The 288,358-nt window shown below is 42.8% G+C and overlaps 1 protein-coding gene and 1 non-coding gene across 2 annotated transcripts; one reads left to right on the top strand and one right to left on the bottom strand.

The window, feature by feature from the left end:
• The first annotated feature begins 83,347 nt into the window (after positions 1 to 83,347).
• LRRC1 (leucine rich repeat containing 1) lies at positions 83,348 to 215,277 on the top strand. Its single transcript, XM_061195172.1, has 14 exons — positions 83,348 to 83,599; positions 127,475 to 127,592; positions 156,015 to 156,093; positions 158,937 to 159,026; positions 181,182 to 181,238; positions 181,529 to 181,592; positions 181,981 to 182,055; positions 184,709 to 184,853; positions 187,332 to 187,450; positions 189,146 to 189,229; positions 203,523 to 203,638; positions 210,687 to 210,859; positions 211,684 to 211,820; positions 213,762 to 215,277. The coding sequence occupies exons 1-14, from the start codon at positions 83,441 to 83,443 to the stop codon at positions 213,918 to 213,920; spliced, it is 1,575 nt and encodes a 524-aa protein (XP_061051155.1). The 5' UTR covers positions 83,348 to 83,440; the 3' UTR covers positions 213,921 to 215,277.
• A 49,139-nt stretch (positions 215,278 to 264,416) lies between these two features.
• Positions 264,417 to 264,489, bottom strand: TRNAE-UUC (transfer RNA glutamic acid (anticodon UUC)). The gene has a single exon. It is a non-coding gene; the product is annotated as a tRNA-Glu (tRNA).
• Positions 264,490 to 288,358: the final 23,869 nt, after the last annotated feature.

Consider the following 288,358-nt stretch of genomic DNA (forward strand, 5'->3'; position numbering starts at 1 on the left):
TCAGTTTACATTCCCACCAAGAGGGTTCCCTTTTCTCCACACCCTCTCCAGCATTTATTGTTTGTAGATTTTTTGATGATGGCCATTCTGACCAGTGTGAGGTGATACCCCATGGTTTTGATTTGCATTTCTCTAATGATTAGTGATGTTGAGCATCCTTTCATGTGTTTATTGGCAATCTGTATATCTTCTTTGGAGAAATGTCTATTTAGGTCTTCTGCCCATTTTTGGATTGGGTTGTTTGTTTTTTTGATATTGAGCTGCATGAACTGCTTATATATTTTGGAGATTAATCCTTTGTCAGTTGCTTCATTTGCAAATATTTTCTCCCATTCTGAGTGTTGTCTTTTCATCTGGTTTGGTTTCCTTTGCTGTGCGAAAGCTTTTAAGTTTCATTAGGTCCCATTTGTTTATTTTTGTTTTTATTTCGATTTCTCTAGGAGGTGGGTCAAAAAGGATCTTGCTGTGATTTATGTCATAGAGTGTTCTGCCTATGTTTTCCTCTAAGAGTTTTATAGTGTCTGGCCTTACATTTAGGTCTTTAATCCATTTTGAGTTTATTTTTGTGTATGGTGTTAGGGAGTGTTCTAATTTCATTCTTTTACATGTAGCTGTCCAGTTTTCCCAGCACCACTTATTGAACAGGCTGTCTTTTCTCCACTGTATATTCTTGCCTCCTTTATCAAAAATAAGGTGACCATATGTGTGTGGGTTTATCTCTGGGCTTTCTATCCCGTTCCATTGATCTATATTTCTGTTTTTGTGCCAGTAGCTTTGTAGTATAGTCTGAAGTCAGGGAGCCTGATTCCTCCAGCTCTGTTTTTCTTTCTTAAGCTTGCTTTGGCTATTTGGGGTCTTTTGTGTTTCCATACAAATTGTGAAATTTTTTGTTCTAAAATCTTTTTTTAAATTGAAGTATTGTAGACTTACAGTATTATATTAGTTTCAGGTGTACAACATAGTGATTCAATATTTTTACATATGATCACCACTATGAGTCTAGTTACCCTCTGTCACCATACAAAGTTATGACAAGAGGAACTGTATTCAATATCTTGTAATAACCAGTAATGGAAAAGAATCTGAAAAAGAATAGAGATGTATATATATATATATAAATGAATCACTTTGCTGTACACCTGAAACATTGTAAATCAACTATATTTCAATAAAAACACTTTATAAATTTTAAAAAGGTATGACAAGATATACTTGCACAGCTTCTTCTACATAATTGTAGTCACACAGCATAATTGACTGGGTGTACTTTTTAAATGAATAAATGCCTTCTATTTGCCAAAATTGTTTTGCTGGAGATATATTTGTCTTACAAGGAGCCATGTGCTTCTCACTAACGGGCAGAAATGCTAATGTAACCTGTGCACTGAGATTACTGAGTTCAGGTCAGTCCTTCTTCTCCTGCCAGCCTGGCCTGCTGACGTCTGCACCGCCCGGCTACGGTTCAGTGTAACCAGGCCCTCTAGCCCTCACTCCACACATAGCTGCTAACCTCACCTCACACTCAGCTGTCCCTTTGCAGGCCTCTGCGGAGTCACTCTCAGGGCACAGGTGACGTGGAGATGGCTAGGGCTTTATGATTCCATTTAAAAGGCTGACTAGACCGTGACATGATAGAGATTTCCAAAGAACACTTTCAAAAACCATTTCTCATGTGGCTCTTCCATGGGTGGGTTGGGGAGCAGAGTTGCTGGTTCTCCATCAACACTATGGGGAGGTGGCTGGGTCCCGCTGCTGGATGTGATGGTGCCTTTTCCCCCTTCTCTGGGCTTTAGCAAACTTCCCTGCAACGGGAAAGAAAGCATTTACCTGATACCCTATTACTCTGCTAGACTAGCTATTGTCTTGGGAGTATTGGAGGGTGACATCTGGGGTGTCAGGAGCTTCTGTGAGCCACTCAAGCCATGACAAGTTGATGACTTTCCAGTGTAGCTGCAATCACTCACGTGACCGATGTGAGGAGTGAACTTGGGACGTGGGCTTGGGATTCCATCCTTGCTTGTGTGGAAATGAGCAGAAATGTCAGCAAATGCCATTTGGAAGCGAGCCAAGCTGGATGAATGACTTTGTACCTGTCCGTCTGAAGAATCTTAAAATGATAATCCCAAGGGAGCAGAACTAGTCCTACACTTGACTAAGTCTGGTTTCCTGGGTGGAATAAAACAACCACATTTTTTGAGGTTTTGAGGAGTTGGTGAAGATTTCATATTTTTTTCCTTCAAGCCAGTTAACAGGCTTCACTTTTCTTTTGCCTCAGTTACTAAGGGGCCCACTTTAGCATAATTCCATGGATTGGAGCTTTACTAAGTGGTGATCTCAGCGGCAGCTTTGAATATCTAAAAACCCTGCGTGGAGCAGACCCAGGTCTGTACCCACAAGAGCAGCAAGGAGGGCGCTCGGTTCAAAGGAGCAGATCAGACTGAACACAGCCCCTACTAACAGACACCATGACAGACCCCACACGAGGCCTTTCCTCTCCAGCAAATGATATCTGTGATGGAGAGAGAGCTGAGACACGCAGCAGGACAGAGTTTGACAAGCACAGATCATCCCCGAGCCTCAACCTGGCTATCTCCTCTGAATTTCTAGAACATTATGGATTGAGAACCCAAACTATTTGCCCACAGCTGGCATGAAGCTGAGGCATCTTCACTTGCTGCAAACAGCCTGCCAATGCTAAAAAAGGAACTAATTTCACCCACAGCTTAGATTGCTGATTAAGTCGGCTCCGACTGGAGCGGTTTAAAACAACCGCACTGAAATTAACCAAATAGCCACATTACTTTAAAAGAAACATGTCATAGGCAATCAATAAATATATGCTGAACGGAAGCACAGAGCCGTCTGAACTGCTGTTTACAGGTGAACAGGGAGACGTAAGATGAGCATTGGAAGGGCTGTTGGATTTCATGCATGTGACTGGAGGGTCTGCTGACACCAGAGTGTCACCACACCACCAAGAGTGGTCCTGGGTTCCTGCTCCCCACCTCCATCTTCACAATCTCTCAGCAAGTCCTGCCAGGTCCACCTCCAAAATACAACCAGATTCGCCTGCTTTCTCCATCACCAGGAGTCTTCCCTGGCTTCCTCTCCACCCCACTTACAGCCATACCAGCAGCCCAGGCCACTTCTCTGCTTACCACACTCCAGTTCATCAGAGCCCACAGGGCCCTTCGCAATCTGACCTCTGCCTCCCTCCCTCCCCTCTGCTTGTACCTTCCACCCCCAGCGCAGTACATATCAGACACACTGCATGCTTTAGATTCTCTAACGTGCCTCATAGCCTTCGCACTGCCGTTCCCTCTGCCTTGACTGTTCCTCGCGTGGCTCCTCACTCAGCTCACAGCTTGGACATCATCTCCTTAGAGATGCCCTCCCTCGCTGCCTAAGTCACTGCTCAGTCACTCTACTGAGCGACCTCGCTTTATTCCCTTTATAGCTTTGTTACAACCCAACATTCTTCGCTTGCTTACCATCTCCCTCTAATTAAGGCAGTGACTTTGTCTGTCTTATTCACTGCCGTGTGCCCAGCGCCTACTCATTCTCAGCTAATAATGGTTGAGTCAATGAAACAGATGCTACTTTTCCTTGCCATTTCCTTCTATTTGGACTGTGACCTCTCTGCCTGCCCCCACCCCAAATCACAGAAGTGTAACGTGGGACAGTTGACAGGAATCTGAGACCACCCACTCCCCTTCCCTCACGTTGGGATGGGGAGCTGGAGGTTGCAGTTCCAAGGCAATTTGCCCAACAGCACACAGCTCACCAGGGGCAGAGGCCAGAATAAAGCCAGGTCTCATGACTATCTGGCACCCTCCCTACAAAACCTGTGGACGGAGTCAGGCTCCAAAACAATTGAATTTTGTGGCTGAGTGAACAGTAAAAAGGAATATGTGATGAAAGGTGGAAGGAGAGCCTGGGAAGAAAATATTATAAGACCTCTTAACGGGGCTAGGGAACAAGATCCTGGAATAACAAGCAAAGGAAAATACGTGTGTGGGGAAGAGCAGTCTTTATTATGGGCAGTGGAAGTCATGAGTACAGGGTTTATGCCAGGGCCTCTACGGCAGGCAAAGGACGTGGAAAGGGTGTGCAGGCTGCCTTGTAAGACAGCGTGATGAGCACCGAGCCAGGTAGGGAGGGCAGACCCCACCTGCAGACATTCACAGGCACTTCTTAAATGCTCTTCTGGGCAAATGTAAACTTTTTATGGGGCTGGATTCAGCCCAGGGGCAGTCAGTTTGAATCCCCTGACACAAACCCTCAGAATCTGGTTGGGTCTTGGGTGGTTCCAAATACATAGTGAACTTGAATTGTGGTCAGTGCCGAGCAGAAGATCTCTGATGGGAGAAATGGCAGAAAAAACCATAGGGTTGCTTCTAAATCTGTGTCATCTTCTCTTTCTCCCAAAGCCATGCTCAGGGTTTGACTGTGCAGGCGGAAAAGTGACTCAGGACGTGGCGAGAAGAGGGAGCTGGCTTGTTGGCTTGTGCTGTGCACTCTGCACGCGCACCTGTGCACATACCTGTGCGCGTACCTGTGCACACACATGTCCTTCTTCTCCTTTACATGGGCTCCAGGCTGTGACGGATTGTGTCTGGGACTTAAAGATGGTCAAGTACTCTGGTCCCTGGGTGGGATCCCAGAATTTGCTATTGAGTTAGGAAGGAAATCCAGGATTGGGTTGGAAAGCAAGGCTGATGGAAAAAGTTAGGGCATTAATATCAAGGATGGATATAGTGAGAGGAATCAGAGGGTAGCAAGTAATTAAAAGGAGAACTCTTTAAATGAAAGGATCTTTGAAAGGTAGGAAGACTACTCAGGGTTGCATCCATCAGTCTACTTTAGTGACTTATTCTTTAACTTATTCGTCTTACCTAATAGGCTGTGTGTGTGGGGGGGTGGGGTTTGGATAAAAATAAATAAAAACCGACCAACAAAAAACCTTTTCAAGGGACCCACTGAAGTAGTACCTGATTTCTTTGAGGGTTAACCTGACCCCAGAGAAACTTTCTGAAAAATAGCAATACAAGATCCTAAGACGTGGCTTATTTTGGTGGAAAAATGTTCTGAGGACAAAAGAACTTCATCTAACGCATTGCACTGGCTGACGATGATGCCTGCGGCTCATTACATTCCAATTCAATTCACAGAAGATGAATGTCTTCAATAAACCGGGCAGGAGGAAAGTGAGAGTAACGATAGCTTTAGGACAGGAGGACTGCTGCCACGAACCCATCCACTCCTGCCCCAGCCCCTTAAATAAGGCACACGCTAGCTTGGTGGTCTTTCTTCCTGACTTCTGTGGCCTATTTGACCACACAGATGAGAGCACAGGCTCCGGAACCCAGTGAGGAGGTGTCCACGTGGAGGGGCAGCCTGTGGGGGTCAGGAGGTCTGTCTATGCGGGGGCAGTAAGGTCTGGGGATCAGGGTTCAAGTGGAGGGAAGAGGGCATACGATGTAGAAGAGTGTGGCTCAGGGTATCGCATCCAAGCAGAGTGAGGGAGGTGTCCACACAGGGCAGACTGTCAGAGCACAGATGGAGGGAGGGGAGCTCCCACCCTCCCGTGGGACTGACATGGGAGTGGAAACAGGGTGGGAGGAAGGGAGCAAACATCGGGGAAAGGGGTGGCAGCGGCAGTAAGAACGTGGTTATAAGGAGGGGATCGATTCGATAAGTAAACGTATCAAGAATGGTGGGTGCCAGGTCTCTCACTGTCAGCGAAGGGAGCTATAAATATGAAAAGGGGGGAAAGCAGAAGGAACCCTGTGGTGTGTGATTAGAATTGGCACTGATGCTGTACATTCGTGGGTGTGTGTGCGTGCGTGTGTGGAGATAACCGGCTAGAGTTCTGTTTGCTGAGACCCTGGGAGCAGGGATGCTCCATTACCTTCGCGATAGGACTCTGAATTCTAAATACCATTTTCTACTAAAAGGAACCGGGGGTCATTGGAGAATTCAGCTGATTCCAGGGCAAGGGCAAGGAAAATACACCTAGAAATGACCGTGCTTTTGTATTCACCTTTTTTGGGAGGTCTTCTACCACTAGAATGATCTTGTTCTACAACAGCCTATGTGTTATTTGTTCTCCTCTGCACCTCCAGCCTAGCACACCATAGGTTCTCAGTATAAATATTTGCTGAATGAATGAATCACACTTTCACTTTCATCTTTTGGACACCTATTTTGAAAACACAGAAAGCTTCAAAAAACTTCTACCTTAAATTTTAACTCAACACTTCTATGCTAAATATTTTATTTATTTACTTATTTTATTGAAATATAGTTGATTTACAGTGTTGTGTTAGTTTCTGGTGTACAGCAAAGTGATTCTTCTTCAGATTCTTTTCCCTTATAGGTTATTACAAGATAGTGAATACAGTTCCCTGTGCTATACAGCAGGACCTTGTTGTTTACCTATTTTATATATAGTAGTTTGTATCTGCTAATCCCAAACTCCTAACTTATCCCCCTCCTCTCACCTTTGGTAACCATAAGTTTGTTTTCTATGTCTGTGAGTCTGTTTCTGTTTTCTAAATAAGTTCGTTTGTGTCATTTTGTAGATTCCACATATAAGTGATATCATATGATATTTGTCTTTGTCTGACTGACTTCACCTAGTATGATAATCTCTAGGTCTGTTCATGTTGCTGCAAATGATATTATTTCATTCTTTTTTATGGCTGAGTAATATTCCACTATATATATATTCTTTATCCATTCATCTGTTGATGAACATTTAGGTTGCTTCCATGTCTTGGCTATTGTAAACAGTTATACTAAATATTTTAACGGGAATGTTACTTTCAGCCAATTCGTTACTTAAGAGTATGACCCAGGCATCAAATGGGAACACATACTTATTGAATGCTTTGAGGGAAGAGGGAAATTATAGAAGTCAAGATTTTTGTCCTTTCTTTATAAAAGCATTAGAAAATTCTCCAAATTTTAAATTTTAGTGGAAAGTTAAAGAATAGTTTAATTTTTCTTTTACTCTCTGGGCCAAGAGATTTCCATGGAATTTTTCACATGCTCAAGTCTTGCATATTGTATGGGAAACTTTTTTTCTTTTAAAGGCAACTGCCCCCTGACAAGGCAAATCTACTGGGAGAACAGGTTAAGTGGAGAACGCTACACGGTGAAGGAGTCACAGGTGGAAACACACCTGCTCTTTTCTACATTCCCTCTCTGGGCTAATGGCACCCCCATATCTGTCACCTAAGACATAAAACTGTTGGTTGTGAAAGGTCCCCTCTCCTTTATGCCTCCCACGAAACACCCACATACGTACAATGAAGCCCATCATCTTATTCTTACCTCTTAAATATCTCCTGTCTCTGCCTGGGGCCAGCTTCACAGCTTTGCAACCCGACAGGGCCGGGCTGCCAGAGGAGCGTGTACTTGGGGTTTAACGCTCTGCAGCTGTTGTCTCCCAAGTCTTAACCAGTTTGTCTGAATCTGTGTTTTGTGATGAAGTCTAAGGGGAGGATGGAGCAGGCTCCAGGGGCCTCGGAGCCTGGGTTCACCGCGGTCCCGCCTCCCCGCCGGGAGCTCTCCCACCGCTCCCCGGGGCCCCCAGCATTTCCCACGCTGTCCGCTGTCCGAGAGCTTCGGGATCAGACACGTAGGCCCTGTGCCGTCTGGGGCGGGGGTGCGCGTGGAGGCTGGCGAGGCGGCTGCGGTCCCCATCCCGGGCTGGGGGCCGTGTGCGGCGGGCGGGGGGCTAAAGGGGGACGCTCTCTGTGCAGCAGTCTCCCCGCCCCCGCCCCCGCTCCCCTCCCCAAGCAGGAGGAGCGCCTCCGGGCACGGGTTTAAGATCCTTGGGAGATCCTGTCCCGCAGGGCTTGGGGCTGCAGGCGGTGGGAAGGGAAACGCCTGGTTTGATTCCCCCTGATCCCACCTGGACGGGAGCAGCACCTTGGGAACCCGGGGGCCCTCAGGCGGGAGCAAAAGCACCCCGTGTCTCAGCCCCGCCAGCGCCCGAGGGCAATTCGTGCCTCAGGAGTCTCTTTCCTCCTTCCAGCCTTCCTGGAGGAACCCTCCGGAATGAGCCACGAAATTCAAAGTGTGTAATTCCGCAGTTAAAAACTCTGATATTTGTATTTGACACTGGCATCGCACAATATAAAGATGAGGGGTAAAATTCAGCGTAGTAACGTAGAATTTAATTTTTCTTTACTGGGAAAAGCATTAAATAGCAAATAAAAAATACCCTAAGTTGAGAGAGGTTTGGGGTGGAGGTGGGGGGCTATGGAAGAAAGGAAAACACTTGTACCTTTCATGGCACTTCTTGGCACTGTCCCTTGAACAAGGGGCCCTGCCTTTCGGTTTGACACCGAGCCCTGCAAATTCTGCAGGCCCCCCCCAACCCCCCGTCACCACCCCCCCTCACCCCGTCTCAACCTCTTCATCTCCAACCCGCGGCTACTTCCTTGGCTCCGGCCCTAATCTATCTCCTGGACCGTTTCAACAGTCTCTTCCCTGTCTCTCTGAGTCCTGCCTGACGCCGTTCCACCCCAATGCTTCTCCAGTTTGCAAAAGCAAGATTTAAAAATGCAGATTCTAGTGGTGTCTTCTCTGCCTGTGCAAACTGCATAATAAAATTCCAGTCACCTCTCCCGCCCTGTCATTTTCCAGTGTTCCCTTCCGCTTCGCTCCGAAAACTTCCCTTGGTGCCTGTGAGTTCCCAGGGCTCCCTGGCTGGGTCTCTGCACGGCCTCCTCCTCGATCCCTGATGTTCACCCCACCCTCACTCTCTCTTAGGAGCTCACCCTCTGTGTCTCAGCTCAGGTGACCTTACCAATAATGCCTTCTCAGTTTGCTCCAAAGTTAGACACTTGCCCCTTCTCTCTTCTGAACTGACCTTTGTATATTTCTATAGTAGCATATTTATTACATCGTATTATAAAAAAAATTTTTTTGCATTTACTTCTCTTTTTGAGTCAATAGCAACTTGAAGGCAAGTTCTATTTATTTCTTAATATTCATTCATTTATTTGTTCAAATATTCTTTTTTTAAAAAAATTATTTATTTATTTATTTTTGGCTGTGTTGGGTCTTCGTTTCTGTGCGAGGGCTTTCTCTAGTTGCGGCAAGCGGGGGCCGCTCTTCAACGCGGTACGCGGGCCTCTCACTATCGCGGCCTCTCTTGTTGCAGAGCACAGGCTCCAGACGTGCAGGCTCAGTAGTTGTGGCACACGGGCTTAGTTGCTCCGCGGCATGTGGGATCTTCCCAGACCAGGGCTCGAACCTGTGTCCCCTGCATTGGCAGGCAGATTCTCAACCACTGCGCCACCAGGGAAGCCCTGTTCAAATATTCTTGTTGGGTGTCTAGGATGTCCCAGGCACTCTTAGGCTAAGAATCCAATGGGTAACATTAAAAAATACCTGCGTTCATGGAGCTATGATTTAGTCGTGGAGATAGACCCTTAATAAGTGAATCACATAGTAGATTACATTACAACAGAGAGGGGTGCTTTGAAGGGAGCTTCATGGGGGTCTGATCTAGTTACGGAAACAGAGATGGCATTCCTGAGAAAGAGGGTTAAGCAGAGAGCTGAATGCCGAGTAGGAGTCCCCCAGGCAGAGCTCAGGGAGAGAGGTTTCAGGAAGAGGGAAGAGCGTGTGCAGAGATTGTAGGGTGGCCTGTGAAGCTGGAGGTCAGGGTGTGAGGACCTAGAGGGTGAAACAAGACCAGAGGATAGGTGGGGTTGGGTTTTGTGCAACACAAACCCAAGAAGTAAGGAAAAATAGATTCAGCAGAATCTGAACATACTTTCTGATGGTAAAATTCAAAAACACCTGGATAATATCAGCCAGGGTGAAAGTGTGGGAAATCAGGGCTCTTGTAGGAAGCTGGGGACACCTTTCTGGATGACAGTTTGGTCAAGTGTATGATAAGCCCCTTAGTATCATTTGACACAATAGTTCTACTTCTAGGAACTTACCGTAAAGAAATAATCAGATGAGGGCACTAGGAGAGTATTATTTAGACTTTGCATAAAAGAGGATTTCACACATGGGAGACTGTTACTTCTTTCGGTATTCCTGAAGGAATTCCTCTTAATTGTTCTTTTTGAGTATGCAAATCAACTTATTTATCTGAATGGATATTTTTTTCTGCCTATGTCCATAACAAAGTAAAAAAAAAAATAAAACATTATTAGTTTAGTCAATATCTTAGTTGATTCCAAATATGATAAGGCCATTTGTTAAGAATGTAGAGATTTTTTTTCGTTTAAAAAAAGAATCCGAACCATGTGTCTTGGTGGATCTTGCTATTTAAGGTGCTGTTTGGGAGTCACAAATCCCTGCCTGTCCATGGCAACTGTTGTAAGTAATGTGATTTTGCAACATGGCAGCTTGGACGCTGGCCTGCTTATGCCTGCAAGTGATATGGGTCGGTTTTCCTGCCTCCACTATATAATATGGTGGCCCTGGCAGGTGGATTATATGCCTTCAGGTCTACAAATGTGATTTTACAGTGATTTAAATGCGGTTCCACGCATTTTGGAATGTCCTCAAGAACTAGGGCTACCAACGATCACCCTAGAGTTCCTAGAACCATGTTAATATTCAGCATCGTGGGTCTCACCAGGGCACTAGTAAACCATAAATGAACCGGAACTCAACTCTAGGATCCAAGAACACGGATTCTGCTGCTTCCAACAGTTACCTAACCAGGAAACAAGAGATATGTTAACTTCTCTGAACCACTTTCCTTATCTACAATTGGAACTAACTAATCCTATCAGGTAATGCATGGGGATTAAATCCTATCAGGTAATGCATGGGGATTAAATCCTATCAGGTAATGCATGGGGATTAAATCCTATCAGGTAATGCATGGGGATTAAATGAGCTAATACAGGTAAAGAACTAAGAGCCACGCCTGGCTCACCATAATCCCCAAACAATGTCAACCATCCTGATCCACGATAGAGAGATGACGTGAGAGATGAAATTTTCCAAGTTAAAAGTAGTTTTGAATCCACTGGGAGAAAAATGCTGTTATTGAAGAAAAGGGAGACACGTCTAAGTGTAGCCTTAAAATTCGTACTTCAAGAAACCCAATGTCTTTGTTGCCAGCCAAAAAGTGACAGAAGCAGAACTGCTAGTTTCCAGGTGTGAGAGGAAGGAGGCAGACAGACGTGGGAGATCTGGGGGGAGGAGAAGTGACCAGAACCTACAATACTGTCCTGGTGGGGAGGCTGGGGGTAAGTCGGTGGAGGCAAATTTAAAGGAAGCAAACTGACTGGACATAGAGAATGAATGGTCACCTTGGAAGAAATCATCTCTAGATAGCCACGGGCTACATGACTTTGTGGTAAGCACAAACCTCCAAAATCCTAGAGTCTTCTTTGCTATTAGAGGGTCTATGTCTTTTGCTTATGGTTACTTGACATCTTTCAAAGGGACAGTTTGTGGAGGTTCAGTGCACAGACCCTGAAGTCAGAAATGTCTGGATTTGTATCCTGCCTCTGCCACTCTCTTAGCTGTGTGACCTTAGGCATGTTAATCAATCTCTCTGGGCCATGCATGATATTAACTACATCCCTTTCAATGAGCTGCTGTGAAAATTGTGATAATCTATTTATACATAAAGTGTTTCGATACTGACTAGCACTTACCAAAATGCTAACTATTATTATATGTACTGTTATTTCTTTTTTCATCTTCCAGTCCCTGGTGTCCTGGTTATTTTTAATAGATGCTCAGCACCTTTCTGGGTTCTCTCTCTCTCTCTCTCTTTTTTTTTTTTCCTTACAAAACCTGGGCTCCAGCCTGTCATTTTACAGTAACATCCTCCACTACGCTGGATTCTCTGCCACTAGGACCTAAGGTAGGTTGCTGAATGGAGAGGGGGCAGGAGAGCTCAGCTGCATTTCTGCAGATGTCAAGGCTGCTACTATTTGAGAACAGCAGTTTTGGAGTCAGATGGATCCGGGTTCCAGTCCTGATTCTGATCTCTGACCGTCTACACGGCCTTAGGCAAAGGAGTCCCTCTACGCCTCAGTTTGCTCACCTGTCAAACGGGGCTACAGCACCGGTTGCGATTGGAGCTTATCCAGTGCTTCGCCAGGTGGCGCCCTTCCCTCTCCAGCCCTGCTCTGTGCTCCGGAGGCAATAGGCAGCCCCGCTCCAAGTGGGAAGCACCCAGAGGTCGGTTCGCACAGCCCCTCCCAGGAGGGCACACGTCGGTTCAGACTTCTGCAAACGCAGCTCTAATGTTGCTGCTGGGCACAAAAAGCCGTGCCCGTGGAGTGAGTCTACAATTGTCGCCTGTAATTTTACATAGTTCCTGACCTGGCAGGAATCTAACTTTGATCTCTTCTTACTCCGCCTCATGCTGATGAATCCAGATCCCTCGCTCACCATCTCCGCGGGGCGTGCACGCAATTCCCTGCCTTTATGCCTCTGCCAATCCCTGCCGGGTCCTGACTGTGCAGGACTAAACCCTGCCCTTGCTCGCGGCCTGGCTCAAATGCCTTCAAAGTCACCCCCCTCTCCTCCCAAACACAGGAACTGGTCTTTTGCAAGAACCCCCATCCCTGTGTGTGTATCTTTCTTTTGGCACTTCATCACTTCCTGCCTGGATTATAATTGCACCTTTTATTTCCCATGTTGTTTTGGAAGTTCCGTGGGGAAATGTCCGTATTTGACTCATCCGGTGCCCCCACAATTACCTGCCCACGGAGGCAGCTCAACAAACACTTCATGAATGAGGCGTGTTGTGTTCGTGGGTGGGTGATGTCCACGCGCCGGTTGAAAGGGTGATACAAACTAGTGTTATGGATTTGCTTGTAACCAGCGCTTTGGGGGATGTTCAGCTATCTGAGTAAGCATTGTGTTTCTGTAAAGCACTGCTTGGGCTGGGGGGAGGGAAGAAGAGTAAATTCATCTCTAATCTCTCTTTTGGATCACTGCTACTTATAGTTCATGACGAAATCCTGTCTAAAAAGGCTCGCTTGGGGTAACCCTGCATGGATGGTGATATTCCAGAACAGATGGTGGGCCCCTGGGAGGGGAAGGTAAGAAGGGAGAGGGCAAGGCAAAGTTCTCACTCTCTGCCTGCCAACCCGGAAAAAGAAGACACATCCTCTACGCTGGAGTCTTTGATTCCCCTCTCACATTAGGACACAGGATGTATTATGTTTATGACTCAGTGATAAATTCAGCCAAGATGTATGAACTTGCACTGGGTGTCCCGGCACTGCCCCATGCTTTGGAGGATCCCAAGGACTGGAGGCAGGGTCTCTGTGTGTATTGCTCAAATTTCTGTGGGAAGCAAGATCAAAACTATACCATCCACAGCAAGGAGGCACATGGGTTGGTTCATGATTTGACAACTTTCTGCCCCAAAGCCATTCATGAGTTGAAAGTATTTTAATATAATTTGAGATCACATTACATGGGCCAGATTCTCCATGCCTGCGTTACTCTCTGGGAAGAAATAAGGTTCCTTTAAGGCAACCAGGGGTAAAAATAGCTTGCCATGAACTTTGAGTTTCCCTCTTAGGGAGCAAGCTTCAGTGGCTCCTTGCCTTTTGGACTCCAGACCCGCCCTTAACTTCTGTCCCTCATCTCAGAAGCTCAAACTGACACTGCTGGTTGTGGCCATTGGAGGGAAGTGTGCAGACTGGCCTTGGGTCCTGGGGGTGGGCTGGGCTGCTGGCAGGAGCGGGGAGCAGGTTGGGTGACCCAACACCCAGCAGGTGGAGCCCGGGGACTCCTTTCCCCTGAGCTTCTATTTAACTGGTACTATTTCAGATTCGTTTACAAAGTCCGTTTACAAAGTGCATTTCCATTACTTGGAAATGAAGAAATGAAATTTCACGTTTTTTAATGTCACTTAATCTACTGGTCACTGCTTGATTCTTGCTTCTCTTGTCTGTTTTCCCAGCAGCCCGCTTCTTAGGGTGGTTGGGAAGATGAGCTCAAATTGGTTAAAAGTCTTGGCAGAGTGAAAGCACAGAGCAGCATGCAAAAATATTAGGTGTTATGTATAAGGTTCATCACTTACTATTCTGTGTCTCAGCCTGTTAACTCCTTGAGAGCAGAAACTATAATTGAATCTTTCCTGATTACAACCTAGCACGTGGCATAAATACATTCCTCACTTGTACTGAGTCATTAATACTATCCGATGATGGATCCTAAAAAAGTGGTTTTTAATAGTAACTGCTACAAATGAGTCCTCATCCCACGTGTTTATTGTGGATATCCCTCAATCCAGCGCTATGTAGATGGGGAGAGGGGACCCTCCACCTCTGGGCCGGCGGGGCTCTCTTGCTCAGAGCAGTATTCGGAGCAGCTTGGGGACAGCCTTGGTGTTACTGCACTTGTGTAAGTTTTTTTTTTGGTCACAGATGGACGGACATCAACTCTCGCAGCTGCTCTAATGGCTCTGTCCAAGGGAAAGCCACTCTCAAAATAGAATCAAAGGGAACAAATGGTCTGCCTAATAGACTATTTTGAGGTACAGGAGGTAGGAGGATCCAAAATTGAAAGAATGTCCTCAAGTAGTAAGAGAAGCATGTAAAGTTTGGAGAAGTTTGGGGGCATGATTTTTACAAAGAGGTTCAGTTGGCCAAGTTCATGACTCTGTGCTGCCTCTAAGAGACTAAACGTATAAAATTGTCAATATTGGATACAACCCAATGTTTAAAGTTTTACATGATGCTTCCTATATACAGCAAAGTCCTCTGTATCTTCGGGACACAATTTCAAGTTTTCAGAGTAAAACTCAGGCCTTAACAATTGTGTCAGGGGCCTGTAGGTGTCCACTTCAGAGAACATTTACCTTCTCCACTCCCAGGATGCCTGGTATCACCTTGAAATAAACCAAGCTCCAGCCTGATGCATACAGCCACCTGGGACTCCATCCATGAGCTCACAGCCTGAAGTCTGGCCCGGGCATTCCCCTCATCCCCGTGGGCTTCCAATTTTCCTTTCCCTCTCAGTAAATTGGGGATGATCTAAATGAGGGGTCAGCAAATCAAGCAGCAGCACCAAATCCATTTGCGTGGACTGATGTCATACGTGGGAACCCCGAGTACTGTGTCCAGAACCATTGTTAAGTTCTTAGTGCATGTTCTGACACAGCGTTTAAAATAATTATAGATGTAATTATACTGCTTACACAGTTATGCTTTTTGCCTTTTCACCTATTTTAAAAGTCTTTTCAAAAAAAAAAAGGTCATGAAGAACCTAGTGGCAAGATGGGAATAAAGACACAGAACTACTAGAGAATGGACTTGAGGATATGGGGAGGGGGAAGGGTAAGATGTGACAAAGTGAGAGAGTGGCATGGACATATATACACTAACAAACATAAAATAGATAGCTAGTGGGAAGCAACCACATAGCACAGGGAGATCAGCTCTGTGCTTTGTGACCACCTAGATGGGTGGGATAGGGAGGGTGGGAGGGAGGGAGATGCAAGAGGGAAGAGATATGGGAACATATGTATATGTTTAACTGATTCACTTTGTTATAAAGCAGAAACTAACACACCATTGTAAAGCAATTATACTCCAATAAAGATGTTAAAAAAAAAAAGTCTTTTCACCCATAATACATTCATTACATCTTTTAAATGACTTTGTCACATGTTTAAAAATGTAAATAACATACAGATGTGTGGGGTAAAAAGGTAAAGCTCCCTCCCGTATCCTGTACCCAAGAGATACTGGTCCTGTGTATATTTTTCTAGAGATTTTTATCTATGAGTGTGTGTGTCTATATAAGCATGTTTATGTATAGAATAATTTTTGTTTACATTTATGGGATCAGTATAAACATAAGGTTTGGCAACTTGCTTTTTTCACTTAACAATGTAATTTGTGTTGTCAGATTTAGTAAATAAAAATACAGGATGCCTGGTTAAATCTGAATTTAAGATAAACAACAAAAATTTTTAGTGTAGGACTTCCCTGGTGGCGCAGTGGTTAAGAATCCACCTGCCAATGCAGGAGACATGGCTTCGAACCCTGGTCAGGGAAGATCCCACATGCTGCGGAGCAACTAACCCCGTGCGCCACAACTACTGAGGCTGAGCTCTAGAGCCCGCGAGCTACAACTACTGAGCCTGTGTGCCACAACTACTGAAGCCTGCGAGCCTAGAGCCCGTGTTCCAAAACAAGAGAAGCCACTGCAATGAGAAGCTTGTGCACCGCAACGAAGAGTAGCCACCACTCGCTGCAACTAGAGAAAGTCTGCGTGCAGCAACGAAGGCCCAACACAGCCAAAAAAAAAAAAAAAATTTTTAGTGTAAATATGTCTCAAATATTGCATGAGATATACTTATGCTAAAAAAGATTCATTGTTTATATGACATTCAAATCTAATGGGGCATCCTGTATTGTGTACTACAAATTTGTTTCTGTATCCACGCATTTAGATCCACCTCTTTGTTTAGAGCTGCCATACTTTTCCACATGCCTAAATGTGGTGAGGCAATATCTCCTGGTAGTAGAGTTAAGGGTAATATTTATCTTCTTATTTTTCCTCCCTTGTCATTATCAGAAGTCTGTCACTGTAAGCGCCTTATAAGGAGGGTAGGTCCTGCCAAAGGAAGGCCTCTGTGTCTATAGAGGACCTTGATTGGTGGGGCCATGGAAGCCTGGGAGGGAGAATGTGGAACTTTCTTTACTCTGCTTTATATGAAGGAGAAATGCAGAAGGAAGTAGGTGAGGAGAAGACCAGTCCAGCACCTCATAGGGTCCTCAAAATCGTCCATCATCCTCTAGCTCCTGGGACTGATGGGGTCAGCAGAACATTCCAGGTGGGGGACCCTGAGCCCAGACCAGGGCTTGTATAGAGTCCCAGGTTCCCTGAGGGCCCTGGCCCCTCTTTCTCCCTTTTGGGGCACACTCTGATCCTCCACCCCCACTTCCCACACGTGGGGTTGACCAGATGTCCTGAGGATCTCGGAGACTTTGTGCCTGTGGGGTTTTCTGGGAGCCCTGGGGCCGGGCCCCAGTTCCAGAGGCTTGGCAGGTGGGTCACCCCCACTGCCCAGCACCGTATTTCCTTCATGAACTGCATAAGTTTGGACAGCCAGTATGGGGCTGACATGATAATTTTGAGTGACTCAAATGGTTTATACAGACAAGGGGGCAAAAAATATTTGTCCTCTACCACCCAGCACCCTAGGGGCCGTCCCAGAGAAAGCAAGGGAGAGGAAGGAGAAAGGAATGGGGAAGCTGGACAAAAAGAGGGTGCCAAGTTGCCAAAGGGGCTGAGAGAGGCCAAGAAACTCAGCTGAGAAGGATTTTAGAGAATGTCCAGTAATAATAATAATATATAATAAATGATAGCTAATTCCCACACAGGATCCTTATCGTGGCCAGGTGTCTAAGAACTTTGCAGATACTAACTTGTTCCATCCTCACAACAACCCTAGGAGGTAGAGGCTATGGCCACCCCCATCTACAAGAGAGAGAGCAGGGAGAAAGGGAGAGAGGAAGGAAGGAAGGAAGGAAGGAAAGAGAGAGGGAGGAAAGAAAAAAATTGGAGCCCAGAGAAATTAGGTAACTTACCCAAGATCACACAGCAGCTAGGAGGTGGTAGAGCCAGGGTTTGGTTCCTAGAGTTGACTCCAGAGGCTATGGTCTGAAACACTTGGCCACATGTGTCTAGCGTGGATTTTTAAGTTGTTGACTGCATGGTGTGAGTTATGATCATTTTTGTTACCCCCAACTTTCTCCCCATACTCATGAATGACTGACTTTAAAAATCTTACTGTGTTAAGGAACCATTAAAATAGCTGCTTCTTGTTTAGATCCATAAAGCGAAGAAGCAGGGATGCCTGGAAAGCAGTGCACATGTGACCATAAGACCTTCTGGAGTCCAAAGGAATCACTGGGAAGGAGTGTACATCTGTCAGAACACCAAGAGGGTAAGACCACACCTTCAGGGGGTTTAACTGAGAAGAGTTTAATGAAGAAAAGAGGGGGACAGTGTTAGAGGAACCAGCAAGCACAGGTGACACACGGGACTAGCAACCAAAAGGAGCCTTCACGCTCCTGAAACTGAGCAGGACCCTATGGGGCCTTCCCTGGACAGACCTCCACATCCCCACCACTTGTTTGTAAAAAACTTTAGCCGCCTAGGCCTTCCCTAAGTTCCAAAGAGCAAATTTAATCAGAGACGTGAGAAAATGCAGAAACAAAGGAAAAGAGTCAAGCAAGACAACATAATAATAGTTTAGCCATAAAACAAAGTCAAGGACCTTTAGTTCCTCCTCAAGGGTTACAAATGATATCCTGAGTCATATCTTTAACTTGTTTTGCAGATATTAAAACCCTCACCAGGTGGAGGAAGTTGACTGCTGGCCACCAGCATGTAGACTCCAGACCAGTTAGAACCAGTAGGTTGATGATTGAGATTCCCAAAACAGAACCTGTTACCTCACCATCAACCAATCAGAGAATTCTGCAAGAGCTGATCACACACCCCACGACCCTCTCCCTCACACTGTCTTTAAAAACCTTTCCCTGAAAACCATTGGGGAATTTGGCTCTTTTGAGCACCAGCTGCCTTTCTCCTTGCTTGGCACCTTGCATTATACTCTGTACTTTCCTTCACCATAACCCAGTGTCTGTAGATTGGGCTTTGCTGCACGTCGGGTGAGCAGACCCAAGTTTGGTTTGGTACGCGTGCAGTCCTTAGGGGGCAGAGGGAGGCAACTGCATTATCCGAGTCCACAGAGAGCGTGGAACCTTGGAAGACAGACTGTTCACCTGGAGCTAAGACTACAGAATGTAGGCAACAGAGGACAGAAGCAGAGGGAATCTGTGTCTCTTCCTTTTGCTCTTGCCACTCACTGATTTCCTGTATGTGTTTCCATTGGCCAAACCCTACCGAGAAGCCAGGAGGCCAGGGACCCTGCAGGTGCCACCTGCAAAGTTCAGCCCCCTGGGACACAGAGCAGGCAGGGAGGGATGGAGCGGGGGAAGCAGACAGAAATAGCTAGCACTGGAATCAGGACTTCCACAGGCTCTGGAATTGGAGGTTCTGGACAATTTCCCCATGTCCTCTCAAGTGGGGGACCCCAGCTGATACCTGGGTCATATTTGTCTTCTGATATTTCCACAATGAACGTGTGTGTGTGTGTGTGTGCGCGCGTGTGTGTAGAAAGATAGTAGTTTGGGTTTGGGTTTGGGTACCGGCTCTGTCTAGGTTGAGTTTCAGAGGTTCCTAGATTTCCCTGAAAGGCCAGGTATATCCCAGGGAGAATGAGTTCTCTGAAGGGATGTACTTGGTCTCCCCAGGAGCCTGTGTACAGCCGAGACCTCTCTGTGACTGAGGACACATCCTGTCCTGCCCAAGTCAGAATGCTGAACCTGGGGATTGGCCTGGACCATCTGGCTTCCTGAGGCCAGTGGCCAGGCATGGCTCACCTGTCTGGTGTCTCACCATCTCTGGACCAGGTACTGTCAGAGGGGCTCCCTCCACTCAGATGCTGGTGGTGCTGATGGTGAGGGATTCACAGACTATCCCTGTGTTCCCCAGACGCTGTCCAGCTCATGTGAAGGACATTACTTTGTGATTCATTGTTTTTAAAAAATTTTATAATGTTGTTTGTAGTCTTAACATGCCACATAAGTGACACATAATTCTCATTTACTTATTTTAGGTGAAATCTTCATTGGAAACAGTGGTTGCATTTACATTTTACTAATCTTAAGATAAAGAGATCTTTTGGGGGGGATTGTATCTCAGAATAAATTTCTCCTGCATAGGCTTTCATTTATTATCCTGAGAGTCCAATGAGATCTAATTGTTTGAACTGCAATATCTTTTGAAATCAGAATTGCATCTTCTTGGAATAGGGTCAGTATTATACTGATCACAATAAAATGTGACTGCCATTGTGTGGTTTTCCCTCTACCCTGTAAACCTGAAAGTTGGAACAGGAAAAGAGTTAACAGTTTTTAGGAAGCAAACTGTTGTTAAAGCCACAGCAATTCATCCAAAAGAACTTATTTTATCAGAAAATGTCAGATATGTGTTGGCCAGCCAGTCATTGGAGGCAGTGAAGGTGATTATCTCCTTGAGGATGGAGAAATGACGGTGACGTGTTGATGTGGATTTTGTGGGGTGGGCTTCCTCTTTTTTTTCTTTTGCATTATAGGTTATTAGAAGATATTGAATATAGTTCCCTGTGCTATACAGTAGGTCCTTGTTGTTTATCCATTTTATTTACAACAGTGTATATCTGCTAATCCCAAACTCCTAATTTATCCCTCCCATCTCCTTTCCCCTTTGGTAACCATAAGTTTGTTTTCTATGTCTGTGAGTGTTTTTGTTTTTGTAAATAAGTTCATTTGTATAATATTTTAGATTCCCCATATAAGTGATATCATATTATATTTGTCTTTCTCTGCCTGGCTTACTTCACTTAGTATGATCATCTCTAGGTCCATCCATGTTGCTGCAAATGACAAAATTTCATTCTTTTCTGTGGCTGAGTAGCATTCCATCGTATATATGTACCTCATCTTCTTTATCCATTCTTCTGTTGATGGACACTTAGGTTACTTCCATGTCTTGGCTATTGTGAACAGTGCTGCTATGAACACTGGGATGCATGTATCTTTTTTTCTTTGAGATTTAATTTCATTTTTATTTTTATATTTTTTCTTTATATCTTTATTGGAGTATAATTGCTTTACAATATTGTGTTAGTTTCTGCTATATAACAAAGTGAATCAGCTATATGTATACATATATCCCCATATCCCCTCCCTATTGAGCCTCCCTCCCACCCTCCCTATCCCACCCCTCTAGGTGGTCACAAAGCACCGAGCTGATCTCCCTGTGCTATGCAGCTGCTTCCCGCTAGCTATCTATTTTACACTTGGTAGAGTATATATGTCCGTGTCACTCTCTCACTTTGTCCCAGCTTACGCTTCCCACCCCTGCTGTGTCCTCAAGTCCATTCGCTACATCTGTGTCTTTTTTTTTTTTTTAATATTTCTCTTTAGGTTTTTTTAAAAAATTAATTTATTTTTATTTTTGGCTGCGTTTGGTCTTTTTTGCTGTGCTCAGGCATTCTCTAGTTGTGGCGAGTGGGGGCTACTCTTCGTTGCGGTGCACGGGCTTCTCATTGCAGTGGCTTCCCTTGTTGTGGAGCACGGGCTCTAGGCTTGCAGTCTTCAGTAGTGGTGGCTCGTGGGCTGTAGAGTGCAGGCTCAGTAGTTGTGGTACACGGGATTAGTTGCTCTGCGGCACCTGGGATCTTCCCAGACCAGGGCTTGAGCCCGTGTCCCCTGTATTGGCAGGCGGATACTTAACCACTGCACCACAAGGGAAGTTCCCTACATCTGCCTCTTTATTCCTGTCCTGCCACTAAGTTCATCAGAACTATTTTTTTTTAGATTCCATATATATGTGTTAGCATATGGTATTTGTTTTTCTCCTTCTGACTTACTTCACTCTGTATGACAGACTCTAGGTCCATCCACCTCACTATAAATAACTCAGTTTCATTTCACTCTATGGCTGAGTAATATTCCATTGTATATATGACCCACGTCTTCTTTATCCATTCATCTGTCGTTGGACATTTAGGTTGCTTCCATGTCCTGGCTATTGTAAATAGTGCTGCAATGAACATTGTGGTACATGTCTCTTTCTGAATTATGGTTTTCTCAGGGTATATGCCCAGTAGTGGGATTACTGGGTCATATGGTAGTTCTAGTTTTAGTTTTTTAAGGAACCTCCATACTGTTCTTCATAGTGGCTGTATCAATTTACATTCTCACCAACAGTGCAAGACAGTTCCCTTTCTCCACCCTCTCCAGCTTTTATTGTTTTTACATTTTTTGATGATGGCCATTCTGACTGGTGTGAGGTGATACCTCATTGTGGTTTTGATTTGTATTTCTCTAATGATTAGTGATGTTGAGCATCCTTTCACGTGTTTGTTGGCAATCTGTATATCTTCTTTGGAGAAATGTGTATTTACGTCTTCTGCCCATTTTTGGATTGGGTTGTTTGTTTTTTGATATTGAGCTGCATGAGCTGCTTGTATATTTTGGAGATTAATCTTTTGTCAGTTGCTTCATTTGCAAATATTTTCTCCCATTCTGAGGGTTGTCTTTTTGTCTTCTTTATGGTTTCCTTTGTTGTGTAAAAGCTTTTAAGTTTCATTAGGTCCCATTTGTTTATTTTTGTTTTTATTTCCCTTACTCTAGGAGGTGGGTCCAAAAGGATCTTGCTGCGATTTATGTCATAGAGTGTTCTGCCTATGTTTTCCTCTAAGAGTTTTATAGTGTCTGACCTTACATTTAGGTCTTTAATCCATTTGGAGTTTATTTTTGTGTATGGTATTAGGAAGTGTTCTAATTTCATTCTTTTACATGTAGCTGTCCAGTTTTTCCAGCACCACTGATTGAAGAGACTGTCTTTTCTCCATTGTATATTCTTGCCTCCTTTGTCAAAGATAGTGACCATATGTGCGTGGGTTTATCTCTGGGCTTCCTATCCTGTTCCATTGATCTATATTTCTGTTTTTGTGCCAGTACCATACTGTCTTGGTTACTGTAGCTTTCTAGTATAGCTTGAAGTTGGGGAGCCTGATTCCTCCAGCTCCATTTTACTTTCTCAAGATTGCTTTGGCTATTCAGGGTCTTTTGTGTTTCCTTACAAATTGTAAAGTCTTTTGTTCTAATTCTGTGAAAAATGCCATTGGTAATTTGATAGGGATTGCATTGAATCTGTAGATCGCTTTGGGTTGTATGGTCATTTTCACAATATTGATTCTTCCCATCCAAGAACATGGTATATCTCTCCATCTGTTTGTGTCATCTTTGATTTCCTTCATCAGAGTTTTATAGTATTCTGAGTATAGGTCTTTTGCATCCTTAGGTAGGTTTATTCCTAGGTATTTTATTCTTTTTGTTGCGATGGTAAACGGGAGTGTTTCCTTAATTTCTCTTTCTGATTTTTCATTGTTAGTGTATAGGAATGCAAGAGATTTCTGTGCATTAATTTTGTATCCTGCTACTTTACCAAATTCATTGATTAGCTCTAGTAGTTTTCTGGTAGCATCTTTAGGCTTCTCTATGTGTAGTATCATGTCATCTGCAGTGACAGTTTTACTTCTTCTTTTCTGATTTGGATTCCTTTTATTTCTTTTTCTTCTCTGATGGCTGTGGCTAAAACTTCCAAAACTATGTTGAATAATAGTCGTGAGAGTGGGCACCCTTATGTTGTTCCTGATCTTAGAGGAAATGGTTTCAGCTTTTCACCATTGAGAATGATGTTGACTGTGGTTTTGTCATATATGGCCTTTATTATGGTGAAGTAGATTCCCTCTATGCCCACTTTCTGGAGAGTTTTTATCATAAATTGGTGTTGAAGTTTGTCAAAAGCTTTTTCTGCATCTATTGAGATGGTCATATGGTTTATACCCTTCAATTTGTTAATATGGTGTATTACATTGATTGATTTGTGTATACTGAAGAATCCTTGCTTTCCTGGGATAAACCCCACTTGATCATGGTGTATGATCCTTTTAATGTGTTGTTGGATTCTGTTTGCTAGTATTTTGTTGAGGATTTTTGCATCTATATTCATCAGTGATATGGGTCTGTAATTTTCTTTTTTTGTAGTATCTTTTTCTGATTTTGGTATCAGGGTGATGGTGGCCTCATAGAATGAGTTTGGGAGTGTTCCTTCCTCTGCAATTTTTTGGAAGAGTTTGAGAAGGATGGGTATTAGCTCTTCACTAAATGTTTGATAGAATTCAGCTCTGAAGCCATCTGGCACTGGACTTTTGTTTGTTGGAAGATTTTAAATCACAGTTTCAATTTCAGTGCTTGTGATTGGTCAGTTCATATTTTCTATTTTTTCCTGGTTCAGTCTTGGAAGGTTGTACTTTTCCAGGAATTTGTCCATTTCTTCCAGGTTGTGCATTTTATTGGCATATAGTTGCTTGTAGTAATCTCCCATGATCCTTTGTATTTCTGCAGTGTCAGTTGTTACTTCTCCTTTTTCATGTCTCATTCTCTTGATTTGAGTCTTCTTTTTTTTCCGGATGAGTCTGGCTAGTGGTTTATCAATTTTGTTTATCTTCTCAAAGAACTAACTTTTAGTTTTATTGATCTTTGCTATTGTTTCCTTCATTTCTTTTTGATTTAATTCTGACTGGTCTTTATGATTTCTTTCCTTCTGTTAACTTTGGTTTTTTTTAAATATATATATATATATACATTATTTATTTATTTATTTATTTATTTATTTATGGGTGTGTTGGGTCTTCATTGCTGCATGCAGGCTTTTCCAGTTGCAGCGAGCGGGGGCTACTCTTCGTTGTGGTGCATAGGCTTCTCATTGCGGTGGCTTGTCTTGTTCTGGAGCATGGGCTCTAGGCACGCGGGCTTCAGTAGCTGTGGTGCATGGACTTAGTTGCTCCACGGCATGTGGGATCTTCCCGGACCAGGGCTCGAACCCGTGTCCCCTGCATTGGCAGGCAGATTCTTAACCACTGTGCCACCAGGGAAGTCCCAACTTTAGGGCTTTTTTGTTCTTCTTTCTCTAATTGCTTTAGGTGTAAGGTTAAGTTGCTTATTTGCGATTTTTCTTGTTTCTTGAGGTAGGATTGTATTGGCATAAACTTCCCTCTTATAACTGTTTTTGCTGCATCCCGTAGGTTTTGGGTCAGCGTGTTTTCATTGTCATTTGTTTCTAGGTATTCTTTGATTTCCTCTTTGATCTCTTCAGTGATCTCTTGGTTATTAAGTAGTGTATTGTTTAGCCTCCATGTGTGTGTATTTTTTACAGTTTTTTTTTTCCCTTTAATTGATATCTACTCTCATAGTGTTGTGGTCAGAAAAGATACTTGATATGATTTCAATTTTCTTAACTTTACCAAGGCTTGATGTGTGACCCAAGATATGATCTATCCTGGAGAATGTTCCATGTGCACTTGAGAAGAAAGTGTATTCTGTTGTTTTTTGGATGGAATGTCCTATAAATATCAATTAAGTCCATCTGGTCTAATGTGTCATTTAAAGCTTGTTTTTCCTTGTTTATTTTCATTTTGTATGATCTGTTCATTGGTGTAAGTGGTGTGTTAAGGTCCCCTACTATTATTGTGTTACTGTCGATTTCCCCTTTTATGGCTGTTAGCATTTTCCTTATGTACTGAGGTGCTCCTATGTGGGGTGCGTAAATATTTACAATTGTTATATCTTCTTCTTGGATTGATCCCTTGATCATTATGTAGTGTCCTTCTTTGTCTCTTGTAATAGTCTTTATTTTAAAGTCTATTTTGTCTGCTATGAGTATTGCTACTCCAGCTTTCTTTTGATTTCCATTTGCATGGAATATCTTTTTCCATCTCCTCATTTTCAGCCTGTATGTGTCCCTAGGTCTGAAGTGGGTCTCTTGTAGACAGCATATATATGGATCTTGGTTTTGTATCCATTCAGCCAGTCTGTGTCGTTTGGTTGGAGCATTTAATCCATTTACCTTTAAGGTAATTATCAATACATATGTTCCCATTACCATTTTCTTAATTGTTTTGCATTTGTTTTTGTAGGTTTTTTCCTTCTCTTGTGTTTCCTGTCTAGAGAAATTCCTTTAGCATTTGTTGTAAAGCTGGTTTGGTGGTGCTGAATTCTCTTAATTTTGCTTGTCTGTAAAGATTTTAATTTCTCTGTTGAATTTGAATGAGATCCTTGCTGGGTAGAGTAATATTGGTTGTAGGTTTTTCCCTTCCATCACTTTAAATACATCCTGCCACTGCCTTCTGGCTTGTAGAGTTTCTGCTGAAAGATCAGCTGTTAACCTTATGGGGATTCCCTTGTATGTTATTTGTTGTTTTCCCTTGCTGCTTTTAATATTTTTCTTTGTATTTAATTTTTAATAGTTTGATTAATATGTGTCTTGGCATGTTTCTCCTTGTATTTATCCTGTATGGCACTCTCTGCGCTTCCTGGACTTGGGTGACTGTTTCCTTTTTCATGTTAGGGAAGTTTTTGACTATAATCTCTTCAAATATTTTCTTAGACCCTTTATTTTACTCTTCTGCTTCTAGGCCACCTATAATTCGAATGTCGGTGCATTTAATGTCCCAGAGGTCTTTGAGACTGTCCTCAATTCTTTCCATTCTTTCTTCTTTATTCTGCTCTGCAGCAGTTATTTCCACTATTCTATCTTCCAGGTCACTTATCCATTCTTATGCCTCACTTATTTTGCTATTGCTTCCTTCTTGAGTACTTTTAATTTCATTTATTGTGTTGTTCATTATTGTTTGTTTGCTCTTTAATTCGCCTAGGTCTTTGTTAAACATTTCTTGTATTTTCTCCATTCTATTTCTGAGATTTGGATCATCCTTACTATCATTACTTTGAATTCTTTTTCAGGTAGACTGCCTATTTCCTCTTCATTTGTTTGGTCTAGTGGGTTTTTACCTTGCTCGTTCATCTGGTGCATATTTCTCTGTCTTCCCATTTTGTTTAACTTACTGTGTTTGGGGTCTCCTTTTTGCAGGCTGCAGGTTCATAGTTCCTCTTACTTGTGGTGTCTGCCGCCAGTGGGTGAGGTTGGTTCAGTGGGTTGTGTAGGCTTCCTGGTGGGCGGGACTGGTGCCTGTGTTCTGGTGGGTGGGTCTGGATCTTCTCCCTCTGGTGGGCAGGGCCACGTCCAGTGGTGCATTTTGGCATGTCTGTGAACTTAGTATGAGTTTATGCAGCCTATCTGCTAATGGGTGGGGTTGTGTTGCTGTCTTGCTAGTTGTTTGACATGGGGCATCCAGCACTGGAGCTTGCTGGCCGTTGGGTGGAGCTGTGTATTAGTGTTGAGATGGAGATCTCTGGGACAGCTATTGCTGATTAATATTACATCAGGCCGGGAGGTCTCTGGTGGTCCAAAGTCCTGGACTTGGCTCTCCCACCTCGGAGGCTCAGGCCCGATACCCTGCTGGAGCACGAACGCCCTGCCAGCCACATGGCACAGAAGAAAAGGAAGAAAAACAAACAAACAAACAACGAACGTACAGAACCCCAAGAGAAACGGTAAAAGCAAAACTAAACAGACAAAATTACACAAAAAGAAACATACACACACATACTCACAAAAAGAGAAAAAAAAAAGGGAGCAACCAAACCAATAAACAAACCCACAAATGAAAACAAACACTAAAAACTGAACTAAGATAAACATAAAACCAAAAACAAATCAGACACAGAAAGCAAACCCCAAGTCCACAGTTGCCCCCAAAGTCCACCACCTCAATTGTGGGAACACTCGTTGTCTATTCAGGTATTCCACAGATGCAGGGTTTACCGCGCCAGTTGCAGGGATTTTATCCACTGCTTCTGAGGCTGCTAGGAGAGATTTCTCTTTCTCTTCTTTGTTCGCACAACTCCTGGGGTTCAGCTTTGATTTTGGCCCTGCCTCTGCATGTAGGCTGCCCTCAGGCATCTGTTCCCCACCCGGACAGGAGGGCGTTAAAGCAGTGGCTGATTAGGGCCCTCTTGCTCACTCAGGCTGGGGAAAGGGAGAGGTACAGTAGTCATAATTGGGATGGCCGGGAGTGTCTGCAGCAGCAGAGGCTGGCGTAAAGTTGCAACAGCCTGAGGCGCACCGTGTGTTCTCCTGGGGAAGTTGTCCTTGGATCACAGGACCCTGGCAGTGGGGTGCTGCACAGGCTCCCAGGAGGATGTGGGTAGTGACCTGTGCTTGCACACAGGATCCTTGGTGGCAGCCGCGACAGCGGTAGCAGTCCATGCCCGCCTCTGGGATCTGAGATGATAGCCACAGCTTGCACCCATCCTGGAGCTCACTTAGGCAGCGCTCTGCCATCTGTGGGCACACAGAGCAGGAATTCCCTCTCTTTGCGCACGCCAAAACAATGGTCTCTTCCCTCTCCGGCAGGTCCAGACTTTTTCCTGGACTCCCTCCCGGCTAGCTGTGGCGCACTAGCCCCCTTCAGGCTGTGTTCATGCAGCCAACTCCAGTCCTCTCCCTGGGATCTGACCTCCGAAGCCTGAGCCTCAGCTCCCAGTCCCCACCCGCCCTGGTGGGTGAGCAGACAAGCCTCTCAGGCTGGTGAGTGCTGGTCGGCACTGATCCTCTGTGTGGGTATCTCCCTGCTTTGCCCTCTGCACCCCTGTTGCTGTGCTCTCCTCCATGGCTCTGAAGCTTCCCTCCCTGCCTACCACTGTCTCCACCAGTGAAGGGTCTTCCTACTGTGTGGAAACCTTTCCTCCTTCACAGCTCCCTCCCAGTGGTGCAGGTCCCGTCCCTATTCTTTTGTCTCTGTTATTTCTTTTTTCTTTTGCCCTACCCAGGTTTGTGGGGATTTTCTTGCCTTTTGGGAAGTCTGAGGTCTTCTGCCAGTGTTCAGTAGGTGTTCTGTAGGAGCTGTTCCACATGTAGATGTAGTTTTGATGTATTTGTGGGGAGGAAGGTGATCTCCACATCTTACTCCTCCGCCATCTTGAAGATTGCCTCACATGTATCTTTTCGAATTTGAGTTTTCTCCAGATATATGCCCAGGAGTGGGATTGCTGGATCATATAGTAACTCTATTTTTAGTTTCTTAAGGAATCTCCATAGTGGTTGCACCAGTTTACATGTGGGATGGGCTTCATCTTGATTCCAGCAGTGGTGTCAGAGTTTTGGGGCTCTGCTGAAGCCTTCTAGCACTTTCTGCTAGTACATCAACTGATCTATGTAAGTGATGTCTCATTTGATTCTGATCTTAGCTTCTGCTTGATACAGTGAGAAATCCAGGATAGGTGTCTAGTGTGATACTCCATGATTTTGTGGGTAATATGACACTGTAAAATATATGTAATATATGTGTAATATATGAGATTATCTTTGAAACCCTTCAAGGGTCATGTCATTCTTACCTTTTTCGGGGAAGGAGTGTTGGCCCTTTATGCTAGGGTTTTCTTGCCCTTTTTTATCTCCTTGTTTTTCAGTACTCTGTATCATCTTGGCTTTGGCTCTGTGGTTATTTTAAGGCCACTGTTGTGACCGAACTTCTCAGTGAACTAACCCAGCGTCTCCCAGGGCACAGGGGGGTGAAGAGAGGGCTGGACAAGCTGGAAGAGAGAGGCTGAGAGGGCCAGGCGTTTGGAAATGCCACCCTACTAAAACCATTCACAAGGGGGATAAATTCCAGCAAACTAACCTTTCCAGGTGTTGCTGAACTTCCAAGCTATTAAAGCAATCCCTAAAGGCAAAAATCTTAAAAATAAAAACAAACCAGAAACTAGCATGGGAAGAAAGGGCTGTCCTGGGAGCCCAGGCAAAGCTGATCTGTTGTGCCTGCTTCCTACACACGAGTCATCGCTGACCATGGCTGTAAATTGAGAAATGTCAGTAAATTGGAAATGTGGAAGTCTCTTTGGCTCAGACAAGATTTCTGCCCCCAGGATGTGAATGCTTTGTCAGCTTCCCCTGACACTGTGGTGGAGAAATTCCATAATGAGGGGAAATGCATTCACCCCAAATTCTTACCCAGTTTGGTCATTTGTTCTGTCTTAGAAGTGCTGACTGCACGAGTCCCCTCCATCTTCGTGCAAAACAAAGCACAAAGGACCAGAGCATCACTTCCGGCCCCACCGTATTTCACACACAGCCTCGGCTGTGGTTGCATCTCCAGCAGCAGCCTATGAATATTCGGGGTCCTTGTTCTACACCCCTTCCTCATCCTCCTCAGTCAGGCTACTTTCACCTTTTCTACTAAAGCTCTCTATTGACCATTGTATTTCTTATTTTTTTGGCATGTAATATGTGGCTCCAACCATTTATATTTTTATGAGAATCAGTATTTTGTTTGTTCCTAGAGTCGCATTGATTGAGTTGCCTGCCTCTCTCTTTTTTTCCTCCATGAGCCATGTTGCTTTTAATGTAAGATATCACAGAATGTGGGGCGTTTATTTTTAGGATTATATACATTTATCAAGTGTTGGTGCAAACCCTGGGCCAACACTGCTGCTGCAGCCGAAATAACCCCGCCCTCTAGTGGCACAAAGATGTAGGCGCAGCGGCTGCTCTGCCTTCCAGCTGCACCGGGCTGCCAGGGATGAATCCTTCAGCCCTCTTTGTTTCTCAACCTTTCCCTTCCAGTCCTGAGAGTTCTTGCTCGAATTCTTGTTTCTTGCCAGAAGAGGATCAACTTTAATGGGCAGCAGCCTTCTTGGACCCTAGTTTGAGTTAAAGTGCTTAAAAAATGTAGGGCATCCAGCTGCAAAGAACATGCCACTTTGCAGTAACCGTGATGGGATCCAGCCCCTTGATGGAGTCTCCAATTCAGCACAGTGGTGGCTGATTGCAAGCTGTCAGGGAGCTGTGGCAGGGCCAGGGTCCCCCTCTTCATCACTGCCTGTATCTTTCTCACACTCTCTCCTGATGGGGAGTGCATTAGTCAGCCAGAGAAGAAATAAGAGATTTTATGTATAAATATAAATATAGATTAATTATACTATATATATTAGAGACAGAGATTTATTATACAGAGTTGGCTCATGCAGTTATGGAAGCTGAGAAGTCCCCGGATCTGCCTTCTGGAACCCCAGGAAAGCTGGTGGTGTAATTCCAGTCAGCATCTGAAGGTCTGAGAACCAGGAGGGCCGATGGTGTAAGTACCAATCCAAGGGTAGGAGAAGACCCGGATCTCAGCTCAAGCAGTCAGGCACAGAGGTAGAATTCAACCTTCCTCTGCCTTCTACTCTGTTTAGGTTTTCAACAGGCCCCAGTGGGCCCCATCCACATTGGGGAGGACAGTCTGCTTTACTCAGCCCACCAACTCAAATGCTTCTCTCTCCCGGAAACACCCTCACAGACACCTGGAAATAACGTTTAACCCGATTATCTGGGCATCTCACAGCCCAGTCAAGCTGCTAAGTAAAATGAATCATCACAGGGAAAAATTATTTCAATGACAACGTAACAGGAAAAAATTAAGGAATGTGTTAGCATAATAATGAGAGGAGATGAATGGTGGCAAAAGGAAGGCTTGTCAGTCTTGAAGATGCTCTGAGATGAAAAATTCTAAGTTGCCCACGGTCAGCACACATACTTCATAAGCTCAATAGAGGCTGCCGCCCAAAGTCCCAGATGCAGCCAAGACGGAGCTTCAGAGATGGGGGCATCTCAGTCTACTGTTCAGAGATGAGGCTGGGACCCCCAGGAAAGGGCAGGGAGGTCCTCAGAGCATCCTGAAGAAAGCGCAAAAGGAGGATCAAAGGGAGGAGTTGTCAGATGCCCATCTGAGGGGGATTAAAAGGTGACTCATAAGAACAATAAAAATAAATATTTTGGCACCCTTGCTACCCTTTATGTATTCATTTTAATTTTAATACTACTTTCTTTGTGAAAACAGATTTTACCTACAAACCATCTCAGGTGTTGAAGGTGCAAGTAAAAGTTAGATAGAGGTTTTAATCCATTCCTGGTGCTCTAGAGAAGAAAAGGATGTGGTGGGTATCCTGAATTGGAATTTTGTGTTTTCCCTACGAAATGTCTTCTGCATATAACTCAAGAGGTCTCCACCCTGACTTCACGTTAGAATCATCTAGAGAATCTTCAGAAATTAAATTGGACCGGGGGAGGGGCAGCAGGTAGGACATTTGTGTTTTTCAGAAGTTCCCCGAGCGATCTGAAGGTGTCAGTGGCCAGGATTGAGAACCTGAGCACTTAGCACTCCTGCACTTCGGGGGGATTAGGTGGACGTTTTGGAGAAGTGGGGACATATTCTCACATGACTCCTCTGAGGAAACATCCCCACTACCAGCCAGCAGCCCTGTCACCCCCTGGGGACGGCACACACTCTAAAGATGATATTCCAATGCCTTATCTCAGGCCAGAGTGGTTATGCTGTTGTTTTCTTCCTAGATTGTTTTTAATCCCAAACCTGAAAACTAGAAAAGTTTCTGGTTAAAAGAACAGGGGTTTTTTTTTGGTGTTTTTTTTGCGAGCTACTAGCTATGGGCTTTTCCTCTTATTTTGCATTTGGATTTTGGTTTTCTGTCATGTATTCTGTTATACTGAAAGCACTTTGTCAAAAAGCCATCTCTGTTCCTGCCTGGTTTTTCTCCTTCACCCGGTGATTTCTGATCTGGTCTCTGAGCCTCAGCACACTGAGGCCTTGGGGACACACTGCCTGCTGGCTCACCCCCCATCTGACTTACACCCCCTTCCCCCGAGCTCCCTCACGTTGCCTTTAGGACGTTGCAGTTTCCTGATGAACTCACTTGTCGGCCTTGCCATAATACACCTGCGGCGGGAAGTGTCCAAGAGGCGCTGGGGTCCGAGGCCAGCACAGTCTCGGCTCATGCAAAGGGCTGGAATATTTTAATGAATAAAATTTATCAAAGGCAAGAATCTTTTCTTCCAAAGAAATATTGAATTTCAAAGCAATTCAAGTAGTGTTTGCCTGGCCACCCCGCCGCCCCTCGCCTTCAGAGGTGACTCCCACAGTGGGATGCGAGTTAAGGGATGGAGAGAGTCCTGAGTGGAAGTAAGGTCCGTCCCGCCCCTAGCCCTTGGTTCCCACTTCTGCTCCGGGGACAGCGCTTAACACGGAAGGGTCTGCGGCGCCCTCTAGTGGTGGCCGCACCGTAGGACCCCTCCAAAGAATACCTTCAGGAATTACCACTCTGTAGTAGTAGTGATAATAATAATAATAATACTAGTAGAATAATAATAATAAGCTCTCCACGGTTGTATTGGAATGCCAGCCTGTGTAACAACCTGTGTATGACATATCTGGCTGTTCTCTCAGCGTTCTTTTGCTCTTTTCCAGAAGAGGTGAGGGATCCTATGGTCAGGGTCTGCAGGCATACTCAGCAGGAGATTTTGTGTTTAAGACCAGTCCTCACCACTCTAAATGTTGGGGGTCCCAGCAGCAACCCATAGGCCGCTTCTTTCTTCCCAATTCCAGATATTCTCCCATTGGTATAGGGGCACCTGTGCAGATCTGACTAGGCAAGGCTCCTTTAGGCTAAGTATTCAAATAAAATTCTATAATAATAATTCAACATAACTGACCCACTATGAACCCTGAGGTATTTCATCAGGCTTCACTGAGTTAAAGAAAATTACTTTTCTTTTTTTAAATCGAAGTATAGTTCATTTGCAATATTGTGTTAGCTTCAGGGGTACAGCAAAGCAATTCGGTTATACACACATATGTATATATCTATATTCTTTCTTTCCATTTCCATTACAGTTTATTACAAGATATTGAATATAGTTCCCTGTGCTATACAGTAGGACCTTGTTGTTTATCTAAGAAAGTTACAAAAGTAAGTCTCTGAGTTTTGTTGTTGTTCATGGTGGTGGCGGTATGATGACTTTTTGTTTGTTGAAGTTTTTCATTTAATCATGACAACAGAAATTGGTTGTGGGGCTTTGGGGAAGAAATCTAGATTATCCCCGAGGCCAGCAGCTTTATGGACCCGACCACACAAAATCTGTTGATAAAGGAAAAAGACATTCTGATTCCCATCTGACCCTTTTTAGGTAGGGGCTGTGGACAATGAGGGACAGTGCAGGAAATAACACGGTATCCGCAGAGAGTGCCTGCTGCCCGTGACCAGCGCTGTGTCCTACGGACTGTTACAAACACTCTCTCCAAACTGCAGGCACCTTTTTTAGTTCCCACAGTGTGGTTCACGACGTAATTTGTAGTCCCGGTTTCTTTTACAAAATGATGATGTTTAAGAACATACAGTAATTAGGCCAAAGGAAAACAGTGTTTATTCTATGAGCTGAGGAGAGGCTGCGAGTCTGAGTTCTCATTAACCCAGTGGTTGATTCGTTAACGCCAAGTGTCTGCTATCAACGAAGACATGACAGCAGTCTGACAGGTAACGTATGCAAGGGGCTTCTTTTTTTTTTTTTTTAAACTAATGTGAGTGTGATAAGGGTTCTTTTTTTAAATTTTTTTTAAATTTTTATTTTTGGTTGTGTTGGGTCTTCGTTTCTGTGCAAGGGCTTTCTCTAGATGCGGCAAGTGGGGGCCACTCTTCATCGCGGTGCGCAGGCCTCTCACTATCGTGGCCTCTCTTGTTGCAGAGCACAGGCTCCAGACGCGCAGGCTCAGTAGTTGTGGCTCACGGGCCTAGTTGCTCCGTGGCATGTGGGATCTTCCCAGACCAGGGCTCGAACCCGTGTCCCCTGCATTGGCAGGCAGATTCTCAACCGCTGCTCCACCAGGGAAGCCCGGGGCTTCTTTATAACAGTAGCTCACAGGCAAATGCTGGTGGCTCCATACCCTGAGCCAGTCTAAGGAAATGTGTAACGATGAACTGGATTCTTCTCACTTCAAACCTATGTGGGAGAAAACAGACTTCCGCCCAGAAAATGTGTACAGTAAGGCAACTGGAAAAATGCAAGTATTCACAGATGAAAGTATTAGTCCATGCATTTTGAACAAGTAGAGACAGCAAGGCTTAAGAGACAAAGCTCTGATTTCAGGGCTAGATCACAACCGACTTCAGCACCCCAGGGAGCTAGAGTCAGAACTGGTGTCTTGGGAAGTCTTTGTTCACGTTCTGCTTTCTTTTTGCAGAATTAAGGCTTTGACGGAAATGCTAATTGTAGAAAAAAATCTCCTTGGGAACCAGTAGGGCTCCACTGGTTCCCAGGCCCAGGGAGATTAAAATGTTATGACAGTTATGAAGTCCCTTTCTGGTAAAGCTCCACAATCCTGTGAAAAATGTCAAGGATTAATTAATGCAAAAGGAGGACTTCACCTTGTACCTCAGAGTTGAAGGATGGAGTAGAACATTAACTTTAGTCACTCCAGTGTGACAGAAATGCTACATATTCCTGCTGCCCCAAGTCCCCAGACCGTTCTTGATAACACACACACACACACGCACACACACACACGCACACACACACACCCCCTAACCTCCTTTAGTCTTTCTAGCAGAGTGTGTTTCCTTGCTGATGGTCCTCTATATGAGAGGCAGGTTAAGGAGAGAAACTCTTGTTTAAGTGGAGGCGTGGGCTCTATTTAAGAACTTGAATCTTGTACCCAAGGCCTATGTACCTGGATGTAGCATGACTCCCACCTTGATGGTAACTCAGTTTAGCCGTGAACCCAAACAAAAGCTCTCATCCTCAGCACGTCCCTCCCCTCCTGTCCGGAGCTGCCCCCCTCTTTCCTTCCCTTGACTGCCCTCCTCCTCTTGAAGGGAGCTGACTTTGGGGTCAGTTTCCTTCTCTACCTGCTTCCCTTGGTGCTTGACTGATAGGAGAGGGCAGGAGAAAATACCACGTGGACAGCAGAGCCGTGAGTCTGAGTGATTCCTTCTAACTCAATTGTCTGCTGCCCTTCAGAGAATCTCGAAAGATCCCCCACTTCTTGCCCAGCCTTTAATCTTGTTGTGTGGCGTTTCCCAGTTTAAAATGTGGGTGTTGAGGCTGAAGATCTGCACAGAGGTGGCCCCAGGCGGAATTGTGGAACAAGTACTTGGCATCTTCCATCACTTTCTAGTTTCTCACACCCTCTTCTCCCCTTCCCTCAATTCCTTTCCTTCCTGGCTCATTCAGTGCAGAACCTTCCAGGAGCAAATTTGCAGCGCTCCCACCTGCCCCCTCTTCAGCTGATCACCGGCAGGCCGGGAGGCGCACTGCATTTAACAAGGGGTCTTCATCCCTAGCGGTGACAAGCTGGTGGGCAGGGACCCTCTCCGTCCCCTGGGATCGTGCCCCTGTGGAGGCTGCCCTGGGATGAATATGGTCAAGTTCTTCCTGGACGACTCGGTTGCTCTGACAGCCTGTTCTAGGACTCCACTCTATTGCCAGCATCACCTGCAAAGTTACCAACAGAAGATTGACAATAGTTACCCACGTGAATTTCTCTGATCAAATTTGATTTTTGATCTCAGAGGGATTTCTTCTTGCTTTAATCCAACAGCTACCGTTTTCATGGGACACAGCATTTTTCAGATGCGACAGTTTTTTCGAAACAAGCTTGAGCCTGCAAAGATCTGGGTCTTCATCTTCGTCTGCCACGTGGCACTGTGTGGCCTTGAGCAAGTTACATCCATTCATTCTACGAACATGAGTGCCTGTGGGTACCAGGCCCTGGGATGCAATAGTGAGGAAGGCACAGGACATGGCCCCATGGCACAGGCCATGACAATTTGCGCTAAAGGAAAAGGACATGACACCAAAGAAGAGAGAGGAAAGAACTCCTGGGTCTGTTGGGGGGGGGGGGCTTTCACAAAAAAGGTAGAATATCAGCTCTAGTGCCCTGAAATACCTTGTTAGCTGCACTCAACCGCAAGCTTTTTGAGAGCACCTGTTGATTTGACAACTATATATTTCATTTCTCTTGGTGGTGATGGTTACAGTCTGATCACACATATGTGACTTTCAAAGTCCGAGGTTAACAAATGCCTCTACCTCCTAATAGACTTTAGAGCATTCTCAGCCAACAGTCTCCCCTGTCTTGTCATAACTCCATCCTTTTTTTATAACCACGAGTCCATATAGTTATTATGCTGCTTTATACCATCAAAGCCTATCTAAAAGAATTATCTAAATAGTTAGTGATCTCTTTGCTTACTCTACATTTTTGCATCTCAGTCCTTCCTTCGAGTTCAATTTTTTTCTTCCTGGAATAATAAGGTCTGTTAGGGGTACACTCTCTATTATTATTATTATTTTAATGATAGTTCAGTCTGGCACAGAGTTTTAGGTTGATGACTCCATTATCTCAGCCCTTTGAAGATAGGAGTATACTGTCTTCTGATGTACAGTGTTGCTGTTGAGAATTCTTATATCAATCTTTGCATTGTACATTTTGCGTAATCTGACTTTTCCCTCTGACTTTTGGTTGGTAAAGTCTTTGTCTTTGCTATTCTGCTGTTCACTACAGTGTGTTTATGATTTACTTTTATTTACCTTGATCAAGATTTCTGTTTTTTATTGAAGTATAGTTGATTTACAATGTTGTGTTAGTTTCAGGTGTACAGCAAGGTGATTCAGTGATACACACACACACACACTCAAGTAGTAGGAAAATCGTACAGCTGAAGGGGACCTTGGAGATGAATATTTTTCTTTGTCCATCCATCCATCCATCAGTTACTTGATTCATGTTTACTAAAATAACCCAGAAACTGCTGGGGATACAGTTACTCCTCTTATAAAGCTTATCTTCTGATAGGCAGCAGCACACAGTGAACAGTAGACAAATGATTAAGTAACATAGTTGCAGATGGTGATAGAGGCTGCAGAGAAATAGACCGAGAGCTGGGGAGGCATCAGCTTCTATGAAGAAGCAACAATGAGCTGACCCTAAACCATGAGAAGAAATCAGTTACGAGAAGAGCCAGGGCAGGAAGACAGTCTGCAGTTCAACTGGCGGCGGGAACCCAAGTGAGAAACGAGAACAGACACATGGTTTCAGAACCCAGAGTCCAGCTGTGCCAGAGTTGGCCCTACCCGGTGCTCTGATCCTACCTCTTCTCTTCTCCAATCCCCAGCCTCTCACATGCGGCTAATCTTCAAGCCAGCTGTCCTGCTTGGCCCTGTCTTTAGACAAGCTGTCATCTCCCACATCAAATAATTCAAAGCGCCCACATGAGCCACACGGATACCTGGAATGCCTGCTTCTCGGTTATTTTGTGCCTCTTGTTCCAAATCCTCAGAGCCTCTGCAATTAATGACTCTATGAGTTCTTGCACCTGTTATTTTTACATGATTCCGTGTGTGTTCACTTGAATAACCACTAATTATGTTCTGGTATAATAAATATAAAATTTGCTGTTATGGTTTTAGAAACAAAGAAAGTTCTTGATATGTTAATAGAAAAATCTCTAGCTTTAATTGTAAAATTCCCATCCACTTTTTTTACGCATAGATCTATACGGCGGCTTCAAGTTAACAAGAATGTATATACACATCCAGGTGTATATGTATTTATATGATAGTCTCAAAAGAAAAAGAACTCTTTGGAATTTTATTGAGTCTTCTTTTTCTTATAATATTACTGATTAATAACTGCATATTCTTTATACTTTTAAAATATTGTTTACTTGATTTCACCTTATTTTCATAATAATCATATAAGCTAAGTAGTTTATTTCCCTTCTTTTACAATGATTTGAAAAGTGAGTCCATAAAGGGAACAGATTTGTCCATGATGGCCTAACACAAAATATTTCTGAGAATAGAGGAAGGGTAAAATATTTGTACTAAGTGAAGGACGTCCACATTTACAACTTAATTTGCATTAATTCAATATTTTAAATAGCTATTAGTAGGAAGGCTGCGGTGCATGAATTTTCTTTTAAAATAAACATTCATTGACCAAGATTCGTTATTGAATCTGATATCTAAATTAAAATTTCAATTTTTATACTTAGATATGATTTTATGTTCTTTACCTTGTTTTTTGAAGGTCTTTCAATAGGAAGTCATGGTCTTTTATGAATTCTAGAATAAGATATATTTCTGAGACATTAATCACATTAAATGGAATTATGTTCATTAATCCTTTGTTGAGCAACTGGAAAGAGATGTTGAAAACATTCAGCTTAGACACACAAACATCCCGTAGGAGGAGCATCCCAGCACAGCCGTGTTTTCCGCAGGTGCAGTCTTAATTTAATCTTAGTGTCAGCACCGCAAATGGAATATTAGGATTTGTACTATGAGCACTTGTCACGTGACTTTTCTCAGTGACAGTGTTGTCTCAGTGTCCCCGTCCTGACCATCCTGTCAGACTCTCTTCATTATGCATTTCAGGACAAGTTAGAACACAAACCAGGAACTGAGAAGCTTTCTGATGAAGCTATGCTGTGTTTCTGGTTTTGTTTTACTTGTTCTAGTTAAGTGTCTTCAGTTGATGGAGAGGTACTCCATCCCATGATGCCTATAAAACGTGCCAGTCAGGACAATAAATTGTATGGAATCACACGCACCTGATTTCTAACCATGTCGTGAATAGCTAAGCTTCGGGAGGAAAAATAAGACTTATCTAGGATCTTCACTTACGGATACTAGATAAGTCTGTATAGTACTGTACTGTAGAGTACTGTACAGACTGTCCTTCACTAAAGGATATAAATAGAATGAGCAGACAAAAAATAGTAAAAATGTGAGGATTTAAGCAACATGATTAACAAGTTTGACATAATTGACATATACATATTGGAAAATGCACCCAACAACTGCAGACTACACATTTTTTTCCAAGTACATATAGAACATTATAAAAAATTTGACCATATACTTGGCAATCAAGGAAGTCTTAACAAACACCAGAAACAAATAGTGCAGAGAATGTTCTCAGACCACAGTGTAATTAAGCTGCTAATAAATATACAAATATGAAAATACACCAATATGAAAATCCCACAATTTTAACAATTAATGCTACATTACTAAATAACCCAGTGGATCAAATCAAAAATCACAGTAGGAATTTGAATATATTTTTAATTGAATGTATTGAAAATATGAGACATTAAAACTTGTAGGCTGGGGCTTCCCTGGTGGTGCAGTGGTTAGGAATCTGCCTGCCAATGCAGGGGACATGAGTTCGAGTCCTGGTCCGGGAAGATCCCACATGCTGCGGAGCAACTGGGCCCGTACGCCACAGCTGCTGAGCCTGTGCTCTGGAGTCCGTGAGCCACAACTACTGAGCCTGCGTGCTGCAACTAATGAAGCCCACGCACCTAGAGCCCGTGCTCCACAACAAGAGAGGCCACCACAATGAGAGGCCCGTGCACCACAACGAAGAGTGGCCCCCGCTCGCCGCAACTAGAGAAACCCCACGTGCAGCAACAAAGACCCAACGCAGCTGAAGATAATAAATAAATAAAATAAATTAAAAACAAACAAACAAACAAACAAACAAAAAAAACTTGTAGGCTGCATCCAAAGCTATGCTTCAAGGGAAATTTATAGGTTTAATTGCATCTACTAGAGAAGTAGAAAAACTGAAAATGAATGATCTAAGTCTCCATTTCAAGAAGTTAGAAACAACAGAAGACTCAAAGAAAGTAGAGAAGGTAAATAATAAAGAACAAAGTAGAAAACAAAACAAACACACAATGAAGTTTGTCTGATCTAAAAGTTCTATCATTAAAAAAAAAAAAAAAGACTAAGTTGACAAACACCTGGACAGTCTAATCAAGAAGAGAGAGAGAGAGAGAGAGAGAGGGAGAGAACGTGCAAATAAACAATTTCAGGAATGAAGTCATTGAAAAGATCATAAGATGTCTATGTGAATAATTTTATGCCAATAATTTTGAAAATTTAGATATGGACAAATGCCTAGAAAACCCAGTGTACCTAAACGGGCACAGTAAGAAATAGGATTTAAATCTACATCTGTATAAGTATAACTGAATCACTTTGTTGTACACCTGAAACTAACACAACGCTGTAAATCAACTATACTTCAAATAAAAAAAAAGAAAAATAATAAATCTACATCTGTTAAAGGAACTGAACCTATAATGAAAATCTTTCCCAACTTAGATGATTTACTAGTGAGTTCTACCAAATATTTAAAGAAATAATAAAATCAATCTTACATAAACTTTTCCAGAAAATAGCAAAAGAAGTACTTTTTATGAGACCCACATAAGCTTGATACCTAAACCAGACAATGACATACAAGGAAAGAAGTTACAGGTCACTCTCTCTTATAACATACATGCAAAAATGCTAAAAAATAATAACAAATCAAGTCCAGTGATAGATTTAAAAAGATAAGCTGGGTTTATTTCAGATATGTGAGATTGGTTTTGAATTTAAAAATCAATGTTGAAATTCACCACAGTAACAGATAAAAGAAAAAAAATTATATGACTATCTCAGTAGATGCAGAAAAAGTTTTTTATAAAGCTTTTGGTAAAACTCAACATTCATTTATAATAAAAACTCTTGCTTTCCCCAAAATATCTAAAAAAAAACCCCACAAGTAATATCATATTTAATAGGTAAATATTGAAAGCTTTTCCCCTAAAATCAGGAACAAGACAAGAATGGTTTCTTCAGTTCAACATTATATTAGAGGTTCTAGCCGGAGCAACAGGAAAAAAGGATTAGATTAGGATTTAGAATTCGAAATTCTAATTAGATTAGAAAGGGAAATAAATCTTTAGGATTAGAAAGAGAAATAAATCTGTCATTATTCATATATAATATAATTTCATAGGTAGAAAAATCAAAGATATCTGCAGATAAACTATTAGAATTAATAGTAGAATTGAACAAGCTCACTGGATAGATGGTCAATAAACAAAATCATGTAGTTCATTTCTACATATAATTAAATTTCTATAACCTGACAATAAACAATTAGAAAATAAAATGTTATACAAAATACTATTTATCAACAGAATACAAAAAGCATATGTCTAAGAACCAAACTAAAAAAATGTTCAAGACCGTGACACAGAAAACTACAAAACATCGTGGGGAGAAACTGAAGAACATCTAATAAAGGAGAGATTGAGCATGTTCATACGTAGATTCACATTATAAAGATGTTGTTTTGTTACCACTCCAGAAGTAGTGGCTGAAATCAGCAACAATTCTATCATTGCTGATGACGCCATAGATTGATGGACTCAGCTGGACCGCTCTGCTGGTCTCACTGGGGGTCCCTCCTGCAGCTGCAATTGGATGGCAGCTGGGACTATGACGTCCAAAATGGCTTCACTCACTGTCTGACACCCTGAGGGACAGCTGGGAGTCCAGGCTTCACTCTTCCTTTTCATGTAATCCAGGGCTTTTCCCTCCGCACATGGCCTTTCTGTATGATCTCCCCAGCGGAGCATCTGATATTCTTATACAGCAGCTCAGGGATCCCCAAAGTACAGAGTGGAAGCTGCCTGGCCTTGTTGAGGCTTGTGCGCAGAACTGCCGTGATGTTACCTCTGCCCTACTCTAATAGTGAAAGCAAATCACCACGTTTAATGTGGGAGGGGACTGGCCACCTAGGGGCCTGAATCCCAGGAAGTGAAGCTCCCAGCTATCACAGTGTACTCTCTGGTCTTCAAGGAGTCACATCCCTTACAAGCAAAATGTACTTACACCTACCTCTCTCTGGACTCCCAAAGCCTCACCCCACGATGGCGTCTTGTCATCTAAATCATGTTCAATTTCAGATGGAGCTCTTCAGAAATCTTCCCTCAGGCACAACTCCTTGGGTGTGGTTCCTGGGTTGCAGATACAGACTGTGTAGATTGTGAATCAGAAAGAGAAGTTATTCTATCTCCTTCCTCCCCCTCCTCCCCCCACATACACACACTCAACACACATCTGTAAGCTAGAGGTAGACACTTGCATTCAAAAGGGGGGAGTGGCGAGAAGGTACAGAGCAGTCAGTGATCCATAGCAATTCCAGAATCCACTGGGCACGTGATGCTAGCTCAGCTTCTTGGAATAGTTCTCCACGGTTCTCCAGGCCAGCCTCTGGGAAGCCTCTGAGACATCCTGCCTTCTTCATTAAAATGACCTGTGTTTATGCAGCTGAGAAACCTTGCCCTGCTTTCTCCCCATATGATTTTGAGGACCCGGAGGCTCTTTTCATTTTGGCATGTCTCTGCTTGAGCTAACACAGTTCTTAAAAAATCCTGTGGGTTTCTGATGTATCAGATGATACATTGACTAACTAGTATAAAGTACCAGTTAGTGGGGAGAAGGACTGGTAACATCCTATTTCTTGGCCAGGTGGTCCCCTCATTCTCCACTGTGTCTCCATCTCAGACCCTCTGAGTCCCATCTGTGTCCTCTGTCTTATTAGTGATCTCAGGTGGCCTCAGCCTGCAGCGGCTTGAAGCAGGATTTCGTTCTCAGCCAGAGACTGAAGTCAGGCTGCGCCAGTGAGAGCACTGAATCCTAACCTCTAGACCAGTGGCCAGTGACAAGGCCCTGGTTCCATAGGCTTTGCAGAAAATGAATTTCCACAAAGAAACGGAAAGTAGTGAAACAAGTAAAGTGTTTATTAGGAGGAAAAAGAGTACGTGTGGATAGATACACGGGTGGGCTCAGAGACAGAGTAGCACCCTCGTGGTAGTTTGAATCACTTATATGGGGCATTTCTTCTGGGTTTCCTTTGTCCAATCATCTTGCCTGGTTCTGAGTCTGTATTCGGTTTATCTAAGGGTCCTCCCATGTGTGCACTTGCATCTCTCAGCCAAGATGGATTCTAGCAAAGAGGCCTATGGGTAGGTTGACATCACTTACTATGGGGTGGTGCCTGCTCCCTTTTTGACCTTCAAGGAGTCTTTCTGCACGTGTGTAGTCAGGAAGGTCTCCTTGACTTCGAGAATGAAGAATATGTGGTCTTTTGTCTCTTATTTGAGCAGGGCTCAGCTTTTCTTACTTCCAGCTATTTTGGAGTATCTGTCCACAGGGGATGAACTATAGCTGCTTGGCCTGGGGCCCATCTATCTCCCGCCTCATTAGCGCCAGAAAAACACAGGATGATCAGAACTGGATGTTAGGTACAGAACTCTTAGTGAAAACTGCTCCTTTGAAGTGTATTAGTGGTGACAACTGAATGATTGTCCCAAACCCAAAATACTGGGGAAGATGCATATACAGGAAAGTTCCTGCCTGAGCATTCATTTGCTACAAGTAGCATTTCCTGTTTTTCATCAAGTCAGAACCAGCTATTCTTAGGCTTTTCCTCATCCAAACCAGTTCTACCTGTTATAATACTTTACCTCCTAGAGCTTGATTGTTAAGGAAATATTCCCCCCCCACCCACCCCCTCAATGGCAAACTGAAAATATCTACTTTGTTCAGGTCACACGAATGGGAACCTAACAAACATACAGATTTCAAGCTCATTAATCAGAGAAGTGTTAATTAAGATGCAATATTATTTTGCAGGTATCAATCATATTGGCAAAGATTTTAAAGTCTGATAATGCAACTGTGGGAAAAAGGAAACTCATACACTGCATGTGAGATTGGAAAATGGTTTGACCATCCTGGAGTGTAAACACCCTAAAGAGTTAAAGATGCACCTACTCATTGCCCAGAAATGCCTCTTCTGGGTAGAAACTGTGCAGAGATTCTGAAACACTATCATGAAAACCCAGTGCTACCCTTTTGAATTTCCAACCTATTGAGGATCAATATATTTATAAAATAAAAGAAAAAGCAATTCATAAAACAAATGAAATTTAACAACAGACCTACAAAATACAAGCCTGACTAATTTTTTTAAAATTTATTTATTTTATTTATTTATTTTTGGCTGCGTTGGGTCTTATGTTGCTGTGCGCGGGCTTTCTCTAGTTGCGGCAAGTGGGAGCTACTCTTTGTTGTGGTGCGCGGGCTTCTCATTGCGGTGGCTTCTCTTGTTGCAGAGCACAGGCTGTAGGAGTGCGGGCTTCAGTAGTTGTGGCTCACGGGCTCTAGAGCACAGGCTCAGTAATTGTGGCGCACGAGCTTAGTTGCTCCGCGGCATGTGGGATCTTCCCAGACCAGGGCTCGAACCCGTGCCCCCTGCACTGGCGGGCGGACTCTCAACCACTGCGCCGCCAGGGAAGCCCCTAATTTTTTATTATTAGATTCGAAAGACGTAAAAGTCTCAGTTGAATTACTTTTAAAGTTTCTAAATGTTTATTCTACACTTCTGTAGTTTCTAGCCATGAACTGCTAACAGTCTGAAGTCCCCAATTTGGGGAACAGTGCTATCAGTAACTCCAGCCCATGGCAACAAGAGATTCATTTAAAGAAGAATGTTCATTGCTGCACTGTTTTAAATATAGAAAAAAATTTAAATTTACTATCATAGGGGAAAATAAACATTATAGTCATACAATGAAATACAGTACAGCCATTAAAATAAATACACTATATCTATCTACACATATTAACATGGATAGATCTTTTAATTAATTAATTAATTAATTAATTTTGGCTGCGCTGAGTCTTTGTTGTGGCGTGCGGGCTTCTCTAGCTGCGGTGTGTGGGCTCTAGAGCGTGTGGGCTCAGTTGTTGTGGTGCGCGGGCTTAGTTGCGGTATGGGGGATGTTAGTTCCTCAACCAGGGATTGAATCCAGGCCCCCTGCATTGGGAGTGCAAAGTCTTAACCACTGGACCACCAGGGAAGTCCCTAACATGGATAAATCTTGAAACCAAAACACAGAGTGAAAAAAGAAAATGTCAATAGAATCTTTCTTGTATGATGTCATTTATAGGCAGACCTCATTTTAATGCATTTTATTGTGCTTTGCAGATATTGCATTTTTTACAGATTGAAGGTTCGTGGCAATCCTGTGTCAAGCAAGTCTATTGGAGTCGTTTTTGCAACAGCATTTGCTAACTTTGTGTCACTGTCACATTTCAGTAATTCTCAAATATTTCAAACTTTTTTGTTATTATTATATGTGTTATGGTGATCTGTGACCAGGGATCTTTGATGTTACTATTGTAATTGTTTTGGGGCTCCATGAACCAGGCCCATACAAAATGGCAAACTTAATTGATAAATGTGTGTGTTCTGACTGCTCTACCAACAAGCCATTCCCCTATCTCTCTCCTCTCCCTGGGCCTCCCCATTCCCTGAGACACAACAATATTAAAAATTAGGCCAATTAATAGCTCTACAGTGGCCTCCAAGTGTTTGAGTGAAAAGAAGAGTTGCATGTCTCTCACTTTAAATCAAAAGTTAGAAATGATTAAGCTTAGTGAGGAAGGCATGTTGGAAGCCAAGATAGGCAGAAAGCTAGGCATCTTGTGCCAAACTGTTAGCCAGGTCGTGAATGCAAAGGCAAAGTTCTTGAAGGAAATTAAAAGTGTTATTCCAGTGAATAATAAGAAATAATAAGAATGGTAAGAAAGTGAAACAGCCTTATCGCCAATATGGAGAAAGTTTTAATCTCTGGGTAGAAGGTCAAACCAGGCACAACATTCCTTTAAGCCCAATCAGAGCAAGGCCCTAACTCTCTTCAATTCTGTGAAGGCTGAGAGAGGTGAGGAAACTGCAGAAGAAAAGTTTGAAGCTAGCAGAGGTTGGTTCATGAACTTTAAGGAAAGACGCTATCTCCATAACCTAAAAGTGCAAGTGAAGCAGCAAGTGCTGATGTAGAAGCTGCAACAAGTTGTCCAGAAGATCCAGCTAAGATAATTCATGAAGGTGGCTACACTAAGCAGATTTTCAATATGGACAAAACAGCCTTATACTGGAAGAAAATGCCATAACAGCCTTATACTGGAAGAAAATGCCATCTAGGACTTTCATTTCATAGTTAGAGAGGAGAAGTCAATGCTTGCCTTCAAAGGACAGGCTGACTCTCGTGCTAGGGGTAATGCAGCTAATGCCTTGAAGTTGAAGCCAATGCTCACTTACCATTCCAAAAATCCTAGGGCCCTTAAGAATTATGCTAAATCTAATCTGCCTGTGCTCTGTAAATGGAACAACAAAGCCCAGATGATAGTACATCTCTTTACAACATGGTTTACTGAATATTTTAAGCCCATGCTTGAGAACTACTGCTCCGAAAAAAAGCCAAGGAGATTCATGTTATTTTCATGCCTGCTAACACAACATCCATTCTGCAGCCCATGGATCAAGGAGTAATTTCAACTTTCCAGTCTTATGATTTAAGAAACACACTTCATAAGGCTATAGCTGCCATAGATAGTGATTCCTCTGATCAATCTGGGCAAAATCAATTGAAAACCTTCTGGAAAGGATTCACCATTCTGGACGCCATGAAGAACACTTCTGATTCATGGGAGGAGGTCAAAATATCAATGTTACCAGGAGTTTGGAAGAAGTTGATTCCTCATGGATGACTTTGAGGAATTCAAGACTTCAGTGGAGGAAGTAACCGCAAATGTGGTGGGAAAAGTAGCAGAACTAGAATTAGAAGTGGAACTTGAAGATGTGACTGAATTACTGCAATCTCAGCATAAAACTTGAATAGATGAAGAGTTGTTTCTTATGAATCAGCAAATAAAGTGGTTTTTTGACATGGAATCTACTCCTGGTTAAGATACTGTGAAGATTATTGAAATGACAACAAAGGATTTAGAATATTATACTAATATTCAATATTCTAAATATTTATAAATATCACCCAAAGTTCATAGTTCACTCTTGGTGTTGTACATACTATGGGTTTGGACAAATATATTCATCATGTACTTTTCGTTTCAAAGTTCTGTCTTAAAACTGGAATACTCCATAAACTTAGTAGGGATGATAGAAAAAGCTGCCCCCTTTTGAACACAAAATCTATGTCCCAGTCCCAGCTCTTCCTGTACCCACAGGAAGAAGAAAAATCACTGGCTTTGAAGTCAGGCAGATCTTGGTGTGAGTTCCAGCCTTGTTCTGTTGGACCCATTGTTACTCATCTTTAAGTACAAGTCACATATAGCCTCCCTGACAAATGATGTTCACAATGAGTGTCTAATAAATGTTATTTTCTTTCACCCTCCGTAAGCTAAGGCACAGAGCATAAAGGCACTCCATGTCTGCCTAGAGGTGATGAGACAGACAAGTAACAAAAGATAGCAATTGAGTCAGATAAGGGCCAACTAGATACATTGGTAGTACTCTGAGGTAGTTGAAACAGCAGCAAGTAACTATTATGCTATACTGTGTTGCCCTTTAACTATCTGGGTTTCAATTTATTCACTTATAAAATGGCTCTCTGCTTACTATTCTCCAGATTGAAAAGTGAGAGCATAAAAAATGAAAGTCTTGATATGTCATAAAGCATAATACCAGTAGGAGGCAATGTTCATGCCCCCCCCCCATTCCCCTCACCCGTTCGCTAGGCAGAATAATGGCCTGTCAAAGATGTCCATGTCCCCATGTTACCTAGCAAGGTGGAATAAAAGATGCTAACCAGCTGTTTTAAAATAAGGATCTCATCCTGGATTCTCTGGTCAGTTCAATATCATCACAAGGGAAAAGAGTCAGAGAAAGTTTTGAAGATGCTTCACTGCTGGCTTTGAAGATGGAGGAGCCACCAACCACAGGAATGCTGGTGGCCTCCAGAAGCCAGCAAAGGCGAGAACATATTCTCTCCTGGAGGCTCCAGAAGGAACGCGGCCCTGACAGCAGCTCGACATTAGCCCATTATACCATTTCAGACTTCTCACCTCCAGAGCTGTAAGATCATAAATGTGTGTTGTTTTAAGCCATTAAGTTTGTGGTAATTGGGTTACAGTGGTGTTGGGGCCCAGGGAAGGCTGCCCCTAAATACGCCAAAGTGGTATATTGATTATTTTGAATGAAAGTTACTTAAGAAACAGCCAATGTAAGAAGGACGATCTGACCCTCCTTCCTGTCTCCCTGAAAACAGGAAATAAATTTCCCATGTGAAAGGTGCCCTCCCTGCTTCTGGCATCCTTATCACCAGAGAGTGGGAATTCAGGGCCAAAAAGGCTCCAGAAACAAACCTTGTTACTTCTTTACTAATTTACCATCCAAGCCCAATTCCATTTTGATTCTTCACTAATTAAGCACCCAAGTCTAAATTTCTTTGTCCTCTCCATTCCTCTTAAATTTATTCTTTCTTTGTCTAAAGAGTATGAAAGCTGCCTGCCTTGGTTACTAATTAGGTTTGTTTCTATGAGACCTTCATAGGTATGAATTAAAATTTTTTTTTCTCCTGTTAATCTGTCCTGTGTCTTTTTAATGATTAGGCCAGCCAAGAGAATTCAAGAAGGGTGGGGGGAAATTGTCCCCCTCCCCGACAGTGGAAATATGAAATGAATACAATCCTTTGAAGACAGCAGCATGAAGAATGGATTAGTGTGGAAGGTAGCACAGAATGTGTGTCTTACTTTTCTTCTTTTAAATGTCACTGTCCATCAAACCAGAGACACGGGGTTCAAATGGCCCCAGGTCGATCTGGGCCTAGATTCAGCAGGAGGAGACCTTTCATTAAATTTCCTCTAGCTCAGTGTAGCTCTGGCAGCCACAAGGCTGTGCTCATCACTATGTACTAGTGGCTCTGGAATATTCCATGACAGGCACTGAGCGTGGATCCCCCAGAGCATCCCCGACTCCTACCCCTCAGAACATTTCTTGGAGGCCAAATACTGTGCACGAATGTTCCTTGATTTCTCTTGATCCTTATGTCAGCTGTAATCATCCCTCAGCATGTAGAGCCAAGGTCCTCTCCTTTGGTAAATTGAGTTTCGGGCCCCAGTTCTTCACTTCCCTGTAGTGCATCCACACCGACGTCATGGAAGAGTGGAGTATGCTGCCCGGTCCCTTGACTTTGGGTGTGGCCATGTTACTTGCTTCAGCCAGTGGAATTTTAGTGACTGCAGTGAGAGTTGAGACTTGAACTCTTTTGGAACAGTTGAACTCTCCTGCTCTTCAGAGACCCACTCCGAGAACAGACTCTGATCTAAGGAGGAGGAGAGCCATGTGGAGTGGAGGAGTGGACCCCAACACAGTCAGCAGCCTAGAGCTGGAACCCAAAGCCTGGAGTCAAACTCGGCCCAATGGTTTGGCCATTGTCTTGTAGACCATGAGCCTAAGGATTATTGTTTTAAGTCACCACGTCTTCGAGCCATGAGCTGCCCAGCATTACCGTGGCCATAGCTGGCTGATACTCCTCCTACAGGAAAGCTTTTCTAACTCCTCTCCCCTGATAGAACTGACCATGCCTCCTTTGTGCTCATCATCCTGTCTTACTGTTCTCATATCCGTCTCCCCAACTGGACTCAAGTTCCTTGAGGGCAGGTGCCAGGTATTGACTTTGTATATATGACCCCAATCGTGATGCTCAAAATATAATAGGCTCCTGATACTTTTTTTTTTTTTTTTATGAAAAGAAACAATTAAATGAATGGATACAAGGAACATGCTTTTCCAAGTCTGTGACCTTGAAGTAGGGACAGTGAGGGGAGGAGGAAATCATAGGTTTCTGGGCTGCTGCAAAGTGCACCCAATTCATCAGGGGCCAAGCTTTGTTGGTCGACCAAAGAAATCATATATATGTATTTTAAAATTTATTTATTTTTATTTTTTGCTGTGTTGGGTCTTCGTTTCTGTGCGAGGGCTTTCTCTAGTTGCGGCAAGCGGGGGCCACGCTTCATCGTGTTGCGCGGGCCTCTCACTGTCGCGGCCTCTCTTGTTGTGGAGCACAGGCTCCAGATGCGCAGGCTCAGCAGTTGTGGCTCACGGGCCCAGTTGCTCCGCGGCATGTGGGATCTTCCCAGACCAGGGCTCGAACCCGTGTCCCCTGCATTGGCAGGCAGATTCTCAACCACTGCGCCACCAGGGAAGCCCAGAAATCATATTTTTCAATGAAATTTTCCAATAGCATAAATGCTATTGTGATTCATGAGGCAAACAAATTTATTTCAAAGTCACAGCAAAGGTGCAGCTGCTAGTGATCATTTATATGTTTCCTCAAAAGATGTATTCAAAAAGAACAACTCAACTCATAGGAGGAATGAAAAGTTTTGACATGAAAAAGCAGCCTTCCTATTCCAAAATATTGAGAACTATTGTTCTAGATGATTCCTTTGAAAGACGCCATCAAGAATTCAGCTCTTGCTTGTTGACTTATGGCCCATGGAGCAGGGACTTAGCGTGTCTGTCTGGCTTATTCTCCCCTGAATCTCCAGGTCACTGCACATTTAAATCATCAGGGCAGGACTACTGTCAGCTTTCAAGACACCTCAAAGAAAATTATAAGCTTTCATTCTTTCTCCACCCTGCCTTTCACAAAAGCGGTCACATCACCGCATTTTGCACCTCAGTCTTGGGTTTGTAATTATAGTTGTTGCCATAAGAATGCTTCCAAAAGAGAGGCTTATTTAATAGGAAGAAACTCACATACACAAAGGAAAAGACTGCCAGTACAGGAGTAACGATTGAACGCTGATCATTTAAAACATGAAAACTATACACCAAACGTGGCTGGGAGTTGACTTCAGCCGTGTGTCTTCCTGTCCTAAATGTTTATAGCAGCAAAGAGGTTTCTGTGCAACTGTTGAAGCCCTTTCTTTCTCTTTAAATGTGTTTATTTTCTTTCATTCTAATTCACTTAAAGGATGACATCTCAAATCTGTGGCTGAAACACAAGATCGAAATATTGAGGGAATTCCCTGGAGGTCCAGTGGTTAGGACTCAGCGCTTCCACTGCAGGGGGCACGGGTTTGATCCCTGGTCAGGGAACTAAGATCCCGCATGCCACATGGTGCAGCCAAAAAAAAAAATTATTGAAGGGTTCAAGGGCATTTTATGGGGACTGAGAGTGGAGGTTGGGGAGGGGGAAGCAATAGACCAATGTTGACTTCCCTTAGAATTTTTATCTACTCACCGGTCTTAACTTTCAAGGTCTTAACTAAGCCATGACATAGCCATAGCTCTCTGGGGCTGATGGAACTAATAGGAGACATGGGAAAGGATATTAGATAAATATTTGCTGATGAACGTGTGAATGAGTAAGTGAATAAATGAATGAGTGCCTCAGACTAACCCTTCACTCTCATGTTCCCCTGGTCATCGTCCCTGTAATCCTGCAGCAACAAACTGCATGCGATTTCCCAAACATCATGCTTCCTCTTGCTGTAACTTCTGGCTTCCTTATCTGCCCCACGCAGCCCATCATCACCTTGCCAGTCCCTACTCAACCTTCAAGTCACAACTCAGGCTCCACGCTGGGGCAGTACTTCATACCTATATCATGACGCAACAGTTGTTCCCCAACTTAAGTGCAGGAACCACGTATTTTAATCATTTTCACTAAGCAACTGGCTTGGTGCCAGACACGTCACAGGTATTCAGTAAGTGATCACGGAATAACCTTTATGCTATTTGACTCTTCCAGTGCCTTCCAAGTCAGACTATAAATTACTTCAATGCAGGATGATCTCCTCTACAATTCTTTACTTATGTGTCTTCCATTTCTCGTGCATGGCAGTCCCTCACTCTGCCCCAAAATTGATCAAGCAAGGAGAGGGGGAAGACATAATTCTGGGTGTTGGGTGCTTCCAATGGGTTAATCCATTGGAAGGATTTTAGTTGGGACTGACGTCATCAGATCACCTGTGGGAAAGAAACATAGCTTAGAGAGAACAACATTTAGAAGTAGACAAGAAGGTCATGGGGACAGTCCAGAAAAAAATGATTGCAGATTATTACAGATTTTAACTAGGATCAGAGCAGTGGGAATAGAGACTTGGGATCTATATTATATATTTCAGAGATGGCGCTCACAGGATTTGGTGGATGACTAATAATGGTGCAAAGGATGGAGGAAATCTAGGATGACTCCAAGGTCATTAGCTCAGGCAGATTGTGTGTCCTTCAACACAGTGGGGGAATATGGGAGGAAGAGGTCCACCAGCAGAAGGAGAAGGGCCCTGAGTTCAGTGTTGCTTTTATTGCAAATGAGGAACCTGTGGATCAACGAGAAGATAGGTACCCACCAGCAGACGGTGGTTTTGGAGCTCAGCAGAGTGATCTGGACTGAAGATGCAGATTTCAGAATCATTAGCAAGTGGAAGTTGAAGATAAGGTGATGACTGACTTTGCCCGAATATTGTATAGAGCAGAGGTTCTGGGGGTCTGGGGTGGGAAGAGGTTACATGGGAATTTCCCCATCTGAAAATGTTTAGGTTTAGTCGACCTAAAGAACATGTTAGATACGTGTTCCATATGGGCAGTAGCAGCTTTATTGAGACTTATTGAGAGCATAGAAGCCTCCCCCACGGGTGGCTCCCTGTGTGTGTCTAATATCATCTCCCATCCTGTGAGCCTCTGTGGAATCCACTTCTAGAACCCAGAATATACCCATTCACAGATTTGACTTTCCTGCTAGATTCTGCCCTATTGGAGAGCCAGAACTTTGTCTTGTTCAAAGTATATCCCTAGTACTTAGCATAGGATCTGGCATGCAGGTTTTCAAGTGTTTTATGAGTCAGATGATCTCACTTACTGTTGACTTCATGAGGTGTGGTTTGTCACTGACATTTTAGATGTGAAAAAAGGAGGCCCCACAAGATGAAGTAATCTGGTCATGTCATACAGCTAATAAGTGACTCAGCAAATCTTCTGCCCCGATGTCAGTGCAGGGCTCTCCCCTGTAGCACACGGCCTCTGCTCATTCCTGACCTGCCACCACCATCAAAAGGTGGGATGGGAGATTTGCAGCAACATGGATGGACCTGGAGATGATCATACTAAGTGAAGTCAGTCAGAAAGAGAAAGACAAATACCATATGATATCAATTATATGTGGAATCTAAAATATGACACAAATGAACTTATCTATGAAACAGAAACAGACTCACAAACACAGAGAACATACTTGTGGTTGCCAAGGGGGAGGGAGTGGGGAAGGGATGGAGTGGGAGTTTGGGGTGAGCAGATGCAAACTATTACATATAGGATGGAATAACAACAAGGTCTTACTGTATAGCACAGGGAACTATATTCAATATCCTGTGATAAACCATATAGAAGAGAATATGAAAAAGAATGTATATAAGTGTAACTGAATCACTTTGCTATACAGCAGAAATTAACACAACATTGTAAATCAACTATACTTCAATTAAAAAAACTATTGAACAACAAAAAAAAGAAGAAAATAAAGTTGATAAACGGTTGTTAAAAAAAAAGACTCTCATTAACCAAAAAATTGATAGATGGATGCTGGATTTAATATAGAAAATATACACAAAGGAAAAAGAGAAAAGTGCTGAGAAAGGAGGAAGGGGCTAGAATGGAAATTTTGTGATTGAAAAATGTAGAGGGGGCAGTAGGCTCCTCTGAGGTGGAAACATTTAATACCTGTCAGAGAACTTGGATGCTCCACTGGCCAGAGCTCCCCGAGGAAGCCTGCAGCTTCCAGAGCCTGTGGGTCCGAGTGGAGACAGGAAGACCCTGAGAAGCCAGGGAGGCTTGAGGGAGTTTGTCTGAGCCTGTATGTTCTCATGGAGGGGATGCCTATTGGAGACTTGTCTTTGTGAAATAAGACAGTTAGGAAGAGGCACAAATCAGTAGGGTAAAGGGCCAGCAGTCACTCAAACTTCATCGGAATTAGTATGATCAGTTCACGGTGTAACAAATAATAGTGCCTCCTCAGGTGAGGGGGTTGAGTTGGGGCGGGCTTAACACCCTGGAGGAAGTGAAGGACAGAGGTGACCTGAGGCAGGAGGGGGTACAGAGGTCAGAAGGGTGCCAACTGTGCCATTACAGAAAATTTGCTAACGGCCTACCGTGCCCCAGGAAAGGGGAAAGAATTCTCTTTCTCTTACCGCAGACCTGGAAGCCTTACGGACATTCCTGGGTCCTTCCTTTCCCTCCTCTGCCCTTCAGGGTTCCTTGTTCATCCTCTACCTATAACAGCTGTTTTTGTAGTTATCTGAATTGACCCTTTGATTTAAGCCCACGAAGGGAAATAACACTTAACGTTAATCAGACATACTGGCTACTTTGAAAATTATTTCATCTCATTCTTATAACAATCCTTAGGGCAAGAACTACCACCATCTCCAGGAAACCAAGGCTTAGAAAGATAAACATTCTGTTCAGATTCACAAAGCACCAAGGAGCAGAGAAGAAATTCATATCCAGGTCTCTCTAAATCCAAAATCTGTCCTCCAGACACTGCCTGTGTCCCACGAGGCCCAGGATCACGTCTAGAATCTTGTTTTCCACTCAGAGTACCCAGCATGGTAACCTGCATGTGATAAGCACTCGACTCATATTTACTGAATTGATTTTGAGTTGGTCAATCTTTCTTTGGGGGTGTCGATTTTTACTGAATTGACCTCAGGGTCCCTGAGAATGTATACTATCAGGGATGTACCAGATGCAAATCTTGTCTCTTCTCAGATTCTCTCAGCTGCCTCCCCCACCCTCCCCCACTCCACTCCCTCCACTCCGAATTTGGATTAAAGGTCACATTCAGGACATTGGAGCTGGCTGAATGGCCAGATGACACAAGACTGAAATGTGGGGGAATTAGGTCCCAGTGGGATGAAACTCAACCAATGGTAGGTGGAGAGAAGAGGGAGCCAGGCAGATAAATCTTGTCATTTCTTTTCTTGAACCCTGTGGAGAAGGTCCCTGATACTGGAGAACAGAACCACGCTCAGCACAGAGCTGTGCTTTCTGAGCTGGTTGGGAACTGGTGGCCAGCAAGTAACTCATTGCCTCACCCGGCCTTGCATTTTTCCTTACCTCACTTCCTTTTTTCCTCACCTGCACTGCCCTGGGCTTTCACCTCCCAAGGAAAATGACAGCACCAAGACAAGGAATAAAGAGAGACATTATATGTCGTAATAGGAATAATCCAAGAAACTCTAACAAACATGTACTTATATGTACCTAGCAACAGAGACATGAAATATAAAGAAAAAAAATTGATGCCACAGGGAGAGATGGGCAAACTCTAAATCATAGTGGGAGCTTTTAATGCACCTCAGAGGCTGATAGAAAGATTTCAATACTTCTCCCTTTGAAGCTGAGAGATCAGGAAAAAAACAAAAAGTAAGTCTATGCCAGATTTAAATGGGAAAAAAATGCAACATATCTTTGAAAACTCAAAGGAGACTGGAATTCTATTCAACAGTTATAGTTTCTATGGATATATAGGTTTTGAGAGTTCAAAAAAATTTTTAGGACATGACAACTTTATAAGTACGGGGAGCCCGGTCCACACCCCTACCCCACCCCTGGAGGGACTGTTCTGTGTGTCAGTAGAAGGCAGGCCTTGGAAGGTTTGTGGGTTTTGCCCCCAGCCTCCTACTTTAACTCTATCCATGTGGTGAGTCCCTACTTTCCAAGCAGAGTTAACTCTGAGCACTTCCAGAGAACTGTGAGAAAGTTGTTGTGATGTTAATACGTTTACTGAGTTATGCATTTGAGATTCTTGGTGGTCTTTTACAGGAGTGAATAAGCAAGGGTGTAAGTGTAAAATTTTACCCTGTCAGAGTTTTTCTCTTCTTCTCTGTATTCAGTTGCTATTAATTTGAATTCCTTTCTCCCTGAACAGCTTGCTGTTTGGAGTTTGCCAAGGACACATTTTATTAATTTAGAAAACACTTTTAATTTTTTTCTCACTATAAAAGCAATACTTGTTCACTGTACAAGGCTCAGCAAATACAGAAAAGGAGAAAGAAGGAAATAAAATGCATTTATTATCCTACGACTCAGGGGCAGCCACTTTCACTTTTTTTTTTTTTCGGCCGAGCCTGGAGGCAGGTGGGATCTTAGTTCCCCGACCAGGGATCAAACCCATGCCCCCTGCAGTGGAAGCGCAGAGTCCTAACCACTGGACCGCCAGGGAAGTACCCACTTTCACATTTTATTTGACCCCTGTGACAACTTTTTGAAGCTCACTGACTGGATTTTCTGAAGACCTCAGGCCTGGCCTTCTCCTCCACCTCCATCCTTCTGCCCTGCTTCTTGCCTCTCCCCTCCCCCATTTCCTTTACATCTGCCACTCAGCACTAAATAACAAACCGCTCCCCCAAATTAAAATTGTAAATGTCACTATGAATATTGTATTAACTCAGAAAATTTAGGTGGGACAGATCCGCAGGTGAAGATGTGAATTTGCCCAACAAATCTGATATGAAAGGTAACTACTAGCACAAGTCATCTGAGGAATGAATTGGGTGAGAACCAGGAAAGAGTTAGTTCCAGGGTTACCCAAAAAGCTCACTTTCCCCAGCTTTACAGAGTTGGCAGTCAGGACTTTTCTAGAGCAAAGGCTATCTTGCTTACTCTGTCCTAATAATAATAGTACACAGCACACAGCACTTACTATGCACCAAACCCTGTTAGAAGTGCTTTATATATACTGGGAATTCCCTGGTGGTCCGGTGGTTAGGACTCAGCGCTTTCAGTGCCAGGGCCAGGGTTCAAACCCTGGTTGGGGAACTAAGATCCTGCAAGCCATGTGGCACAACCAAAAAAAAAAAAAAAAAGTACTTTATATATATTAAATTCATGATACTATCACTCCCATTTTGCAGATGAGGACGCTGAGGCACAGAAAGATTAAGTGACTTGCTCAGTGTTGTGAAGCTAACAAGAAACACAGCTGGGATTTGAACCCTGGCTGTCTGTTTCTAGAACCTGTAGTTTCAAACCCCTGTGCCATGCTGCCTCTAAAGTTCTTTCATAGGCTTTAAGCTATGATTTCCACAGTGTTGGATGTGAGACAATTTTAGGTGGTTCTTGGAGAAATTTTTAAAAATACCATGTCTTTCATGTCTGTTAGAAAAAAATTCTTGCACAAGTGTAATGTCACAAACGTTTTTACATAAGATGAATAAAGTTTACAAGTCAGCTCCAAGAAAAATATTAATAACAGTACAAATAGTATGAAAAGTTTGCAGAGATAATAAAAGTGACATGCTAGTGAAATCTGGGAAACACTTAATTTAAAAATCAAAACCAAGTCCCCACCTCCAACACAATGAGGCACCTGGGGGAGATTTCCCACCAGCAGAGAGTGGTTCGAAGGTTCAAAGGTGGTGGGCTCAGACCTACTGTATAGCACAGCGATCTATACTCAATATTCTGTAATAACCTATATGGGAAAAGAATCTGAAAAAGACGATATATATACATGTGTGTGTATGTGTGTGTATGTATATTTATATGACTTAATTGCTTTGCCGTACACCTGAAATTAACATAACATTGTAAATCAACTAAACTTCAATAAAAAATAAATTAATTTAAAAAAGTAACACTCTTTACTCTCCCATAAATTATAATCCTATTAGTTTTTAAGATATTTTCTGCCTTGTAAAGTTGTCAGTGTGGGTTTCTGAGGTTCTGCCCAGGGGGCAGGCAGGGAGCTGACAGTTATTGCATAACTAATCTTTACTATATTTTTATTGACTTGCCTAGAAATATGTTAGAAATAATATTGATACAAGATTGTGTGCAGTTTTTATGACCAGTGCTTCGGCCGTGGGCTGGTTACATGAGAGGCATACGGACCCCCTGTCACTGAGCTGTACCAGAATCTCCCCCCAGAGGGGTCAAGGTCGGGATGGACAGTGTGTCTTGGCAGCTCTGATAGCCGTTTGCAGTGGATAAAATACACATGTATTTTAAACAAAACGTGTTTTGTCTGCCCTTCCTTGAAACTTATGCTTCAGCGACTTGATTGATGGTGTAATCTTACAAAACTCTTGGCTGTACAGAAGTTGAAAGAATTTTTTCAATTTTTTACTAGGTCCTCTTTTTGACAATGCAGGAGGCATTTTTTCCTCTAGTCTCAGTTACAGAAATAGATCTTTTTATTTTAGCAGATTGTGAAAATACTCCTTGTTTTCATACAATAAAACTCAGAGCCCAATGAGTAACCCTCTGTCTTAGCCATCAGCGGCTCTCATGTCTCACATACACAGGACCTAGAGAATGCAGTTTTTGACTGCCGTCTCATAATTTTCCCACTTATTTTTCATTTGGCTTATATTTTTCATTCTTTTATTCAAAATTGTGTTTTCTTCCATGGCACATATATCCGTATAATCCATTTTATGTCTTACATGGAATAAACCAGAAGGTAAATAAGGAAAATTATTATTCCCTAAGCATTAAATAGATTATGACTCAAATTGCTAAAGGCAGGGAAACCGTAGAAAGTGTTTTTTTACTGCCAATATCACCATTAATTTGGCTTTGTGAGTCAAACCTAATGTATGCATCTTTTCCAATCCTACTCCCAGACATACATATTCATGGTACATTTGACAGCCTGCTTCTCCCCTGGTGCTTTACGTCTCAATAACAGAACTAATTGCCTGGGTGTGGAGCCCATGCAAGCAAGCCTTTTTTTTTTTTTCCTATAAAGACTGCCCAATCTATTTTAGACAGGGTCTGGATATTTGTGGTAATAGGCACGATTCTCTTGTTCTGTTACAATTCATAGTCATTCTGATCATAGATCTATTTAAAGCTTTAAAAAAAAGCTGAAGAAATTCACAGCATGAAGAAAGAAGTAGGAAAACCAAAGTGCTAGTCAAAACACTTTCCTGAGACTCGTGTGTAAAGGCCTAAATAAACATCTTTGCCTTGTCCTTGTCAAACTATTTTTGGTTTAGCCTTTTAATTATCCTGTCATCCGTACCTTTTTAGAATCCCACTCTACCCTCTGTTGATTCTGAAGATGCGGGGAAGTTGCATACACACCTCAAGATCTCAGTGATCACTTTAGACTCGTTTTATCTGCCAGGCACACAGGGAGCTCATGTGTGGGCTTCCGGGGGTCTACAAACTTGTATGCAGAATTAAAAAAAATTTATTTAAGTGTAGTTGATTTACAATGTTGTGTTAATTTCTGCTGTACAGCAAAGTGACTCGGTTATACATATATATATATATATATATATATATACATTCTTTTTCATATTCTTTTTCATTATGGTTTATTACAGGATGTTGAATATAGTTCCCTGTGCTATACAGTAGGACCTTGTTGTTTATCTATCCTTATGTAACAGTTTGCATCTGCTAATCCCAAATTCCCAATCCATCCCCCCGCCCACTCACCTCCCCCTTGGCAACCACAAGTCTGTTCTCTATGTCTGTGAGTCTGTTTCTGTTTCATAGATAAGTTCATTTGTGTCATAGTTTAGATTCCACATGTAAATGATATCATATGGTATTTGTCTTTGTCTGTCTTACTTCACTGAGTACGATAATCTCTAGGTCCATCCATGTTGCTGCAAATAGCATTATTTCATTCTTTTTTACAGCTGAGTAATATTCCATTCTGTGTGTGTGTGTGTGTGTGTGTGTGTGTGTGTGTATCACATCTTCTTTATCCATTCATCTGTCGATCAGCCATCAGTTCTTAAATGCCCTTGTCTGCAAGGACCAGGAGGCCATGAGGGAAACAAGGATAGTTCTGGTCTCATCCAGGCCTTCCAGGAGTCACAATCTGATCAAACCTTCATGTGCAAGAGAATCAGCTAGGGATCCTATTCAAATGCAGATTCTGATCTCATAGTTGTGGGGTGGGGCCATTTTCTCCTATATAGAAAGAGTAATTATTAGTCATATCAGATACTTTACACATGTGCCTTACTTGAAGCAAGCAAACTCAATGATGGCAAATCTGGATTTATTAAACAGGTAACCAGGAGCCGATCACTTGCTATTGTAAGGAATGCACTGTTTAGTACATCGGGTCCCCTGCTTTGCGCACACTGCAATCACCTGGGAATCTTTAAAAATCTACTCCTGCCTGGCCCCCACCCCCAGACACACTGATTTAATTGGTCAGGGGGCCATAGGAATTGACAAGCTCCCCAGGAAATTCTAGAGCACAGCAAAGCTTAAGAACCACTGATCTAATAGCCACCATCATTGTCTCTGCATCTCGTAACTTCTGAAAGTGATTAGCAAAGTCAAGATAGAAACCGCGATCTGCCTGAGCCCTGAGCCTCCTCCCACCAAAAGAGAACTTCTGAGCTTTCTACTCAAACACTTTATACCCATTTTTTGTGAGTTTCTCTGAAATGTTTTCTAGGACTTAACTCTTACGTTTTCCTATTATGATAAAGGCCAATCTTGATACTGAAGCAAAGCCAGAAGAAATTAGTTGTGTAGGGTGACATAAAATCTATATTGCTAAGTATAATCCTAAGTGGTGCAAAGAACAAAGAATAGTTCAAAGCAGTATTAACAACTTCTTCGTAAACAGGTAATGAAAGTTTCCTGTAAAAATATGTAAGATCATAAAAGTGGGTTCTGGACGCAATTTCCAACATGTGGCTGAGATGTTTTTCTCCACACCAACAAGCAGTTCTCTAGACACCCACAGGTTAGGGGCCCTCCCCCCTCACTTCTGATGCCAATCAAACGCCCAGGTTTCTGCCTGGCCCACTAGAGGTCAAAGGTTCCAATGATCCCAGCCGTGGGTTCTATTAATTTGCTCACAGAACTCAGAGAAACATTTTACTTATTAGACCACCAGTTTATCATAAAAGAATGTTACTTGGGAACAGCCAGATGACAGCAATGCAGAGGGTAAGGTAGGTGGGAAAGGGTGTGGGGCTTCCATGCTCTCTGAGAAGGACCCCCGCCCCCATCTCCATGTGTTCACCAACTGGAGGCTCTCAGAACCCAGTCCTTTTGGGTTTTATGGAGGCTGTGTTACGCAGGCACGATTGATCGAATCAATTGCTGATTGATTCAACCTCTAGCCCCTCTCCTCTCCCTGGAGGTCAGGGATGAGACTGAAAGGTCCAACCCTCTAATCACGTGATTTGTCTTCCTGGCAACCATATAGTGTTTCTGGATAAAAGGACTAGAAATAGAACATCACAGTGAACTAGCTGGACTAGAGAGGCCGACTCCTGTTTGGGTCCCAGTTTTTCCACTTATAACCTCATGACCTGGGACCAGGATTCACGGGACATGGAAGGTGGGTACCATCAGGCCTCAACCTCAGGATGAAGGCTGTCAGGACCCACCACAGCTGCGGCCTCTGGGTCACCTGGGACAGAACTCCCCAAAGTCTAATGTGTGAATCACCGGGGTGTCGGGGGCGAGGAGGAGGGTGGGGTCAGAATGCAGATTCTGATTTAGCAAGTCTGGAATTTGGCCTGAGATTCTGCATTTCCAACAAACCCCTGGTGATGCCACTGCTGGTGTATAGACCACACTTAGAGAGGATCTAAATTTCCTTAGTACAAGAGCTACCCAATTCCCTGTTTTGGTGCTCGACCGACATCCTGGTTCTTTCTCTGTTTCTGTGTCTCTCCACGTACCTGTAGCTTCTGTTCCTCTTCCAACTGCTTGTATCTTAATTACAACTAATTACAAATTTCCGCAAGAGAAAAGATGGAATTGATTCATCTCAATGTGGTGGAAATATAGGCACCTTTAAAAATATTCTTTCATCCTTTCTAATATTCTTTCATCTTTCTAAATATTCTTTCATCTTTCATACTTTCTAAATGTTCTTTCATGAGCTAGCATAACGTGCATAATCAGAAAAAAATTATTTTCTCCTGTTTGGAAAGAACCACATTATCCCTTTGCTGCCTTATGTGCAATGCTGGCCAAACTTAAGCCCTTCAGAAACCCACAGAGCTGGAGAGGAAAATACAGATTTGAAAGGCAGGAACTAGAACCCAAGGCACTAAATGACACATCCTAAGGACACAGCCAGCATCTTTGGAAGGAATTGCAGGATTCCAGAGGGTCCAGCAAATGGCATCCAAACTTGACGAGCCCTGCTCTCCTGGCCTGAGGAGATCTTTAATGTTCCTGTGTGTCAGGGGGTCCGACCCCACGCTGCAGCTCTGAGGGCTTATTTTGGAAGAGAGCAGGAGAGTTTTGTCACTGTGCGGTGGCTTCTGTCTTTAGACAAGCTTGCAAAAATTCTGCTGCCTGCCATGCACAGTCCCTTGTCATGTGAACACAGTTAAAATGCAAGAGAAGCTTATCTGAGCGTGTCCACAGCAGCTAGAATCGGCCTGTGGGTAACTAAAAGGCCTAAGAAGATTCTTCTGCAGATTTGTGCTAATTACTGGCTCAGAACTTCAATGGCACAAGATGGCATGTTTTACCAGCCTTTTCTATTTTGCAGTCAGTAACTTTGTCAGAGAAACAAGTGCCTAACATAATATAGTAGGGTGTAAATCGACTTATAGTTCTCCCCTTCTGTGGAAAGCTCCAGGATTTGACTGAAAACTGCTTTATAACATGGTCCAAAGACTCGCAGGCCTCTCAGCACTTCAGAGCTGAAGGGTGGTTCCACTTTTGTTAGGCTTCTGACTCTGTTTCTACAAAAGAAAGGGCTTTCCTGAGGTGGGGCCTTGCCCTCCCCACTGGTCACTAGCCTTTAACAGCAGCTGCATGAGAGCATTGTTTTCTGGACTCAGGGGGCCTGGAAATCAGCTGATCATGCCTCCTGTGGACCCCCATCTCCCACCCTCCAGTAGATGTCATGTAAAACTGCACTTGCCTGAAGATTGACCCTAAAGTTCCCCACTCATATTTTAGTGGGGAGGACCACCCTCCATGCTGCCCTTTGAAAGGTTCTACCAGTCCAACCCCAGTTTTCCTGCTGGGGGTGCTCAGAGCACACAGAGCTGCCAGTAGCATCTTATGAGCTGCTGAAGGTCTCAGACAGGCAATGGCGAGGACCACTCCGCATTTCCCAATTCAGCGCAGGAACCACATGCACGTCGCAGACATTATCCCATTGTGTAATTTGAGCCCATTGCCATGTATAGATATTTCTAACTAAGCCATAGCAATTGTTTTCCATGTTGGTTTGTTTTGTTGGCATTCATTCCCACTTCATCCCCGCCCCAAACTTCAAACACCGGCTGTTCCTCCTTGATGTCATAAAGACTTTCTGTGGTGGCTTGAGGCTGTTTGCTTCCTTTTTCTGTGCCTTGCCACAGTGGTTCAGAGAAAGCAAATTAAAACAAGGGGGAAAGTCAGCGAGCCTCTAGAAGGAAGGACAGAGGAAACAAGGCCCACCCTAGTGGCAAAGCTGAAGAGTGTCTTCAGGAGATTAGAAAGGTCTAATGGGTAATTTTTAATGTTCTCTGACCATAGGCAATGCAAACCCCCTCTGCTGTTTGTCGCATAAAATCTTCAGTAAAGGATATGGTTCCGATTGACGATTTTGTGTGAATGAAATATGTAAGAGCATGTGAAGATTTGCTGCATGCCAGGTTCTGGTGGATGTGAAGAAAGCAGAGCACTCCCGGGCAGAAGGGCTGGAAGATGGGTGCCCCTGGGTGTGTTTGCCCAGGTTGTGCGCTGCCTGCAGAAGCCCTCCTCACGTTGGAGGTGAATGTCACCCCCAAAAGTGTCATGTTCTCAACCTGCACAGCCATCTGTGGGGGCCCTAAATCAAAGGTCAGCTGTTAAGTGGATTTGCATTTTTATATCAACACAGTTACAGAGCATCTCCTGTGTATATGGCTAGAATTTTATTCTTGCCCTGGAGTTTCCCATATGATGTAGGGAAGGTGAAATGAAATGCAGAGATAAAAATATAACATAGCATGTGCTAAGTGTCACATGAGTGGTGCAGAAAAGTCTTCTGAGAAACTCTAGTCCCATTAGATGCTCTGTGAAGTGTCCCAGAGTGCATTAAGCTGGGGAAACACTCACAGGGGGCCCCTTCCTTGGAGATTCTCTGTGCATATTAGCCTATGAAGGCTGGGGGGTGTCTGCTGCAATGTAATCTGCAGACCTTTTGTTAATGCCAAGTTCCCCATTTATTTGAACACGGAACACATTTTTGTAAAAAACCAATGAAACATTCCAAGAAAATGGGGAGATGCTGTTGTAGAGGATACACCCTGAGGATTTAAGGATGGAAGAAATCACCCTGGGCTGGAATCACTGTTCTAGGGAAGCATTTCAGGGAAGCAAAGGAAAAGCAGCTCAGCCTCCCGAGATCGGCAACAGTCAGATGAGCAGAGCCAGGGAGGGAAGAGAATGCTCGAGAACCATGACAGCAAGGAACACACACACACATACACGCACAATACAAGCACACACACATATATACACAGACATAAACACACATGCATGCACATACACATACATACACAATACACATGTACACACATACACATATACATACACATACACACATACACACATGCACACACATATACATACAGACACAGGCACACACATACACACATACACATATACATACACATATACACAGACACACATGCACATACACACATACACACACATACACAGACACATACACATATACACACATGCACACACATACACATACAGACACAGGCACACACACATATACATACACATATACACAGACACACATGCACATACACACATACACGTACACACATACACAGACACATACACATATACACACGTACACACACATACATACACACAGAGACACACAGGCACACACAGACACACATACACTACTGTACCACAAGGGGTTTCAGTATCCTGGCTGCCAGTGAAGGGTTGTGTTGAGGTTGCCTGGAAGATCCCATCAGCCTGTATCATTGTATCATCTTAGGTCCTGGAATAATCATCTTAGAGGGAACCTAGTCTTAATGGTGGTAGAATTGCTATTAAACTTAGGTTTCCAAAATATCTTACTCTTAAAAACAAATCAACAGGTTAATCATGTGACAAAATGGCACAAGTTCTTATTTTTTACCCATTTCTTCTGGTATTTTTAAAGTTACCCACAGTGAATAAACTGGCATTGCTTAGTCTATTATACAGAATAAAAGTATTCCCCTCCCTATTACCCCTTTAATTGGTTACCCTAATTAGGAATCACTTTGGATAACTCTGTAGAAAAATAAGTAAGATTAAGAACTTTATTTCCATTATACCTTCAGGCAAGGCAGAGATTTTGTGAGGCTTTTAAAGGTAAGAATAAAACAATGAAATGTATGTTACCAGAGGGTGTGGAGAAAAGGGAACCCTTCTACAGTGTTGGTGGGAATGTAAGTTGGTGCAGCCACTATGGAGAACAGTATGGAGGTTCCTAAAAAAACTAAAAATAGAGTTGCCATATGATCCAACAATCCCACTCCTGGACATATATCCAGACAAAACTATAATTTGAAAAGATATATGCACCCCTATGTTCATAGCAGCACTATTTACAATAGCCAAGACAGGGAAACAAATGTCCATCGACAGATGAATGGATAAAGAAGATGTGGTACATATATACAATGGAATATTACTCAGCCATAAAAGTGAGTGAAATAATGCCATTTGCAGCAACATGGATGGACCTAGAGATTATCATATTAAGTGAGGTAAGACTGACAGAGAAAGACAAATACCATATGGTACCACTTATATGTGGAACCTAAAATACGACACAAATGAACATATCCATGAAACAGAAACAGACTCACAGACATAGAGAACAGAGTTGTGGTTGAGAAGGGGGAGGGGGAGGGATAGAGTGGGAGTTTGGGATTAGCAGATGCAAACTCTTATATATAGAATGGATAAACAACAAGGTCTTACTGTATAGCACTGGGAACTATATTCAATATCCTGTAATAAGCCATAATGGAAAAGAAAAAAAAAATGTCAAAAAAAGAAATGTATGTTACCAAACTGAACACAGTTATATCAATACTTTATCATTTAGAACAATGATTCTCAACTGGAGACAATTTTGCCCCCCAGGGGACATTTGGTAATAACTGGAGACATTTTTGAATGTAACAGCTTGGGAGAGGGGTGCTACTGGCATCTAGCAGGTAGAGGCAGGGATGTTGGTAAACATTCTATAATGCACAGGACACCCTATCCGACAAAGAGTTATCCAACCTAAAATGTTAATAGTGCCAAGGTGAAAAAACTCTGATTTCCAGATACAGACAGGGTGGCTCAAACCTGTCTTCTAGTTTCTAAAATGAAATGTTTCATAGGTGTATGAACTGAGTTCTTGTTAAAAGAGGGCAAAAAATAAAAGTCACCACATGAATGAAGTTTCTTTAAATTTCATAGGGATAGAGTTGGTGGCATTCAGCTGATGGTAATGTAATCACCACTTCTGACTTCATTTTGGAGCACAGAGCTTAATTATACATGACAGCACCCATGGTGAGAAAAGAAAATTGTCATGATGGTACAAGAAGACCACCTTGAAAAGTCCTGGAAAAGTTTTAACAGCAAAAGTGGTAGCCAGTGGAAATCGAAGCAATTGACTGTCACCCTGTTCCTAAAACAGCTGAACCCTCCTGGAGGCAACTGCCATCAGCGTGCTGTGTCAAAAGGACCTTGTCAAGGAAAGGCTGTAATTGCCAACAGGTTCCCTGGACAAGAGGGCGAGAGAAAGAGCTGAAAATTTCCATCATTCTGTGAATTGCTGAAACACAGAGCACAAAGGGGAGGTGGACGTGACAGCTTTTAAGCAAACAGCTGTTCTAGGTGAGCTGGGAATAGAGCGACCCCGCAGATGTTTAATGAGTCCATAAGAAGACACTTTGCTCCATCCCACTAGATGCAGACGATTTTCACTAAGCATCACTGACTAGGTGCGCAAATGTTTCTGAGTAAAATGTCTTGCCATTTCTCTTGGTTGCCTATAAATACACTGGAAAATGTACCCCTTTGTAGAATTCTAGTCTGTTAGAAATAGAAGGAGGTAAAGAAACGAATGGTGGGTACTGTTTACTCCTGCACAGGACAGAAGAGAGATCCTGAAAACCGGTGAGCGCACAAAACATCCGGAATCATTCACAAAACATCAGTGAATGGCAGGTACCTTCCCTTTCTTCCTCTACACTGAAAACACCCCCAATTCAGTGTTGCCTCAGTGCTCTTCCAGTAGATGATAAAGGATGGTAGGAAAGAAACCGGGAATGGGAGAAACGTGTCTGGTGGGACAGAGTTCTGGGGAGAAGCACACAGCTGGGGAACACCCCAGAATGGTTTCCAGAGGCTGATTTCCAAGGTCTGAAGGCGAGTGGCCAGGGATGGGGGTACATATGTCCCAGCCGCCAGCCCGAGTGCAGCTCGGGCTAAATTAGAAAAGAGGACCCTTCCTCAAGAAGCTTTTCTGCTGTCTTCCAGAAAATTGTCATAATAATTACACAATCTACAGGGACTACTATGTCAGCCCCCCACCACTCGAGTTGCGCAAAGCACAATCTACAAAATCATAAAGAAGCAGCTTTGGTGAAAATAACAATGGTCATTAAAGTCTGAAATTTTAAAATTCAGGGGTCCTAGTTCATTCCCAGTTAACAAGAGAAAGCTCTTTCTTCCCAGAACAAAGCCAGCAAACAGATTTAGGAGAAAGGGTAGAACTAGAAAACGCATCATTTTTGCAGCTCTCATTTAAATAATTGATGTAGCCAAAGATCATCAATGAATGCTAAAACTACTAGGTGAAAGGTCACTGGAGAATAATATTCCCATGGTGCCTAAGTATCACCCTACAAATTACTTGTTTTTTTTTTAAAGAACCAAACATGTCTTTTTCTTTTTTTCATTTAACTCCCCCAATATATTTTTACTTATTTATACACTGTATTCATTTACCATTGTGCTAATGTATTTCTAAAACACACACACACACACGATACATCTAAAAGAGTGAGTTAGAATGAACAGAAAAAGGTACGAGGCAGGATCAAGATGGCAGAGTAGGAAGACCCTGAGCTCACCTCCTCGCATGGACACACCAAAACTACGACTCCATAGAGAGCAGCTCTCTCTGAAGACTAGGAGGACAACTCTTCCGCAGCTAAGGATATAAAGACAAAAATCACATGGAGATGGGTAGGAGGGGCAGAAATGTGGTCTAGCTGGACCCACACCCCCGGTGAGGGGACCCACAAGCAGGAGGGGAAACCACAAAGGCGAGGTCCTCCCTTAGGAGAAAGGTGTTCAAGCCCCACATTGGGCCCCCTGGCCCTGGAGACCTACACATGGAAGACAAGCCTGCATAACGCCTAGTTTTGAAAACTAGGGATGCTTACGTATGGGAGGGTCGGGGAGCTGTGGGAAACTGAGACTCCACTCTTTTTTTTAATCCTTCTTTAATTGAAGCGTAGTTGTTTTATAATGTTGTGTTAATCTCTTCTATATAGCAAAGTGACTCAGTTATACATATATATACATTCTTTTTTATATTCTTTTCCATTGTGGTTTATCCCAAGATATTGAATATAGTAGGACCTTGTTGTTTATCCATCCTATAGATAATAGTTTGCATCTGCTCATCTCAAACTCCCACTCCATCCTTCCCCTGCCCCCTCCCCCTTGGCAACCACAAGTGTGTTCTCTGTGTCTGTGGAGACTCCACTCTTGAAGGTTTCACAGCCATACTCACTGGCGCCAAGTCCCAGTGCAGAGGCAGCGGGTTGAAAAGTGCCTGTCCATGTGTGAAAAAGATTCGTTGACTACTTTTAGAGTGAGTGCCAAGGGGGCAAGGATCTGGTGGAACTTTTGCTAGGGACGGAATCACTGGTGGGTTCCCCCTCTACCTAGCTGGTGGGGTGCCACTTCTGGCTTTGGCCAGCCGCCTTGCCAGCACTGCGCGCCCCAGCATTCCTCTGTGGACTCGCCCAGGCTGCACCCCTCCAAAGAGGCTCCCCACTCCCACCACACTCAGAAGGCAGCCTTGGAAGCCACCAATGCCCTGATCACCCTGGTTTAGGCAGCATGACCCCTTCTTTGGTCTTTCCAGCCCCTTTTCCTGCTTTAAAATCTCCCTCGCCGTTATTGCTTTCCAAATGTACTCATGCTTTGTGTATTTAGATTTACTCTGTATATTATGTGTTGCTTGCCTCTCTTGCCTTATTAGAACGGAAGCTCTGCGATGCTACCCTCGTGGAAGCGTGATGGTGCGCGATAAGTTTGCGTAGCGTTTGCTGAATGAAAGAGCTCATTGTGCATTCATGGAAGGACCGTGGGCCTGATGGTGTTAGGACAATAGGAAGATGGATAAAATGCAGCCTTTGCTGCTTGCAGACAGAGTCCACATGCCTCCCTGCCTCTGCTCCCAGCATTGTTCTCACAATCATTATCTCACAAACACAGACCTTTTGTTTTTATTCCCCTTTCCCTTTTCTCATATTCTAGTGTTTTTTTTTTTTTTTCCCCCGCCTCAACTCTCTCACCCAATTATTGTAGGGAAATAGTTTTCCCTCCCTTAAAAAAAAATCACTCTGACTAATGAGCATAAAAGGCAGTACTAGTAATTACATATTTATTAACAGAAAGGCAAATTTGAAGAGAAAACCATAATAATAGTATTATCAGTTGTGAACATCTATTAAGTGTCTGCCATATGCCTGACTCTCTGCCAAGCAGTTTCTATGCGTGGCCTCGTTGAATCAGTACTGATAAGGAAACTATGGCAGCAAGAAGTAACCTGTCCTGGTCATAGAACCAATAACTGGTCTGAACCCATGTCGCTCTGATACCAGAGCCAGAGCCGTCCCGGGGGGTAACAGAGGCTGTGCTGTTGTGTCTGATGTAACCCACATGGGGGTTTCCTCCATCCCCTCCCCACACCACCACCATTCATGTTCCTGCAGAGATCTGCTCACACCAGACTTCAGCTCTTATCACGTGAAATGTGAGGCATGTGTCTGGAAGGTGCAATCGGGTGCGTTTTTCACTCATTACCAGTGTCATTCATTGCAATTAGCGTAATAGAAGCAGGACCTTCATGTATATGTATCATATCTGCTCACAAACCAGAGTTCAAAACCAGCGTCTGCTACTTACTAGCGCTACAGAGTTGGGCAAATTATTATTATTGTTTTTATTATTATTATTATTATTATTGACTGCGCCGTGGGGCTTGTGGGATCTTAGTTCCCTGACCAGGGACTGAACCCGTGTCCTCAGCAGTGAAAGCGCGGAGTCTTAATCGCCGGACCGCCAGGGAATTCCCTAGAGTCGGGCAAATTATTTAACCCTTCTGAACCTTAGGTTATGCATGTGTGATGTGGGGAGAACGTTTCCAGTGTTCCAGAGTAATGAGAATAACCTCAGATGTGTCTGTAAGGTGCCTGGCACACAGGACAACACAGCTGCTCCGTAAGCTGTGTCACCGTCCACATCTCTCCTGCCCCATCCCCTGCCTGCCTTGATTCTAACTCTTCCGCTGCACCTTATATAGCATTTCAGCTATGTTATGTGTTACCTGTCATGGTTTGAATTAGTCATCTATGGCTGAGCAACAAACTACTCCAAACTTAGCAGCCTAAAGCAATAAACATCTATCATCTCCAGGTTTCTGTGGGTCAGGGATCTGGGCACAGCTTCCTGGGTTGGTTCTGGCTCAGCCTCCCATTGAGATTGCACTCAAGATGTCAGCTGACCTGCAGTCAACTCAAGGCTCAACTTGGGGAGAATCTGCTTCCGAGCTCACTCACGTTGGCTGCTGACGTGTTTCAAGAGATCTGCTTCCAAGCTTCTTCAAGTGGGTGTCTTTGCAGGGCTGTCTCACGCCATGGCACTGGCTTCCCCCAGAGCATGCCACCTAAGACAGAAGGGGACAGGACACCTAAGATGGAAGCCATGGTCTTTTTATAATTGAATCTCAGAGGTGACATCCCATGACTTTCGCTGCCTTTTTATTCCTTAGAAGCAAGTCAATAAATGCAGCCAACACTCAAGAGGAGGGAATAATACAAGAACCTCTATTGTATACAGAAATGTGGAGATCATTGGGGCCATATGAGAGTCTGCCTACAATGTGGTTTAGTCTCACAGGGTTAGACGGGATTGTGATGTGTCCAGTTGTATTTCATCACTTTCACAGGAAAGTTAGTCCTGTCTTTCTGTAAGAGACTCACACCCTTTGGGAACAAAAACACTGCTAAGCAGCGTAACCGGCTGTATCAGAAGAGCTTCAACATACCCCACGAAATAATAACAATCATGACTTCTTTTGCATAGTGTTACAACTTATCACACCATCGCTACTTTCAATTCCCACTCTAAGCCTAATTATACATTTCCTCTGATCTGGTTTGTTTCTTAAGAACCATTTCCCCTTTGGCTGTCTCCCTGGTACATTTTCCACGTCCTCCTCTTTGGTCTACACACACACACACACACACACACACACACACACACACACACACACACTCCAGCTTCCTTCCTCAGGGAGCCCTAAAGATCAGGAAGGTAGTCATGGTGACATGTAAATACCACTCCCAGCCCACGCTGGGAAGGCAACTTGTTTATTATTCCCAACTAAGCCACAGTATGCTCCAGTCACCTCCCCAGGGTGAAGTGTTCTGCCTTTGGATGATCTCGGCTCTTCTTCCCTCTTTATCCTGCTGGCTGCCCCTTAGCCATGGCACTGCCTAGCTGCATTAGCCTCCCAAGAGGGAACCATGTAGATCAAATTTGACAGTTGCATCCTTTCAGGTTTCAAAGACAGATTATGTAAATACTAAACTATGTATGATGTAACTAGACAAACATATCATAAATACTAACTTAGTATTATAAATATTAACATTTTATTGTATTTTATTGTACAAGTAGAAAAACCTATCTTTTATATAAATACGACTTGCTTGGAGATTAAGAAGGTCAATCCAACAATTTGACACTTTGTGTTCTTCTGTTTCTAATAATTACTGAGAGTCTGTTTTATTAGGGACAGTATTTAATTATTGGGCTGTCTGTGACAGCCAATCACTCTATTAAACTTAACAATTTCTGTTTTTGAGTATTCTTTCTCAATAAAGTAGAGAGAAATGAGGAGCCAGATGAACAGACAAAGAAAAGAATGTAAGGGACTATGAAAAGGTGAATATTCTGAGGCAAATAGATTTGATGATGACAGTTACATTGGGAAGAGGAAAAGTGATAATGGAAAAATGGAGATGCACTGGCTGTGAACCCTGAAAGAGAAATGTTTACAAAAATGAAAAAGTGAAGGATCATTTCCTTATGATGGATTTTGTGCCATTTACTCTTGCTAAAAGGTATACTGAGCAGAACATCGTGCAGAAGAGGAATTATAGTCCTTTTAAAAGGAGTTGTCAGAGACCTTATATATAATACATTGTCATCCCATCTGCTCTGGTTAGAGATGAGAAACAGGCACAGGAGAGATGAATCTTCTGATGTCCAGTGTTATTTTGTTGAAAAGTCAGGACTGAGACTCACTGAATTCCTAATTCAGTGGCTTTTATTAATAATTGTACTTTATGGTCTAGAAGAGAATTAGTTTAAGTTTTTCTTATAAATGTGAAGTTTGTTATTTTCTATATCACTTAAGACGTTTAAAAATATGAAACAAGCCTGTATAGCACAGGGAACTATATTCAATATCTTGTGATAAACCATAATGGAGAAGAATATGAAAAGGAATGTCTATATATGTATAACTGAATCACTTTGCTGTACAGCAGAAATTAACACAACATTGTAAGTCAACTATACTTCAATGAAATAAATTAAAAAAATATGAAACAAGCCTATCGAGTGAACTTTCCTTATACATTTTAGCAAGTTGTGCTTTTAATGTGAATTTTCCTCAATTCTTCTTACACAGCAGGTCTAAGAGAGATTCAAACTGTCTGGTGAACGTTCATGTTCTGACTGGCTCCGGACTTTCACAGAGTAATGTCTTCACTGTTAAGCACAGGTCTTGAATAATAATCATATTCAAGACTAATACAGTTATACTTAGCTTTGTGCATTAGATGTCTACCTACAAAATTATATGAAACAATTTTTTTGGTAAGTAAAATTCAATTTCAAGGCATTAAAATAATGATCCATTTAAATCCTGCAGTAAATCTTTTTTGGCAAAGCAACAAAATTGAGAAAAAGCATCTCCCCATTGAAATTTGCTATAAGATTAGGTATCTTCATGCTTGATTTTCTTATAGCAGATATACTTGTAGTGTTGTCTTCCTACAAATTGATTCAGTTTATCCAAATGACAGATTTATAATAATATTACTTACTGATATTTTCACACTAACATTTTAATTTTTTACCTCTTTTAAGGTGCCAGTAGAATTAATAAAAAGAAATGTATTTGTTTACAAACTACTCAACATATTAAGAAAATAAAATTTTTTACAACAAGATAATGCTCTTTAGAAAGATTTCTTCCTTGTGTTTTGTGGGGGGAAACGGAAAAAAAAAGATTTGTTAGTTGATCCACTAATGGAAAATACTAAGAATAAATTAGAATTGAGGAGACCTCTAGATGGTTTCTGAAGTAAAGAAATATGATTGGATAAATATAAATACTGTACTTTTTTTTTTAAAAAAATACTGTACTTTTAAATAAATAAGTAAATAAATAAATAAGACATATTTCTTTATTGTTTGATTAGTAATATAATTGGAAGATGAAAAATAAGCTACCTGGTATTCTTATACAGTTAAAAAGTGTTTTTTTTTTTTTGGTAAATGTCAGCCTGGGAGTTCACAGCTATCTTTCTTTTCTTTAAGAAAGCTTCATTAGAGTCCCAGTCTAAGACAGCAACATAGGAGTCTCCTAAACTCACCTCCTTTTCTGGATACACTAAATCTATGGTTACACACAGAGCAATTTCCTCTAAAAGAAATCCAGAAACTAGTTGAGTGATGTCTGTACATTGGGCAAATGGGAAAATACCCATATTGAAATGAGCCTTGGCACACCCTCAATTACTGGGAGCCACTAAGAACAAAGAAGGCAGCTTGGACAATCACAAAGGTTTCAGAGACAACAAATAGCTCAGGCCAGGCTGAGCAATAAGGTTAATCTCTCACACAAGACCACTCTGTGCAGACTGGGAGAGATGGCTGTTTTACCAAATGTGCAGAATTCAGCACAGAGAGTCAAAGAAAATGAAGAAAAAGAAGAGTATGTTCCAAACAAAGATATGATAAAACTCCAGAAACAGACCTTAATGAAATGTAAGTGATTTACCTGATAAAGAATTCAAAATAATGGTCAGAAATATGTTTACTGAAGTCAAGAAAGCAATGCATGAACAAAGTGAAAATTTCAACAAAGAGAGAATATAGCAAAGTACCAAAAAGAAAAAATAGAGCTGAAGAAAACAATAATCTAACTGAAACATTCAATAGAGGAGTTCAATAGCAGACTAGATAAAGAAGAAGAAAAAAATTAGAGAATTCAAAGAAAGGGCAGAGAAACTCATCCAATCAGAAGAGCAAAAAGAAAAAAAAGAATGAAGACAGCTTGAGGGACTTATGGGAAAACATCAAGTGGACCAATATTCATATTATAGGGGTCCAGGAAGAGAAGAGAGAGAGAGAAATGGTCAGAAAACTTATTTGAAGAAACAACAGCTGAAAACTTTCCTAACCTGGGGAAGGAAATAGACATTCACATTAACAAACTAAGGTATAAAAATCATATGATTATCTCAATAGATGCAGAAAAAGAATGTGACAAAATTCAACATTCATTTATAATAAAAGCTCTCAAAGAACCAGGTATATAGGGCACATAGCTCAACATAATAAAGTCGATATATTATAAACCCACAGCTAACATAATATTCAATGGTGAAAAGCTGATTTTCCCTAAGATCCAGAACAAGACCAGATGCCCATTGTTGCCACTTTTATTCAACAGAGTATTAGAAGATCTAGCCAGAGCAAGTAGGCAAGAAAAAAAATAAACGGCATCCAAATCAGAAAGAAAGGTGTAAAACTATCTCTATTTGCAGATGACATGATATTATATAGATAGAAAACTCGAAAAACTCCACCAAAAACTGTTAGAACTAATAACAAATTTGGTACATTTTCAGGATACAAAATCAATAGACTAAAATCAGTTGTGTCTCTATTCATTGATAATGAACTATCAGAAAGAGAAATTAAGAAAGCAATCCCATTTACAATTGCATCAGAAAGAATGAAATACCTAGGAACAAAGTAGTGAAAAATCTGTACACTGAAAAAACATTGATTAAAGAAACTGAATGAGACACAAATAAATGGAAAGATATTTCATGTTCATGGATTCAAAAAACTATATTGTTAAAACGTCTATACTACCCAAAGCAATCTACAGAGTCAATGCAATCTGTATCAAAATTCCAATGGAATTTTTCACAGAAATAGAGCAAACAATCTTAAAATGTGTATGCAACCGCAAAAAACCCTGAAAAGTCAAAGCAAACTTGAGAAAGAAGAATGAAGCTGAAGGCATCAAGTGTCCTAATTTCAAACTATATTACAAAGCTATAGTTATCAAAACAGTATGGTATTGGTATAAAAACAGACACATAGATCAAAGGAACAGAATACACAGCCCAGAAATAAATCCATGGATATTTGGTCAATTGATTTACTACAATGGAGCCTAGAATATAAAATGGGGAAACAATAGACTCTTCAGTAAATGGTGCTGGGAAAACTGGAGAGCCACATGGAAAAGAATGAAACTGGACCCCTTTCTTATACCATACACAAAAATCAAACAGAGAAAGATAAATACTACATAGTATCACTTACATGTGGAATCTGAAAAAAAGAGTCAAACTCACAGAAACAGAGAGTAGAAAGGTGGTTGCCAGGGGGCAGAGGGAAAAGAGTGAATTTGGTAAAAGGACACAAACTTTCAGTTATAAGATGAATTATGTCTTATGAGCTAATGTAAAACATGGTGTCTATAGTTGATAACACTGTATTGTATAATTAAAATTTGCTAAGAAATTAGAACATAAATGCTCTTACCAAAAAGAAAAGAAAAAAAAAAGAAAAGAAAGAAAGAGCTAAGTGTGTAAGGTAATGGATGTGTTAATTAACTATATGAAGGAATCCTTTCACAATGTGTACAAATCACCATGATATACACTTTAAATATCTTACAATTTTGTATGTCCATTATACCTTAAAAAAACTGAAATTAAAAATAATCTTTATCAGTAACCTCACAACATTTTATTCTGACAGGGCTTAAAAGGTGTTATTTCTCCAATCAAGTTTACATCAATGTTATGGATGGTGCAAAATTCACTGGAGAAACATGATCTTTTCTAGGTTTATTCTAGTGAACTGATCAACACACTTTTATTAGCAGTGGTATTTGAATTGTCTGAATGACCCTGGTTGTTAGAAGGAACACAGTTCTGCTCATTGATATCTTTTTCTCTTATTTTTTATGCAGTAGGTCTTGGCTTTCAGTGAAGACTTAGTGTCCATAATACTTTAATTTATACTGTAGGCACCATAACTATAAAATAAGAGTGATATGAGAAAAGGATAATCTTTATGCTCTTCTTAAATCCTTTGTGGATCAAGGTGGAAAACAAATGAAGCAATAAATGAAGGCTCTGTGTTTATCCAAATGACTAGAAAATACATTTTGATCAAGTGAGATGGTGTACATTATGGCTCTTTAAACTAAAAAGCATTATACAAATGGAAATCATCGCCCCCAACCCGAGGAAGCGTGCTCATGAGCCTCCTTTAGGCTTCGCCCCACGTGTTTCTGTTTACTGGAGAAGGAGGGTGTGAAACAGAGGTAGAGGAAAAGATGGATTCAGTGGTGGGTGCTATAGTTTGTACTGGGCTCCTCTGGTATAGTCTCTTTCATGTTGAAAACTTTACAGTCTAACTTCTCCCAATCCAATAATTTACATATTGTTTACCCAAATGGAGTACTCACAGGATAGGCTTTCTTTTGGCTGGTAACTGAGAAAAGAGTACTGACAGTGACTAATGCCTAATGTGTAGTTTTCTGGGGCATGGAAAGCTCTTTTGACTACATTAATCCACAGTTTTCTTGACAGCTTTTTGAGGGTGGCATTTTTCATCTCTTTTGCAGAAATAAAGAAAATGAATACTGGAGTTAATATGAATCACCCAACATCTCATCCCTGGTTAGTGGCAGATGCAAAAATTCAATGCAAAATTATGAGTTTTTTCCACCAGCCTACATGACAGACAGTGTTTGCTCATCTCCATCAAGGCAAAATGTTGTTCAATATTTGTCTCATCATGAGCACATTTATCAGATTGAGAAAAACAGAAGAGCAGATAAACTCAAACTGCTCATCTGTAACTCCTCTGAATGGAGGAGCAGTTTAAGTCTTCGTAATGTAAAATTTTAGACTGTTTACATACTATTACAACCTGTAAAGCAGAATAAATAAATGATTCTGATTAATAAAAAGCAGGGAATAGTGTTTTATCTTTAGTAATGACTGAGTGGGAAGGTTATCAGACCAACCTTCCCACAGATAACAATTATAATGTTGGACAAAATATTAAGAAAAAACTATCTGAAGGTCCTGGAGAGTGACCAAAAGCAAGCGGAAACTGAAGGGGAGTCTACACTGGAAAGAGGAAATAACACTAGGTGAGGTTCTGTTTTCATGGTTTTAACAAGCGTAGCCACTATTCTCTACTGCACAGAACGGGTAATATTTCTTGTATAAATTAAAACAACTAATGTTTAGAGCAGTCTGACAGGGATGGGGTGACCACAGCAGTTGGGAAGTGAGAGGGGGAAACCTCAGAAAGGATTGAGTGACAGCGGATGCTCCAAATTCTGCATAAACTCTGCCCATATCTCTGGCTGACCTTTAATTATGCATGTGTAGTTCAGTTTTCAAGCATCTCAGTTAAGCATAAAATAACTCAACACAAAATTTCAGCTGCCATCCAGAAGAGAAGATAAAATGCTATAGACTGAATATGTGTCCCCCTAAGTTTATATTTTGAAATGTAGTCCCCAATATGATGGTATTTGGAGGCAGAGACTTTGGATGGTGATTAGATCATGAGGGTGGCACCCTCATGAACAGGATTAGTGCCCTTATAGTAGAGACCCCAGAGAGCTTCCCTGTTCCCTTGTACTGTGTGAGGACACAGTGAAAAGACGGATCATTTGTGAACCAGGAAGCAGGTCCTCACCTGACATCATATCTACTGGTGCCTTGATCTTGGACTTCCCAGCCTCCAGAACTGTGAGAAATAAATTTCTGTTGTTTATAAATCACTTAGTATATGGTAGTTTTGTTATAGCAGCCTGAATGGACTGAGGCGCAAGAGTTTGGAGTTTGAGTTCATCCAAGCTGACTGTGTGCTAAAACAAAACAAAACAAAATAAAATTAGATCTCTTTGGAGTAATATAACAGAATCCAGAGACTCTATCATTCACAATGTCTAGGATACAATTCAAAATTACTAAGCATATGAAGAGACAGGAAAATGTGACCCACATTTAAATAAAAGGCACTAAATGGGTTAAACATTTCAAATAAAATATAAGAGATGGGGGATAGAATATTAATGTATAGTAACAGGAAATCCAAGAGATTTTAGGGTGGTGACTTTGGTTCTGATTACAAAGGTGGCTGAATTCTAAACTAATTTACCCATGAGATTGTGTAGGCTCTCAGGCTTCTTGAATGATTTGGGTGTCTTTCCCTTACAGCAAGGAGGTATAATCTCTAGAAAATATCTTTAAATTCAAGTTTGGGGAAGCAGAGGTTTAGGTCTGAGTGCTCCCTCTCCCAGAGTGCTTTGCGATTCTTATGAAAATTTCTCCCAGCATTGCATTGCATATGATAAGATTTAATTTGCCTATTTGATTTGCATATAAATACCTCAGAGGGTCACTTTATAGGACAACAAAGATCAGCCTGTCTAGATTAAGAAAAAAATACTACTATGACTGTTATAATTTCCTTGATAATTGTCTCTAGTAAGGCTGAAATCTCTGTCTTGTTCCTTTTTGTCTCCTCAGTAAATTGATCAGTGACTGGCACATAGCGGCCACTCAATAAATAAATAACACAACATGACTTGGCCCTGGATGTAATTTACAACTGCATGTTGGGTACATTTACCTGTATACTATTTGTTAACTTTTAAAATTAATTTTATTGATGTATACATTTTAGACAATAAAAGGTTCCCATTTTAAGTGCACAGTTTGATGAGTTTAATAAATGTACACACCCATGTAACAACCACAGTCAAGATGTAGAATATTTCCATTATCCCAAAAAGTTTCCTCATGCCTTTTGCCATCAATCTTTCTATCCACATCTCTTCCCCAATCCCTGGCTGCAGGTACCCAGTGATCTAGGTTGTACCACTTATACTAGTTTGCATTTTCTAGAATTTATATGTATATAAAAGGAATCATACAGTATATACTCTTTTGTGTCTGGCTTTTTTTGCTAAGCATGCTGTTTTTGAAATTCATCCACATTGTTACAAGTATTAGTAACATTAGAAAAGTAGTAGAAAAGGAACAAACTTCTTTTTATTGTTGTTATTCCATTGTTTCAGTGTAGTATTTCATTTATTTGTTGATGACTATTTGGATGGTTTCCAGTTTTTGGCTATCTTTAACAAAATTGCTATCAACATTTGTAAACAAGCTTTTGTATGGAAATACCCAGGGGTAGAATGGCTGGATCATTAAGGTAGGTATATGCTTGTAAAAAAACTTAAAAATTGTTTTCCCAAAGTGATTTTATCATTTTACACCCCCACCAGCAAAGCCTGAGTTCCAGTTGCTCCATATTAGTAACATTTGAGACTGTCAATCTTTTTCTTTTTAGTCATTCTAGTGGATGGGGGTGGTGTCTCCCTTTAAAATTCACATGCTCAAACCTCTGAATCCCCATTTTACCCCATCTTACCAGCTATCACTTTGGACTTTCACTTTAAAAGAAATGAATGACAATCATCATAGTCTAAAAATTAATAATAGGATAACAACAACACCATTAATGGAGAATTTATCGTTCTTAACCTTAGAGTATAAGCTTCATGAGGGCAAGACCTATCTGCAGCACCATGTGTGGAGCATGGTAAGTACATTTACTAGTTATCTGTTGCTGTGTAACAAATTACACCAAATCTTAGCAGCTTAAAATAACAAACATTTGTTTCACACAGTTTCTGAGAGTTTGGAATCCAGGAGCAGCTTAGTTGAGTGGTCCTGGATCCTGGTCTATCACGAGGTTGCACTTAGGGGATTGGCTGGTTCTACAGCATTTGAAGGAGTAACTGAGACTGGAGGGTTGGCTTCCAAGATTACTCACTCACATAGCTATGGGCAAGACTGTCGTGTGGGTCTCTTTATTGGGTTGCTCAACACAGCAGCTGGTTTCTCCAAAGTGAGTGACCCCCAAAACAAAGATAGACGTTGATTACACAGACAAACCAGTACATAGTGAATATTTATTGATTGAACAGATGTGTGCCTGACACTATGCTAAGCGTTTTACTTACACCATCTTATTTAATCCTGGTAACAACCCGTGGACCATTGTCCTCATTTGTGCTGATAAAACTGAGGCTTATAAAAGTGAAGCAACCTGTTCAACAAAGCTATTAGGTGGCAGAGCCAGAGTTGAAAGTCAGACCTCTCTAGCCCCAATGGATGTGAAAAATGGTTCACACTGAAAATGAATTGCCTTATTCCAAAAAAATTAATTTCTATGGTCGTTTAAATTTTGTTTGAGTCCAAATCATATACATATGGGGAAAGAAACTAGAAATTATATCAGTAGGGAAACCCCCAAACTCTTCAGGAGGATAAAGAATTGCTTCCCTAATTCTCTACTTGGCAAAGTGTTTTCATTTTTTCTCTCTTACCAGACTAATGTTTCAGATTCTTGGCAGATCTTTGGAAATGAGGAAAGTCAAGAATTCTGCCACTGACTTTCCAAAGAGCCAAGACAAGCCGGTCATTCAGTGTACATATGGAACTATGGTAGTTGCAGGGGTCTACAGAGCAAGTGAGACAGTACCTGATGTCCAAGAGGTCACAGTCTTTTGGGGATTAAGGTGATACAAAAATAACCTAACACAGGGAAGTATAAGTGCCATGGAGAGGCACACAGGGAATGCTTCTTGAGGTTTGAATTTTTAAAAAGATCAGCCACATTTTAAAGACACATTTGGTGTTTATTATAATAATCTAGTGTGATAATCTCTGGAAGTCAATAGAAGATTAAGATGGGGGGCCAGGCCTTCTTTATTTTTATTATTATTTTTAAGCAGTTGGAAAACTTACAAGGCCAGTGACTTGCTTACCGTTCCAGACCCAGGCTCTCAGGCAGGAACCACAGTCTTCCACTAAAGGTGGCACAAAGTGGGTTTCTGGAATGCAAGAATGAAGGAAGAGTGACTAAGGTTCAAAGTCCGGGTAACCTCCCTTGAGAATGTAGGAATCAAGCCAGGACAAACAAAAGACAAGGTGGAGTAGGTAGGGCAGTGGAGTTTAGGGATTGATTTGAATTAGAGTTAAGGTGATAATGCTAGGGTAGAAACAGACAAGGCAATGGTACTTGGACCCATCCTCACCCACTGGGAAGTGAAAAGCTGTCCTAGTAGAGTTGAAATGATGAAATGTTCCCCTCCCCACTCACCCCAGGAAAACTGTCTGGTGCACGGTTGGAACTGAGACCACATATGCCTTGCAAAAACTAGTTTCAGACCCAGATTTGCTTTGGCCATGGAGCACACTCAGCTTTCAGTCTTCTGCAGAAACGTGGATTCGTGGCTCCAGATTTTAGCAGTTTGGGGGCAGTACTGGGGGTGGAAGAGCCTGGGTGGTGTCTACTCAGAGGTCACAGGCCCAGTTCACTTGAAGCAGAAGGTGTGAGGACTAGGGGGTGGCCAGGTGGGGGGTCAGAGTAGACCCCGAAAAAACAATCCATAAATGTGATTGGTTTTCACCTGGTCAGCAACCCTTTGCGAAGGAGCCAGTTTGGTTATTTGGAGATAGGAAGAGGGTCAGTTCAGGGTTCTGGTCCTAGTCCCTTGATACGAACCAGGGGCAAGGGAATGGTCATTATCATCCAGTAGTGAGCCTCCTGGGTCCTCCCCAGCTACTCCTTGGGCTGCAATCTACCCTTTGCAAGAGACTGGGTGTTGGTGCAGAAACGCAGGAGCCGGATGGAGGATGCTCAGCTGGCAGCCCCCACGCGACCTGTCCCACCTCTCCCGCTCCTCCCTCCTCACCTGTCCAGGCTAGTCGCCAGGGACCAACATCTGGCCAGGCTGGAACGGGCTCAGAAACTAATCTTTGCCAGCTCGTTTTTGTACGTGGTCTTCTGATGGGGTGCATCCACATCTGTGAGAATCTCGCAGACTCTCTGACGCCTATGCTGGTGGTTTGCGGAGAGGGATCTCCTATTACTGTGTACAGAGACGGTGATTACTGAGGATGCTACACAGCCTGCAGGCGGTGCCCGAGGACCAGGGGCAGGGCAGGGGCCGGGGTGCCGTGCGGGGCCGGGGGCAGCCCGCTCACTTCGGGGGGTATTGGAGCAGCGCGCTCGCAAGTGGCCAAGAAAGTCGCAGCCAGGGCGGCGGAGGCACCTCAAAACCACACGGAACCTTGGGACTCCGGCCGCCCACGGCGCGCAAGGTACGCTTCGGGGCGGTCCCGCCTGACCCCGGAAGGGAAAGTGGTTTTGGGGAAGGGGAGCGAGGAGAGCGACTTAAGTAAAAGTAAAAAACAAAGTTATTCTGCTCCCCCCGGGCTGCCTCGCCCCTGCCTCCTCTTTGCCCCGGGCTCCTTCAGAGGGGCTCCCTCCGATGCCGCGACACTCCCTGGGTCCCAGCCTGAGTAGGGGGACCGCGAGCGCCTGACCGCTGCTATCCCGACCCTCCCGATCCAGGTCGCCGCGAAAACCCGGAGCGGAGCATCCCTCGGGCGGGAGCCGCCTTGGGCGCTAGCCCACTGGCGCGCATGCTCAGTCGTGCGGCGGCGGCGAGTAGGAAGCTCAGCGCGGCGCTGGCGGCTGCGGCGCGGCCGGAGGGTGGGAGGGGCGCAGCGGCGGGCGGGCGGGGGCGCGGGGCTGGGGGGGTGTGCTCTCGCCCGAGGTTCTTGGGCGCTTTTGGGAGCGTGGAGCCCGGCGCGAGGTGTGAGCGAGCACTGGGGCCAACGAGCGCGGGGTGGGTGGCGGGCGGAGCGCAGCCGCCGGGTGGGCGGAGCGGGCGGGGAGCCTGGGTCTCCGCGGCTCGGGACCCGGCGGCGGGCGGCGATGTTCCACTGCATCCCCCTGTGGCGGTGCAACCGTCATGTGGAGACCATCGACAAGCGCCACTGCTCGCTTGTCTACGTCCCCGAGGAGATCTACCGCTACGCCCGCAGCCTGGAGGAGCTGCTGCTGGACGCCAACCAGCTCCGCGAGCTGCCGGAGGTGAGTGTCCAGCCTCACCTGCGCGCCGCCCTGGGGGAGCGCGGCTGGGCCCCGCCAGCCTCGCCACCTCCTCTTACCCCCACCCCGTCCCCTCCTCTCCCCTCCCCTCCCCTCCCATCCCCTCTCGCCCCCTCTTCCACCTCGCGACCCGGCAGGCAGGTCCCGCGGGAACCACGTCTACGTTCATTCACCTGCTTCTTCCTCCCGTACTCCTCCCCCTCCCCTTCCCCCTCCCGAAAAGTTCCTTTTCTTTCTATACAAAGCGACTTGCTATTTTCTGAGTAGTCGCTGTAGCTTGTGCAGTTGGGAAAACGTTCTGTGCCGATATGTAGTTTATATACATATCTATGTACTAGCGCCCGCCACTTGTGACCGGGCAGGTGAGGAGCCAGGTGGCCGGGGCCGTTCCCGGCTGGAAGGACCGAGCGCGGCATCCGGCTCTCGGGGCGGTCTCCTTGTCTCGCATTCCCCGATCACTGGCCGGGGCGCCTTTTCCCTTCGGCCTGGACTGGGCCGGGAGGAGGTGGGCAGCGCGCTAGCAAGCCGCGCTATCTCGGCATCTTCCGAAGAATGTGCTCCGGGCCTTATCGCGGGTGGGCCGTGCGGGGAAGAGCCGTAGCTGCCCGGGCTCCGGGACCGGCCGTGGGGGGCGGGGCAGGAGGGGGGCTGCGCCCGCGGAGCTGCGGGCAAGTGCCCTGGTGCCCTGCCTGCGTGGACCTGTTGCGTGGAAGGAGCCGCCGTGAACGTCAGCAGAGGCTCTGCCGGGTGGGCCAGCCTTGCAGCCGCCGCTCCCAAAGCGGCCAGGTTCAGCCTGCTGACTTCTGACCTTGCAGTGATGAGTTACCTCTTCCGAGTTGTTTATGTAAATTAATCACCCTGCCGCGGCCAGACTTGTCAAGCGACACATGCTGATTGTGCTTTAATGGAGGGTCGGGGACTGCGAACTTTTACCCTTAGAGCTTGCCCGGGGAACTTAGCTTGAGTAAGCCTGAAGGAGGAAGGTAGCCCAAATCCAGGGCTGTGCAGGAAGTCGGGGCAGTTAATCCGAAGGTGTGCAGGAAGTAGGGAGGCTGCTGGCAGGCGAGAGAGGACCTGAAGGCCCGAGCGTTGGAACTCAGACGTCTTGCTGGACCCTTTGTTAACACAAAGCCAAGACGTGGTCACAGAAACGCTCACCAGTCAAATGTTCTGGCATGTTAGAATGACCCGATTTGTCCTCCAGCCCGATAGAGTGTTTTAAACAGCAGAACTGTGTTTTTCTCAACATTTCAAGTGTTGTTATTCTTCTTGGATTAACTTTCCTTGGTCTGCGTAGAATTGATTGGATGGTTTGCTGTGTGCAATGGGGTGGGGGGGCGGTGATTATCCTCACTAGGATCTTTGCAAAGCCCCCCAGGCTTTATTTAGCTTAGAAACAGAAAAGCCATCCAGTTCCCTCCGGCATTTATTATTTTGCGGGCATTTTCAAACACATGGTTTTATCTGGCCTTTAGCTTCCTTAAATTTGACTTAAAAGTCATGAGCTCACTTACTGCCTTAAGTTATAATAAGTTTTAGGCATTGCTACTGCCAGGAATATAGAATACTGTATGTAATTTAATACTTTTCAAGGGCTTCAGAATGAATTTATTAAAGCTTGAGTGGAAAGCTGTTGGACTAGAAATGTTTCAGTGCTCTTTGTGGTGTTTTTGTTTGTTTGTTTTCTTTTGTAGAGCTGGAAGATTTCCTGTGACTGGATTGGCTTTTCACTCCCCTCTGCAAAGTTTGTGGGTTTTTCTGTAATGTTGGGGGATTCAGCTTGGTATGGGAAATTATGGGGTTTGGATGTGTCAGGTATTTCTACTGATTCTAAATGGAAACTTCTCAGAAGCTCAAAATACAGTCTGATAACCCTCAGTAAATATGGTAATAAACAAGCTTTTCAAAGGCTAGAAGTGGTCTTGCATATGGGTAATTGCTCTTACAGCTCTTAAAGTAGTTTCATAGTTTTCAAGTTGTGTAAAATCTGTTTCTCCCTGACTTTTTGTGTGCCTGGGTGTGTACAAGCCAGACTCCAGCAACCGCCTTCAAAACACGGATGTTTCGTTCACAGTCTTTGCTTGGGCATCCGTTGTCTCCCGTCTGAGTTCTGCATAACTCATTACCGCTGCTCACTGCAGTCCTGACCCCCTCCCCCAGCCCCTGTCTTCTTACCTGCCACGTCACCAGTGGGCCTCTTCTGCGGACAAACCTCCAAGGTCCTCATGGTGGTGGCCATACCTGCATTATGTTCTCGTCTCCGCGATTCATTTGCAGCCAAAGGGGAAGCCTGCATCCCCCAACCCCAATAGCAAAAGTACACATGCTCCCCAGCCTTCAGCACTGAGAAAAGCATCTCCTCTCCCTGAAAGTCTGCAGCCTCTGATTTGCTCCAATCCCCTTGTTTTCCAAATTGAGACTCAGGATTGAAGTGACTTTCAGGGCTGTCCAGCTGGTGTGATGCAGTCGCTATGGCCGGCCCCCGCCCGCCCCCCCCCCCCCCCCCCCGCAGCTCTCCCCTTTCATGCATCTGCCAACTGAGCAGGAATCTGGACTATTGGGCTTCTCACCTCCATCAGACCCTCAGTTATTTAGCCCCTCCTGGTTTACCCCTGTCATGAAAGCTTGGCCTCAGTAGAGCCTTTATTGACCCTCCAGGATTTGCTAGTTGTGGGGGATACATAGATTAAACAAGGTTTAATCAGCAGCTTTGTGGGGAGACAGTGACTTTAGTACAGGTGTGGTGGGTGTGGTTGGAGCGGGCACTGCAGTTATCAGACGCCACCGTGGTTACTGACCTAATCTGCCGACCTTTTGCTGAACCCGCATCACCATCCTCAGCAGTGGCCCCACCCTGTGAGCCTCTCATGGCTGCAGGGGACTTAGAGCCCTCACCTTTGGCCTCACCACCCCTTCCCATCCTCCAGCTGGTCCCCTCCCCCAGCCCCATCCCTTTGGGGTGTGTGTTAACAGAGACACCTCGAGGTGCCCCCTTGGGAGCATGAGCTCGGCGTCCAGTGGGTCCTGCTGAGTAAACCCCTGTTTATCTGTTGAATGAAGGCTGCTGAGTCTGATGCAGATCTTTCTCCTCTGCTGCTTTCTTGTCCCTTGAAGCTCATCACTGCTCCAGCATCTGTCTTTCTCTAATGGAGTCAGAGAATAATCCAGGTCTTCAGAAGTGAAGGTCATCCACGTGGTGCGGTTGTCTTGTCTTCCTCTCCTGCCTTCCTCTCTGTGTTCCTGATGACATCAGTTTTCCCCTCAATGTGCACGATGCTCAGATACCTTCAAACATGTGTTTGCTGTGGTCTCTCTAGACCATTGCAGGGCCTGGTCTACTAGGCAGCAGACACTTGGAGTGAATGCTCTCAAGCCTCTCTAGGTTAAAAAGTTGAGTTTCATCCTGTCACCTCCTCTTAGAGTTCAGTCAGTCCTTCCGTGATTGCCAGATGACATTATCTCAGATACCTGCCCCTGCCCTTCCTTCTTTCTCATATCCTGCTTTTTTTTTTTTCCCTAGCCCTTAGAACGTTCATCACCCCCTGATTCCAGAGTGTGTCCTTGCTTGCTCGTTCTTTGTCTCCTCAGCCAGAACTTAAGCTCCATGCCAGCAGGGGGGTTTTTGTTTGTGGCTGAACCTAGGACAGTATCTGGGACACAGTGGGCATGCCTGTTGCCTGGATGAGTCCTTACGTGCTGTCACGGGGAGACAGCCCTGTTTCTTCGCCATCGTGATTGCCGGTCCCACACCTGACTTGTACTGTGCACTGGTCTACTGGAATTAGTAAAGACACAGATGTTCAGAATTCAGTGGTCCTGTCCTGCCTATCTTTGTTCTCCATCTCTTCTATGCTGGATGCTTTTTTATTTTGGCCGTGCGTGAGGCTTGTGGGATCTTAGTTCCCCAACCAGGGATTGAATCTGGGCCCCCGGCAGTGAAAGCACCAAATCCTAACCTCTGGACCACCAGGGAATTCCCTTGTGCTGGACACTTTTGACCGCCTTGTCTTTTTGAAATAATCTTCATGCCTTGTAAACATAATTCCTGTGTAATGAGACTTCAACTTCTTCGCCTGTGATCTGTTGAGAGGATATCCATCCCCACTTGGAATAAGTCCCTTTTGTCTTAAACCCACTGCGTTTCAGTTTAGGTCTGGCCCCCTGCACTGGCTTCTCTCCCCAGCAGTTCCATTTCTGGAGGCCGGGCCAGCCGTTCTTCCTGGCTCACAGGTTCAGGGACTTAGCTTCTTGTCTCCATCCATCCTGTCACTAGGTCCTGTCATTTCTTCCTTGAGAATGCCACCTTCCCTCTGCGTCTCTCTCTCTCTCCCCCAGCTGGTTTCCCCTGGATCCCTGCTGTGCATGGCTGGCCGTCCTCTGCAGAGGCTCTCAGGGCTGGTCTGGAAGGAGCAGGGGGCAAGGCTGCTGGCATCAGTTCAGGTGCTGCTCCATCACTTTCATTCTTTCTTCAAGCCTCGGTTTCCTCACGTGTCACAGTAGCACCTACTTTATAGGGTGGTTCTTGGGATTGAAGAGAAAATGCACGCAGAACACTTACAGTTAGGTCTGCGATGTCTAAGATCTTCCTGGATACTATGGCAAGACGCTTTTATTAGGAAACAATGTTTTTTTCCCCATATAACAAATTTATAATATTTATACAGTTCCCCAATTCTTTCACCAAAATATAATATTTTCTTGATTTTTGAGGAAACAATGTGTTTTAAACTAGAGTTTAAAGACATTTTCCTGGGAATTTGCAAGTTATTTTTTAAAACCAAAAGTAAATTTTTAATATTCTTTTAAATAATAATTAAAAAAATCATAGATTCTGTAACATCCAGATGACCTTCCAAATGAGGCACGTCATAAAGATTTCCTGCCAGTGTTAGATTGCGCACCCCTTTGATTGTCTGTCGCGAAGGGGAAAGGACAGATGTGGACTTATCGCAGAAATTGTGTTTTTGGGTCAGATGAGGGCTGGAAGTTCATGAACAAAGGTTTCACGACAGTCCGTTAGAGAAGAGCGGTGGCTGGCTGGCTGGCTGAGGGGATCCCAGCCCCGCGGTGGTAGAGCCACACAGAGTTGCCAGGCACTCACTCCAGGGAGTCTTGTACTTAACACACTGTGAGCATTTGAGCACACTGTGAGCATTTGCATCACTGTCATACGTCATGTTCAATGAAAGCTGAGCTCTCTTATTGGTTTTTATCCAATTTTTACATTGTCTCACCTTACAGTTTTATAAGGGCTAAAGCATATGAAGCTTTATATTTGGACAGACTTAAGTAGCATCATAATGAAAATAATTTAAGACAAAGCCCAGGAGGAAGGGCGTCCAAGAGACCACTTGCCCCTTAGAGCCATGACCTGCACGTTTCTCAAGTTAGGGAAACTAACTTCAGTTCTGCTTTCTCAGAGAGCCTGCTGCTGTTACACAGTTTAGCTCTTGGTTGTTTTCCTGTTCTGTTCCGTGTTAGTCCAGTGCCCCTCCCTCATCTCCTGCTCCCTCTCCCCCCCACCCCCACTTTACAGGTGAGGAAACTGAGGCCTGGGGAAGATGTCATTTGCCCCAGGTTAGTGGACGTTGGAGTGTCTTTGATTAACTTTGAGCATCTGCTACTTATTAATAATATTCTACTAGATGCCACTTTCTGAGATTTTACTGAGCTCCAAACATTGCGTTAAGTTCTCTCTAGAAATTATTTCCCTTAAATGGAATCACCACTCACTTTAGCCCTTATAATTCCAGTTTTGCCAGTGTGGGCACCGAGACTTACTTAGGGAGTTGTTTCGGAGGCTCGTGTAAGGAACTTGGCCAAGGTCAGCTGTGGAGCCAGGGCGTGCCTCCAGCTCCGTGTCACTTGCCCCTGGGGACGGGGCCTGGCCCTGTGACAGCTCTGAGGCATCTCCCTCTTTGGGGAGCTGAGGGAAGACTTCAGAGGGGGTGACATTCACGTTAGAAGGAAGGAAAAACCTGTCGTGGTCGCCAAAGCCCGTCCTTGCCAGGTGGCTCGAGCGAGGCTGCCCAAGTGGTCGCGGGACTGGAGAGGGGCCAGGCCGGGTCTGGACGGTGTGTCAGGAGAGGCGCCGCACAGGTGGACCTCTCTTCTGGGAAGGTGGTCCTGGGACGAGCAGAGGATGCTGTCAGGAGCCACTGTGGTGGTCTGGGTGGGAGGAAACCATCCGGCACCTGTGGGGTGGGCAAGGTGGGATGGATCATGTCATCAAGGGCGTTCAGGCGGGGGGTTTCCTGCCCTCTGGTCCAGCACCGTTTCTCCTCTTCCCCCTGCCGTGTTGTGCTGACTGCCTGAGGCCCTTCATCAGGGCTCGGGGGACACTAAACACAAAGCGTTTACCTCCTTGTTGTGGATACATTTTCCTCGATTGTGGGGTGTGTCGGCATTGAACTTGTAAATTGCTCGCTAAGCTGTGTATGTAGGCATTGGCTTAGGGGAGAGATGGACAGCCAGAGGTGCTGGGGGTGGGAAGAGTTTGTGTTTTTTTTTTGGTTTCAGTTGAATTGGGTCATCAAGTTGATAAAATTGCAGCCATAGTAACACTGGAGATCCTGTGGGTTCTTTTTTCCCAAGTAACATGAGTATGTGCTATGTGTGTACCGGACCACGGACCTCAGTTTCCTCTGTCCTCTGCTGATGCTTTAAAACACTGATGCTTGGAGCCTTTTGGTTTCCAGAGTCACTTGAAGTCAACTTGTTGCTGAAATCTTACAAAAATTGCTCAATTCTTTGAGAAAAAGTAAAAGTATTCACTTAATAAACCTTTCCTAGAGTTGAGAAAGTTGAGTCATGCTGGTAACAGAAAAATGAACCCATTTCCCCAGCCCCCCTCCCCTCTTACCAGGGGCTTCCAGAGAGAAGGGGCCACTTCAGCCCCTCCTCACAGCTTCTGGAGCGTTACCCTCTCTGCCAAAAATTGCAGCTTCTGTAACTCTGATACTTGGGTACTTGGGATTTCCTTAAAAAGGACCCTTTACACAGGCTTGAAATTTGGGGGGTAAAGCATAGCTGATATTTACACAAGAGGGTCAGAAATAGCAGTGTAAACATTTCTCAGCAGTGATGACAAAAATCCCAACCATGGTCTCACCGAGCCATGAACGGAGGCGTTGGGCTCTTCTGGGTGTGGATCCAGTGAGGCTGTAGGCTTCTCTCTTTGCTCACAGAAGTCTAAAGGAAATTTGCCTATTTTAGGATTTTCCCCAGAACACGGGGCTAGATGTTTGTCCTCCACTTCATGGGATAGTTATGAGGGGCGATGAGATCATGGGCCAGATCTTAGTAAATGCACAGGAGAAACTGCTGGATGTCCATTTACTTTCTCTTGGGTATTATTTAGTGGACAGGGATGGTAATTTACTATTGCATGTGGTGTTTTAGAAGATCTAATCGAGTGTGTGTGTGTGTGTGTGTGTATGTGTATGTGCCTGTAGTGTAAAATACTTTGAATTTCTAGAAGTAAGATGGAATACTAATTTTTTTTTTTTTTTTTTTGCTTATCACTGTCTGGAAGAATTTCCTTATCTAGGCTGTAACTTCTAGATTCCAGAGAATTTGACTCAGTTGGGAGACATTTGGTATTTCTGTTTCCGAGAACCGCAAGGCATGGATTTGTCATGTGGTGGGTGGAAGGTGGTACACCTAATTGCAGTGTGTTCCAGACTGATTCCTGGATAGCGTGGCCTCTCCACCCTGACCGCTCTGGTCACCTTTCTTTCCACAATCCACACCCACTTCTGGGGGAAAGATAGTCGGAGGGACTATCAGCTGACTTGGGGTGGACGTGGGGAGCTTGAGTCAGATGAGCAGCTGTGAAGCCCGGAAAGGAGCTACCAAACCTCTGAGGAGGTGACCTGGGCTCTGACTGCCTGACCTGATGTAGAAGATACTGTGACTTGGGCTCTGACTGCCTGACCTGATGTAGAAGATACTGTGACTTGGGCTCTGACTGCCTGACCTGATGTGGAAGATACTGTGACTTGGGCTCTGACTGCCTGACCTGATGTAGAAGATACTGTGACTTGGGCTCTGACCGCCTGACCTGATGTGGAAGATGCTGAGGCCTCTGAGGCTCATGCTGTTAGTGCAACCTGCCTGAATTTGACTATGATGTGGCCTTATTTTGTCTTGTTATTATGTGTTGGATGCATAGAAGAATTCAAAGAATAAAAAATGTGACATTTTCCTTGATTCCCTCCAAGTGATACCAGACATGAACAATTTTAGAACGTATCTTTATAGACTTTTCCTCTTCACATACCACCATATATTTATCATTGTTAAAAGGAAAAGAGGACTCCTATATAAATTACTTCTATATAAGTTACTATATAACTTTTTTCACCACTTGCTGTTTTGTACTTAACTCCGTATCCTGGATGTCTTCTGTGTCAGTATGTATAGATGTAAGTTAACATCAGTGCTGGTGCTGTAGGTTCCCTTATATAGGATATGCCATGATTTATTTATTTCACCATTCTCCTATTGCTGGACATCTAAATTGTTCCAAATTTTTGCAGCGATGAACTACGCTAGATTGAATGTTCTTGTTCATATTACTTTGTACACATATGCAAACGTTTCTTTGCATGGGTTCAAGGCGCATAATCACAGGATGAAAGGGTACATACTTTACAAATTTCAGTAGATGTTGCTAGCTTGTCAAAGATGATTATTTTTTAAATCCGAGTTGGATGGAGGCCTAGTGATAGGAGACATCTACCCACCTTACAGCTAAAGAAGTGCAAGACGAGTGAGGTAAAGTGATGGATCAGAGCAAAATGAACACGTGGGCAGTCCTCTCCCACTCCTGGCTCCAGGTCCTGTGCTCTTTCTGGGGGCTGGAGAAATAGGTGGGGAGACGGGTTCTGTCATCTCTGCCCCCTCTCTCCTCGACTGGGGCTGTTTCCCAGAGACCTGGGAAGACCCTTGGGTGGGCTTCCGTCAATCCGATATTCGTTCCGGGTCTTTGGAAGACTGACATCTAATGCTTGCATTCAGGTGGCTTATGCTGTTTAGTCGGGCAGAGAGGTTGGCGTCACGGAATTCCTAATGTGGGTTGATTTAGTTTCTGGAGCAGGAGGGCAAGGCAGCGTGCAGGGTGTGGGGGGCCGGTCAGCCCCTCCCTCCGTCCCTTCTACTGATGTGTTGCTTCTGGCCTGGATCTCTTGCTTGTCGGGAAAGTGTGTAGCGTGGTTAGGAGATTGACCCCTTAGCTGTGACACCTGGGACAAGTAACTGAGCCTCACTGGGCCTCAGTTTGCTCATCTGTAAAAAGGTACTAATAGACCCCACCTCATGTGTGTGAAGAGTAAATGGGTTACTATGTGTGCTGCGAACAGTGTCTGTTACATAGACAGCACCCAATCAAATCGGCTGGTTGTTGTCATCATTCTTGGCTGTTTTGTGAGAGAGGATTCAAACTCCTTCGTCCTGTCTTCTTCAAATCCTGTCTCAATTCTTGGCGGGAGAGATCTTTCTAAAACACAGATGTGATGGGTGACTTCCTGCTGTAGTGGCTCCTCGCCTGCAGGATACAGCCTGGCTCTTCTACCTTATCTCCCATCTCTTCCCTGCTTGAACCTTGCGTTTCAGCAGCACTTAGCTGCCCTTGGTTACCAGTCTTTTCATGCCTCAGAGTCTTCATTTTTGTGCTCTGTCTCCTGGGAGTTCCTCTTTGTTGGCTTCTTTGTCTGCCTCCCTGCTGGTCATCCCGTGGGACACAGCTCAGGCGATCACGTTCCTCTGGGAACACTTCCCTTCCCTCTTCTCTGGTTTCTGGGGACACCTGTGTCCTTACTGTTACCTCTTTGAAATGATCTCTGTCCCCCATCGAAGCCACAACACACCTTTTCTTCTTTGCTTTCCTGCTGCGTCACAGAGCAGACATTGAAGACATATTCGAGCAGCATTCTTGGGGACGTTTTCAGCCCTTTTGGCAAGTGGATTTAGAAATGGGTTGGGGGCAGACTGTAAGTCGAGCTTACCGATTACTCCATGAAGAGCCGGGCTCTCTGCCATCCTTGCTTGTATGGATGGCGTCATGGTGGTGGCACTGGTCTTGCAGTTGGATAGCCCTGGGCTTGTGTCCGTGCTCTGACTGACACTAGCACTGACCTTGGGCAATTCACATAATCTCTCGAGCCTCAGTTTCCTTATTTGTCTTGAAGAGGTGGTGTTAGTGATGTTCAAGGTCTCTTTGAGTTCTGACCTGCCTGGATGCTAATTTTATGACATTTTATGACTTGATGCCACAGTGCTAACCTGAGGGGAGTGGTCCCCACTTGTGCAAGTGACCCGTGAGGTTGCTCAGTGAGGTTTAGTAGAACCACAAGTCCAGGCTTAATCATTATAATCAAGGATTTGATAATAAGGAGAAGCTGTTCCAAACGCTTACCCTCCTGTGGTCAGTTGTTGATTCCCAGAACCAATTAAGGGAAAAAGATCAGCAGATTTTCTTTGGTTAAAACACAGACACACAGACACACACACACACAGACACACAGACACACACACACACACACACACACCAACAACCTTTGAACACTGAATTTTTTTCCCCTGTGTCAGTTGCATTCTCCCAGCTTTTAGAAGTGAGGTAAAATAGGCAACTTGGCTGGGGCTTTTTGTCTCCTTTTTAAATGAACTCAAGCAGAGTTCAGAGGCCGTTGTTTGAAAGTTCACTCTGGGTTGATTTGAGCACCCGAGAGACTGTATTTTGGGAAACCTAATTTGGGGACTGATGATTAAGGAATAGCTATGGGTTAAAATCAGACTGAGGTGGCTTTTCGAGGAGTATATTAGGATCAAAAGCTACAGCCTTCTACTCTTCTGCTGAAATTTGCTTTCCTGACTAGATGTTGGTGTCAGGCTTCCCAGGCAGTGTGATTCAGGAGTGGGGGTTTGGGGGGGTCGATCTCTGCTGGGTCCTGGCAGACCCTCCCTCCCCCTTCCCCTATGCACCCTGCCTCTTTACTGAGTGCCGGCTGTGCTACAGGCATCCTTCCGTCTGGCAAGGTGGCTATCTTGCCTTGTCCTAACGGAGCTTCCATTCCAGGTAAGGGAGACCGCTGGTAAATGGATAAGCAAATAAGAATTTCAGATAGTGATCAGAGCTATAAAGCAAACCAAATGGGGAAATGTGGTTGAGAGCCATGGAGAGGTTTCTGTTTACTCCGAGAATACCTCTCCCAGGAGGTGACCCTTGCCCTGATGCGGTGAGGCAGTTGTGTGAACAGTGCAGAGCTCCTTGCAAAGGCTCGGGATGAGTTTGGGGTGTTTGTGGGCAGAACGAAGGTCAGTGTGGCTGGTATGAGGTGAAGATGTTGGTGGGGTTAATGTATGTCAGAGCTCAGAGACCCCGGTGAGGAGTTTGGATTTTTTTTCACCAGTTGAAAGTATGGCAGATCGTAAGCCTATAGATATCTGATTTGTGTTTTAGAAAGTTCACTCTGCTGGCAGGTGAGAGTTTAGTCTCGAGGGAGGAAGGGTTCACAGAGCAGAGAGACCTGGAGAACTGATGGGGACTTGGACCGGGGTGGTAGCAGTGAGTGATGAGATTTGTCTTGGGGGTAAAGTCAACAGGACCTGCTGATGTATTGGATGTACGTTTTTGGGTTTCTCAACTGGGGCGCTGGCAGAGCCTTTACGGGGTTTGGGAGGACCAGGAAAGGGAGTATAGTGGCATAGGACCTGGTAAGTCCTTGAGTTGGGGTGTGGTGAAGTGTTTATGAGACCCAGAACTTAGGGGTGGAAGCCTGGGTATCGATAATTATAATAAAGACAGCAGACATTTTTTGAGCAATGTGCCCCGAGCTGTGCTTTGCCTAAACACTTCCCATGATGAACTCATTCAATCCTCACAACAAACATAAATAGCTTTATTATCCTCTTGAGGACACCAGGACACGGAGAGATGACTTAACTTGCTAAAGTCACACAGCTAGTACGAGCAGAGCTGGGGGTCACACTGGGGCTGTCTGGTTCAAGAGCCAGTATTCCTAACCACTGGACCGTCTCTCCTCAAGGTCACATGCACAGAGACCACGTCTTTGGCACCAAAAGCCACCTGATGGGCCAGGGGTTGCGTCCACTCTGGGAAAGGGGACAGAGACACCTGTGTCCCCTGGGTTATTTTTGCATTGTTAAGAAAAAGAGCGCTGAGCTGAAATATTTTAAAAATTAGGTCACCAAATATTAATGTGCTTATTCATGCATAATCTTTCAAAGAAGATTAGTGGCACCCATTTTTGGGGGCTGGATTTTTTTTACCTTTAGGAGAGAAAATGAGCGCTGGTTTTATCCTAGGAGTGTCTCCATTATAATTCTGCTGCCAATGATTCAGCTATTATACTATTGATCTCTGTTCTCAAAGCATGATATCAAGTGATTAGATCATGAGGCAAGTTACGAGTCTTGACTGTAAAGGTCAGAATCATAAAGAGGTTCTAATGTACTTTCTGGAAGTATACACATTCCAGTACTGCTACACATGGACGCTAATAAGGTTAGGTTAATAGAAGCTATGCGTCTTATAGGAGATGCACCTTACCTAGTAGCATATGACAGTAATTCACCTACCTTGATTTGCGATAACTTGGTTCTATGATGGCAAGAGGCGGTAGGGGAAAGTGTCACTTTCTCTCTGATAATGGTGGTGATTCACTGAAGTTACACAGAGGCCAGGAGAAAGCAAGCCCTACCCCCACTCTTCAACCTCACCCATGCCCACCCCTCTTCAGAACTTGCTGTTCAAAAAGAAAATCTGTCTCAGGATGTCTTTGTCAGGCAAATAGAGCAGGGGGTAATTGCTTGTGAGGTGTAGTCCCTATAGTCTTTAAAAATTTCTATATTCTAAAATGTTTGATTTCGACATTCGGGTTTAGGTCCAAAGTAAGTCAGGTAACTTCTATGGTTTCAGCTCACTGGTCATTTCCCCTCATAGAGGGTTTCAGCCTTGAAGAAACAGGAGCGCCTTTGGAATATTCTTGACTGCTAGTAACAAACATCTCAACCTAAGATGCCTTAAGTGACAGAGGCACTTAGGGCTCTCACGTGTCAGGAGGCCCAAAGGAAAGTTAGGGTTGGTTTAGCAGGTCGGCAGTGCCGGGCACTGAGGGGACTCCTGAGTGACCTGCAGCTCCTCGTATGGTGGCACCCGGGGATGGTCATATGCAGAGTCACGGGTGGACCCTGGACTCTTTTTCTGGCCTCTAGTGGGAGGCAGGGAGGCAGGGAAGGTGAGGAGTAGGAATATGGGGTGGGGATGGGTGTGGCTGCAGTGCTTCTGAAAGGAGGAGGGGCAGAGACAGTGCCCGCCTGCTGGCCCTTGCAGATGCCCTCCTTTTGTGACGTCTCTCTAGTTTAACCCTGTGTCTTCTGCCAGAAACACAGGGACCGTCTGCTCAGGAAAAGTCTCCGGCAGGATTGATTTCTGTTCCAAGGTATTCTTAAGAAAAAGAAAAGCTTGGACATGTCGATGTTTTCCCTAGGTTTCCTTCTCACTATGTGTGAGAGAAAATTTGTGAGAGAAGAAAAAATAAGTCAAGAAGATATTATAAAGATTAAATTACCAGATATACTTATTTTCTAAGTTGTTAAATTCTAACATGCTAAGTCCTTTTTAGTACTTTCTGACTGTGGTCTTTAATGGTTAAATTTCTGTGACTCAGTGGTCTCGCGTCTTCCAGACCTCCGTGCCTGTCGGTTGCTGTGCGCTCCGCTCAGAAGCCTCTTCTCCAGGGCAGATGCTGCCTCCTCTGAGAAGCCCTCCCAGCTCTGCAGCCATACCCATGACCCCATGTCCCCGCAACCACCCCCTCCCTCCCCCCCCTGCCGCAGTCCCTCTTGACTCACCTCTCTCCTGCTGTTCCTCGGGGTTAGACTTAGCTGTGCATCTGTTTGTTTCTCTCGGTTTGTCATCAGGGACTTGTTTTTTGCATCTCTGTCTCAGGCAGTGGGGAACTCAGTGCTTTATTCACAGGAAATGTTCAAAAAATGTCTGTTGCATTGAAAAAATAATTTTTTGTGGGGTAGCTGAGATACATAAACCCTCGGACATTTCCCTTTGGTGCCACAGTGTGGTGAGTTACTCCGAGGGGCCGGCGGTGCCGCAGCCCAGCATCAGTCAAGTTCAGCCTGCGCCCGGCGTCCCTGGAGGGACCCGCCGGCAGCCAGCGGGACGTGCGGTGGGGCTTTGCTGTGCACTCGGGTGGGAGGCTGGGGCTGAGGCAGCGCATCCTGCCGGCGCAGGGTCCAGGGAGAACACAGCATTGGTCCTGCTCAGGCCTGTGTCTTTGCAGAGGCGTGGATGAGGAGTGAGATGGCCAGGTGGTGCGGAAGGTCTGCCCATGCGCTGGACCGCCTGCCCTCGCCTTGGAAGAGCGGAGGGAAACCTCAGCTACGGTTTTGAAAACACCCAGTGGAGCTCTTTGCTGACCGCCTACTGTGTTTCAGACGCACAGCTAGGCACGTACACAGGATTTGCCTGGTCCTCGGGTCAGCCCTATGTGGGAGGGTTTTTAAAGGCCCCATTTTACAGATGAGAACACAGAAGCTGAGCCCTTGCCTGAGGTCACCCACGTGGGAAACAACCTGGTGGGAAGTCCAGGTCTGGGGGCTCCAGAGGCCCTGCTTTTTCATGCCATGTTCTCATTTGGCAGAGCCAGGCCGGGGGCCCTGAGGTCAACACGCAGCTCACGTGCACTGAAAGGCCAGTGCATTTATTAGGTACTGGGCGTGCAAAAGTGAGCAGTGGCATCTGACACCCGGGCACATTGTGTCGAGCCCATGGAGCTGGTGGCACGGGCTTCCTAGGGGTGGAGGGAGGGGTGTACAACCCAGCCACATTTCTAAGGAGAGGGCTCAGGACAGCCGGAGCCCCACTGTGAGTGGCTGTGAAAGCCAGGTTCAGGAGGCTGGTCCTTATTTTGTCGTGGAGGCGTGTCGTCAGTGGAGTTTCAGTAAGCCCGGGGGCTCTGATCAGACTTGTGTGGAGACAGCTCAGTCTGTTGGCAGCTTGTGCGCGGATTTTCAGGGGAGCGGGACAGGGGCAGGGGGGATACTTTGGAGGCAGACAGGGGCAGGGTTTGGTGACTGACTGGCTTGGAGGGTCTGGGTTCAAGGATAACAGCTGAGTTTTCAGCTTGAGGAACTGGGTACCACCCTCAGAATTTGAGGACCGAGGGGAAGGGTGTGTGTGGTTAATAAAAGATCAGGGCTGGGGGCTTCAGTATTCTCAGTGGAGGACGGGGTGGGGCACCTGCAAGGTGAGGGAGGAGGGGGCGGGGGGGGTGCTCAGGGCATTCCTGGGTGGGTGTGCATTCCCGGGGGTGCCGTTGGCCTTCGTGGGTAGTTCTGTTTTCCTCCAGAAGGCTCAGCTCTACTGGCCTGGGATAGAGGAGGGTGGGATGTGGGTGCCCCGTCCACCTGCGGGGGAGGCCAGCAGGATGAGAGGGTGTGAGGTCCCTGAGGTTTCTGATGCATAAGGTTTGGGATGCTGTTTCGGTGGAGAGAGGGGGCGGTTCCCGCAAGGGGAGAGGGTCCAGGAGAAGCAGAGGTGGAGGTTGTGGGAGAGGTCCTGGCAGGTCTGGAATATCGGAGTCAAGGTGAGTGACGGGAAGCAGCTCGGAGCGGGGTCAGCGTTCCAGGGTGTGACCAGGTGAGGATGGTGACGCCCAGGGTGTGGCGGTCACTAGCCTCAAGGAAGCCGGGGGGCTGCGAGGCTCGCCTGTCTCAGGATCAGCTGTGCAGGGGCAGGTAGGGGGCGTGGGATGGGGAGGTCCAGCCTGAGACAGGCCCGTGGGCAGGAGGCGCCCACGCCCCATCTGGAGGGGATGCCCCCACCTGACCAACCCAAGGTGGGGATGAGGGCCTCCTGCTACTGCCTCACTCAGTGCTTTGTTTTTCTTTTGCTGGAAAACAAGATTTTCTTTGTGAAGTCTCCTGATTTCTCATTGTTGACATCTTATTAAACAATTTAAAAACCACACTGTGTATCAAGTGCACAGGTTGGGTTTGGCTGGGCTCCTGTCGTCCCCTCTGCTCTACAGACCCTAGGGCTTTGCAGGGGTGGGGGGGTGACTGTGAGCTGGAGCCCACTGTCTCGGTAGCTCCGCGCCTTTCTGGGCATCTCCTTCTGTTTGGAGGATGGAGGTTTTAAAGATAAAGACCTAACTAGCTAATTAGTTTCCCAGTGGGAGCTAATAGGGGGGTGATAGTAATCTGAAGCCTTTGGCTCAAGTGAACCGCAGATCCTGATAAAAACGTGTGAGCAGTCCTGCTCCTTTCCTCTGGATGGAGTGTCCCTCTTTGGCAATCCTGTTTCTTTTTCCTTTTTTCTAGTTTGCTTCTTGACTTGTCTTTCCTCTTTTGCTTCCTTACAGCATTTTCTTTCCTTACCCTTTTGCCCATCTCTTCTTTCCATATTTACTTTCTCCCCAGTTCATTTTCTCACAGAGTTCGGCTCAAGTTAGTTGGCTAAGCAATGTGTAGATCAATTTTTTTGGGTGTTGATTCAGTAAGCTTTTATATTCTATTTTCTTAGTTTTCAAACTTGGTGAATGAGCTGTAACGTAGGCACGTGTGCATCCAAAGGCATGGTTTGCCCTTCAGATAATCACCCTGCTGGTTTTACTCAAATTTCAAAAACACTGTTTATCCTCAGGCCACCCACACATACCTTTGACCATGCCTGGAGTTTGCAGGTCTTTGTTCCTTTGAAGGGACATTTGATGTTTGGGACAGGCTGGGACCAAGTCTAGAGAATAAGGTTATGGTCTGTCTGGGAAATACTGTAGTTCCCTGAAGCACTGACCCGGGTCTTCTGTCTTGCTGGGTGGGGGGAGGGTCCCCAAGGTGGCCCCCGAGGTGGCTCCAGTGGGGAAGTGCCCAGACGTTGGAGCAATGGCGCCTGCCTGGGGTCTGTGCCACTTCTCTGTTCCGTTTTCAGCCTGGCTGTGAACGCTTTGAGTCCAGACACACTGTATTTGTGAAGTGATGAACCGCTAAATTTTCCCTCTTCCAAAGACATTTTACTTAGACCTGGAGTCAGGTAACGAAGGTATGATTTCTCTTGGCCTTTGAAATACTGCAGTGGACTCTGAGACCGGTGTTACTGTCTTCGTGGGCCCTTTGGGCTCTAGGCTGTAGGTTGGGAGCCCCTGGGGTCTGGGCTCCCTCATTGGGGACTGTAAAGAACGATGTGCATGTGGCCACACGCCGGCGCAGTTGGTTGGTGACCAGCACACGCACGAAGCAGGCTTGCGGCCGCGCCTCTCCTGTGTCTGCTGGGGACCCGGCTGCCTCCTCTGGCTGCTCCCGGGCAGGCACCACAGGGGTTCAGACTTGGTTCTTTATCAGAAGCACCTGCAGAGTTCTTTGGAAACCTATGGATTCTGGAGCTGCATTTCCAGAGATTCTGATGCATTATGTGCCCGGGGTGGGGCGGGGCGCCCCAGGTGAGTGGTGCTGGGGGTCCCGCAGCCACACCCTGAGAAGCATGGGCGCGGTGGGCTTTGGGTCGAATGGGGTCAGGTTCCTGCCCGGCCTCCTCTGTACTGGTTCTGTGGTCTCGCCAAGTTACTTCACCATCTTTGAGCCTCGTTCTCTCGTCCTTTTTGTTTGTTTGTTTTTGTTTTGTTTACCTTTTTTTTAAACATCTTTATTGGAGTATAATTGCTTTACAATGGTGTGTTAGTTTCTGCTGTATGACAAAGTGAATCAGCTATACATATACATATATCCCCATATCCCCTCCCTCTTGCGTGTCCTCCCAATCCCACCCCTCTAGTGGACACAAAGCACCAGCTGATCTCTCTGTGCTATGCGGCTGCTTCCCACTAGCTATCTATTTTACATTTGGTAGTGTATATGTGTCCATGCCACTCTCTCTCGTCCTTTAAGTGAGGCTGGTGATGCCATCTGGGGAGGGCGTTGTGAGGAGTGCAGTCCGTATACACAGGGCACCTGCTCTGCTTGGCATGTGCCATGGTGCTCATCACCTAGGGTTGGAAGTCAAGGGTCTCCATCATACTCTAAACTCCTGGTGTATTTGTCAGAGGGAGTGGATAGCTGCTTTCTCCTCTGGCCTAGAGTCCCTTCCTCTGTGGGGCTCACGGATGATGGGCCCCCTGTCCTGTTGTCCCTGGTGTTTGTGGCTCAGCCTATAGGTCCAGGTGTGCCATGGGGCCCTTAGTGGCCACAGCTTGAGATGTGCCCTTCTCTCGCTTTCTATTCTGCTGTCCCACTGGGCCCTTCCTCTCGCGTGCTTGCACATGTGCACACACGCGTGTACACACACACATGCACGCACAGCTGAGCTGGTCCCAAGGAGCTGTATCTGAGGCCTGGCTCAGGCCCAGTCCTCTCCCCCCAGGTCCCTGAAACATGGTGACAGTTGTCTGTGGGCCTGGCCTGCCAGGGGGACTCTGCAGCCTGTCAGAGCTGGCTTCTGCCTGCTGGGCCTGCAGGGAACTCAGGCTCCAGTTTTCAGGGACAGACCTGGGTTCTCTTCTCCCTCCGCTGCGTCCACAGGCTAGTGAAGCAGGCTCAACGCACATACAGCCATCTCTCCGTGAAACTTCGTCTCAGCCAACGTGACCTTGATCTTCCTGGAAGACAGGCAGACCAGCTTTTACAAAATGTTTTGTTTTTATTGGTTTTTAATGCTAGCCCCAAAAAAGAATGCCTTGGTTTTGGCCCAGGGTGCTGTCAAAACAAAACCCTTCCCATATCCAGGATAGAAGCAGGTTTGCCGAGGACCCGAGCATGTTGCCGTTGAGTTTCCATCTCCCCTTTGTGACTTTTGAATAACTCCGCATTCTTTTCTCGCTAATCATTTAAAATCTTAACTGAAAGTTTGGCTTTCATAACGTGAGCTCTTTTGGCAAATGCATGAAGGTGTGTCTGATGTAATTCCAGGCTCAGAAGCAGTTTTTAAGTAAAAGAGGCTTTAATCTTCAATGCCTTTGTCACTGGGCTGTTCATTAGATATTTTGAGGATACAAATTATGGTGAGCACAGTACCAAAGGGCACATTTTTGTTTCTCGTTTGGTATATTTCCTCATTCTTGGCTTGCTAATTATATTCGGTATAATTTAGGCTTGGACTACAAAATAGATGTTGGCTCTGTGTTCTCTGATTGTTATATACTAATACTTCTGCATTCATTACCTGATGGACTATCCAAATGTATTTTAGGAATCGAACCCCTTCATCTCTCTCCCAACAGGCTCTTGAATCTTAAGCAAAAGAAACACGTGGGGAGAGAGAAATCACGGAGGTGGAAATTCTAAGTGCCTGGCGCCTATAGCAATCAGTCAAAAGCCTTTTTATTGTGTTCATTTTGAGTTACCAAAATCAAAATAGAGCTAAATTTGTAGTCAATGCTTTTGAATATAGCTTATTTCCATAGAATATTTAAATAGTATGTTAAAGTTCCTTATTCAAGATTTTCATACTTTTCTAGGATTCTTTGTAAACTAAATATTTCTTTGAAAGTCAGCTCATGGGGACTAAAGGGAAGGGTGATGGATATGTACCAGCCCTTCTTTCCTGTTCTTTCTGATTCACGCATCTTGTGAATGCTTTCCTAGGTGCCAAACAATCTGAAACAGTGTGAGGGCTCACTAAAAACCCAGCTCTCTTCCTCTTTACAAACCTTTCATCACATTAGTTTCATGGTAAGACAGAGAAGATAGCCAGAATTTTAATTAGTGCTTCAACTTTTAAGCTAAAAAAATTCAGTTGGGTTGATATTTTTGATGCTGGCAATTGATTTTGGGGGGTAGTATTTTTTTCCCTGCCTCTGATTACAGAAGTGATACTGATGCCCATTTTGGGAACCTTGACAAATGCAGAAATGTTTAACGAGGCAGAAGAAAGTCCCCCATAATCGCACCTAAGATTTGAGTCCCTGACTTCAGTGAGAGGTGGTGATTGTCTAGAGCTCCACTGCAGGGCATCCAGCCAGCTCCCCAAGGAGCCCAGGGGGGCATCCTTCACCCTCCAGCATCCTGGCTGCCACCTGGCATTGTGGATGTCTTTCTCTCTACTGGACTCGGAGCTCCTTGAGGGAAGGGCTGCCTTTGTTTTTGTATCCCTAGGATCTAGAGTAATGGAGGTACTCAAAAATGGTAAAGTTGAAATGAAATTCCATGCATTTTAAGTTCACACCATTGAATTACACACGGCCAGTGCTCTACCGTCAGTACTTATTTTTTTTTGGAATGTCTAGAGATATTTTAGAGAGCATTTTTTATTTTGAATATGTAGTGTATGGACGTGGTAGAACATTAAGGCAGCACGAAAAATGTGTAGAGTGAAAAGCAAAAAGCAGTGCCCCTTCCTGAGTCCCAGGCCTGCACTTCCCTTCAGCGGGAGAAAGCCACTCTTTTATTACTTTGTATCTTTCTAGAGGTAGTCTGTGCATATACAAACACCAATGCCAATTATCTTCTAAGCAACCTGCCTTTGGGATGCAGGGCAGGGGTGGACATGTGAGTGATAGGGCCCTTCTGGAAGCTGTTCTTGCACTATCAATGAAAATTGGAAGCCCAGCCCAGCAATTCCAGCTCTGACATTCTGTTTTAAAAATAGAAATACCAGTGTGTCAGGATGGAGATTGAAGAATTTTTATTAATGCATTTTTGTGGTGGCCAAAAAAAGGGAAAAGGAACAGAAAAAAAAAAAGGAAAAGGAAATAAAGTGAATGCTTGTCAGGGAAATGATTGAATGAATTGTGATGCACACACAGCATGGCTACGTTGCCGTCCTTGCAAAGATGAGGTAGCGCTTTATTAAGTAGTTGTTATGGAGGAACTTTCTTGATATATTTTTATCTAAGAAAAGAAAGATGCAGAGAAGATGGTACAATATCTCCTTTTTACAAAATAATGAGAAACTCTGCATGTGGCTGTGTGTTTGTATGTTTACGTGTGATGTTATGAGCATGGAGAAAGATGGGGGAGGGGCGAGTCAAGTCAAAAAACGCTTTCTAAATTAAATTTCGTTTTCTTCGTTTTCTTAAAATATGCCCTGAATGTTTCCTGGAATAGGAGGCGTCCTGGTCATTGAAGTGATTTGCCAAATCTCCTTCCTTTCACTTCTAGGAAATGGCCGTGGGTACTTAAATCCTCACTTAATCTCATTTCACGAGTGCTTTTATCTTTTGGGGTCCGAGTCACCAGGGAGCCCAGGGAGCAGAGCCCAGGGACACCCATGGAGTGCTAACTGCCATGGCACCGCAGGTGGTGGGTCCTGCCCTGCGGGCTGAGCGGCTGGAGATGCTCAGAGCCTGCATGAAACCTCTGTGGGACCAGAAAAAAGAATTGCTGAGGCTATGGAAGAGCCAGAGATAATTGAGGGTCCGATGGTCACTGGAGGGTCTTGCCAGAAAGGTGAGTTAAGTGGCATAGTGACCCAATGATGAAGGCAACAAATGGAAAGGCGTCGGGGAGAAAAAGGGGGTTTGGGGGTCTCCGCTGGGTTTGCATCTCAACAAACACATCCCTTTGTGGCCTTTCACATTTATCTTGTTAGCCTTGCCTGGATTTATGCTTGGGGCAGGTAGAACTGGGAAGAGTGGGAGGTAGGTGTCGTTCAGGGGAGCCTTGGAAAGTGCTTGGAACCATCGTGTCCCTCCCCCGCCCTCACAGAAGTGCCTACATGCTTCCTGAGTGACTGTGTATTAAGTCCTGGGAAAAAGTCTAAATTGCTATTAGCGGGACCCTAAATTATTGAGTCTTTCGTTGAGGAGGTACCTTATCTGCTCAGACATCTGTAAAGGAGTCTAGAACCTCTGCTCTGGACCAAAGTAGTGTAAATGTCAGATGGAAGGGATGCGGGCAGCGGGGGCTCTGCCTGTGTGTGAAGGGATGTATACCAGCATCCCCTCTGCCGTGATTCTCCCCATCCCCTTCTATAGAATCTGGTCTTCGATTTAAACTTTCTAGTTCCTTTATTTTGCCTCGTTATGCTCCTAGAGGAGATGTTGCATTTCACCAGAGACCTTTTTAAAACACGGTGCCCCAAGTGAGATTTACCAGCCAGCGCAGAGAAGGGCTACTTTTCTTGTTCTGGGCATAACATGCTCATAAATGCAGTCTGAGAGCATATCAGTGCATTCCTAACTATTGAATTCGCATTGTGTTTATTTTTTGAAACGTTTTTAAAAAAATATTTATTTTTAAATTTTATTTATTCTGGCTGCGTTGGGTCTTAGTTGCGGCACGCGGGATCTTCATTGCGGCATGCGGGATCTTTTTAGTTGCGGCATGCATGCGATATCTAGTTCCCTGACCAGGGGTAGAACCCGAGCCCCCTGCACTGGGAGCGTGGAGTCTTACTCACTGGACCATGAGGGAAGTCCCTAGTATTGTGTTTATGGCTTAGTTAATATGTATAGTTTGGGTTATAAAATGCTTGGTTAACACCATCCCCAAGTCTTGCTCATGCATGTTGCTTCTTTTAGGCTGAGTCTCCATAATTCTGTACAGGATTTTAGTTTTTATGGATCCGAATGCAAGACTTCACATTTCTTGGGGCTAAATTTAATCTCATTAGATCAGCACATTAGCTCTACTGTAGCTGCCTTTCGAGAGATCTTTTTTCCACTGGATTTTCTAACAACTTACCAGCTAGTTTCAGGGACCCTGAAAATGAAAGAAAAATGTGTTATCAAATGGAAAGAAGGTGGAGCTGGGGGCCGAACTTAGATTTCAGCTGTTTGCTGGTTGTCTGACCTTCAGCAGATTACTCAGGCCTGTGAACTTCCATCCTATACGCTACCCTTGGTATGAAATGGAAACCTCTGTCTCTCCCAGGCTTGTTATAAATAAGGGTGCGGTGAGTCCACGCACGGCAAGCATCTAGAATGGAGCTTTGCACATCGTAGGCTCCCTGTGGAGGAACATCCGTGTCTTATACTCATTCGTTACAGCACTGCGCAGTGTGAAGCCTGACTGGTGCCCCGTGGTCACTCCTGCAGTTGGATGACGTGCCCACCGGCCAGCGATCTCTGAGTTGACCTAGATTGTTCCGCCAGTTTCCAATCCCCCCTGTTTTCTCTTCAACTCATCCCTCCATTGGTCCAGGACACCCTACGAGGTGTTCCCACATACGTTGGTGAATTCCAGATGCTCTATTTGGAGACATAGGAGGTGATTCAGGATGCAGTATTACAGGAAAAAGGCAAGATGTTGGAGTGTACAAATCACAATTTGATGAAACAAAAAATTTCAAAGTGGAGTAGATATGACCAGGGGAGAGAAGTATGAGGCAACACACTCAACATCAGCACTGATGTTACGGGCACGTCGGCTGTGCTTCCATATCCAGGGTGGCGGCCACACAGAGCAGCTCCTTAAGGGCTTGTTGGCTTCTTTGCTCTTTCTTCAGGTGCCAGAGCTTGTTTTCTCTCTGCTGTTCAGGGAGCGCTTGAGCATCTGTCACCAGCACCAAACTTTCTTTGAACAACTGAAAGCAAAATGATTTTTTTCCTTTCCTCTGTGCCTGTTGTAATCTGCAGAGTTGAGCCCTCACTGCAGAAAGTCATTTGTGTCACCGTCCCCTGGGTCCCCATGTGTCTGCCGCGGGCCCTGGGTAACCAGCCTCACTGGCATCTGCTTTTCCTCTGCGGACGGAGCCGGGCATGACTGTTCTGGGGCCCGCTGCAGGCACTTTTCCTTCATGGGCCCCTTCCTTCATAAAAATATTACCAGCTATATTTTATGAGTGTGATATATAATCTTATATTCATTTTTTTTCTTTTGATCTTAAATGAAAATATTTTTGAGCCCCTCAGAGTATCCTGGGCCCTCGGCACCGGGCCTCCTAGGCTGAAAGGCTCAGGAGTGCCCCCTCCACCCTGAGGGCCACGCGATTTCTGGTGGCTGTGCCTGTCCATTTCGTATCCTCATTTACTCTGAGAGTACTGGATGGTCCCGATGACCATCTGAGAAGTCACCACTTGCTTTTCCCATCTTCATTTTCTCTCTCTGCTCTTTTCCAGGTTGTTGGGCCCTGACTGCCTTTCTCAGATTTTGTTCAGACCTCTGTGCTATTAAAGACGGCTGTAAAGGGGGCATTTTTTTCAGTAACTGTTCTGGCCCATTGCGAGGCTGACTTTGGAAAGACTCTAAGGTTAATGCTTTGCCTTCTAATGCTAGGCTTTTAAAACATTAAAAAAATTTCTTTTCAATGTTGTGAGACCATTCTGTTCTTTTCCTTTTTGAATGGAGCGCGTCAAACATATTTAGGTTTTCGTCAATAATTATTTTGAACTAAAACTCGTGAAAGAAAATATCATCACTGCACTTGTCATGGATTGAGAGACGGTTTGCTCTTGGTTCTTAACCCAGCTGTATATTTCTAGGCCCTGTTAGGAACAGTGCATCCACCATTCAAGTGCCAGATGGTTGGTGAGGGGTACGGCTCCTTGACAAGAAGAACATAGCAATTGAGGGAGGAAAATTGCAGAGGAGTTGGGGAAGACACAGCAGCAGCAAAGACTCAGATGCCAGTGAGAGAGCAGGGAACGTGGTTTAAACTTGCTTGTTGAGTGTTTAAACAAATGGGCGACACTAAAATAAAGGCCTGCAAAAAGCTAGAGCAAGTACCCTTGAATGAAGTCCACCCTCGGACTGGAAGAGGTCAGGGAGAAATAGGACGAGGCTTATTCTGTGTCTTGCTGTGGCCTAATCAGGAGGGTGACTTTGGCATTTTGAGAGCCAGAAACACTGTTGGCATCTCCATTGTGCTCTCAGGTAAGCGACCTGGAGCAGTGAAAGCGTGTCTTCCTAAAGGCGCTGGGGAGGGCGAGAGGCCAGCACTCGGGTGGTTGCTGGGCAGCATCCAGGTCCTGCCGGGCTCGTGGACGGCGGAGGGGTTGGTTCAGTTTTCTGTGGTTCACTCAGGATTAGTAGACAAATGGCCACCTGGCCAAGTACCAAAATCTCATTGACTGGAACTAAATGCCCTTTCGCTTCTTGTTTGCATCCTAGGTCCTAGTGGAATGTGCTTCTTTATAATGGGCGGGAAGAATGGCTACACAAAGAATTCATTCTCTCTTCTTCTTGTTCTTGTCCTTGCAGACGTGTAATCCACGTGTGTATTCTTGGGAGACGTGAGTGTTGTTCCCGGCAGTGGGGAAGGTTGAGCCCAGTTTAGGTGGGAGCCTCTGGGCGCTAGAAAGGGCTTGAGCAGGTGCGGTTGTGAGTTACTCTCTGGCTCCTCCAGCTCAGCCATCACCAGTGTAAGGATGGTGATTGGACGCCAGGATGCATCTCCCAAGGTCAGATTCCGAATTCTCCGTTCCCGTGATCCTTGGGGTTATCACGCCAGCCTTAAGGCTGTGGCCCGCCTGCTCCTGGTCTGAGGCATCACAGCGCCTCACCTGGACCTGCTATTCTGTACTAGGGAAGGACCGTAGTATTCCATTACAAGTTAATCACTAAAGGGATGTTGCCTATAAGCTTAAATTCTACATAATGGCCCATGTCTGGGAACCCTGCCTCCCAGGTAATGAGCGTCAAGCTAAAATACCTTTGTTTAGCTCACAGGAAACATCCTGACCAGGCCCACCTGTGAATGACTGCAGGAAGGGAGGAATTAACACACCCCCTCAGGAGACTGACCAGAACCAGGAAATGCTTGACTTGACCCCCTCCCTTTTTAGTATAAAAGAAGCCTGAATTCTGACTCAGGCAAGATGGTTCTTTGGGACACGAGTCCACCATCTTCTCGGTCTGCTGGCTTTCCAAATAAAGTCAGCATTCCTTGCCCCAACACTTCACCTCTCGATTTACTGGCCTGTTGTGCGGCAAGCAGTGCAAGCTTGGACTCAGTAACAATTCCCACTCATAATGCTGTTTTCATCTATGAAGTCAGATCTTTGGATTTCAAAACAGAACAGAAACCTATTAGCATGGAAAGTATTGATAGGAATCAATTAAAATTCCGTATTTTAAAAGTTCTTTGTAACTCCTGAGGGAGGACACGATCCTTTCGTGAAGAACTTAATATATTGACGCCCGCGTCCTTGTGAAGAAGCCAAGTTGGTGATTCTGTCTTGCCAAACTCTTTCTTTTATCCTTCCTTCCGATACCTGTGAAAAGTCGTGCTATGTTTTTGCCACCTGACTTGGTCAGTGCTGCCTTATTTTTCTTCTCATTCACCAGGGGATGTGACATCACATTCTGACTTGAATTTTGGATGCTGAATTCTGACCCCAGATAACGAGAGATTGCTTTGCTGCTTCTTGCAGATACTGTACTTGGTGCTAGCTAATTACAGGCCAAAGCGCGTGTCACAAGCTGTTGTCTAAGAACCTGGGTAGATTTTGAGTGGGAGGAAGAGCATGCCGAGGGAAATTGAACTTGCAGAATCTCGGAGTCAGAAAGGCACTTTCTAGATCCACTTCCCATCGAATCCATCAGTTCCCATCAGGAAACCACACTAAGCAGTCATCTGCCCTGTGCTTGAGCAGGGAATTCACCATATTCCCAGAGGACCCCATCACATTTTAGTTGAATATATAGAGGGACTTTTTTCTTTCTTTGGTTGGGCCATACTGAGCAAGTCTGATTCTTTTACCATGTGATAGGTCTTCAGATACTCATGAGCTATTTGACAATCCCTGCAAATCTGACTCCCTTTCGGTTCTTCATGGGGTGTGATCAGGGCTCATCACCAGCCTTGCTGTTCTGGTTGCTCTGTACTGAGCTTGTTCCAGTATCTTGTGCAGTTCTCGTTTTTGCCTGGCAAGCATGCATGTGAAAGAGTGTGACATTGTCCTTAGACCTTTGGTCTGTATGGTTCTTAGATATATTGATACTTCATAATGGCAATCGGTTCCAAATCTTGCATATGTGGTGGGAGAGGAATGCACTTTGTTTTTTTTAAATTGAAGTATCGTTGCTTTACAATGTTGTGTTAGTTTCTGGTGTACAGCGAAGTGGTTCAGTTATACATACATATGCATAAATGCATATTCTTTTTCATATTCTTTTCCATTAAGGTTCGTTGTAGGATATTGATCGGGTAAAAGGCTTCCGAGAGGTTGTGACGTTTGGGGTGAGTGAGCTGTTGCTAGCCGGAGAGAGGTGCTGGAGACAGTCGGGGCCTGGTGCGGAGCAGATAGTTCCCTGGGGCTGTGGGTGTGGGGACTGAGGTCAGAAAGGCCACTGGGCAGTTGAGGGCAGAGGTCAGACCAGACACCAGACTTGCAGCCAGGGAGGCTGGGTGTGAGCTGTGGCTCGGATACCTTACGTACCATATTGTCCTTCTCAAGTTCAGCTCAAATGACTGATTGCTCCCTGGGCGGTTCTGTTGGTGGCGTGAGATACGAGGCAGCACTTCGCAAGCTGCCAAAACCTATAGAAAATGTTGATGCTGTTAGTAGAAGATGCCCAGGTTAGGAGAGCCCCAGTTGTGCCCCTCCGGGGCCTGTGCCTCGTTCTGTAAGCAGTGGCCGGCTGCTGGAGGCTTCAGGAAGACACATCCAGGCTGCTGGGGGTCGAGCAGACTCGTGGGGTGACCCGGAGACTCGGCCACATGTGCAGTGTTGCCCCCGTGTGTGCAGAGATGCGCTCTGAGCTTCCACCCCTGACCTGCAAGTACATGTTTGGAAGCTGACCCGCTTGAGAGGTGGAGGCTCTCGGTTCAAGGCCAAGGGGGAGAGACGTGGGCAGTTGCATCACCCGCTCGCCTTCCTTTCTCATAATTAGACTCCCAGGCTGTGGGCCCTGGAAGAGAGCCTGGAGCCCTAATTGAGTCCCTTTGGCATCTGGAGTGCCCAGGCCTCTGCTGCTGGTCATCACAGGGCCAGGCGTGGAGGAGCCGGGCCCCAGGGAAGCACCCGCGGGCCTGAGCCAGGCAGCCCTGGAGGGGCTGCTTCCCAGAACCCATCTCCACCTGCGTGGGCTCAGCCCTCCTCCTGGGCAGGCCTCCTGGCCTCCCCTCCCACTTGTGTGCCTCTCAGGACCGGGCTCGGCCCACCCTGAAGTCTTGACTGACTTTGCCCTTGCCAGGTCACTGAGCTTCCCCTAAATCCTTCCAGCCCTTTCATGTATGTTTTAGTTCACTCTTGCTTTATTTTGTTTTCGATGATTTGATGAGTAGGAAATACTGCTTTTGAATTTACTTGCTGTGTTTGGATAGTAGCTCGAGTACTGGGTAGACGGGGGTGACTGGACTTGTTAACTAACATGTAATGTTAACTAACATGTAAGGACCTCTCCAGGTCCTGTAAGCATTTGGTCTCAGCAGTCTGTTGATTTATGTGTAATAATGTCTTTTTGTTTGTGGTCTTTCTCTGCTTTTGAAAATAACAGAAGTCTTGAAATGTATGGGCATGTTTCTTGTTTAGCACTTAGCTTCATCCTAACAATATAATCCAAGGGCAGCAAGATGTTATAACTGGATCTACATTTCTTAACACTTGAAAAGTTTTAGTAGCTTGGATATATAGGAGGGAGTGCTTTATGGTGAGATAATAGTAATAATTATAGCTAACATTTATTAACCATTTCTTATATGCCAGGCACTGTTCTACATATTTGACCTCGATTCACTCATATAATTGTCACTGCACTTCTGTGAGGGATGGGTACTGTTATGACCCCCTTTTACAGATGGAGAAACTGAGGCATAGAGCAGTTAAGCAGCTTGCATGAGGTCACACAGCCAGCCAGTAACTTGGGGAGCCGGGTCTACAGACTTTGGACTCCACAATGCTTCTTGGCCTTGCTGTTTATAGTGGACAGGTAGGGACTTTGGACCTGAGTTTGAATCCTGGCACTGACACACCTGTGTAAATGGGGTCCAGGTGTGTACCCTCCCTGTGCTGCACTTTCATTATTTGTGAAATCCTGGTAGCTGTCAGGCTCAGGGTGGTTTTTAAGATTAAGTGGGGTGATGTTTACAGAGCCCCTAGCCTAGTACCTGGCACTTTAGAGGCATCTCTTATTTAGTTTAGAGCTACTTTGGTGAAAAGTGAAGTGCTGACACTTTTTGAAATTAGACTTTCAAAGTCTACTCTGGTCATGTAGCATTTTAATTTTAAATTGCTTGGACCTATGAATACTTGATGCTCTTCCCAAGTCTTTGATGCATAGTCAGCCGCAGTGCCAGGCTGTGGAAGACGCTTTCCAGAGAGAAAGTGGTGCTGGGTCGGGGTCAGCCCCTGTTGGTGCTGATGGGGTGGGTGGGTGGTGCTGATGGGATTCCATGACAGGGATGAAGGGATGACCTGATGTCCTTTTATTAGACGCATCTGGGTAAAAAGCTGGACTCAGGGCTGGGAGTTGGAGGCTGGGGGCTGGGGAAGTGGTAGCATGGAAGCTACTGGGACCCTGGAGCTACTTCAGAAAATTGCCCCAAGAACATACGGGGGATGGTCCATGCCATTGTGTCCGGACACCTGGGAGGTCTTGCTTGTTTCCTGGGGTCCAGGAGCTGAAGGAAGGTGGCTGTCTCTCCTACTTCACTTTGGGATTCATCCAGGAGTTCCCTTTTTCTCGAATGTTCTTTTTGGTCACATGCTGAAAAGAGAGGTTTCCGACTCAGAACTCTTGAGGTGATGAACTGAGTAAGCACTTATCCCAAGGAGGCGGCTGATCAGCGGCTCGAGCACACTGCGGGGACCTCTCTGTAGAGCTGGGTGACGATGGAAGAGCTGAGTCCTTAGCTGCTGAGCTGAGCAAGTGGAGTGGCTGGTGGGGCAGCCTCGGGTCCCCACCCAGCACCGCTGTACGTGCCAATGTTGAACGAACACTAGGAATGTCTGCGTGGCCTCTGACCAAGGTTGTTGGCAAACAGTAGCAATAAAATCTAAAGAATGTCCAAAAGAGCAGCTTAAAGAAGTGGCTGTGGGAGAGCTTTGCCTGTCCTCTCCACACACAAAGCATTTACTCAGATGGAGACCATGGGGGTGCAGCATGTTCTGGGAGACCCTGATGGTTTCTCTTGTTCCTTACGTGGTAGGCAGTTCAGAAAGTTTTCAGAATTAGGCCTTGTGTTTCTTCATCTGGATTAATATTAGAATTTAATATCTCGTTCAGCTCGTGGAGCTAAAATGCAGGGATCGGCAGGTGCTCCGTTGTGTTTTTGCATAACTGTGTGGGAGTTGCCAGGGAATCTACTCTCGGGTCTTTCCATCTTGCTTTGCACTCAGCTGTCTGGGGCAGCCGGTAGGAAACAGTATGCATTGAGTGTGCGTGAGAAGCTTGAACACGAGAGATGATTGCTTTTGAAGATGCAAGGCCACCCTCATAGGAGCTAGAAACACTTTGGAACCCAAGCCTCTCTAGGTGGAGAGACACGCTCTTCCTAAAGTTCCTGAATTATGCAATTTTAATCTTAAATTGTGATTACAGATGCCAAAGTACATGTTGTAGCTCATGCATATTTAGAATACATTAGAAAATGTTTGGGGGCAAGGTAAGCCCTTCTGCACTATTAAATTTGACAGTGATCACTATATTTCTAAATGCCTGAAATCTGGCTGGGGCCTAACAGTGACTTCTTCATCTATGCAAAGACCGAATTGCAATATTTAAATTGTCTGGAGTCTTGTGGGGCCTCAGCAGATGTGCGTCCCGTGCTTGTTATTTCTTCTCTTGAGTTTACTCTGTTACTCGATGATGCGCCCCCTCCTCTTGTGGAAAAGTCCTTTGGCAATTGCTCGAAACAAACCCTCCAAAATAAATATGGTACTGTGATGACTAGCACTGCAGGGCTCAGCCCCTGCAGCAGTTTGTTGGACACAGATTCTAGGTGGAAATACGTCAAATTCACTGGTGACTCAGGTCCCTCCCCCACCCTTCAGAAATCTCTCGATAGTGGTTTATAACAGTTTGGTCATCTTAAGTGTTATTGAGGATAAGAGATAAAGTCCTTTTCTTTCCCTTTACTTATAATGAGTATGCACCAAAAGTGCCATTATATGTCACCTTAGAAGATTAGGAGCCATCCTTTTGTCTTGTTTTGATTTAATTTATTTCAAATCACATTGATGGGCATTTTAAAATTCCTCCCTGGGACTTCCCTGGTGGTGCAGCAGTTAAGAATCCGCCTGCCAATGCCGGGGACATGGGTTCGAGCCCTGGTCCAGGAAGATCCCACATGCCGCGGAGCAACTAAGCCTGTGCGCCACAGCTGTTGAGCCCGTGCTCTAGAGCCTGGGAGCCACAACTGCTGAGCCCACGTGCCACAACTACTGAAGCTCGTGCGCCTAGAGCCCATGCTCTGCAACAGGAGAAGCCACCACAATGAGAAGCCCGTGCACCGCAACAAAGAGTAGCCCCTACTCGCCGCAACTAGAGAAAGACCGCGCGCAGCAACGAAGACCCAATGCAGCCAGAAATAGATTAAAACAAAAAAAAGATAAAAAATAAAATTCCTCCCTTACAATCAAACGTCCTGTGCATTGTTTTCAGTGCATCTCCTCCTTTGGGTATCCCAACCCCTTCTCTATTAAGGGCCTTGAATCTTGCCCCAGCACCTTATATCCTCTGTCAGCATCGGATCAAACACGGGCTCTCATGCCAACCAGAGAGTAAAGCCAGTGCTCCCTTTCTCAGTTAAAGGTAAGTGTGGCATGAAGGGCACTGGGCAAGTAGTATACGATAGCCCAGGATGTGCTGTGTTGACTTTCACACTTCTTCAGGCTTCAAATCCACGGCAGACCCTGACATGGTTTTATATTGACATTCGTATGAACAATTCTAAGATATTCTGCATATGTTATAACAAAAAGTCACACAATGACCGTTTTCACAATGTGGTATCTCCAAACAAAGTGTTCCCTTGTGGAAGGGCTTGGAGTCTTCGTGAAGTTTCTCTAATGGACACTTCCTCCATCTTAGGACTCAGGCTGATTTGGGGCATCGTGGAGTTGGTAGTGTGATTTGACTGGGGACGTTGCAGAATATTCAGGGGGAAATGACACAGTACAATCTGATTTGTTCAGATTATATAGAAAAAGACTCACAAATTAGGCCTGTCATTACTCTAAAAATGTAAAGCCAAAGAGGTATTGATGAGCTTTCTGGTTACCAAAAGAGAGTCTTTACCAGTTTCTTGAGTGACTGTGATCTGGTAACTCAGATTACTTTTTTAAATGCTGTGTCAGTGACTGAGTTCCTCCATTTCTTGCTCTCTCTCTAGAAAGATCAATCCTTGGCTAGGGGTGCTATCGATTTATTACTATAGAAGATGGAAAACATTAACGAATAGGCAGTTGGCCGTATTCTCTTCATCCAAGATATGCGTTCATTAGTGTTGCCCATATCTTTTTTCTTAGCTGAGCCTGGAAGAACTCAGAACATTGATCTAAATGTTGGTGAATTTCCTGAGAAAATTCAGAAACAACCTTCTTAACAGTTTCTCTGAATAATCCATTCTTTTTTTTTAAATTTTATTTATTTATGGCTGTGTTGGGTCTTCGTTTCTCTGCTAGGGCTTTCTCTAGCTGTGGCAAGTGGGGGCCACTCTTCATCGCGGTGCGCGGGCCTCTCACTATCGTGGCCTCTCTTGTTGCGGAGCACAGGCTCCAGATGCGCAGGCTCAGTAATTGTGGCTCACGGGCCCAGTTGCTCCGCGGCACGTGGGATCTTCCCAGACCAGGGCCTGAACCTGTATCCCCTGCATTGGCAGGCAGACTCTCAACCACTGCGCCACCAGGGAAGCCCCCTGAATAATCCATTCTTAAGTGATGTCTCATAGGAATCTTTGATCTTATTGGTGTGGTGTGATTGACTATAAAATAGCCTAATTGACCATTTTTTTTTTAAACCTGAAGGAACATAATAGATGTAGTTTCTGACAAGACGTTTATTATCCTTTCTTAGTATTTTGAGCCTCACTTGTGAAGATTTGTACTTTCTCTCTTGTATTTTAACTTCTTGATCTACCTGTTTGTGTCAGCCCCTGGGTGTCCCTTGAGATTAAGGACTACACCCGTTTGATCATCTTTTCCTCCACTTCAAAACCCTGCACGTGGTAGGCACATTTTCTTTGCAGTGCTTGCTACTGCTTGTTAGCTTGGATAAATTGTATTGAATCTAAGCCAAAACGTCCCCCAAACACAGTTTTATTCCATTTGAGTCATGTAATGCCTTCTTGAGTACAATGTGTGAAAAATTCAACCTTATTCAAAAATCCTGTGTCAAAATATAATAGAAAAAAACACTTTAATAACCTGAATTGAATATCTGTTTGACTTCTTTCTGGAAGAGCTGTTTTTTGGTATGTAAGCTGGTTTTAGCTCCTTCCTTTCAAGTTTTGCTTGAAGTTGGTTCAAGTTTGAAGGAAAAACAACTCTTTCTTCAGATAAATAGTCTTTGGTTTTCTGTGGTACAAAATATCAATACCCCAAAGTTGAGTGATCCTTAATCATTGAATTTAAGTTCTTTTTTTCTCAGCAGATTTACCTTTTTAAAGCAGTTTTTTAAAAAAATTAAAAAAATTTTTAAATTTTATTTATTTTTGGCTGCATTGAGTCTTCGTTGCTGCACGTGGGCTTTCTCTAGTTGCAGAGAGCGGGGGCTACTCTTCATTGCGGTGTGCAGGCTCTAGGGCGTGCGGGCTTCAGTAGCTGTGGCACACAGGCTCAGTAGCTGTGGCTTGTGGACTCTAGAGTGCGGGCTCAGTAGTTGTGGCACATGGGCTTAGTTGCTCCACGGCATGTGGGATCTTCCTGGACCAGGGATCGAACCCATGTCCCCTGCATTGGCAGGCGGATTCTCAACCACTGAGCCACCAGGGAAGCCCTTAAAGTAGTTTTTTCCCTAAAACTATATTATATTTTTTAACATAATAGGGATTGTATAGTTTATACACTTTTACATTGTTTTTTCATAATCCTAGAACACTTGGATTTATCGTATTATTCAACATTCTCCAGAAACATTTTCAATGGCCATACAATAGTTCATTGTTTGACTTTACCAGCCTGTGTTTAATCCTTCCCCTTTGTTAGTGTTTCAGGTTGATATCTTGTTCTCACCATGGCACGTTTGACCCTTCCCATGCTGGACCACTCCTGCTCAGTCCAAATCTGTCCCTTCTCCCTCTGTGCCATCAGCCTGCCCTGGCTTTCCCCTCATTCAGGTTCTCAGTAAAGGAACGCTGTCCTAATCCATCGTACTTTCAATGAAGGTTTCTCTTCTCCAAGCCATTGCAATACCAGTCCCAGCCTCATCCAGGCTTCTGATCATAGCACCATAAATGATGCATTCCTGGTTTTATGATTTTTCAAAGTGATTCACACCTGAGCTGTTTTAATTACCAGGGGTGCACCCTTGAGGCATTCATATCCTCGTTAGTGTTCATTCATGATGCCAGCTTGATAATGTAATGAAAACACCATGAAAGTGTGAACATATATTAGCAAATGAGAGAGGGTAAAATGACTAGTGGAGACCAGAGACAGAAAAATTGGGAAGAGAAATATTCCAAGCAAAGTGAACATCCTTATTATAAATGCTCAAGTATACATGTCAGCACTCAGTGGGAAACTCATTTGCTTCTTTGAACTTTGATTTGCCTGTGACTTTCTGGGCCACGCAAGGAAAAGAATCCGCACTCTTTTTGTTGCCAAAAGAAAAGGTACCTGTGCTGCTCAATCAGGAACCGATTAAACATTGTATTTTAGAACAGGAGACTTTTTTCCCTGTGGTCTATTTCATTTATTTGTCTTATGGGCAAATCAGTGGGCAAGGAAATATATTTCTCCCTGCTTTGCATTATAGAGGAAGCAGTTAGTTTTACTGAAGGGATTGAACCTTTTATCTCATTTCACGTTTATTATCTGTACCCTGGCCCACGGAGTAGTGTGTGGGTATAAGCTTCCCATTTTGTGAACCAGCGTTTCAAATTCTTTAGTATTTGTGACTCTCTTTTGAATCCCATTCTATATCTATCTGAAAACCGTTCAGAAAATCGAATTGCCAGTTGAATAGACAGTGTAGTCAATCTTTTTTGAATTCCACCAGGGCTGCCCTGCTGCTGGGTGATGTTTCCTCCTTTGCCTCCAAAAGTAGACCAAGCCTTTCTTCTTGATGTGCCCCTTTTGCTCTGTCGTATTATAAACTTGCATCACATTCTGTCTCCTGGTTTCCTGTCTCTTTCAGCCTTTCCCCTGGCCTTAGGCTTTATCTGGAGTTACCTCTCCAGGCCCAGGATCCTCTAGAAGTTACTCACTTTCTTATCTGTCTAGATTTCTTCTCTTTCACGTCTGCTCTCTCTGCCTGGATTGAATTGGCCACAGCGCCCCTGCCATGTGGGCTTGTTAGCATGTTCTTTTCTTTCCTACAGCGCTGGCAACATTTTAGTGTAACACCTATCCTAGCCCCAATTCCCCCTTCCCATGACTTTGTTTCACTTAGCTCTTTAGAATATAGTTTCACAAATGTTTTTTGTTTGCCAGTTACTTGAGAATTTATTATTCTGTGATCCTCCAATGCTGTTATGCCTGAAAGAATGTTATTAACTAGCAGCAGTATCAGGGAGCCGTGAAATGTTGCTGAAACCTCAGTTTCCTCATCTGTGAACTGAAGATAAAAAACTTTACCTCACTGGTGCATATAGGGATTTGATTAAATAAAAGTGTCTAGGAAAATTCTAATATGAAAAGATATATGCACAATGTTCATTGCAGCACTATTCACAATAGCCAAGACATGGAAGCAACCTATTATAAATGTCCACTGACAGATGAATGGATAAAGAAGATGTGGTACGTATATACAATGGAATATTACTCAGCCATAAAAAAAGCATGAAATAGTGCCATTTGCAGCAACGTGGGTGGACCTAGAGATTATCATACAAAGTGAAGTCAGTCAGACGGAGGAAGACAAATACCATATGATATCACTTATATGTGGAATCTAAAAAAATGAGACGATTGTACTTATTTACAAAACAGAAATAGACCCACAGACATAGAAAACAAACTTATGGTTACCAAAGGGGAAAGTGGGGTGGAGGGGAGGGATAAATTAGGAGTTTGGGATTAAAAGATACACAGTACTGTATATAAAATAGATAACCAACAAGGACCTACTGTATAGCACAGGGAGCTATATTCAATATCTTGTAATAACCTATAATGGAAAAGAATCTGAGAAAGAACATATATATATATATGTGTATATATATGTAAATATAACTGAATCACTTTGCTGTACACCTGAAACTAACACAACGTTGTAAATCAATTATACTTCAATTTAAAATAAAATGTCTGTGTGTTCCTAGCTTAGTCTTTCATTACCAAAGGGGATTCCTTCTTTATTGTCTACCAATTCTGTGCATGATTTGACATCTTTATTGAGATGTAATTCACAGGCTGTACAGTTCCCCCATTTAAAGTGAATGATTCAGTGGTTTTAGTATATTCGCAGGGTTGTGCGACCATTACCACAATTAATTTTAGAATGTTTTCATCGCCCCAGAAGGAACCCCATACCCATTAGCAGTCATTTCCCGTTTCCTAGGCAACCACTAATCTACTTTCTGTAATTTTATGCATCTTTAACTGCATGCTTATTGTATTGCACGTTAATAGGATTTTCATGTTTCTTATGGTACATTGAAGGTATTTTGAAATGCAGTCCTAATATTTTTAGAACTAAAAACAGCCCTTCGATCACTTAATGCTTATTTTTTACACAGGGAAACAGAGGACCAGGGAAGTCAAGTGATTCACCTGGGGACATTACCATTTCATCCCTCTTTACTAAAACATACTAGAAAAAGTATCTTATTGACGCTTATTTCATCAATAGTTCTTATTTTTGAGTGTTTGCTGAAACCCTTTCAAATTCAAATTCTGGACGTGGGATATGATTATTTGAATTCTCTGCTTTAGCCAATGGATCTTTTAACTATTCTGTGAATATTTCTTGGGCTTTTCCTTTTATCCCTAACTTTCTTGTGTATCAAAAGTCATGTCTTAACCAAAGTTTATTCAGTATATTATTATATTTTCTGTTTAAATTTCCTTTGGAAAAATCATTACTCTGTGATCAACCATAGAGTTTTCTAGGATAATCTGTGCAGTTTTTATATGTCTTCTTCTGTGGCACCCCTGAGGCCCCTACCTCATTTTGCGGTAGACCATTTAATCTACCAGATTTCTCCCCTCCCATGCCTCTTTTCAGTGTGATTTTTGCTGCTCTTTCCATCTGCCAGTGGAGACTATTTCTCCACTCCCCTGACTAATGGACTGAAATGACATGGTGCAAATTTCAAGGTCTTGGCCCCAAGAGTCCTCCCAGACTCTTTGTCCCTTTTGAATGGTACTCAGAGAGCTTCAGGTAAGAAGCCACTCGATTGTAAGGGAGAGGAAAGAGACCTGTGGAGAACAGAGGCACTCCAGCTGGGTGCTGGCACTAATTGCCAGACCATAAGCGTGAGGCCAGGGTGGTCTTCCAGCCCTTCCGACCCTCCAGCTGCTTGTAATTGCATGAGTGAGCTCAGGTGAAAACAGCAGAGGAACTTCCCAGCAAACCCACAGAAATGTGAGAAATTTCAAAAAATCATGTTGCTTTTGAGTCACTAAGTTTGGGATGGTCTGTTATGCAGCAGTGGCTGACTGATACATGTAGGTGTTAACACTGTGGTGACGTTGAGACGACTAGAGTATGTGATCCAGGTAAAGTCCTTAGCTCACTGCCGAGCACAGAGAATCCCTCAGTAAAGGTTGACAGCTATATCATAACGGCTACAGAATGATCATTCTAACGTTGTTGTTTTGGTTACTATTGGTCGTTTTATTTCTCTTCCTCCTCCAGACATAATGCCATTGCTTTTCATTATCATTAACCCTGATGAGTTAAAGAATTTGATGTCATGGTGCTAATTGTCTGGTATTTTTTCTTCCTGATTAGTAAGTAGTTTAAAGCTTTAAAAAGACTTTTCTTATTGTGAAATAAAAATATTTCATGTATACTGAAAAGTGCATAAAGCATAAATGTACAGCTTACAGTATATAACAAATTATAAAATGAATACTCATAACTGCCACTCAGCTTAGAAGGTTTAACATTGGCAGGCCTCCTAATGCCCATTGCATGACCTTCCTGATCATAATATTTCCCTCACACCTAGAGGTAGCCACTAACTTGATTTAATAGTAATCACATCTTTGCCTTTTTTAAAAATATTTTTTACCGCCTCTGTATGCATCTCTAACAAAGCAGTTTAGTTTTGGTGATTTTTCAACATTATATAAATGGAATAATATAGTATGCCTTCTTTTGCGTCTGGCTTCATTTGCTGAATATTATTTCTAGATTTCTCCATGCTATGACTAAGAGTAAGCTTCCATTTTCATTGCTGTGAAAAATTTTATTACAAGAATATACCTCTGTCAGATCTACTATTGATGGGTATTTGGGTTATTTACAGTTTTGGGCAATTACGAACAATTCTGTCAAGCACGTTCTTGTATATATTCTGGAATAGAATATGTGAGAGTTTTAAAAAAAATTATAAGGTATATACCTAGGAGTAGAATTTCTGGGTAATAAAGTCACAGTTACTTTTTGTAAGTCTTGTAGAAAAGAACATTGCCAGATGATACGAATGATAAATACTGTAACAAGTGTTATTCTCACGTGGAGATTAGAACCATTGGTTTACAACATCTTTACCAAGGAGGTTGACCACAAAGGCAGTTCAGGTCTTTGGGGACAGGAGTAGGGATGTGATGAGAGTTACGTAGGATGGAAAGGGGTCAAATTTAGTTGAAGGGTTTGAAGACCCCCAGAAGGAAGTCTGCGAGTAAATTTGGTGTCATGACAGCTCAAACAGTTTTTTCAGGAGTTTAATAACATTCTTTATATTGTCATCCCCCAGGTGAATCTGTAACAGTGGTTTGTGTTTTCTCCACCTTATGGGGACATTTGGGCAGTGGAGGACAATTGAGCATTGGCCATATAGTGATAGCAAAGGACATAGCTCTCTTAGGATTGAGTATTCCTAAGAAGAAGGGAGAGGAACTCACACTATCAAGAGAAGGAAAAAGAATCTTGCCAGAAATGGAGAATGGGAAAAAGAAACATTCTGTTCAACCAGATTAAAGACTCTGTATCTACTAAAAACAATGGTGGCTATAAGAAGACTGTGGTGTAGCAAAGCAAGCCAAGGCAATTTGGGTTTCTTTGCATGTCATTGTACAAAATGTGCTCTAAGTGGGCCAGTGTGCTGTAATCAACATGGTGTGGTTGAAGAATGGTGTCTGTGTACCCCGTCACATGATCACCCTGCTGAGGCATCCTGCCAAGAGGGCTACAGGAATTGTTCCTCATGTGCCCTGGCTCATCTCAGAGAGAAGGCAGAAGGGTTTATAAGCTTGTGGAGTTTTCTTCCATGACGATCTGCGGAAGTTGAAAACTTGAAGATTTAATCAGTCTTAGTGGCATTGTGTCTATCTTATAGAATGTAGTTAATTTAAAGCATTTGGACACCAAACTAAGATCCCATCAGGATAATGAGGGAAGGATTGAGGAATCACTGTTTTCGTTGTGGGATGCTGTCAGACAGGGTTGTTTTTCCATCTGGTATGTGCATCCCCAGTTGAATAAAGTAGTATTTGTGACAGGTTCTTTCTGAGGATGCTTTTAATATGCAGAACAAAACTTAAATTTGCTTGCTTTAAATTAGGATTTAAAATTCGGATTAGGATTAAATTAGGATTTCTATTGGACGTTGGGATTTGCAGGTTGTCATTTCCACAGACATAAAAGTAGCTTATTATTCACTGTAGATCTAAGTCCTTGGTTGACTTGGTTTCTTGTATTATTTCTGAACGGTCCTTGAATGTATGGATTTGGTGATGGTTTTTGTGCTGTTGCTGTTACGCCTTTCCTGGAAAACAAAGTGAGCTTTTCATGCCTGAGTAAACACATCGATGCATTATTAAACTGTCAGACTCTTTGAACAACTGGCATAAGCTCAGTTATTCAAATGTGACTCTTTTGAATGGCTTTTGTGTCAGCTAATGCTTTAGTATAACCCACATAAAGAAATTTCAATACCTTTCTTTAAGAAATTAAATTTCATCCCTATGATTAAAGAACTCCAGAGGATTAGTCCTTTTGTTGAGCACGCTCATTGTCATATATAGCTAATTGGTAGCATTCATTTGCTGAGATTCATAGTTCGTTTTATTTTAAAACATCTTTCTTTTTTGTTAAAAAATAAAGTTGTTCATGCATTTCCCTTGTTGCCTAGCATAACATTTTTTTCCCCCTGTTCCCTTCTCAACATGCATGCGTGCTTTTTTCCATAGAGTACCTGCCATTTTGTCTTCTTTTTAAATTATATTTGCATCGTCAATCTTTTTCAAGTTCTCTGGTCTTTACAGTAATTGTTTTTGTTGTTTGCTTGGTATTGAGTTATTAATAACATGCTAATCATTTCCCTTATTTGACATGCTTTTCATTTGTAGTGATAAGAATGCAAAGACATATTGTGCACCGTAGCTGGTTTTTCTTACTTTCAATTATGTTAAGAGAATAGATGCCCAAAAGTATTGTTATGATGTCAATGGACTTGAAAAACTTTTTACGTTTTGTGTATTGCCCAACTGGTTTCCAAAGACGATGCCTTCTTTTTGATTGTATAAGTTATAATCCATTTTACCAAAGGAAAAGAAATGATGAAGCTTATTAAATGTTAGCATCCTTCGCAACTATCATTTGGAGCACCCTGTCATCTTAGCAGAGACTTTCTCCTTTGTAAATTCAATTTCTATTTTTAGCAAGGTAATATATGCAAATAATTTTTTAAAAATCCAATAAGCCTCTTGCCCTCCCCCTCTCCCAGTTCAATTTCTGGCTTTTGTGAACCCCCAGCTCTGGGATATTTCTATTGACATTAGCTTCCACATTGCTAAATGGCTTGCTTTTACTGTTTGATTCCCCCCCACACACACACTTTTTAGTTATTTATTGATTTCCTTCTATGGAAGATGAGTCTTTAGCACTTACAGTTTCTTTCCCATCCTCTCAGTATTGACATAATATAAATTTTATTTTTAACAGTATATAAATATTAAAATATTATGACTGTATAAGTATTGATCATAACCAAATTTTATATTTATATTATGACTATATCTTCTTTTACTCTGTATTTTTTCTGGAATTAATAACTCCCTCCTTTTTTGCTTGCTTTGTTTTCTCTATTTCAGTTTCTAATTTGTCACCAAATAAATCTTCCTGATACTTCCAAACATGTCAGATAATCCCTCACATGTGTTTTTATTTTTATTCTTTTTTATGGGAGCCCTCATATTTTCTTCAGTGTAGACAGGTTGCTCTTGGGACCTGCTGCTTGGTTGCCATCTTGGAATTCCTTCACTGTTTTGTCCTTTGTCTCTCTCTGTTTTGTTGATTCTCTGATTTCTGGATCTCAGATCTTCCTCCTTTTAGATTTATTGGGTTGACCAAAAAGTTCATTCAGTTTTAAGTGAAAATAAGAGATACGTTTTTCATTTTCACCAAGAATTTTATTGAACAACATAATCACTAACCAAATGAACTTTTTGGCCAACCCAATACTTCCACATTTCGATGGATTCTTTTTTTTTTTAAATAAATTTGTTTATTTTATTTATTTATTTTTGACTGCATTGGGTCTTTATTGCTGCGCATGGGCTTCCTCTAGTTGCGGCGAGTGGGGGCTACTCTTCGTTGTGGGGTGCGAGCTTCTCATTGTGGTGGCTTCTCTTGTTGCGGAGCATGGGCTCTAGGCGTGCAGGTTTCAGTAGTTGTGGCTCGCGGGCTTAGTTGCCCCGCGGCATGTGGGATCTTCCCGGACCAGGGCTTGAACCCGTGTCCCCTGCGTTGGCAGGCAGATTCTTAACCACTGTGCCACCAGGGAAGTCCCTCGATGGATTCTTGAGAAAGGTCCAAGGAAGATAAATTTTTTGAGACCATGCGTGTCTGAGAATGTCTTTATTCTGTCACATACCTGATTGATAGTTTGGCTGGGTATGTGATTTTAGGTTGAGAATAATGTTTTCTTGGAATTTTGAAGGCATTGCTCCATTGCCTTCTTACTTTCAAGGTTGCTGTTGAGTCCAGCACCATTCTGATTCCCAATCCTTTGTTATGACCTCCCTTCCCCCCCAACCCCTTGGTCTCTGGAAGCTTTTAGAATCGTCTTATTTCTGGAGTTATGAACTTTTATAATATTCCTTGGTATCCCTATGTGTTTTGTGTCATTCATTTTATTGGCCACGTGTTGGGCCCTTTCAGACTGGAAACTCATGCTCTGCAGTCCCTGTGTTTTCTTTCTCTTTGGAATACCTATTCATTGGATGTAGTACCTTGAGGACTGATCCTCTGATTTTCCTATTTTTTTCTGTCCTGTTTCTCCACCTCATTGTCTTTCTTTTCGACTTTCTGAGGGATTTCTGTTAACTTTATTTTTCATCTCTTTTATTGGATTCTTATATTGATGCTGCACTAGTTTTTAATTTCTGAGAGTTTATTCTTTGAAGCTTGCCTTTTATGGCATCATGCTGCTTCACTTCCTCTTATTTCTCCGTGGGTATTAATTATATATTTTTTGGTTGGGGACGTTTTTCCTGCTCCCTACATCACATTTGTTTCTTCTGAGATGTGTGTGGGTGCCCACTCTCTTGCATGGAAAGGGCTTTCCTCAAGTGTCTGGAGAAGCTTGGCTCTGTTGAAATGAGATCCAGGCACTTGAAGTAAAAAAGAAGAGAATTGAAGCTCTGAGTGCATGGGTGGGGCTTGTAACCTGGGGCTTCCCTATTGTATAATCCGTGTCTGTAAGTCTGTCTGTTTTCCCACCTGGGAGCCTGGCTGCAGGGAGAAGGGGGTGGATCTCAGTGAGCAGGCTCTGACCCCCTCCTCCTGTTTCCAGTTGGGTGCCTCACCCCTGCCCTTAGCTGTGCTTACAGTCAGCTCTTCTGGGGGAAATTTCCAGTCCCCTGCCTGGTTGTGCAGGGGAGAGGAGGGGTTATGGGGGCCTAACTGTCTTTATATCCATTTTCAAACAGTTCTCCTTCCTTCAGAGGTACCTGGACCTAATCTCCTATTGGCTACTCACTCCATAGGCTTAAATTTCAGCTTTGTATCGATTCTTTCATTAGCTGTCATTTATTTATCTGTTTTCTAGCTTCAAGGATTTTGTTGCATGTCTAGTTTGCTTCTCATTCCCTCTCATCTTGAATTGTCTTCATGCCTTTATTTCATATTTTTATATCTATATCCATCTCCCTATAAATTCCTTTAATGCTATTTTAGTACAGTTTTTAAAGGGTGTGGCGCAAAAGGCACCTCTGTGTACTGTGGTTAATGGAAGGATCCAGTGCAGGCTCTTTTTTAGATTGGCCAAAAATAATTTTTTTCTCCTCCACACATTTGTGGGATATTTATATATTTTCTGATGCACAGTAATTTCTTTTAAAAATGTTTAAGAAACATTTTACTCTAATTTTCAAATATCTTTATTTAACATTGCAGATTTCATATCAGTTTCCGTAAGTAGAAAATGTGACCACCTACTGGATAATTTAAAGGAGTCATTACTATTCTCATTGAGTTACTTATTCATTGTTAAAAAATTTTAATTTTGAAATAATTGTAGATGGTACACAGAGATGGCCTGTGTACCCAGTTTACCCTGTTGGTGACATTGCCACATTACTTTGGTACAATATCAAAATCAGGAAATTGACGTTGGTGCAATCGTCACTAATTTTTAAAAGACATATTGTTTTAAATTTCATATTGGGCAAAAAGTTTACACTGCAAATAGATGTGAGACCTACATGAAACTATTTTGTCTTTCAGCAATTTTTCCAGCTAGTCAAGTTACGAAAGCTTGGACTTAGCGATAACGAAATTCAGCGGCTCCCTCCAGAAATAGCAAACTTCATGCAGCTGGTGGAGCTTGATGTGTCCCGAAATGGTAAGAAAAAATGATTCCGCTTGACTTGTTCATTTGTCTCTTCTGATGCTGATGCTTACAATTTTTAGTAAATATGGCTGGATAAATATTCTAGGAGGAAAGCTATGTATATGTTTTGGGATGAAATTAATGCTGTTATTGAATAGTTTAGTCACCTCGTAGGTATTTACCCAAAATGTCATGACACAGTTTTTAGGCGGTAACTTTCTCAAAGTTGGTTCAGTCTGATTCACAGCGGTGGATCTGCGGACTGGCAAATCCGCAGCTTGCCCCCTAGTTTGATTGGAGGTGACATCGAGGGCTGCTAGTATGGTCATTTGTCCAGATCTTGGGGGACTGCTGTGGCGGGGCAAGCGCCCTAGGGAAGGGTTGGTTTCTCCTGGCTATGGCCTGGCTGCCTGGGCTGCTCCCCTGAGAATCTGTCTCCCTGCTGCAGTGAACAGACCTGCTTGCCGTCCAGGCATTTCTGTCAGTTTCATTCAGTTCTGATTAGGCCCCGGGTAGGTCTGCCCACTTGAATTATTTGTGTGGCATATTTGTGAGTTTGTTTTGATTTTCAGATTTCACTGTAATGTTGCTTCCTTTTAACTGAATGCCCTAGCAGGGTGTTTATATCCTGTTTAACCTTTTACTTTTAAATGGGTACCCTGGTTTTACCTTGGGTTTTATAGCCCTTAGAGCATTCCCCGGGCAGGCTGGTCCCATGGCTTGTTGGAGCATGTTTGATTAATTACTTCAAGTTAAAGTGGCAGCTCCCAGGGGTCCCTGAATTCCTGATGGAATTCAGTTCTTGCAAGAACTCCGGTTTAATGTCCTGAGGATAAGCCCATATGTAATCTATTGTTTATAAAAATGATAATCCTTTTCTGTCTCTCCTATTACACACCCGCTTTGTGTTTTGTTTTGCTTTCCTACAAAAATCTGTAGGTTCCTTCTCAATGACCCTCAGGTCTGGCTCTTTCAATCTGATGTCCTCTGCAGAAACCCCAAGGCCCGGATAACAGTATTTTCCTGTGGGTCATTGTTATAAGGCAGCAATAATAATCAGTACTTGATTGAAAACGTGGTGAAGAAAGAATGATTTTACCCCCCACTTTTTAAATTGCTACCACCTCTCAGATCCCATCCATTGGAAACTGTCTTTAGGCCAAGCCATATGCTCTTGATATAGCGTCTACTTTTATTTGTCATGAGAATTATTTCTTCCCTTGCAGGTACTAGAAAGAGTGAAAAAATTACTTTGGGAGGCTTGTTTACAATGGCTTATTTGGTTGCAGGGGGGTCAGCTCTGCTTAAGTAAAAGGGATTTGATGGTAAGGATGGTGGGTGGGGTGGAGCTGACTTGCTAAAAGCATTTCCCCGGAGCCCGCATCTGACACCATTTTAGTGGTTTCTTGGCCTCTCTCTTCTGTTTATGGGTGCTCTGTTCTTTGGAACTGACCTCTGCAGACCTGGTTTGTTGTGGTTTCTCACCATGCACTTCTGGGCCTCTGCCCTTGCTGTGGCATCTGGCTGCCATTTCTAAATGAGGCCTGGTTGACCCAACTCATCTTTATAAGCCAACCGTAAGCCATAGCTCCCGATCACTGGGCACTCTAGGTATTGGCTGCCCTGGTACAGGGGTGGCAAGCAGTACAGAGCGCGGCCCTACCCTCATTGCAGAAGTTGTTGATAGGCAGCGTCCCCTCACACTGCAGTGTGGCAGGGGCCGGGCCTCTGAGGCCAGCCTTGCCTCTAAGGCTGTCCTGCATCTCCCTTACCTAAGGCGTATGTGATTGAAACTGCTCTCTTGTCTTAGCGATGATCTCAGTTGTAAAGACTGGCTGGCTATGAACTCTGCAAGGAAGCAGTGACTTTGAAAAATGGTCGCTGAAATCACACAATCCCAAGAAATCAAATAGTCATTTTGAAATTGGCATTAGGAAGGAAGAGAAGCAGGGGTCCAGAAATACTTGAGAAAGAGGAGAAGTATTGGCTTTAATTATCTGGGAGCAGAGAACGCATAGAGCTTGAAGGTTGCAGTCCTATTATTGACTCTGATGGGAAGAGATGCTCTGTGGGAATTCAGCATTGTCAGCGGCCAGTTTTACCAGATTCCACATCAGCTGTGTCTTTTCAAATATTCAGAGGAAGAAAGAAGGGCTACGTGCCTCTTACCATGTGTCCATTTATACCTTCCAGCATGTTGATAAGAGGAGGTGAGCTTTCACTGTAGTCACGTCAGGTCACACAGTGTTTTATCTCCCTGGGATGCCTACCCTCCTTTTCTCCCCCCCCTCATTTTCAACCTCTCTTCTGCAGGTGTTGGACTTTTGTGACGGATCCTGCAGATCTGCTCCCTTTTAATCAGGCTCTTGTAGAAATGCTGGGGGAGTTAACCTCCCCCTTCGCCTATTGGCAAAGCCTTGCTCTGGCTCGTGTGTGTGGTGGGAATGGGGTTGGTGGTGGAGGTACCACCAGGTAGAAGGGGCTTTCTTTGTGGTTGTGAAAAAACTGCACAGATGACAGAGCAGAACAAAGTCATGGTTTTACTATAACCAACAGGAACGTGGGTCTTGAGCTGTTTCCAGGTCAGGCAAATCTCCCTATGTCTCCTGGCTCATTCTTTTGGCCGATAAAATCCCATTAATGTGAGTTTCCTAGGCAGCTGAGTAGGTGAATCAAAGTTACAGAGTCTGCAGCCTGAGAGACAGTGGGAGGACCCGCACTTTGCGTGGATGCAGGTGTTTGTAAAGGTTTGGGGCTCATGTCTGGAGCCCCGTGTGTCTTCTGCAGCCCCAGCGGAGACGGCCGTCTCTGTGATCAGAGGCTGTTCCTGCCCAGTCCCTGGGTTGTAGCAGGACCACGGCCAGCGCTGGCCACTGTTGTGGTAGGACCTTTGTTGGCTTCCTCAGTTCCTGATTTTCCAGAGAGTGTCGCTTGCCCATGGAGGAGGGAGGCAAGCGAGATGTTGGTGTCAGACCACTCAAGCCCTTTGGATCAGTGCTTGTCAAACTTGACCGTGCCATGAATTACCGTTGGATTTTGTTAAAATGTAGATTCTGATGCAGTAGGTCTGGGGTGGGTCTGGATATGCTGCATTGCTAAGAAGCTCCCCAGGGATGCCAAATACACTGAGGGGCGAGATCTTAGCTGTCCCCACCCCCAAGCCTGCTCCTAACAGCCCCTCAGCAGCTTCCTGTGGTTTTGAGCCCAGATTGGCTGTTTCTCTTGGTCCCGCACCTGCCCATGTGGAAGGTGGGAAACCTCCAGGATATTCCTGGCGAAAGGGTAAGAGTCTAGAGCTGACTGAAGTTCAAGTTGGCTTTGATTCCAGGAGCAAAATTAGACATTTCCTAATGTTCCCTGCTCAAGGGAGGGAGATAGTATTATAGGCTTCAAGTTAAGGTCTGATGCAGTTTTCTGTGGTGAAGCGCATCCGCTTTCATGCCCGGACTTTTTGTCTGTTTTCTCTGCTCACTGATTCTTAGCTCTTGGAGACAAATGCTTTCTGGATATGCGAGAAGAGGTACTACCCCAGAGTACTATCTCGCTGTCCACAAATCTAGGGCAGACTTTCTTAGTGCATCATGAGTCCTGCCCAGAGGGTTAGTAATTTGAATTTTATAGTCTATGCTGTAATTCGACTTACATCACAGTACTGTATCATTATCTGTTTAGTTCAGTTTTTTTCCCCCAAAGTGTAAGGCATATGCCACCAGCACTGCTAGAGAAGATTTTAAGTGGTACTGCAAAACAGCAGTTTTTAATATTGAGTCAGAGTGAGGAAGTTATCCTCTTTCCTTTTTATTTAAAAAAATTTTTACTCCCTTTAGGTTGCTTTCTGTAAAACTTAATAGCACTATATTGTATTGATTGTTATATTTATCTTTTATATCTGGTGATGATAATAGCTTTCTATTCATGTTAGTGATTTAAAAATAAATCTTACTCAACAAAGTTGATTTAAAAGAGTGAGGTAAATAATAAAGAACATAGGCGCTCTACCAGGATGACAAAAATTGTGACGGTAGAACAGAGATGGATGAAGTTAAGGAAACGCTCTTAGTATTAGCACAGCCAAAGAGGTCATGAGTTTATTTCTCTTATGGGGCAAATAATACTGCATGCGGAACAAACATGGCCAGAGGCTGCACATTCTGGCGAATTACTTTGCAAACTTGAGTGAACAAGAAACTAAAAGATAGTTTTAGTACAAAACCCTCACTGGCACTGGGGCAGAGCTTCAGAGTTAGCAGATGGACAGCTTATCCAATCCACCAGCAGGATCATCGTTCCACAAAGTCGAGAGGCTAGACTTGGATTAAATGTTTGGGTTAGTCGCCCTCTGTACAGCTGGAAGATAAGGATCAGTGTCTGTGGTCTGTGGCAGTGGGTTTGTTTAATGAAATCTAAGATCAATTTTGAAGCCTGCTGAAATGCCCTTGTATAACAGCAAGTCTTGGTGCTTCTGAGTGTGCCCTGAAAAAAAGCTCTTTCTGGCAAGCAAGGCATCCAATGTGCCTAGAAGTCCTCCTTCTTGGTTATGAACAGTTAGTGTTTTTGGGGGGTAATAACTACATACACCCACAACAGAAGTGTGGCAGAGGCCAGTTCTCGCCCACGCAGACTTAAGACTTTCCACAGTCAGGCCATTGTTCCCGACTCTGTCTCTGCCTAATTCGGGCCCAGGCTTAGTGCGCTGCCTAGCACACCGCTCCAGTGCTAGACTTAATCTGTGTTATCAGTCGGTGAGTTTCTTTGTCACAGTCACTGTGAAAATGGTACAGGAGACACCCCTCAAAGAGAAGCCCCATAGTGCCACTCTGCCTTGTGGGTGGAGAGCTGACAGTTTCTACCCCAGACCTGGCTTAGTTGCCTTTACAAGTACTGCCACTTTCCTATCACAGGCCCTTTCTCTGTCTTAACTTTTTACCTGTTCTTTTGTTAGGGAGAGAGGTTAATCATAGAAAACATATAATTGCCTTCCACTCACATTTTAATTCCAGATAATAATAATTATTTGCAAAGTGGAGGTGGAAAGAAATTTGGCGTCTGTGATGTTTTCTAATTACCTTTCCATGCTACAAACTGTTTTTCGAGGAGCCTTGTTTAGATATGAGGATGTATGAGAATCATTTTAAACACTGAAAGAGTTGGAATAAACTATGCAAACAGATCCTTCCTTCCTTTTTTTTTATACCATAAAGAAACATCCATGATATTTTATCAGATAAACCTGAAAATCTATCACAAATTAATGATGCAAATTGTTAAGTCCGAAGGGAAATTTTGACAGCAATGCCTCTGCTCAAAATGATTTTGGAACTCTTTCAGAATTTGTCATTTTGTGTATCCTCAGACCAGTGGTTTCACGTTTTCGAGTGGATCAGTTTTCAAAAACAGCCATGCATTACTTAAGGCCAACTTAGGTAAATAAACCAGGACACTGATAATTTTATAGTACTCAAAATCTGCCTCAGATTGCAATTTCAAAAAAGTATAGAAGAGTAAACTATTGTTACTCTTTATTAATTCATATGGTTCTCTTCCTCTTACCAGAAAAATTGTGGCTGTGCTGAATAAGTTGTAGGTTTATGTAACTTCCTCTCTCTTGTTTTCTCTTTAATTAGCAGGTTTGTAATAGAGATGGTGCCCTGAGTTTGAGGTCAACACCTCTGAATATATTTTTTAGGTCAGTACGAACTTCAGTCAGTCCTGGGTTCTCTAAATGCTTAGAGATTTTCAGTAGCTACCCATCCTCCCTCCACCCCTCCCCCATTCAGTCATTCACTCAGTCCTGCACTGCTCTGTGGCTGGGTGATGAATTTTCCAAAACAGTGTTGGATTTACACAGAATGGGCTAAGATGAAGGCACATAATTGTAGTGGTTTCTCCTGAAGTAAAACAAAACCCTGGGCATATATCCAGAGAAAACTCTAATTGGAAAAGATACATGCACCCCTATGTTCATAGCAGCACTATTCACAATAGACAAGACATAGAAGCAACATAAGTGTCCATCGACGGATGAATGGATAAAGAAGATGTGGTATGTGTATATATATATATACACACAGGGAATATTACTCAGCCATAAAAAGAATGAAATAATGCCATTAGCAGCAACGTGAATGGACCTCGAGATTATCATACTAAGTGAAGTAAGCCAGACAGAGAAAGACATATACCGTATGATATCACTTATATGTGGAATCTAAAATATGACAGAAATGAACTTATCTATGAAATAGAAACAGACTCACAGACATAGAGAACAGAGTTGTGGTTACCAAGGGGGATAGAGGTGGAGGAGGGATGGATTGGGAGTTTGGGATGAGCAGATGCAAACTATTTATACAGGATGGATAAACAACGAGGTCCTACTGTAGAGCACAGGGAACTATAGTCAGTATCCTCTGATAAACCATAATGGAAAAGAATATGAAAAAGAATGTATAGATATGCATAACAGAATTCACGTTGCTGTACAGCAGAAATTAACACATTGTAAATCAACTGTACTTCAGTAATAAAAAAAAAAAACCAACATGTGGAATGACAGTCTCTGCTCACTTTCTAATTAGGAAGTTTTCCTTGGTATCAGGTTGACAGTTTCCAGCTGTAAAAGTGGTTGAGGGTGAGTGGCCATGGCGCTTCATTTTTGATTTTGAGGTCACCTGTTTTGTCACGTGACTTGGGCTGGAGCCAAGAGATGCTAAGCCTCCAGGCAGCTGAGGGCTGGATGGCATCTCTCCGTAAGAATGGTGACAGCAATATGCTGCCATGACCAGAAACAATGCTCTGAGCTTATTAAGCTAGAAAAGACACGTCTTAGAAAAGGATGAAGAAGCCAAGGAGGAAAGGGGGACTGAGGAGCAGGACTGAGAACTGAAACTACAGGATTATGTATAGAAATGATTTGGTTTTTATTTTATTTTATTTTATTATTTATTTATTTATTTTTAAATTAATTAATTCACTGGCTGCGTTGGGTCTTCTTTGCTGTGTGCGGGCTTTCTTTAGTTGTGGCGAGCGGGGGCTACTTTTCCTTGCAGTGTGCGGACTTCTCTTTGCGGTGGCTTCTCTTGTTGCGGAGCACAGGCTCTAGGCACACGGGCTTCAGTAGTTGTGGCACACGGGCTCAGTAGTTGTGGCTTGCGGGCTCTAGAGTGCAGGCTCAGTAGTTGTGGCGCACGGGCTTAGTTGCTCCACAGCATGTGGGATCTTCCTGGACCAGGGCTCGAACCCTGGCTCGTGTCCCCTGCATTGGCAGGCGGATTCTTAACCACTGCGCCACCAGGGAAGCCCAGAAATGATTTGGTTTTTAAATTGGCTTTCTAAGTATTGAATATATCCTCAATCTAACACACCTGCTCCAAGCTAATAATAAATTTTGATTCTTACATCTTTTCAGTTTGAAAAAGCCTTGGATCCAGGCCATTTTTTTTTTTTTTTTTTTTACTGTTTGTGGTTATCAACTATAGCTCATAATTATTATTTTTTTTAGTTCAAGCAACATTTATTGAGTACTTACTGTGTTTGTGTATGGCTCTTTGCTGAATTCTTCTATCCCTTAAGGAGGTAATTCTACAGGCACAACAGACATATGTAAGTAATTTAACATTAATGGCTTATACAGTTATACAAATAAAGTGCTCAGGGCACACAGAGAGGTGTCAGTTACAGTGTAACTGATTTGAAAGAGACTTGAGAGCATAATGGGGATTTTTGGTTTGAAGTTGAAATCATGCAGTCTTTAACAATTCTCATACTTGAGTTGCAAATTTGGAGGGAGTTAACGAGTGGATTCCTCAGCTGAGTTGTTGTTTGTTGGAAAATTTTTTCAAATGTTTGTTATACATTTATGGAGTCAATGATATCATTAAAAATGCAAATATCTCAGTGCTTGTCTGTTGGATACTCACTGAAAATTTTAAGATTCATCCAAAATCAGAGAAGAGGGAATTCCCTTGTGGTCCAGTGGTTAGGACTCGGTGCTTTCATTGCCCTGGCCCTGGGTTCAATCCCTGGTTGGGGAACTAAGATCCCACAAGCCGTGCTGCGCAGCTAAAAAATTCTCAAGGGCTCGACAGAATGAGAAATTTTATTGCTGATCAATTTACAGTCCCTTCCCGTGTGTGTGTGTGTGTGTGTGTGTGTGTGTGTTTGGTGGGGGGGTGTGGAATGGGGAGGTGGGTTGTGAGAGGCTCTGTTCTATATATTCAGGGATATATATATCTTCCTCCTTGGATGCACATGTTGCTTCAACTAGCGGCCACCAGGGTCCTTGTGGGAGGGGAAAGCAGGGTTTGTGCCTGGGTGATTTTTATGGGCTGTGTTGAGAAGTGGCCTACATCATCCCCATCCATGTTCTGTTGGCCAGTTTCATGTCCCCAACTTAACTGAAAGGAGGTGGGAAGTGCAGTTAGCTATTTACACAAGAAAAAGAGAAATCCAGCTGTTGGTAAGGTGTGAGCAGCAGCTGCCCCAACTGGCATTTAATTGAATCCTGGAATTGTACGGTTTTATGTCACTGATCACATACAGGCCTAGTAAACACACACACACACACACAGACACACACACGATTCTGTTACACTGTCACAACCTTCCAGTGAGTGACCCATTTGTAGGAAATTCAGATGTGTGCCCCAAAGAGGAAGGGTAGCCTCCTTTCCACATCTGCACAGAAATGTGTAAACCCAGACACGGATCGACATGATGGCTGGCCACCCATTTGCTAACAGTTAGCATAAAACCTGTGCAAGTACGCATGATTTTTTTTTTAATTTGAATTTTCAGAAAGTGGTTTAAAGTATATTTTGAAAATGAGAGTTTTATGTATGAGGGATATTTGAGGCACTTGCTCTGGGGAACATGGGGTCCTGAAAGATTTTCAGGACAGGGGTCACCATCTTGGACAAGTTATTTCAGTTCTCTGTGCCTCAGTTTCTTCATCTGGGAAATGGTATTGTGACTCTTAATAGAGTGTGTAAAGGGCTTAAAACCGTGCCTTGCACGTAATGAACACTCAGTGTTGGCTGCTGGAATTAACCCTATTATTGTCCTCTGTTTTGGGTCATGGGCATCTGCACTAGGACTGTGAGAATAAGTATGCAGGGCAGGGGTGAGGACACGAGCACGTCTGAAGGCTAGAGTGACACAGGTGAGGGAGGTTTCTACCTGAAGTGATGTCTAGATACTGTGTGCCTTATGCTAGGCATTGTGCTGTTTCATCACACCTGTATTTTATCTAATCCACACACCAATCTTGGGAGCTGGGTAGAAGCATCTCAGGATGACTGATGAGGATGAGGAAGCTGGGGCTTGAAGAAGTTGTGGTATGCCTCCAAGTTGTATTTCTAGTTAGTGATGGAGCTGAAATTAGAAACCCAGAGGGGTGGCACTTTTCGTTACTTGGGGAACATTGAGCATGATAAAGGTAGGGCTGATAGCTCTAGTCTATTTTGAGAGAAAGAATATAGGCAATATTTATGACTAAGTACTCTTTGCATTTGGAGATGAAAATAGGAGAAAGTCATCCTAAGAGATTTAAACTCATGAAATTCTACCTAGTGAATGAATTCAACCACCAGTAGAAGTGGTCCACCCTATGAGGTGATTTGTCCATCTTTTATGGCCAAAAAGGAAATATCATCTAACGAAAGAAAGTAGGGCTTTCTTGGGACGCTCTGATGTGACCCTTCTAAGGTCATCGTTGTGCCGTCTTGGCAAAAGACCGGTGTGTTGCCAGAATCGTAGAACAAGGAAAGCCCAAAATGAAGACTGTATGGGGCTTTACCTTTGAAAGAAGAGTAAAGAGATTAGACAACGTGAACGTCCCAGGTCCCTTGGAAGTAGGTGTGGCCCTCTCCTATGGAGAGGACTTTGTCTCTAACTGCCAGTGGCTAAGATCATCCCATGTTCTTTTCTCAGAGTGTGAATATTCTGCAAGCACTGTGATGGGGCATTTAATTCTCAATAAGGATGCTGAAGACAGGTGATACGCTGACACGTTGACATTAGTACCTGGCTCCATCGGCATACAGATTGATCACTGGTCCCACGTGAATTTTCTTAGCGTGGCACACCTTTTCATAGCCTTATCTTCTCTGAGCACACTGTCACTGACCTGGCAACTGGGTGACTCACCTGCTTAACCCACCGGCATTCCTCTCACCCATGGAGTACACCTGAGGCTCTGCCTGGGCTAGGCAGCAGGCTTCCCTCTGGGAAATTCTTCTTTGCAACATAGAGTAGCCCCAATTTAGCTGGTGTCCTTTTTTTTTCTTTTTTCTCGCTGTACTTAAAGTGAATTCCATTTGACCTCTCCTTCAGAAGACTGGGGAAGGGTAGAGCAAGGAATTATCAGGATCATTTCTTTTCCAGCTTATGTTTTTTAAAGCACATGTTGCTTGTTGAGAATTAATAATAAGGAAACATAAAGAGACACTGTTGAAAAACCAAGAGAACCGTGTGAATCTTTATCCTCAGAATACTCACTGAGGGCTTACTGTGTACGAGCTGTGAGGCCAAGCAAGCGTGTCGTGTGTTATCGCCTTTAATCGTCAAACCACCTCCAAGAAGGAAATTTGCATCCCCCTTTTTAACATGTGAGAAAACCGAGTCTCAGGTTTAAAAACCTTGTCTTTAGTGGCAGGGTGAGTGAGCAGTGGATCCAGGTCTGTTAGATTCCAAATCACAATTCTGTCTCCCCAGTAGAAAAATTGTATATCTTACTATCCAGAAATAGTCATCATTAATGTTTTTATGTATTCTCTTTATCTTTTTCCTTTTCATAACCTGCTTCACAAAAATTGGGGTTATGCACCACATAGATATTTCTGTCTTGCTTTCGTTCACTTCACATAGGTTTGCGAACATTTCCCAAACCTTTATTGGTAAACATTTAACTGTTTTAACAAGGCAGATTCATCAATAACTCTTGCCTTTTCGTCTTTCTGGAGAAAACACGAACTGATCTGTAACTTTAATACCAACAGGAAGCTATAGGTTTCAAAGGTAGGATTGGTGTAGGTAACCAACAAGATGGAGACATTTCCAGAGGATGTGATAAGTTAAAGGCAGCCAGACAGAGTGAGGTAAGAGGTGAGTAAGCAGTTTAGAAGTCTCTACCTGACTTAGGATTCTCGTGCTGAAATCAGTCGGGGAGACACAGCCACCCCCAGGGCCATGCGGCTGCAGAGAGAGGTCCACGGGAAAGAACATGGGCAGAAGCAGACCGGGCCCTAGTGCTCCGCTGCTTTTAAGGTTCTGTGAAGCAATCAGCTCCATGTTTACCTAACATATGTTTTGTTTGTGAAGGTGCTCAGTGGAAGTGCCATTGCACGTTAAGGGTTGATGCCCTGGAGTGTTTAACTTTGCTCTTCACCCTTTGTTTGATGGTGTTGCAGGATGTGAAAGCATAGGCTTCCTCCATTCAGTGGGGTGGATGAGTGGTGGACCAAGAGGAACAAGGGGGCCTGAGCAAGGTAGACAAACATGGGAGGGCCAGGTGCCAATGACTCCACACGCGTCCCCAGCAAAAGGCGGACTGGAGCTGGGGAGTGGGGTGGGGGAGCCCCAAGTAGCACCACAGAGGCCTCAACTAAGTCGGGGCGGCAGCAGGCACCCCGGGAACTGAGTGGGTCACGGGTGTTCCTGCCTCCCTCACCTAACTCGGGACTTCATAACTTTTTTTAAATTTAATTTTTATCTTGTATTGGACTACAGTTGATTTACAATGTTGTATTAGTTTTAGGTGTACAGCTAAGTGATTCAGTTACACGTATACATACATCCATTCTTTTTCAGAGTCTTTACCCGTATAAGTTATTACAGAATACTGAGTAGAGTTCCTTGTGCTATACAGTAGGTCCTCGTTGGTTGTCTATTTTTATATATAGTAGTGTGCATATGTTAATCCTAAGCTCCTAATGTATCCCTCCCCCTGCCACGTTTCCCCTTTGGTAACCATACATTTGTTTTCTATGTCTGTGAGTCTGATTCTGTTTTGTAAGTTCATTTGTATCTTTTTTTTTTAGATTCCACATGTAAGTGATATCATATGATATTTGTCTTTCTCCATCTGACTTACTTCACTTAGTATGATAATCTCTAGGTCCATCCATGTTGCTGCTAATGGCATTCTTTCATTCTTTTTAATGGCTAATATTCCATTATATGTATGTACCACATCTTTTTTATCCATAAGTCAGACCTTCTTATCAAGGTCCCTGCCTTGGGCTTTTGTCATGGACCAGTCAGCCTTTACATGTGACCCACTGGACCATGGCAAGGAGGTCTCCCTGTAGCTCGTTGGCATTTCCTAAGCAGATGCTCTGGTCTTCTGGAGACCTTCCCTGCAGCCAGCTGAAGTTATTCTTATTTCTAAAATGCCTCTTGACTGTGCTGGCAACTGTTCTGACCTTCCTCAGGGATCCAGATGGGAAGAGAGAAACTCAAATAAGTGTTCTAAATAACGGCAGAGTATTTCCTTGTGAAAGGCCCAACAAAGCACTGGTGAAGTCTTGGCTGGAACGCACACTTCACTGAGATAAGGGACAAGGGAGCAGGAACAGAGTTTTAGAATGAGTTGTATTCATTTCCTGAATTTTTTAACTAGCACCAGGTATTCGAGTTCTGTGCTAGGAGCCAGTGGTAGCTGGCTAGTGGTAGATTAGTAGCTGGCTAGTGGTAGATTGGTGATGGCTCTCAAGGGATTTAGGAGACAGGAATGAAAGGACCAGGTCCATCTGTGATGACAGGATGGTGTCAGAGGTGTGCCTGAAGGAGCCCAGGGTGGGGTGGGGTCTCCATCATTCCTGGGGAAGGGAAGAGTATTAACAAGGCTTCCTGGGAAAGATGACATTTACTCAAGCTCTGAGGAACAAGTTGCAGGTAGAGACGAAGAAATAACAAGAAGGACAAGAAGGATGTTCCTGGGCAGATGATACAGCATGTGTGTGTGTGTCTGAAGGTCTGAAATTTGGGAAATGCAAGATATTACTGTAGCGCATGGCAAGAGATGAGGCCGGAGAGAGGTGGATGGCGGCGGGATCACGGGGGCATGTGGGCTCGGCTAGGGAGTGTTTTCTTGAAACCCAGGGGGTGGGGGTAGGGTTGGCGCTGTGAAAGGGTGTCCAGCCGGGGAGTGACTCCCAGGTCACCTGGCACCAGCAGGGAGCATGGGGTTGAATGGAGGCAGCCTGGAGGCAGGAGGCTAGGCATCCATGTGGGTAATGGAGAGACTGGAGGGGAGCAGGAAGAAGGGAGATACTGGACCAGGCGTGTGGGTGACAGATGGGGAGGGGATGTGTTGGATGTGGAGGGAAGGGCGAGTGAGAGGTCTGTGACTGGGATAAACTCCCACTTCCCACCGTGGGGAGACGGGAGACGCAAGACAGGACAGGACTGAGGGCAAAGATGAGGGGGAGATGCCTTTGGAAGATCCCAGTGGAGGTGTTCGGTGGGCAGCTGAGTATCAGGGTCTGAGGCTCAGGGGAGGTGAAGGTTTGGGAGACATCCTTGTGGAGGGGATGGTTGGGGCTGCGGGAATGAAGGGCAGGTGCGTGCAGGTGCATCACCGTTTAAGGCAGAGCAGAGGAAGATCCAAGAAGGAGTGGCGGGAGGGCTGCTCAGCAGTGCTGGCTGGTGTCGTAGACAAGCCGAGCGAGAGCGTGGCCGACTGCCACCACGTCAGACTCCCCAGAGGACTGACCTCATGGAGGTCAGTGGAGCTAACGCTTGCAGATCATGGATGGAGTTGTCGCCACAGATGAGATGGTCCAGGCACGGCTGCGGGAAGGCAGGACCTTGGGGAGCACCGTCGTGAAAGGACCGATGAAAAGGAACCTGAGACAGAGGCTGGGAAGGAGCAGGCGGAGAAACGGGAGCATCCCAAGACCTTGCCTGGGAGCCAGATGTGGGAAGCACATCCGGGAAGGCTGCCTGGAAAAAGGGGCTGGATGGGCAGTAAACGTGGGCTGATTTGGCATCTGGGAGGTCATCTGTGACCGGAGAAGCGATGCCAGAGTGGTTTATGGCATTCATTACTTGTTGTTTTGTGTGTTTCTCCGGACTCTCTTTGCGAGATCAGAGAAGTGCTTGAGAAACACCTGCAGCCCCCATTTCCGGGAGGAAACAACAGCCATCATGGTTTCCTGCTGGATCTGCCAGTTCTAAGGCACGGGAGCGACCCTGACGTGATGTGTGTCTTGGACGGCTGACCATGATATAATTAATGGGGGAGTTTCATAAGTTGGGTCATAATGTGTATGGGTTTGATGGGTGTCTGGCATGGGAATGAGCCGTCTCAGGCACACCCAGAAGGCAAAAGGTGGGGGGAACCAGTCACCAATATTCTTTTTTCTGGAGTCTGGTCGTCAGCGATGGTTGGGACGAGAGTGGACTCTGGCATTTTAAGCCTGGTTATTCCATGTTAAGTGTTGAGGACCACAGACAGTGTTCCTCCTTCTAAGATCCTTTAATGGTTGCATTTACCCATTGTATTTCCAAGTTTATTTCACCTTGGGATTTTTTTTTTTATAATTAGGAAAGCAGCATATGGTTCATTATAAAAAGTCAATGAAGACACAGACCTACTAGAGAATGGACTTGAGGATATGGGGAGGGGGAAGGGTAAGCTGTGACAAAGTGAGAGAGTGGCATGGACATATATACACTACCAAACGTAAAATAGATAGCTAGTGGGAAGCAGCCGCATAGCACAGGGAGATCAGCTCGGTGCTTTGTGACCACCTAGAGGGATGGGATAGGGAGGGTGGGAGGGAGGGAGACGCAAGAGGGAAGAGATATGGGAACATATGTATACGTGTAACTGATGCACTTTGTTATAAAGCAGAAACTAACACACCACTGTAAAGCAATTATACTCCAATAAAGATGTTAAAAAAAAAAAAAGTCAATGGAGGCAAAGTTTAAGTCATCAACCTGCCCTTCCCACTCGCAGACTCTCCCCGCCCTGGTGAGGTTGCCCGTGTTGGGTGTCACACTACACGGGGCTTATTTTTATGACACCTCTTTTCCCCACTGCATTTTGAGATCACTGTGGGCAAAGGGTGTGCCTCTGTTACTCACCTTTGCCTCCTTACCTTCTGCCACACAGCCTGACATAAGTCACCAGGGTTCACCAAGTATTAGCTGCGTAAATAGTCTGATATATGGGCACGTGAATGAATAGGGTGCTGTCTTAGGCTTTGCCCTTGGGGCCATTGCTTCCGTTTTAACTTCAGAAAGAAACTGGATACAAGACGAGAGCCCCTGTTTTTGTCACTTTTTGATTTGTAGGAGTGCTTATTCTCTGAATGGTGCTTTGTAACAAGGTGCAGGGTCTGCAGCCCCTCTATCCAGCCTTAGGTGCAGATTTCTTGAATTACGTGAATTAATCAGTTCAGAAACTGGTAGATGGCTGGCAGAGAATCAATGAAATGTGAGGTTTAGCACTTCCATGGCATTATAAGGTGTGATCTTTGTAACGGATTTTAAGTTCTTGAAAAGAAGCACATAGGAACTTCGAGAAACTTTTATTGTGCTTTCTCTGCACGTCAGGAACTGGGATGTTATCACAGATAGAGCAGAAGGAAGAATCCTGTCCAAGAAACGACAAGCTACAGTCCATCCCCAGAGGCCTACAGACCATGTGGGCAAAACCGTGCTTGTAGGTTTAAAAGGGAGCATGGAGAAAAAGATGACAAAGTCCAGCAAATCAGAATGTCCTGCTGACCATCAGACCACAGAGAAAGGGGATTTCAGGTATGATGGGAGCAAGAATTCTTTCTACCCGGAAATTTAGACTTTGGATTTTGGTCTTCCTTCCTTCACTTGGAGCAGTGTTTCTCCAGGTGGGCTCTGGGACTGCCTACGTCAGAATCTTTGTTAAAATTGCATATTTCCCACCCTCCCCAAGGACTACACGTTCAGAATTCCCAGAGCAGGATCCCCAGAGTCTGCATTTTAATCTCCAGGGAAACTCATGTAAATTAAATTGGAGCCAGGAGCCACTCATTTAAGAACCTAACCATAACCATAATTTGAAAAGATACATACACCCCAATGTTCATAGCAGCACTATTTACAGTAGCCAAGACATGGAAGCGACTTAAATGTCCATTGACAGATGAATGGATAAAGAAGATGTGATTGATATATCTATCTATCTATCTCACAGATACACAGATGTATATATATATACCCACACACACACACATACACATATATACAATGGAATACTACTCAGCCATAAAAAGAATGAAATAATGCCATTTGCAGCAATATGGATGGACCTAGAGATTATCATACTAAGTGAAGTAAGTTAGAGAAAGACAAATATATGATATCACTTATATGTGGAATCTGAAAAACAAAAGATACAAATGACCTTATATAGAAAACAGAAATAGACCCACGGACATAGAAAACAAACTTACGGTTACCAAAGGGAAACGGGGGGAGGGATAAATTAGGAGTTTGGGATTAACAGGTACACACTACCGTATATAAAATAGATAACAAACAAGGACCTACTGTATAGTACAGGGAACTCTACTTAATATTCTGTAATAACCTATAAGAGAAAAGAATCTGAAAAAGAATCTGTCTGTATATATCTATATATCTGAATCACTTTGCTGTACACCTGAAATTGTTACTAATATCATACCTTTTCATCTGTGAGTTGACAGCTTATATATTTAAGCCCTTAAGCTCTTTTTCTACAGTATTTTTTGGAATAGCATAAACATGTTTTTGAGCCCTTTTTAGAGTACTCTTGCACTCCGTTTTCTAGTTTAACCTCTTTTCTTTTTAGGGTTAATGTTGAAAAAGTGTACTTGTATTACAGGTAGAGGGAGTTCTTAAAAATTGATTTTATCTAAAAATGGGAAGGAGGCTGTTAATTAGATTCAAACAGACCCTCTTTCCATCTTTACCCCACCTCTTTCCCCTACTCTTGTCCCCATCTTCTTCCAAACAACAGGACAGCTTTACTTTACCTCCCATCACTGTTCTGGCTCCCTCTGAAGCAGTCTGATCAAGCAAGCCCTCAGCGCATGCAGCCTTACGTGTTGTAGGCTGGGCTTCCGTCTAAGAGCAGAAATAGCTTTACTCTGGAGGTGGATGGTGGACAGGAGCTGTGAGTGATTGTCGGGTAAGTTGGGTACCACACCAGCACAGCCAGGGCCTCATCATCAGCGGGCCCTGACCTGGCTGCATCTTACATTCACCTGAGGTAGGGTTTTTTTTTTTTTTTTAATTTTACTTATTTATTTATTTATGGCTGTGTTGGGTCTTTGTTTCTGTGCGAGGGCTTTCTCCAGTTGCGGCAAGCGGGGGCCACTCTTCATCGCGATGCGCGGGCCTCTCACTATCGTGGCCTCTCTTGTTGCGGAGCACAGGCTCCAGACGCGCTTGCTCAGTAATTGTGGCTCATGGGCCTAGTTGCTCCACGGCATGTGGGATCTTCCCAGACCAGGGCTCAAACTCGCGTCCCCTGCATCGGCAGGCAGATTCTCAACCACTGCGTCACCAGGGAAGCCCCTGGTTTTTTTTAATGCCATATAGTTGATTTACAGTGTTGTGTTAGTTTCTGGTGTACAACAAAGTGGTTCAGTTATATAAATATATATTCAGTTATAAAAATATATATGTAAATAAATATATAAAAATATATATATTCTTTTTCAGATTCTTTTCCATTATCGGTTATTACAAGGTATTGAATATAGTTCCCTGTGCTATACAGTAGGACCTTGTTGTTTATTTATTTTATATATAGTAGTGTGTATCTATTAATCCCAAGCTCCTAATTTATCCCTCTCCTCCCCGCCCCCCTTTCCCCTTTGCTAACCGTAAGTTTGCTTTCTATGTCTGTGAGTCTGCTTCTGTTTTTTTAAAGAGCTCCTGACTTATTTATTTATTTATTTACTTAATTTTTTTGGCTGTGTTGGGTCTTCGTTTCTATGCAAGGGCTTTCTCTAGTTGTGGCAAGCAGGGGCCACTCTTCATCACGGTGCGCGGGCCTTTCACTGTCGTGGCCTCTCTTGTTGCGGGGCACAGGCTCCATACGCGCAGGCTCAGTAGTTGTGGCTCACGGGCCTAGTTGCTCCGCGGCATGTGGGATCCTCCCACACGAGGGCTCGAACCCGTGTCCCCTGCATTGGCAGGCAGATTCTCAACCACTGCGCCACCAGGGAAGCCCCCTCTGCTTCTGTTTTGTAAATAAGTTCATCTGTATCATTTTTTTTAGATTCTACATAGAAGTGATATCATATGATATTTGTCTTCCTGGATCCCACCCAGGCTGACTTACTGGAATCTCGGGCGATGATGGCACCAGGTGATTCTGATGTGCATTCAGGGCTGAGAACCAATTAGGTTAAATGCCTCAGTGTTTCTCGGGAGCTTGAAGACCCTTTTACTCTGCATCTCCAGGAGAGTTGGATTAAAATGCAGATGGCTTCTCCAGACCCTAGACCCTGTGAATCCGTTGGCGCGGAGTGGGCCCAGCCCTTTCAGCGAGTAAGCGCTCTGAGTGATTCTTCTGTTCTGTGAAATTTGGTAATCCCCAGCCTCTGGGATCCTCAGTGTTTTTTTTGGCCCCGGGTTAGGGATGTGCCCTGGGAGAGGCTGGTGGGAACTCTTGACCGTCAGTGTTCTGGCGAGTTCATCTGGGCCAGGAGGCTTCTCCCTGCACTTGTGGAGAACACATTGTCCCCCCCGGCCCTGCGCCCTGTCCTCTGTTGTCTGTGTTCCACAGAGCGTGGCTTTAGGAGTCTGAATGACTCACCCCAGCCTGTGGTCTGTCAGTTGGCAAACACCGTGTGTGGTGTGGTGGTGTGAGAGGATGTTTATCTCAGCTGACGGTCACAGATGCTAATTGGAAAGGTGAAGTACACTTATAAAGGTGTCACGAGCAGCACGGGGCCAGACCCACAGAATCCACGTGCAGGGGGACCCTGACCCCAGGTGCTTATCTGCAGTTCAGGGGAGGGAAAGGGTCTGTGGTCTCAGAAGATGGAGGAGCTTGGGGGAGAGCAGAAGCCTTCATTTCTGGATCACAGCATCCTGGATCCATTGGAAGACCTCATTTCCCTAGAGAATTTTGGTGCATAAATACCAGGAGTTGTGATTTTGTCCATATTAAATGGGAGTAATTAAAATGAGCGGTAATTTTGAGTGACTGTTAAAATAGCTGATGAATACAAATATTGTTTTTTGGTTTCGATATTTAGTTGCTGTTATCTTGAGGTTTAAGTAGACGTTATTTCAAAATCCTATATATTTTATTTTGGGAGGAGGGCAAATAGAAAGAATGCCAAACTGTCCACATTCCCCCCACCCCCTCTTCTCATTCTGTATGAAACCTAACATTTACTTTTCTGTAATTCTTTCTTTCCGGTGAATTTTTTTTTTTTTTCCAAAACAGGAGATCTTGTATCTCGGGACATATTTGTGTTTATTGAGCCAACTCTGCTGGGGAGGAAAAGCTGAGGAGTAAAGGTTATTTTTGTAGTTGTGGCTGGAATTAGGTGAAAACCCTCTGGGCTGCGAAAATTTTTTCCCAGCACAAGTTACCAAGACTCAAAATAAAACTTTGACAAAGGGCCCGTGTCCCACCTTCCTCATGCACCACGCAGAGGCCATGCCAGCCTTTCTGCCCTGCACTGTCTGTTCCCATTTTTCCTTCCAGATGCTGCAAAGGCTGCCAGGGCAGGAATCACGTCTTTTGTCTACAAAGGCCGGCTGCCTCCTGGGCGAGTCCCTGGGTGTTGGAATAATGTGATAAATGAGATGGTACCTTTGAAAACAAAAAATGTCCACTTCACATTATTATTTTTTTCCCTGCACACCCTGAGGAACAGCTGGGGCAGCAAATGCAGACTGGGATCACGCGTTCATACTGAGCCTTTCTTGACAATCCCAGATATTTTTAAGCAGGACGGTATCAGGCAGCCGGCAGTCAGCCAGTCCATTTGGCACACAGGGCCCTGTTTTACCTGAGCAGTAAATAGTCCTCAATGAAGCAGCATGATGTACAGAGCGAGCCTGAAGTCACAGCATTCAGTATTTCACCACGGCCCGGCAGCATCTCTTTTCATGCACTCATTCTGTTCACAGCTGGTTGTTTAGTCCTTGTCATGTTTGAATCCTGTCTTTGGCCAGGCCTGCATTCATGGTGTTTATATGTGACGGGATCCCCCTCTCCATGCCAGCGTGACCCTCCCGTCTTCCCTGCCCACTGCAGGCAGCATCGCCTCGTGGATGCGGCCTTCATCGTTTGCTGAGGATGTTTCATGTTGGGGGTTTTGTCACTTGCCTCTGCTGTGCGAAGGGGCATCTCCCAGCCTGTGGGCTTCTCCCTCATCTGCACCCGCGCCTCCAGGTGCCCCTTCCGTCTTTCCCTGTGGATGTGGACAGGGGCGGCGTCCTGAAGCCTCCGCCCTCAGCCTCCCCTCGGCCCTGCGTCCCCTCCGTGCTGCCTTCTGAGCAAAGACGGCCATGAGCATCCACACTCCTTCATCCTACTTCTGTCTGCCTCTCCACCCACCCCGCAGATGTCCCAAACAAAAAGATCAGACCCAAACACGCTACAGTGAACTTTCCCCTTGACCTTGGTTTTCTCCTCAAGCCATAAGCCCCTCCCTCCTCTTTCCCCTGAATTGCCAGGCTTTCTGACGGCACACTCCAAAGGCTCCAGGCTCGCAGACTTTCAGATTTAATGGAGCAGCAGGGTTTATTTTAGAGAGATTGTGACACAGGATTGCTAAGTCTTTATTTTGATAAGAAGAACTCATTGTCATTGAGTAAAAAGTCAGGAGATTTCGAGGCCCCAGTCAGGCTATAATCTCTGATTAAACAGAGCCCAGAGGACAGTGACCCTTGTAAATACACACATCTGGCTTCATGGTCGGAAAGTCGTGTCACCGTCTCCCCGTTTCCCCATTTTGCTGGCCAGGAGCCCCGTGTCTGAGACTGGAGTCGGGCAGCTGCTGTGTGCCCTCCGCTCCTCTCTGTCCGCAGGAACCGGCGGGCGACCTGGCTTCTCCACCTTTGCTGTGGTTTGATTCCCCTCAAACCACTCTCTCTGTTGGCGCCTCTGGAACGTGGCAGCAGATCCCTGAGGCTCAGCCCACGTCCCCTACCTGCTGGCCGCCCCGTAGACCCACCCTCTCGGGGACCCCTTTGCTCCCTCGACCTCTTGGCTCTGCCCCCAGCTGCCTGTCGGGGGCCCTCACAACAGAGTTCACCCACCCCGTCTCTGGGTGAGATGACTGCCCAGGCCTCTCTCGGAACCGCGAGCCTGTATTCCCACCTCGTCTGTCTCCCCAGGTGCATTTCCTCCAGCATCTCTTTCTCCAGCACGTTTGGAGCTGATGGAATCTGACTGTCCTCTTCCTCGCCGTGAAGCAGATGGACCCGAATTTCAAAGCTCTGCTCCTCCACACGTGAGCACAGTGACCTTGGGCTGTTTAGTTAATGTTTCCAGGCCTGCTTCTGCATCTGCTTGCAGGATAACCACCATCCATCCCACTGTTTGTTTTTTGGGATTAGATGATGCATGAAGACCCTCAGAAAGGCGTCTCTTCTTATCTGGGGCCACACGGTCAAGTGGTGTAACAGGGCTCGGAGGAGTTCCTCTTTCAGACCTGTACCTGTCACTTCCTGACCTTGAGTCTGTCCCCTGCTGTTCTCTCAGTGCCTGAGACCTGCTACTTGTGTCCAAGGTGGCGGTGACAACTGCCAGGTGACCGATTGCAAAGGGGGCTTCTCTGAGCTCCAGACAGTGGGGAGCAATTTCAAATCTTCCTCTAAAGTAGAAGTATTGTGCTAAAAAGTATAGGTGTACATGTGGTTGAAGGGAGGTGTGTGTGCGCACATCTCCATGGCGACCAGCACTGGCTGGTGGGCCCTGGTGCACATTTATTCCCAGGACAAGTCTCGAGGTGGCTTGTTGAATGTCACCGCAGAGGTCAGGGGAGGTTAAAGTCTGGTACCTGGGTGCCTCTGGGACGGCCAGGTTGCTGTTGGGTCACCTCTGCCCCTGGATCTCTGAGGGCAGTTCAGGGGTGGCTGTCGTTGCCATGGCGCCGTTTGCTTGTGCTGTCTTATTTTTTGTTTGTTTCTGATGTGGTTTAGTATCAGTGATGCGTTGAGGTGCTGCCCTCAGCTCCTGATGGCTCGTGCAGCTGCGCATTTCTCTGAGATGGGATACTGATAACAAAATGCTCAGGTAAAGACTCAGTTCCCTCTCTGCTGACAGAGGTCTTGAGGACAGTTCCCCCTCTGGTCTGAGTGTGTCGGGGTGAGAGGAGGGGGGGACCATGTGTCCCAGACCCCACACGTTGATAGAAAAAGTGACAAAGCCAGCCTGTGCCCCTCGGGGGGGAACACCTCCCCCCGCCTAGTCCTTTACATTTGTGTACTTTACCATGTTACCCTGTACATCATCTCATCATAACTCTCAGTAGCCTGGGGTGGTGGACGAGGCAGAGAAGGCCAGCAGCCCTTTGCGAGGAGCAGGGGCGCCCGGCAGTGTAGTCATCCCCGTGTGCAGGGCCTGGAGTCTGTCTCCGGACCCCAGGCCCAGCGCAGTTGGTAATTCAGTAGTGTTGCACGCTTGCTGCGGGCCTGCAGACTTTCGTTCTGCTTCGCATTTCATGGTCTCTTGGTGGAGAGAGCCTCGTACTGTAACATCAGACAGTACATCAGACTGCGGACATCAGATAGGTCTTGAACCCAGGAGAAGAGATGCTGTTTATATAGAACCAGAAGAAATACCAGTGAGTAATTGAGTTATTCAGAAAGAACTTATTCTGCTGCGCACGGGGGCTGCGATCATGGACTGGACAGGCCGTTTGTGCACCGTTCTCTGTGACAGGAAATGCCCTGGAAGGTTCTAAGCTCCTTAGAAGGAGTCAGAAGGAAGGTCACACAGTCCAGCCTGTGTCTATCCCAAGGGGGGCCCTGAGATGGTGATAGCTTTTCAGGAAAGGGCGTGGTCCACCTTGAGGCCTCTGGGCATCTGATTCCTTATAGAGGATTGCAGGCTAAGGCTCTGTATTACTTCTGTGAGTTAGGGGGCTGGGGAAGGTGGAACCCCAGCCTGATGTGTTAAAAATGGATGCTGAGAAAATAGCAGGAGGGCCAGGAAGGGCAAGCACTGTCCTTCTAAATCACTTTCTAAATGACAGTATCTGCGGTGAAAAGTGTATTCTCTCTCAGAAGCCCTTGGGCTCATGGTGCCAGGATGGTTGTCTGCTTGGTGGTGGTGAGGATTTTTGGCACTGCAGAGTTTAGGACTGATTATCAGTCGCCTGTATACAGGTGGTAGTCATGGTTATATTGGTAAACAACAGATTCAGTATTTTTAGTTTTTAAGTACAACCACATCTCACTAACTCAAAGCAATTCTGATTCAGAAATGATGGTAGTTTAGAGTGGGTCTGAATTGAAGGTTATTTTACGAAAATTGTAGGGAAGAGATTACTTAATTTTACAATCACTTTCAGACATTTCGTAAATATCAAATTTTATGCTTTTATTCTTGGACGTATATAAGACAAAGCCAGTTTAAATACATGAAAAATATGAGTAAAGATTTTTTTTTGTTTCACCTTATATAGAAGCTTGAACTAAGCTGAATGTTGGCAGTTATAAGTTTGGGGGTACCGTCTTTAATGAGAGGAAAAACCTCATGAGTTATATCTAATATTTGTATGTAAACAGATGTTCATTCAGGGTTTTATTCCTTCTCAGATAGAAGCAAAAGCCCTCTCAGGCCTCTCATCTCTATTAATAACGCCACTCTTCTTCAAATTATTCGGCCTTCATTTGCAGCAACATGGATGGACCTAGAGATTATAATACTAGGGTGCAGTAAGTCAGACAGAGAAAGACAAATATCATATGATATCACTTATACGTGGAATCTAAAATACGACACAAATGAACATATCTATGAAACAGAAACAGAATCACGGACATAGAGAACAGACTGGTGGTTGCCAAGGGGGAGGGGGTTGGGGGAGGGATGGAGTGGGAGGCTGGGGTTAGCAGATGTAAGCTTTTATACATAGGATGGATAAACAACAAGGTCCTACTGTAGAGCACAGGGAACTATATTCAGTATCCTGTGATAAACCATAATGGAAAAGAATATAAAAAAAGAATATATATATATATATGTATAGCTGAATCACTTTGCTGTACAGCAGTAATTAATACAACATTGTAAGTCAGTTATATTTCAATCAAAAAATTATTTGGCTTTGAATGGAAAATAGTGGTCCTCTCTACTGATCCCCCACCCAGTATAAAAAAGAGGTCCCGTAGAGTGTACCATGTGCTTTTATTTGTGTGACTCTCCTTTATTCTTGTGCAACCCTAACCTGGAGCTGTGATTATCACTCTTTCAGAGAAGAGGAAACTCCTTGTCTGGCAAATTAATTGTAAACAGCTCAGCCTGGCATTGGTAACCTTCTGTCAAGAGATCTCTCCGGCCTTCTCTCCAGATACCCCCAAACTGATATCCTGAAGTTCAGGCAAACTGTGCCCAGGGCCTACCCTCTCCCCACTTTGCATCCAGTGTCACAATTCCTGCCTATGCTGCTCCTCTACTCTTATTTATTTGGTTCAAAGCATTAAGTGTCCTTCTTTGTTTCATTTTCTCCCTTCTCTGAACTTCTGCAGCACTTAAGGTATGATATACTGGCATTATTTGAAAATATCTGTTGATGACCCATTTTACAGATAAGGAAATTAGGCACAGGTAGGTTAAATAGTTTATCCGAGGGTGCAGACCTCATAAATGCGGAAAAGGTCGGTGGTCAGCCTTGGCCTCATTGAGAAGTGGCTTTTGTCTATAGTTTTTCATATGTTTAGTCTTAAACCTCACATTCGTCCAGAGCAAAACACTTGGAAGACAGTTAAAGGGGATTTCAGCTGGGAATAACCTGCAGGCTTTATACTATCTCTTGTAAGAGATCTGGGACCAAGCAGTTTTCTTACTAGTAAAACAGAGATAATACCCACCCTACAGGGGATATTTCATGACTCAGATTAGAGAGCAACTGTCTTTGCAGAGATTTAGCAATGTGAGTTTCTCATTTATTCATTCGGTACCCATGGGATGTTTAAGCTTAGTACAGTCACCCCTCGGCCTCCGTGGAGGACAAAATACCAAAATCCGAGGATGCTCAAATCCCTTATATAAAATGGCATAGTATTTGCATATAACTTTGCGTATCTTCCCATATACTTTAAATCATCTCTGGATTACTTATTATACCTATTACAATGTAAATAGTTGTAAATACAGTTTAAATACTATGTAAATAGCTGCCCGATGAGGCAAATTGAAGTTTTGCTTTCTTTGGACCTTTCTGGAATATTTTTTTAATATTTTGATCCACAGTTGGTTGAATTCCCAGATGTGGAACCTGTAGGCCGACTGTACTATGTCAGCTTTGGGGAAACAGCAACAGACAAGGCCCACATGGTCTTTCTTCCCAGTGAGCCTAGAGTTCAGTAAGGGAGATTGACCATCACCAAACAATTATTTAATTAAAACTGTAACAGATTTCAGGAACCTGAGAGCAGGGGGATCCAACCAAATCTTGGGGCCCAAAGGAGGTGTCCCTGAGGGTGTGATATTTTAGCAAAGTATTTAAGAAGGAACAGACATTCCCTTCCTTAGCTTTCTGCTCTGATATTTTTAGTAATTTAAAGCAAACCAGTAAGCAGGACTCTTCTAGCCACACCGTTGCCTTCCTTGTCTAAAGCTCTTATTTTTACAGGCAAATACCTTCTTTTCAGTTAAATTAGCAACATGCGTATGGTAGAAAGAAATGGTCTTTGGAGTTGAGACCTATGTTCTGGTTGCTGATCTTGTGTACAAGCAGGTTTGCCTAGGGATGGAATGTCTTCCTACAAGGCAGCTCTGTCTGGACTGGGTCCAGCTGTGTTCTCTGGCAGTTGCTGTTGTTACCCTCAGATACCCTGACTCCAGACCAGCCCCGACCAGAGTTCATGTGTTCCTTGGTAGGCCCATCTTCCTGAGCTTCAGGGATATTTCTGATGCTCTGAGAAATATTAAAGACTTCTACCAAATTGACGTGCCTTTCCTCTTTCTCTGTTTCCTTGAGCTTTTCCTCAGATCAAGCAGAAAGCTGCTGTACAGTGTGTGTGTGGGTGTCAGCTTGATCTTCCCTAGCACTTGTGAGGTGACGGGTGCAGCCCTTGCACCTCTTTTTTCAGCCTTATAAAAACTGCTCACTAGGACCTGAAGTGGTGGCCGAGGAGGGACAGTCAGGAGTGCAGGGCTGACCAGCACCTTTTACCTGGGCAGGCCTCACACCCTGGATAGCCGTGCTGGTCCTGTAATGATGGATGGATATACCTTTGTTTGTTCCTTCTTTTTTTTTTGGTCTTTTCCTTTTTTTAAAAATTGAAGTCTAGTTGATGTACAATACTGTATAAGTTATAGGTGTACAAATATAGTTATTCACAGTTTTTAAAGCTTATGCTCCACTTATAGTTATTATAAAATATTGGCTATATTCCCTGGTTTGTACAATATATCCTTGTAGCTTATTTTATACCTAATAGTTTGTACCTCCTGCTCCCCTCCCTCTATACTGCCCCCCACCCAACTGGTGACCACTAGCTTGTCCTCTATATCTGTGAGTCTGCCTCTTTTTTGTTATATTCACTAGTTTGTTTATTCTTAATGTGGATAAGCCATATATATATATACATATATATATACATATAGTGTGTGTGTGTATATATGTGTGTGTATGTATGTGTGTATGTGTACTTATGCATGCACACATGTATGTACACACATACATGCACACATGTATGTGTACATATGTATGTATTGTGTGTATATATGTATGTATGTGTGTATATATGTGTGTGTGTATATATATATATATACTGCTATCATATTTATGAAACTAGGATCATGAATAGTATGTATTCTTCACTACCTTATACGACCATGCAAGGCAGAGAATTGTGTGAGGCAAATGTTACCACAAATTTAAATATTTGCAGCTTTTAAATTTGTACTTAGAGCTTTTATGTAGCTTCTGATTACTTTGTGGTGTTGGAGCAGGGCATCCATTTTTCCCTTTATTTCTCCCGTCTCCTTTTCACCCCCAATTTAGAAATATTAGGTATGCTTTGGCTCTGCTTGCCTTTGTCGAGCTGGTGGAAGAAACGGAATGGGATCAAGAGAGCCTTTTCTATTTTAGTCCTTCTTAACATTAGTATGTCCAAAATAAATGTATTCTTGAAATTAAATGCTATGAACTAACCTTTTCCAGCCCTGAAAGCTGTAACCTCAGGGTTTAAACCAAGAGAAAGAGGAATTTAAAATAGCATTTTTGGTCATTTCAAGAATCGCAATGTTTAGTGGCAGGTAAACATGGGGAAAAATATTCAGCCTCATTAGTAATCAAAGGAATATAAAAGAAAATGTTGCCAGACTGTTTTACCAATAACATCGGCAGTTTTTCAAATGTAAGAGAAAGAAAGGAAGAAGGGAAAGATGTTGAATCGGGTGGTGGAAGTATAAAGGTGTACCTTGCCCCCTCGAAGGCAATTTAGCAGTATTTGTCAAGTGCTGCAGAGGTATTAGTGCCTTTGACACAGTGATTACACTCTGGGAGCTTAGCCTAAGGAAATAACCAGAAATGGACATAAATATAATTATAACGTTAGGAACTTGGAAACAACCTAAATGTCCAACAACTGAGGATTGGTTACATGAAGTATGAAAATGTGTGCAGTGGGCTTTTCTGCCACTAAGAATGGGAAACTATTTGGAAAAATAATGACAGGGGAAAAAGTTTGCATAATAACATAAAGTAAAGCATGAACCTAGTATTTTGAAATATGATCTATTTATACACACACTCTGTATGTGTGTCTGACAATTAAAAACATACATCAGAATAAAGTATTGTCTCTGGGTGATGGGAATGGTGGTGGTTTTTTATTCTTCACTGGAGTTTTCTGTATTTTCCAAATTATGCTTATAATCAGAAGAAATTCCATAATTTTAAAATGCACACTTTAGAATAGTTTGTACTGATATAACCATATGAAAACATAGGGGAAATAAAGCCTAAAGGGAATTACAACCGAACGCCCTCTGTGACTTTTGATGAGGTGATGGGACTTGGTGGGGTGGTTGTTTTTTGTGTTTTTCTTGAACGTGCTTCTGTTTAGAATATATCTTATATTAGGAAAGCAAATGTAAAATAAATGTAGAAAAGTACTTTAGGAATCCATGCCATGTTTGAGCAGAGTTAGTACTTTGTAGATATTCCCTTGCGACTGTGCTCCATCTTGAGGATGATGAAAACTGTTAACAGTGGTGGTCAGTGATAGACATTTTCTTTCCTTCTGCAGATATTCCTGAAATTCCAGAGAGCATCTCATTCTGTAAAGCACTACAGATCGCTGACTTCAGCGGAAACCCACTGACTAGGTAACCTTTCTGCTTGCTTTTCTGTCCATAGTACTAAGGGTACCCTTTTTGAACACGGGGACGTCGGGAGCCCCTCCTGTGGCTCCTGGCTCAGTCGTGAGCCCACTGACCAGTGGATTCCAGGTTCCTGTGTTGCCAGGGTAACCGAGTTGATGCCCAAACAGCAATGCAGGGACAGCCCTCCAGAGTCCATTCTAGATGTCTCTCTGGGCCAGGTGGGCCCATTTATAAAATTTCTCAAGACTCTGTAAGCAACCTCGAAGAAAGGAAAGTACTCTTCCTTTCCTTTCCATTCCCTTTTTTTTTTTTTTTTTAAAGTGTCTAGAAAAATTGAGATTGAGCTAAAATTTGGGATTCATCTCATCTGTCTCAAAATTGCTTGGATCTTCTTGGGTATGGAGTGCTGGGGAATGCCCTATTTCGTTTTGTTTTTCCCGTATCTGCTTATTTTTAAGAAGTATAAGTGTGTCTTAAAAACAATTCTGGTTTTTGTCTTTTGAATTTTAGTTATTATGTCACTAGTAATGTTTATTTTTATGAAAAATAGTACTCTAGTAAGCTCTAGCCTGATAGCTTTCTAACTCACCACCGTTGTCACGTCTCGTCCTCTTTCTTAACCATCATCCAAACGGTTGTCCCTCTTTCTCAAACCTTTCTGTAGCTCCCCGTCCGTGTAAGATCAAGTGGGAGCACCTGGTGTGCTGTGCAGCCTCCCCCCCACCCTCTGTCTGACCTTGGCCGGCCTTTCCACCTGCATGGCCCTCAGTTGCCTTGTCTGATGTTGTGTCCTCTGTAATAAAGGGCTCCAGGTCTCTGATTTCACTCCCCCTCTGTTCTGACTGTGCCACTCCTTTCGCTTTCCTTTAAGATGCAGCCTGAACATCACAATTTCTTCAGGGGGCCTTTCCTGACGACTCCCCGCGGCCCCTCCTCTGGGCCCCCTAACGCTCTCTATGTACTTTTCTCGTAACACTCGAAAGCTACACGTAAATGATCACTTTGACCAAGGCCCCCCAATGAGATGTATTCCTCTGTCATTTATGGTTCTATCTGCAGCCCTACTGTACTTTCTGGAATGGAGTGAGCCCTCAGTGTTTGTTGAACTGAGCTGAGCTATTTGTGCTCAAGGCAGCTCGTAGGGTTGGGCAGCTGGGAAATATTATGCTGCTCTGGAGTTTTTTTGTTAACTCTTCAGTTGCTTAATCCCCTTGTCTACTTCTTTAGTGTTTTTCCCCTAATGTCTGCTGATATGTGACTTTATCATCATTTCAAAACTCTCTCGACCAGAACACACTGCATCGTATGAGGCCTTACTCAGTTTTCAGCCTGGACTCGTTTTTGGCAGGTTTCTTAAAGGAAAGCCGTTTTAATTTGGCAGGCGTGCTCTTTTAAGAATTCAGACGATGTCTGTGAGTTGAAGGGACCTTAAAAATTATTCAGCGTGGCCTAGTGATTTTATGACTGAAGAAACTGAGGCTCCAAGAGGTGAAATGACGTTTCAAGATCATGCAGCCTCTGAGCAGCAACTCAGACTAGCTTTCCTCTCTCCCGACCTTAAGTCTGGCCTTCCTCATCGGGTCACATCACTAGTTTGGCTCTTAATGTTAAGAGCCAGTGAAAAAAAGCAAATCAGCCATTTAAAGATACAATTTCCTTATATTTACTATCATTTTAGCTAGTTTTAAAATTATATATAGTTTCTGGTAAAAACTCAGAACAGTCAAGTTGCATCTTTTGAAATATAAATTTAAAAAATCTTAGCTCTATTACACTATGGAAGAGGTTGCAACTTGGTAAAAACCATTCCTGAGAATGTATTTCATCGATTATGAAAATCCTAGTTAATACTCTCGTCTTTTGGGGCCTGGATTTGGTTTTGAAGTTTGGAATTACCTGTATTAGATGTCAAACAGCATAGGAATTGTTTTTTAAAAAAGGAACCTAGAAAGAGGAAAGAAATGAGAGATTCTAATCTAGAGACTATCACTAAGGCAAGAAGTCCTCACCACCCCCTGCAAAAAAATGAGTATGTGTTCTTTTCTCCATCTTAGCAGATTTATGTATAAGGACCTTCAGCAGTTTAGATGCAATGAGATTTTTTTTTGCTTTCAGTTTGTGTTTTTTCCTCTCCAAATACTAGTAACCATAGAAATATTGAAAGTAAACTTTCTTTGCAGGTATTTAAATAATACTTTTATTTTGAATCCTCCCTCTTCAGTAGTCTAAGGGAAGTGTACAGAATTTCTCTTTGTGTAGAACGTTGTGAAACATATAATCATCTCACATGATTGGCATATTAAATCAAATCAAAAGAAAAATATTAAGAAAGTAGCAATTGGCTGTCAGCTGATCAATTGTAAGTAATCTGTAGCTTTGCTCTGGGTATTACAAGCTACAGGAAAAAAAAAAAAAATCAAGCAACTGTCTTGTGTTTTATTGTAATACTGTGGACTAAAATTTCTATTTTCTGTTAATCAATAAAGTATTTTCACTCTTAGGTACTTTCAGCTGCAGGAACTATTTATCATTTTCTTTCATAGCCATACACTCGGTAGGCTCACAACATTGTTTCTCCTTTATTCTTACAGCTTGAATATCTTTCCTCTCTAATTATTTCTGGATCACCCTGTCAACAAGTATTTATCATACCCCTGTACTGCTAGGTAGACCAAGTCCTTATTTTTTTTCCTTATAAATAGAAAGACAAGACAAATGTGCCATATATAATATAATTTTAGGAGGTTATTTCAGTCAGCATACAGAAGAAATCTTTATATTTATGTTAGTATACACCATATATGCACTTCTCTTTTTCAACTATAACAATATTTTTTTTGTTTTAGATTGCCAGAAAGCTTTCCCGAATTGCAGAATTTGACATGTCTTTCTGTAAATGACATCTCACTGCAGTCTCTGCCTGAAAATATTGGCAAGTAAGTTTTTATGTGAAGTTTGCGTATACAGGGTGAAAGGGCGTTTATATCATCAACTCCACTTCCTTCGCTTTTACAGGTCTTGTTTTTCTACTCAGAAAGCCATTTAGCCAGTCTTCAATATCTCCCTCAAGAAAGATCATAGCCAGCCTCTGCGTTTTTGCATCCAGTTGCCCCTAAATTTTAATGGTTAAAAAGGATGCTGCTACTTGTTACTAGTGAAAAACCTAATTTGTTTTGAAGTTTTCTCTAAACCGATGGATTCCAGAGTAGTTAATTGAAGCGAAGTAGCATGTGTCATATAGGTGGTTATTAAATACTGTTAGAAACGACTACTCCTAGTAATTTCATTGAAAACATAGGGCATGTGCCTGAACAGCATCTCTGTCTGACAGTGTTTGTGTGCCGTGGACCTGGGAACAGGGAGTTAGGGTGGTGTGTCTGGAGAGCAGGCGTGGTGTGTGTGTGTGTGGGGGGGGTGGGGTGGGCTGGGGAGAGGGGTGGGATGGGACGGGCACGTGTCCACGATGCTGGCTCGGAGGTCGGGGAGGACGGCCATGGCAAGAAATAAAATCCTGTGGAGAAACTGTATGCTGGTGAATCAGTGTTCTTTTGCACATTCCCACAGATGAACTGATTGATGGAATTATCTTAGTAGGTCTTCTCGTCTTCTCCATCCCTTCAGGACAGACATTGGCTTAAAGGAGCCTCATGCTTGACCACTTAAATTTAAGTGGCTCATGCTTGACCACTTAAAAGCCCACTGTGGCCAGCCGACACTGGTGGACCGGTGTGTCCTGCTGTCATAAAGGATTTCCCTCGGCCTTACCCATCCTGCCTAAGTTCTAAGATAAAACAGATGCTCGCCTTTTGGGGAACTGCAGTGTATCTGGGACTGTTCTGCAAAGGTTCTCTTGCCAGACGTCTGAAGCCCCCTGCATCCCCTCCTTGCAGGAGGAGGACGGCTGGCTGCCCTGTTTCCGTCTGCAGGTCTGTGTTCCTCTGAGGTTCACGCTGATGCTTGGACACTGGGCCAGCACACGTGCTGATTAAGAACTGTGCCCCTTAGCTCTCGGGAGGGGACAGAGACAAGAGGGTCCCTGAGTTCATGGTACCCGTTGTGGAGGAAATTAACAGTGTTTTGCCATGGATTTCATGCACTGCACTCTTGCTGTGTCAAGTTTCATATATTTCTAATTAATATAATAGCCACTGAAATACTGCTGCTGCCCTCCTCCTGCCCCTCAGGGTCTCTGGAATCTAATTCCCTTGAGACCCTCCTCCACTCTCCCCGGCCTCCCACTGGCCTGATGGCTGCCCCTTCCATCCCCTCATTCATGTCTTTTTAAACATGTTTCATGCTTTGAGAGAAAATATGTTCTTATTAAACCAGGGTTCCCTCTCACTCCCTACTGAATTGTTTTTATGGAAAATGTTACTTAACAATCCTTTCAGGATAATTTACAATAGTCTTTATGCCACTTTTCTGTTAATATCTATGCTTGTTTTTGTCAATGTTCAGCATTTCTTGTGTATCTGCTTTTTTGATCAGTAATAAGGGCAGTTTTTTGTTTTGTTTCAAGTTTAGATTTAATCAGCTTGTGCTATTATTACAGCCTCATATATACTGCTTGTTTCCAAAATAAAATGCCACTTTGAACTTGAACCCTGTGGAGAATAATCACCCAGAAAGTAAGAATATTGGGCAGACAAGTGAATCAACTGATTTTTATTAGGTCAGCTGGGGAAAATTAATGGGAAACGGGAAGTTTCCTATTCCTGGTTTTGTTACCGTAGCAAGAGACTCCATGGTTTCTTCCTGTTGGACTTAGGGTCTATGTGTCCGTTCTCACTTAGTAGAAAGAAACGGAGAGCAGAATCCTCCCTGGGGAAGACTGGACCCCTCTGGTGCCCTGGACGGTGCTGAAAAGGCACTTGAAATGGCTGAGTCGGTGACTGTCCAGGAGCTCTCCTGTTTGCATAAGCATAATGTTCTTTAAACAAATCGTTATTTGACACTTACCAACTTTCCTCTTGGGAGGGACTCTTCAGTTTCCCGAAGATTCCCACATGGTTGCTCTGGAGCATTTAACCAAATATTTAGTAACCAGAATACTTCTCAGAGATGGTATGGTATTGTAAACAAGGCACAAAGATCGGGTATTACAAAAAATACGAAAATGACATGGAATGGCCACTTGCATGACGGATACTCACTGTTGTCTCTGTGGATTCTGAAGTGGAGGTTTGGGCATAAATTAACCCTGCCTGTTTGGTCAGATGGGGCAGCCACCTCAGCGTTGGCCTTTTGAGCCTCAGTTGACGATTCGGCACCTGGCACGGCACGTGGCCTTAACTGGGAGAGCTGTGGGTTTCTCCAGGATCGGGTGGGCGTGTCCCGCCTGGAGGAGAGAGCCCAGCCTTTAGGACAGGCAGCCTTGCAGGGCCTCGGAGCTGAGGGCACCCTGTTGCATCCCGTGTGATTTGCTGATGGCAGTTTGAAGAGTGTTCGGGCGTTGATGGCAGAGTTGGAGCTGGAGTCCGGCTCTCCTGGCCCCAGGCCTGCTTTCCCCCACTCCACCCCCATCTCCGTCGGACAGCCACCTCCCGCGGCCCTGAGGGGCTCAGCGACTTTCTCCTCATTCCCCTAGCGACACCTAACAGTCCATTTTTTAAGTAGTCAGGTCCAAACAACTCGATAAGCATTTTTGACCTAACAACCTAGCAGCTGTTCGAAAAAGTAACAGTATACATTGAAAGACTGAATATTTGTATTTCATTCTTAAACATCCCCAAGTCTGTGCTGTGGGAGGTAGGTACCCGATGGGCACCTACCCAGCTTCTCAAAATACCACGGCATTCCCTTTTCCACGTCCTTGGCGTTCGTCACCGCTTTGCAAAGATGCACTGTCCTCGACAGGCGTGCAGACCTGTCCAGTATTGGAGCGGAGCCGCCTGAGCTGCCATTTCACGTGGTGGCGTTTGGCTGTGTGTCTCCCTAATGTAGGACGTTCTGCGGGGCCCCCGTGAGTTTGCCTCAGTGCACAGTAGCTTGCCGCCGTCGGAATTGCTGAGTGCGCTGTTTGGGTGCTTGGGAGTCCACAGCATCAGCTGTCGGTGACGAGCAGCAGCCAGCATCGCCCAGGTGGTTCGTGTCCTACAGGGCGCGGCTACGCGCCAGGTAACCATCAGTGCAGTTACCTCGGTAAAGCAAGTCTCTCAAGTAGTGGAATCTTTATAATACTTGTGGCAAGATGAGAAATGATCAGGAAAATCTTTTGAACCACAGAGAGTTATACGGGCTACTTCGTGCAAAAGCACACATTTTTCTTTCCCTAGAATAAAAGTGTCTCAAATTTGCTGACTCTTTTCTGTGATGGCCCGTGAGTACATTACTTGGTCCTTCAGAGGAAAGGTGATACCTAACAAAGAGCGGGAAACGAACTCACCTTCAATGGGTGTTTTAAAACCCCTTTGTTAAAGATAGAAAAGTACACTTTCTGATTAGTCTTTATGAGCAAGTGTTTGATGTTGGGGAAGATGGGAATTTATCAGCTGAATTTCAGCAAAGACCTTTCCATAATCAGAAGAAATTAAAAAAAATTTGTCATAGAGTGATTTAATAAGTGCAGCTGATGACGCAGCTCTTGAATCAGTGTAACTTTGTGAGGTGTCTTTTTCACCTGTTATAGCCAGTAAACAAGTATCAAAACAAATCATTTAGAATCAGTTTTGTTCCCAAATGTAAAACAAAAGATTTACTACATAATACAGTATTTTCAGTCTCATTGCTTTCACTAATGAGAGCCAGAAAGATTTTTGTATCTTTAGTAAAATATTTAAAAATATTTTTTCTTTTGTTTTATCTTCTACTTAAAATTTTTTGTTTTTATATATTTTATAATGTATACAATATAATGGCACATAGTACATCTATATATATTTTTAAAATAAATAGAAGGGTTATGAAGGTTTACTCTTAAACGTGTGGGGACCACCACTCTAGAGCAGACTGTTTGGGAGTCCCTTAAGCCAGAGACCAGTGGTTCTCAAACTCTGCCTTGTTGGGCCCCCAGGTGTTCCCGGGAAGTCTCTGCTGGGAGTTGTGGAGAGTGTGGACCAGTGCCCTGGTGGGTGGCCTCTGCTGGTCCCTGTTTGCACCAGCACAGCTCTGCTATTAGCTTTAAAGTTTTTTTTTTTTGTTTCGGTGTTACATATAATATTTTCATTTAAAAAGTCTGCTGTATATGTGTTTCACTCGAAGTTTGGAGACCCCTGTTTCAGATGCTTGGTGGTGCTTGATTATTGTAGCAGCATGCACTGGGGAGTTTTCACTGGGTTATAGATCCCGCTGAGCTCTGCTCAAACCAAGCAGAGAGCTTCAAAGCCTTTTATGAAAGTGAACTTCAAAATTCTTTACCTGCCTCCTCTCTTTCCAAACTGGCTGAGGTTTATCCCCACCTAATGGTTGAAATTCTGCCTCTTTCATGAAACCTTCTCCAGTGATTGGAAGAGGCAAAGTAGATCCCAGACTCAGATTCCCTGACCGCCCCTCCCCTCCCCCGCCCATCACGCACACAATCAGCCCTTGAGTGCTTTGTCTGCACACAGAAGGCTAGTTCAGTGTTTGATTGTGTGTGTGTGTGTGTGTGTGTGTGTCTGTTAGCGTGTGCACCCAGGCCGCCTTGTCTCCTATAGCCATGGGGCTCTGGGTCTGAGACCCTCTTTGTGTCTCTACTGACCCTGCCGTGGCTCTGACACACTGAACAAGTTCGTGGGACGAGGTGCGCAGTGTTACCTCCTGCATGCTGCTGGTTTCCAAGCTGACATCATAGATGATCCAGTTAGGTTCTAGAAGCTTTGTGCTGGGACCTCGTTAGCCTGTTCCTCCACGGTCACTTTTTGGGGTAAATGCTATATAGTTTCTATAAAAGGTTGACATAAAGAAACAACTATGAAAAGAACCTGCTTCCATTGCCCTGAAATCTTCTACTGAAGAATAATTATTATCCATCAATATTGCTTAATTTCCCCCATATAAGGAGCCACTAGGGAGAGATTTTTAAAATATTTATTTTTAGGGGGAAAAATGCCTCACCGGGAGAACTGTAAGCGTCTTCCTTTTAATAACAGTTCTGACATTTATCACATTTCCCTTTCTGCTTTTGTTGCCAGAAAGCTCAGAGCTGGTTCCCACGATCAGTGAGAGCAGCTGTGTTAGTTTCCATGGGATGAAGGGACCCGGAGACCTGGAGGCAGAGGTGCTGCGTCGCATGCACAGTGGGGGGGCGGGGGGCAGGGCGGTGCTCTGATGGGCACACCTGTCCTGTTACAGCACCCTACTCACAGGTTAGCATGAACCATCCCTAGCTTCATTAGCTTTGTCTGTAAAATGGAGTAAGTAATCTGCCCGTGTGTGTGTGTGTGTGTGTGTGTGTGTGTGTGTGTGTCGCTGGCGGGTGGTAGAGTGGGGGGTTTGAACTTGGTTTCTCCCTGCAAGAAGCTGCATTTCCTTTGCTGCAGGTGCCCCACTGAGCACACTAATTTCCTCCTTCCTTCCCCAGCCCTCATTTTCTCATTCATGAAACTTTTTGCATATTTGCACTTTTTAAAGACCTCTTTAAATCCCTCTTAGAAAAAGTTGGGGTAAAGTTAAGTAAAGGACTTTATCATCGAAGGCGCCACTTAGCACAGAAGGGCAGCGGTGGAGGAGGAGGGAGACCTTCATAGGACCTTCGAGAGTAGAGTTCCAAGTCCGGGATGGGCTTTAAGAAAACTGTCCGAATAGAACGGATTTTTCAGATAGGCCCTTGAAAACAGTGCCAAGTGCCAATGACTTTTTACTATCGCTAAACACACCTGGAAGATTCTACTGATCAAGCCCAAAAGGATAATTTTGCTTTAAAGAGTTTTCAAACGTTGGTATGAAGTGTGAATGAATTTTTCTCTCAAAAGAGCTTGTTGATAGTGAAAATATTTTTCTTGAGACCAGTTGTATCAATTTCTACTCAAGTAAATCACAAACTGCATTTTTTTGCTTATCAAAAGAGGTAGCCTGCAGACAAACATGATCTTGTATATAGAGAATCCTAAGGAATCCACAGGAAACTATTAGAGCTAATAAATGAATTCAGCAAGGTTATAGGATACAAGATGAATGTACAAAAATCAGTTGTATTTCTATATAATAGCACTGAACAATCCAGAATGAAATTAAGAAAACAATTCCACTTATAAAGCACCAAAATGAATAGAATACTTAGGAATAAATTTAACAGAAGAAATGTAAGACAGACATGTACACTGCAAACTACAAAACATTGTTCAAACAAGTTAAAAATGACCTAAATAAATGGGAAGACATCCTGTGTTTATGGATTAGAAGACTTAATATTGTTAAGGTAACGGTACTCCCCAAATTGATCTACAGATCAACTCAATCCCCATCAAAATCCTAGCTGGCTTTTCTGTAGGAATTGATGAGTTGATCCTAAAATTCATATGGAAATATGAGAGACTCAGGATAGCCAAAGCAGTCTTAAAGAAGAAGAGCGAAGTTGGAGGAGTCATGCTTCCAGATTTCAAAACTTAACTGCAAAGCTACAGCAATCAAGACTATGTGGTACTGGCATAAGAATAGACATACAGATCAATGGAATAGAATTGGAAATTCAGAAATAAACCCTTGCATTTATGGTTAACCAATTTTGACGAGAGTGCCAAAACAATTCAATGAGGACAAATAGTCTTTTCAACACATGTTCTTGGGACAACTAAATATCCATCCACATGCAAAAGAATGAAGTCACACCCCTACCTCACACCACATTCAAAAATTAACTCTAAATAGAGCAGAGACCTAAATGTAAGAGTTAAAACTTTGATAGGAAAACATAGGGGTAAATCTTTGTGACGTTGGATTAGTCAGTGGTTTCTTAGATATGACATGAAAAGTCTGAACAACAAAAGAAAACATGGATAAATTGGATTTCATCAAAATCAAAGGCTTTCGTGCATCAAAGGATACTATCAACAAAGTGAAAAGACAACTTACAAGTGAGAGAAAATATTTGCAAATCATATATCTAGAATACATAAAGAACTCTTACCACTCAACACTAAAAAGACAAATAACCCAATTAAAAAGAGGCAAATAATTTGAATAATTTGTCCAAAGAAGATATACAAATGGCCAATAAGCACATGTAAAGATGCTCAACATCATTAGTCATCAGATAGATGCAAATCAAAACCACAATGATATACCAGTTCACACCCATTAGATGACTGTCATCAAAAAGATGAATGAATGTTGGTGGAAATATTGAAACCCTCATACATTATTGGTGGGAATTTAAAACGATGCAGCCTTGGGAATGTAAATTGGTGGAGCCACTATGGAAAACAGTATGGAGGCTCCTTAAAAAACAAAAAAAGGGTTACTGTATGATCCAGCAGTCCCACTCCTGGGTATGAATCTGGAGAAAACTCTTAATTCGAAAAGATACATGCACCCCAGTGTTCATAGCAGCACTATTTAATACAGTAGCCAAGACATGGAAGTAACCTAAATGTTCATTGACAGATAAATGGATAAAGAAGATGGGGTATATATATACAATGGGATATTACTCAGCCGTAAAAAAGAATGAAATAATGCCATTTATAGCAACATGGATGGACCTAGAGATTATCAAAGTGAAGTAAGTCAGACAGGGAAAGACAAATATATGATATCACTTATATGTGGAATCTAAAAAATAATACGAATGAACTTATTTACAAAACAGAAACAGTCTTGCAGGCATAGAAAACAAACTTATGGTTACTAAAGGGGAAAGGTGGCGAGGGATAAATTAGGGGATTGGGATTAACAGATACACACTACTATATATAAAATAGATAAACAACAAGGACCTACTGTATAGCCCAGGGAACTATATTCAATATCTTGTAATAACCTATAATGGAAAAGAATCTGAAAAAAATGTATCTATATATATATAACTGAATCATTTTGCTGTACACCTGAAACTAACACAACATTGTAAATCAACTATACTTCAATAAAAAAGATGCAGCCCCTCATTTGAGGGAGCAGGTCCTTCCTCAAAAAGGTCAACGTAGTTACTATATGACCCAGCAGTTCCACTCCTTGTTATGTTTACCCAAGAGAATTGAAAACATATGTCTAGGGACTTCCCTGGTGGTGCAGTGGTTAAGAATCCGCCTGCCAACGCAGGGGACACGGGTTCGAGCCCTGGTCCGGGAAGATCCCACATGCCGCAGAGCAGCTAAGCCCGTGCGCCACAACTACTGAGCCTGCGTGCCACAATGACTGGAGCCCATGTGCCACAAGTACTGAAACCTGCACGCCTAGAGCCTGTGCGCCACAACAAGAGAAGCTACCGCATTGAGAAGCCCGCGCACCGCAACAAAGAGTAGCCCCTGCTCGACGCAACTAGAGAAAGCCCGAGTGCAGCAACAAAGACCCAGTGCAGCCAAAAATAAATAAATAAATAAATAAATTTATATTAAAAAAAAGAAAACATACGTCTATAAAAAATGTGTGCACGGGGACTTCCCCGGTGGCGCATTGATTAAGAATCCGCCTGCCAATGCAGGGGACATGGGTTCGAGCCCTGGTCCGAGAAGATTCCCGCATGCCGCAGAGCAACTAAGCCCACGTGCCACAACTACTGAAGCCTGTGGGCCTAGAGCCCTTGCTCTGCAACAAGAGAAGCCACTGCAATGAGAAGCCCGTGCACCGCAACAAAGAGTAGCCCCCTCTCGCCGCAACTAGAGGAAGCCTGCACGCAGCAACGAAGACCCAACACAGCCAAAAATAAATACATAAATAAATAAAAATTTAAAAAAAAATGTGTGCACGGATGTTCATAGCATCATTCATAATAGCTAAAAGGCAGAAACAGCTCAAATTTTCATCAGTGATGAACTGATAAACAAAATGTGCTTTTGTCTATGTAATGGAATATTATTCAGCCATAAAAAGTAGTGAGGTACTGACACATGCTACAATGTGGATAAACCTAGAAAACATGTTAAGTAAGGAAGTCAGACAGAAAAGGCCACATATTGTATGATTCCATTTATATGAAGTGTCTAGTATAGGTAAATCCGTACAGACAGAAATTAAATTAGTGGTTGCCAGGGGCAGGGGTGGGGTGTGCCAGGGTGAGGGGAACAGGGTGCGGATAAGGAATGGCTTCTGATGGGTCTGAAGTTTCTTTTTGTATGATGGAAATTTTCTGGAATTAGGTAGTCGTGATGTTTGTACAGCCTTATGAATATACTGAAAACCACTGAATAGTACACATTGTAAAGGTGGATATTATAGTATGTGAAATGTATCTCAATGAAAAAAATAAAAGGAGTGGACGTTAGGCAAACTTGAGACTGGTGCTGCTGAAGGATGATGCTATACCTGGGAAATGGACCTAGGTTTATTCTTACAGGAACTCCTCCCTAAGGTAGCCTTACAGGCAATGTGCTGAGGTCGTTTTGTCTCAGTTACTGGCACCTGTTGATCAGCAGGTCTGCACAGCCAGAGCCTCCAAAAGGTCCAGGTGTTGTGGAGGGGTGGGGGTGGGGTAGGGAGGATACAGAAGCCCCATCGGGAACTTGTGGAGGATTTTGAGAATCTGGGGAGGCTCTGCCTCCATCGGGAGCTGCTGTGTCTCGACTTTGTATATCTGGCTCCATGAGATTCCATATCCTTTGCCATTAAAGAAACTGGTGCCATCAGAAAAAAAAAAAAAAAAGTTAAGTTAGCCTCAATATGTCTAGACATCTCTACTCTGTTTAATTAAATTTTCTCCTCGAAAAAGAGCATTCTTTAAGAAGAAGAAATATAAGCAATGGGCTGGCATGGTGCCCAAAACCCAGTGGTCAGTCACTAAATGGTTATTATCAATAAAGATTTGATTGTGACCGTTTGCTAATAGAAGTGGAAGAAGCAGATAAGCCCTGGGTTCTCTGGCAGATTGAAGTCAAGTGTGTGGTTGTGATTTTGTGTCTGCTGCCCTTGGGAATGGTAACCTGTTAGTACGTGCTGCCTGAGAGGAATAAATCTTTTTGAAAACTGTTACTGTATATAATGGTCTTTTTTTTTTTTTTTTTTGAGGCCCGGAAATTTCTGTAATATATTTGTTGTTCCAAAAACCAAATGAACAATTTTTAGAAAAATTTCTAGAGCAAAGCCACCATAAGGAAGTTTGTAACTAGAGATTTCTTAAATACTAATCTGGTATTAAAAAAGCAGAAACACTATGAGTGTGTGTTTCTCCCCCATTCCAGTCAAATGTTATTGCCGTAAATGTTTACAGATTTTATATTTTAATGGTTTAATATTGTACTGCCATTTGTTTGCTTGGGGCACCTTAATTTATTTTATTCTTTACTTTCTTAATGATGTTGGCCACCGAAGTGGAAAAAAAAAATCCAAGTGGTTTAGAAAGGAATTTTTGAAATATAGTGGAGAACAGATGTAAATTTTTTTAAAGTAACCCCTCATCCAGTCCCTGAAATAGAATCCTAAAAATATAGTTGGCCTACATTCTGGCTTACAGAAGAGTATAACTCTTGTGCCTGCTCTCAGGGACCGTGTAGAACATTAAGATCAGTGTTCTGGAAAGAAAGGCTTCTGTGCACACTCTTTCTGCAGGAGCTTGTTAGGTGTTCGTCTTTCTTTTCTTTTTTTAAGCCCCATTTGGTGATAAAAATGGTGGGAGTGAAGGGAGGATAGAAAATAGTGGTTTTTGTAGGAGGAGGATGAGGTCCTCCTGATGGTATCACATAGAAATTTAATTTGCCAGAAATTAAAATTGAAGGGTAAAATATCTGTTACTAGGGGAGTGGTTAAAAAAATTAAGGTCTATATAGATAGAGAGATACTATGCAATTAAAAAAATACTGGGGTGTACAGATAAGAAAGGAGACAAATATCTGCTCTGTATAGGATGCTACCTTTCGTGTGAAAAAAAAGGAGGATAAGCCTATATATTCATACCTGTTTGTCTCTGCATAAAAGGCAACTCTGGGTGGACACATAAATATCTAACAAAAAGGGTTATTTCTAGTGAGAGGGTCTAGGTGGTAGGAAACCAGATAGATGAAAGACAGAAGTAGGAGGAAACTTATTACTGGATACTTTGTTTTACATACATGTAGGTTCATGTATTACCTATTCACAAAGTTGACTTCACAAACTCAAGGGTGAGAGATGGCAGAAGATGGTGATTAAAAATGCAGATTCCCTGGTGAATCTTGGCTCTGCCCCTTCCCAGTTGTGGAAAACCTTGTTCAGGTCCCCTCTCTGTGCCTCCATTTTCTCATCCATAAAAGTTAATTCTTGGAAAGCGCTTGCACCAGTATCTGTTGTATAGTAATCCGCTGATATCATTATTAGAAGTAGGAGGATTAAAGACCAGTCATTCTCATTTTGCATCTCAGTGTCTAATCTTTGCTCACATTTGTAAAAGTATTAGAAGTACCGGATGCTTTCTTTCATCTCTGTAATACCACGTGTTGACTGAAGCAGCTGATAAATGCATGCGGAGTTTCTCTTGGCCTGTGGTTAAGAGCCTGGCCTCTGAAGTAGACAGAATTGCATTCAGGTCCCCCGAATGCATCACTTCTCAGCAGCGTGTCCTTTACTCGGTACTGCTGAAAGATATGCAGAGATGCTGGAGTGGAATTGACCAGGTTGCCTTGATGGGGAAGGCTTCATCCTGGAGTCTTTTATTTATTTTTTTAACATCTTTATTGGAGTATAATTGCTTTACAATGGTGTGTTACTTTCTGCTTTATAACAAAGTGAATCAGTTGTACATATACATACATCCCCATATCTCCTCCCTCTTGCGTCTCCCTTCCACCCTCCCTATCCCACCCCTCTAGGTGGACACAAAGCACAGAGCTGATCTCCCTGTGCTATGCAGCTGCTTCCCACTAGCTATCTATTTTACATTTGGTAGTGTATATATGTCCATGCCACTCTCTCACTTTGTCCCAGCTTACCCTTCCCCCTTCCCATATCCTCAAGTCCATTCTCTAGTAGGTCTGCGTCTTTATTCCCGTCTTGCCCCTAGGTTCTTCATGACCATTTTTTTTTCTTTGATTCTGTATATATGTGTTAGCATACAGTATTTGTTTTTCTCCTTCTGATTTACTTCACTCTGTATGACAGACTCTAGGTCCATCCACCTCACTACAAATAATTCAATTTCGTTTCCTTTTATGGCTGAGTAATATTCCGTTGTATATATGTGCCACATCTTCTTTATCCATTCATCTGTTGATGGACACTTAGGTTGCTTCCATGTCCTGGCTATTGTAAATAGAGCTGCAATGAACATTGTGGTACATGACTCTTTTTGAATTATGGTTTTCTCAGGGTATATGCCCAGTAGTGGGATTGCTGGGTCATATGGTAGTTCTATTTTTAGTTTTTTAAGGAACCTCCATACTGTTCTCCATAGCGGCTGTATCAATTTACATTCCCACCAACAGTGCAAGAGGGTTTCCTTTTCTCCACACCCTCTCCAGCATTTATTGTTTGTAGATTTTTTGACAATGGCCATTCTGACTGGTGTGAGATGATATCTCATTGTAGTTTTGATGTGCAATTCTCTAATGATTAATGATGTTGAGCATTCTTTCATGTGTTTGTTGGCAATCTGTATATCTTCTTTGGAGAAATGTCTATTTAGTTCTTCAGCCCATTTTTTGGATTGGGTTGTTTGTTTTTGTGATATTGAGCTGCATGAGCTGCTTGTAAATTTTGGAGATTAATCCTTTGTCAGTTGCTTCATTTGCAAATATTTTCTCCCATTCTGAGGGTTGTCTTTTGGTCTTGTTTATGGTTTCCTTTGCTGTGCAAAAGCTTTTAAGTTTCATTAGGTCCCATTTGTTTATTTTTGTTTTTATTTCGATTTCTCTAGGAGGTGGGTCAAAAAGGATCTTGCTGTGATTTATGTCATAGAGTGTTCTGCCTATGTTTTCCTCTAAGAGTTTGATAGTGTCTGCCCTTACATTTAGGTCTTTAATCCATTTTGAGTTTATTTTTGTGTATGGTGTTAGGGAGTGTTCTAATTTCATTCTTTTACATGTAGGTGTCCAGTTTTCCCAGCACCACTTATTGAACAGGCTGTCTTTTCTCCATTGTATGTTCTTGACTCCTTTATCAAAAATAAGGTGACCATATGTGTGTGGGTTTATCTCAGGGCTTTCTATGCCATTCCATAGATCTATATTTCTGTTTTTGTGCCAGTACTATGCTGTCTTGATTACTGTAGCTTTGTAGTATAGTCTGAAGTCAGGGAGCCTGATTCCTCCAGCTGTCTTTTTCTTTCTCAAGATTGCTTTGGCTATTCGTGGTCTTTTGTGTTTCCATACAAATTGTGAAATTTTTTGTTCTAGTTCTGTGAAAAATGCCAGTGGTAGTTTGATAGGGATTGCATTGAATCTGTAGATTGCTTTGGGTAGTAGAGTCATTTTCACAATGTTGATTCTTCCAATCCAAGAACATGGTATATCTCTCCATCTGTTTGTATCATCTTTAATTTCTTTCATCAGTGTCTTATAATTTTCTGCATACAGGTCTTTTGTCTCCTTAGGTAGGTTTATTCCCAGATATTTTATTCTTTTTGTTGCAATGGTAAATGGGAGTGTTTTCTTAATTTCACTTTCAGATTTTTCATCATTAGTGTGTAGGAATGCAAGAGATTTCTGTGCATTAATTTTGTATCCTGCTACTTTACCAAATTCATTGATTAGCTCTAGTAGTTTTCTGGTAGCATCTTTAGGATTCTCTATGTATAGTATCATGTCATCTGCAAACAGGGACAGCTTTACTTCTTCTTTTCTGATTTGGATTCCTTTTATTTCTTTCTCTTCTCTGATGGCTGTGGCTAAAACTTCCAAAACTATGTTGAATAGTAGTGGTGAGAGTGGGCAACCTTGCCTTGTTCCTGATCATAGTGGAAATGGTTTCAGCTTTTCACCATTGAGGACGATGTTGCCTGTGGGTTTGTCATATATGGCCTTTATTATGTTGAGGTAAGTTCCCTCTATGCCTACTTTCTGGAGGGTTTTTTTTATCATAAATGGGTGTTGAATTTTGTTGAAAGCTTTCTCTGCAACTATTGAGATGATCATATGGTTTTTCTCCTTCAATTTGTTAATATGGTGTATCACATTGATTGATTTGCATATATTGAAGAATCCTTGCATTCCTGGGATAAACCCCACTTGATCATGGTGTATGATCCTTTTAATGTGCTGTTGGATTCTGTTTGTCAGTATTTTGTTGAGGATTTTTGCATCTATATTCATATAGTCATCAGTGATATTGGCCTGTAGTTTTCTTTCTTTGTGACATCTTTGTCTGGTTTTGGTATCAGGGTGATGGTGGCCTCATAGAATGAGTTTGGGAGTGTTCCTCCCTCTGCTGTATTTTGGAAGAGTTTGAGAAGGATGAGTGTTAGCTCTTCTCTAAATGTTTGATAGAATTTGCCTGTGAAGCCATCTGGTCCTGGGCTTTTGTTTGCTGGAAGATTTTTAATCACAGTTTCAATTTCAGTGCTTGTAATTGGTCTGTTCATATTTTGTATTTCTTTCTGGTTCAGTCTCGGGAGGTTGTGCATTTCTAAGAATTTGTCCATTTCTTCCAGGTTGTCCATTTTACTGGCATAGAGTTGCTTGTAGTAATCTCTCATGATCCTTGGTATTTCGGCAGTGTCAGTTGTTACTTCTCCATTTTCATTTCTAATTCTATTGATTTGAGTCTTCTCTCTTTTTTTCTTGATGAGTCTGGCTAATGTTTTATCAGTTTTGTTTATCTTCTCAAAGAACCAGCTTTTAGTTTTATTGATCTTTGCTATAGTTTCCTTCATTTCTTTTTCATTTGTTTCTGATCTGATCTTTATGATTTCTTTCCTTCTGCTAACTTTGGGGTTTTTTTGTTCTTCTTTCTGTAATTGCTTTAGGTGTAAGGTTAGGTTGTTTATTTGAGGTGTTTCTTGTTTCTTAAGGTAGGACTGTATTGCTATAAACTTCCCTCTTAGAACTGCTTTTGCTGCATCCCATAGGTTTTGGGTCGTCGTGTTTTCATTGTCATTTGTTCCTAGGTATTTTTTGATTTCCTCTTTGATTTCTTCAGTGATCTCTTGGTTATTAAGTAGTGTATTGTTTAGCCTCCATGTGTTTGTATTTTTTACAGATTTTTTCCTGTAATTGATATCTAGTCTCATAGTGTTGTGGTCGGAAAAGATACTTGATAGGATTTCAATTTTCTTAAATTTAGCAAGGCTTGATTTGTGACCCAAGATATGATCTATCCTGGAGAATGTTCCATGAGCCCTTGAGAAGAAAGTGTATTCTGTTGTTTTTCGATGGAATGTCCTATAAATATCCATTAAGTCCATCTTGTTTAATGTATCATCTAAAGCTTGTGTTTCCTTATTTATTTTCATTTTGGATGATCTGTCCATTGGTGAAAGTGGGGTGTTCAAGTCCCCTACTATGATTGTGTTACTGTCGATTTCCCCTTTTATGGCTGTTAGTATTTGCCTTATGTGTTGAGGTGCTCCTATGTTGGGTGCATAAATATTTACAACTGTTATATCTTCTTCTTGGATCGATCCCTTGATCATTATGTAGTGTCCTTCTTTGTCTCTTGTAATAGTCTTTGTTTTAAAGTCTATTTTGTCTGATATGAGAATTGCTACTCCAGCTTTCTTTTGATTTCCATTTGCATGGAATATCTCTTTCCATCCCCTCACTTTCAGTCTGTATGTGTCCCTTGGTCTGAAGTGGGTCTCTTGTGGACAGCATATATGTGGGTCTTGTTTTTGTATCCATTCAGCCAGCCAGTCAAAAGGGTTGGAGCATTTAATCCATTTACATTTAAGGTAATTATCGATATGTATGTTCCTATTACCATTTTCTTAATTGTTTTGGGTTTGTTATTGTAGGACTTTTCCTTCTCTTGTGTTGCCTGCCTAGAGAAGTTCCTTTAGCATTTGTTGTAAAGCTCCTTTGGTAGTGCTGAATTCTCTTAGCTCTTGCTTGTCTGTAAAGGTTTTAATTTCTCTGTCAAATCTGAATGCGATCCTGCTGGGTAGAGTAATCTTGGTTGTAGGGTTTTCCCCTTCATCACTTTAAATATGTCTTGCTACTCCCTTCTGTCTTGGAGAGTGTCTGCTGAAAGATCAGCTGTTAACCTTATGGGGATTCCCTTGTATGTTGTTTGTTGTTTTTCCCTTGCTGCTTTTAATATTTTTTCTTTGTATTTAATTTTTGTTAGTTTGATTAATATGTGTCTTGGCGTGTTTCTCCTTGGATTTATCCTGAATGGGACTCTCTGTGCTTCCTGGACTTGATTAACTATTTCCTTTCCCATATTAGGGAAGTTTTCAACTATAATCTCTTCTTGTATTTTCTCAGTTCCTTTCCCTTTCTCTTCTTCTTCTGGAACCCCTATAATTCGAATGTTGGTGTGTTTAATGTTGTCCCAGAGGTCTCTGAGATTGTGCTCAATTCTTTTCATTCTTTTTTCTTTATTCTGCCCTGCAGTAGTTATTTCCACTATTTTATCTTCCAGGTCACTTATCCGTTCTTCTGCCTCAGTTATTCTGCTATTCATCCCTTCTAGAGAATTTTTAATTTCATTTATTGTGTTGTTCCTCTCTGTTTGCTCTTTAGTTCTTCTAGGTCCTTGTTAAACGTTTCTTGTATTTTCTCCATTCTATTTCCACAATTTTGGATCCTCTTTACTGTCATTATTCTGAATTCTTTTTCAGGTAGACTGCCTATTTCCTCTTCATTTGTTAGGTCTGTTGGGGTTTTACCTTGCTCCTTCATCTGCTGTGCGTTTCTCTGTTTTCTCATTTTGCTTAACTTACTGTGTTTGGGGTCTCCTTTTCGCCGGCTGCAGGTTCGTAGTTCCCGTTGATTTTGGTGTCTGCCCCTAGTGGCTAAGGTTGGTTCAGTGGGTTGTGTAGGCTTCCTGGTGGAGGGAACTAGTGCCTGTGTTCTGGTGGATGAGGCTGGATCTTGTCTTTCTGGTGGGCAGGTCCATGTCTGGTGGTGTGTTTTGGGGGTGTCTGTGTCCTTATTATGATTTTAGGCAGCCTCTCTGCTAATGGGTGGGGTTGTGTTCCTGTCTTGCTAGTTGTTTGGCATAGGGTGTCCAGCACTGGAGCTTGCTGGTCGTTGAGTGGAACTGGGTTGAGGCGTTGAGATGGAGATCTCTGGGAGATTTTCACTGTTTGATATTACGTGGAGCTGGGAGGTCTCTTGTGGACCAATGTCCTGAACTTGGCTCTCCCACCACAGAGGCACAGCCCTGACGCCTGGCTGGAGCACCAAGAGCCTGCCATCCACATGGCAGTTACAGGTGTATTGCCTGTCTCAAAAAAATATCTTTTGGAAGAAGATCTTCATGAGAAAGTCTTCTAGTCATGCGCTTAAATCACTTTTTAAAATTCCATAAGACATCTTCTTAGTAGAATAGGCCATTATCCATTTTTTAAGTGCTATGGATTACAATGGGAGTTCCATCTTTACTTCCTTACACTATCGGAGGCCTAAGCAGTGGAAGATGTGGACCCGTCTTCAGGGCCGGCTGAGGGCTCCAGTCTCAGAAGTGAACCACTGAAAAGGCACAGAGGGCACCTGCCACCTTCAGACCAGTCCCGACCTCAGGTTAGGTAGCGGTAAACTCAGGAGCTGTAGCAGGACCTTCTTGGCGGCAGGCAGCTCTTCCTTCATGACCTCCCCAGCGTCTTCCCATCCTGAAGTCTTGATTGAAGATGCTGTATTTGGAAAGACCAGGAGGGGAGATCATTAATCCATTCATTTTGGTCTTAATGTCTCTGGTCTAAACCTGCATTCAAGCAGACCCTGTTTTATGTCAGTTCTTCCTAGAACGGCCTGGAGAACCACGTTCTGGAGGGGCTGGTAGGATTCTGTGTTTGGTCCGGGACTGTCCAGGGCAAGTTACTGATGAGAACCAAACCCATGGTTTCATTCGAGAATCAGTTAATGATCGAACTGAGAATGAGCAGTCCAGGTTACACTCCGAGGTTTGGGCTTACGTGGGAGGTGGGCGTCTGTAGTCAAACCACTGTCTTTGCTTTTTATTCATTGTTGTCCCTCGAGTCACCAATTATGGATGATGTATCCTTAAAAATTGGCCAGTGCCAGCCGCTCCCCATCTGTAGGCCTGTCCTTGGAGGAGGTTTTGGGCAGAGAGGATGACTCCTGTGGTTGATAGCATCTTATAGCAATCTTTTCAGAGACCCTGACTTGGGGCACATGTATTTGTGAGGCCCGTGATTGTGCTTGGGCACAGGGCTATCTCAAGGAAGCAAGGTACCAAAGTGGCTCTGTTAACTTGAAGGGAATATATATCATGCCCTATTTGCTGCAATAGATATGATTGTATTCATTTTAGGGGAATTGAGGCGCTGTGGTGAAGCACTTCAGCCAAACAAATCCAAGTAGTTGTGAGGGATGGCCCTCGTTCCTCTCAGACTCTTTTTAGATGACCTTTCATCAGTGGGTCCCTAGAGTCTGATTATAATATCCCAGTTTCTTCAGTTTAAATAGTTTAAGATAACAGGGAAGCATCACCCCAGAAAGGATATTATTTTATACAATTTATTTTTATTTATTTATTTTTTTTTTAAAGATTTTTTTGATGTGGACCATTTTTTAATTAATTAATTAATTAATTTATGGCTGTGTTGGGTCTTCGTTTCTGTGCGAGGGCTTTCTCTAGTTGTGGCAAGCGGGGGCCACTCTTCATCGCGGTGCGCGGGCCTCTCACTGTCGCGGCCTCTCTTGTTGCGGAGCACAGGCTCCAGACGCGCAGGCTCAGTAGTTGTGACTCACGGGCCCAGTTGCTCTGCGGCATGTGGGATCTTCCCAGACCAGGGCTCGAACCCGTGTCCCCTGCATTGGCAGGCAGACTCTCAACCACTGCACCACCAGGGAAGCCCTATACACTTTATTTTAAATTAATTTTTGAGTTTTGAAAGGTTACAAAAATAGGATACTTTTTGTTGTCACTGTAACCAGCACCCATGCATCCACATTTCCCTACTATCCCAAAGCGATAGAAACTAAGAGGTTTTATAGTCAGAACCTTCTTACGTAACAGGGTGTTATATTTGGGTGTTAGCATGATAGGTGATGCTGTTATTATAAGTTCTGTATATTCACAAGCCTGTTGGCGCTTTTGCAGCATTTTTGCTCAAGAATGATTTGCTTTCGGTAACTGTGGCCTGTGCCTTTTCCCCTTAAGACAAAATTTAGAGATAATTTCAGAATGTGTTATCATATTTTTAAAGTGACATAAATCTACAAAAACCCCAATGTCCTTGGTGTGGTTGAGGAGGTAAGACTTCTGTATTTGCCCCAAATTGACAGGTGTTTTTATTTTATTTTATTTTATTTTTAATATTTATTTATTTATTTATTCGGCTGCACCGGGTCCTGGTTGTGGCACGTGGGATCAGCACACGGGAGCTTCGTTGTGGTGTGCGGGATCTTTAGTTGCGGCATGCGAACTCTTAGTTGCGGCATGTGGGATCTAGTTTCCTGACCAGGGATCGAACCCGGTCCCCCTGCATTGGGAGCGCGGAGTCTTAGCCACTGGACCACCAGGGAAGTCCCTGACAGGTGTTTTTAAAATGTAAAGTATAAAGAGAGAGTTCCAGAGAATGGCGTTCCCCAGGGCGAGGGCAGAATCTTGGCTTTCACCAGATTTGAATTGTGGCTTTGCCGCTGTCTGATGGACCTCACTTTCCTAATGGTGTCATCCCAGTGGTATTGACAATGTGTTGGTTGTTCCTGGTCCGGAGATGACACAGGTAAGGCGCCCCACCCAGCGTCTCCTGCTCCAGGTGGCGTCCCAGGTGGCGGGCGGGTCCCAGCTCTGTTCTGTTTCAGGCAGGAGGCCTCAGACCAGGGCTGCAGACCTTGGTGCAACACTCAGTAGCAGGGCCTGGGTGACACTGCTTCTTTGCAAGTTGCTTTTGATGATGCCCAGGGAGTAAAGATTTTGAAGCAAAGAAGGACTTTTCCCCTCCTTTCATTAGTGGATGTCTTTAGTGGGTCAAAAGAGGCATGAAAGTAATGAACATTAAATAGATAAAATGACAATTCTATCAGTGGTTTTTCAAAATAGAAATGTGAAAACAGCCAAACGATGATCACCTTCCCCATAAAACTGGCTAGCGGTTCCAGGAACATTTAAAATTGAAAACAAAGCCCTTTGTTTTTAAGTTTGTACTTTTACAATGAGTTAATGTCACATCTCCCCCTTATCTACAGGTTGCTTTTGGGGGCAGATACTGCACCCTCTCCCTCCCATGTTCTATTTCTTCTACGTAAAGGCTTGGCCCAGAGGCAGTAGAACTGGGTAGCTGCGACTCCCACCTGGGTGCATTTTGGGGAAAGACTAATTGATATTAAATTCACAATTACTTATTAGCAGAGATATTGACTTTTTTTAAAAAAAGTATGTTATAAAGAGTTGTATTTGTTTGCTCTTGCTTTAATTGTGAAAACCGTTAGTCAGTTTCTAAATTTCTAAAATTAGTTTTAGTTCTCTAAAATTGGAGGAGGAGATACCTATCTGTGCATTTCCTGGTATAGTTCAAATACACTTTCAAGCCCATGGGCTTTACGTGTGTATTGTATTGTTCCTGAAAATCAAATTTACATTTTCTGGTATTATGAAACCGGCTTTGTCAGTGCCCGCGATTCTGGCTTTGATGTTGGAAGGAGTACAGAGGATTAAGGCAGATGAGAGAGTTGGGATGATGTCTGACTCCCCGTGTTCTGTGCGCTCACACGTCAATGCCCTCCACATCTGGTCGTTACTCTGGTGACATTAGCAAAAGCTGGAGTTCTCTGTTGGTTAGAGCTTAGCACGGTGCCTGCTGGAGAAATAGACCAACCGATGATCTGCTGAATCAGTACGTCGTGCCAGTGCTGACATACTTGGACGTGTGTGGTGTCTGCTGATTCAGAATCGCCACTGCCACCCAGATCGTCGGCATCTGGGGAGACCATCTGTCTCCTTGCACCGTGTTCCTAATAGACATGGATTACAGCCAAGAGGCAGGAGAAGCTGCTGAAAGGAGTGCCATTCGGGGTTTATTAAGAATAAAAGCAACATTACCACAGCCGCTGCTTATTGAATCAGTCTCGCATCGTGGGCACCGCTTGGAGTGTGTTATTACTCGAGTCCTCCTGCATCTCATTGCTCCCTCGCCCTGTAAGCTTGTGGTCTTAAGTAAAGCACGTGGACTTTCTGGACCGACAGGTCCACTGCTTTCAGACGGGCATGGTTTCTCACTGATGTTTGTAAGAAGAGCTCCGTGAGATTAAAGGCTTTCCTGTTTTTATGGCAACAGCACATTTTTGACATTCTAAAGCCTAGAAGCACATATTCGGCTGCTATCTTGGTCCTGGGAGTGGTTGTCTCTCATGGGCTAGAGAGTTATTTTCACATATCAACTGTACAAAGTATATGCATGAGGGTGCCTTACTGTGATGACACTGCTCTTTTTATTTTAATATTAAAACTTGGGAAGTGGAGATGATATTGTTTTCAGTGGGAGTGGGGGTGGTCATAGATGTTTTCCCCTGGGAAGTGACGTACAAGGTCTTATTAAGAGTTGCTCCTTGGGCTTCCCTGGTGGCGCAGTGGTTGAGAATCTGCCTGCCAGTGCAGGGGACATGGGTTCGAGCCCTGGTCTGGGAAGATCCCACATGCCGCGGAGCAACTAGGCCCGTGAGCCACAACTACTGAGCCTGCGCGTCTGGAGCCTGTGCTCCACAACAAGAGAGACCGCGATAGTGAGAGGCCCGCGCGCCGCGATGAAGAGTGGCCCCCGCTTGCCACAACTGGAGAAAGCCCTTGCACAGAAACGAAGACCCAACACAGCCAAAAAATAAATAAAAAAATAAAAAAAATTTAAAAAACCCCTCCCCCCAAAAAACTAGTCTATTAAAAAAAATAAAATAAAGTTGCTCCTTGTGGGGTGTGTACTTTGGGGGGGTGGAGTAGGAAGAATCTCAGGAACTTTCCTTATACTTTTTCCTTCTGTTCATTTCTAGTCTTTATAACCTGGCTTCACTGGAACTGAGAGAGAATCTTCTTACGTATCTCCCTGAGTGAGTCTCTGGTGAAAAGTAGAGGGGGGTTATGTACTGAATGAACTTCTTGAAGCATTAAAAAAAAAAAAAAAGTACTACAGTATCTTGTCAAAAAGAAATTTTGTGTCTTTTGGAAAAGTTGAGAGATGCCAGCGTTCTCTCAATAGTCCTTCCTGTGCAATAATTATGACCATAAAATCCAGATGAATCTTATTTTGGGGAACTAGTCCAAGTGAGGAATGCCATATTGCTCAGCATTTCTAAGTCCTAAGAGCTCCCTCCCTTTGTTTTTTGTTTTTTTTTAATAGCTCTCTAACCCAGCTACGGAGACTAGAAGAACTTGATTTAGGAAACAATGAAATATATAGTTTGGTAAGTCTGTACTGAAGAGAGATTTGAATTTCACCTTGTACCTTAGTCACGATCACAAAATATTTTGGGGGAGATCTGTAGGGATGCTTGTAAGCCAGTGTTTCCACGGATACAGCTTGGCAGCATTAGAGAATGTGCTACAGTTCACACAGGTTAAGAATTATGATTCAGGGGTGGAGGGTCACGGCTAGAGATGATGGGCATCAGTGGAAACAGCTGGCATTCTTGGGGAGCGTTGGGGATGCTTTTAGGAAGGGGGGCTGATATTGGAGAAGTACCAACAGACGATCTCTACAGTACCCCATTACTAACTGTTGAATTAGGGTTCTTTCTTAATGGAAGGCTGGAAATTGGAGCTTTGTTACCATAACATTGCTTTTTGTTTTAGCCAGAATCGATTGGCGCTCTCTTACATCTAAAGGATCTCTGGTTGGATGGAAATCAACTGTCAGAATTACCTCAGGTGAGTGGTAATTTCACACCGTCTCCCCCAAAATGTAACACCACCACCACCTTCATGTGTTTCCTGCCTCTACATGAGATTTTCTGTAGGAGGGATCTTGAAAACCAAAACATCGGTTGAAAAAGCAGATTTGGGAAAATATATTGAGCCTTCATCGTGCTGCATTGCTGTAGAAAAACTGAAAGCCTCAACCCACCGTTCTAAAGATAGTAAATATATCCTTTAGTGTGTGAAGTCTGCATTTTATTTCATCCTTGCTTTATGCTTGGCTTTCCTGCTTGAAGCCCAGCAAATTTGGAAGTTACCAGGATGCCGGATTGTGATGATGGAAGTTTCTGCCACTGTTTGTGATGTGCCTAGTGCTTTGGGATAGGTTGACCCTAGTTTGCCCTGTAATAGTTGATGTAAAAGAAACGCAAAAAGCTTTTATTTCATATTTTTTCCAAGTGTTGCTATGGTTTAGCTGGAATGTCACATGCTGTTCATGTTTTTCCTGCTGTTACCAAGTGTGAGAACCATGTTCGGAATGAAATGGAGTCTCGTGTGGGCTTCTGAGTACGTCGTGGTCACCTTGTGGGTCCCAGCAAGCAGGACCCGCTTTCTGGTCAGTTGAAAGAGAAACTTGAACTAACAAACAACAACACACGGGCATTTTCCCCTTACTTTGTTTTTCTCCAACTATTACTGAATTTTACTCCTTGGTGTCTCTTACAGCCAGAGTTTAAAGTCAGAATATATTTCATGATGGTCTAGGTGTGTGTATTTTACAGTAATTCAGAAGCTGTCTGCTGGGCTGTGTGAACCTGCCGTGATGGGACCGTGCACTTCGGGTGGGGAATGTGTATCGGTGCAGGGAAGCCTAACACTAGAAAAAAGCACTTAAGTAAAATTCTAATTGTTGTAGTTAATAGTGCTGGAATTACCATTGACATCACCCACGACTAATGCAGCTAAGGAACTAATCTGAGTCTATTTCTGAGGTCTTGGCTGCATTTGGGAAAAGGATAGGACAGAACAGTAACTGATGTGGGCAAGGGTTTGATTAACACTTAGATTTCTCTAGGAAATTATGAGAAGTCTTGGTTGAGAGGATGCTAGTTACTTAAGAGTCAAAGGATGGGGGGAGGATGCCAGGAAGTTATTAAGAAAGTAATAAAATATCAGCTATATAGTATGGATAAACAAGGTCCTACTGTACAGCACAGGGACCTGTATTCAATACCCTGTGATAAACCAGAATGGAAAAGAATATGAAAAAGAATATATATATATATGTATAACTGCGTCACTTTGCTGTACAGCAGAAATTAACACAACATTGTAAATCAACTATACTTCAATAAAATTGAAATATCAGCTATTAGATATGCGGGGGGAGAGTATATGTGTGGACAGATGTACATAAACAATTATGTGCAAAATGCCATGTCCCAAACACAAAGAAATTAACACGCCACTGGTCATGTTATTAATGGTTATTTCAGCATCTCATTTGCCCGCTTGTATAACCTTCTATTAAGCCAGGACTAAACACATCAGACAGTCCCAGATAATCAGAATTATTTTCATGTCTTCACAGATGACAGAAAGAAAAGGAGACAAAGCCAGTGTTAAAAGGAATGAATGAAAAAGTAGAAGAACCCCAGGGGCCTGTCATGAAATTAGTAGAAATGTAGTCTGATTTCCTACAGGCAGGAAATGCAGGGGTGGGGTTCACAGGATGTATATTAGGTGGGAGATAAACTTGGAAGGATCGATCAGACCCAATTCAATGCCGGTTGAGGAGTTTGTGCTTATGTAGCCATCAGGGAGCCACTGGAGTTAGAGGAGGGGTCTGATTCCGTGACTGGAGCGATGTTTCCAGGAGGGAAAGATGGAGGCATGGTTTGTGAACAGACGTGGGCAGAGGATGCCCTGACCAGTCTGGGTGGGAGGGTACTGCGAGTGGGAACGTAACAGACTGGCAATGGCACGGAACAGTGGAGGCAGTTATCAGAGAGAAACTATGCCCTTGGAGAGCGGAAGGGTACGATCTCTCTTGAATGGAATGTGAGACTCATAGAGGCACCTCCCTCACTCCTGGGTTGGCTCTTCTGCTTCAAAGCAGTCTGCCTTTCTTGTCTCGGGTGTCAACGGTGTCGGTAGGTCTGTGTGCTCCAGTTTGGCTGGGGAGCAGACGCACCGATGTCGTAACAAGCACTGTCTGTCATGGGAGATAGAAAGTGGATGGTTTCCTTCCAGGACATCTCAGGCTCACTCTCAAGTGCGAGCTGCCTTCTGAGTGATTGATTCCAAACTTGGAGAACTGGATTCTAGCCTCCTTTTTTTTTTTCCTCCCCTAATTTGTGGGACCTTAAAGCGACTCATTTTCTCTTGGTGCCAACCTTCTCATCTTATTAAGGGAGTGATTCCTCACCTCCGTGACGTCGGAGGGCTTGGCGTCCCTCCCAGCTCCGTGTGTGTGATTCACACTGCTTTCGGTTTTCATTGGAAGGGGGTCTGGAAACTTACCCCTGCCTTCACACTCACACCGGCGCTAAGGAAACATCCTTAGGACCACTCTGGGATTCGATTTTGAAAAATCGCTGTAACAAATTCCTCCATACCGTGGCAGGTTCAGGCATGACTTTCTTTTCCTGTGTCGTTGATGTAGGAAATAGGAAATCTGAAGAACCTGCTCTGCTTAGATGTCTCTGAAAACAGGTTGGAAAGACTTCCCGAAGAAATCAGTGGCCTGACTTCGTTAACGGATTTAGTCATTTCCCAGAACTTGTTAGAAACACTCCCAGATGGCATTGGTGAGTATTGAAAATAACTAACTACCAAGGTGCTGGCTCTTCTCAGGTGCTGGGGACGTGATTCCTTCAGTCATTTGTTTTTAAAGAAGGAAAGCAAGGAATATTTAATACAATTAAAGTTTCTCCATATGCAAGCGTTTCTGTCACCCTGGTCTGGTAGCAGTTATACGTGTTGTTACTTTTAAGTGTTGGCCCCTGTCTACTTCCTCTGCATCTTGTTTCCATGATTTCGGTAGGGATCAGCCCAAATCACAGAATGTGTTTCGGACATATGAACAGCCACTAAGACATTTCTAATTGAGCATCGTAAATAGTTTATGTGAAACGACCTTTGACCTTATGGTGTGACCCAGGTAAGGGCTGTTACAGGGAGAGTGGGTGTTGTATGGAGCCTTTTCTGGTCTATCGAGAATCATCTTTTCCTTGAACCATTCTTTGCCATTTCCTTTAAAAAACAGTCCAGACGTTTCCTTTACCATAAAGGAACACAGCCCAGGGTGAGAAAATAAATGCAAACAAAGAAGGTATAAACAGACATAGGCTGTCAACTCCACCGTAGCCAAGCTGCCTAGAAATTGTAAGAAACTATATTTAACTGTGTGGTTGTCATAGGATAGCTGTCTTTGACCTTCACTTAACTTGTATTCAGAACATCAAAGGGAGCTTGGGAAAGGTTTTCAGTAGTTGGAGAAGCTGTGTGACAGAGGACCCCTTCCTTTCTGGTATTTGGCCCAGATGATAATAGCGACCTGGTGGAAATACAGGCTCTGCCTTTTGGTTGAGGCTGGTTGGGAAATTGATGGGGACTTTGACTCCAGGTAGAAACATTTGCTGAGAATCATGTATGACATCGGAAAGCAGTTGTAGGGACTGGGGATGTTTTGTCGTTGGGAAAAGGGAGAAATAGGAGGCATGAGACGGTTGATGTCAAGCCTTTGAAAGGCTGTCAGGTAGAAGGAGATCTCTTCCGTCTTCTAGTTCCAGTGGGTGAAAGGAAAAGGTTGCGAATCTCAATTTGATTCAAGAAAGAGCTTAAAATACATCTGTTATGAATCAGTTTGGGCTGCTTAGTGAAGAAGTGAACCTCCCGTCACTAGAAGTATTCGAGGAAAGGCTGTCGGACCATTTGTCAGTGATGTTGTTGAGGAGACTCTTGGAGTGAGCTCTGTCAGCTGTAGGGTTCCATGCCCCGCAGAGGATATGGGTCTCCTGGCCTGAGGACTGGGGGGGACTCCCTGGGGACAGTGTTAGTTGGTACTGATTACGCTAAACAAGGAGCCTAGCAATTGGTGAGTTCTCCTGCCTTGCCCTGTGACCGCACGCAAAGCGAGTTCATCCTTTCAGTATCTCCACGTTCCAGCTTTATGTCTCTTTTATGACAGAGGCTGTTCTCCTATTTTCCTGGGGACAGTGTCATCATGCCGGCCACTCTCTGTGGATAACAAGGACCTCTGCTCTGTAGGCTCAGCACCTGACGAAGTAGTAGTTGAAAGTGAGAATCTGGTGATGCAGGATCTCCTCCACCCCGCGGGGGCTGAGGAGGCTGCAGTAAACCCCAGTTCCTTTCCTGTGGCCTGAGGGCATTGCCCTTGAGTCCGTTTTCCCCGCCCAGAGTGAAATAGATCAGTCTTAATGTGGCTTTTCAAAAGAGTACCATCTTTTTTTCAAAAATTTATTTATTTTTGGCTGCGTTAGGTCTTCGTTGCTGCACGCGGGCTTTCTCTAGTTCCGGCAAGCGGGAATTTCTCTTCGTTGCGGTGTGTGTGGGCTTCTCATTGCGGTGGCTTCTCTTGCTGCGAGGCACAGGCTCTAGGCGTGTGGGCTTCAGTAGTTGTGGCTCATGGGCTCAGTAGTTGTGGCTCGCGGACTGTAGAGCGCAGGCTCAGTAGTTGTGGCTCACAGGCTTAGTTGCTCCGCGGCATGTGGGATCTTCCTGGACCAGGGCTCAAACCCGTGTCCCCTGCATTGGCAGGCGGATTCTTAATCACTGTGCCACCAGGGAAGCCCAAAGATTACCATCTGACTCTGCATTGATAGAAATACTTCATTGTAGGGATCTTCACTGAGTCATTGTCATTCACAGGTGATAGAATAAACTGCACTGTGCTGTCTTTTGTTTTTACTGAGGATGATTGTTAGAGTAACATTAAAGTCTCTCCTCTGTACGCGAGACATTTCTTGTTCTTAAAGATCCATCAAGAGCCAGCTGTTTGTTTTTTCCTGAAATCTTTGGGCTTTGACATATTTTTAGGTAGTGACTTTCCAAAGGATTTGCCGCTAATTGCTGACTGTTTTTGACATTCTGAACAAACGATTTTAACTCTCAACTGTTCGTGGTGGTCGAAGTGAGAATGGTACAGTTTCATAATCTGAAAAGCTGGGTGAGGAAATCAAATGAGCAAGGACAGCCCATAGGAAATACCAGGCGGTGATCAGGAAAACAGTGATAACTAATGAGTTTGAATAACGCTTTTACAGGAAAACTAAAGAAACTGTCGATCTTGAAGGTGGATCAGAACAGACTCACCCAGTTGCCCGAGGCGGTTGGGGACTGTGAAAGCCTCACGGAATTGGTTCTTACGGAAAACCGGCTCCTGGTGAGTGTGGTTCCAGGGTCAGAGGGAGACTTACGATGTGGGTTCTGTATCACAAAGGCTCCTTAGGTTCGATTCTACTTATTTGTAATTTGGGTAGACCAAATGGAAATTGCCTTACGTTGTAACTAACAAAGGGACCTGAGAAGCACGCATGTGACATAAAGGTGATCCGTTTTGACGTGTCCAGGTCCCCCATCAGAGAGTGTGTCCCCCTTGTGATGCTTAGGGTACAGGGACTGAGCTGGACACTAGGGGGCCCAGGGAGGCGGGGGCGGGGTGGGGGGGGGACCGGCCCTGTCGGTGGAAGTGCTGATGCCTCTATCGGGGAGTCCGAGGACGGGCCAGAGGGGGAGGGAATGTTGGTTGGCTCGGGAAGCCTTGGGAGCACTGGGGGTGGGGGATGCTCTTTTGGAGGAGCCAGAGCACGGCTTTGACCTTGATCTCACCCCATCTGAGAAGCTGGGTGAGGCGGTGCAGGTTCCCCGGGCTTGGACCAGGCCTCCGCATCCTCCCGGGGCAGCACCTGCTGGGGCGATGGCAAACCTCAGCTGCTTCTCGCCTCCTGCTGCTTCCTCTCCGCCCATCGTCCTTCACCTCCCACTCCATCTGCTTCCCTTTCTCCTCTTGTCGTTGTCTTGTAGCCGCTGTTTTCTTTCGTTTATTTTCCTGCCATTCTCTTTTCTCTATATTTTGTCACTTTAGCTTTTACTCTACTTTCCTTTTTCCTCTTTTCTTCCCTTTTCTCCTTTCTTTATAAACAGAGTAAGTAATGCTCTTTAGGTGAAAAGATCAGAAGAAGACAGCAAGAGTGGGTGAAGGATGTAGAGTTGGTAGTGCGGGGTGTGCCGGGAGCATCTCCCCTCAGACAGGACAGCGGCCTCCTCGGGCAGGTTGGGTGGGAGGGACTAGGCTCTCCTTCCTTGTTTCCGGGTTTAGAATTACAGATGGTAGGGACTTCCCTGGCGGTCCAGTGGTTAAGACTTCGCCTTCCAATGCAGGGGGTGTGGGTTCCATCCCTGGTCGGGGAGCTGGGATCCCACATGCCTCACGGCCAAAAGACCGAAACATAGAACAGAAGCAATATTGTAACAAATTCAATAAAGACTTTAAAAATGGTCCACGTCAAAAAAAAAAAAAAAAAAAAGAATTACAGATGGTAGTCATAACAGTTAGAAAAATAATATTCATCTCTGATTCCATCAGGGTTGAAGACCCCCCCCCCCCCCCCGTGGGCTCCCACACCAGCCCGGGTGGCCCCCCTCCTTCCCCCAGCCTCATGGCACCCCCGCTCGGGTTCTCACTGCCTGCTGAGCTCTCTGGCCTCCACAGGCATCTAAGCCACCATCTCTTGGGGTTCTCAGAGGTGCAGGCGGGGAAGGGATGAATCTCGAGGTTGCAAATTTCACTTCGTTGACTTGAAGCGCATTCATTACCTCTTTTACTAGGTGTTTCTCTGTTCCCAGGCCTGTGCCTTTGACCTCATTTCATTGAAACATACTCTCATTTCTACAAAAATACAAAATATTAGATGCCACATCCCCCAAGTGAGTGTTATAAGCACCTGATATTCAGGAAGAACCGTCACTTCTCTTACTGGATGAGATTAGATTCTCTCAGTTCTTGAAAAGATCTGTTTTACTCTGAGCCATGTGAAAAGTATGCATTAAATTAATAACAAAAATGTTACTTTAACAGACTTTACCTAAGAGCATTGGAAAACTTAAGAAGCTGAGCAACTTGAATGCAGACAGAAATAAATTAGTGTCTTTACCAAAAGAGGTACGTGCTTTTAAGAAAATAATATAATAATAATTATAAAGATATAATAACACATAAGGGGTCAAAGATGTCAACTACTTTAAAAGACTTATGTGATGCTTTTTTTTTTTTTTTTTTTTTAAACATCTTTATTGAAGTATAATTGCTTTACAATGGTGTGCTAGCTTCTGCTTTACAACAAAGTGAATCAGTTACACATATACATATGTTGCCATATCTCTTCCCTCTTGCATCTCCCTCCCTCCCACCCTCCCTATCCCACCCCTCTAGGTGGTCACAAAGCACCGAGCTGATCTCCCTGTGCTATGCGGCTGCTTCCCACTAGTTATCTATTTTACATTTGGTAGTGTATATATGTCCATGACACTCTCTCACCCTGTCACATCTCACCCCTCCCCCTCCCCATATCCTCAAGTCCATTCTCTAGTAGGTCTGTGTCTTTATTCCCATCTTGCCACTAGGTTCTTCATGACCTCTTTTTTTTTTTTTTTTTTTTCCCTTAGATTCCATATATATGTGTTAGCATACTGTATTTGTTTTTCTCTTTCTGACTTACTTCACTCTGTATGACAGACTCTAACTCCATCCACCTCATTACAAACACCTCCATTTCATTTCTTTTTATGGCTGAGTAATATTCCATTGTATATATGTGCCACATCTTCTTTATCCATTCATCCGATGATGGACACCTAGGTTGCTTCCATGTCCTGGCTATTGTAAACAGAGCTGCAATGAATATTTTGGTACATGACTCTTTCTGAATTATGGTTTTCTCAGGGTATATGCCCAGTAGTGGGATTGCTGGGTCATATGGTAGTTCTATTTTTAGTTTTTTAAGGAACCTCCATACTGTTCTCCATAGTGGCTGTATCAATTTACATTCCCACCAACAGTGCAAGAGTGTTCCCTTTTCTCCACACCCTCTCCAGCATTTATTGTTTCTAGATTTTTTGATGATGGCCATTCTGACCGGTGTGAGATGATACCTCATTGTAGTTTTGATTTGCATTTCTCTAATGATTAATGATGTTGAGCATTCTTTCATGTGTCTGTTGGCAATCTGTATCTCTTCTTTGGAGAAATGTCTATTTAGGTCTTCTGCCCATTTTTGGATTGGGTTGTTTGTTTTTTTGTTATTGAGCTGCATGAGCTGCTTGTAAATCTTGGAGATTAATCCTTTGTCCGTTGCTTCATTTGCAAATATTTTCTCCCATTCTGAGGGTTGTCTTTTGGTCTTGTTTATGGTTTCCTTTGCTGTGCAAAAGCTTTTAAGTTTCATTAGGTCCCATTTGTTTATTTGTGTTTTTATTTCCATTTCTCTAGGACCTGGGTCAAAAAGGATCTTGCTGTGACTTATGTCATACAGTGTTCTGCCTATGTTTTCCTCTAAGAGTTTGATAGTGTCTGGCCTTACACTTAGGTCTTTAATCCATTTTGAGTTTATTTTTGTGTATGGTGTTAGGGAGTGTTCTAGTTTCATACTTTTACATGTACCTGTCCAATTTTCCCAGCACCACTTATTGAAGAGGCTGTCTTTTCTCCACTGTATATGCTTGCCTCCTTTATCAAAGATAAGGTGACCATATGTGCGTGGGCTTATCTCTGGGCTTTCTATCCTGTTCCATTGATCTATATTTCTGTTTTTGTGCCAGTACCAAACTGTCTTGATTACTGTAGCTTTGTAATATAGTCTGAAGTCAGGGAGCCTGATTCCTCCAGCTCCATTTTTCGTTCTCAAGATTGCTTTGGCTATTCGGGGTCTTTTGTGTTTCCATACAAATTGTGAAATTTTTTGTTCTAGTTCTGTGAAAAATGCCAGTGGTAGTTTGATAGGGATTGCATTGAATCTGTAGATTGCTTTGGGTAGCAGAGTCATTTTCACAATGTTTATTCTTCCAATCCAAGAACATGGTATATCTCTCCATCTATTTGTATCATCTTTAATTTCTTTCATCAGTGTCCTATAATTTTCTGCATACAGGTCTTTTGTCTCCTTAGGTAGGTTTATTCCTAGGTATTTTATTCTTTTTGTTGCAATGGTAAACGGGAGTGTTTTCTTAATTTCACTTTCAGATTTTTCATCATTAGTATACAGGAATGCAAGAGATTTCTGTGCATTAATTTTGTATCCTGCTACTTTACCAAATTCATTGATTAGCTCTAGTAGTTTTGTGGTAGCATCTTTTGGATTCTCTATGTATAGTATCATGTCATCTGCAAACAGTGACAGCTTTACTTCTTCTTTTCCGATTTGGATTCCTTTTATTTCTTTTTCGTCTCTGATTGCTGTGGCTAACACTTCCAAAACTATGTTGAATAATAGTGGTGAGAGTGGGCAACCTTGTCTTGTTCCTGATCTTAGTGGAAATGGTTTCAGTTTTTCACCATTGAGGACAATGTTGGCTGTGGGTTTGTCATATACGGCCTTTATTATGTTGAGGAAAGTTCCCTCTATGCCTACTTTCTGCAGGACTTTTATCATAAATGGGTGTTGAATTTTGTCGAAAGCTTTCTCTGCATCTATGGAGATGATCATATGGTTTTTCTCCTTCAGTTTGTTAATATGATGTATCACGTTGATTGATTTGCGTATATTGAAGAATCCTTGCATTCCTGGAATAAACCCCACTTGATCATGGTGTATGATCCTTTTAATGTGCTGTTGGATTCTGTTTGCTAGTATTTTGTTGAGGATTTTTGCATCTATGTTCATCAGTGATATTGGCCTGTAGTTTTCTTTCTTTGTGACATCTTTGCCTGGTTTTGGTATCAGGGTGATGGTGGCCTCGTAGAATGAGTTGGGGAGTGTTCCTCCCTCTGCAATATTTTGGAAGAGTTTGAGAAGGATAGGTGTTAGCTCTTCTCTAAATGTTTGATAGAATTCGCCTGTGAAGCCATCTGGTCCTGGGCTTTTGTGTGTTGGAAGATTTTTAATCACAGTTTCAATTTCAGTGCTTGTGATTGGTCTGTTCATATTTTCTATTTCTTCCTGGTTCAGTCTCGGCAGGTTGTGCATTTCTAAGAATCTGTCCATTTCTTCCAGGTTGTCCATTTTATTAGCATAGAGTTGCTTGTAGTAATCTCTTATGATCGTTTGTATTTCTGCAGTGTCAGTGGTTACTTCTCCTTTTTCATTTCTAATTCTATTAATTTGAGTCTTCTCCTTTTTTCTCTTGATGAGTCTGGCTAATGGTTTATCAATTTTGTTTATCTTCTCAAAGAACCAGCTTTTAGTTTCATTGATTTTTGCTATTGTTTCCTTCATTTCTTTTTCATTTATTTCTGATCTGATCTTTATGATTTCTTTCCTTCTGCTAGCTTTGGGGTTTTTTTGTTCTTCTTTCTCTAATTGCTTTAGGTGCAAGGTTAGGTTGTTTATTCGAGATGTTTCCTGTTTCTTGATGTAGGCTTGTATTGCTATAAACTTCCCTCTTAGAACTGCTTTTGCTGCATCCCATAGGTTTTGGATCGTCGTGTCTCCATTGTCATTTGTTTCTAGGTATTTTTTGATTTCCCCTTTGATTTCTTCAGTGATCACTTCGTTATTAAGTAGTGTATTGTGTAGCCTCCATGTGTTTGTATTTTTTACAGATCTTTTCCTGTAATTGATATCTAGTCTCATAGCGTTGTGGTCGGAAAAGATACTTGATACGATTTCAATTTTTTTAAATTTACCAAGGCTTGATTTGTGACCCAAGATATGATCTATCCTGGAGAATGTTCCATGAGCACTTGAGAAAAATGTGTATTCTGTTGTTTTTGGGTGGAATGTCCTATAAATATCAATTAAGTCCATCTTGTTTAATGTATCATTTAAAGCTTGTGTTTCCTTATTTATTTTCATTTTGGATGATCTGTCCATTGGTGAAAGTGGGGTGTTAAAGTCCCCTACTATGATTGTGTTACTGTCGATTTCCCCTTTTATGGCTGTTAGTATTTGCCTTATGTATTGAGGTGCTCCTATGTTGGGTGCATAAATATTTACAATTGTTATACCTTCCTCTTGGATCGATCCCTTGATCATTATATAGTGTCCGTCTTTGTCTCTTGTAATTGTCTTTATTTTAAAGTCTATTTTGTCTGATATGAGAATTGCTACTCCAGCTTTCTTTTGATTTCCATTTGCATGGAATATCTTTTTCCATCCCCTCACTTTCAGTCTGTATGTGTCTCTAGGTCTGAAGTGGGTCTCTTGTAGACAGCATATATCTGGGTCTTGTTTTTGTATCCATTCAGCCAGTCTGTGTCTTTTGGTGGGAGCATTTAATCCATTTACATTTAAGGTAATTATCGATATGTATGTTCCTATTCCCATTTTCTTAAATGTTTTGGGTTTGTTATTGTAGGTGTTTTCCTTCTCTTGTGTTTCTTGCCTAGAGAAGTTCCTTTAGCATTTGTTGTAAAGCTGGTTTTGTGGTGCTGAACTCTCTCAGCTTTTGCTTGTCTGTAAAGGTTTTAATTTCTCCATCAAATCTGAATGAGATCCTTGCTGGGTAGAGTAATCTTGGTTGTAGGTTTTTCTCCTTCATCACTTTAAGTATATCCTGCCACTCCCTTCTGGCTTGCAGCGTTTCTGCTGAAAGATCAGCTGTTAACCTTATGGGGATGCCCTTGTGTGTTATCTGTTGTTTTTCCCTTGCTGCTTTTAATATGTTTTCTTTATATTTCATTTTTGATAGTTTGATTAATATGTGTCTTGGTGTGTTTCTCCTTGGATTTATCCTGTATGGGACTCTCTGTGCTTCCAGGACTTGATTAACTATTTCCTTTCCCATATTAGGGAAGTTTTCAACTATAATCTCTTCAAATATTTTCTCAGTCCCTTTCTTTTTCTCTTCTTCTTCTGGGACCCCTATAATTCGAATGTTGGTGCGTTTAATGTTGTCCCAGAGGTCTCTGAGACTGTCCTCAGTTCTTTTCATTCTTTTTTCTTTATTCTGGTCTGCAGTAGTTATTTCCACCATTTTATCTTCCAGGTCACTTATCCGTTCTTCTGCCTCAGTTATTCTGCTATTGATCCCATCTAGAGTATTTTTAATTTCATTTATTGTGCTTGTCATCGTTTCTTGGTTCCTCTTTAGTTCTTCTACGTCCTTGTTAAATGTTTCTTGCATTTTGTCTATTCTATTTCCAAGACTTTGGATTGTGATGCTTTTTAAAGGTGTAAACTCTCGTCTGTGGATTCAGGGATGGTTGGAGGAATTGTATCAAAGAATGATCATCAGTAACATTAAGGAGAGTAGGTGGGTCCAGATGGCTGTGAGCAGAGTTGGGAAAGGTGAATTCGTAGGGGGATAGAGAGAATGACATTTTGGGGTTGACCTAGGAGAACAGTGACACCATGGACAGGAAGGGGTGATCTGGGAGTTGGGCAGAGGAAGGGGATGACTTTGGGTTTGACTGGGTTTATGAGGAGTTAAACTGTCCCATAGCTGTTGGAGTCGTAAAAACGGATCTTGATGGAGTGTCTTCCTGGGCAGAGGCTCGCCTCCGGGAGAGAGGGAGTGAGCCCTCCAAGTAGAGGAGGACTCCTGGGAAGGTCGGGCCAGGTTCTTAGGATTTTTTGGTCAGTGCTTCACGCAGGAGAAAAGAGACAGTCACCATCGTTTGCAGGCATAGCTGTGCAGCTTAGTGGCATTTCAGTTCTGGCAAAGGAGGTGCCAATACTGAGAATGGGGAGGACACCTGAGACAGATCACACAGGGAGGCGAATGGGCCATTGTTTAAAAGGAAGGCTTGCTTTCTATTTGGAACCAGGAGAACCTGATTGGAAATGGGTCGTACTGAGCTTGATTTTTTATTAGCAGTAGGGCCTAAAATAAAGTTTAAGATGCCATTTCTCCACTCTCCCACCCACCCCCCCGCTGCCCATCAAGTGAGCCGTTGGTGAGCCCCTCCCCCTGGCCAAGGCCTCATATGTAAAGGTGCTGTGTCCTCTGATATGATGACCACTGGCCAGGCGCGGTTTCCTCCTTATTTCTCTGTTTGACCCTTTCTAACATCTGTTTTGGAATAGTTTCAAAGCTGCCCTTCAGCCAGAGCTCGAGGGGTTCTTACGCTCCCAGGGCCGCTTCTCTGGGTGTCCGACTTGGCTTGGTGTCTTCTTTCCCTTCCCCATCTGGGTGTTCTACTCTCGGCAGCCCAAGCTTGTCCCTGGGTGAGGACGGCCAGCCTTCCTGAGTGGAAGCATAAGGATGTTTGTTATAAATGTGACTACGTTCTGTTTCCAGCAGAAAGACCTAAATCTCCATCTCAGCTAAACTGGGACACGAGAGAATCTGCTCATCAACATGTTTTGGTTCCAGTCTCAAAGCAATAAACCGAAACACAGAGCTGGTGTTCTGAGCATTTAATTGTACTCTTGTTGGAGAGCACGTGTGGATGGGTGTAGATCGGACACATAAACACATGCAGGGAGAAGTAGAAAAGATTCATGACTTCCTTTCTCAATGCCCTGCACTACACTAGGTGCTGTTGTGTATGTTCATTGAATCGTCACAACAGCTTTTTGAGGCCGTGAGGATTTCCTCACTTTACAGATGAGGAAACTGAGGCTGGTGAGAAGCTTTCCCCACCGGGGCTCACACAGCTGGGAGTCGGGAGAATGGGTTCCAGATGTGTCCCCAGATGGCCAAGCCCATAAAAGCAGATTGAACCTACCTTTTCATTGCTGTGACCTTGACGTAAGGCAGGACCTTGATTGGGTAAAGGAAGGTCGAATCATCTTTAGTTTGGACACTTTAGAAAATTAATACATTTGAGGAATAGTTTCAGTAAATGCCAAAGAGAGGGCTTCTGAGTATGATGCTAATCCCCAGCAAGGTCACCACCCACCTGTCATGTCCCCATCCCTCTCTTTGGATCTGCTCTTTGAAAGGAACACATTTTAGACAAGAACGTGAGGAGTTTCTTCTTGTAAACTGTCTCCATCATATTACCATCAGCCCTGTTTTCACTCTGAGAGAATGAAATTATTGATATGATCGCTTTCCTGGCATTTGGAGTTTCATCAAGGAATGAAGTTTGTGCCTTTTCCTTCAGCTGCCCGAGAAAGCAGAGCTGTTTAGGACCCTGGGGACTGGCTCTTTTCTAGCCCATTTCACTCCGACTCACATACTCTGAGCTCCCAGGCTAGGACGTGTCCCAATTCTGCTGTGGGTCCCAGCTTGGTGACCCTGCAGAAACGGGCAGTGCTGGCCTCTGACCCTCGGGCTGAGCTGCCAAATCATCGATGGGCCCCTCACCTTGAACAGGGTCTTGTTTGTTGGTCTGGTGTGAGTGTGAGTGTGTGTATAGGGGGAATGCCACGTGTGTGCATACACTCTGCCTCCAAGCTTGATACCATCCCATCAAATCCTGCACTCTCCTGATTGGATTCTTTTCTTTCCAAACGTGATTACTTCCTCTTGAACAATTAAGTCGCACGCATGACACATCGAAACTGAAATGCTGACCAATTCCATTTATATGCCCCAAATCCATAGTTGTATTAATGGCCATTGGTCTGGTGTGCTGTGTAGTTCTTCCTCTTTTTTGTCTTTTTTTCCCCACATTTGATAGTATCACACATTGTCAGTTTTACAGCACAGTTCCTTCGTCTATAGCAGCATTTATTTGCATTTTTTCCCCAAATGGTTGAGGGGAAAATGTTTGCACTGTGTGGTTCACAATAATAGATTCTGTTTGTGTTGTGTGGTGTTATGTGTAGTAAACATTTGCAAATCAATGAATGTCTCTTGTTTTCTTAATTGTTAGCTGCTTGGAAATTTAGAAAAGTCAGGTAAACTTGCAATCTTGTAAGTATTTTTCAGACCACAGTTGCGTCTCTGACTTCCATTCTGCTTCTCAAATGCATGAAGATTCAGATCGGCTGACAACTTTGTGTGCTCTTCATTGTAAAACATTGGACATTTTCCTCGAAACTCAGTTTTTTTTTGTTGTTTCTTTAAATGACTGCATGGCCTGGAACCTGGTTTTGCTATGTGTTTGTCAGATTTGTTCTGATTATTCTCTCTCAAAAGAATGCTTTTCTGTGAATTACATCTTAAGTTATTCAGAAATTCTGAAAGGCATACCTTGGGGGCTCATCTGCCTTCACCAAATTCTACTTTGTTGGCACGATTCTGTCTCTGAGGGACAGGCTAGATTCGCTTTATTTGCTACATGTGGCATGCTTCTGATTTTTCAAACCACTTACTTGCGTCTTTTATTTCTCATCCCGTTGCTCAAGTATGTATGTTTCTATGATAAGGAAGTTCCCTAAAAAACCCTGTTTTTGGTGGAGGGAAGAATTAAGGGGAAGAGACTCTGATTCGTGGATAGACAGGAAGTCGGTGTATGCGTGATCATGGGTATGAAGATAGACACAAACTTTATAGTATTTCCAGCCACATCTTATCGTTAAATAACCTAGACCACAGAGAGTTTCTGGCTGGAAGAAATGGAGTATATATCCAAGTTTAGGGCTTAGTCTCTTGTCTCCATTAAGTCAAAATGGAAGTGACTCTACCTACATCATACCTGTCCAGTCAGATGGGACAAGGGAGGATTTGCAGATCATTCGTCAAAGCTTTCCTTTATCAGGCAATCTGTAAACACGGATCACCCACAGATATTATTGTGCTATTCAGAAATGCCCATGGTGATAGAGTATTCATTTTGTGGATAGCTTTCTGCCTTCTTATTAGTACAATTTAAAATTCTTCTAGAGTAAGTTCCCATGATGTTCTAAAGTGAATTATTGATAAATAAAAGAGATACGACAAAACCTAAAAATGCTAGAATTAAAAAAAAAAAAAAAAAAAAGCTGACCGTTGGGTTTCAGGATAGAAAAGGCATTCCTAAACTTGAAAGAGGAAATAACTCATAAAAGAAACAGTTGATGGACTTGTCTACGTGAAAATGAGATTTCTGACCTTCAAGAAAATAAAGACAGGCTGGGGGCAAGGTGACGTTTACAGCATCACACGTGAAGGCTGTCTTTCCTTACTCTGTTAGAAATTCTTTCACATCATTGAGAAAAGAGATGTACCCACTCTAGAAAAGTGGACAGAAAGAAAAGCAAAGAACCCCCCACAAAAACCAGTAAGTGATTCACAGGAGAAAAAAATAGAAATGACTTTTAATGTGAAATCATTATTCACAAAATGTTAATTGAAGCATTTTCACCTATCAAATTTTCAAGATTTAAAAAATATAATAATATACCAAATATTGGTGAGAGTACAGGAAAGTGCCTGTTATCATGGAAATATAAATTATTATGGCTTCTCTGGAAGGGAATTTGGTAGTAGTATTAACAATTTGAAAAATATGCATACCCTTTGATTCTGTAATTCCACTTCTAGGAATTTATCCTAGGAGAACAATTATGGATGTACACTGAGAATCATGCACGAGATTATTTCTCCCAGTGTATGCAGGAGCGTCTAACGTGTTCCAGGCACCATGCCAAACATGTCTGGAGGGAGCTGACATGTGCCAGGCCCTGTGCCAAGTGCCTTCAGGCTAATTCTTGTCTGATTTTCACAACAATTCAATGAGGTATAGGTAAATCATCATCAGCATCCAACAGATATTGATTTCTAAGCTAAGACTCAGAGAGGTTAAGTAACTTGCCCAGGATCACACAGCAAAGAAATGGTAGAACTAATTAGCAGTGTCTACAGTGGTGATCTGCTAAGTAATCTGTGATACACACGTAGAAGGAAATAACTATGTGGTCAGTAAAAATCCTGTTAGAAGCAAAATGACATGGGAAGACATTCTTGATTCCGTATGCAAACAGAGGTGCTAAAGATCATAGGGCTGGTCCTAATTCTGTTGAAGTGCATTCTTATAATCACAAATGCATGGCATTTGAACCTCAAAATGTTACGACTGATTATCCCTTCGTGGCAGGATTTGGTTTGAGTTATTTTCTCCTTGTGCTTTCGTGCGTGTGTGTATGTGGTTTTTATTTTCCAGTCAACTAAGTTACTTTCTTATAATTAGAAGAATGCTGTCGCTGTTAGTGGATATTTTGATGTCAGTGGCCCAACAATTCAGGGAGTCCCAAAACCACATGGTTTCCAAAATATTTCTGGAGCAGGGAACATTTGAATAATATGCCACAGATGATCATGGGAAAGGCAAAAAATAGTCTTTGGTTTCTAAAATTATACCTCATGTTATTTCTGTTCAAATAGGATTTTGACCAGATTTTGCTTATTGTACATTTTCCCTCTTGCCAGTGAAATGTGGGTTCAGTTCTGTTACAAATAATATCGAAAGGAAGATGCCGAAGGAAAATGAAAGTTCCTTTCCACTCGGGGCGGGTATTCACAAGGCAGGCTATAGGCGAAGGTGACCAATGCAGGCTTCCTCTTTGAGTCATGCAATCTGTCTGATTATCTCCTGTAAGCTGTCGCCTGCAGGCAGTTAATACTCAGGGAAGGTTGACCTGACTGAAGGTTTGCTCAGTGATCTGCAGGTCCCATATCCTTGAGATGGATCAGATCAGTGCCAAAGAGTTACGGACAGTATTGTCTTGAATTAGGAGAACACAGAACAGCTTAACAAGGGTCCTTAGCTACGTTCTGTAATTCTCAGAGAATCCAAGTCCAAGCCCTCATATTCTTTTCTCTGGTGCTGCTATCCTTGTGTGCTACTTTGTGGTTACAGGGAGTTTGAAAATATCAGCTTCCTACGTAACTGGTAATAAGTTATTTAAACAGTGGCTCTGCTTCCCAGAATTTCTAAGTGATGGAGACATTTTATCCTGTTGACCCCTAAGGAGCCTGTAAACTCTGCCTCCTGAACCCAAAAGAGAAAGCAGAAATACATGCGAATGATGCAGAATGCAATACTGAACTCAGGCCAGTTCTTCACTCCTATGAACACAGAATGTCACTGTGATGCACCGTCAGGGGGACAGTGTTTTAGGAGGTTCTGGGGCGTCCAGGGCAGAGGTGGGCAACCTCAGCACAGTTCCAGCAACACGGCAGGGGCTCAGGTGTGGACAGCCTGTCACTGGGACCTGGGACTTTCACTTCTTGGAAAAACCACAGCTACGTTTATTTGGCAGCAGCAATAGGCCAGGTCCTAGGATAGGGGCTGTGATAGGTGGTTTCGTTCCATCTAATGCTTATTGTTACTTTTGCTAAAGTAACATATCCAAATCCACAGGACCTAGGACGGAGCCTAAGTTCCACCCCTGGTCTGTGAGATCGCAGAGCCCCCTCTCTCCGTCACCCCGCATCCCCCTCTGACGTCTGTGAAGAACTCTGTCTTTTGAATCATGGTTTTGGCTGCTCGATCATCTTTTCCGAAAGCCAGAGCTTTGCGCCATGCCCTCCCAGCTGGCTTGGCGTGAGCGTGTCCTTTGCTTTCTGCCCCGTTAGGCAGCCCTCACACATTCAGCCCAGACGGGCTCTTTGTCCTCATCATTTCCTGAAAACATGGCCAGTGGCGCGCAGAGGCCACTCACCGGCCTTGTCCACCCAGAGCGCCTGAGGCTCTTGGATACACTGCCTTCCTCCCCTTGACCTCTCAAATGGTGTGAGAGTAGAGCGGGGAAGGAAAGAGAAAACAATAAATCGCAGGCTGTAAACACGTAGGCAGTGCACACCCTCCACCGGGAGTTCCCGTCCTTTCCCCCAAAGTACGTAAGCGGGGTGAACTTGTCCGGAACTTTTATTGCACGGACGACTTTCAGAGACCTCTCTGACCCACTTTCGTTAGTTAATTAATTTTTAGGAGTAGATGGTATAGGCACACGGTACAAATTGAAAATGTTCACATGGTGTATGCAACAGTAGGCCCCCCAAACAAAGACCCCACCGGTGGCCGGGGCAGTGGGCAGCTTCCTGACAAAGCGAAGCCCCAAATCACGATGCAGCCTCGGCTCTGTGTGTAAATAACCGATACCTGCTTTGCCTCCCCGGAGTCCAGATAAGCCCTGTCTCCTCAAAGCCAGGCCGGCATGAGGCATGACCGGCCTCAGCCACGTGCTGACCCAGAAGGCCCCCCTCCTGGCTCGCAGACCCGGTGAGGATCCCCGTCCACATGGAGCGGGGCCGGGCCCCACGGGGACCTCCCCATGGGTCAGTCTTTGTTGGGGTCACCTAAATTCATCAGAGAAAATCGAATCGTGTCGGTCCTCACACGATCCAGGGTGTCCAGGGTTTTGATTCCTTTCCTTCTGGGAGGTGCCTGGGCACCTGGATTAAACTGATCCCCTTCCTCAAGGGAGGGAAGAATGCCAGGCCCCACAGAAGATATGCCTCTTAGGACATGATATTTACAAAACATGAGAGGCCGCCGTAGTAATTCTTACCAGGGAAAAGAGTTTTGTGGTCTCCATTGTTACACATAGAAGTGGATGACAACTTTAAGTAGCAGCCTTTCAGTAATAAGTAAACAAATACAGGTGTGTAGACATACCTTCATGAGGAATGTTGGCAGGTAGCTGGGCTTCACCTTTGGGCAGAGAGGATGCCAAGCACCCTGATGACATGTAAGCGTGCAAATTAAACAGCCCCATCAAACGATCTGTCAGAGGGTTTGTGTGGACCATAGTTAGGAAGGAAACGGATTGACGTGGACCAGGGGTTCTGGGAAGGCTTTTCAGGGTAGAGGATGTTTAGCTAATTGGGGGTGATGGTAAGATTTAAAAAAGACAGAAAGAAGAAGGGTGTATCTATAAGAAACAGTGCTACTGAAAATACAGGATGTCTTTTAGAGGACAGTGAGCAAACCAGTTTTTCTGGGCTGGGAAATGTGAATACTGAGAAACGAGGGGAACAGTACGTCTCTGGGTGTTTCCAGGTGACCAGAGAGGAATGTTAGTCTGTGTTTTCTTGTGTGTTTAGTTTTCTTTTAACATTCATTATGGTTACATGCTGTGGTTAATTATATTATTTCAAAATCCTTATATTAACTCCTAAGGGAAGACATAAAAAGATTGTGCACAAAGGTAATTATGTAGCAGTTTCATAAATGTGCATTTCGCTTTTTAAGATACAGACGTACATTTAACATAGAGATAAATAGAAAAGGGCAGAAGGTATATTCAGATACTGATGAAGAGCCGGGTGTCTTGGCTTCTCTGGCGGAGGCTCTGGGGTACTTTTCCATGTATCAGAATCAATAGGTCCCTTCATCAGCCCTTTTCCCCAGCTGCCCTGAGTCAGAACAGCGCATGTGCGGAGAGTGTAGCGTGGACGCAGGCCTGCGGGATGTTGTGTCTGGGACCCAGCTGGTTTTGCAACCCCTTCGTTCAGCTTTCCTGACTGTAGAAACCACAGGCAGCTTATTCAAGAGAGTCCTTGAATTCTTTTGTGAAGACTAGACTCATACTAAGCTCAATTACCTTTGAATCGGTTACTTAAAATAAAAGGGGAATCAAATTTGGTGTGGACGCAGATATCGACGTGTGCTTTCAGCAGTAGGTCATAGCCGACCAAATTCACTTTTTGCTAAAAGATGGTTCATTTTGCATTTGTCAAAGGGCAACGAATTTATCAAATTAAGTTGTGAATGACCAAAGGCTATTAAAAGATGTATGGTAGAAATCAATGTATCATCTCTCAGATGTTCCTCTTTTTCTTTTTTTTTTTAAAGAGACTGGAACACTGAAGTTAACATAATGGGCAGGTCTTCAAAGGGGTGTGTGTGTGTGCATGTGTGTGTGTGTGTGTGTGTGTGTATCACCTTTGGCCTGACTTTTGAAACCTAGAATTCTTTTTTTTAAATTTAATTTTTTTATTAAAGTATAGTTGATTTACAATGTTGTGTTAGTTTCTGGTGTGCAGCAAAGTGATTCAGCTATATATATATATATATATATATATATATATATATATATATATATATATATATATAAAATCTCCTTTTTCATATTCTTTTCATATTCTTTTCCAACCTAGAATTCTTAAACTCCCATATTACCAAATACTATATGTCTGGACGTGTGTTGTCTGGTTAACATATTTAAAAGATGCAGTTGCATTAGGTAGCAGTAGAAAATGACTTTCTGTTCAGAATGCAGTTTTTGAACTGTATTGTTTATTTTCTTGACTTAATTTAGAACATACGTGTTTAATGTTTTGCAGAGATTTTTAAGCTTACTGGACGACTCAGTGTTTTATATGATTTAAATCAATCATAGTTGGTCATCAGTGAGACTTAAAAATCGTGTGATGTTATTTTGTGCATCCTTTTCATGCCATTTGATGAACAAGACCCTCCAGTCCCACCCCCATCTCCCAGAAAAACCTGGAAAACAGTCATGTTTTCTTTCCCATCATAGATCGGCGGGTGCAGCAGCCTCACTGTGTTCTGCGTGCGCGACAACAGGCTGACTCGGATCCCTGCGGAGGTGTCACGGGCCGCTGAGCTGCACGTCCTGGACGTGGCAGGGAACAGGTAAGCCCGAGACAAGCAAACAGTCATCCACCCCAGCCTTGGCTGTCTTGCCTTTGCTCCACCTTGTAAAATATATCCTGATTGGTCGCATTAGCCAGGCCTGGAAGCTCCCAGTCTGGGAGCTGGAGTGATGGAGCCGGATGGAGTGGACAAGGTCAAGGGCGGCCAGAGCATGGAGTCCTTTAAGGTTACGGCGGGCACGGCCGGACACATGCTTCCCAGATGGCGGTACTGCGATGGAAGGGGGAGGGAGACCTAGGTCTTGGCTTTTATAACTGGCTTCCGTATGTCATTGTGGACCTTGGTTTCCTCATCTGAAAAAAGAGCTCCCATGAGTCTGAGCTAGATTTTAGCCAGGGGTTTTGATGTGTCCTGCCCGTGACTCTGAACCCCCTGACATTGTGAACAAAATTGTATTCAGGGACACTTTGCTGGTGAGAAGATCCACAGCTAATGTCAGAATTGCCAGGTGTTTCATAGTCTAAAAAACCTGACGAGCCACCAGTCTGTGTCCCCAAGGTCACAGCAGCGCCATCTCTCGAATTCTGGGTCAGAGGCCCGTGGGCTGCTTGCCAGACTCTGGAATGTGGACTAGAGTCATTTCAGCCATTCTGAACCAATTTCATCACTGCGAATGTCACTGCGCTTTCCTTCCCCTGAGCCCGCCTACCCAGGCTCTTCTTTCCACCTCTGACACCTTCTCTGTTTCCCTACTTTTATCCTTTGGCACTCATGCTCCTCTTTTCTCCAGGAAGCCTCCTCTCTGGGTCTGCATTTCTGAATTACCCTGATGATAATTGCTTGTTTACCTGCATGCAACCCTCCTGAAATTAAAGTTACCTAAAGTTAGATGTGATGGTTTGTGTGTCATTGTGATTTGTCCCTTCAGTAGATGCCTGGTGAATATTTGTCGACTGAATGGAAATGTTAAAAATGTTCGTTTTTTGCAGAATGGCTTGCAGGCCACTGCACAGGGCCTGATATCACAGGCTGTGTTGCCAAAAGGAATTTAAAAAATGCTTTTGGGTGTTATATAGTTAGATGGGAGAAAACGTGCTGGACCAGGGGAAGATGATCAATGCTTCAAAATGGTAAAGGCCAGCGATCCAAAGAGTGTCTGGGGGATTGTGTGCTACGTGATTCGCTGCTCACAGGTCAGGCACGAGCCACCATTTTTCACTCCTGCTAATGGATCGTGGACAGCAGTGCTAAACAGCAGGACTCGGGGGAACCTGGTGATGAGTTATGGCCTCAGGAAACCCTCACCGTTTTAAAGTTGATGCTTTCAGGACATCCTGATAGATTCTTAAGGCCATTCACTGGTGACTGGAAACTCAGAATTAATTTGAGCTGGATGTTGAATTTCTGCTTGGATTAAGCCCAACAGGAGACATGCAGCTTGAGAAGGGCACTTCCCTCCTAACCTCTGCCTACAGCAGTAGAAGCTCAGTGATTCCAGACCCGCCCCAGTTCTTGCCACTTTGGGGAGCACGGAGTTGCATCACTAATTCTCGAGCAGAAAGATGGCTGTTTTTCACACGAGTGAAGACCCCCATTCTCAAGTTCTCAGGAGAAGGGAAAGTTCGATATTTATTATGCCTGGGCCAGGGTGGAAAAAAACCAATTAAAAAGTCGAGTGCCATAGCTGTCATCTGAGTCAGTTAGGTGTGTCATTTAGTCCATTGTATATATAGATGCATAACCAGATTTTAAGCTTATTAAAATATTTAATTACTACTTACTTAAAGTATCAGTAGAGAAACTGATACCCTCCAGGTGAAAAGAGGCTACCATGTTAGCTTTCCAGCTTGCAGAAATGTCACACCATGGGAAGTCCTACCAAATACAACAGAAGTTTCTGCCTCTCCCCCCAAGCATATAAAAATAGCAAATGGCACAGGGAGACTGCATGTCGGTTCCCAGAAACTTTTTTTGACACGTTTGATAGGAAAATTATAGCAAGGATAACGCTAAAATGCCACTTGGAGACTAAAGCACCAAGCCTTTTGGTACAGTAATAGAGGAGGTGCCTTGTATCAGCAACCAGCTATGGGCCCAGAATACAGATGTCCTTAACTCTTAGGTTCTTTCCCATATGACTATCCACCAAGTACACAAAATCGGGTATTGGAGCATCTTCCTCGCAATATTACTAGTACCAAATACTGCAAACCATGGCTGTCAACAGAAATAGTTTGTAACTTTGAATTTCATGATCCAAAAAATAAATTAAAAAGCCTAAAAGGTATCACCTTATACCTATTAGGATGGCTTTTTATCAAAAAGACAAGGGGTAACACGTGTTGGTGATGACGCAGCAAAAAGGGAACCCTTGTGCAGTGCTGGCGGGAATGTAAGTTGCTGCATCCACCATGGAAAACAGTATGGAGTGTCCTCAAGAAATTATAAATAGAACCACCATACGATCCAGCAGTTCAACTTCTGGGTATATATATACCCAAACGAAAAGAAAACAGGATATCCAAGAGGTATCTGCACTCTCATGTTCATTGCAGCTTTATTCACAGTAGCTAAAATATGGAAATAGCCTAAGCATCTAACAGGTGAATGAATAAAGAAGATGTGTGTGTGTGTGTGAGTGTGAGTGTGTACACACATATATACGTATATATGAAGTGGAATATTATTCAGCCATGAGAAAGTCGGAAATCGTGCCATTTACGACAACAAGGATGGACCTTGAGGGCCTTTTGCTAAGTGAAATAAGTTAGACAGAGAAAGACAAATACTGTGTGATCTCACTTTTATGTGAAATCTAAACAAGCTGCACTCATAGAAACAGAGAGTGGACTGTTGGTTGCCAGGGGCCAGCGGGTGGGGGAAATTAGGAGATGCCAGTCAAAGGGTACAAATTTCCAGTTAGCAGATGAATAAGTTCTGGGGATCTAACATACAGCATGATGACTGTAGTTAACAACACTGTATTATATCCTCTAAAGGTGCTAAGAGAGTAGATCTTAAATGTTTCCAACACACAGACACATACACACACACACACACACATACACACTCACTATGGTGACTATGTGAGGAGATGGAGATACTAAGCCTCCTGAGGTAATCATTTCACGAAACAGTCATCCCTCCGTATCCCTGGGGGGATTGGTTGCAGCACCCCCGAGGGTACCAACATGGGCAGACGCCCCAGCCCCTTATATAAGATGCCGCAGCATAGTTGGCCCTCCGCATCCGCGGGTCCTGCATCCTCAGACAGCACCAACTTTGTATATCAAATCATCACATTGTCCACCTCAGATTTACACAGTGGTATATGTCAATTATATCTCAATAAAGCTGGAAAAAATATTAAAAGACAAAACACAACACAACAGTATAGCCAGACTGGAATACTGAGCAGCTAGAGAATGATCTATTTCTCTGCGTTGTGACCCACGATGCCCAGGGCAAAGAGCAAGTGTGGACGGTACTTGGTGCTCTCATTCCTGTTTTTGTTTTTAAAAAGTCTTACCTATAGAGAACACCAAAATATTAAGTGGTTCCCCTGGAGGAGGGCTGGAAACTTGAGGTTACAGGGGGCTTTCACTTTAGATATTTTGGTATTGTTTACATTTTTTCTCTGATTATGTTCTCTCTGTGTATCTCTTTAAACATTTTTGAAAACTGTGCTTAAAACTAACAATTCTACTAGGAGGTAACAAACAGATGAAATATTCAATTGTAAGAAGCATTCAGCCATAGGTTTATTAGTTAGTATTACGTTAATCAGTAGGCCATGTTTAGTTGCTAAATAAATTTGATAAAGCAACTGCTATCATAGCCAGAGGTGGGGAAGTTCACTTCAGCGGGCTGGTCACCGATGTATCTGGAAACGAGAAGCTCACGGTTTGGTTGTTCATTTGCTTTATTCCTTGTACTGTTGATGTAAATAGTAACCACGGGCTTTTTATTTCTGGGACAATGTGGTCCTAAATGTAGCACAGAGATGTGTACAAATGGGGCTGCGGCTTCTTGTGTTGATCCTGTAGTGAACAGAAGGTACCAGAATAAACCAAAAATGTATTACTAACTCCCCTGGAAAGCAGATTTTTTTAAAAAATCTGTTTTCTGGCTTGTATCTGGGATGGTTCACCCAAGAGAAACACAGGAGTGTGTGTCTTTCTCCCCCAGGCCGCAGTGAGTCAGCGACAGGGTCGGCCCAGCCCGAAGAGTCTCTGTTTGCAGACTGGGCAGGGAGCAGGGGCTTTTTTCCTCTTTGACACTGGGAACACCTCTGTCCATAAGACATGTGTGAACGAGCTCGTGTGTGGTGTGTGCTTGGCCGGCAGCAGCTGAATCCAAGCTGGCACGTTGATTCTTTGCAGGAAAACCAGTGTTCTAGACCATGCATCCGTCTTACCTGGCTTGGTGGCATGTGATTTTAAGACCTGTTGTTATGGAGTCTAGTAATTTATTTTAGCTTTTATGACATGATTTGCATCCTTAGCAGCTGTTATTTATTATTGATGCTCTGTTTAGCCTTTTGTTTATACCTTTGCTTTAGCATTTATCTGGGAAGCCAGTTATTAGTCTGAGAAGGCACGATGACCGTGTTTTTAGTATCTGTGTGTCATGCCAGCTTTCAAATCTTGACTTATTTTTTCTTTACTCTCTCGAAGGTAGAGATTTCTTGCCCAAGACGTTGAAACTTGAAACATTCTGGAGGATATTAGCTTAATTCCTTTTTAAAAAAGAAATAGGGACAAACTTTCAAAAGAAATTACCCTTTGGTTCAATAAAATGAAAAAGGGTTTGATGTCTTTTAAGCACCCCCCCAGTGTATTAGGATATTTTTTTTTAAAAGTCCTGTCACAGTGTCTGGCAGATACCTGCCTTGTGTCTTTAACTTCCTTGCATTTGAGTATGTGTGTGACAGCCTTTGGGCAGAGGGAGAGATCATTTGTACGCTTATACAAATAAGCACAGGGATTTCACTTTCTAGCCCCCTCAAAGAACCAATAGCTCAGAATCAGGGGAAGTGGGGCTGTGAGTTGCTGTGCCCTCAGACCCCTCCAGGCATCCTCCTGGTATGTGCATGTCACTGCACTGGGTGGATTCTGGGATTTAAAAACACATATTTCCCACCCAGTTTGGCTGCCATTGGTGAAATAGTGGCGTGTACAACACACGGAGTCTTTTCAAGGGTCCTTTCACATAGGCACTTCTCATGGCATCAACTTGAGAACCTCACTCCCACGTGGGCACAGTTCCCTGTATTTAACCAATACTGCACCCGCTGCGTGTGTATGGGATGGGTCAGCCTTGACTGGACTAACTTTTAGGAAAAGAAAATATTTTCTCTCCTCCTTAACTAGGACATGGGAAGGCTTTTGTGAAATGTATTCATTGTTCTTATAGAAAGTTTGTTAATATGCTGTCTGCATTCTTTGATCATTTCTAACTTCATCTATTAAAGTAACTTAGTTAGTCTGTGCTTACGTTTTACTTGGATTAGTTTTATAATACTGGAGTACAACTGCTTTTCCTGGAGTTCTAGTTTATTTCCCGTAAGTCTGTCAATTCAAAATACGTCTGATAAGTCTGCATTAATCTGTTGGTGAGACATTTAGGCACCTCTCCCATGTATGTTAAATGGAGATAGAGGTACCATTTCACAGAAGAAAGAACCCCAGGAATACACGCTGTCACATAGTTTCTTATAGAATGAATGGGCCAGAGATTTCTTTTAAGAAAATGTGCCTCCTGTTGTAGGTAACAGACTGTGATTAGCTTATTTTTAGTTAACGTATTTCTATACGTTATGTATATGTATATATGTTATATACATATATATATGTATATTATATATATAATATATATGTAACATATATATATGTTATATATGACTTAAATAATGTAAGTCATTTCTAAGATGGAGCTATCCTTTAATCCATGGAGCCATCCTTAGAGTGACAATACTTGATCAAATATAACCTTAAGTTCATTAAACCTTAAATTCCTGGTATCTGCAGAGGTTCGGGTGTTTTCAGAGTGAATTAAACTTTTGTAAAGCCTTGGTTTTTACTAGAGCAGCGTTTCACCCTTGGCAGTGTTCCATTTGGGGCTGGATAGTTCTTTGTTGCGTGGCTGTCCTATGCGTTGTAGGGTATTTAGCAACATCTGGGCCTTGACCCACTAGATGTCAATAGCACCCCCAAAAATGTCTATAGACATTGCCAGGTGTGTCCCCAGGGGCAAAATTGCCCCTAGTTGAGATCCTCTGCTCCAAGTAATCTTCGCCAAGTACCAAGTGCATATGGTTTCTGGGGACAGTCGTCACTAAATAGATTTAACTGGTCAAATATTTGTACAAACATAGATAGAAAACTAATCTTTAGGTATCACATTACAATTTTTAAAGTGCTTTATCTCCTTCGAAACTGAAGCAATCTGAGGTGGAAATTAGTTATCACGTAGGTGTCTGAGAAGTGAGAGCTTTCAGAAACTTAAAAGTCTAAAATGGAATACCTAAAATAATCTCCCCAGAGAGAGCAAGTGGAGTCCATAAAGAAACACTTTTAATCTTTATTTTAACTGCAATTTAAACTTTGCAGCACCCAAGGCCTCACCTTCCTCACGTCCCGATTTGCCAGGTACTACTGGGAGCAGGTGATGCCATGATCTTATTCCAGCCCTGCCGGTGAGGCTGTCCCCATTGACTTAGGAAGAACTCGGCTTCTGGGTTCTTCCACAATTACACTGGCTTCCCCACGCCCCCGCCCCACCCCGGCCTTTAAATGGAAACTTCCCAAGAGTAAACAGCGTGTGCTGTAATTTCCTCATTTTTTTGCCCCGTGGCCTGGAGGTGCTAATGAGAGAGGTGATGACAGAAAAGGGAAGCACAGTCACCCACTGAAGCGACCACTGGCAAAGGGAGAATCGAGTATCTTATTATAAACATAATACCTTTTCACATATTGAACCCAATCCCAGGAAGCGGTTTTTATTTTTTTTTCCTCTTTCGTTTTGGACAAGACTTGATTTAATCACAGATCGTAAGCTCCCCATGTCTCCTTTTGTTTTCATCGAGGCTGTCGCACCTACCTTTATCCCTGACCGCTTTGAAGTTGAAGGCTCTGTGGTTATCAGACAACCAGTCCCAGCCGCTGCTCACGTTCCAGACAGACACTGACCACACCACCGGGGAGAAGGTTCTCACCTGTGTCTTACTTCCTCAGCTGCCTTCTGAACCTGCCTGCCAAGGTAAATTGAAGGACCAGGTTCCCTTGGCCCCGAGAATTAGCAGCAGCTAATGCCTGTCCTTAAGGCCTCTCACTCCCACACGGGACTGCGTTGTGTCTTATCTGCCTGCAGAGCCAGCCCAGGTGTGAGGTCACTGTGGGTCTTTTCTGGGAAGCTTCCCCTGTATCTCTGCAGGAAAAAACGTGCTGCTCATACCCGTGTATCACATGTGATATTCTTTAAACAGCCTTCTGGTTTTGAGTTCTAGCTAAGGCTGAAAATGCAAATACATACTCCTAAAAGAGGTGAGAGTCCCTTAAAATCCAAACAGACAGTTTGGAGGATTAGAATTGAACATCTCCAGCAAACTGTTTTTAAGGCAGGGAGTTGTTTTGAGTGACTGTACCTTTGTTTTGTAAATTATGTGTGGTTTAAAGAAGCATTCACACTCATATCACATGACTGTCATAAATCCTCTTCTGGGAGCTGGTTTCGATAGAAAAAAGGGAGAAGGGTCTGGGCGAACGGAGCCACCTTGCCTATCCCAGCCTCGTTAGAGGAGCATTTAAGACCCCAAGAGAACAATGCGGTAGATTGCGCTGCCAAGCAAAGTACTAGATCCAACACGTGCGGCCAAATCACGGTCAAGAGGAAGTTTCTGAAGTGAGCGTGTAAAAAAGAATCATGAAAGAGAACTCTATGACTCATGATGACATTCTGGAATGAAACAGTAAATATTGATTTAGCAGATATCTTATGATCTCAAACAGAATTACGCATCCTTGAAAAGAAAGGGCAACCTTGCCAGTCACAGGAACCCTGCTGACGTGGTCTTTGTCCAACAGAGAACCTGCCTCGCTGTGGTGCCCTGGAGAGCTTGGTGAATGATGTGTCCGATGAGGCCTGGAATGAGCGGGCAGTGAACAGAGTCAGCGCAATCCGATTTCTGGAAGATGAAAAGGATGAGGACGATAATGAAACGGTATGGGATTCGAGCTTCTTGGCTTCCACAGACGTTCAAAATTTAAAAGCCTTCCCAGATTGAAAGTGACACCTGATAAAGATCTCTCTTATTTTCAAATAGTCTTTTCTCTGTTCTGCCTTCAGCATTTAAGAATTTTTTTTAGAAGGCAAAACTGGGAGTTTCTAAGGTTCTGATTCACCAAATGTATATAAGGCAAATGAGACTTTTTCTGTTTGTTTGTTTGAATAGTTTGTGGGTGCTTCTTTTTCTTTATTTGTGATAGTTACCCCTCCTGCCCCCACTGCTTTCTTAAAATTCGTTGGGAATTTTTTCTTTTCTGCTGTTCCCAGTGAACTGAGTCTCTCCCTGCCCTCCACCCCCCTTTATAGCCGTACCACGTGGATTCATCCATGTTTCACCACGTGGCTTAGCTTGCCTGCTGTCCTCCTGGACTTCTTGCTCACCTTCACGTAACCGGGAGCCTTCACCTTCATGCAGAGAGCTTGTGATCTTAGTAGGATTCCCTTATGGGTTTTCATTCAGAAATCAGGAATAGGTTTGAAAGGACCACTCAGCCCTACTTGCCTCCATCCTCCATATGTGTCTCAGCCATTCAGTTGAGTCAGGGACAACTCTTGGAGTCTTCCTGCAATTTGGCTTTGGCTTCTTAAACTCCTTGCACTAATTGAGATTTTCATAAGCAGAACTCAGAGGGAGTATTGCAGCCCCCAAGACAAAGGGCAGTTTTTAAATTACTGCCTGGAGTCTTTGTTATTCCAGCTGTCCCCAAGTGGGCTTTTATTCACTTACAGTAGTAGAGGGCAAAGTAGGAATTAGGCATGACAAAATGACTCCAATGTAAATGACTTTATCTCATGACTTCTTTTTTTTTTTTAATTTTGTGCTTTTAAATTTTATTTTAAAATATTTATCAGTAAGTAAGCACTATCTTTTATATTTACCCACATATTTACCCTTTTCAGCACTCTTCATTCTTTTTTTTTTTTCTTTTTTTTTTTTTAACATCTTTATTGGAGTATAATTGCTTTACAATGGTCTATTAGTTTCTGCTTTATAACAAAGTGAATCAGTTATACATATGTTCCCAGATCTCTTCCCTCTTGCGTCTCCCTCCCTCCCACCCTCCCTATCCCATCCCTCTAGGTGGTCACAAAGCACCGTATCTGATGACTTCTTGGAGCATGATTATTTCACCAGTTACTCATTGCCTTAGTACTGCTCCTCCTTTGTTAACCTATCGTAGCTCCTCCTGAAACTCCCAGACTGGCCATTTATAAGATGTAAATGCTGTTTTAGGAGCAAAAGAGCACATAACATGTTAAATAATATAATTTTAAAAACATTGCCCATACCCTGTCACTTCACTTCCCACCCTGTGGTCTTTATTAGAAAAATGTGAACTTTCTTCAGTAGGTCATAAATAAAACACAACAGCAAAATTAGAAAAGAAGTCCTTTCTCACTTCCCTTTTCCTTCACCTCCCGTGCCTCATGGGTTGAAGAAAGCCAGAACCGCTTCAGATAATAGTAGAACATTCTAGGGATTTTAATTTTAGAATCTTTTTGACTCCTTTCTCTTCTTCCTCCCCGTCCCCCCCCCCCTGCACAATTCTATCTCACAAATCTTTTATTTTTTCTTACTGTACATGGAACTTTGTTCTTATCGTTAACACTCATTTCGTATTTTACAAAGTATTCTTTTATTCTGAAAGGAGCCCTTCCATCTTGACTAGGTAAGTTATACTCAACACTTTCATCTTCCCTTAACCACGAGGGAGCAGTTGATAAATGCACGTACCTCCAAAGCAAGCTTTTCGCCCACTCTGCTTCTTAACCTCCAGGAAGGGGAGACCTGTGTTGGAAAGCTACCCGGGAAGCTTCGCATTTGAAGGAGTGATGGAGTAAAACCCAGACACTCACCCCGCTCTTTGCTTTTCAGAGAACACTCCTGAGACGAGCCACGCCCCACCCAGGCGAGCTCAAGAACATGAAAAAGACGGTGGAAAATTTACGGAACGACAGGAACGCTGCTAAAGGACTGGATTCCAACAAAAACGAGGTCAACCACACCATTGACCGCGTGACCACGTCGGTGTAGATGGCGCGTCCACGTCATACCTCCCGAGTCATCCTGCTGCGGAGCCAGCCTTTCCCCGCGTGGAGCCCCCAGAGGCCCTGGCCTCCAGCGGACCCCGCACCGGTCCCCACCCATGCGTCGGGATGCTGCGACCCCGCGAAGTGCCTTACTCTGATCCGGCAGCCAGTCACTGCACCCGTCCGTGGTCTCCGGCCTGATTTTTTTTTTTTTTTTTTCCTAAATTTCAGTTGTTTGTAATAAGTAGAATACACTACTGACAACATCTGACCTTTGTTTTTGTCTTGTGTTGGGGTCAGGGAGAGCAGGAAGGGGAATTTTGATCCTCTTCCCTCCCATGAAGTGCTGGGACATTGTGAACCCAAGTTCTCTTGGACCTACTGATGAGAGAGAGTTTTATGTATGGGGGAAAAAATTGATACTTTTTTAAACCCTTTTTGGCAGCTCAGATGGTGTACATTTAAACGTTTTGTATAGGTATTTCATAACAAAAAATATGTATTTCTTTTTGTGATTTTATCTTGGAAACGGTACGTGCAGGAAAAAAAACAACCACCAGTCCTAAAGTATTTGTTTTTATTTGTACCATCCACTTGTGCCTTACTGTAGCCCGTGTCCTGTCAAACCAGTTGTCACAATGGCATCTTTGAGCAGAGAGGAGGCTGGAAAGGTGGTACTTTGAAAGCAGTGTTGGATTTTAATCAGTAATCTACCAGGTGGATTTGTTTTTTACCAAAAGGAAGAGTTACCACCAATTCGTAAATTATACCAGTTGATTTTTTTTTTTAAAGATGAACCAAAGGATTAGACTGCTAATATTTCATTTCTTTTACAGTCTGACTTTTTCATGAATGAGTCTCTTAGGATGAGTGTTGTGTCTGCTTGTACCTGCTCAGAAGGTATGTGCCATTTGTAAAATAAAACAGAGCAGAAAAGCACAAAAAGAGAAAACCGGTTCAGAAATTCAGTGGGGAAATACATTATGTACTATTAAAGAAAGTACGGTTTTTACTGAAGAAAGCTTTAAAAGTTTTATATCGAGATATAAAACCACAATAAAGCAGAATAACCTACAACCCCGTTAGAAACGTTGCTGTGTTTATAAGTGCAATTTAATTTGTAAATAGAGTTTGGATCAAAGTATAACAAAATATTGCTTCAAGTTTTAATTTTAAGTCTGCTAATTTAAGGGGTCTGGGGGTATGTTTTGGTGTATTTCTGTTGGTTTCTTTTTTTAAATTTTGTATGATGTGATAAAAGAGGAATGAAAAGCGCCTGTCCCTGTGTGGTGTTTAGGAAAATCATGCTGTTGGTGTTGTCTTTTTATTCTTTCCATGAAATAAAGTCACCCTGGACATGAGCTGTTACAGCTTTTTAAAGTTGATTTCTCCTCGTATGTTCAAATGATAGAAGGCAGCCGAGTTCTTTAAGAATGCCCTCCCTTTCCTCAAATACCTGAGCCGCCGGTGGTTTTATGCTAACCTCCTGTGGGTCTGAGTACCCCTTCCTCCCACGCGAGGCGAAGCCCAGCATCGCCTTCAAGTCTGGCTCCTCACCTTGGGTTGGGGCTGTCTGGCCAGTCAGACTCCTTAGAAACCTGCTTTCAACCAACCAACTGCGATACCTTCTTTTACTACCAGGAGTTTCACTTTGCTTTTTCGGTGGTTTGTATGGGCGTGTACATTTCTAAGACTGTTGACGTGAAAGCACATGGCACATAAGTGGTTTTCGGCTGCTCAGTTTTATCTCTCCGTCCCTCATCTGTGGGCACCCCTTTCCTTGTCTCCATTTTAAGATTCCAGCATACTCGGTTTTGTTTTGCACAGATGATGCCACAGACTCATGGGCTGATAAGAGCAGCAGATCGGCTTTATTTAAGGAGAGTTTTCTTGACCCTGAAGAATGGATACAACTTCCCTGGTATTTTGTTCGTTTGTCTTCATCTAAAGCCCACCCTTTACTACTCAGTTCACCATGGCTTTGGTGGAATAGAGGTGGACAGAATAGTGTGTGTGTTTGAATTTTTCTAGAAAATTCTACGTACCTAATTACTTGTTTCCTTTGGCCTGTCTCTTCTACTTTACATTCACTTGGGGTTTTTTGCTTTGTTTTGCTTTTTGTTTTCAGTCTTGGGATTAGTTTCCTCCCCCTTCCTTGAGCAGGAAAAGTCACCTTCACCTTAGTCGTTTATTCTGGGTGACACTACGATGCTCCTACCCTCCTGATGCTGGGACAGGTGTAGGCGTCATGATGGAAACAGCACCCACCAGTCAGACCCAACCCAAGAACATGCCAGCCTTTTCCAAGGAAAAGGAAACAAATAATTAGGTACATAGAAACTCCTAGAAAAATTTAAACACACACACTGTTCTGTCCACCTCTGTTCCACCAAAGCCATGGTGAACTGAATAGTAAAGGGTGGACTTTATATGAAAACAAACAAAAACCACCATGGAAGTTCTCTCTGTTCTTCAGGGTCAAGATTTCTCCTTAAATAAAGCCAATCTGCTTCTCTATCAGCCCATGAGCCTAAGCATCATGTTTTTTTTTTTCATTTTAAAAAATTCTTCCTTTATTGGTAAAAAACAGAGTGATTCTACAAAGCAATTTCAAGGGCCATCAAAGTGTTAAAGCCATCAGGTGTGTTAGGCAACAGGCATAAGCATCATATTTATAAAATAAAACCGAGTATGCCAGAATCTTAAAATGGAGAAAAGGAAAGGGGTGCCCACAGATGAGGGAGCAACGTTTCTTGTCGTTATAAGGAAAATTTAAACGTGAAAGGATGCCTTGTGAGGCTAGTGCCAGAAGTTCCTGACCTTTTCCTGAGGAATCCTGCTCCACAGCCCTGTCAGCCTCTACCCCCTGTCTGGCCCTTCCTTTAGGAAAGGAAGGAGTAGCTGTAAGGCCTGACTGTTTGTCTTGGGGGGAGTGACAGGTAAAAGCAGGGAAGACTAGTATGACCTGTTCATCCACTTGTTTGTAGCCCCTAGTTCCTCTTTTTTAGCAAGGAAATTACACCTAAGTGGATAAAACCTTCAAAATGTAGAGGGGATAAAATCATGAAATCACTGATGATGAAAAGAGGGGCAGGTGAGAAAACTATTGATAGAACAGTTTGCCTGGATCTTCTGTTTTTTTCTGGAAAGTTTGGAGCAATGGTCCTGACCAACCCAATCTTTCTACCTAAAAACTTCCCGGGGTAAAGAAGCACAGGTAAGTCTTTGACAGCCATCTTGCCATCTCTTGTGAAATGGACCACACCCAAGAAGGCATGCATAATGGATGGGGTGGAGGCTGGGAAAATTCCTTCTTTGTCGGAAAGTTACTCTGAGCAGCCAGTTCTAATCTTATAAGATGACTGACACCCCTGCTACGGGCATGCTGGCTGGCGGGCAGCAAGGCTGCACAAACACACACAGTCTGACCAGGGACGGCCTTGGAGCTGCTTGTTAATGGGAGGCAAGCAGGGACCTTGCAGCTGGGTGAGAGTTAAAATCTCACATCAGCCTTTAGTGTTGACTTCACCCAACTTTCCAAAGAGCCAATTAAAAAAACTTTAAAATATGGGTAATCAAAACCATACAAAAGTAGAATGATGTAGTGGACCCCCAGAGTCAGCAATTAGCAACATGAGACCAGTGCTAAGCCATTTTACAAGATATTGAGTAGAGTTCCCTGTGTTATATGGTAGGTCCTTGTTGTTTATCTATTTTATATACAGCAGTATCAATCCCAACCTCCCAATTTATCCCTCCCCCCGCTTCCCCTTTGGTAACCATAAGTTTGTTTCCTATGTCTGTGAGTGTATTTCTGCCTTGTAAATAAGTTTTTTTTTTTTTTTTTTTTTTTAGATTCCACATACAAGCGATATCATATGATATTTGTCTTTCTCTGTCTGACTTACTTCACTTAGTATGACAATGTCCATGTCCATCCATGTTGCTGCAAATGCTAAGCCATTTTAAAGGAATCAAATTATGTTTTAAAATACATCCATAAAGAGAAGACTGTACAATGAAATAATTAAAAAACTCGGGGGGAACAGAGAGCAAGTATACCTTTTAAAGTAGCACTTTGGAGTTTAAAATTTTGAGAGTCAGCACAGCACAGCCGTTGCAATCATATGGACGTGGGTTTGAATCCCAGCCCTGCCATGTGACTTTGGATAAGCGACTTAACCTTCCCGGTCCTTCATCTCTAAAATGGGGCAGTGATACCTCTTACAGGCTCAGAGTGAGGATGAAATGGGTTGCATAGGACACAAGCTCTCAGGAAGTGTGTGGCTGCAACTATTACAGGTCTTTGCTGCTGTTGTTATTATAATGGTGTTATTAGCGGCTCTGCACTTCCTACCACGGACTCAGCAGTGTGTGATCACCAGTGTCTTGTTCACCAGAAATGAGGACACATGCTAGTTCTCTGGTGAAGAAAACTTCATCTGAAAACTCTCTCTTCTACGATATTCTCTAGAGACCCATGAGTTATGTAATGGGTGACGGAAGTTTTGTCTGGTCAGCTCACTTAATGGTAAGGTTAGCAATGGTCCCCTGGTAACCCCTTCATTGTAACTGGACTTTACTAAGCTAGCTGTCCTCAAGGGAAAGCTAGTTTCTACCAAGAAACCAATAAACGCCTAATTGAGAAAAAGATCCCTGGGTTTCCAGGCCATGTCCCCTCTCTGCCAAGTCCTCAGTGTTCTAGGCTTTGGTCTGTTGTGCCCATTTAGTATCTTTATTTCACCTTTGATTTTCATAACTCCCTCCTTTTTCCCCTCTTGCTGTGTTCTGTCTCTTCTCTCTCCAAGGGAGACCTCTGAGGCTTTTCTGTACCAGGACGGGCAAGTAGACTTAAGACATGGAGCATCAGTGGGAAAGAAACCTACTGGATAAAAGAAATCAATGCAGCCTGAGCTGGTGCACGTGCGGTCCACTCCCATCTTGCTGGAGTGTTTTCTTTTTGAAAAGCTGACAGCTGGTGGGAAGGGGAGACCGACCAGAAGAACCTGATCTGGTTACCTTCATTCAGTAGGCTGTGGGGAAGGTTCGAGACGAGCTTTTGTGTCTTACAATTGGCAGATGAACAGTGTAAACTGTGCGAGTGGGCAGTCCCTCCCTGTGACAGACCCCTGAGCTCTGACTGGGTGAGAATCTAATTGGGTTGATCCTCCAAGGGCCTTGCAAGGCATCAAGAGTTTAATTTCTAAGCAAATGATGAGCTGCCCCTTGGTATGGTGAAATGGCAGTTATGATGGCTGCTGTTTACTGAGCACTTACTATGTGCCACACCCCAGGCTGACTGAACACAGTCTCAGTTTTCCAGAACAGCCCATGAGGTAGGTTGTGGCATTTCCATTTTGCAAAGGAGAGAATTAGGATGCAGCTAGTTTTGATGTATTTGTAGGTTGTGGCATTTCCATTTTGCAAAGGAGAGAATTAGGGTTCAGCTAGTTTTGATGTATTTGTGGGAGGAGGGGAGCTCCATGTCCTTCTATTCCATCATCTTGATCTCTCCCTGCAAGATTCAGATAGTTTTCACGACTTTTCCAAGATCAAACAGTAAATGACAAAGTTGGAATTTGATTCACATCTCCGTTGACTAGACTCTGATCTCCATTACTCCCTTATTTTCCTTTGCCCCCATCCCTCCCTCAGCTAAAACACTGTGAAGCTGCAACTGTATTCAGAGTTGTATTTATTGTAGACGTGATGGTTCTGTTTTAATTTTCTGGGATCATTTAGGCCTAGGTTATGGACAAAGACTGGCATAGAACTCAGTGAAATTTAGCACCATCTCTGCAGACCTGGATCTTCCTCTGTGCCCAGTTTGGGTAGCAAATGCTATGCCCCCCACTCCCCTCCACGCCTCCCCTCCACCCCTCCCCCTGCCCACCCCACATCATGTCCTATGGCAAGGGCTATGAAAACGTTCATGGGATCTCTGTTCTACCATCTCAGACTGTGTGCAATCCTCGAGAAACTTGGGAGAAAAAGTATTTGGTTAGTGGGTGACCAGAAAAAAATTGATATATATATTTTAAATATTGACTGAAGTGACAGTTGGGGAACTGGCTCTTGAGAGAGCTCTAACATGTTTCAAAAATTGGCAGTTAGCCCTGGCGTGAGCTAGTTAATCAGGAGCGATCTTCATCCTCACTACCTTTCACAGCCTCCCCTTGGAGAAAAGACAGGTAAGGAAGACTTGGAGATCAAGAGTGCTGCAGCTTGACCTCGATGCAGTTTGAGGGGAAATAGGAAAGGTGACTCGTGATTTATTATTTCAGATCCTCCCTTTAAAAAGTGTTGTGAAAGATTTGACAAATAGTGATTACTCCCCTTTAGGAATTTTCGTTTAATCATAGACGCAGCAAAGCAGAAGAATAGAAAACTTGTGTGACTGAGCAGCATTTAATTTTGTTGGAAACTGGCTCGATCACCCTGGTTGTAGGAAGAGACAGCCTTGGGCAGTCTTCGCGTGGCAGGAAACTGGGAGCATCGGGGCCTGATGGACACCTGATACCATGTAAATAGAATCCACAGAAGCTTCTCTAGAGGGGCTTTCTCAAGCTAAGGGCTGGCTGTTTGCACACAGGTTTGCTCCTGTCTGGACCCCAGCATCCTGTGTTAACACACCTGGCTGCGGCCTCCCATCCTTCCCGGCCGTAGGTGTGAGGGCTTGTTTGTTTAAACCTTGATGAGCACTGCTTGGAAAAACAAAACAACACACTCACTTGTCTGGGCATAGAATATTCTTCCTGAATTGTTGTCCTGCCCATTGGCCCAGAGGCACTCTGGGTGGGGCGAGTTTCGGGGTTGGTTTGGGGAGTTTCGGGACTGGGCTGTGGGCTGGGTCTGTCAGGTGGGGGTCGCTCTTGGCTGTCGTCATTCTGGAACGTCTGAGGGTCAGGGAGCATCCCCCATAGATGACTGCGGGGTCGTTAGGTTCTGGCCCTGCCACTTTCTCCCATGAGGGCGGACACACCTGGATAGCCATTTACCCTAATCCTAGCCCTATCCCTGCTGGATGGGAGGGAACCCTCATCTGGGTTGTATTCTCACCTGGACACCTGAAAAATCACCAGCTGGATGGGGTCCCTGCTTGATGGTGACTCCCTCCCATCAGCGGCTGCCTGTCTCCGCATCTTCATCCCTCCCCAGCCGTCACCCCGTGTTGATGTTGCCATCGGATGAAGGTGGTGTGCCCAGGGCCTGGATGGAAGCAGACCTTTGGAAACCCAGCGTTTGTCACCTGTGGTGATTGACTCTAAGCCAGCTACCCAACCTCCTCTTCCTCATCTTGGTGTGCACATAGGTTGTTAGAAGAAACATGTCAACAAACTACGCTGAAGCTCTGGCCTGGTTCTTTCCCTCTAATCACAGCTGCTGGTGATAGGGTCGCATTGCTCTTTAAGGAGCTGGCATGGGGCAGCCAGAAAAATCAGTGCCTGCCTCCCCGTCTCCCCCCTCGGTGCTCGGGGGGAGGCGGGGGCGAGCCCATTCCTGCTCACCATCCGTGACCTGGGACCACTACAACATTCTGTCTTTCTTGGAGGCAACGTGCACCAGAGCCGCTTGGTGGCCGTGGTAAATTGGATTGCTGGGTCCCACCCCCAGAGTCTGATTGGGGAGGGCTAGGTTGGGGTCCGAAAATCTGCATGTCTAACAAGTTCCCAAATTCCCAAGTTCCCAGTGTAATGGCTGGCCCAGCGCCCACACTAAGAGAATCACTGCTCTGTGTATTGGGAGGAGCAGAAGCCTTAGAGTTAAGCAGAGCTGGGTTTAAAAGCTACAGCACTTACTTAATTTTGAGACCTTGAGAGGTTTTTCTTAATTTCCCCAAGTCTCAGTTGACTCAGTTTTAAAATGGGAATAATACCTAGTGGAAGATTTTTTTAGAGAATTAGGGGACAAAGCTGGCACAGAGTAGGCTTTCAGGAATTGCCAGCTCCTCGGCTGACCTGAAGTGTGTGCGCAGTGGTCCCACAGGTGGGCAGAAGGGCATCTGGTCTCTTTAGCCAAGGGCTGGGCTTGAGGCTTCTGTGAACATATCCAAGCTAATGGGAGTCGAGGAGGTGCCACCAGAATTAGACACTCTGCTTACCTGTGGGGCAGCACCCCAGAGGAAGCCTGGGAATGCTCATGGCCAGATGGGGCTAGAATAGATCAACACTTCCTGACTTGCCCGATGGCAGGAACTGTGTCCTATTCATTTGTGTGTCTGTGCCTGACACTGCAGCCCAAAATCTCCAAACCCATAACCTCTCTTACACCTGGGCTGTTGGAGGAAATCTCCCAACCACGATGTCTCTAAACATTTCAGGGTCCTAAACCTCACCTGTGTTCTTCATGCGCTCATTTTAGTGTCTTAAGAAACTAAAGTCATGTTGCTTTAGTCAACTGTCCCAAGGTTTCATTTTTCTCCCCAAATCCATTATCCTCCTCCTTGTTATTGCAAAGATGATCTTCAAAATGAGTATCTGGTATGGAAAAAAAAAAAAAAAACGTAAATGTTAAATTATATGCCTCATTATTATCTAAAACAAAATTATATATATCATTAAAACTATTGGTGGAAAAACCCAAACGAACTTTTTGGCCAAGCAAATACTTTCATAGAGATCTGACTATTGGTGCTAATCATTTATCATATAATTTCCAAATAAGTTGTGCATTTTTTAGACTTGTTTAATGTAGTGGTCACTAAATGATGTGTTTCTCTGAGCCATGATTTGCTTTGGGAACAATAACAAACTTTTTTTGGACAATATTCCTATCAAAATATTTAAGTGTGGGGGGTCCTTAAACTATGGCTCAGTGCCTGTTTTTGTAAATAAAATTTTGTTGTCACACAGCTGTGTGTATTTGTTTATGTACAGAGATTGGCCCTCAAAGCCTTTTAAAATATTATTTGGCCCTTTACAGATAAAGTTTACAGGCGATTCTGCTTCTAGTCATAGGTCCCATATGGTACTTTTGCCACCAGAGGGCGCTAAGTGTCCTGTTTGCTTATCACAGCCAGAGGCCCATCTGGGCACACTGGCTTCCGGCAGGGGCTGAACTCAGAGAGCCTGCACCTTGGTCCCCGCCTCTGACAGTACAGCCTTCCTGCCACTTGCTCTGCCAACATGGGATGCTCTGGGACATGCGTCCCAGGGCCACCCCTTCTCAGAATGCTCAGGGGCTAGGACAAACCCTTGGTGCCCTTCCTGGGCCTCATGACCATCGTAGGCCTGGCTGAACAATATCGTTTTCTGTGACTTGTCGTCTCCATAATTGAAATTATTTAGCATCCTTCAGGAAGAGTTACAATATTTTAAAAATTGGAAAGGCAGCATGTTTAGATACCTGAATGCCCGCCTTATTTTATGGGGGAAAAGGCAGGCTTTCCCATCCCCCACTAGGGGCGCCCACTGGGCATCCATGCTGGGCTCTCCTTTCCCCAGACCCCACTCCCTGGTCACAACCTGCTCTCCTTAGCCTCTCTCCTCACTTTGCTCCATCAATGACCCACTTTGTCCCTTAACTTCAGCTGCTTCTATAAACTTATTTAAATCGTATCCTAAGTAAGCAATAAACCTTGATCTTAAGTCCCCTCCATAACTACCTTTTCCTCTTTTCTCTGCCAAGTTTCTTGAAAAAGAGGTCTAGTCTTGCTCTCTCTCCTTCTAACCGCCCCCCCCCCCTTCTCCACCCAGCTCCGTGGGCACTTCCTCCAACACGCTGTGGAAAGTGCTCTGATCAGCTCACCAGGCCTCCGTGTTGCCATAGTCAATGGACATTTTCCCCAGCTTTATTGAGATATAACTGACATATTGTGTAAGTTTAAGGTGTAGCATGTGTTGATGTGATACATTTATATTTGCAAAATAATGACCACCGTAGCATTAGCTCCCACGCTGGTGGACATTTTGATTCAGCTCTTGTGTTTCTAGACCCGTCTGGTCTGCTGGATTTGGCTCTGTGGACAGCCCCCGCCTCCTCGGAACTCCCATCCATGCTTTTTCCAATTATTTTTATTGCAAATCAACTTATGAAGGAAACTTCTGCATAGTAACCCAGTATGGGTTACTCAGCTGAAACTAACCTTTCCCAACAGAGTCCTTATCCTTAACTCTATGCAAGAACTCTAATTCCAGTTTCCTTCTTCTTCAGTGCTGGTCACAACCAAGTAATTGATTTCACAACCCAGTAATAGGTCCAATTCTGTAGCTTGAAGCCCGTGCCTTTGCCTCCCCTGACTCTCTTTTCTCTGCTTCTCCTCACACATCTCTCACCATCCTCCTTGGTCCCTTGGAGGGGTCCCTTGGTCCCTCCTTGGTGTTTTCTGATATTCCCAGCATTCTGCCTTCAGCTTTCTGTTCCTTACGTATGCGTTTTCCCTAGGTGGTCCCATCTTTCCTCTTCACGCTGCAGACTGCAAAATCCGTCTCCACTCCAGACCCACACACTGTGCTCCTGCAGGAAATGATGTCGGACCCAGATTCGATTCCCAGAGCCCTGCCCTGGGTCAGGTCAGGGGAGACTGGTCATCGGGTTGAAACAACCTGGGGCGAATCTAGGACAAAGCCACCAGCAAAACCAAAATAAAAAGCCATCTGGGTTTTTCTGCGTGGACCTTAGACAGAACCAGTGTTCTCCATTGTAGAGTTCCCGAGTTTCTCTTCCCTATGTTTCTCATTCCCTGCTCTTTTGTTAGAAGTAAGCCGCTAAGCCCAGCCCACACTCTAGGGGACTCGTCTGGCTTTATCATCAGTAGAAGAAGAGATAATAGCTCTCCTTTACTGAGTGACCGCCATTATGTTTCAGGTACCATCCAGGCTGCAGAACACACACTAGTTCAATTCAGTTTTAATTCCCACAACACTCGGAGCTTGGTGGTCTTATCCACATTTGAACGACTAAGACATTGAGGCGTAAATAGATAACTGACTTGCTCACAGTGGCAGCTCTTGTGCTTGAACCAGGCCTGTTCGACTCCTCCAACGGTCACTTGCAAAGGCAGTCCCAGCCCCAGTGTTTGCAAAACTCTTCAGCTCAAAAGCCAAATTGGGGTTGGTGCTGACAGAAAGAGAGAGTACACAGAAATACAAGCTACTCCAGCGCGGCCTCTTGATTGGTCCCCCAGGTCAGGCTCCAGGCCAATCAACTGCAGCGGGTGTGGGGGGAGTCCAGTTGAATAAAAATGGCGGAGGGTGATGAACCCCCAGGAAGCTTCTTACACTTGATTGGCATCTGTGGTTCAACTGGTAGGAAGTTGTATGGGGGGGGGGGGAGGAAAGAAGGGGAAGGTGAGGTGTAGTGGGTGTTTGTGACGTGGGTGTGGTGAGGAAGGGGCGGTGATGAGAGGACATTGGGCTTGGAAATAGAACACGTGGGGGAGGTAAAGAGATTGGTTCCAGAAGAAGAGGAAAGGCATTTGCGTACTTGACAGACCTGTTGTAAAAACTTCTGAAGTGGAAATGTAGTTTCATGGTATGTAGTGAACTTTTGGAAGAGAGATACAATGTTATCATGGAATAAGAATCGCAGGCGGGTGTTCCCCACATGTTAAAGATGCCAGGGAAAAGCCTACCCGAATTGGGTATTTTCAGTGGCGACCCCCATTTTCCCCACTACTGGACTCTCTGTTGGGCCAGGCTTCCCCGTTACGTTTATGCATCGTATCGAGTTAACCTCTGCCTGCCTCTCAGTCTGACAGTATTTCAGCCTAAGAAATTGAGGATTTTCCAGAGCTCTGGCTGAGATAAACTCCCCCGTTCACTTTCTAGACACAGCCCATCTTTTGAGAGTTGCACAGCGTGTAGGCACTGTTTCTATTCCTGTGGGTGCCTGGTACTCTGACTTTTACTGTCTGAAGTCGTTTCTTTACCGTCTTGGAATGGCAAACAGGGAAACTGTAGATGACCGCGTGAAGACAAACTAGAAACCACTTTACTTCTGGTTTGCTTTACTGTTGTTGTGAGTCCCTGGGTCACTGGCTCTGAGATGGAGATTTGCGTGCAGGAGGTTTGCTGGGAAATGTTCTCTGTGGCAACCGTTGAAGGGGGTGTGAAAAGCAGGACTGGGTGTCTGGGGAAGCCAAACAGCAAGGCCACTGGGGCAGAGGCTTCAGCCCGTCTGATGGGTGCTTGGGAGCCCAAGCGAAGCAGGAAGGTGGCCTTTGCACCCATGACCAGTAATTAATGTGGCCTTCAGTGGAGGTCAGCTCCTGGGTTGGGGTGGGGACCCACGGGCAGACATCAGTGGCCAACTCACTGGACAGCTGGGCCGGCAGCACCCCACCTCTGATTGAGCATCTGTGCTGCCTGCTCTGCAGATGTTGTGTCCACGCCAATGATCTTAAATATCTGGTTATTGTCTGGGTATTTGTTCAATTTCAAATTTTCTCCTGGGATTCATTTAAAAAAAAATTATTTATTGTATCTTGTGGCAAGAGATTAGGAAATTATTGACTTCTTAAACAACACTGTATCCTGACTCCAAATGCCCTAAATTGTCTTCTGAACCTGAAGCACATAGTTTATATTTTTTTCTCCTCTTTCTGGTTGTTAATCCCAGGAGAGCCTTCACTGTCTTCTACATCGTGAATTAGGACTAAACCACTCAGGATACAATTTGTCAGTAATGGTTTTAGCTAATCAAAGGGCTGGAGAGGTTGGATTCTTTTACTTTTTTCTTAGGGAATATTTAAAAAGTAGTTGTACAAAATGGCAAATAGTCCGTGATCTCCTGTTTCCCTGATTTGCTGAAGTCTCCGTTTCTCCATCATCAACCGAAAAAATCCAAAGTCAATGTGGGCGCTCAGCATCCAGTGAGAGATTGGCCAGGAGAAACAAAGGCTCCTTATTACTCCGCTAAAAAGGTTTAAAAGAGCCAATGGCCACTTTGATTTTTATCCAATATACAGTTATATTTTATGTGCATTTCAAAAAATACTATATAAAATTGTCTCATTTATGCAAACACAAAAAAATTGCCTCAGGGAGCCCCAGTCTGAGTGGAGACACAGCCCCACCCTCAGGGAGCCCCAGTTATCCTTAGAAAGAGTTGGAATTTGCTGGGACTCTCCCCTCTCCCAGTAGCCCCCACCCAGGTGTCTGCCCCCTCCTCAAGGCCTGCAGGAGGGTCTTCAAAGGGACCCACTCCAGACATCTAGGTCTGGGCCTCTCAGTCTCAAAGTCTAAGTAGGTGGAAGAGGGACCCTCCTGAGAAAGCTCAGTCCAGAAACCAGCTGGACAGCTGAGTTAAAGAGAGCTGCTTCAGGGTAGGGATGGACCAGACTTCCCAGAGCTTGTCATTAGTTTTCTCCTGCTGAGATGGGGGTGCAAGTGTGAGAGGTCCCCTGAAGGGACCCAATGGGCCACCTGGAGGGGCTGACACGGCTCAGCAGAGAGAAGCTAAGGATGGGAGGGGCTCCTAGGAGCTTGAGGATGGAGATACTTGTGTTGGGGTGGAGAGAACTACAGGGGAAGGTCCACATTGATGATGAGGGTTCCCAAAACACATACACAAGCACCAAGGAGTGGGACAGTCAGCTTTCCGCATGGCCCGGCCCAGAGGGCATGAAGCCAGACATCAGTGCCAGTCAGGGGAGTACTTTCCTTCCTCCTGACCTCATCCTCTTCTTCTCACAGATCTTTCTTCACCACTACAGGGGGCAGTTCTGTGGGGCTGGCATCCTGCCCGGAGCATGGCCTCCCTCGAGGAAGGTTCCCATCTCACGCCCATCAGACAGGGGCCTGGGTTTCACACTTCTGGATCAAGGATATTTGCCTTAGTTATAAGAGACTAGAAAAATCAGAGGGACAGCCTGGATTTTCAAAGGGTCTGGAGAAACTTGGGGACGGAAATGATTTTCTACTTCTATTTCCCCATGTCAGACTTGTTTAATAATTCAAATTTTCCTGCCTATTTTTTAACTTGTAAAGTATGGGAAATGTTTATTATTCCTTGTGATTTCTGCCATAATTAAAGAAAATCAAGAGGCAAAGCAATGAGCTAAGGAAACTTTCTAAAAGATGGCTTCTGAAAAATGGCAGGATGATGTGTGCTTGTGTGTGTGTGTGTGTGTGTGTGTGTCATCAGTGAGTTCTTTTCCTTTTTCCCCTTCTCAGAGTAAGGGGCATGGATACCTGCATTTCTGTTTTAATAGGCACTTCTTGGTAAGCATCCTAAACCTTTCTGGCCCCAGCCTAGCTGGACTGGTGCCAATGCCCTCCATGTAGGATAAAATTAGTGGGGAAGTCAATCACCTGGTCCCGTCTTGCCTCCCAGGATGTGGGTAAGAGGCTCCTGAAACCTCCTAAGAGCTCCTTTGCCAGGTTCCCACTGGGGCTCATTACAGGGAAAGGTGGTTTTTTGGACATGCTCAGCTCAGCTAATGAAAAATGGAAGGAAGAGTCAGTCCAAGCTGAGGAGATAGAGCTTCCACCTGCGAACGTGAGAGAATAGGTCCTTGGAAATAGAATATACTAGGTTTTTAAAAAATTAGTTTTAGGCCTTTCTCTTTGCAGCTATAAAATGAAATATTAACTAAAGAAATATGCTTCTACTTATAGCCCCCAAAAAGTGTGCTCTGAATGGAGATGATAATATTGCCATTTTGGGTTGATTCTTTCCTCCTGGCTAGTGTGGGTTGCCTCGATTCTCCCCATCCTCTCAGCACTGGTCCCCTTTGTGTTTGGTGGCATGTTGCCATGGTACCATCAAGAAGCACTTTCCTGCCATGACCTGTTAATGGACTTTTCTATTCTCAGGATCAGGAAGGGAGTGGGGAGGGAGAAGAATATCATTTAATGACTCGAATTAATTGAATAAGTCTCATGAATGTCAGTGAAATAATGGTGAACGTATCTGTATGCAGAAGAGTTAAAAATAATCCCTCAGCAAAATACTGTTCATGCACAGTGTGCTCCAATTGTGCATTTAAAAATTATCTTTTTATTTTTTTAAGTTTGGTTTGAACTTTCCAATGCTTGACCCAATACTGGAGTTTGCCTCAGAGGACTTAGTCAGAAGATTATCTTCTTATTAGATCTTAACAGTCAGTTGACATTGTATTGTTTCTTATAGGACATCACTTTTGCAAATGAAGGTGCTTCCTCTATAGTGATTTAAAATTTTTTCTGTGTATCCTAAACAAGTTTTTTTGCTATAATTATTCATTGTTGGCAGCATTACCTAGCTTTTAAGGCTGTTTACTGATTCTTTTAGTAGGTTGTCTCTCATTTCGGTAACTCCAGGTTTAAAAATTTTACAGAGTCAGCAAAATCCCTCCAAATCATTGTCTCTTTGAATGGCTTAATGAAATAATTAATTCTATTTTTAAGCACTTTACTTTTTCCCCCTCTGTATTTATATTAAAAAAATGTTAAGCCTTTAAACTTGAATGTACTAAAGATGTGGCTTTGCCCGGGCATCTCTCTTAAGACAAGGTGAAGACGTGGAAAGGAGGACCACTTGGGAGGGTTAAACTGCTGCTAGCTTTAGAATGTCTGAAGAAAGTGCAGGAATAAAATATGGCAAAGAGTGAAAATAATCTATTAAAGATGTTCTCTATGCCTTAGAATATTGTTCACCAACTGAGCGAGCAATATATTTTTAGATGAATGTTATCACTCTGCTTTATCACCTTTTTAGAGGCTGCAGAACATTTATTTTTCTTCTTGAAATCCGAAGCAGGAGCCAGTCCTTTGGCAACCTCTTGACTATTAGAGTCAACAGCAGTGACCAAAGAAATCCCTGGAAAGTTTTCATGAGAAATCGAAGAAGCTATATGCACAGTGAGGATTTGGTTGTGACCAAGAAGAAGAGGGTGATTTCTCTGATTCTGCTTTCAGCAGTTTGCATCAAGTTTCCAGCCACGTCTCTGAAGACGCTCAAGGTTACTCGCATTCTAGAAATGACACACAGATATAGCAATCCTTCAAAGTAAAGCTATCCATGCAGGAATATGTTGCCATCTTGCCACTTGGAAGCATTCTGCTAGATGGCAAATGGCCTCATTGGGTGTTGGTGTATGCGTGTGCGTGTACACGTGTGTGTATGCACACACATGCATGTGCTGTGGTGTGTGAGTTGAAATACACAGTGTATTTATCCACTGCAGTCAATTTCTCTGGACCCACAAATTTAGAAACCACAAGTTATTTTCAGGCTTGAAAAATAAAATAAAATTTTCTTAGTTTGATAGTATAATATAAAAAAGTTTACCTTGCACTCTGACATCTGAAGTGGGGTTACAAGGGCAGAACTGGCTCAGGAGATGGTGGCTCTGTCTTGGTCTGAGATCTATTACTGACTGGCTGTGTGTACTGAAGTAGGTAGCTTACCTGCTCTGGACATCAGCCTCTAAATCTTTAAGAGATTTAGATCGAAGTCCCCCGTACAGAATCTGTGGGAAACAAAGATCTTTCTCTTAGGTTTTTCAAGCTCTTGAACAGTCAGGCATTTAGAGGAGTAGCATAGAGACATAGAGAACACCTCTATCTTAATGAGTTTTAAAAAAACTTTTCAGAAAGTCATGCCTGGGCTGATGCACACGGCTGCTTCATTTCTATCAGGGGTGTTTTCTTCTCTCTTGGCACCCCCTTCCCTTCCTCTCTTCTTTTAGAAAATGCTGATCCACACAAAGAAAATGAACACTTTCTTAATATTTTGGTGAATTTCCTTCTAGGTAAATTATAGCTATTTGTGAAGAGAAATACAAGTGTTAGAAAATAAAACATAACAACTTAGAACCAAAAAAACCCGAGAACTTTCTTATATCTAAACTCATGACCTGGGTGGTTTGCAGAGTTTATTAAGCTTCTAGTTATTAAACTAGAAGTTATTAAAATACAAATGTTAGAAAATACAAAACACGGAAGACTATTGATTAAGAGCTAATCGTGTCCCTAATGGTAATTTGAATATTATTTTTAAGAAACAAAAGGCTTTTGCATCTACAATGTAGACAAACAGAAAGCAGCCCAGTTGTGAACACAGTTATTTTGCAGAGGAACGCGTTCACAGATATTCCCATTTGCAGAAATTTGCCTGAGATCAGAAGTATCGGCTCAGACATTCCACTTACATATAAATATTTTAAAAACACCCCAAGGCCTACAGGAAAAATAACTGCCCCTATTTTGTGTGCTTGTCCCTGGAGGAGAAGCAGAGCTGATATGTGAACATTAATGGCATAGATTCACTTTTGAAAAGTAGCTCAGCTCCAAATTGTGAGTCAGAAACAATTTTCTAGCTGAGTGGCTCTCAGCTTTACCATGGGTTGGGAACACCTTTTTCACATCTAAAAAGAGTGACAGACATCTCCGTCCCACAAAACAAAGCAAAACAAAACAAGAAACCCCACACAAAATGCTGGTAGCCATTATATTTTCATTTCTTTCAGTTGAGTAAATAAAGCAATAAAAAAGTTACTATGAATTTGGTAATTCTTCAAGAAACTTGTATTCCTTTTTCTCCTTTCCCTTGTTTTTCTTCTGTATTCGTATTGACTTTTTAGTTATATATGTATTTTGATATGCCACCTCAGATTCTTTGTGGGAAGAGTATATGTATTAAAAAAGAAAATTAATTTAGGAATTTTTTATAGGGTAAGTTACTTTGTAAACTTAGGAGTAGTTTACATTTAAACTATTTAAAACTGCACATGCATAGAGCTTAAGAAGTCAGACAAGTATACAGGGCTTCCAATAAAAAACGCAGCATTCCCCTGGGCATCTCCCAAATTTCCACTCCTTGGCAACAACCGCTTCCAACCAAGCGAGCTGTTTTATTGAGATTTATTTCCATATCCTTATATGGCAGATTTCTGTTGTTACTTCTTTACTACAACTTTATTATTACTAAAGTTTTGCAGTTTTAGTTATCATGTATTGATTGATAGTCTTGCTTAATACTTTCTCTTTTGACCTATCATACATTCGACTTTCTGCCTTCTCCCCTCCCTCCTAATACAGATATACAAGAATTTTGGTTAGAGGAATATTCAATGCTATTATTTTTGCTATAAAAATGCTATTTGGGAGTAGGGGAGGGATGTATTGGGAGCTTGGGATTAGCAGATGCAAACTATTATATATAGAATGGATAAACAACAAGGTCCTACTGTATAGCACAGGGAATTTTATTTAATATCCTGTGATAAACAATAATGGAAAAGAATATGAAAAAGAATGTATACATATGTATAACTGAATGACTTTGCTGTACAGCAGAAATTAACATTGTAAATCAACTATACTTCAATACAATAAATTAAAAAATTAAAAATGCTATTTTACAGATAAGGCAAGTGACGTACAATGGTTACTTTTTCTCTTTTGTATAATGCTTTATTTTCCTTGGAGTTAATAATTGTTTGCTCATTATTTTATATGCTTGTCACCAATTCAATCCCATACTCTGTCAGTTGTCCAGATTTGATCAGCTGCATTAAGTCCTGTCTATTCATCTTCTTGAAGAAATCCCCCATGGTGTTTCCTAACTTGCTCTAAACTCTCCTAGTTTCTCTTGAGACCTGCTTCAGAATCATCTACTTGGGAGCTTCCTGCACCATCTTCCTGGTGATTTTTTTTGCTCTTATGTTGGATTACCTGTTTTTTGCTTCCTTTGTCTTCCTGTTTCTTGGTTTACTTCCTTGTTTTGGTGCGACATAATCTTTGGTAGTTTTCTGAGAAAAGTATATCTGAGAAAAGGTTTTTCAGACTTACCTTATCAGAAAATATTTTTTATTTCACTGTAACTTTTAATCAATAGTTTGGGTATATAATTCTAGGTTGGAAATTATTTTCCCTTGTAATTTTGACTTCTAGTTTCCACAGTTTCTGTTGGGTTTTCCAATGCCGTTCTGATTCTTGATCTTTTGCAAGGAAAAAAAAAAAAAATGGAAGCTTTCAGGATCTTCCCTACCTTCCTGTTGATTTGAAATTTCACAATGCTGTTGCTTCATGTAGGTCTATATTCATCTATTATATTAGAATTTTGTGTACCTTTCAAGGTGAAAATTAATTTTCTTCAAATATGGGGAATTGAAAAAAATTATTATCTTGACTATTTACTCTCTTTTTTCTCTGTTCTCTCTTTCTGGATTTTCTTTTTTCTTTTTTAATATTTATTTATTTATTTTATTTTTGGCTGCATCAGGTCTTAGTTGCGGCACAAGGGATCTTCGTTGTGGCATGCGGGATCCTCTGCTGCTGTGCGTGCTGCTGATCCTCTCTAGCTGTGGCGCAGGGACTCAGTAGTTGCAGGGGGTGGGCTTAGTTGCCCCACAGCATGTGGGATCTTAGTTCCCCGACCAGGGATCTAATCCATATCCCCTGCATTGGAAGGCAGATTCTTAATCACTGGACCACCAGGGAGGTCCCTCTGGATTTTCTATTATTTGGATCTTTGAGCTATTGGACTTTCTAATTCTCTTTCTTTTAATTTCTATTTTCCATATTTTTGTTTTACTTTCTGGAAGATTTCTTCTTCCTTCTAAGTTTTTTATTTCTGCTGTTATATTTTTGATTTCTTGGAGCTCCTTTTTTTGAAGTATTTTTTTGCTCACTTAAAAAAACAGTGTCCTGTTCTTCATAGTTGCAATATGTTCTCTTATCTTTTTGAGGATATTAATGATATTTTGTGAAGAATTTTTTTTTCTTCCTGCATTGTATCTGTCTCCTATAAGTTACTTTTTTCCTGTTATTTGCTCTGGTCTCTGTCTTTCATATGAGACACTATCCTTAAATATCTGGTGATCCTTATTTGGGTGCTTATTTTCTTTTTTTCTGGCCGCGCTGCACAGCTTGGGGGATCTTAGTTCCCTGATCAGGGACTGAACCTCGGTCTGCTCATTTTTAAGTGGGGCATTAAGCTGGCTGGAAGCTCTATGTCTGTGAATGGGACTGGTTGCCATGGTCTGTCCTGTAAGGCAGTCTGGTCATGTCAGTATCTTTAGAACTTTTCTACTGGGCTGGTGTGAATTACCAGAGTAGTTTCCTCTAATTTTTTTCCTGAAATGTCTGTACCCAGTTTCCAGTAGCTGGTGGGGAAGGAGGAGGAAGGTATCTCAAATTCCATGTTAACTTTTGCTTAATTCTACCTATACGGTTGCATAGAATGATTTTTTGTGGGTTCTTTAGATGTAAAGAGAAAAGGAAAAAGCCTCTAAGCCCTGGGGGAATTTTTATGGTCATCCTACAAAAGCAGGAGGGACCCTCACTCAGAGTTTGGTTCAGGTGTTGAGGCTGATGACATCATAAACACACCAAAGGGGTGTGAAATGGTTTGTTAGTTACATAATGCAGATTTCTGAGGGTGAGCAGGCAGGCCTCTCATGCAGGTCCAGAATGGCTTGAGCTAGCAAGGGAATGAGCCTGGCCTTTTCTTTTGTGGTCAGGGGGGTGGGCTGGGGTGAGGGTTCACGTGCAGAGAGGATGCTGTGGTTTGAATCTTCCCCCCACACCAAAGCAGGGAGCACCCTGGCTTTCTTACCCACTTCCTCAGATGCTGGCACAAGGGGAAGAGGGAAGGGTGAGGTCTGAGATGATAAAAGAAATTTTCACATATTGAGATTATAGGGAAGTCATTCTGGCTTATACACGAGTTAACTTGAATTTGATGCTAACTAAAATAGCCTGTTTGTGGCCTATCAAACATACATTGTATGTCTGCCTTAATTATTAAAGAAAAGTAAAGAAAGTCCATGTTAAAAATAATGATTAAATGCCCCTTTTCCTGGGATGCCAATGCTGGTCCTCCTTGGATGATAAGACTCCCTTCCCAGGTACCAAGGCCATGCTGGACATGCTGTATGTGCACGTGCTGGCCTGTTTTTTTTTTTTTTTGAAACCTTGGAGAAATGTTTCCCTGACTTGTTTAATGTTCTTTGTTCTGACAAGATATAAAACTGTGCTGAAAACCCTGCTTCTCGGGAGCAGTTTCTCAGAGTAATCTGGGAAGTGGGCTTCCGGACTATAGTCCTCAGTTTGACTCAAATAAAACTCTTTTCTATTCTTTTTTTTGGGGGGGGGGTTCATTAACTTTTATTGAAATAAACACAGGAAAAAGCAACCTCCACTTTTTCATAGCATGTTTTACATGTTTACAGGTGCAGAGAGTTCTACTAGGAAAAGGAGATGTTGATATTGATAGACATCAAAAACGAATATGCATTAGTATATAGTATGGATCTGTGGTTTAAAATTTATACTAATGGCATCATATTGTGGTTGTTCACTGCAACTTGTTTTTTCTCAGTAAATATATTTTCAAGATTCAAATATGCTGATAAATAAAGGTTAAGTTCATTCATTAAAAAATGATTATGCATTGATGGGATATTTTAGATATGCTATCAATTGCTTTGGATCTATTCTTTTTTTCTTAAAAAAATTTTTTTTATTGAAGTATGTTTGCTTTACAATGTTGTGTTAGTTTCAGATGTACAGCAAAGTGATTCAGTTATACATATATATATTTTTCTATTCTTATTATTGATTACTTATTGATTATTTTCATCATCAGAGAGTTGCCAGCAATCTAACGTCCAATGATGGTGTCAGAATCCTCCTTACAGCTCTGAACAGAGGGCAGAACAAATGTTTTAAGGATGATACAGAAAATGTTCCTAGGGGAGATGGTCCTGCCCAGGTCCAAGAGAGAGAACAACTTATTTAAAAGTCCACTTCTCCCTTTGTGGGGCCGATACGGAAGCCAGGAGCTCAGAGGTGATGCTGTTGTTAGGAGAACTTGTTCAGAAGCCTTCCAAGTAGTGGTTTGCAGAGCGTGGCCAGTCACCAGCAACAGCAGCGGCTCCTGTTAACAAATGCAAATTCCCAGGCACCACCCTGACCTACTGACTCTGAAACTCTGTGGGTGAGGCCTGCACCCTCTGTTTTAACAAGCCCTCCAGGTGAGGCCAACACACGCTCCAACTGAGAACCACAGATGGAGAGTTTACAAGTGAAGACAAGTCCAGGAAGCAGCCGGAGAACTAAATGGCACAGCATCATGAAGAAATAGGACTTTAAAATTTTCCACTGGAAGGTGGAAAAAAACAGGTCCCTGAGAAGGGCAGGCGGAGGGGAAGTGTTGGCAGAGGGGAGAGGAGCCCAGCCATGTGGCAGAGGTGAGGGTCTGAGGGGGAAGAGAGTTGGTAAGAATTTCCATCAGGTAGGGATGACCAAAGAACTCTTAAGAGTGGTGATGTGTGATGCTCTGCTGTAAGTTTACGTCAGTTTTACATGACCAACTTGTGTGGTGCAGTGGGGAAGGAAGGGGAAGATGCCAAAGGGGAAAAAAAATCCATCATACTCTGTGTAAAGAGGGTAATTAAAAAAATTATTTTATTGAAGTATAGCTGATTTACAATGTTGTGTTAGTTTCAGGTGTACAGCAAAGTGACTCAGTTATACATAATATAGTCATTCTTTTTCGTATTTTTTTCCATTATGGTTTAGTCACAGGATATTGAATATAGTTCCCTGTGCTATACAGTAGGACCTTGTTGTTTATCCATTCTCTATATAATAGTTTGCATCTCCTAACCCCAAACTCCCAATCCTCCCTCCTCCACCTCCACCACCCCCTGGCAACCACAAGTCTGTTCTTTATGTCTGTGAGTCTGTTTCTGTTTTGTAAATAAGTTCATTTGTGTCATATTTTAGATTCCACATATAAGTGATATCATATGGTGTTTGTCTTTCTCTTTCTGACTTACTTCACTTAGTATGATAATCTCTAAGTCCATCCATGTTGCTGCAAATGGCATTATTTCATTCTTTTTTATGGCTGAGTAGTATTCCATTGTATATATGTACCACATCTTATTTATCCATTCATCTGTTGATGGGCATTTAGGTTGTTTCCATGTCTTGGCTACTGTGAATAGTGCTGCTATGAATGTAGGAGTGCATGTATCTTTTTGAATTATAGTTTTGTCTGGATATATGCACAGGAGTGGGATTGCAGGATTTTATGGCAAGTCTATTTTTAGTTTTTTGAGGAACCTCCATACTGTTTTCCATAGTGGCTGCACCAATTTACATTCCCACCAACAGTGTAGGAGGGCTCCCTTTTCTCCACAGAGAGGATACATATTTTTTATTTTTCTTTACCAATGTGTTCCGCAATGCATTCAGTATCCACTGACTAAATAAATGAGGTGTCTGAGTATTTTTAGAATTTATGGCAAGGACCTAGGCATATATATGTAGATGGATAGATAGAAAAAAATTTAAAGTAATTTGTTGCTGTACGCATCTTCTATATTAAAAATAGAAATAAAAGATAATTGGCATGCATTTGATTTTCCTCCATAAAGGTGATATGTAAATTCCTCTTAAATAGAATATACCTATATCTATAAATACCTATAGAAGTAGTCCAAAGCATCTACATTTTCCTTGAAAATTGTTAAAATGAAGCCTACCCCGGTAGACAGATGTCTTATAAGCTTCTAGGATAGTTTCCCCTGTACTTTAACAAAGTTAAACATTCTAATTAGGGAATACTGGAAAATAAAAATAATGCAAAGAAGAACGACTGAAGTTATCCACAGCACCACACCTTGAGGTGAACAGAATCCTGTGGAGTTTTAGGGCCGAGAGCCCCCATGGTTGGCACCACCCCCCCACTTCCCTGAACCCCCTGCTCTCCTGACTGCCAGCTCAGGGTCTTGCCCTGCACACTCTCTTGTTTATTGATTTAGACCAAAGCTTCAGCATCAATTGTCATCCTTTACCATTTTGAGTACTTCTCCATCATGGCCACTCTGGATGAAAAAAGGTCAAAACTCCTTCCTTGAAGAAGCTGTGCTCTTTCTTCCAAGTGTGTCTTTTTCTTTACTATCCATTAATTCTTAGTATCCATGAATCCTGCTCTGTGAATCCATCCATTCTTCTGGCTCCCATGATCTGAGGCTCCCCTACCGATTTTTTGATCTCAGCTCTCTTTTCTGTAATAATTTCACGTCTCCATCTGCCTTTATGAGATTTCTTTGCACTCTGTTTCCTCCAAGTCATTATGTCTAGAAGGGAATTCTGGTTTCCTCCTCTGAACTCAAAAAAAAAAAAGAAAAATAAGGTCAACTCTCTGGATTTACCTGTTTATGTCACTGGCTTCATCGTCATTTTGTCACTAATGCTGTCAACCAACTCCTTCTCTCATCTCTGTTCTGGAACCTCCGTCAGTTGGTAGTTCTTGCATGAAAGCATCTGTACTGACTCTTTTTTTTTTTTTTGGCTGTGCTGCACAGCTTGCAGGATCTTAGTTCCCTGACCAGGGATCGAACCCAGCCCCCCTGCAGTGGAAGTGCTGAGTCTTAACCACTGAACCGCCAGGGTAGTCCCCTGTGCTGACTCTTAACTCTTTTTGTTTCTTATCCTTTTGCGCTTAAATTATTGCAGTTGTCTCATGGATGGCTTCCCCTCCAAGCCTCACTTCCAAGCGCTGCAGAATTAACCTTCATAAAGACATTACTCTTATCCATCATTCTCTTGTTCAGGAAACTTCAGGAGCTTCCTATTGTCCAAAGGATAAAATCCACCATGCTCGTCCTGGTGCCTGGCCCTCCCACAATGGGCCAGCCATCCTTCAACCTCATCTTCCCCTATTTTCCAATGAAGAAACATCCCTCTAACTAGAATGTCCTATATCCACTCCTCTGAATCCCCCTCTTCCTCTGGCTCACATTTTCCCTTCCAGTTTTACTTCAGATGCAATATTTTCTTTGTAAACCTTTTCTAATCAACCAACCAACCCACAGCAATTTTCCCCTTGTTTGAACTTTGAAAGCCCTTCCTATCCCATGTATTTGGTTCCTAATTATAAAATTATAGCTTCTTTCTATGGAGCTGAGTCCCTACTATGCCCCCAGCACTGTTCTAAGCTGTTCTTAATTCATTTATTCATCACACAATGAGTGGAGTAAGTCCAGTTATCACCTCCATTTAACAGATGAGGAAACAGACATGGACAGGTGAAGTAACTTACCCAAGGTCACAGGATGGTAGAATCAGGATTTGAATCCAAACGGTGGCTTAGAATCTGCCCTCTTATCTACCCATCACTGCCTCCCTGTATACACTGCCTTCCACTGCTGTTATGCACAGCTTGTGTGTGCACATTTGTATGTGTGTTGCCTTCCCATTTAAATTGTATGCCCCTTGAAGGCAGGGGCCACAACTCACATGCATGCTCCAGAAGGCCCAGCAGAAAGCTGTGTGCTTCCATAAACATTAAATGTTTCCATTGAATGGTTTATGGAGATTTTTTTATTCCTGAGATGATCTAGCTCGTTTTCATGAATTGAAATGATAGTCTCAAAATCAGATCTGACTAAGTCATGACCAAAGGAAAGGTAAAAAAACCAAGGAGTAAGCCAGTGTCCTGGCCTCAGGGCTTGGGTTCAGTGGAGTCTGATCATTTCACAAATGATACCTGAAGTCTGAAGAGTAATGAGGGCTTAACGAGCCTGCACACCTCTCCCTGTGTTTTGCAGTGGCTGGAAAGTGAACTTGGCTAAGGCCTGCATGTCAGCAAATAATTCACCTTGACTCTAGAAGTTGCAGCTGAATGTCCATCATTGAAAATGCAATTACTCTTTTCCACTGTTTTTTTTTTTTCTTCTTCTTCTACTTCTTCTTCTTCTGAAGCCAAGTGTGAGCTGTGGGCGGAAAGGTTTGATACAATTTTTCTGTGTTCTCAGGGGGGCCCTGGCTGACGGACTGCTCAAGAAAAATTCCGGCAAAATGCCTGGTGTACCAGGAAGAGGCAAACAGCTGGAGGGATGATGGAGAAGATATGACTTAACCCACTGAATTGTGTCACAGGCTTACTTAAAGCTGCATCACAAATTGTGGTTTTTGATTGTTTCCTCTTCCTAGAATGAAATGTCTTCAGAAGCCTTTTCAGATTACTTTAAATTATTTATAAGTTTAGGCAAAACCGTCTTTCTTAAGAGCCATTCACTTAAAAACATTTTTTTTTAATTTTTAAAAGATTTTATTGAAGTATAGTTGATTTACAATGTTATGTTAATTTCTTCTTTACAGCAAAGTGACTCAGTTATACATATATGTATTCTTTTCCATATTCTTTTCCATTGTGGCTTGTCACAGGATATTGAATATAGCTCCCTGTGCTGTACAGTAGGAGCCATTCACTTTTAAGAAGTGGATATGGATCTCAAGTTATGTGCCAACTTAGTGTTGAATAGCATTTTCTGGTATTCTTCAAGGACTTTATAAGTGAAAAGAATGACCTGTAGTTACTTTGTGATTATTATTAACCTGCATAAAATTTGCCTTTTGCAAAGCCCTTAGAGACACACGTACACTTTGAAAGAAATAAATGATTGTTTATTTTGGGTCATGAACTAGACCTATTGGGCACAGAGTTGGGTCTAAACAAACCTGGGCCTGGTTCCTGCCCTGGAGGCATTTGCCCTCTGGGTGTGAAGGCCAGACTAGGCCTGAGGCCCACCTGTCAGCCACACATTTTTCCTCAGATGTCTCAGTACCCTTGATAATATTCAACCTTTGTTTACACTCTGCCGGACCTAGATTTGATTTCTGGGGTTGTTTTCCCTGTGGACCTGGGAGGTAACCACCCGCAAGGCTGCCGGTTGTGGTTTGCAAGCCGTGCACCCGATTGGCACTTTGCACGGTTGTGCAGTGCCCAGCCTGCACATCAGCACATGGCGGCCCTGAACACTGTGTCTAGATGATTTTTGCAGATCGCCAATCTTATTTATTTTGTATTGGTATCACTGGTTTCATACTCAGAGTTCTGGAGGAGGTCGCCGTAACTTTTATTCCCATGGACTAACCCTATAAGACACAAATGACAGAAAAGAAAAAGCAGAAGTTCATTTTAAATACAAGACAACAATAAACTACAGATTAGATGACTTGGAAGATGCATTCTCAAACTTCAGAGGTGGAGCCATTATAGTGGAAACATGGTTTAAGTGTCAGAATATTTGGCTTCTACTACGGGTTCAATTTATTAACATGTTGACCCTTGGTGGGGGGCGTTATTTAACTTCTTGGAGGCTCTAAGAAGGGCCTACCCGTTTCCCTGGAGACAGTGGCAGACAGAAATGCTATGGGCACGGGTAAGGCCCTGTCCTCGCTGTGAGTAGGGATGTGGGAGTGGTCTGCGAAGGCGAGTCCTGAGAAGGGATTACATTTTGCATTGGTTGTGCTCAGACTGAAGGAAGGAGCAGTGTTCCTAACCCTCCCTGCCTCCAACACTTAGCACAGAGTGAGGAACTCCTTGTTTTCGAGATGAATGGAAAAAAATAGATGAAACTCACAAATCCAGAGAAAAGTGGAACACACATGGCTCCAAGCTCTCAAATTTTCCAAATCAACAAATATCTTCTTAGAATGCTTACTGTGTGCCAGCCATAAATAGGCCCTGAGTGTATAGCAACGCACAAAACAGGGCAGTCTTTGCCTTTAAAAGGTGTGCTGTGCTGGCAGGGTGAGAAGACTTGTACGAAGTGATTAACAATATATTGCATATTATAAGGAGAAATCTAGGTGCATCATTAGGAGTCTGACAATTGCTAATTTTACGATTATTAAACCGTGAAATCCGTGTGCATAACTTACCTCTAAAAGGACTTTTTAGAACAAAATGAGCGATTGATAAGATTTGCTAGACTCCTTTTCTCCTGGAAGAGAGGCTTGTTTGTAGATTTTTTGTGGTGTCTATTTACAGAGACCCAATGCATGATACAAAAAGGACAGATTTTCCCGGTGAACATCTAGCAGCATTATCAGCTTAAAGTTATTTATCTTTGAAGCATTTATTGAACATTTACTAAATGTAAGGGGATACCAGACCCTGCTGTTAGAAATCACTGGTCAATACAGTCCACTAGACACATGTAGCTACTATGCTCTTGAAATGTAGCTAGTTCAAATCGAGATGTGCTATAAATGTAAAACAGACCCTGGATTTTGAAGACTTAATATGAAAAAAAGTGGAAAATATCTCATTAGTAATTTTTTATATTGATTACATATTGAAATGATAATATTTTGAATACATTAAATATAATCTATTAAGGTAAACTTTACCTGTTTCATTTTACTTCTTAAAATGTGGTTACTAGAACATTTACAGTTATTAAGTGTGACTTACATTTGTGTCTTCTATTATCTTCCTGCTGGACAGGGCTGCTTTAGAAGATAATAGACTAGAGAGACAGGCAAGGAAACAAATCATTAGAAGTCACCAGGACAAGTGCTCTAAGGGAAAGAGGTATGAAGCGTAGAGGAGGGTGCAGCCCTTTCGCTGGTGTGATCAGAAACAGATTCAAGGGGGGAAGGAGGGTAAGCCAGGGAGAGAGAGAAGAATGCGTAAGGCAGGGAAGAAAGTGTGGCAGCTTTAGGAAAGCATCTACCTTTAGGGGGACAGAGGAAAAAGGCTCGGGGCAGCAGCAGGAAACTATAGAAATACTGTTTTCAAAGCTTCCCATAATATAGTTAAAATTGTGTGTCTCTTATTTAGAACATTATTATTTGTTTGTCTTGCCATCTGAGTGACAAGACTATTTTTCTTAGAAAAATTACTCAAATAGCATGACTGTATTACCTCAGGCACCCCTAGATGGCACTGTGCTCTAGGACTGAAAAGCCGGCAGGTCAGGAAAAGTGGAGATTTCTTGGCTGTCTCAGTGGCCTAAATTTTTCAAGAGTACTTCTATCATTTTTGAGCATGCAAACCCGATACATATGTGTCTATTTATTTAGACATATATATATATACCTAATACTGCACTAATACACTATGTCCATCATTAGACATACATATCTTTCCTGCACTCTGGTGGATTGTTTTTGGGTTGTGTGCATCTCCCCAGGGTGTGTGCACCCCACTTTGAAGAATACGGGTCTATTTCATGATTTTTATCTTTATGAAGATGAAAGTAACACCAAAAAAAAAAAAAATCGAAAACAAAAAACATTTTGCTACACACGGGTATTAAAATAGGCATTGTAGTTACATGTCAATCCACTTAAAGTACTAAAATTAAAAGACTAAAATGAAAGACTAAAATGAGAAAAGGTCAAGACTTGGTTGCCTGGAGATCTTTATAGTTTTCCATTTTAAGCCAGATTTGATCTAACATATCAGAATCATGAATGAGTTAAAACAGCAGACCAAATACTATGGAAGTTTTAGGAGAACACTTTCCTGACTTTTTAGACCAATGCTATTTCATTCTTGCCCTGATTTCATAGAATTGACTCTGTAGAAGGAGGTTTTCGTTGTTTTGTAAAATATGATGGACTTTTGGATTTCAGAGAACATGTGATCCTCACTGGTCAGGTGACCCTGCTGGTCATGTGATCCCTGCTGGTCCAATCAGCTGTGGCAGAGGCAGGGGCTGAATTGCAGAGAGATCAACTTGAGACCCACTCCTGTGATTTGGAGGTGGCATCTGATTTCAGAGAATAAGGATTATGAAATAGGCAAAACCCCATAGGTATTATTTAGAGAAGGATAATTCCAGGTAATTACATTTGTACAAGATTAATTTTTTTTTTTTTTTTGGTAAGATGTGCAGTGTGGTATCGATGCGAAAACTGGATTTAGGAGTTAGTAACCTCCATGATGACCATGATACTCTTCTAACCAGTGTTGACTTAAAAAAAAAGGCACAATGTGAGAGTTGCAAGTTAAGTTTTATTTAGGGCAAAATGAGAACTGCAGCCTGGGAGACAGCATTTCAGATAGCTCTGAGAAATGCTCCAAAAGAGGTAGGGTGGAAGGTCAGTATATATGTGATTTTGGTGAAGGGGGAGTACATGCTATCAAGCACATATTTTTTTACAGAAGGTTTCTGCTAGTCTCGTGCAGGTTACTGCCAGTCACGAAGAGCAGTCGTCACCATGAAGGATTTTAGTGCTTTTCTAGATATGAGGAGATACAAGAATTGCGCTCATAAAATCAGCTCCTGAAAATATCTAGCTCTCTGAAGATCTGTTCTGCCAGTTTTTCCCAGAGCACAGAGCGCCTCCTTTCTGCTCTCCACCCTGAACTCCTTTCAGGGGGTGTTGAGAGTCGCCAGCTGCAGCAGCACATGATTTAATCCTTGTAGAGGTAGATGGCAAGTGCCAATTTGTAGTTGACACCAGTTTGTTCATCAGTCTGAACTCACTGCAATTCAAACAGGAAACAGGGTTCTTTTCCTCTTGGCGTGGACTCCAACCACGGTCTCTCAAACCTCATATGCTGCCTTGTAATGACTCTCCGGACACTTGTACTAACTCTGCAGATATTTTTAGGGCATTTAAAAGCCTCAGTTCAGTAGAATTTAAATTCTCATTTCCATTCTAAAGTTCCCCCTCCCTCCCCCCACTGGCCAGGCTGGTGTTCTGGGGTCTGGGAGCAGTGTGTGTGTGTGTGTGTGAGAGAGAGAGAGGGACAGAGGGAGGCTGCCTGCCATACATCCTCCCTCCAAACAGCAAGGATGCTCAAGTTCAGCTACCTCCCATGGTGTGCACTTGGCCCACGGGAAACCCAACATCCCTGCTTAGCCAAACCACACGTGGGCCACTCGCCTCTCCCCATCTACCATTTCTGTCCAAGTTACTCTTTCCTGTCTAGGGCAGTAGGGTAGCTAAGCAGACAGCCAACTGGGAGGGGCACCAGCTCTCCTTCCTGAGGCCCCAAGTTTCTATCCAAGGATTCTCTTGAAGCCTCCCTGGTTTGCTTTCATTCAGGAGGAGAAGAAACCACCTTCTTCCTCCTCCTCCTAGCATGCTGAGCCATGGCCTCCCATCCTGGGTAATTCCATCCCCCCACCCCCTCCAGCCCCCAGGCATTATCATTGAGTACAGAGCATCCTTTATACTTACTAACTCAATCTTTAAACCAACACAATAAGATACTTCTTAGGAAATGAGGAAACTGAGACACCAAGAGGTTAAAGATCTTGTCAAGGTCACACAGCTAGCACGTGTGAAGACTAGGATTCGGAACTAGACAGTCTGGATTTGAAGCCCAGGATCTTGGGCAGGAAGCTTTCTGAGAAGTGTGTGGCAGGGGTAAGGGCCAAGGTGTGTATATGGTGCTGGACCTGGGCTGGAGGTAACAGAGCTAGGTGACTGTCTCTTACTAAGTCCTAGGAAGTGTCAGTACCCTGGGTGTTTGTGGCTTTCTTGAGAAGTCTACTCAGCTTTGGGTATTTTCTACTTCTAAGACAAGAGGAAGATGATGCCTATAGGATCCCTAAAGGCACTTGTTGCCTTGAGTCTTTAAAAAAATTCTTCATGTGGTAATATTTTAAAGCAGATCAGCCATGACTACATGACATAAGGAGCCCTAATTTAAAAGAATGCTTGAGCACATGGGACACCTGTCTTTCCTCAACGTCCATGCTGCCACTAGAGGTTTGATGGATAGATTGATTAAGTTGATAGTTTTTTCCTTTTATTTTATTATTATTTTTAAAAAATTGAAGTGTAGTTGATTTATAATATTGTGTTAATTTCAGGTGTACCACAAAGTGATTCAGATATATATATATGTTTTTTATCAGGCTCTTTTCCATTATAGGTTCTTATAAGGTATTGAATATAATTCCCTGTGCTATACAGTAGGTTCTTGTTGGTTATCTACTTTATATATAGTAGTGTGTATTTGTGAATGCCAAATTCCAAATTTATCCCTCCCCCACCCTCTTTCCCCTCTGGTAACTGTAATTTTGTTTTCTATGTCTGTGTGTCTGTTTCTGTTTTGTAAATAAGTTCATTTGTATCATTTTTTTAGATTCCACATATAAGTGATATCATATGATATTTGTCTTTCTCTGTCTGACTTACTTCACCTAGTATGATAATCTCTAGCTCCATCTATGTTGCTGCAAATGGCATTATTTCCTTCTTGTTTATGTCTGAGTAGTATTCCACTGTATGTATGTACCACATCTTCTTTATCCATTCCTCTGTCGATGGCCATTTAGGTTGCTTCCATGTCTTGGCTATTGTGAATAGTGCTGCTATGAACACTGGGGTGCATGTATCTTTTCAAATTAGAGTTTTCGTCTTTTCTGGATATATGGCCAGGAGTGAGATTGCTGGGTAAGTGGCTAGTGTCATGGTGGGGGTATTTTGAGTGGCCATAGTTTATCAAAGTAAGAAGCAGAATTTAGGGAAGAAAGTAAGCTGACGACTTACTAAGGCTGACAAAGTCTATATTTTCTCTCAACCACAAACCTGGGTAAATAATAAAGTGTTAGGTTGATAAGTAACAATAATTTCTTGTTTAAAAGTCCTTGTATTAATTACTTGTCTAGTAACTGAAGCACAGTTTTGACAACCTTTGGCAATTCACCTTTGGAATGCATTTTCTGTCTGCTTTGGTCCTTGGAAGTAGCAGAGGACTTGAATTTATGACCTTCCTCACTGTACTTTACCGAATGAGTCATCCCTGGTGGGTCGGGGTGGGGGGGTTTGGGGGGGTTGGTCATGCCAGTTGTCTTCATTAAATCTGGAGAAAGTCGCCATCTCCATGGCTCTGGGGGTTAGATTCTGCCATAGTGAGGTGAATGGAGGATCCTGTGGATAAAATTTAAAATTCAAAACAAGAAGTAATAAAAGGGACGTGGTGAGTTACTTTTTGCCCCACAGGAAGGAACTGTCTCAGATCCTGGCTGACCTGATTCTGCTGATGACTCAGCTCCGAAGGGCACCTCATTCCGGAAAGTGAATCAAGTAATGACAGTAAGTTATACATGTAACAGAGAGAGAGGGCTCCCTGGTGCTGTATTTAAGCCAATGTTTTGTCACCCCTTCTGTCTGTGATTCCTCAGATATGACAGTTAGGTCAGCGTAGGGAAATGCGCTTTTCTGACGAGGATGTGATCACCAGGTTAACTTATTTTGCCTTGATTGTGCCATTTTGAAGGTCAAGTTCTTGAACTTCCCAGACTTTGAGTTAAAGAAACATTCAATTTCAGGTTAGCTTCGGGGGTTCCAATGCTGTGACATGACTTCTATTGAAAAATATAAACATCACACCATGTGTGTGACGTTAGTATTTTCATGGCTTTGTTTGTAGGTTACATGTGTGTTACATGTTGATGTCTGTAATGACACTAGACCCAGCTCTGCTTCTAGTCATGAACCACTGATATTAATGCATTTTCCCTGGCTTACTGGACTCACTTAGGATCAAAGTTCTAGAATTTTAGTGTTAGTCTATGACACTTGTAAACTGGGGACAGAACTGAGCTTTAAGGATCAACCAACCTACTAGGCAACATGTAATCTTCTACATGACAAAATTAAACAGAATATATTCTTTAAATATTCTTTATTGTATTTCTGTGTTCTGCAGAATTCTTGGGGATAAGGCACTGATATTAATGAACAATTTTATTTATATATTGTGTGCATCTGTAAATTATTTAAATGCACTGTGATATTATTCGATAATGCACATCAGAAAACATATACAAACTTATGATTTTTAAAAAGAATGAGGTAAACAAATATAAATTGAAGCTCTGATCTTTTCTTCTTGCCTATCCTGGGGTACATGCTCTCTACTTGGACTCCTTTGCAGAGGTTCACAGACTTACAAGTAGATCCACCTTTTGCATAGCTATGTAAATAAAAACAAAAAACCGATATCATCATTCTGGAAGGAACTTCTCAGAGTCTGCTTGTCCAGCTTGTTTTTTAGGCACAATTATGAGGTTTTTTCTAAGGTGAAAACTAATTCGATAGTTCTCAAAGTTCTAAATTTTCAAGGAACTAGCTCAGTCGTGTAGGAGTTGAGTTATCCCAAATAAGTGGAAAAACCTCAGTGGGTGACATCACCCTCTGATTCATGCCTCCTCTGTGTGTCCTTTGATCTCTGTGGAATCAAAATTCACTTGAGAGATAGTGGTGCCCAGGACCTGGGAAAAATACATCTCCATCCAGAATCCCTGTTCTGTGGACTGAGTCACAGGCACACAAAACCACGGGGTGGTTAAGGACCCATGTGATACCAAGGTTGGAACCTACTCACAGGAGTAACTTCATTTGGTTTATCTCTGGAAGCCCCTATAAAGCCACTTCTAATTGACAGAATGGAAGGGTACATTCAATTTTTCTTCCATGGTAGTTTGCAACCAACCAGAGAATAGCTTGTTCAAATGAGAAATGGATAGGGCATTTATTTAAATCAATATTGAGAGCCAGAGAAGAAACTCATCTGCGTCTAATATTTCCATTTGCTAGTGATGTGTCTAAGCCTCGTTACTATAGCTTCTGAGAGCTTTCACCCAGACTTGGATGGGGTTGGGTTCCTCTGGAACGCCATCTCTGCTGGGATGGCCCTCCTTCAGCATCTTTCTCTTCTCCAAGGCTGTTCACGCCTCACTTATCCGGGGAGAATGTTTCTTGATTCCACATTTTTAAAGTCTAGCTCAGAAAATTTCACAGTGTTTTCAAAGATGTCATTTCATTTGATCTTCATAATCCTCCAAGGTGGCTAGACTAGGTTGTTGGTGTCCCCATTTTATGGATAAAGAAACAGTCTCAGAGAGGTTAAATGACCTTTAGTGAGTGGCAGAGCTAGGAGGAGAACGCTGGTCTTCTGACTTCTACCCCAAACAAAAGATAAGAAAAATTATAGCATAGGAAGTGTATTTTATTATAGCATTAAGCATATCCCAATGAATTCTAGTGTATATTTTATTATATCCAATATAAATGCCTTGGCTGCATCTGTATTCCCTCCTGAGAGCAGAACTAATTATCTTAGCGCTAGAAATTGATTATAAGGAAATGAAGTGTTCAGTGACATCTTAAGAAGCCCCCATTGACTGATTGATTGATTGATTGAAGTATAGTTGATTTCAAGTGTACAGCAAAGTGTACAGTTATATATATATATGTACATGTATATATTCTTTTTCTGATTCATTTCTATTATAGGTTATTACAAGATATTGAGTATAGTTTCCTGTGCTATACAGTAGGACATTGTTGTTTATTTTATATAAAGTAGAGTGTATCTGTTAATCCCAAACTCCTAGTTTATCCCTCCTCCCTTTTCCCTTTTGGTAACCATACGTTTGTTTTCTATGTCTGTGGGTCTGTTTCTGTTTTGTAAATAAGTTCATTTCTATACCAACATCTTCTTTATCATGTATCTTTTTGAATTAGAGTGGGATTGCTGGATCATATGGTAACTCTGTTTTTAGTTTTTTAAGGAACCTCCATACTGTTCTCCATAATGGCTGCATCAATTTACATTCCTACCAGCAGTGTCGGTGGGTTTCCTTTTCTCCATACCCTCTCCAGCATTTATTATTTGTAGACTTAAAAAAAAAAAGTACTATCATATTTGCATTTTATGGTTCTTTCTTTAATTGAAGTATAGTTAATTTACAATGTTGTGTTAGTTTTTGGTATACAGAGAAGTGATTCAGTTATACATATATATTTTCTTTTTTAGATTCTTTTGCATGATAGTTTAGTACAAGATACTGAATATATTTTGTAGATTTTTGATGATGGCCATTCTGACTGGTGTGAGGTGATACCTCATTGCAGTTTTGATTTGCATAAGAAGCCCCCTTTTAAATGAAACTCTTGAATTCAGTGTTGCCTTGGAAATGTGTTCTTCACTTCCGGGGACATTTAGCTGCCTTGTAGAGGGACCAGAATTTACATTCTCGCCATGGGCTGTCAAAGAGATAAAGCTGGCAGCTTAAGAGAGCAGCCAGCTAAGTGAGGTGTGTTAGTCACGAAACAGCTTAGAAGCTCTTGGATTGCTTTTCTCTACTTTATTGGTCAGTTTTTGTTTGGGGAAAGTGAACGGTCTACCCTCTTGCTTCCTAACTCAAGATTCCTCCAGCTCTGGCTACTTCGGTGTTTGCCTCTTTGTACCTGGAGCTGCCTCTTTACAGTTTGCCTCTTTTTCTCCGTCTACTCCCAGCTTTCTGTCTTACTATCTTTCTCTCTCCTTATATTTCCCTTTGCTTCTTTCTCATTTTCTCTCATGTTATCTGTCACTTTGATTTTCTATAAACCCATAAGTATCACTAACAGATTACAGATTCTTATAAATGATGAGGGGAAATTTAGAACAGTTTTCTTTGAGAATTTTCAGATTATTCTCTGTGAGTGTGTGTGTATATGTGTGACTAAAATTTAGTTTATTTATTGACATGTTATTTTCTTAATCCTAATCCCTAAATGGATCACTGAAATTCAGTGGAGTCTTGCTCACAGCCACTCTCTTGCATAAATGCCGCGATGGGATCCTTTCCAGAAAACCCTGCCATTCTAGATCAGATACATTTGCAACGGTAGTATTAGAATCTTGCACAAACATGCTCCTTCTGAAGTGTGACTGCAGGGAAGACGGAGGCCAGCAGGTGTCAGGCTCACCCAGTAGAGGATCTGAGAATGGTTTCGTTACGGGTTTTTTTTTTAAGGTAGTTTGCTTTTTTTGAATGAACTTTTGAAGGATCAAAGTTAGGCTCTTGTTGGTCTTAAAGCAAACTCTGGGTTGGTTGAAAGAGAAAGGAGCTCATTTCAAGCCTGTATCACCACATATCCAAAGTGGTATGCTGATTATCATTTAATAGGTGATTCATTTTATTTTCACTTGCCAGGTGATTGATTCATGATAGAGAAGAGAGGTCCCATAGCTGTCCCTTTGGATCCATACAGCAGTGTCCTAGACCCCGGAGTTTTGGAGTTAGTCATCATCTATACCAACCACACACCCACCCACCCTATGTTCAGATGAGAAGAGAGAGATCTAGAAAAGATTTGTTTAAAGACGCACAGGAAGAGGATCAGTCAGGATGAAAATCAAGAGCCAGAGTAGCCGAGTCTTCAACAAGCCTGAATGATGATAAGGCATTATTGGAGTCCAGAGCTCGGGACCACGATATTGACCTTGGGGGTTCTCTGGACTCCAGGCTCTGTTCTCAGTGTCGCCATGTTCAGATCAAGGGGGCAAGAGAAACATCAGACTGGAGAGGGCTGCCCAAACCTGTGCTTGTTCACAAGTGGTTATCCTCAGGGTAATCCCCATAGCAACGAGGATGAGCATGATTATGCTGGAGGAAGAAAGCGGGTCTAGGGATGGCCTGTTTGAGGGGGGCCGTTAGGCAGTCAGCTCCCAATGTTGCTTCTCCTCAGGCACCCCAGCTGTTTGAGAGGGGCCTGGGGAGGTTGCTGGTTACGTCATCACCTGGAAAGCACTTCTTGTTGGTCTGTGGTTTTAACTGACTAGCAAGCCAGAAATCGCTGTGGTTCATTTCTTCTAGTTCCTGAAGATGTCTGAAGTGAAGGACACTCTGCCATTTGCTGGGGGTTCCCCGAACCTGAGCAGCCTGCAGAGCTGTGGGCCCAGCTCTGACCCAGGGACGGACGCCGATGGTGGCTTTTACAAAGGAGAGTGCTTGCCAGCCTTGCTGATGTAACTGGCTCAACAGACATGGGAACCAGCCCAAGACAGCCTCCCTAAGAGCGACTCTCCCTGTGTCTTCCAAAGTCACGTATGAATGTTAAATATTTTTTGTTTAAATGTTTGTTAAATGGAACTGCTCTACAGAGCAGAGGATACAGATAACTTTGAAAGAGGCTGCTAGGTAGGGTCCTAGTCTAGCCAGTTAGTACCAGCTTGGTGGACACGGAGTGTGCTGCCCGGATCTTTCTTCAAGGAAGAGCTTGCCGGCCAGCTGTGGGGAGTGCAGTGAGCAGACAGTCCACACTTATCACGTGTCCTCGTGTGTCTGCCTCAGCGGCAGAGATGCTTTGCCCTGTCTCCCTCTGTGCAAACAGCCCCCTTCCAGTGACTGACATGGTGAAAGGGCTGAAAGCCTCGCTGGCCATTTCCTCCCAACCAGCTCTAATGGGCCCCGCTCGCTGGAGCTCCTAGCTAGGAGTTGAAGTTCCCTTTTCCCTTCGCCCAGTCCAGCTTTGTCCCTTATCCTTCACAGCTGTTGATCCCCAATCCATCTTGCGTCTGTTTTTGGGAAACCCAACCTGCAACAGTTAGCCTATCTCTTTGACTTGGAAAACATTATGGCCCCATAAAGAAAATGCCTAAAAGTCTTTTGTGATCATTTAATTTTTAATACTATTTACATAAGAAAGGAAAGGATTATTTGCACAAAATCTCAGAAAGGAAAAAACATAGTTATTGTGTACTAATACCATAAAAATAGTCAGTTATTATAAATTGACTCTCAACACAGCCCACTTAACCACTTTTTACCGTGGGAGGAGAAGGTTCCTGAATTCTTGATGTACAAGATGCCACATACTCTGAAGGTTTGCACACCCAGTTTTTTTTTTTTTTTATTATTAATGAGTTGCCCTAAATGTCTTCACATATTTCTAGTTGTGCTTTGTGGCTCCATCCATCTTCGGAGCTAGTCTCAAAATACCACGGCATTGCCTCAACCTTGTTGGGGGTGGGGTCATGCAGATGGGGGAGGGGGCAGGAGGGGAGGGATGAATTGGGTCGGGAGGGTGTCTCTAAGGCAGCAGGCTCCACTCTACAGCCCTTGCAACTTTGTTTCCAGAGTTTGCTGGATCTGTACTTGATCCTTTAATTACCTAATTGGGTGGTGTGGAATCTAACCGCTTCTATCAGGAAAAGAAAAAATCTGAAGGAGTAAGTTCCCTCACCTTGAAGGTGCTGCACAGGTTATAAGCAGAGGTCATGAGCCATGTTCATGGTATCGGGAAATTTATTTTTGAGTTAATCATGTGCTAGATGTAATCTAAAAAGTAATAGGCATATGCCACAAATTGGGTTACGTGAAATCTGAAAAATTTCTAATTTAAAAGGTACAGAGCTACAAAGCAACAATTCAGCCCAAGTCATATTTTGAACTGGTTTTAATATGATACCGTGGGGTGATATCCTTGTTCACACAGGGGCGGGATTGTGCCTGTGTGTTAGGACTTAGATACCATAGTGTTCTTATCTATATTTCAGGAAGCATTCTTATTAGAACCATCTCCTAGAAGAAAGCAAGTTATATTAAAAAAGATTGAAACATAAGTCCGTTTTCAGTATTGAAGAATAATGAAACCCAAAAATATGTATCTTGGAAAATTTAGTGAGAGTAGATAGTTAACAAGAAAAGAAAAGAAAAGAAAACAGATGACCAGGAAGAGTTAGTTTTTATTTCTGGAAATAAGCACTTTTCCTGATAATATATGTATATATTTCTGTCATGAAAATGTGATTTAGGGTTCTCTCAGTAAGTTGTTAAAGCTATTTTGCTTGCTCTGATATGCTTCTCATAAAAATTTCAACGAAATAAAAAGAAGAAAAAGTGACAAACTTCCTACAAAATGGAAATGTCCTTTTTCTCAGTGACGATTTAAAACATTCAAAAATATTTTCTCACAAAGCCACTGATGGAATTGTCTCAGAAATAAACATTTTAAATTCTGATACATTTCTGGTGTGTTTAACCCCAGATGGGGTGGTATGTTTAGCCCAAGTGGTGCTGTTTCATGTTTATTCAACTTGGCAGTGCCAACATTTCCTTAGCTGGACATTAGGTTATTAAAGCATCTCTTAAACAAAATAGACTGGCTTCAAAATGAGTGGCTCCCACCATGCATTGGCTGGCTTCTTTGCTGTGTCCATACTATAGAAATCAGAAAACATTTCCTCCCAGCTGGCCTGTCTAGAACAAATACTTTCCCCCACTTTCTCATTTCACTCTCTGACCTTTAAAGTGTTTCAGAGGTGCACCCTTCTGGCTTCTTTACTCTGCCATTACTGTTCCTCTCTGCTGGTCTTTGCGTTCTTCCATTCCATCATTTCTGGGGTTTTATTTGCCTTTCTGTATGAATGTTACTTTTGTTTTTTTAATCTACTGGAAAGCCTTCTTATCATGGTCGCTTAAAAGCGCTGGTGGCACTTTTCAGAGGTCTTGATTGGATTTAATCCACATTTCAGCTGCCAGTATTTTAGACTTAAAATGAATGTTATTGATCGGCTTTATGCCCTCTGAAAGATAGTAGGGCAGAGAGAAAAATGACAAAAGTTTGCGCAATTACCACATCCCAGGAAAATGTTCTTGCTGGGTCACCTGGGGATGTCTAGGCCAGTTTGTAGTTTTTCTTCTCATTGCTTTTCATTTTTTTAATGCTTTGAGTAGCAATGCTCAGAACTTTTAAATTCCCATTAAAAAATGTCCTCATTTTGTCATAAAACTTCAATTAAACCTCTTAATTTATTTTTCTAGATATATCACCCTAATGTTCAGAGGAGTCATAAAGAAACTGTAAAGAGACCTCAGTCCTCTGTATTTGCCATCTCCTTGATAGCATTCATCAGACATTGTGACTCTCTTCCTAGCAGTAAAATATTGATGTTAAGAAAGAGAATATCACCTGAGAGCCCAAAGAAGCAACATTCTCTTGGGCTTAATTGTCAACTATTTGAACTGTAAGAACAAAACTCAGGGTGTGAATGTAACACCTGGAAAGGTCATCATGACCCACTTCAGCACCCCCTCCATGGGTACCTGTCAGCACGTGACATTGTCCTGGAACCAAGAACTCTCCCTTCCCCCCCATGTATGTATGCATGCATGCATATGTGTGTTATCTGTATGGACACATGGCTTCATGTGTCCCCTCCCCACCCCACCCCAAGAGGCCTCTAATTATTATCCTCATTTAGTTTTTTTTTTTTTAAGATTTATTTTATTATTTATTTTATTTATTTTTGGCTGCCTCGGGTCTTAGTTGCAACACACGGGATCTTTCATTGAGGCATGCGGGCTCTTCGTTGCAGCACGTGGGCTTCTGTCTAGTAGTAGCGTGCGGGTTTTTCTCTTCTCTAGTTGTGGTGCATGGGCTCTGTAGTTTGCGGCACGCAGGCTTTCTAGTTGAGGCTCACGAGCTCAGTAGTTGTGGCATGTGGGCCTATTTGCCAGCAGCATGTGGGATCTTAGTTCCCTGACCAGGGATCAAACCCGTGTCCCCTGCATTGCAAGGAGGATTCATTACCACTGGACCACCAGGGAAGTCCCCTCATATAGTTTTAAGCTCATATTATTCCAGATTTGGCCAGTAGAGTCCCTTCAAGATGGCTCCTTGTGCCTGGGTCATATTTCCATGATTCACTGGAGCACATTTTAACCTTCTGGTGTAACAGAATGTTCCAGGCTCATCTTATAGCTCCAGGAACACCCTTCCCCAGCCCGGCTTTCAGCCACTTCTCCAAGGACCCTGGTTCCTTGCTGTGGGGAGTGGTATTAGAGATCAAGTTCTGCATCTCACCTGTGCTCATTGTTCCTGGAAAGAGCCAAGAAATATACAAGTGCACCCACCCGTATAAGTACACATGCACACAAGCACGTGGTCTACACACATACATGGGCACATGTACCTGCACATACACATACGTATACACATGCACACACACACATAATTATGTGTGCACACACACATATGTTCTACACACGGGCACATGTACATGCGTATACATACACACATGTATTTTAGGTATCATGGGTCTATGCCAGTATCTCCAATTCCAGTTTACCTTTCTTGCCTTCTCCCATCCCACATTTACGTGTCCCTCCCTTCCCAGTGAGAATCCTGGCTTCCAGAAACATCAGCACACTGACTCATCTGCTCAATCCCGTATTACATCTGAAATAGTATCAGAATACCTTCACCCACATCTACTACAAAAACAAACCTGCTAAAAAGAGTTCAGGATCTTTCCAGTTCTGCCATCTCCCTGCCCTGCCTGAGATGGAGGACAAGCAGGGCATGTGGTCAAAACTGTTATAAATTATTCAAATTAGGTTTCCCCTACATTGTGGTTATAATTATTAATTATAAATATTATCAATTCTAATTAATAATTAATATATTAGGTAACCAACTTAATTATTTCTGTTTTATTTTTCCCCTGTAATTTTTTTGTAAAGAGAAGTAGATATATGTATGTTTTCTTAGTTCCTCTTCTTTCTTAAACAAAGGTACGGGAGCTTTCGGACCTCATTCCGCATCACTTCCTAGAGAGTTTCCTCTTTCGTTTCTAGGAGGGGATAGTACTTGTTGTGTGTCTGTGCCAGAGTTTATTCAACCATTTCCTGTGCTTGGACATTTAAGCAGTTTCCAATATTTTGCAGTTACAAATAATGCTGCAATGAATAAACATGTGCATATATATTTTTATATTGTTGGAGGATTAGCTTCAAGATAAATTCCTAGAGGTGGGAGTGCTGGGTTCAAGGGTAGATGAATATGTAATTTTGTTAGCTATGGCCAAATTCTCTTCCATGGAGTTTGTATCATATTGCATCCCCAAGAATAACATACAAAAGCGGGTTTGATGGAGTGGATGGGGGAGGGGGGTCATGGGATCACTTTTTGAAAAGCATAGGCTTAGAGGAATGGGTCGCCTACATGGGATGTGTATCCGAGGCAGAGACGTGTGCAAGGTGATAGTTACATTATTTTGATGAGGACAAAAGGAAACGCAGGCTTTCCACTACATACAAAACATGAGAGTCACTCAAAGAGCCAGAAGTTTACCAGCAAGGTCATTGGAAGCAAATCCACTTTTCGTAATCTTTCTATCCTTTGGATGCTATTCACAGTTGTTTGGACATGAGATTCTCAGACCATATAGTCTTATTATTGCTCAGGAAGAGAGGACTCTGAACGACTTGTTTTTGTGATAAAGCCTCATTTAGGCCACAATGATAGGAAGGACTCTGATTTTCTGAGGTTAGAAATGAGATTAAATAAGTAAGTACACTTGTTTAATTTAATATTATGCATTTTACGTCAGACATATTAACATTGCTTCATACATGGCCTCCTACCATCTGCAAATTAGTAATTCTGAAATGTTCTTTCAAAACCAGGGGTCTAAATGGCTGAGCGTGGAAACAATAATTGGTGCATCTCTCTACCAAGCTTTGCCTTTGTGTATTTGTCTGTAGTGTGCACAGAATATAAGAAACACTTGCTTCCATTTTCTGGGACTGATTAACTGAATCTTCTCATCCAGATTAGTTTCTATCTGTCTGTTCCTTTGTTTCACAGAATAGAGTCTACTGTGATTCTAATCTCTGTTATGCATGTTCTTTATGAATAAAATTCCAGGCACACAGGTGTATATGTACACATTTTACTACAAGATAGTAAAATCTCAGTGTAGGGGCACCTCATCCCAGTGTGACTTTATGGTTCCCACTCTTTGCAGTTTTAAACTTTTATGTGAACCTGGCATTCTGGATGGGTCATAGCATATATAACAGCCATAGGATAGCTAAACTTGGAGAGGCTTGTTGACAAGGATTTGAATATCTGCCCTCTGGCTTTTTCTTGTCCGTATTTCATAACAAAAAACTAACAAGGATTTCATTTTGGTGAAATCTGCCTACTAAATGATGCTTGTACATAATACATTCATCAATTAGCATTTGGATTCTGATTAAACCATTATGCAAGTAATTTCACTTTGGTGGCTGTTAAAAGTATATTTTGAAAGGAAAAATATGTTTTGGCATTGAGTACTTTGAGGTTCTCTTCAGTTTATCAAAATCTATGCAAATTGTAATGTGGCCTTTCAACGTACAGGTGAACCCTTGTGATCCCAGCACTTACTACCATATGATACATGAAATAACCCACACATCAAAATTGCCAATACAATAGCAAAGTCGGACTGACATTCTTGAAGTGTGTAACACTGTTATTTGCTTTTCTATCCCTAATTGGATCCATTGTCTCCTTTTTCCCATTCTACTGCTTAAAACATTTGCCTCGTTGTTTTATTCATGCTTTAGTCACATCTTTGTCGGCAATTACATTTATTTGATTACTCATCTTCCATGGTGATTCCTGGCATTTGGCTCATCTTTTCTTGTTTAGCCTCCTTCCTTTTGAAATCCCTACATCTCATTTGTCAGCAACCTCTGATTATCTCGATTATCTCAAGGGACCTGGGATTATTCTGACGCGTCCTTCTACTTCAGATGAGGACCCTGACCTGGGATCTCAAGACCCAGGTGACTTCAGGATGGAGGATGGAGCCGCTGGGGGTGTCTTCCCCTATTCAGACTGTTTGAATAAAGCTTTTTACTCGTCTTCCTCTCCTAGAAAAACAATTGATTATTTTGCCACTTATATTTTTCTAATATTGTACTTGAGTCATGCTGCCTTAATCATAGTTTAACAAGTTGTTAGAAATTGTTTTAAACAGGACAAAGAAAATCCAACTCCATACAGATTGTCTTTCATTTGCAAATATTAGAATATGAGTTAAAAATCATATAACTTGAAGCCGTCTACATAAAATGAAGTTGTTGTTATATTAAAAATGTCCTACTTTTCAAGTGTATTTTATTTTAGTGTATTTTATAAAAACTCCATAGTCAATGACTCTAAAGTAACCATGAATGTATTTTTCATTCCTTATATTTTACTGGAAAAAAGTGGTTAAAGTAATTGTATAGATTTTTACCTTATTCTTTGGTGTCCTGTGTAACTAATTCTTTGCTTTAGGTACAAATGACCTACTTGCTAAAGACTGTTAATTTTCTGCTGGAATAAAATACCTTTTCAATTTAGTGATTAACTTGGGATGAACATGCATTTGTTTGGGAGAGAGAGTAAGTAATAATAATTTAATTCATTATGTGTAGTTTTTTCTTTTAAGGCATTTTCCTTTAGGTTAATTTCCTTTAAGGTTAATTCATACATGGAATCATATCTTTTATTTACCTTCAACAGAACAAGTCTCTCCTCCTAAAATAGTGGTCTATCCTAGAGTAAATGCTGCTATTCTTTATAATACTTTAATTAGAATTTTTAGAAAACAGTGCTTTTTCCTCAAATAAAAGGCCCAGACAGTACTGGATGGCAGAGTTGGTTCAACGATAAATGATGTCAAGTCTAACATCTCTGCAATTCTCTTTGCCTTTTCCTTATAGTCACAAGAAGGCTGCCATCAATCTAGCCATCTTATCTACTATCAAGGCAGGAAGAAAGGGAAAGGACCTGCCTTTAGCTTATAATTTAAGAAATAGATACAGGAGGATTTATAACCTGAAAATAGAAATGTCGTAACTTTTCTACTTGGAGTAATATTTTACTTTTCAAATTACTTATCTGAAAGGCTATAAAATATTTTTATTACATTATTATTTAGCATATATTCATTTAAGAAATACTGTGCACCAACTATGTGCCAGACAGTATTTTAAAAGTTGAGACTATAAACTCTAATAAAGCAGAGATTTTGCCTTCAAGGACCCTCTGGAGTTATCCAGAATAAGTGCAAGAAAACAGACAAATACAGTTCTGTGTAATGGATAAACCATACAGCGTAGCACTGCCAAGGACAGGATTAGAGTGCGGAGTTGCTAAGTTATACTTGGAACAGGTGAGATGTGGCCCGGAATCTGGAGTATGAAGATAGGGTGACCAGTAAAAGTGAGAGGAGGAAATGGAGGGTGTCCAGGCATCAGAACAGCATGTGCCAAGGCCCGGAGGTGATGGGGTGCACAGTTTACTCAAGAACCACAAGTAATTCTCCATGTCTGGATCACAGGCATGAGGGGTGGAAATTTAGGCAAACACTTCACTTTTTTCAGGACTTTTGTCTTCGTCCTATCCTTGGTAATTATACTATTGTCTTTTAGTTTCACCTGATTCTCATTCCTTAGAACTTAGTCCCAGGTTCCACTATCCTGGGACCCCTGGGCTAACAAGCCAAATACTTTCTTGTATTAACACTGGAATTCAATAGAAGCTGTATATTCGTGGTCTACTGGCCTAATTGGACCTATGGATGTGATTAGTGCTGTGTTTGTATATTTTTTCTTTTCTTGTACAGCATAAAAAAATTGAATTAGTTTCCCACATTTAAAAATCAGGAGATTTCATAGAAGAATCCAGCTTCTCTAGAAAAATGAGAAGATCTGGAAATACCAGGCCTGTATTCTCCTATAGGAACAATAGCCTGGAGCTGAATAAGGACCAGCAGTGTCCAGTTCACCACGGTCCTCATTTTTGGTTGTTTCACAAGTGCCCACTTGACTAATTTAAGGTTGGCTGGTTCCTGAAAGCATTTATATTTGCGACCTCTAGTACAGTACATGTACTATTTATATAGAGAGGGTTTGTGTTCTCCATATGTATGTGTATATATATATATATATATATATATATATATATATATGTGTGTGTGTGTGTGTGTGTGTGTGTGTGTATGTAAATATATATGCATGTGTGCATATATGTGTTGTATATATGTGTGTATATATATTATGTGTGTGTATATGTATGTGTGTCTATATATGTGTGTGTATATATATACATATATATCTTCTTGAGGAAACGTTACTGGGTTAACTTGCACACTAGCAATTCTTGTCAAGGTACAGTGACATAATTGTTTCTATTGACACAAGCTTATCACATATCATTGAGTTTACACTGGCTACCAGACTGCTTGAGTGAACAACCATGAAGCACCTTTTTATTATGAATCTTACTTCTAATTATCCTATACAATTTTTGTGCCTTGCAAAACGATTGCTATCTGGTAGACATTACAGTCTAAAAAAATCCCTCAGCAGGTTATGACAAAAAGAGCAAAATAAGACCATGAATCTTCAGACGTGATGTCTACTTGGCTTTTGTTAACCCATATAGTTTCCTTGACCCGCAGTATCTTCTTTTGGCAAGTAGCTGTAATGTCCCCAGCTCTGTCTACATGATGAGGTTTTCACTGATATTCAAGTGGGATGGTGTATGTCACCAGTACTGTGAGTAGCTACTGAGGCCCTTCAGATGAAAGGGGCTGTTATTATCATTACTCGTCTTGGGGTCTTGATAAAAAGTTTTACCAGAAAGTGATATTGGTCTAAAAAAACTGTCCAACTTTAAACCTCTGTGACTTCTTATAAAAAAAAAAGGATGCCAAAGGGTGGGACTCCATATGTATGGAGGCTTTGGGGACTGTGGCCAGTAGACAGAGTCTTCTACTGTCTTCTAAATCTTCAAACCTGGTCGTCGACTAAGGTTTGAAGATTTTCTGCATTATGTTTTGCTTAGATGGTGGATGAAATTTATTGAACCTATGACTATGGCAGTATTAGACTTCTAGAACAAAAAGAAAAGATAGAGATTATCTTGTCTAGTTCACTCATTTTAATGATGAAATTATTGGACCCCTGGCCCCCTAGACTCTCAATCCAGGGCCTGTGGTATCACTTACAAGGCAGTGTTTGATGCCCACATGGGTTTACCTGAAATCTGTTAATTTTGCTATTTTTAAAGGAAGCTAGAGACTCTTTTCTTCTGTGTCCTTTAAGGCTTATTTACCTTGTGAGTCAAATAGGGGAACCTCAATAAGTTATCAGCTTGGATGGGTTCTGTGTCCTTTAAGGCTTATTTACCTTGTGAGTCAAATAGGGGAGCCTCAATACGTTATCATCTTGGACGGGTTAGGGGATCAATAGGAATGCTGATGAGATTCGATTTTTCAGCAGTTGGAGGAAACAGGAGAATGATTGCTCTACAGCCTCAAATATTCTGGGAAGCAGAACTCCCAAGCATGTCTTACTCTTTTGGCTGTTGAAGTCATAGGTCTTCAATCCTCCAAATACAAGAAGAATTTTCACAACTGAAAATCCAGCATGATTTTTCACACTGACAAGAAAACCTATTAGAGGTGAGTAAAACTGTGTATCACCTCCAAGAAATGTTCTCCTTCTAAGAAGTTTTGGTAGCGTTTTCTGTGAAGAATATTTTCATTTTTGAAATTTTAACAATGCTAATTCGAAATGACATTGCCAGTTTAATACGTTCTTATTAGAAACAATAAGCTTTGCTATAAGAGGCAAAGGGCCTTTGATAATGCTAGAACTGGATTATTATACTTTTATAGATTACTGTTGTAAAGGACAACATATTTTTAAGTGATTATATTTTTAATATTAGCTAATATTAACCCTAAAGGTGAATTCTTTATATTTGTTTGTAGATTGCCAAGTCCTCTTCATTTTGTTTTTTGTCTTTCCAATCTTTTTTTCCCCCTTCTCCACCAGCCACATTATATCGTACACACCTTCCTAACTGATTTTCCTGCATTAGCTCTTTCTGTTGAATTGTGCCTATTGATAACCTGGTTAAGCTTGGAACCATATCTCCTGAATCCCCTTCCTGGTGAGTTTCCCTTAGTTTTGGTCAAGAGAGGAACTTGGGTGGAAATATAGAAATGGAAGTCCACCAGATCAGGAGATGAAAAGATGTAGACATGCCTGACGGGTACCAGCTTGTCCTTGCCGTCCTTCACTCTGTGGCCCTCTCATCTTCCTGACCACTGGATCTGCTAACAAACTATGGCCCCAGGTCCACCATCAGATGCTTGACCTCAGACCCACAGAGGCAGTGACTGCTAGGGGCCACAGCCCCCCTGTAACCACTGCGAGCTCTTCTTACAGCCCCACTTCAGAGGCTGACTGTGCTCGGCTTCTCAGATCTTTCTTCAAGCTCAGTCTTGTCCAGTGGGGTCAGTGTACCCTGGAAGCTGGCTAATGACTCTTCTGTCCTCTAAGTCTTCTAGACCTTTCTGCTCCTCCCACAATTGTGAAAGTTCTAATTCCTATAGTAAATCCCTTATTGCCATAACACTCATGGTGGCTTTGCCGGACTGATCCACCCCAGGCTCATCCCTTGCTTTTCCCAGAGCGAAATTCTTATAGTGGAAATGATCTGAACTGACCCTCCCTTTCCCCATTAATGCTTGACCATCAGCATCTCTCTTTTAAAACTCCCACTGTACAGAATTCCGAAGTCCTTCTCCCTGGCCTACCTGCCCCCCACACCTGCCTCCTTGGGAGTGTGAGGCCTCTGGTCTGACCACTCGCTCTGACCACTCGCTCTAACACCAGAGGCTAAGATGGAGGGTAGAGCCCATCTTGATTCTGAGTCTCCTTTTGTCCCTTTTGAGCTGGGGCCTTGGGCAAGTTATTCGACATTTACTGGGCCCAGCTTCCTCACGTGTAAAAGGGAGAGGACGGTCCCAGCTATCTTATGGAATTGGTGTGAGATGTTAGTACGAAGTAGTCCACAAATACTGACTGGCTTCCTCTTCTTTGCTCTGCCACCAGTCCTCAGCTGCCCTCCACGGAGAAGAAAGGTGTGGCCCCAGGGTCCCGATAGTCCACCGCCTCTGCCCTCACAGCCGCAGTGGTAGACGCCAGGACGTGAACCGTGGGTGGAAGCCCTGAGCACTGGGGCAGGCGCATCTGGGTTCAGGGCCAAGGGAACCCTCTGTCTTTTAACATGGCTGATTGTTCCTGTGAGTGATAATTGTGAAGAAGCCACATTAAAAAAAAATTGTTGACCTCCATGCTGGTTACAGATTTGAAGAACGGACAAAACGAGAGGAGAGAAATTTTTAAAAGGGACTTGGCTGTAAAAGCAACACTAATTATAGATGCTTATATCCACGGCTTGTTATTTATGCCTAACAATTAGCATGCAGCACAATGACAATGATGCAAATCCTTAAATATGTCGCACCGCTAACTTGTTTCATTCAATTGCAACCGTAAGTTCTCTCCATGGACACTTGGACGTGGAACTTCGTTGTTCAGGTAATGTGCTCGTCTGCTGACAACCTAGAAAGATGAAAGGAAGAACAGTTCCCACAAAGACAGTACTAATATCTAGTGATCTTTTTTACATTTTACCCCTCAAACGGTACTACGGGAGAGTTATTTTTTTATTTTTTATTTTTTAATAAATTTATTTTATTTATGGCTGCGTTGGGTCTTCTCTGCTGTGTGTGGGCTTTCTCTAGTTGTGACGAGCGGGGGCTACTCTTCGTTGCGGTGCGCGGGCTTATTGCGGTGGCTTCTCTTGTTGTGGAGCACAGGCTCTGGGCGCGTGGGCTTCAGTAGTTGTGGCACACAGGCTCAGTAGTTGTGGCTCGCAGGCTCTAGAGCGTAGGTTCAGTACTTGTTGTGCATGGGCTTAGTTGCTCTGCAGCATGTGGGATCTTCCCGGACCAGAGCTCGAACCAGTGTCCCCTGCATTGGCAGGCGGGTTCTTAACCACTGCACCACCAGGGAAGCCCAGAGTTGTTATTCTTATTCCCATTTTTTTCTGATAAGAAATGAAGGCTCAGGGAATGTAAATAAATGCATAAATCCATAAAGATATAAACTGGACTCAAATAATATTCTGTTTCAAGCTCTTATTCAAATCTGTGTGGCAAAGCTGATCTGTTCAAGGTATTTAATGACACACATAAATGCTTTAATTAATGGCATGCAAATGTGAAGAGAGATGGATTGGCATCAACGGGGATTTGGAGGCCTAGGCCTGAGTTCTAGATGTAGGGGCAATTGTGTGACTGCTTATTTGTCCTTGGGGTCCAATTTTCTTAGGTGTTTCTGTGTTTTTTTTGTTTTTTTGTTTTGTTTTTTTGCTGTGCCATGTGGCTTGCAGGATCTTAGTTCCCTGACCAGGGATTGAACCTGGGCCCTCGGCAGTGAAAGCACCAAGTCCTAACCGCTGGACCACCAGGGAATTCCCTCTCAGATGTTTTTGTTTTTTTGATGTTTGTTGGTGTCTGCCTGCGCTTTGAATTCTGTAGGCTTCCTAAAAGCTCCAAACTTTTAAAAACAATTCTTTGATCTCCCCAGCATGTTCTAGCATCTGTGAGCTTCTTGAACGGCCTAGCGCCATCTTTAATATTTCAGATACCATAGTCTGTTCCAAACAAATAATAGCACCCCCTGTCGACTGTGTGATTCCCTGCCAGGTGGATGTGTGGGTCCTTATGCCTGATGGCTCTTGAGGGGAGGAGGCTATGATTGATCTGAATTCTTTTATTTTTAATTGAAGTATAGATGACGTACAATATTATATTAATTATAGATGTACAATATAGTGATTCACAATTTTTAAAGGTTATACTGCATTTATAGTTATTATAGAATATTAGCTCTATACTCTGTGTTGTACAATATATCTTTGTAGCTTATTTCATACATAATAGTTTGTACCCCCCCACTGATAACCACTAATTTGTTCCCTATATCTGTGAGTCTATTTCTTTATTTTTTGGTTATATTCACTAGTTTGTTGTATTTTTTAGATTCCACATATAAGTGATATTATACAGTATTTGTCTTTCTCTGTCTGACTTATTTCACTTAGCCTAATACCCTCCAAGCCCATCCATGTTGTTGCAAATTGCAAAATTTCACTCTTTTTTTTTTATAGCTGAGTAGTATTCCATTGTGTGTGTGTATATATATATATATATATATATATATATATATATATATATACACACCATGTCTTCTTTATCCATTCATCAGTTGATGGACACTTAGGTTGCTTTCATATCTTGGCCATTGTAAATAATGTTGTTGTGAACATTGGGGTGCATTTATCTTTTTGAATTAGTGTTTTTATTTTTGTGGATATATACCCAGGAGTGGAATTGCTAAGTTATATGGTAGCTCTATTTTTAGTTTTTTGAGAAACCTTCATACTGTTTTCCATGGTGGCTACACCAATTTACATTCCCATCAACAGTGTACGAGGGTTCCCTTTTCTCCACATCCTCACGGACAATTGTTATTTGTGTTCTTTTTGATGATAGCCATTCTGACAGGTGTGAGATGATATCTCATGGTGGTTTTGATTTACATTTCCCTGATGATTAGTGATGTTGAGCATCTTTTCATGTGCCTGTTGGCTATACTCTATGTTGCTCTGATCTGATGGTTGTGAAATTCACTTGTAGGGTGTGGAGGAGAAGGAAAGTCAATTTGTCATGATTGAAGAAAAGGAAATGGGGTAAAAGAAACTTTTACAATGTTTTGAAATCTTGAGAAAGCTGGCTTGCATTATCCTCTTCAAGGGTGTTTGAGTCACCCTTTTTACTTACTGGTTGGCAGTTACTTCATGTCCCCTGAAAACAATGCATCAATCATCCAATGAATGGTGTACCAGTTAATTTATGGACATAAAGATTAACATGCAATCTGCTAATGCTGTGTTAACGAGTTTATGATTTTCATAAAGTAGACCAATTTTGAGTTTTATCAACCTCAGTGGTTGAAATTAAAATGGAAATAACAACATTTGTTTTCTGTTCTCCCTACAAAGCAACTAATTATTTTTCTCTGGGTAATGATAATTAACAATATTCCTCTCATGTTTCTGATCAGTGCACAGCTGGTACTTGGATAATCGCAGAGACTTGTTTTTATGTGGTGACATTAAATCCCTGTCTAACTTGGGAAGTACGTTCACTGTATACCCTAGCCTCGGTTTATTAATTCTAAATTATCCCTCAATGAACTTCTCGAATTGGGAGCAACATTTACATTAATAAATTGTCGTCAGTTGGAGAGAGAGAGAAGGAGTGTTATCATGACAGTCTACTACCGAGTGTGAGTTTTGTCTGCCTCAGATGCTGCAGTTGGGCTTACCATTTTGATACGTCTGAATAAGGCCCCAGGGACTATCTCACCAACTCATAGTTTTAGAAGGCATTCTTCTTTCAGTTAATCAGGAATGTGCTTGGTGGGCCTGGGCTTTGTGGCTGGGATGCGTTCAGAGCGCTACTCACCCCCACTACTTGGGCTTTCCTGAAGTGCTGGTCTGGACCAGGGCTGGCCAGAGGACCTAAGGTAAGCATCACCCAGGGTTTCCAGAGCTCTGCAGGGCAACCCTGAATGGAATGTGCTGGTACTTCTACTGCTGTGAAGACTATTATCTTTCTCTTTCTTTGTATAATAATCCCCTTAGGCACAGGGACTACACATCAATGTTTTATCTCCAAGTTTTGCACAGTGCTCGGAAGCTAACAAGTGGATGAATGTTTGATCTTGGCTACCCAAGGAGTCTTGATGCTAACTGGTCAATGAGTGCCGGTGGTGTCTCAACAATCATACAGAAGAAACCATGTTTGCACTCATATTGCCTTAAGAACACTAATGAATGTTATGTCGTTTTTAAGTTCCCACTATGGCAAATTTTAAAATATGATGATACTTGATGCTGGGGAGGATGTGTGAAAAGCACACTTATGCAACCCTTCAGGAAAGAAATTTAGCAATCTCTGTTAAGAATTTGGATGATGTTTGTTTTCATTAATCTGGCAAAATTCAACATCTGGAAGTCAACTTTAAGGAAATAATTCAAAATAGAGAAAGAGCTTTTGACATACCAAGATGCTCATCTCAGATTTGTTTGAAATCATGGCAAACTAGAAACAACCTAAGCTTCCAACAACATGGGGATGGTGAGTGAAATGTGGCGTATTCGCTAATTGGAGCTTTACTTGCTGATATAAAATGCTTTCCAGGATTTTATAGTAAGATTAAAAAATTCTTAAATGTTTAGGTCTAAAATTTATACATCATTATCACAATTAAAATATACCATATAGAGAAAAATCCTGGAAGGAAATAGTATTAAATCTAAGAATAGAAAAAAGACTGAAAGAAAATGCACCAAAATATTAACCTTGGTTGTGTTTTTTTGTTTTTGTTTTCCCAAATTTCAGCACATCCCTTTGATTGTGTCTCCTCTGCTCTTTGGTATTGAGAACATGTGACCCTGCCCTGTCTCCTTCCTGCTCCACGGTCCATTGTCCAAATCAGATTGGATCATGGTGGTCATGTGGCTCAAGGTGGGGAAACTGGATTTTCTCTCCTGGGAATTTACAATTGGGAATTCAGAGAAAGCAAGTCAGTTGCTATGCATGTCTTGGATTGAAGGACATGCAAATTTTGGACTAGGAGTGCAGGCATCTTCCCTCACTTGTACAAAGAAAGCAAATTTTCATAAAAATAGGAAGAAAGCAGGTATACAAAGAAAGAAAAAAATAGGAGATCATGGGACCCCAGAGGAAAAACTTGTTTCTGATGACTTTCTAGTTTCTGGTTCTAGCCCTCATGAGGCCTGGCTGAATGCCATGAGATATTCTTGTGTTCTTAAATATATTATTATTATTATTATTTTTCTTGAGTCAGTTTCTGTTACCTGAAATCAAGTATAAGTAAACAAGATGCCTTTATTTCCAGATATTTAAAAAATATCCAAAGGGATTATACATTACTACTAAAATATTATTATAGTAAACATAATAATTGATGTATTTTTAAAAAACAACAGATATTTTATCAAGAGCTCTTGTTGAGCTAGTGTTTGCAATAAGTAAGAAGCATAGGCCACTTGTGGCCATGGAATTACAGTGTTTCTTCTGGTCTTGTTTTTCTGATTTTGGGGAAGTATGATCATTTCATTTGCCTCTAACATACAGTTATTTGTTATTTTAAGCAAACTTACTATGACCTATTTCAATTTTAAAATGATAAAGGAGAATGCCATCCATTAGGGTGGGTTATATCTGGCAGTTCTCACCAATGTCATTGTCTGACCTCTGTCCCTGACTCTTGGCTGGACAGACAAAAATTATGTTTGCCACCACCTGGCCATTTGAAATACTCACGGATAAAAGCATTAATGACAGGAGACATTGTTCATAATGTATTATTTAATAAAAATACAGATCACCATTCTAATTACATTAAAAATTCTAACTATATTTTAAAAAAAACCTGGAAAGAAATGTACTTTAACATTAACTGTGATGTAATTGAGTTGTAGCTTTACAGAAAATTAAAATTTTCCTTTTTGTACTTCTTTGTATTTTCCAGATTTTCTACAGTGTATATGAATTTGTTAATAAATTTTTTTAAAACTTAAATTTTTAGTGAAAAAATAATTATCTTAGTCACCAAAACAATCTTGTCTGTCTTCTCTCCTGATTTTATCAGGTGCAGAAGTTTAAGAAAGAAGGAAGGATGGAGGAATAGAGCTTGGGCTTCCTTGGATGCTCTACCTGTGGGATGCAGGTCCTCTGGTTGCTCTTTAGGGGAACATTTATTAGGAAGATATGGACTGGGATTTGTTGCCGGTCCAGAGAATCCAAGGCTTACAGCAGGGAATGGCTGAGAGCTCTGGCTTAGGAGGAAGCCTGGCTTTGCTCTTTTCTATCTGTGTAGACTTGAGAAGTTACTTAACTTCTGTAAGTCTCAGCTTCCTCATCTGTAAAATGATGCAGCACTCTCACCGGGTTGTTGAGAGCGTAAAATGAGATAGCATTGTATCAATCACTCAGCAGAGTCACTGGCTCATAGTAAGTGGTCATGATGTTTTTATTATTACGGTTAGGTAGTAGACATAAACCATCCTATGTACTCTATAAATCCTCCATTCCTATCTGCCTTTCCTCAAGCACCCTGTCCATATTCTGGCCTCTGTTATTTTACCCCTGACATGTCCTTCCTATATCCCTATCAATTCTAAGAGTAGTTAAATCAGTGCTTCTCAAACTTTAATGCCCACAGGAATCACCTGGAGGTCTTGTTAAAATACCAGTTCTGACTCTATGGGTCTGGCTTGGCAGCCAAGATTTTGAATTTTTAACAAGCTCCCACGTGAGGTCCGTGTTGCTGTCCAAAGACCACTTTTAGTAGCAAGGACTAGGGTGACCCAGTTCCAATCCAACATCTGCGTGGAATCATCTCCAGTGTCCCTAGCCAGAGTGGTCCTCTCCTTCTTTGGCTCTCAAAGCACATCATTTACACTGCTAATTTAGCACTTCTCACGTTCAGCCTGCTTTGATGTATTGCCGTATGGGATTCTGTTCACTCCTCTCGAAGCTCCTGACAGTAGATGGTGTGAACCACCCCTGGAAGCTGTCGGCACCAGCACAGGGATGTGTTCTACTGTGCCACCAATGATTGTCAAATTATTGAACTAGATGAAAAAGAAGGAAATGATACCTGAAAATAACACCGCCTGTTACATGAGTATTCACTTAGAAATTGACAACATAAATCCATTTAACTAGTGGAAATAATGGAAGACAGTACTAATGTGAGTAATTCCAAATGACAAATATATGATTGTGATATTTTCTTTCTTTTAAATATATGTTATACGTTATAGAATGCAGGGTGGGATGATATATTGGTTGGGATGACAAAGCCAACCTGATACGAGGTATTTTCCAAAGAACATCAAATAAATGGGTAATAATTTATTTTGCACACTGTGAGTCTCTTGGGCCATGGTTTAAAAGCAGCCTCCAAATGGACCAGAGACCAAAGTTGGATAACCCGGTGTGCAGGCTGGACGTGAAATTAGTGGGCTTTGGGGTAACATGGACTTGCTTTCTGTTGAGAGTAATCAGGAAAAAATATGTGGGAAATGAGGAAGGTGCAGTGGGGATCTGTGTTGGGGGAGGTCATCGAGAGGGCCTGACAGCCAGTTGACCCATCAGCTGGACATGGGTCATCAGAAGCCACTCCCCCTCCCCGTCCTTGAAATGTACATTCTGCCCACAGCTCCTATGGTGGGAGCTGTTTTTAAGGATGCAGCCTTGAGCGAGCTCTGTGTTGTTGAGGCCATCTGAATGGAGCATGTGATTGAACCCAGTTAGACCTGTATGTAAACTTTTAAAATTCCAGTGGGGACTGAGCTTCAAGATGGCGGAAGAGTAAGATGCGGAGATCACCTTCCTCTCCACAAATATATCTACATGTGGAACAACTCCTACAGAACACCTACTGAACGCTGGCAGAAGACCTCAGACTTCCCAAATGGCAAGAAACTCCCCACGTACCTGGGTAGGGCAAAAGAAAAAAGGAAAAACAGAGACAAAAGAATAGGGACGGGACCTGCACCAGTGGGAGGGAGCTGTGAAGGAGGAAAGGTTTCCACACACTAGGAAGCCCCTTCACGGGTGGAGACTGCGGGTGGCAGAGGCGGGGAAGCTTCGGAGCCACGGAGGAGAGCGCAGCCACAGGGGTGCGGAGGGAAAAGCGGAGAGATTCCCGCACAGAGGGTCGGTGCCCACCTGCACTCACCAGCTTGAGAGGCTCGTCTGCTCACCCGCCGGGGCGGGCGGGGGCTGGGAGCTGAGGCTCGGGCTTCGGAGGTCGGATCCAGGGAGAGGACTGGGGTTGGCGGCGGGAACACAGCCTGAAGGGGGCTAGTGCGCCACAGCTAGCCGGGAGGGAGTCCGGGAAAAGGTCTGGACCTGCCGAAGAGGCAAGAGACTTTTTCTTGCCTCTTTGTTTCCTGGTGCACAAGGAGAGGGGATTCAGAGCGCCGCTTAAAGGAGCTCCAGATATGGGCACGACCCGCGGCTATCAGCGCGGGTATTCCAGAGACGGGCATGAGATGCTAAGGCTGCTGCTGCAGCCACCAAGAAGCCTGTGTGCAAGCACAGGTCACTACCCACACCTCCCCTCCTGGGAGCCTGTGCAGCCCACCACTGCCAGGGTCCCGTGATCCAGGGACAACTTCCCCAGGAGAACACACGGCGCGCATCAGGCTGCTGCAACGTCACAAAGGCCTCTGCCGCCGCAGGCTCGCCCCGCATCCATACCCCTCCCTCCCCCCGGCCTGAGTGAGCCAGAGCCTCCGAAGCAGCTGCTCCTTTAACCCCATCCTGTCTGAGTAAAGAACAGACGCCCTCAGGCGACCTACACGCAGAGGCGGGTCCAAATCCAAAGCTGAACCCTGGGAGCTGTGAGAACAAAGAAGAGAAAGGCAAATCTCTCCCAGCAGCTTCAGGAGCAGCGGATTAAAGCTTCACAATCAACTTGATGTACCTGCATCTGTGGAATACCTGAATAGACAAAGAATCATGCCAAATTGAGGAGGTGGACTTTGGGAGCAATGATATATATATATATTTCCCTTTTTCTCTTTTTGTGAGTGTGTATGTGTATGCTTCTGTGTGTGTTTGTCTGTATAGCTTTGCTTTTACCATTTGTCCTAGGGTTCTGTCTGTCCTTTTTTTTTTTTTTTTACTTAAAAAAATTTTTTTTTCTTAATTATTTTTTGTTTTAATAACTATTTTATTTTATTTTACTTTATTTTATTTTATATTATTTTATCTTATTTTATCTTCTTCTTCCTTTCTTTTTTTTCTCCCTTTTACTCTGAGCCGTGTGGATGACAGGCTCTTGGTGCTCCAGCCAGGCGTCACAGCTGTGCCACTGAGGTGGGAGAGCCAAGTTCAAGACACTGGTCCACAAGAGACCTCCCAGATCCACGTAATATCAAATGCCAAAAATCTCCCAGAGATCTCCATCTCAACGCCAAGACCCAGCTCCAATCAACAACCAGCAAGCTACAGCACAGGACATCCTATGTCAAACAACTAGCAAGACAGGAACACAACCCCATCCATTAGCAGGGAGACTGCCTAAAATCATAATAAGGACACAGACACCCCAAAACACACAACCAGACATGGACCTGCCCACCAGAAAGACAAGATCCAGCCTCATCCAGCAGAACACAGGCACTAGTCCCCTCCACCAGGAAGCCTACACAACCCACTGAACCAACCTTAGCCACTGGGGACAGACACCAAAAACAATGGAAACTACGAACCTGCAGCCTGCGAAAAGGAGACCCCAAACACAGTAAGTTAAGCAAAATGAGAAGACAGAGAAACACACAGCAGATGTAGTAGCAAGGCAAAAACCCACCAGACCTAACAAATGAAGAGGAAATAAGCAGTCTACCTGAAAAAGAATTCAGAATAATGATAGTAAAGATGATCCAAAATCTTGGAAATAGAATGGAGAAAATACAAGAAACGTTTAACAAAGACCTAGAAGAACTAAAGAGCAAACAAACAGAGATGAACAACACAATAAATGAAATTAAAAATTCTCTAGAAGGGATCAGTAGCAGAATAACTGAGGCAGAAGAAAGGATAAGTGACCTGTAAGATAAAATAGTGGAAATAACTACTGCAGAGCAGAATAAAGAAAAAAGAATGAAAAGAATTGAGCACAATCTCAGAGACCTCTGGGACAACATTAAACACACCAACATTCAAATTATAGGGGTCCCAGAAGAAGAAGAGAAAAAGAAAGGGACTGAGAAAATATTTGAAAAGATTATAGTTGAAAACTTCCCTAAAATGGGAAAGGAAAGAGTTAATCAAGTCCAGGAAGCATAGAGAGTCCCATACAGGATAAATCCAAGGGGAAACACTCCAAGACACATATTAATCAAACCATCAAAAGTTAAATACAAAGAACAAATATTAAAAGCAGCAAGGGAAAAACAACAAGTAACACATAAAGGAATCCCCATAAGGTTAACAGCTGATCTTTCAGCAGAAACTCTGCAAGCCAGAAGGGAGTGGCAGGACATATTTAAAGTGATGAAAGAGAAAAACCTACAACCAAGATTACTCTACCCAGCAAAGATCTCATTCAGATTTGATGGAGAAATTAAAAGCTTTACAGACAAGCAAAAGCTAAGAGAATTCAGCACCACCAAACCAGCTTTACAACAAATGCTAAAGGAACTTCTCTATGCAGGAAACACAAGAGAAGGAAAAGACCTACAATAATAAACCCAAAACAATTAAGAAAATGGTAATAGGAACATACATATCGATAATTACCTTAAATGTAAATGGATTAAATGCTCCAACCCTTTTGACTGGCTGGCTGAATGGATACAAAAACAAGACCCATATATATGCTGTCTACAAGAGACCCACTTCAGACCTAAGGGACACATACAGACTGAACGTGAGGGGATGGAAAAGATATTCCATGCAAATGGAAATCAAAAGAAAGCTGCAGTAGCAATTCTCCTATCAGACAAAATAGACTTTAAAACAAAGACTGTTACAAGAGACAAAGAAGGACACTACATAATGATCAAGGGATCAATCCAAGAAGAAGATATAACAATTGTAAATATTTATGTACCCAACATAGGAGCACCTCAATACATAAGGCAAATACTAACAGCCATAAAAGGGGAAATCGACAGTAACACAATCATAGTAGGGGACTTGAACATCCCAGTTTCACCAAGGGACAGATCATCAAAAATGAAAATAAATAAGGAAACACAAGCTTTAAATGATACATTAAACAAGATGGACTTAATGGATATTTATAGGACATTCCATCCAAAAATGACAGAATACACATTCTTCTCAAGTGCTTATGGAACATTCTCCAGGATAGATTATATCTTGGGTCACACATCAAGCCTTGGTAAATGTAAGAAAATGGAAATCGTATCAAGTATCTTTTCCGACCACAACACTATGAGACTAGATATCAATTACAGGAAAAAATCTGTAAGAAATACAAACACATGGAGGTTAAACAACACACTACTTAATAACCAAGAGATCACTGAAGAGATCAAAGAGGAAATCAAAAAATACCTAGAAACAAATGACAGTGAAAACACAATGACCCAAAACCTATGGGATGCAGCAAAAGCAGTTCTAAGAGGGAAGTTTATATCTATACAAGCCTACCTTAAGAAACAAGAAACATCTCAAATAAACAGCCTAACCTTACACCTAAAGCAATTACAGAAAGAAGAACAAAAAAACCCCAAAGTTAGCAGAAGGAAAGAAATCATAAAGATCAGATCAGAAATAAATGAAAAAGAAATGAAGGAAACTATAGCAAAGATCAATAAAACTAAAGGCTTGTTCTTGGAGAAGATAAACAAAATTGATAAACCATTAGCCAGACTTATCAAGAAAAAAAGGGAGAAGACTCAAATCAATAGAATTAGAAATGAAAAAGAAGTAACAACTGACACTGCAGAAATACAAAGGATCATGAGAGATTACTACAAGCAACTATATGCCAATAAAATGGACAATCTGGAAGAAATGGACAAATTCTTAGAAACGCACAACCTTCTGAGACTGAACAAGGAAGAAATAGAAAATATGAACAGACCTATCACAAGCACTGAAATTGGAACTGTGATTAAAAATCTTCGAACAAACAAAAGCCCAGGACCAGATGGCTTCACAGCCGAATTCCATCAAACATTTAAAGGAGAGCTAACACCTACCCTTCTCAAACTCTTCCAAAATATAACAGAGGGAGGACCACTACCAAACTCATTCTATGAGGCCACCATCACTCTGATACCAAAACCAGACAAAGATGTCACAAAGAAAGAAAACTACAGACTAATATCACTGATGAACATAGATGTGAAAATCCTCAACAAAGTACTAGCAAACAGAATCCAACAGCACATTAAAAGAATCATACACTATGATCAAGTGGGGTTTATTCCAGGAATGCAAGGATTCTTCAACATATGCAAATCAATGAACGTGATACACCATATTAACAAACTGAAGGAGAAAAACCATATGATCATCTCAATAGATGCAGAGAAAGCTTTCAACAAAATTCAACACCCATTTATGATAAAAACCCTCCAGAAAGTAGGCATAGAGGGAACTTTCCTCAATATAATAAAGGCCATATATGAAAAACCCACAGCCAACATCATCCTCAATGGTGAAAAACTGAAACCATTTCCACTATGATCAGGAACAAGGCAAGGTTGCCCACTCTCACAACTATTATTCAACATAGTTTTGGAAGTTTTAGCTACAGCAATCAGAGAAGAAAAAGAAATAAAAGGAATCCAAATTGGAAAAGAAGAAGTAAACCTGTCACTGTTTGCAGATGACATGATACTATATATAGAGAATCCTAAAGATTCTACCAGAAAACTACTAGAGCTAATCAATGAATTTGGTAAAGTAGCAGGATACAAAATTAATGCACAGAAATCTCTTGCATTCTTATACACTAGTGATGAAAAATCTGAAAGTGAAATTAAGAAAACACTCCCATTTACCATTGCAACAAATAAAATATCTAGGAATAAACCTACCTAAGGAGACAAAAGACCTGTATGCAGAAAATTATAGGACACTGATGAAAGAAATTAAAGATGATACAAATAGATGGAGAGATATACCATGTTCTTGGATTGGAAGAATCAACATTGTGAAAATGACTATACTACCCAAAGCAATCTACAGATTCAATGCAATCCCTATCCAACTACCAGTGGCATTTTTCACAGAACTAGAACAAAAAATTTCACAGTTTGTATGGAAACACAAAAGACCCCGAATAGCCAAAGCAATCTTGAGAAAGAAAAACGGAGTTGGAAGAATCAGGCTCCTGGACCTCAGACTATACTACAAAGCTACAGTAATCAAGACAGTATGGTACTGGCACAAAAACAGAAATACAGATCAATGGAACAGGATAGAAAGCCCAGAGATAAACCCACGCACATATGGTCACCTTATCTTTGGTAAAGGAGGCAAGAATATACAGTGGAGAAAAGACAGCCTCTTCAATAAGTGGTGCTGGGAAAATTGGACAGATACATGTAAAAGAATGAAATTAGAACACTCCCTAACACCATACACAAAAATAAACTCAAAATGGATTAAAAACCTAAATGTAAGGCCAGACAGCATCAAACTCTTAGAGGAAAACATAAGCAGAACACTATGACATAAATCAGAGCAAGATCCTTTTTGATCCACCTCCTAGAGAAATGGAAATAAAAACAAAAATAAACAAATGGGACCTAATGAAACTTAAAAGCTTTTGCACAGCAAAGGAAACCATAAACAAGACGAAAAGACAATCCTCAGAATGGGAGAAAATATTTGCAAATGAAGCAACTGACAAAGGATTAATCTCCAAAATATACAAGCAGCTCATGCAGCTCAATATCAGAAAAACAAACAACCCAATCCAAAAATGGGCAGAAGACCTAAATAGACATTTCTCCAAAGAAGATATACAGATTGCCAACAGACAGATGAAAGAATGCTCAACATCATTAATCATTAGAGAAATGCAAATCAAAACTACAATGAGATATCATCTCACACCGGTCAGAATGGCCATCATCAAAAAATCTACAAACAATAAATGCTGGAGAGGGTGTGGAGAAGAGGGAACCCTCTTGCGCTGTTGGTGGGAATGTAAATTGATACAGCCACTATGGAGAACAGTATGGAGGTTCCTTAAAAACTAAAAATAGAACTACCATATGACCCAGCAATCCCACTACTGGGCATATACCCTGAGAAAAACCATAATTCAAATAGAGTTATGTACCACAATGTTCATTGCAGCTCTATTTACAATAGCCAGGATATGGAAGCACCCTAAGTGTCCATCAACAGTTGATAAAGAAGATGTGGCACATATATACAATGGAATATTACTCAGCTATAAAATGGAACAAAACTGAGTTATTTGTAGTGAGGTGGATGGACCTAGAGACTGTCATACAGAGTGAAGTAAGTCAGAAAGAGAAAGACAAATACCGTATGCTAACACATATATATGGAATCTAAAAAAACAAAAAAAAAAAAAGAAAGAAAATGGTCAGAAGAACGTAGGGGCAAGACAGGAATAAAGATGCAGACCTACTAGAGAATACACTTGAGGATACAGGGAGGTGGAAGGGTAAGCTGGGAGAAAGTGAGAGAGTGGCATGGACATATATACACTACCGAACGTAAAATAGATAGCTAGTGGGAAGCAGCTGGATAGCACAGGGAGATCAGCTTGGTGCTTTGTGACCACCTAGAGAGGTGGGATAGGGAGGGTGAGAGGGAGGGAGATGCAAGAGGGAAGAGATATGGGGACATATGTTTATAACTGATTAATTTTGTTATAAAGCAGAAACTGACACACCATTGTAAAGCAATTATACTCTAATAAAGATGTTAAAAAATAAAAAAATAAAATAAAATTCCAGTGGGCAGGTATGGAGATCTGCTTGTCTTGTCGTCACCCAAGACAAGCCTCACATGGAAGTTCCCTTGCTTATTAAATCTGCCACCTGCCACTCTGGAGTGTCTGACTCTTTCTTCTCGCCGTGCGTGTCAAGGCCAGTTGGTGAACCAACAGTCTGCCCCTCTGGGTGTTTCCTGGTGGTTGGATCTCAGGGCAAGTGCCCTGCCTGGCTATGGGGTTTGTTCAGCCTGCCACGGGCTCCCCCTTGTATAATTCTGACCTACTTTCTCTGGAACAATTGGCATTTCATTTCAGGAGGACTTTCAATCTTATTTTTAAAAATCTAATAAAAATAAACAGAAGAGAAAACTCTATTTCGAGTAACCTTTTACTTGTCTATCACTTATGTCCATAGGGAAGCTTAAAGAATTTTCATCAGTACACTAAAAAGTAGATAGTTTGCTGTGCTGCAAATCTTTTCAATGCTCGACTCCAAATCTCCAGAACTGCTGAGACATTCTTACCAAGAAATCATCTGGGGAAACTTTGCAGCTCCTGTTTTCATGAAGAGGTCCTAGTGGGGATGAGGTTTACGCCTAACACTTTTAAAATTTTGTTTCTGTATCTTGTGCCTGGGATCCAGCGTTAGTTACAGAGTAAACAGTATTTTCCAAAGACTGACAGGGTCAGCTGCTCAGGGAATGTGGCCAGTGACCTCCCTGATGGATGACCGTCCTGCAGGCTGCTTCCAAGTCAGTTGAAAGGTAAGCGTTCTTTCTGTATAAGGGCACACTGCCTTGGAACGTGTTTCAGTTTCCACTGATAAAGCTGAAAGTATATCCTGGGTATATGCCCGCTGTCAAAGGGCACGGAGCCGTGACTTTGGGGGCAAAGTGATTTGTCATGTCCACACAATAACAGCTAAGCTGCCGGGGTTAGGGGAGAAGTGAACGATGGTGTTAAATCTCATTGCTTTGCTTAGCTGCAAAGACCCAGGAAAACTTAAATCCAGAACTCCTTTCTGACGTGAGAAACACACGCTAGAATTCTAATATTCAAAAAGTACAGGCTTTCATCTTTGAATCCTTTTTCCTGAAATCTTGTTAATTTAACCTGGCTGTTGTCTTCACTCCTGAGACAGCAATGGTGTGTGTGTGTGTGTGTGTGTGAGAGAGAGAGAGAGAGACACTAATTGACTACTGGGAAGTGTATCTACTATTCAGAGAGCCTGTACATATAGTGTATATATTTGTGTATATATAAATATTTGTGTATATGTAAATATAGTGTATATACTATATATATGTGTGTATGTATATGTGTATATATATATATATATACTGTATAAATAATGTATATTGTAGGTGCTGAGTATAGCACAGTTGAGAAAACAAAACTTGCTGGACTTGGATCCCGGGCTGATTTTTTTCAGCTTATGTGTTACAGGCTCTGGAGATAAGGATTTCGTTTCATATCAGAATCATTGCTGTTGTCAATGTTGATTGATATTAGTGTTTGTTTTAAAAACCTCTCATTTTATTTTTCAATAAGTTTTGATAAAAGAATTGCATTTTTCAGATGCACACATTAAAAAAGATAACACTTCTCAAAGTTCTCACAGCTCTCACTTAATTGAAATATTTTCTAATGCTCCAAACAAATGCTCTACCATCAAAGGTGATTTTGTAAAGAAAATATTCTTTTCCTTCCATTGACTAAAATGTCTTGCCTAGAATCATTTAAAAAATATGGCTCAGAACCAAAATAAGGGATCAAATAGTATCAGAAGTCAAACATATCATATTCCAGTAGAAAAGGTTTGTGTTTCATTGAAGACTGGTAATTACAAAGGTACAAATTTGTTAAGCTGTCATTATCATAATTATCATATTATGATATTTTGGGGTTTGCTTTTGTGTCCATTTGGCAGCTTCCACTTATAAAAAATGTTTATTACATAGTGACAAATTCAGCTTTAAGAAATTTCTCTGTAGACATTATCTTTTCACGAACTATGGGCATGTACCTCTGGCCTGCAGAAGCCATAAAGAGGCTTACAAATGGTGACAGTGGGAGGTTAAAGTCTTTGGGTCTTTGCCTATTTGCCAGATGCACAGACAGACTGGAAGATAAGAGTCAGAAGGGTTTTCTAGAATAAAAGTTCACAACTGCTGCCTGAGGGTTCACAGTGGCCAAAGCTGATAAACAGACTCAGGCAGGGATGCTGGGAAAACCAGGGAATTCTGGGGGCCAGTCTCTGTGTTTTGTTTTTCACTGTCACCCCTCCCCCTCATCCCATTGGACCATCAAACAGAGCCTCCTAGAGACATAGGCATACATTTTGAACCAAAAGCAACACCAACAGGTCCAAAGTTAGCTGTTTGAGTGAGATAAGTTTTCAGCACTGGGTCTGGTTGGAATTGCATTTGGTGTTTGAGTGCCACAGGAAACACAACCCCGGGGTGGGACGAGGGTGGTTCTTGGGACAGGATATGGCACCTGGAGGCATGTGCTGAGTGCAGTGTCCTGGATCCCTACTAAATGGGTGTGAGGTTACATGGGCTTCTGACTTGACTGTGGAGAGCACGTAGGACCCATGTCTGGGAAATGCTGTGTAGAATGGTAAGAAACCCACATAAAAGGTGTTCCTTGTCTCAGGAGAGGATCCTATCTTAATAAAAAGATATGTATCCTTGGAGCATACAATGAGGAAGATCTTCAGTTGTCTACACCATGCTCTGCAGACTTGTCATTCTTTTAAAAAGAAGACAGCATTTGTTTTTCATGTCTCGTGGGTGTCTACCTGCCTTGTGACGTTTCAGCAGCAGAGCATTTATCTGTGCTTTTGTTGTGGAGAGGAAAGATTCTTTAAACGGCAGGTGTGGGGAAGTTACCACTATTAAACAAAACAAAACAAAACTATATTTAACTCTTGGATCCAGTAGATGAACAAGCCATTTTAATAGCTGCAAACTCTACTTTCCCCCAGTTTTTGAATATGAGCACAAAACCTGAGCAGCTGAGATTTCCCCAGCCCCACAAGGCATATGGTGATGATGCAAAGGAATGGAGTGAGGTGGCAGTGTCTTGAAGCAAATATCATTTGCTGAGGGTCATTTGTTTCACTTTTGAATGAAATTCTTGCTGGCCTACTGTAGAGTAGATTTTAATTTCCTGTTTGGAGTGACCCGTTGCTCATATTATATTCCTGGGGAAAAATCATAAATTCCCATCTTAGAAAGGAATTATAGATCTTCCTCTGTTTTTTTTAAAAAATAATACCTTCATTGAACTATAAGTCACATACCATAACATTCATTCTTTCAAAGTATGCATACAATTCAGTGCTTTTTAGCATATTCAGAGTTATGTAGTCATCATCATTATCTAATTTCAGAATATTTTCATCACCCTCAAAAAACCCACCCCTACCCACCAGCAGTCACTCCACAGTCTGCTTTTTCCTCTAAACCCCTGGCAACCATTATCTATTTCTATGGATTTTCCTATTCTGGACGTTTCATATAAATGAATCGTGATATGTGACTTTTTGTGACTAGCTTCTTTCACTTCAAGGTTCATCCACATTGCTGCATGTATCAATACTTCATTCCTTTTTATTGCTGAGTATATGCTTCTGTATGATATATCCCCTTTCATGTGTTGATAGACATTTATGTTTTCACTTTTTGACTATTATGAATAACGCTATCATGAACATTTGTTTACAAGTTTTTGTACGAACATATACAAAACTTCTAGGTATATACCTAGACGTAGAATTTCTGGATAATATCGTAACTCTGTATATAAGGTTTTGAGAGACTCCCACACTGTTTTCTAATGTGATTGTTCCACTTTATAACCACCAGCAATGTACAAGGATTTCGGTTACCCACATCCTTGCCAATGCTTGTTACCGTCTGCTTTGATTTTAGCCATCCTAGTGGGTGCGAAATGCTGTCTCATTGTGGTTTTGATTTGGGTTCCTTAATCACAATTTTGTTGAACAGCTTTTCATGTGCTTGTTGGCCATTTGTTTGTCTTCTTTGGAGAAATGTCTACTCAAATCCTTTGCCCATTTCAAAACCTGGGTTTATTTGTTTTTTTTTATTGTTGAGTTGTAAGAGTTCTTTATGTATTCTGGATACAAGGCTCTTATCAGATAAATGATTTGCAAATATTTTCTCCCATTCTCTCTGTTAATTTTTTTGCCACATTTGTTAGGACTTTGATACTATCTTTGAAGTGAACTTTTTTTCCTAGATAAACTTCACGAAGCCGGGGGAAATAATGGCATGCACTTTCACCCAGAACCTGCTTGATGGCAGACACTGTGTGAAGTTCTTTGCACCTGTTACCACATTTTAATTTTTGTCATAACATTAAGAGGTTGATATCATTCCTTTATTAAAGGGAGAGGGCACTGAAACTCTAAGAATTAATTTGCTCAAAGTGACCCAACTAGAAAGCGGCAGAATCTGCAAATAAATTCAATTCTTCCTGCTTCCTGAGTCTATTTATTTCTCCTTTACTCTAATGGTTAGTGTTTTGAGTAAGATAAGTGAGCAATCCATATTGTATTCATCTATAGTATGATTTGCATTGGATAAACATGCATTTTATTCCTGTGTTTCCTACCAAAAGTCTTTTAAATAATAGTGCATTAAATGTCTTGTCACATCCATTTGATACATTTCCCTCGTCTCCCCCTCCTTCCCTTTCTCCCTCTTTCTTTCTTTGCTTTTTCCTTTCCTTCCTCTCTCTCCTGCCCTCTTTCCTTTACAAGTCCTTTATTTAGTCCTTATTATGTTCTAAGTGCCTGGATAAAGTGGTGAATAAAGTACCCTCTGGTGCTTATACAGTAGTAGGAGAGATGAACTGCAAATAAATATTAGATATGTATAAACTTCAAATACCGTGTGAAATAATAGACCGCCAGAGGTGATAAGAGCTATGAAGGAGAAAACAGCAAATGAGTGGACAGAGGGTTTGCTATTTTAGATGGTTACTGGGGAAGCTCTGGATGAAGGGAGAATGGAGCCACGTGACTCTGGAGAGAGGGCTCTCCGGTCAGGGGAAGGAGACGTGTTTGTCATGATTGATGAACAGGAAGGAGACCCATGTAGCTCATCTCTTCTGTTGGACCAGCAAGTGGACAAGGGCTGGCTTTTGCATGGGCATGATCTTACCTAAGAAAACTCCTGTTCCTAAAACATACATAAAATATATTTAAGCATATCTCTGTATACGGATGGAGTAAGTGGTCCTCACCATACAGTGCTGGGGCTACAGACGCACTTGCCCTGTTGTGCCAAGGATGAGATTACTTGTTCAGAGGTGCTGAAGTGCCCAGTGGGTAGGTGCTTGGGCCAGGGGGCTTGAGTGCCAGCTATTGGCTGTGTAACTGTGTCTTATTTTTTCAACTATAAAATGGGTGCATTAATTTGCTAGCGCTGCTAGTCTGTTAAGTCACAGACTGGGTGACTTAAAGAACAAAAATATATTTCCTCACAGTTCTGGAGGCTAGAAGTCCAAGATCAAGGTGTTGGCAGGGTTGGTTTCTTCTGGGGCTCTCTCCTTGGCTTGGAGATGACCATCTTCTCCCTGTGTCCTCACATGGTCTTCCCTCTGTGTGTATCTTTGTCCTAATCTCCTCTTCTTACAGGGACACCAGTCATATTGGATTAAGCCCCCACCCTTATGACTTCATCTTAAATTAATTACCTCTGTAAAGACCCCATCTCTAAATATAATCTTATTCTGAGAGACTGGGGGTTAGGACTTCCACGTATGAATTTTGGGGGGAACACAATTCAGCTCATAACAACGGAGAAAATAGTAGTATTTACCTAGAAGTGTTTAACAAACACTAGAAAGATGTAGGCAGAATAGTATCTACCTTCTAGAAGTGGTTTGGAGAATTAATTGAGGTAATATATGGAAAGTCTTAAAGCCGCTCTTGGCACATGGTGAGTGCTATGGGACTGTGCTATGTAAGAGTGCTATTATATCTTATTTATATCCAGTCACATTTACATTGTGACTTTGTTGGGGAAGAAAAGTAGAGATTGTATCTTTTCACTTTATTATTGTTTTTATTCATTATTTTAAAAAAATCTGCCTGCATCTAGGGTAATCTTCACCCATTATGTATACTCAGTACATGTTTGTTGAATTAAACTTTCCATCCCTCCCACTGGCACTGGCACGTCCCTGTCATTATACCTGTTATCTTCTTCTTCTCCAACCAGCTCTGCATCCTACCATCCCCCTACTCCCAACTGGATCCTGAATTTCACCTTCCGGCATTACACTAGCAATAACTGTTTCCTTTTGCAGCCATAGCATGCCTTTTTTTTTCCTAGAGAGATTTTGGAATTTCCCTTCACATAAAATTTCAACTCTTGCCTTGATTTTGACATATACCAATCTTGCCTGCTCTTCAGCCTATAAGACTTCATTGCAAACGTATTAGGACAACATGTGTGATTCCCTTTCTGGAACTCAGAGGTGAGCCAAAGAGGGAAGCCCTTTTGGCCCATGAGTCTGATAGACCATTTCTGAATTCTCATCCTGAAGCAGGGCTAGCTAGGTTTATTTCTACTAAATGTTTCACTTCTGGAATCCTCAGCCCTTTCATCCTGATGCAGAATAAGCTCTAGAGCAACCCTGCCTGGCAATAGAGAACCAGCTGTAATCACGCTAAAGGACAGAGCCTCATAACTCATTTCTTAAAATGTTTCCTAAAAGTGGAGGAAAAACCGATAGGAAATTTGAGTTATGATCACAAACAGTTGTGAAAATGATGTTTGAAAAGGCTGAGAGACTAAGCCACTGTAGAGATCAGTCTTAGCTTACTCTGAAAGCCATTTTAATTTTTTATTGCCATTCGCATATGTAGTTTGCTGCAAAAAAAAAAACCAACAAAAAAACCCAGAGAGTTAATTACCATCATGCCACACAGTTAATTTTCTTTCAAGCATGTAACAATTTCTAAAGAATTCTGAGAACATTTGTTCCATTGGAAAAATGAATTTCATCTTCTCTGTCATAACTTTGTTCCCAGTAGAAAAGCCAGGATAATGAAGAAAAAATCAGTTTTGTGAAGGAAAACACTTTCCTTTCATGAAGTTTCTAAATATCATTTGCCCACTTTTCATGGAATAAAACTGACACCCGTTGATATATGTGTTGTGTGTCTGAATAGTTTTAATTAGTTATCCTTTACACTTCCCTTTAAGTGACTTTTTAAAGTTTTGAGCTACAAAATAATGCATAAATGTCTAGACTACCGGGACCCAAATTGAAATTTGGAAGAATGGGACTGGCTGATTCATATTTGCTATATGAACATCACATTTGTCCTTTTAAAATTGATTTATTACGCCCATATTCTAGAATATATTTTATTGTGCTGCAATGGCTACTAATGAATTCTTTGATAGTGACTTTTTGTCACAGACGTCTTTCTTGACTCAGGTAACCTAACGTGTTGGGATATTCTCCTGTTGGAGAGTTTGCTTTTATATCAAGTGACATTTATCATTATCTAAGGCCAGCTGCCTGACTTCTCTTCAGTGCTCTGTTTATGGGGTTTGAACATCTATAAATGGAAACACTAGCTAACCAGAAATTATCGCCAGGGCTTTCTGATAGTGTCCTGGGCTCTCACAAGTTGGAACGTCCTGCAATATCTAACACGTAAGCACGTCACATCGTTTTCTAGACAGAATCGGAATCTTACTTTTTCTGTCTCTCTCTCTCATTCTCTTTCAACATGGAATTTGAAAAGCATGAAAAAGGAAGCTTATTAAACCAGAATTTAGAGGAGAAACTGACGGTAAGACTGGTGAGATTTCGCAAACACAGCTTTATGATGTGACTGACGGAGTAAAAATCAGCTGTCATAGTTTGGAAAAGTTGTACCAGGCAGCCTATGTTTCCATGTTTTTCTGGTCAACAACCTTGAAATGAATGAGTTTCAAGGGCTTCACTGAAAACAATGTAATAAAATTATTAATGCGTTGTCATTACCAGAATGTGGGCAAATTTGATTTAGTTAATGATGTGGATTATCTCCATTTTTAAAACCAGAATCCACTTATTTTGAGCCCTTGTTTTGATTGTCTCAATACTGCGAGATTATTGTCTTTACTGATATGAGGTTTAACGAATGTTCAAAGCCCAGTTTCTCTCAGAGATACCAGGAATATGTGTCAGGGGAAATATAAGAATAATGGACTGTTTTAATGTTTTATGGAATAAGTTAATGATCTTCTGGTGTAAGGATGAAGTTTACTCTTCAAAAAGTTTTTAGTTTTTGGCTATAAAAGTTGTAAAAGTAGCTTTACCTTGATGTTAAGAAATTCAATGTCAATGAACATAGTGGTCACTTCTATTTGCTCAAACATAAAATGTACTGTAACCTAGAGTAGAATGTATTGTTCATGGTCCACCTGATGAGTATAGGAGGCTAATTGTGTTTGTAAAGTTACTGTGGCTTCAGAGTTAATGTTAGAACAGGGCCGGCTAATTTTAAAAGCAGTGCAAGTAGCAAAAAGTAAAACCATATTGAGTTTAAGTCCGTGGCTTCTTAAACTCATGAGACTGCGTCGTTCTGGATTTCTGACGTTCAGATGTATGCACTAGTAGTGATATTCTTGAAAGATAGAAAGAAGAACCATACTGGGTTGAAAACTCTTAAGGTGTATTAGAATTTCAAGGTCTTGAAGAAATACATTGGATAAAATACAACCTTTTCTTAAAGGATTCGGGTCATTTTGAATATCGACTGTGGACCTCTATTCTAGGTGGTTGTTTAAACATGTCACGGCCATAGACTACTTTGCTTTTTGACTGTTTTGAAGAGCCATGTATTATTGTAGAAGAAACCAGGGGTTTTGAGTCAGAAAGATCTGGTGCGAATTCTCATTCCATAACTTGTAAATGTAGGACAATGGGATTTTGTTTAAGCTTTTTGAGTCTCAGTTAACTTACTTGTTGATGGGGAGCAGTAATACCTAATTTGAAGGCTGTCATGAGCATTAAAAACTATAATGTATGCAAAGTCCCTCAGCTGAGACTGATATTTTCAAACTGTTTCTGGCCTGACTTACTGAGCAAGTACATACCCAGGGTTTGTTTATATAGAAAGAGAAAGCTGAAATGCATTTCAAAGTAAAGGGAAAACTCAGATATGTTAACCATAATGGCTTAGTGGTTATAAAACCTTGATGGAATCAGATAGAGGGTAAATAAAACACGAATAAGAGTTGCTATGAATTAGTGTGAAATTTGACCCAGAGCTCCCTGGCAATCTCTTACAGGAAGTTTTGCAAATAAACATAGTGGATATGGGGCACGTGAACAAAAGTGAAAATGATCTCTTGGTGTATAAAAATTTCACTGCCTGGGAGGTCACACATTCTGCATGCCGGACTCTACCTGGAACACAGCTATGAATCTAGAAGTGAGCAAAATCCTCTCCTTAGAGGGAGTAGCTGACACAGAATTCATGGACTTTACTCTGGAGGGGAAGCCTAGGGCTGGCCTCTGATTAATTTCCAGAAGACTGGAGGAAAATCTGGGGCCAATCAAAATGCACCAGAATATCCAATCTGTACTGAGCAGAAACTGTTCTCAGGGAGGGAGGGAACACAGTAAATAAAGTTCAGTACTTGGGGAAGTTACCTGTACAGATAAGTAAATAATAAGTAAATAATAAATAAGTAAAATTCAGGCAAGAAATTCTGACTACTCTCTGAACTCTTTCTTTTAGATTATTAAATGCGTCAACAAAGAATTTCACTTACATTGATCTTCAACTGAAATTTCTTAACGAAAAGGAACAATTCATGTATTAACATAGTAAAAATGGTCATGCACTTCAAGGCATTCTGACATCATAATGGTTTCTTTCTCTAAAACATGATAAGAACAAATAGATCTCACACATAAGTCTAATAATTTCTATCACATTAGTATAATATATCTCAAGAGACAATTCTATCTCCCAAGCAATAAATGTTCAGTAAGTATCACAAAAATAATGATAATGAGAAGGGTATTGCATCCAACTCATTTTATATTGATGCTTGGTAGAAGCAAATTAACATAGTAGTCAATTGCTGAATATCATCAATATTGCTTTTTTGAGTAAAAGTAACTCTCTGAGATTGAGAAAGAAATTTGTCATCTGACAGTTTTTTTAAACAAGATGTATCTAACATAAGAAGCTAAAAACTTGTATTTTAAATAAAATTCTACCTTTAATATTTAAAAATTTTTTGACTTATTTTAAATTTGAGGGTGAAAGGCTTATCTGATGACATGCAGATTTCCTTAGGATCTCACAAAAAGCATTTTTCTCAATTTTAGGAAAAAAGAATCCTACCACTTTTAAATACAATGAAAGAGAAAAGACACTGAAGAAAAAACTATGGGTAAAATATAAAAACACAAAGTATACATTTAAAAATTCTGTGGTAATTCAGTGAAGGGTAGCACTTTAAGGTTATATTAGTTATCAATTCATAGGTTCATTAATACAAATAAAATTAATTATTTTCTAAGAAGAAATCTGTTAGCAAATAAAACATGGAACTGCTGTTTTGGTTATAATTCCTGTTGTTATTATCTAATGACAAGTTTGAGTTTTGTTTGGAGCATCTTCAGAGATGCAACCTAGTATCTATTAGGTAGGATTGTCCTCAGAAAGAAACAAAAAAGAGGCTTTCAGATCAATACACATTCCTGAATGCCTAGTTGGA

Source organism: Eubalaena glacialis, chromosome 7, assembly GCF_028564815.1.
Source record: "Eubalaena glacialis isolate mEubGla1 chromosome 7, mEubGla1.1.hap2.+ XY, whole genome shotgun sequence".
In the NCBI taxonomy this organism is placed as follows: domain Eukaryota; kingdom Metazoa; phylum Chordata; class Mammalia; order Artiodactyla; family Balaenidae; genus Eubalaena; species Eubalaena glacialis.

Coding starts and splice junctions, on each gene's coding strand:
- LRRC1 (XM_061195172.1), top strand. CDS start 83,441: ATGTTCCACTGCATCCCCCTGTGGCGGTGCAACCGTCATGTGGAGACC. Junction 184,854..187,331: donor AACACTCCCAGATGGCATTG/GTGAGTATTGAA, acceptor ACGCTTTTACAG/GAAAACTAAAGAAACTGTCG. Junction 210,860..211,683: donor TTCTGAACCTGCCTGCCAAG/GTAAATTGAAGG, acceptor TTTGTCCAACAG/AGAACCTGCCTCGCTGTGGT.